Source organism: Gopherus evgoodei, chromosome 5 (assembly GCF_007399415.2).
Source record: "Gopherus evgoodei ecotype Sinaloan lineage chromosome 5, rGopEvg1_v1.p, whole genome shotgun sequence".
NCBI classification, from domain to species: domain Eukaryota; kingdom Metazoa; phylum Chordata; order Testudines; family Testudinidae; genus Gopherus; species Gopherus evgoodei.
In genome coordinates this window covers 104935107-105223464 of record NC_044326.1, presented here as the reverse complement: position 1 = coordinate 105223464, position 288358 = coordinate 104935107, and the positions used below count along the sequence as shown (strand labels likewise).

The following is a 288358-nucleotide window of genomic DNA, read 5'->3' as shown; positions in this document are numbered from 1 at the left end:
GGTATAAAATCCATTCAGTATAAATACAAAAGCAAGCATTTTAAATCATACATAATAAACAGACTTCTGCACAGTAAGACACTTCAGAGATCAAAACCAAAGAAAACATTATAGTTCAGATCCCTACCCCAGCATATACCTGTGTAGCTCCAGAAATCAGTGGAGCTATATCTGTGTACACCAGCTGATTATCTGGCCCCAATGTATTTGAGGATTAGGACCTAGATTAAGTAGCTTCTTATGTACTCAGATCTTGTCAAGTTACTATCAGTTGTTCCTTCTAAACAAAGTTGGCTTTTCAGAGCTGTAGTAAACAATTCAACCATGTTGTCTGCATAAGAGGTGCGAGGCCCACTCCTGAATATAATCCTTTGGGGCAACATAAAATAAATTGCCAACTGTTTGTTTTTAATCATTATTGGACAGTGTGAGCTCATCAAGTGCTCCTAATAAACACATGTGGTGATGGGGTTTTCTGACTATTCAGGAATCTGGAAGGTATTCCACCAATAATTATAATATTTGTGACAAAACTATAAAATATGTGAAATGCTAGCATCATGTTGACTACCATCCCAGCATTTACTGAGTCTGTTTTACCTGCTCTAAATAAATGTTCTGAGATCTGGTAATATTAGTTGAATGTTTCAAGTAGGAAAAAATCTCTGGAATAAAGAGCAAGAGGCATCCCTGATGTTTTTCTGCTTCTTTTTCAGTACGGATGTGTGCCATTCTTTTCCCCATTTTTCTTTAAGGCAATATTAACGGGGTTCTGTACTGTAGTGCACATTTGCCAGAGCGGGAGGTTAGACTTACAGTTAAAGTACAAAACTGAGAACCAAAGCCCTGTTTTCTATTATTGTCTTTGCTATAGATCTTCTCTGTGAGCTTGGGCATGCCAATTAACCCCCATCTGCCTTGATTTGCCTACACATAAATGACGCGTAATACTACTCACCTACTTCACAGGATTGTTGAGAGTCTTTAATGCATTAATGATTGTAGATGAACAGAGAGAAGTCATCACAGAAGCACAGTGTTGTTATCACTAAAATTATCTTTTATGCAAAAGAGAAACTTAAAACCTGGGGCCCAGATAAAACATTTGATGTAAATCAGCATTATATGCCAGTTTACACCAACTGAAAGTTTATGCCTTGATGTTTACATCTCACAGTAATAAAATTGACCATCATATCTGCAATATCCCTGTTTTACAAGAAGGGGGAATATTGCAAATACCAGTATAAAGGTAAATATCACAGTATTATAAACATAGTGTAAGCGATTTCTTTTTAGACAACCACGTCACAGCCATTTGTTTGTGAATCAGTTCATGTAATTGTTGCCCAAAGGGGCCTCATGTGTATGGTAACCTGTATGTGTTTTGAATGAAGGAAAGGAGTCACTGTTTGTATGTCCTTGATTTTTAGTACATTCTTATTCAGAAATGTAAACATATAGCAAAGAACTCTCATCTGGTGTAAACTGATGTGATTCCATTGCGTTCAGCAAATTTGACTCATGACCTTTTATTTTTAATTTGAAAGTGTTGCTTTCCCTATAACTGCATGAATGGAAGTGTTGAGAAAATCAATGCTGGTAAGGGTCTTCATCCCTTGAAAGACCATCTACATGGAATACAAAACTGGTATGTTTCATAATGGGAGAGAAGTAAGCAGGGGAAGGTATTAAGTTAACAAAAGGAAGCTGCAAAATTTGTTTAAATCTTAAACCAAGCCAAGGCAGAGCCAGACAGGTGGATTCATTGCATAATAGGATGAGTTGGAAAAGCCAGATAAAAGATGTATAGATCTAGTAGTCCCATGTCACCAGTTCAGCATGGTCCTTTTAAAGTCACAGGTAAAAATCAGTGCTACTTATTATATATTTTCTCCAGATACACTTAGTTATACTTCTCAAAAGATTAATCTCCTTACAGATTTGGAATGGAAATTGTTTGTGTGAGCTGGGATCTACTATTTAATATTTAGTTTTTACTTACTTGTACCAACTAAAATGATCACTCTTATTTGCCTGTATTTACTTATAATTACATACCATTAATTTTATAAAATAGAAAATTGTTTAGTAGATTTTTATTACCTAACAAATTGTCAGTTACCTAGAGATGCCATCCGTGTGTTTCATCCTTTCACTGTTTGTATCGCATCCATTTCTGGGCCTGGTGGACCTATCATTAAGACCCTAGCAAATTCATGGTCCATTTTGATCAATTTCATGGTCAGAGGATTTAAAAACTCTTAAATTTCATTATTTCAGCTATTTAAATCTGAAATTTCATGATGATAAAATTGTAGGGGTCCCAACCCAAAAAGGAGTTGGGGGGGTCCCACAAGGTTATTGTGTGGGGGGGGGATGCAGTACTGCTACCCTTACTTCTGCACTGCTGCTAGCCGTGGCACTGCTTTCAGAGCTGGGCAGCTGGAGAGCAGCTGGCTGAGAGCCCAGCTCTGAAGGCAGAGCAACTGCCAGAAGCAGCACGATGTAAGGATAGCATGGTATGGTATTTCCACCATTACTTCTGTGCTGCTGCCTGCAGAGCTGGGCCCTCAGTCAGCAGCCGCCACTCTCCGGTTGCCCAGCTCTGAAGGCAGCAGCGCAGAACTAAGGGTGGCGTGGTATAGTTTTGTCACCATTACTTCTGCACTGCTGCTGATGGGGCTCTGCCTTCAGAACTGAGTGCCTGGCCAACAGCCGCCACTTTCCAGCTGCCCAGCGCTGAAGGCAGTGCAGAAGTAAGGGTGGTAATATTGCAAACCCCTTAAAATAAACTTGTGATCCCGCTGCAACTCCCTTTCTGGTCTCCCTTGTGAAGTCTGTATAGTATAGGGTAAAAGCACAAAAAAGACCAGATTTCATGGAGGTAGATCAGATTTCGCAGTCCATGATGAGTTGTTCATGGCCGTGCCTTTGGTAGGGCCCTACCTATCATTCTAATCAGTGGGACACTTACCATTGATGGAAGTTGAGTCAGGCCTTTAAGCCACAATTGCTCCCTCAATACATGGATCCAATTTATCTAACTAGGATGAATCTAATTCTGCTCAGGTTAAACTTTTGCAACCCACTCAGTGCATTGAATACAATGGCGCAGCAAAGGTATAATTGAGAGCAGAATTCAGCCTTATGTATTTTGTAAAGGGACATGCATTCCTATGACATTGTATAAGTCACGTAATGTAATAATAAAATATAAATACACTTAATTCCAATAAAAGCAGTAAAGAGTCCTGTGGCACTTTATAGACTAACAGACGTATTGGAGCATGAGCTTTCATGGGTCAATACCCACTTCTTTGGATGCAACAAATTCACCCACTAAAGCTCATGCTCCAATACATCTGTTAGTTTATAAGATGCCACAGGACTCTTTACTGCTTTTACAGATCCAGAATAACACGGCTACCCCCTGATACTTAATTCCAATAAATATCTTAAGTAAATATATTGCTCAGTGAATGAATTCATTAGTATTTAATTACTAAAAATTACCAGCATCACTCAATTGCTTGCAGAATGGACATGTTCTTTCACTACTGTTAATCATTTTAAGCACTAACTTCATGCAGTTTATTAACACTAATTTTATGTGGATTTTAAGTTCACGTTTTATAAAAATGGTCCTGCCTAAAACTGGAGCCTTCTTTCATTACTGGTATTTTTAAAATATGTTCCCAAAACCACATCAGGACATCACAGTATCTTGCCGTACATCATAAGCCACCGCAATATAAATCAGAATTTATCATTACACAGTACAGGATGTAAAACAGAAAATCCAGGGAAACAGAGTCCTAAAGAACATTTTCTTCCTTTTCTCAGACACCTTCTGTTAGCTTTGAGAAGGCTCAAATTAGAAGTTCGCTACAAATAAATCCTATTTAATAAATGCTGACTGCACTTAGAAAAGTCTTTTCTTTGCATTGTTATGCCACCCTCTGTTCAACAATTCAGCAATACCGAGTATTTCCTAGAAGCAGCTCTTTGCTTTAGCCATAGGATTGATTGTGTAGTAGGAACAATGATTTAGGAGCTTTAATAAAGTATTTGGGGTTTTAACAACTAGACTAGAGAGAGTGTGTTGCAAGACTTATTTCCTCATCTTGTGCAAGAACCAACTGAAAACAAATTGAAAGGTCAGGAGTCATAGTGGGTGAAGTTGAAATGCATGGCCCCTCCAAGACAGGCATTCATGTTAAAGCACAAATATTTTTTTAGTCGCTTTCCTTAAAGCAGTCCTGTAATGCTGTGATATCTAGGACATCTAGGAACGCTAGGTGACAAATACATAGTAGTAAATATAATCCTTTTGGATAACTGATACATCAGTGGGAGGGTAAATCATCCACACTGCAGGACTTTCTACTTCTTGAAAATCGAATTTCCCAAAAAAATCAATACACACTTGGTGAAGAAAGAATTTAAGTTTTGCAGAAAAGTATGACAGACTAATTTTCCCTTGAAAAGAAAGTATCATAAGAAGTAGTCTAGTCTCTAATATTATCACTAGTTGTTGCAACCATTATTTTTATTGACAAGAATTCTATGGGAAAAGAGCAACTGATAATGCTCTTAGCCCCCTGACAGGATGCAGAAATGTTGTCTACATCTACAAAATAAATCTTTTTTTCAGCATGCGTGTGTGTGTGTTGCAGACGGGTCAGTATGTTACTGTATGAATTTAACTTGTTACTGTATGAAAATGTGAAACTGTATCATTCTTCACTGATAGTGCTTAATTTACTTTTAACTGGTGCCATTTCTGAGATGGAAATGCTGTTATCCAAACTTCTAGCAAAAATATTGTAAATACTATATCATGAGTGGCCCATGAACACACAGCGGATAATCAGAGTAATGAAATTCACATGCCCTGTATTTTATGTGTGATACCCATGTGATGCTCTGTACCTCAAAGCAGCATCCTGGACCCACATAATCACCACTGTCATATAATTATTATCTGCTTTGTAATGATGCCTTGTGAGGTATCATTTAAAAAGTCTTGACCTGTTAAACATTTATATCCTATTGGATTGTACGTGATAGCACATACAATGCTATGTGCTATCATTGTATGTGAAGCTATGAAATTTTGCTATGTGTGTATTACTGAAATGTGTTGTGAGGTTGTGAACACCACAATCAGTCTTTCAGGTAAAACACTGGAGTAGCCAGACATGCTGATGACCCACTAAAGGGAATCCACATTCCCAACAGCCATCCCAGAAGACTTCTCGGAGAGAGTACATAGACAATGGAGAATGCTTGTCCAATGGGTGAGGACCCCAATGTCAGAAGCATAGATCTTTCCAGAAAGCTAGAAGAAACTATAAAAGAGGGGAAGTGACATCATGACTGAGCCTCGCTCCCCCCCTCAACTCAATACTGGGAAGAAATGTCTGGAGGACCAAGACTTTGAACTGGGCAGTGTGGTCCCAAGCTGCAAAGGAGTCCTAGCCTGTATATTGAGGAACTATTCCATCTGTCAGGGTAAGACACTGCTTGATGCAAGTCCTCTTTAGTTTATAGACCCCAGACTGCAAATTTATTTTTGTTTCTTAGGTAACCAAAAGTTACCAAAAGTTGAGATGTTTAGTGGTTTTCTTGTATAGGTTTTTGTTGCGGTTAAATATAGCTAATTTTTTAAACAAAATGTCTTTTTGAAACAAAAAGTCAAGATTTTGTTTCAAAAAAGTTGAAAGCAAAAGTTTTGACTTTAAAAATCTGTTTTTCTTTTTTTTAATTTGGCTGAAACTATTTGCTAAAGTCAACCCAAATTCACAAATAGTTTTGTTCATCCAAAAAATGCATTTTTCAGCAAATAAACTAATCGTCCTCAAAATTTATCCAGCTCCAACTCAACTGTCATTCACCCACCTCTTCCCCAAGAATGTAGTATAAGGGATGACATTGTAGCATTTCTAGAAGCTTTAACAAATTTAGGTTCTGACCTACCAAGGGACTTATGGGTGAGAAAGTAAGTTCTATTAAATACTTCACACTACGTGTGGCCACAAAACTTTTATTGTAGCATCTCCTCCATTGGGAGCTGTTGTAATTATTGCCTGAAACATTTTTAGGAAATTGGTAAGCATAAAAAATGCATCATTCCTTCTTTGTCACTGTTCTCTAAAATCTGCATGAACAGGGTTTTGGGTAGTGTATTATATAATTACCCTAGTAAACTAAGCACAGAGAGTACAGCAATAAGCACCAAATACATTTTATCTGAGACAAACTTTGAGGAGTTGGCATACACAAGATTTTCCATGTTATTTAATTGAAAATAACCCCTTTGACTGGAGAGATTTGTCATTCATGTGCAGCATTAAAATTTTCAAGTTTGTAGGCAACAAGTATATTACATTTTGCTTATCTATTTGACCCTTATTGTACCTATTTTTCTGTAAACACAGTTAGATGTGAAGTTTAATAAGTGTATAGGCAATTCTGATTAATTAAAAAAGACGCAATCCGTGTTTTATTGTATCTAATAACTTTATAAATTAATTTAATTGTTCAGCAAATTTAGACTTTGCATATCAAGTACCTAAATCTAATCCAAATATTAATTGAATGTATATCAAATGTCTTTCTCTTAAAGATGTGATGTTGCCAGTTATTTAGTTCTTCAAGTACAATGAGCCTATTTAAGAAGTTTCTAATTGGTTGAAAAAAATTTCAGGCTCTTCAGTATTCTCCATTATCTATAAAGGAAATTGCTCTCAAATCAGTACAGTCTATCAGATCAGAAAATCTATTTTAATTGTACCCACAGTGTAAGTATCTGTTTTTGCCATCATTAAGCTGGGAAAACTTCCATGTAGTTAATGGTAGTATTATCTCTGAAAAGAAGGTAGGGTGGTCAGTGGATAGATCAGGTAATGAGAATCAAGAGGATAGTGTCCATTTTTGGACAGTCCACAGATGTCAGTCCTCAGGTCTGCAACCTATGGACTGATAAAGAAAGATGTCCTAAAATGAACACTGTACTGAAGACCTGGGTTACCTTCTTGGGTCTGTGACTGATATATTCTATGACTTTGGATAAGCCACTTAAAGACAAATGTTCAGTGTTTATTTGGGGGCACATGAGAAAGATGAGCATGCATGGTGTGGCTAGGAGTGTGTAGGCCCTACATCTATAAAAATATAGGTATCACAGGTGGGGCTGCTTTGTAGAGGTCTCCCACACCAGGGCCTTCTCTGGTCTAGGTTGTTCACCCTGGCCAGCCCAATCTGCTGACATAACGTATGGGGCTGGTGGCCTAAGGAGATATGGAAACTCCTTGAACCTCCTTATCTGCTACTGCCTTTGTGGGGCTTATACAAATTATGTTCTGAACTGCAGCAGCTAAGAATATGTTTCCCTTGCCATCACTGTGCATAAAGACCTTTTGACATGTCGGAATTGAGCAAAGCCCAGCAAATCTGATGTAGACACATTCAGGCTGGCCGTGAATCAGGCAAATGTAAGTCACAAGGCCCAGGAGGAGCTGGTGCTTAAACAATTTTGCTAGTCATCACATTCTGCTGTAGTTTGTCTTGACTTTTAGGCTCCGCCTTCAGAGCAGAGTTAATTCACGCTGTAACACAAAACAGTAACTCTGTTACTCCACTGTTGCCCCAACTCCACTCCTGTCCATGCACAAAACCCTCTCACCCAAGTTCAGTGGTGCTTTAAACATGGCTTATCTGGGAGTATAGGATAGAGGTTGGGTGCTATTTTCACTTGGATAGTAAACTGTTCAGTCTGCAGGTTGGGCACAGGCTAAATCATTTCCCATAATTCCCTCTATGTGCCCAGAAGGACAGACAAGTTGTCCCACAATTCAGTAGTAAAGAATCATGGGATGTCTCAGCTTATTGCAGCACAAAGAACCATAGGATAGGCTACTCAGAACCTCCAGAAGTCCTAGTGACAGACATACAGATGAGTGCAGCACCAGTGAGAATACAGTAACTCAAGTGTGGCTTTGCGGTGTTGCTTCTTACACTTGAGTTAGGCTAATGCAGGAGCTCAGACCTGGGGGACCAATCTCCTGACTTAATTCTGTAGTGAAGGCTTACCCTTGGAGGGAAATTTTCTGATGTCCTTCATATGTTGTTAACCTATTAGTGTATGCTAATGTAATAGCAGTGTGGGGTGCAGATCTGGGCAGCTGGCCACTGTTGACTAAATTGGGTAGCCATGCTCATGTACATTCTTAAGCAAAGTATTCACCCTTCTATATTCATCTTCCTCAGTCCTTGCATTGTGAATGGAACCTGCATACAAGCAAGGGCCTGGATGCCTAGCAACTCTGTGACAGAAGCCACCCTTAAAGGGGAAAATGATCTGGTTTGCAAAAAACATGTAAAATGATCATTGTGTAGCTATGCATCACAGTCCCAGGGAACCTTGCAGCACCATCTGCTTTTCAACAAATGCCACTAGTTTCTGTCATGAGTGAGAGCTCTGATTTGAATTAATTATTAGTTAGTGTAGGCACATTTTAATAATATAAAAAAATCTGATGGCAACACACTGTAGAAAACATGCAAAGAGGTCTCCTAAAACCACAAAGATGTCAGTTTATGTCTTCATTAAAATAAAAGTTCTCATGTGAAGATTATTTGGCTTGGGAAAAGAAAATAGATGAAAAATGTTATGTAGGAAAACAGGTATAGAACCTTGTATATAGAGTATGAAGGTAAGTCATTGTCCAGTGTTAATAAATCTAGTTCACTGGGATGACATGAAACTTAATTAATTTTTCTAAATAAGTTTGAGGTCTTTAGTTAAAAGGTGTTATATAAATGCAAATTAGTATTATTATTATTATTTATTATTTCTAGTATTTGTAATGAACATTTCCAAAATTCAATGAATTACTTTAAAAGTATAGTCAACGACAAAGAAGTATTTAAAGGGATGCACCACCAATCTGTTCATATAGAATCTTTTTTCTGCCAATAATCACTAGAAGAGTATCACTTCATCAAAGTTTTGCAGTGCATCTGATGAAGAAACAATAAACTCTTCCAACTTACAGTACAGTGGCAGTACTCACCAGTTAAGAGAAAGCATGTACAGAAACTTTAAATATCCATGTCACCCAAGCTCTGAGAAAGAAAAGAGGAACAGACTTCCCACAAACTTGCAGTGCTGACAAGCTTCTCAATGTCATTTCAAAAAAGAGAAATACTTTCAAAAAAGCTGTCTTCTTGCCAAGTGGATGAGTTGGCACAGGGAGACATTACTCAACCAATTTTTTGCTTCACCTGCTCCACCCTTTTAGCAGACAGGCTGGAGCATACAGCTGGGACTGCTTGGGGTATTATCAGTCCTACAATTGGGCTATATAAACAGAAAGAGGAAGCTAAGGGGGAGGGAAGTAAAAGGTATGTGAGCTGTAGTGTTGGTGGTTTTGTCAGGCTCTAGGAAACCAGCCTAATCAGAGGTTTTATTTGGGGATTTTAAGTTTGGGAGCTGAACTAAGGTTCTGAGTTGAAGACCTTATGAGCTCTTCATTTGAATTCTCCTATCATGAAGCCTTGTTAAAGGACATGCTGTTTTGTTAGTATGTGTTTGCTTCTCCTTCCCCAAGCTGCTGAAGTGAACTTGTTGCTCCCAAGCAGGGGGAATTAATGCAGAACACACCCACAGTACCCCTGCTGGGCTCCAAGGGGGCGTGGAGCGACCTGTGACATCTTTACACCTGCATAAAAGCAAATTTACGATTAAAATGTATCTACTATGGAGGTGATATTGAAGCTGTTATCAGGTTGCTATCCTAGCTCTTTAACTATCAGATCCAGTGTCTGTCACAATGAAGCAGTGCCTGGGAATGCCAAGTCAGTGCTTCAGGATGTATTATTTGTTCAGAAAGAGTTGGATCCATCTCCCATGAAAAGTCAACGGGAGTCATGGCATCAGCTTCCATGGGAGCAGGAGCAAGCCAAAAGTCTGCTAGGTGCTTTTCCAGGTGTTAATAACACGTTCACGTCGCTCACATATTTTTAGAATCTTAGATTGGCCAGTATTACAATTCATTTGAATTCTGGATTATGTCTAAGATTTTTACTTTAGCCAAAGATGTGCTATGTACTACATAGATATGTAAGAATTCAGGTGCCTGGCCCAAATTGCTCCTAGTGTAAGTGGATGAAAGTACAGAAAAGGGAAAGGGATGTAACCCAAGATTTACTCTTTTATAGGCTGAATGAGGATCTGCAGCAGCGGATGTGTCATGAGATGAATTGCCTCTATGAGAAGAAAATGAAGAAAGACCATGAGGGAACAAAGTGCTGAAACATACTCAAGCTCTTCTATTCAATGCAATAGAGAAAAGGCAGGTGCAATGTTGAAGCTTTTTTTATGTATGTTATATGAACAGTATTTCGTATGTAGAGTAACATCTTAGGCAATATCCATGTCATGGTATAATTCCCCACTCTGAACCTTAGTGTCCAAAAGATGGGGTACCAGCATGAATTCCTCTAAGCTCATTTACCAGCTTAGTACTTGTAGCGCTGCCACCAACCAGGAATTCCAGTGCCTGGTACACTCCGACCCCCCCCCCAAAACCTTGCCCGGGGACCCCCAAGACCCAGACCTTCTGGATCTTAACACAAGGAAAGTAAACCCTTTCCCTCACCGTTGCCTCTCCCAGACTTCCCCTCCCTGGGTTACCCTGGAAGATCACTGTGATTCAAACTCCTTGAATCTTAAAACAGAGAGGAAAATCCACCTTCCCCCCTCCTTCTCCCTCCCCCTCCCAGACTCTCCCTGAGAGAGAAAGTAATCCTGACACAGAGAGAAAATTAACCTTTCTCTCCCCCTTCCCTCCTTTCTCCCCACCAATTCCCTGGTGGATCCAGACCCAGTCCCCTGGGGTCTCACCAAAATAAAAAAACAATCAGGTTCTTAAACAAGAAAAGCTTTTAATTAAAGAAAGAAAAAACAGTAAAAATTATCTTTGTAAATTTAAGATGGAATATATTACAGGGTCTTTCAGCTATAGGCACTGGGAATACTCTCCCAGCCTAAGTATACAAGTACAAATTAAAATCCTTTCAGCCAAATACACATTTGAACTCCTTCCAGCCAAATACACATTTGAACTCCTTCCAGCCAAATATACATTTGCAAATAAAGAAAACAAACATAAGCCTAACTCGCTTTATCACCCAGTACTTAGTATTTTGAATCTAGAAGAACCTGTATCAGGGAGATTGGAGAGAAACCTGCTTGCACGTCTAGTCACTCTCAGAACCCAGAGAGAACAACCAAAAACTAACAGCACACACAAAAACTTCCCTCCCTCAAGATTTGAAAGTATCCTGTCCTCTGATTGGTCCTGTGGTCAGGTGACAGCCAGGCTCACTGAACTTGTTAATCCTTTACAGGCAAATGAGACATGAAGTACTCCTGTTTTATTAACCCTTAACTATCTGTTTATGACAATCCAAAATTCAAATAATTTGTAATACTAGCAACTCTGAGAATCTAACTAAAAATTGAATGGCATGAAAAAACAATTTTACTTTTGTGACTTTACTGAGACACAGGGTTGCCAAAATTTTAATTAATTTTAAACTTTGGATTAACTTAACATTAGAATTATCTTGCAAGGAAAGGTATGGCCATAGAATATTAGTTTACCATGGTGAGAAGAACTAAGGAAGAAGAAAGAGATGGAGTTTAAAGGGATGAAGAGAGTACAGATGTGCATAGTATGGGTGTCCTTAAGATGAGACATCCTACTAAAGTTTCTTTGAAGGAAAGTCCTGAATTATCTATTCCTTTAAACAACTATGGCATAATTACATCAAAATATGAATCATTCTATCTAAATGTCTACTATTAAAATATTCTCTAGATATTTTAGAGGATAAACTTTCAAGAGATGCTACTAATCATAGAATCAGTATCAAGGAATATATAGATCTATCCTGCACAGCTTATTCTGTCATGTCAAAAATTTAGATGAAGCACAAACCAGATACGTGAAGGCTAATGATTTCAGAGGTGATTTCTGCTCTCTCTTTTGAGGGGTAGCCTTTTGTCAAGGACTTTTGGATCCTTGATTATACCTGCAGTCCCAGGTAGTAACAGTGGCCAGTAGGTGTTTTGTTTTTAATTATCATCTGTGTCTGCTGTGGAGGTTGCAGTTTTTCTTCCTTGATGCAGCTATCCTCACAGTTATTCATGTCTGGGACTTTCAGATTGAATATTATATACACTCTGCCCTGAAGACAACTCATGGACTTCAGCTTGTGCTGCTCACTTAACGGTGTCAGCCATGTATAGAATATTTTATTTATTCTCCCCAGACTATAACAACTTTTTCAACTTACTTCTGGGTGCGATTCAAGGTGAAGACTTTTGATCTATAGGTCCTGGAGGTGGCTCCTCTCTCTGCACTATTTTAGTGGTTGAGATCAATTAGGCTATGTCTGCTGACAGTCCCCAGAATTGATCTAGAAATATTAGAGATAAAGTTTTCTTTGAAATTGTCCCTCGACTCCAGAGTATGCTCACCTTGTTGATAAACCAAAGCCAAATTCTGAATTCTGGGGCATGGTGAAAGTCCAACTTTTCTTTCAGACTTTCATTTAATTTTTCTGAGGTTGAAGGTACATTGAGATGAGTTGAGCTTTCTGAGGAGTGAGGGATTCCTGTAATTCATATTAAACAATGTATTATTTTGTTAGGTCTTTAACTTAAATTAACTAGAATGTAAATGGTTGCAGTTTCATATTCTCAGAATAAATAGAAGATTTAAGAAAGATGCCTCTAATGAAAACTTTCTAAAGAATCCTACACTTTACAGTGAACTTGAAAACTTCAGTGTGTCCCATAACAAGTGTTTGATATCAATAAAAATGTCTGGTTCGGACTGAACAGCCAGGAAAAATGTTTGTTTTCATGTTGGGAAGGCAATCTTCTCCCTTTTTTTATTTTTGCCTTTGTGTTCTAAGTTAGAGTAGTAGTAATTGTATATCACTGACAGTAATTATGGGTGAAAACTGGATGAATAGATAAATACTGAAATACCTTCTCTACATCTTGGATGTTCAAGATATTGGAATTATCTCTGTTCTGCCAGCAGGGCATATTTTATTATTACAACACTTTAACAAGAGGTCTGACTTTTTTTACATGTGACTCCAGACATAAAATCTGACAAATTGGAGAACACTAGAAAACCAAATCTAGCAGACTAGAATATGGAACTGTCAAAAACAAAACTTGTGGCTACAATAAATAGGATAATATATCTAAGCTTTGCAGTATTTTCAATAAAAAGTGTAATTTGCTCTCTGCTGAATATAGAACTAACTGAAAACCAAATTAGACCAAATAACATCAGTATCCTTGGGCTGCCAAGAGGTGTAGAGGGAGATAATCTGTTTTTTGGGCTGCCAGATCTAAAAAATACCTCATCTCAATGTCATAAACTACTCTTTATGCAGCGAAAGAGCCCTACAATTTTCAGAGGAGGAAAAAATAGACAGGAAAATAGTGGAAGCAAGAGCACTAGTCTACACAGAATGATGTAAAGAACAAAGAAGATGGACATTTGGGGTGATGCAAAAGCAAAGGGAGTTGTAATTCAAAGAGAGGCAGATTGTTTTATAACTATATCCATGCCTCTATACACAACTGAAGTAGAGAGTTTGATTCCTATCTAGCACAGACTTTATGGAAAAGAACAAGAAGTGTTAAATTATGCTCCCCCACGCCCATGTTATTTGTGCATGGACTGAGAGAGATTTTATATCATAGCCCAGATTAAGAGCCAGTGGTACAAAGGAGCTACAAAGCTTCGCTGAGCTGAGGAATCCTCAGCTGGCTCTAAACCACCCCCTTCTGGACACTCCACTCCTGTATGAGGGATGCACTAGCGGGATTGAGGTTGCAAACCAGTATAATGTGTAGCAGCAGTGAGGTTGCTCTACACCAGGGTCCAAGAGCAGAGGTAGTTTACAACTATCTTTTTTCTGCCCTCTCTGCTCCAATCCTTTGCCAAATGTGCTGAGTGATCACAGCATTATGTTGGGGTTTTTTTCTGGAATCCCAACCCCCCTCCCACACACACACATTGTATGACTAGTTGAATATACTTTACTTTCTTAATTTCTAAACTGTGCCCTCAGACAGAGCGTCCACATTTATATCTCTATAAAAAGAACAGGAGTACTTGTGGCACCTTAGAGACTAACAAATTTATTTGAGCATAAGCCTTCATGGGCTACAGCGCACTTTATCGGATGCATAGAATGGAACATATAGTCAGGAGATATATATACGCATACAGAGAACATGAAAAGGTGAGAGTTGTCTTACCAACTCTGAGAGGCTAATTAATTAAGAGAAAAAAACTTTTGTAGTGATAATCAGGATAGCCCATTACAGATGGTTTGACAAGAGGTGTGAGAATACTTAACAAGGGGAAATAGATTCAATGTGCGTAATGGCTCAGCCATTCCCAGTCTCTATTCAAGACTAAGTTGATAGTGTCTAATTTGCATATTAATTCAAGTTCAGCATTTTCTTGTTGGAGTCTGTTTTTGAAGCTTTTCTGTTGCAAAATTGCCACCTTTAGGTCTGTTACTGAATGGCCAGAGAGGTTGAAGTGGTGTCCTACTGGTTTTTGAATGTTATGATTTCACATGTCAGATATGTGTCCATTTATTCTTTTGCATAGAGACCGTCCAGTTTGGCCAATGTACATGGCAGAGGGGCATTGCTGGCACATGATGGCATATATCACAGGCCTGAATTAGCAATCAATACTGTTTACATAATATATTGACTGTATAAATATATAAATAAGATTAGATATAAAGATATAATTCAGCTTTGGATAGTAGAATGTAAACTTTAAGTATTTTTACTTTTTCAACACTGAATCAATTAAAAAAATAAATTGGATTAAGAGGGACACATATAGGGCAGGGGTCTCAGTGCAGTTCAAAGCTTAACAGAATGGAACAAAGGGATGGATCAAACAGAATCACAATTTTAAGGGATGGCATATGTTGGGGGCAAATTAATTATAGGGCAATAACAACTCTCTGTCTAGAATCTGCTGACACCTGACTGTAGCTGTCCATGCTCACTACCCATTCTTCAGGCTCATGGGCTGTGCATGCATAGCAGGAGAGACAGCTTGGAATGGTATGGCTGGAGAGTGTATTCTGCCTCCCTATAGAGTCATGGCAACAACAGTGGCTGAAAAACTGTGAGAAGTGGTGCTGAGCAAGCTGCAGGTGACCCCACTCCTCAAACATCCAAACCAATGGCAGTCTCTCAGCCTTACAAGAGTGTAGAGTGTGTGTAATTTGAATGAGAAAGAGGGGAGGGGAGGCATGTGTGAATGTCTGAAGGAAAGTTATCAGATGTAAGCCTGGATTTTCATTTCCCTTGAATATTTTATTGACAATAAAGATAAATACTGACCATAGCTTAACATTTCTCAATAGAAGAATTAAGGAGTCAGGGACTCTTGAAATTGGCACTTTTTAAATCCTGCCTTTACTACACCATCCTTCTGTCTGGATTCCCAAATACACACAATATCCCCTCACAGTGCATGAAAATTGATGCCCCTAAACTCATCTACTTTGTCTATGGGATTCCTGATTTGAACCCCTCTGCTCACTCCACCTCCATCACATTTAAGCTTTTATCTTCAAAAATCTATATAACTCTGCCCCTCCCTTGTTAAATTTCGTATTGCCCCCATCCTCTCAGCTCTGCCAGTGCTCCCAGCCTTATCTGCCCATTTGTCAGTTTCTCACAGTAATCCCTGTGCCTTCTTCCATATTGCTTCCTATACATGGTGTAACATCTCTGACATCATCAGAAATGGCCCTTTCCTGTCTACATTTAAGTCCCTTTCAACAGTCTAATTTCTACCATGATGCTTAAAGTGAGTCATATTTACTTGCATATAATTTGCCTATGGTTGTGTCAATTCTCTTTCTCCAACCTCTGTCTACTTATCTGTCCTTAGCTTGTGAGCTTGTTGGATCAGGACCCATTCTTCTTGAGTGTTTGGAATGCACCACACACACACACTGGATGCCTCTGTAAAATAACAACAGTAATGATAATTAGAAAAAAATAAAAGTTGACACATGCATTAGGTACGCTTCCTCTGAGAATAGAAGGTGAGACCATTTATGTTTGTGTTCTTCTTTTTGTGCCTTGAGAGCATTAAAATTCATGCTGCGTGGTTGTCTTTAACTGGATCTGAATAACTTTCTTTCATTTCCTCTAGGCTATTTAATGTTAGGCTATTTAATGTTAAAACTTTTACCTGTTGTTCTTCCCTGCAGAAACTGTGTAATTCCGCTGGTTAACAGAGGTTAGGTTCCAAATAACTCAATAGTGCTCTGAAAGAATATATCAAATTTCTACCAGGCATTTTTCACATTCTGGTGATATTGTTTGTTTTGTTTATTTTATTATATTATTACATTATTTACTAAGACCTTGATCCTGCAAAGCACTTGAATGTGTGTCTAACTTTAAACACACCAGTAGTTTCAGTGACTTCAATAGAACTACTCATGTGCTTGAAGTTAAGGACATGCTTAGGTACTTCACTACATTGGGTCCAAAGTGTTCAGCAATTTGCCAAATTGAGTCCTTAAATCACGGCATTTAATTTCTTCATTGTTGTCCAGAGCCTATTTCTCCTGATGGAGACCTGGTATTATTTCATGTTTCTTTGCTGCCACAAACAATACAATTTAGCATAGTTAATCCCTGAACCTGTAAACATTTATGCACGTACTTAAATTTACTCCCAAGCATAGTCTTCACTTACTTCAGTGGCACTACTCACATGGGTAAAACTACTCCCTTGTGAGAGTGTTAGAGGACTGGGGACTAATTTGAAATAAGTCTGAACAATCCATTTTCAATTAGACTGATAAAGTTTGTGTTGTGTTAGTCATTATTACACCTGTGCCATCAGCCTCACTAACAAGTAGGTTTTTTCAGATATTCAGACACACAGAAGAATTTGGCACAGAGTAAACAAGTCCAAATGTACATGATGATGTCATTGGTCTAAAATGTACCATGTCTGGCACAACTGTACAGGGAGGGCCCACTCATGATCTCTAATACTTGGACAACTGTAATAACCGTAAGCCACCATTATATAACTCTATTCATTCTGAAGGATCATACAGCTGGCTCCTGCTCCTATTGAAGGCAGTGAGAGCAAGAGCAGGCCCACAACATGTTTTACAGACCTATATTTATAAATACACAGCCTCGTTGTGAAACAGTTCAGGTTACTGCACCCATCACATGCCTATATACCTGACACAAAACCAAAGGAATGAAATGTCAACTTACTAGCAGTAAATTCCCTCTGCTTCTTACACACAGGCATACAGCCTTACTGCAACTACCATACACATGGACCACACATCACAGCTTTACCCCTGTCTTCTAGCAATGCCATCTTTCCATCATCCCCTTTACAAAATTACCCTCTCCAAAGGAATGAGACTACCTTTCAACATCCTGTTCTGCTTCTCCCCTTTACCACACTATCCTCCTCCCCCAAAATTATCAGTAGTTGACATTGGGCTACCCGGACACATTGTTTCACAGACCCTCTACCAAAAGCCTCTTCTCAGTAGTGCACTTAGTAGGAAAACTAGTGGGTTTGGTGGAAACTCATGGCTTGTTCTGTTCCCCATTGATTATATAATTTCTGCCAGAGTACCTAAGTAAATGGAGACCATTTCCACCATTCCGAATCTGAGTGATATGTTGTGACAGTGACACAGTTTTATAGTAGATTTCTATTAATATGGTGGATGCAGGTCCTCTTTTTCCAAATCTATGACCAGAGCTCCCACTGAAATGTCTCATTCTGGCAATATCTGCCAGAGTGTCATAAATTTACTTTTTTTTAGTTTACTCCAACTGAAATTAATATCATAAGTACTTGAAATCTAACTTGTTCTAGAACTGCATGTACATTAGTGATTCAAAGACTGAGGGACATACTGCCTAACCTTCAAATAACAGGGGAAAAGTAAAAATTGCAAATCACATTTCCTTTGCAAACAGCTATAATCTCTGAAGTTATTCAGCAAGGAAGCCCTTACTAGTTTTGATGGGGACCAGAGAGAGAGGGAAATATGGTAAGCCCCATCTTGTGTCCCATACTGTGTCCCAGATGTTAGCAAAGAAGACAAACAAAGGATGCTTATAGAATTGTTGAAGCTTGTGAAAAATACATCCAGACACATTTGTTCTCTCTGCATACAATGTTTACCCAGTGTGGATGTGTGTGTATTTGATAACCATAGGTGCAACAGACATATGTTGCCAAATAACATTTTCTGATAAATGCCTGTGTAAGCTTGCCATCTGTCATTAGTTCTTGGTGGTTTTCTTAACTATAGAGATGTATTCATTTTGATTGAAAATGCTTCATAAATTTGCTGAAGGACAAGAATGGAGTGAGTTAAGAATAAACAGCTAATCCCATCCACCTCATATCTGTCTCCCACCTAAAACTGGAGTGGAAGCAGCAGTTGGGGGACCCTCCTTCTTCCTATCCCATCTGTAAACTCCCATGGGGAGCATTCCCATCTGGCGGATTTCTGGTACTGCAGCAGACTGCCTCCTGTTGCAGATGATCTGCTCTTCATGGTACCAGGCTGCGTGTGATAATGTCACTGACATTTTCATATGCAACTTGTGACCACAGAGTTGAAGGACCAGGCATGGAAGTATAGTGCCTGGTGGTGAATCTGGCCCTGGGTATCTATATTCTCTGTTCATGTCTTATACCAGAATATTTTCATTATTCCGTCCTATGCTTTACTTTACTAATTATGCTTTGTCCTTTCCAGACAATGCAAAGGTTTGAAGAAGGAACCAAATTGGAAATGAGAACAGGCAGAAATATAAACTGATCAGTTGTTGTGGTTCTGTTGCACGTAACAGAAATGAGAAATGTAGCAGGCTGTTCCTGGCTAATTTACATTAGTTTTATAGCAAACTGTGCAAGCAAACTTACAACAGCTTGTTTTATTGTCACTTCGTATTAGCCCATTTAGCCTTCAGAGATTACTGAATGACTGTCTTGTGTTGTCCCTCCACATCTAGTTTGATATGGGCTATGTCTATTTTTGCGCACTTCCCAGGGCATTTGTCCATGTACTCCTGCTACTGCTCATCCACACTCACCCTTTTTGGTATGCAATGGTAGAATTACCATTTCAGGGACAGCATCCCAGAGTCCTGTATGTCACAGGAGACACTTGGGAACCGCCTTGCTGTGTGGTGGTGGAACTGTACACTACCTTCACACATTTGGCAATGGCATCTCCCAGTCATCTTTCCCTTCTGCCCAACAGCATTGAAGACATGGAGTAAGTTAATGATGATGTGGTTCTTCTCCTGCTACTGCTCAAGGGACAAATACTTCTGCAGTCCAATACTGGACAGAATGGGTCCAGAAAAATCTGAGATGGCGAAGACAACTGATCAAGAGGGCAAATGAAAACTCACTGGGGTCCCATGGAACATACATGTTGAATGCCAGGATTGCAATGATATGCCCATGGGTGTACTGCCACTTCTCGGCCCAGAGGACCAGCACAGTGTGGTGGGACTACATTGTCTTGGAAACCTGGGTGATTACCGGTGGATGCAGAAGTTCCAAATGAGGAAGCAAGTCTTCATGGAGTTGTGCAAGCAGCTTGCACCAAGCCTCCAGCACCAGACAACTCTTTTTCAGAAACCCATACCAGTACAGAGTGGGGGGCTATAGCCTTTGGGAAGTTGACAACACCTGACAGCCATTAGTCTGTTGAAAACCAGTTTGAAGTTGGGAAGTCAACTGTTAGGGTAGTGGCTGTCTAGGTTACCATGCTATCAGTACTGTAATCTACCCACAGGTGACTGCTTAAATCAAAGTCTCTGAGATTATAATGGTATTTCAGAGGATGCACTTTCCAAACTGCAGGAGCCTTCAATGGAACACACATCCCAGTATTTTGCCTGCTGCAAGGGGCCAATGACTATGTGAAATGATAAAGGTTGATATCCACTTGTTCTCCAAGGCTTAGTGGATCACAGGCATTGCTTCATGAACACCAACACTGGAGATGTGTGAAAGGTCAATGATGCCTGAGAGCTCAGGAGGTCAGGATGTATATCAGGGGGCAAGAAGAGATTTTTGTATAGTGTTTCTGTTCCCACAGTTATTTTGGGGGATCCCACGTATCTGCTTCTCACGTAGCTCATTGCTGGCCCAAGAAAAAGGCAATTCAGCTATAGACTTCATGGCTGCAAAGTGGTAATGGAATGTGCCTTTAGATGTCTGAAAGATTGTTGGCAAGGCCTGCAGAGACCCGTCTGGATGCCTGTGTAGCCACACAGTTCATGTTATCATAATGTGCTATGCTTTGCGCAACATATGTGAGGCTAAAAGGGAATACTTCCAGAGAGAGTGGTTACAGCAGAGATCCAACTTTCAAAACCTGTACACACTGCTGGATCCTATCCATGGGCATGTTGCTCCTGTTTCCTGGCAGGCCAGGGAAATCTGTGATGCTCTTTGATTGCACATTATGGATGAATGTGGAGCCAAAAGGTGGGTTGGGACTGTGCCAAGGGACACTATTGTGATGCTTTGGCACTGCTGGAAAATTTCAATAGAGCATTGCCATGTACTTTGATGGATTTTGACCCCCTACCGCTGATGCTAATGTACTAACTGAAAGCAGACAATTGGGTGAGGGGTCTCCAGGTTAACACATTTGACCATGGTTTTTGCTATGGACAGTGTATATGCACATTAATGCCATCAATGAGCAAAGCTTTGGTTGTATGTTAACAGCTCTGATTCAGGGTGTTTTATGGGAAGCACTTAAGTGTTGTCAAAGTAATTTAAAACCAGTTCTGTAAGGTTGAAGAAGAGGCTTCACACATTCCTTCTTCAGTGTTGTGAGCAAGGGTGTCAGAAAATATTGTGAACAGGTGATATGCATGAGTACTGCCACAGTTGCAAGCGGTGACTGTTTGGTGAGGGACAGGGATGAGGGGTCTTACCTGACACTGAAAGTTGCTTTTATCTTCAGTATTAATTTACTTTTGATTCTTTTGTCTGTATTGTCAAATAAGTCATTAACACAGGTATAAAGATGCTTCTGTTAACTTGCCTTTTGTTTTTATATTCTAATGATTTGGGCTGCAATAGTTATTTCACAGCTTAGTTCATTGTCTTGTTTATTTGTTTAAAACACTGTAGGAAATTCATGGCTGGGATGGAGGCATTTCTCTGGCACCACATATTTACAGAAATCACAGGCATGTGCTGCGAATCCTGATGATCCACCCTAAATGTGAGAAAAATATCCATTGTTTGTACTCCAAAAGCAAGGTGCACACACAAGTGAAGTGTTTAAGACATACTTTGAACACAGAGCTAAAATAGTTTGTAATAGGAACAAATGAACAAAAAATTGTCAAATTCCCTGAAGTGGGCAAACATTGTCTGTGAACATATCTCCTTGTCCTTCCCCTCCTCTTCTCCCCAACAAGGGCCAGAATGGCTGTGGAATATTTGGGGTATGGCAACATTTCATGTACGATGTTTGGCATGTACGATGACATTTCATGTACGATGAACAGAGGATGGCCTAAGAAGCCTCAAAACCATTCTGCCACTAGCTATACCAATGACCTCATGAGTTTGTGGTCCTTTCCACTCTGTGGATACTCCTACTCCATGAACCATCATCGCCTCCTCCTGTCTAAGAGTCTGATCCTCCCTTGCTCTAAGGAACTCTAAGTGCTTCTGACTCCTTCAGTCAATGCCAATGAGCAGGTCCGCCAGAGTCCTTCTCTATCTGCCTCTGCAATATCTGCGGTGCTACTCTGCCCTACCAGTGGAATGGGTTCCCTATCGTCATTGGACTGTCCTGGCAAGTCAAAGACAAGTCTAGCATTATATTTCATTTCTCCTGTGAAGGAACCTAAGAAATCGCTCCCTCCCATAATACAACTGTGCTGCCAAAAAGCCACAATATTGGTACTTTTTAGCATCCCAGTAATGCTACTGTTGAAGCCGCCTTCCTTCAGACTACTCTTGCTGCCCATAAGGAAGGAACTGAAGGTAAAAATGGTAAGAAACCTGCAGTACTATTATGAAAATGTTTCTCTGTTTAGTGTAGCAAGGAATTGCTTGGAGTGGCATTTGGTTGCTTTCAGGTGTTATATTACTAGTTGCCTATTTCTTCTTTTAAAGTTGGCCATCATTTGGAGAACATAGTAGTGTTCAAGTTACAGGAATGAAATAGAGAAGGGTCACCCCTGTACATATTGTTGAGTGGAGGGACATGATGAACTATGAAGGTAGACCAAGCACATTTGCCCAACCTGAAGAACCATCTTGAATTTCTGCTACACCAAAAATTTGCTAAATTATGCTTACCAGACTGGGAGACAATTTGAAAGGAAATTGACTGAATTCTAAGCTAGTGGATGTGGTTCTTATGGAAGAGGAGTGGAGAACATCCACCCAGCCCTTAGCTGCTTTGTTTTGCCAGAAAGTCCAGTACCTGTCCAGCAAATATCAGGGACAAGGAAACAGTCATACTGCGAGTGTATTTTCTTCCCTGAACTTTTGGATTAACATTGCAAGCCAGTCACCTCTCCAATGCTAAGGGGTACAGCACTGTGTTTGTGCAACCACTAGAGTGGATGCTTTATCCACTCTCACTTTTCTTGACTTCTGCAGTGGAGCTCAGAGGACAGATACAAGGGACTGGGAATGGTGGTAAACATTTGAAATGGTCACAGGGAGAATGGATTGCTCAGGCCTGGTCTACACTGGGGGTGGGGGGCGATTTGGGTTACGCAACTTCAGCTTTGTACTTAGACCCCCCGTCAACTCCGCCTATGCTTCTCGTGGCAGTGAAGTACAGCAATCAACAGGCGAGCACTTGGGGGTCGATTTATTGTGTCTAGACTAGACACGATAGATCGACCCCCACTGGATTGATTGCTGCCCACTGATCTGACAAGTAGTATAGACATACTTCTTCTGATAACCAAATCATTCCCTTTCTCTTCCTGGACCTAGGCAGGCCTGCATACAACCATCCAACCATCCTCACACCGATGTGGCTAGCATTTATAAGGGCAAAATGGGTGGTGGGGAGGTGTGGTGTTTAATCTTTGCCCAAGTGTCATAAAACTGTTTTTCTCACATGGACCATTTCAGAACCTACCAGTACCCTCTAAGACTGAATAGGCCTTCAGTCCTTAAACAAAACTCTTATTGAAGGGTTTGGTCTATAAAAGCTATACATGCATGCACCTATGCTTCCAAATCTACAAATCTATTCATTATGGGTTATGTAAACTTGTTTTTAAAAAATCAAAAACTAGACTCCATAGATGGCTCTTTTGCTCTCTTACTTAAAGATTTGAAATCAAATTTCATACAGTGTGAAGAACAGCATTTCAGTGGTACAGGGTTTTATTTTGTTGTTTTTAATTCTCTTCCCATTTCTGATAAGTGGTTTGACCCATTTCTTAACCTACTGTAATGGAAAGCTTTCCTGTAGAATGCCAAGATGAATTCCCCAAATTTCCATTAATAGGCAATTCCATTCCACATTTTGAATGTCTCATATCAACCTTTTATCCATCCCCACCATTGTATTTTGACATATTTCTGTTAAGGTTTTGATGTATATTTTCGTCTAACTACATATTTGTTAAAGGTGACCTTTTGATTTGATTGTTTGGCTGACTTCCGTGCTAATAAGCTGAGGGATGAGATGTCTAATGAATCCGCTGTATAGAAATAATGATAGATGACTTATTTGGAATTCTACAGACATAGTACTGCCAAGCATGCTAAGAAGTCTCTGGAACTGAACCAATCTTATAGCAGGAAGTTTTATTGATTACCTGGAGACAGGGCACATTTTAATCATTTTTACAGCACTATTGCCTGAGGTACAAAAATCCATTAAACAAGGATTATAAACTTTGTTTTAAACTGGATCCTAAATTGTTTCTTGATGTACAGTCAACAGCAACTCTGTAAGATCTATCACAGTTACTAAAGCATATTAAAATCAACATGCTTAATTTTAATTGCTCATATACCTGACCCTCTGTGAGGCAGCTGTTCATAAAGCTAAATTACTTTTCTCCCATACAAGAGTTTCATTTCACTTCATGCTGGACTTTTTTTTTTTTTCTGTCCACTAACCAGCCCTTTCTTCGCTCTCATTCAGTTTTCTCTCTCCCTCCCTCCCTGTTCCTTGGCCACAATTCCCTTATCTGTTCAACTAATTTCCTCTCCCTCTGCCTCCCATCCTCATTAGCAGATTTTGCATCCTTGCCAATAAGTCAATTTTAATAAAGCAGTGGATTATTTTAATTATTAGTTGATTTCAAGTTACAGGCCTGCAGCTCTTTTTAGGAATCTCTGTTAACCTATGCAACCTTTGTGATTATACTTGCAGATTCCTAATCAGATCATAAAAGCTGCTGCCTGAATTGATGTGCATATTATGAAAAAGTACATATATTTCAAACTTATATTTTTTGTTTAGATATATAAGTTTGTGTCCCAGGCTCTGGCTTTTCCTAAGGGATTTCCAAAGAAATTTTTCAATTTAATCTCTATTTTTGTGTCCATTTCTTCTTATGACAGTGGGAGATCCTAGGTTGGTTCATTTCACTAACATGGTGCTAGAAAAGCAGTAAATATGATCCTTTCTTCCTTATGAAGTGAGTCAGTACCGTGAGTACATTATTGAATATCTCTACTGCCCCTATTTCATCATCTGTACAATGGGCTTATGAATTCTTATCTACCATAGAAGGCACCACATCCAATGAGATGCTGATCACTTGGTAGAAAGTACTGGATGCTCTCAATTTCCAGTGACTGTTGACAATGCTCAGTATCTTCCAGAAGCCTTTCATCAGGCCAAATGTGTGCCAGGAACTGGCTAGTTACTGTCTGTAATGTCTGTAGAGCATTATGAAGTGCTAAATAGTATTATGTCCTTCAACATGTAACATATGGAGAATATAATAGAGAATAGTACATTTATATCAGTATACAGTGCCTCGCACAATGGGACCTCTAGGCACTACTGCAATACATAGAAATACGAATAACTGTTATGGTCTTTATTATTTGTATAGCGGTAGCATCTAAGGACCCCAATCATGGATCCAGTCCCCTTTCTGTGAGGCTCTGTACAAAGACAGAACAAGAAGACAATCCCTGCCCCAAAAGAGCTTATGCTTTAAGTAGAAGATGAGACAATAAGTGGATGCAACAACCAGAAAAAGGAGCACAAAGTAATGATGAGACAATACTAGAAAACCTAAGCAGTGGTCACAGCACACCAGAACCCTAGCTATTGTGGAGGTTTTGGAAGGCATCACAGCAAAGGAAAGTTTTAAGGAGGCATTTGAAAGTGAAAAGTGAGGTGGCTTAGTGGATGTTTATGGAAAGCTCCTAGCATACATGAGGGGGTGGCATGAGAGAAAACATGAAAGTGTTTGTCTGAAAATGTAACAAATGGGGGTGAAGATTAGCATCATTGGCAGAAGAGAAGTAGAAGTCAACTGTTTGATAGCGTATAAGATAATCATAATATAAAATTGTTAAATAAATCTATGGAATTATACAGCATTGATAAAATTCTAGATTTTATTCTGCATGATTCTATCACCATAATAACATTTTGTATTAAATTATGTGGGATTCCAAAATAATCTCTATAGATCCCTGTTGGTTTAATCCTCACCAAATTATACAGGTTTTTTTTTCATAAAGATAGTCTCCTGTGGTTTCATTTCTTACAACTTAAGTTCATACAGGGCTCATCTCTGTTTCCTCCTTGCATCTCATTTTTCCTGTACATTTACTGTTTTTCCTACATATTCTCAACAGCTTTTAAAATGCAGTCAAATGCATTCAAGATGATGCTCTCCAATTGGTGCAGTGGACAAAGTGTGTATATATGCTGCTGCCCTGCTGTGCTAGTGAGAAGTTTGACAGAGCCTCAAAATCTTTAAATCTCTCTTTTCATTTTTCAGTCGGCTATTTATCATTATTTACTCCTACTCTGGCTATTCTCAGAAGCCACTGAGTAATGCTGGAAACACTAGAAAAGTGCTATTAAACCATACTAAGTTCTTTCATTGGTATCCTAATACAGTAGAACCTCAGAATTGCAAACACCTTAGGAATGGAGCTTGCTCATAAATCTGAAAAGTTTGTAACTCTGAAGAAAACGTTATGGTTGTTCTTTCAAAGTTTGGATTTTTTCCAAAATTTGGAAAACACCTGACTTTGCTAATGCCAGGTTCAAAGTTATGATATAATACTGACTTCCCACTCATAATCTCATTCTCACACAGGCAAAGGAAGACAACTATAATACTGTCAGCAAGTGGACATCAGTACTACTTAAATTATTTTGCCCTTGTCTGCTCAGTTCCCTGCTGTCCAATGACTTAGTGAAGCATATAATAATCAGAATCCTAGTGAATTGGAACCTCCTGCTTCAGTTTGGCATTTTGGCAAGCAGTTGATCTTCTACAGCATCTACAGGATTTCTGCTTAGAGTACCTAAGAAAGTCCATGAATATTCAAGATTAAGCAATGATTTAAGCAAAGTGACCTTCTCTTATGGACTCTACTGTTTAATAAAAGGCTAAATATGTTTCAGGAAGCCACAAAATGTATGACCCCCTTAATACCTACCTCCCAGTGTACTTACTTAGTTTGCTTTTTTCAGGCTTCTAACACAATGCTTTATATATCTTGAGACTATAAATACTATACACCCAACTCTTGTGCACCAATGTCAGTCTGGAGTGGATCAATTGAAATTGTGGAGTTACAGCCATTTAAATGAGGTCAGAATCAGAAACTATATGTTGTGGATGTGATTAGGATCTGCTGAAGTAAAAAATTGTCCCATGCTTTGTTATTGCCAAATCATCCTCCATTAACTGCTCTTCTACAATCTTTGAACTGAGCAAGATGCCTTTCTGCATGTCTCATGTCATGTTTTACTCAAACACCAGGAGATAAACAAGAAACAGTTTCTACAGAGAAAATGATCATGTAAGCACTATGACTCATAAACGTGGAGTGTACCCACCAGGGGCACATTTGCTCACACCTATGTATCTCTCCAGCAGTACCATCCTCCCTTCTTGGGATCTACCAGACACCTGTCCACTGGGGCTCTCTGTAGAAGGTTCCACAGGGTTTAGAGCTGGAAAAAGAGATGAACACCTTCCTATGTTCAGCTCCATGTGACAATCCAGTCAGGAGTTAATTTAACTCAGAGCCAGGATCAAGCCAGACACTAGGAGACACCATCAGAGCTGCTTAAAGGAAGGACATGTCCAAATGGAAATCTCTTGAAGTCATAGCTCTGCAGTGAGTCCCTTAAAATAGATCCTCCCTCCCTTCTTTGCTGTCCTCCAATCCCTTCTATGAATTTCCGTAAGGGGACCCTCAGAATTTTCCTGCCCTTTTGTTCATCTCTCCAGGATTTGGCCCTCAGATTTTAATTGTTATTTTATTACACACATGAATTAACAGACAAACACCTGTTAGGGTGGTCCAGATCAGGGGTCAGCAACCTCTGGCACACAGCTCGCCAGGGTAAGCACCCTGGTGGGTCGGACCAGTTTGTTTACCTGCTGTGTGTGCAGGTTCGGCCTATCACGGCACCCACTGGCAGCAGTTCACCACTCCAGGCCAGTGGGGGCTGCAGAAAGCGGCATGGGCCGAGGGATGTGCTGGCCCCTGGTTGTCAACCCCTGATCTAGATAATACTTAGTCTTGCCCTGAATGCAGGAGACTGGACTAGATGACCTCTCAAGGTCCCTTCCAGTCCCTCAATTCTATGATTCTATACAAGAACATGGCTGCAGGTACTTGGAGTCATATTGCTATACAGAAGAAGAATATACAGGGTATTTGGTTATTCATTGATAGGCTCATAAATAGTTGATCTAGAGGGCTTTTTACAGATTTAGTTACATGGGTATTTATTGAAGAACTGGTATGGACAATTCCTGAAAATAATTGATTTTCAAACTGCAGTTCTCTACCAATTAAAATTTTCCTTAGGCACTCAAAAGCTATAATTTAAAGTTGTATTAGAAATGCAAGCAACTCCTAACTTGCAACTTTAAAATTCTCAGAGCTGTTGGTTAATTTTTTTTATCAGATTAAAATTGATTTTGTTTTTAACTGTGTTCCAAACAGGAAGTTGTAGGCCGAATTTTGAAGTGGAATGACTTTTTACAGTCAAGAGATAGTGGGTGAAATGTTCACTTCACTGAAGTCCATGGGAACTTTGCCATTGACTTCAACAAGGGCAGGATTTCCCCCACGCCCTTAAAGTGGGATTTTATTATGGAAGTGTTCTCACAATATCAACAGTAATGCAACTGCTTTATTGTGGGCTAATACTCTGGATTTTTGGATGCCAGAAAGACCTACCGGAATAAGGGGGATAACTTGGGTATAACTTGTACATTTGAGAAAGATCCTATAATAAAATAAAGTAATGGATACAGTGAGAGAGCACAATGGTAAGTAAGCATTTTAGTTAGTGTTTGTTTTAGTCACAATTCAAGTTTGTCTGTTTCTCTAGAACAATACAAATAATACTTATTTGTGAAAGAAACACATTCTTGTGCATACAGTCTAACTCCACTACCATTGCTTGTGGGCTCTATTAATAGAGTAACTTCAGTATCATTATGTCTACTCAATGTTTTGCCTTTACGAGCAAATATTGATCTATAGAATGGTCTGTTCAAGGGCAACAGCATCATTAATTGCTAAGTGATCTACAAAACAATTAGAGACCTCCTAGCTGTTGTATAAATAGATGAATGGAGCTGTCTGCCTAACTGAATATGCTTCTATCCACAGACCCAATTGTGTTGTTCAGAAAGGTCTTCAACATCTGTCACTTTCCCACTTTTCACAACAACATGTCATGATCTGTTCACACTTCTTTCTCAAAAGCCTTTGACGGGAGTTTTGTGTGTGTGGTCTAAAAGTAGTTTTTAAACACAGAGCATCAATCAAAAGTGTGAGCATAAGAAAAGCTCTAATTCCCATTTGCACTAAGAGGAATAAGGAAAGGCCCATATTTAAAAATCAGCTCAAAGTGTGGATACAATTAATGTAATTCTTTAAAAAATGAAAAAAAGAGATTCGATTGTAGGTTGTTTAGGGAAGAGACTGTCTTTTTTGCAAGTTACTTCAGCACCTAGCACAGTGGGGCCCCAATCCCGAACGGGACTCAGTGCTCTACTTTAATGCAAAAAATAAATAAGAAGAGCCTATGTCTACCAATGCCATCTTTCTACAATTGTAGGAAATTGATCGGGGGTTACATCAGAATATTAGTTGTTTCAATAAACCTTAAGTTACAGGGACCAAATATTGTATATAACTCTTTTATTTAATATACCAGTACTTCTGTTCTGGTTGTACTAACTGGCCACTGTCAGAGGCAGTATATCAGACAAGAAATTGTATAGGTTGACTCAGAACTTCTAGCCTTCTAAATGCTGTTCCTGTTTACAGTGATCTTTAGATGAATACAATTACTGCATAGTTACCCAGGACTTTGAATAAGATCAGGATTTGGTACATTATTCTGAATTTTCTGTGTTCAATTACAATGTTGCAATGCTGTTTTTCTTAATCGGTGGATTCTCACTGTGTGAAGAACATCAAAATATGCACTGCGTGCCAACCTTTGGTGCTCTTGGTGTTTGTGTGTGATATTTTATTTTTCATGCCTCTACAAAGTTTGGTGATGATGTATAGGTGCTAAGATTTGACTTACTTTAGTAATTTTGTTTACATACAACATCTTATTTAAGGTCTTTATTATACCGGGATGTGGGTAAGGGTCTGTTAGTAAACTTCCTATGCCTGGGATTTTTTTAAGTGATTCTAACTTGGCATTTTAAATTGCTTTGAGTTGAAACAATATACAAGCTGGCAAGATGCTATTTTTTCCTCCCAAAATATTGCCTAAATGGATTATGCTTCAATTTAGCACTAGAGCAGGGAAAAAATAGCTTGTGGGTGTTTTGATATTTTTGTCACACTGTCTGAAAAAAGGCCTGATTTTAATCAACAAAATTTTGCAGGAAGCTGCTGCTGCTTCTGTCACAAACCTTGCCACCAGCACACAGCCCAAGCAGCTGACTCGTGAGCTGGAGAGTTCCTAGGGTACTTTGGGGGAGAAAGAATGTTAGCCCTACTCTGTGGAATATTAATGGAACCACTCCAGGGCTCCTTTTCCATACTTGGTTTAGCAACTGCTGCTCTTGCATACATGGAGTAGCTGATAAATATGCATAGTAGCAGATTCACTGGCCATCCCTCCAAATCCCCACTTTGAAGGAGAGGGCAGGGGTTCCCTGCAGTACACAGAGGATCTTTATCTATTGCATAGGCTTCTTGAATCCCCCTCATTCGCTGTTGTGTTTTCACCGGTGAAGGAAGCTGCAGGGTTTCCCCAATAGACAGGATTTTGTATTTTTAAAATGACAAATAAAACAGTTTAACTTTGAAAAGAAACTTCTATGCTAACAGTGTTGCTCCTATCCTTGCTTTGTTTTGAAGCATCAGTCATCTGCACAGGGATCCTTATCACAGTATTTTTACAACACAAATTCCTATTTCAGTGGAATGGTTTTGTCACAGCTTCATTGACATCACATCAAGGGTTAGGTGGTGTGGTAGGTTCATAAACTAGCCTTCCCCTTCTGCAAGCCAAAGTTCAAATACGCTTCAGATCACACCTAGAAATGAGTTTAGTGGTCTTGCCCCAGTCCTGTGTTTTATAACAGAAGGAAAATGTAATGACAAAAGACTAACTCTTGGCAGTTTCCCAATTTAATTTTCCATGTGTCCTTCTGAGAACATAAACACAAAGAGCTATGCTTTAAGCAGCAACTAGAGAACTCCCTAATCAGGAAGTTTCTATGTGTATTAAGCCCCCGGTGCAACACATACTAGTCCTATTTGGTAACCGTGGAGGACCAAGAACTCCATAACCATTCCAAATCATTCTTTCTTTATAATAAAAGATTAAAACTTAAATTATAGTCAAAGGTATACACACAAACAACAATTCAAAATAAACTTCAAATTCATTAAAACTATTTATTATGTCCCCTTATTATTTGCATTTAAATAGTCCTGAGCAATATTCTAAAGATCAAGTCTTTGAGGAGGTCTGAGCAGTCTTCCAGACCATGTTCTCACTTCTGTTGAGTTTTTGTGTGGAGTTACCTGTGGGGAGGAGGGGCTCACTTTATGACAGAGTACCTGCAGGTTGCAGATATTCTCTTCATTTAGTTGGGAAACATTGAAGATGAACCTGATTTCTCCAGATAAGTCCTTTTAGAGTCTCCACTAGGTAGGATCTGGGAGTTTCTGCCAATCAGGTATGCAAATGTCAGAGCTCCTGAGCCAAACTTTGTTCCCTGGTCTCAGTTCAGGTAGTGCTTTTGTTCTGTGCTGAACATTGAAGTTTTGCTGCCAATTTTTTATTTCAGCATCTCATTTGCAATATTCCTGTAAGTTGGGCCACTTAGCTTTAAGCTGTTTTGGTGACATAGGTAAAGGAGTCCTTAGCTGTCTTTCTGTCAGCAGTTCTGCTGAAGATAGTCCAAACACAAGCAGTGTTGACTGAAATGCCAGGAGTGGTTTATATGGGTCCACTTATTTTTGCAGAAGTCTTTTCAAAGTCTGCACTGCTCTCTTTACCTCCCCTTTGCTCTGGGGGTAAAATGGACTTACCAGTAAAATGTTCGAAATCAAAGTCCTATGCAAAGACTAGGTATGTTTCAAAAGTAAATTGAGGTCCATTATTGATCTGAGAACTTCAAGACTCCATGTCTTGCAAATACTGACATTAGTTTCTCAATAATCTGTGCTGATGAAATCTGTATAAGTATAGGCAAGACCAGTGACATCAGAAGAGGGAGACCAGGGGGCCATGGCCCACCCACTTTTGAAAGTGGATGGCCCTGATCTGTCCATTTTTAAGCGGGGCCCAGCCCCCACCAACCCTCTTCCTCCCAAGACCACCCCACCCCTTCCAGGCTGGCAGCTGGAGCCTGGCCAGGGAACCCAGACAGCTGTGGGGTACTGCACCACAGACCTAGGGGTGCCAGGCATCCAGTTTTTGATTGGAACTCCCAGTCAAAAAGTGACTCTGGCAGCTCCAGTCGGTACTGTTGACTGGGCTTTTAAAAGTCTGATCAACAGGGCAGTGGGAGCCTAGGGCTAAGGCAGGCTCCGTGCTTGCCCTAGCTCCGTGTGACTCCATGAAATGGCCGCCAGTTCCTGGTGACCCCATGGCACATGGACAGCCAGAGAGGCTTCGTGCACTGCCCCTCCCCAAAGTGCCAGCTCCACAGCTCCCATTGGACAGGAGCTGTGACCAATGGGAGATGTAATTGACTACAAAAATGTATGTGTCCTTTCCAGAAAAACAAATATGTGGTTACCCTCTGCCAAGGTCTATCAGATATCTTTGTAGAGAGTAATGGTTCCAGCAATTGGGTTTTTTTGTTTGTTGGTTTGTTTTGTATCTTGCAGCCTTCTGCAGCCAGGTCACCATACATATTGCTATGCTCACACCCTGCACTTGTTTATACCTTGGTGTCCCTCATGGAATTTGGAGAGATCTCTTTCTGAAGTTCTGTAGGGATAATAATGTGCCCTCCTTTCAGAAGTAGGCCATCAGTCATGGGATGCTCATTTTGATCCTGCCAATACAGAAGGAGGTCTGTTGCAAGATGACTCCTTCGACCCCACCTTCTTTGGTAGAGTTGAGTCTGTTTCTGCCAAGTCTCATTCTCTAGTTGTTTATCTCTAATTTGCTGAAGTCAGCTGGCAGATGCTGGAATTGCTGCGAGAACAAGGGTAATATAGACACAGACATTTTTTGTAAAGCCTTTTTCTTCTTCCATTGGTGGCTGCTTAATTGGGGCTCTAGATAATGTCTGCCACTATGAGCACTTTGAGTAGAAAGAAAATCACAGAATCTTTAGCTGAAGTCTTTGAATCCTAGCTGGAAGGCCATTCAGTAGTGGTTTTGAACCCAGCATTGCTTCTGTGGGCTTGTGATCTGTTTCTCTGTTAAAATTCTAGCCAATCAGATATGCACTAGCCATTCACGGGCCCAAGTGACTGCCAGAGCTTCTTTTGCACTTGAGTTTACTGCTGGAACACATCTGTCTCCTTCTGGCTGCTTTTGTGTGAACACTGCTGCTAAATCATATGAAGATGCATCCAAAAGACTACTGTTGTTGGATAGTTTACCAAATATTATGTCAAAATAGGAGATGTCAGTTGTTCTTTTTTGCTATTAAATGTGTTTTGTTGTGGACCACCCCAGATCCACATATTGTGACCATAAAGGAGATCTCTTAAGGGTTTTTTTAGATTTCTTACAAAAAATAATTTGTAATGCCTGGGACTCATCTTACAGCAGAAACATCTATGTTTTTGGATAAGGCAAGTAATGTTTTCAGTTTATCTGAATATGGCTGAATTCCCTGTTTGCTAATTGTGTGTCCTACAAACTTTATCTTCTTTCCAAATTCACATTTCTGATTCAGAGTGATGCCACTTGTAGGAAACATCTCAAAACTGTATGCAATCACTCATTGTGTTCATTTTTATCTCTGCTGTATAGCAACTTATAGGGAAACCAACAAAACTGCAACATTCTCTTTTGAGAATGTTCTTGTGTTGCAGATGTGCCAAATGGAAGACAGTTGAAACAGTTTCTTCCACATGGAGTGATGAATGTAGTTAATGGTGTAGATTTTTTTAGCAAGGGAGATTTGGGAGAAACCTTCTGTAGCATCTAACTTTAAGAAAACCTTGGCTTCTGATAGCAGAGCTAATGACACAGCAGAAGCAGGAGTCTTTCTCTGCACATGGTTCTATTAAATTGTGTAAGGTCCACGCAAATCCAGATTTTACCATTGAGCTTTGGTTCTACCACCACTCCTGCAAACCAGTTAGATTCATCAACTATCTTGGAAATAATCCCCATATCTTCTAGCAAAGGTATAGGGAAGTGGCATGAGGGTGTGAGAGCATAGGGAGTCACAGATGGCACCAATTTTATTTGTTACAGCTGTCTCCTGGCCGCTTTCCTAGCCCTGTGAAGACAGGTGGATATATCTCTATAATTTACTTTTTGCCATTAATGTATTCCAGTTTCTCTACTAGGTGTAGTCCTTGTATTGCTGGCCTCCCCAGTAGAGGAGTTATCAGTCCTTTTATTATATATATCACTTGCTGAAGAACTTTCCATCCTCTCTTCAGATTCCCAAGGAACTTGACACAAACATTCAATATATTATAACTACCCTCACATAAAATGTTATTTGGTCTTGGCAGATCTCCATCCTGGAATCAATTATAATATATGCATATATTTTGAATTGCAGTGACTGTTGCCCCATATCAATTTTAAATGTAAGGGTTCAATCATTTAGATCTATGCTTATGTTATCTGTTCTACTGAGGATATAATCCCTAGAAGTATGGACTCATTGTCATCTGATGGTAAAATTCCTTCTTCAATTGTTTCTAGTTCTCTTGGTGATCTGAATGCTGTTGCAAAATTTCCCTTTTTGAGGCATCTACTATATTCGGCATCTTTTGGGGACATTGTTGCCATCTGCAACCTGGTGCCTTGCCACATCTTCCACAGTTTTTTCAAACTTTCCTCCTGTAAAGATTCTTTAATCTCCCTCTCACTGTGTACCGTTTGTTATGCTGTGCACTTGGTTTGACTACTCCTTTCATATTTCTGTCTTTTCTCTTTACTATCTTAATATTTTCTCATGTAGTATCCCCCATGCTGCTAGCATGTAAGCCATATTGCTGTTTCTCTGTGGTTTCTTGAATTCTCACTTTTGCTATAGCTTTTGCTAGTGTGTGATCTGGGTCTAATTGAAGCTGTGCTGATAAATTGGTGTCTCTTATACCAACAACTATTGTCTCTCATATTAGTTCTTCTTTTAATGTTCCATATTTCTAATATGCAGCAAGACAATGAATTGCAGTAATAAAAGTCTCAGCTGTTTTTCCTTGTTCCTGACACTTCCTATTAAATTTGGCCCCCTTCATATATAAAGCTCTGTCTCTGTCTCAGAGAGAGAGAGATATAATAACGTTCCTCCAGTTAACATTAAGTGTTGTATTTTATATAATCTATACAGTATGCATGTGCGACTTCAATTTACACAACTTCGCTGTCCATGCTATTTTCATGTTATTTTCATCTCTTTTCTGATTGGTTTATTTCCATTGATTACAAATGGATCATGCATCTATCCTTTACTCCTTTATTGCCTTTTGGCACTACATTCTATATATCTATTGTGATAATAACTTCCTCTTATCTATGTATATCCTCAACTTGGATACTTTCTGGGTTCAAAGCATCACCTATGACCTATACAGCAACTCTACGCATCATTGAACAAGTTTACATAAGGACAAGTCAGCAAGGCAACATCCATGTCAAGCAAAGACTAGTCTGAATCCAGCCAGCTTAGCATAAATTTTATCCTTGCCTATCCAAAGGTATTCATTATACCTGGCCCATATTTATGGCATATCCAACATGCCCCCAGGTTCTTTTAATAAATTATCCAGACTAAATTGGTTAACACCATGTACCCCTTTTGTGGCATCTGCTATACTATATCTTTCCTCAAAGAATAACTCAGTTTGTTAGTTGCACCAGTTCATCCCAGCTTGGATCCATTCTGTTTTTCTGCAATACAGGCCATACACATTTGATTGCTCCAGCATATCTCATCATCTGATAGGCGTGCATATTTAGAACTGCAATGATTAACTATACATTCATGATTATTAATGAGTATAATTATACAATGCATTGAATAATTATAATTAATAATGTATTGTCATTTCAATTAAAGCCCCTAAAAATACAAATTGAGCACTATTCTATGTAAATAAGTATATTCAGCTCATGATATGTGACATATTTCTTCCATGAGTTGTTTATCTCAGAAGTTTGCATGCACCAGAGCACACAAGTGAGCATGCACATGTCACATAATCGTAAATACTTTGCTGTTTACAAACAATTAACCATAGTGAATTAGGTAAATTTTGCCACCTCTGTTTTTCACACGGGAAAACTAAGGTACAAAAGATTATAGTTTAGTTCTACCTTGGTAAAAATGACAGGGTGGGATTCCATCTTTAACGTCTCTTATAATCTGTGCTCAGATTATGCATAAAAAGATGGTTGTTCTAACTGCCAGTCTTGCCAGCTCAATCTGAAAGTCAAACTGGGTTCATTCTTTCTCATGCATAATTACCAGTTGAAATTATGCTCTCAGTGATACCTGTGAAGCCCACCAATCACATAGATGCAACTGATTAGAATATATTAAATAATTCTGTTCAAGAACAAGCACAACGTCTCTTATAGATGTGATAGGTCTGCGGGGCTAGTAACAGTAAAAAGCAGAAAAAACTTATTTTGGTCACTGAAGTCAGTGGACATGGTTGGAATACTCACAGGCAGATCAGGAACAGGTGTTGAATTTATATAGCTACCCTCATCATCTGTTAGACAAGGAGTTGAGAGCCAGTTAGTGCACCTGTGATTGCTTGCTTCCTAGACAGAGGGGGCAGAGCTAAGTAAGGAAAATTAGGCAACTGGGCTTTATAAGGAAGCTGAGGGAACTGCTGAGGGGACTAGACTCTACTTCAGTGGTGGGCAACCTGCAGCCTGCGGACCGTACGCGGCCCGTCAGGGTAATCCACTGGTGGGCCACTAGACAGTTTGTTTACATTTGCATGGCCACCTACAGCTCCCAGTGGCTTTAGTTCACCGTTCCCAGCCAATGGGAGCTGCGGGCGGCCATACAAATGTAAACCAACCATCTGGCAGCCTGCCAGCCGATTACCCTGATGGGCTGCAGGTTGCCTACCACTACTCTACTTGATGCAACTCTCCAGTGGAGAAAAATACCACATAAAGCAAGTTAGTCTCCTGTGGCGGGAGCTGTAATATAGGGCTTAAGCAGATAAGAAGTCAGTCAGGAGGAGGAGGGAACAGTTTAGGCCCATGTGTGAGAAGGCCTAGGTAGGGTTCATTGGAGCCTGAGGAGGAAAAGTGGTTAGTTCAGCAGAGAAAGGAAAAGCTGGGAGGACCTAGGGAAAAGCCTGAGGCCGGGACCCAAAGGGAGGCATTGTTAAGCACAGGCTATGCAGAAGCAGCAAAAGGGGCATAGAGGTTGGAAATGGCCCAGGAAGAACAGCAGCATGTCTGAAGGAGCAGACTTAGCTGCTTATTACAGGGTCCCTGAATCAGAAGCCAGTGTAGAGGGTGGGCCTAGGTTCCCTAGCAGGCCTGGAGGAAGGTGCATGCAAGCCCAGTGTAAGAAATATTGAACCAGGGGTGGGGCTGAAGACTCACTGCAAAGAATGGGCCAAGATGGGAGGCCAAAGGCTTTTTTGTTTTGTGGACTTTCATTTGAACTTTCTTGCTACCCCCAAATGGGCCTGAACTTTGTGACTCCACCAGAAGGCTAAGCCATAGAAGACCTGGTCAGAAGAAGACAGCCTGCAGGAGGTGCTGCAGATGAGGATCCCTTGCAGCATTGCACCCTGATAAAAGAGGTCACTGCAAGTGGTGAGTACCTTACAAGCCACTTTTCAAAGCAGAACTGTGCTATAAGATGAGAGTTATATCTCCTTTACTTACAATTAATATTACCTCACTCCTCAAGTGGCAAAATCTAGCCCTCTGTGATTTAGACAGGGTTATACAAGTCATTGCAAGAGCCAGAAATAGACCTCAAGAGTCCTGATTTGCAGTATTCTGCTGTAACCACTGTCTAATGCTCCCTGTCTTTGCTATAATCAAGGAATGTCTGGAAGTGCTTTTCTGCAGAGAAAATATCACTACCCTGTGACAGCAGTAAACTGTACATTTTTTAAAATGAATACACATAGTTTATAATTTTTTTCTCCATTTGTCATCTTCCCTCCTCACACATCCCCACCCTTTTTAAGTTCATGCCACTGTATATTTAAATAGAAGATGTCGGGTGATATGGTGTGGGGATGTATGTAAGAACTCAACACTGAATATAAGAGAAAGTAAGGATGAGCCTTTAGAGCCTTAAAAGAAAAAAATGAATGTTGTCAATGTGATTTCTTTGAAAAATCTCAAACTTTTACAACAATACATGTTCCCAATAGTTTTGAAAGGGTTTGAGTTTTTCTTAATAGATAGTTTAAAAAAATGCTGTTTGCAAACTGTTTTGAAATAAGCATCCTCTCTTCTCACTTGCTCTTCTAAAGTCAACATTAATTTCATATCTTTGTTTCTTTCCCAAACTTTTCAATTTCTAAATTTAAAGAAGAACCTCAGAAGGTTTATACTTCACGTTTCTAATGTTAATAAGCAAGGTTTCTACTCATATGTCAGCTCTGTGATGTAAATTACTAAAAAGGAATTCAAATTAGAAATGGTTTTGGCACCGCCTGTAAAAACTTGTCTTTTCAATGATCAAGGTACCCTTCTCGCTATTCCCAGTCATAGACTCATAGAAATAAAGAGCTGCAAAGGACCTCAAGAGGTCATCTAGTCCATCTCTGCCCTTCTACCCACCATGCTAAGAAAGGGAGGATCTCTATCTCACATTCATGATAAACAGCAGATAGCAAAATACTTAGCAGGGGACACAGACTATGGTGGTTAATCTGGAAATTAAATTACATGCTATTTTATGTTTTTATTGTCCTAACATGGGCAGGATCCTTCATTCCTTTCTCAGATAAAACTTCTGTTGACGGAGGGGGACCTGCTCTAGAGTTCACTGAAGTCAATAGATTCCCATTTCCTGCCTGTCCTGCAGTTTAACTAACACATTGAGTTACACACACTCCAACTCTGAATAAATTCCTTTAAAACATTTTTTCCTTCCCTGCCCAGGCAAATTGGTTGAAATTATAGTGAAGAACAGAATTATCAGACACAGAAATTATTTGTTGGGGAAGAATCAACACAGCTTTTGTAAAGGGAAATCATCCCTCACCAATCTGTTGGAATTCTGTGTGGGTGGGAGTCAGACATACGGACAAGTGTGATCCAATGGGTATGATGTACTTGGACTTTCAGAAAGCTTTTGACAAGGTTTCTCACCAAAGTCCCTTAAGCAAACTAACCGGTCATGGGATAAGGGAAGATCCCCTCATGGATCAGTAACTGGTTAAAAAACAGGAAACAAAGGGTAGACATAAATGATCAGGTTTCAGAATGGAGAGAGGTAAATAGTGGTGTCCTCCAGGGATCTGTACTGGGACAACTGCTGTTCAACATATTCATAAATGATCTGAAAAAAGGGGGTAAACAATAAGGTAGCAAAGTTGGCATATGATACAAAATTATTCAACATCGTTAAGTCCAAAGCGGACTGCGAAGGGATCTCACAAAACTGGGTGAGTGGGCAACAAAATGGCAATTCAATGTTGATAAATGTCAAATGAAGCATGTTGGAAAACCTAATCCCAACTATATATAAAAAATGATGGGGTCTAAATTAGCTATTACCACTCAAGAAAGACTGCCAAATGCTGGGACTGGACAACAGGGAATGGGTCACTCAGTGATTGCCCTGTTCTGTTCATTCCCTTTGAAGCATCTAGCACAGGTCACTGTCAGAAAATAGGATACTGAGCTAGATGGACTGTTGGTCTGACCCAATATGGCCATTCTTGTGTCCTTCTTCCATTTTATCCAAGACTTATTATATTTAATATATATATGAGAACTGGACATAAGACTTGATATTTCTTTCATTTCTTAAGTGGATTGGGAGGTAAAATGTTTCCCCAAAAGCTTAACCCATGATACTGCTTCTTCAATTCTCATCCATCAGCTCACTAGTGATGATGGGACCAAATGAAATCTTTCCATTACTTTTGATCTTGAACGAAGCCAGGAAGCTGATACATCTTTAAACCTTTCTGTTCTGTCATTTTTCATGTTGTCTATCCAATGCATCCTCATCCTTCATCTATATCTAGTTCCTTGAACTCTGGAAGACATCACCATGTATGACATGCTTTCCAAGTCCATTCTTGACATGTCCAAACCAAACCAGTCGTCTTTCTTGAAACTTCTTTAAAAGTGGTGTTTCTTATCCAAGTCATTTTCTTATCACTTCGCTTTTTTAATTTTCTGTAGTCTTCAAACTCTCAGTATTCACTGCAGCCAGTTCATTTCTTCAGTCAATATCATTTGCCCATCAGCTTTCCTCATACTGCAACATTCTGACCCATACAATTGTCTCATATACACGGGCTTCCATTTTATTGAAATGTCTTTGGCATTCCAGATCTTGCAGAGTTTTTTTCCCAAAAGCAATAGTGGCTAGTCTGATTTCTCTTTATATGTCATCTTCACACTTCCCATTCTTTGATACTAATCCTCCTAGGTGTACACATTTTTCCATCTGTTCTAGTTGTCTCCAACATTGATCTATACCCATTTCTCTTGGCTTTCCGTTGCCATTAATTTTTGTTTTCTTCATGCTGATATTGAACCCAAATTTTCTGTTTTCGTGGTTTACCTTGTCAATTATTCTGATGTACTGTACTTCATCCTGATCTAATCTGGCCTGTGCCTCTGCAAGTGCTACTTTTATGTACCTTTTCATTCTCCTCTATAGCATCTTGATAAATGCTTTTCCCAGCACAGTCAATAAGCTGATTCCTCTGTAGTTCTTGCATTCATTCTTAATTTTTTCCTTACAGATTAGTGAAAGTAGGATCAGACTGGAATTCCTACTCTGGAGCAACAGGCAGATTCGAAGAGAGTGAAGAAAATAAAAAAAAGGAGAAAGGTTACTAAAATTCTGCCTAAACAACAACCTGGTGATAACAAACCTGCTGTTTCAACAAAGAAAGCTGCCAAGGAAGTGAACTTTGATATCACCTGGTGGGCAAACAAACATGATAGTTTTCAGACTTGTGAATCACAGATGGAAATCAAGTGTGCAGATCATTTGCAGCTGATATTAGACAGGATCATGAGTTAGTGCTGGCATCAATGAGGTTGAAACTGAGAACAACAGCAAAATTGCCAAGAATTAAGATATATAATGTAGACAAATTGAAAGAACCAGATATCAGGAAATAATGCAAAGAAACTGTGCAAAAAAAAAATCACAATGCTGATGAAAGAGATGAATGTTGAAGAAACATGAAACAGTGGCTAAAACAAAAAATTACAAGAGCAGCTGAATAAGTGTTGCGCAACAAGGCCAAAATAGAGAAACTAAAGTGGATAACGCATGAAGTGCTGCAGTTCAGTGACAAACCCAGGAAGCTGAAGGAGAATTAAAAGGAAGTCACAAATCAAAGAGCTGAGTACAGTAGGTTGGTCAATGTTGACCAAATTGAAGTTGCCTAGGGCTTTACAGCTAGACCAAAGATTGAATGGAAAACTACTCTACTTCTTGGGAAACTATTGTGCTGATATTGCAATGGTAATTTCACCATATAAGGAATGGAATTGTATTAAAGACTGTGAAACTGCTCTCACAAACAGATATATTAACCTGACATATGTAAATTGCTTTATTGCTGTAACCCCAAGGAAGGCCAGATAAAGTATAAGAACGGTCATATTGGGACAGATAAAAGGTCCATCTAGCCCAGTATCCTGTCTTCAAAAAGTGGACAATGCCAGGTGCCCCAGAGGAAATGAACAGGTAATCAACAATAAAAAGAATGAATACTTGTGCACCTTAGAGACTAACAAATTTATTTGGGCATAAGCTTTCATGGGCTAAAACCCATGCATGCATGCAGTGGAAAATACAGTAGGAAGATATATATACACAGAGAACATAAAAAAATGGGTGTTGCCATACCAACTATAACGAGACTAATCAGTTAAGGTGGGCTATTATCAGCAGAAGAAAAAAAAACTTTTATAGTGATAATCAAGATGGCCCATTTCCAATAGTTGACAAGAAGGGGTGAGTAACAGTAGGGGGAAAAATTAGCATAGGGAAATAGTTTTACTTTGTGTAATGACCCATCCACTCCCAGTCTTTATTGAAGCCTAATTTAATGGTGTCCAGTTTGCAAATTAATTCCAATTCAACAGTTTCTCATTGAAGTGTGTTTTGAAGTTTTTTTCTTGGAGTATTGTGACTTTTAGGTCTGTAATTGAGTGACCAGGAAGGTTGAAGTGTTCTCCGACTGGTTTTTTAATCTTCACATCTGATTTGTGCCCATTTATTCTTTTGCACAGAGACTGTCCGATTTGGCCAATGTACATGGCAGAGGGGCATTGCTGGCATGTGATGGCATATATCACATTAGTAGATGTGCAGGTAAACAAGCCTCTGATGGTGTGGTTGATGTGATTAGTCCTATGATGGTGTCCCTAGAATAGATATGTGGACAGAGTTGGCAATGGGCTTTGTTGCAAGGATAGGTTCCTGGGTTAGTATTTTTGTTGTGCAGTGTGTGATTGCTGTTGAGTATTTGCTTCAGGTTGGGGTGCTGTTTGTAAGCGAAGGCTGGCCTATCTCCCAAGATCTGTGAGTGAGGGATCATCCTTCAGGATAGGTTGTAGATCCTTGTTGCGCTGGAGAGGTTTTAGTCAGCCGCTGAAGGTGATAACTAGTGGTGTTCTGTTACTTTTTTTGTTGGGTCTGTCCTGGAGTAGGTGACTTCTGGGTATTCTTCTGGCTCTGTCAATCTGTTTCTTCACTTCAGCAGGTGGGTATTGTAGTTGTAAGAACGCTTGACAGAGGGCTTGTAGGTGTTTGTCTCTGTCTGAGGGATTGGAGCAAATGCGGCTGTATCTTAGAGCTTGACTGTAGACAATGGATCATGTAGTGTGGTCTGGATGAAAGCTGGAGGAATGTAGGTAAGTATAGCGATCAGTAGGTTTTCAGTATAGCATGGTGTTTATGTGACCATCGCTTATTAATACTGTAGTGTCCAGGAAGTGGATCTCTTGTGTGAACTGGTCCAGGCTGAGGTTGATGGTGGTATGGAAATTATTGAAATTCCTCAAGGACTTCTTTTCAATGGGTCCAGATGATGAAGATGTCATCAATTTAGCGCAAGTAGAGTAAGGGCATTAGGGGATGAGAGCTGAGGAAGCGTTGTTCTAAGTCAGCCATAAAAATGTTGGCATCATGTGCGGTCATGCCAGTATTCATAGCAGTGCCGCTGACTTGAAGGTATACGTTGTCCCCAAATGTGAAATAGTTGTGGGTGAGGACAATCCATTCCCTGTCACTCGTTCCCAGCTTCTGGCAAACAGAGGCTAGGGACACCATCCCTGCCCATCCTGGCTGATAGACATTGTGTGTTGTGCAAAATACGAAAATAGCTAATAGTAAAGGAGGTATATTCTATAGAATGCTTTGTGTCCATGAAATGTATTCTCAGAATTTTTTATACTTGTACTAAACTTTGCTGTGGAAACTTACGGGGAGCTGAACTATTGCGATGTGTTCTGTGTACACGGAGCTCTGTTCTTTGTATATGTAACAACTGTCAGGAAATAAGATGGATGTTCTGTTGGGGCTTGCGAAAGCAGTCCACTGGGTACAAGGCCTAGCTAGCGCAAGACACCTCTGTGTCTTGCAAAAAATGTATAGAGAGATAAGAGAAAGCCAGTATCATACAATTTTAATATACACAGTATCAATATTATATATAATGTATGTTTTTTAAACTATATATTCTATTCCTGTTACTTTTCCAGAATACTTTTCGCTTATGTGAAACTGTTTAACCTAGGGGAAATGTGAAGTAGTGTAATTTCAGTGCTAGGTACAAAGACATACCAAAAAACTGGATAAGATAAAAGATGTTGTTGATGCCTACCAACATGCAGGCTGGATCCATGTACAGATGTCTCTGTTTTGCTGACTTTCAAAATGTTATGTTCAAAATAAGGTAGGAAATTGGTACAAACTAGTGTGTAAATCTTAGGTAATCTCCTGTTTTGTTGTTAACAAGAGTAGAATATGTGAAGCAGGAGTAAGCTTGTAATTTCTAGACAGACTAGATTGCTGCAGGAACTGTTGTCCAGATTGGCTGGTAATATACTGACCTTTGTGAATTGTGCTGATTTATCTTTTAACCCTAATAAAACTGATTGAGCGTTGGTTATTTGTCATCTCATGTTATTAACTAAAATTGAACCTCTAAGACCGCAAAGATAAAATGATACTAAAGATAGGCACAAACAATTGGATAAACAACTGAACAATGTAAAGAAGCAGAAGAATACATGAAAAGAAACGTGACACACAGGTTGTATCGCAAGAAAAGAGAACTGAGTGGGAAATATGAGTTGAAGAGGTAGTTGTGAAATTCAAGCACAGACAAATAAGTGCGGATGAACAAGCAAAGAATAAGTGATGGAAAGAATATTTGAAAAGTTGTACAATGTGCAGAACTCCACAGATGAATCAGTCCTGGAAAAGCTTCCCAGTACAGAGGAGACAGAACAAATGCCAGAATTCTTAGAAGAAGTAATGATCCTGATAGAAAATTTGAAAGAAAAAAAAAAGACACTGAGAAGTGACAAAATAATCATAGATCTGCTACAAGCGCATGCGGAACACATGGTAAAGGAGGTGCACAAACTATACAACAAAAACTACAAACAAGGGCAAGTGCAGAGCAAATGAGAAAAGTAATAATCATACTGCTTAAACCATTAAGCCACTGCAAATGCAGACAGATGGAGACAGAAGCATGAATGAGTCATCAATAATAGATATTCCTGCTTTAGTATGCTGAATAGAATTTTTCCTCTAGAAATCATTAATTCACTAATTCAGCTATAGAAATAGAAGACATAGTAAATCAAGATATATTATTAAACTCTTCGACCAATTAAAAAAGCAATTCCAGACTCATAGCAAAACATGTGAGGTGTTTTGATCGGATCCAATCCTGCAGTCATTATTCAGTCAAAACAATGACTTCAGTGGATCTTTGGATTTATAAGGATTGCAGGAATCTGATGCACAATCTCATGTCTAAATACTGCTGTCATTTAGATCATGGGTAAATCCAGAGTGGCTCCAGTGAAAATCCAGAGCAATTCCACATGTGTAACTGAAAGCAGAATTTGGCCTCTGCATGGTACATTACGTAACTATTGTGTATTTGGAGAAATTTTTTTGGAGCTATGAAAACATTCAAATACATTTCCCCTCTATCTTATTGCAAAACAGCCTCATTCCTGCTAATCTGCAAAGTGCAGCATCATTTCCAGAGGTTCCATACCGCACAATAGCCAGCAGAACCAGTTCCGTAAATGCTGTAAGTAAGAAGTACAGCATCATGTTCACAGTCATGTAATTGTAACCCACTTCTGAGAGGTGGCTGCAGCCTTCTCCCTTTTCTCCTCCGGAAAATGGGAACCTGGTATCTCCACCTAAGGAAACCCTTCCTAATGCAGAGAACACAGATGGTCTGTCCTTTGTGAAAATACTCAACACCCAAGCTCATACATATGGGTATCAGAGCACAATAAAATAAATTAGCTATCACAATTCCCAAAGTAATAAAACTGTAACCACTTTATTAGGTATAGAGAACAATGGGATGGGGACAATGGGAAAAAGGGTCAGAACAATAAAAGACAAAATTAACGATACATAAAGTCTACGCTTCCCAACATTTATAGACAATACAAACCACCCTGCTCCCTTCCACTGCCTGCCAAGGCAAATAGATTAGGCTGTCTTTGATGGGCGGTGCAGCACTGAAATTAGTGGCCAGTTTAAAACACAATATCAAAATAAATAAATCAGGGTATCTACAAAGTATCCATACTAAAAATCATCCTTGTGGCTCTCTAGTCAGAATTGAAATGGGCAGTTAAGCTGTCTCTTGGTAGCCTGACCTTTACTGTCTCCTCAGCCTCCTGGGTTTCCAGTCTCTACTGAGATGACACTGTTAAATGTCCCAGAAATCCCAAAAGGACATAAAGTCTTTCCTTGGGCAGGAATGTGGAGGGAAGAAGGGGCCTTCCCAGCTGTGATGATTGTCTCTGCTCCACTCCAACTGTCAAAACCAAAGGCAAAACCAAACCCTTTGTCTCAGCTCTGGCTTATGAGTGGTTCCAGTGGCGTTGCTAGTCAGTTCTATATCAGTTCTGGACATGAGGCAATCTAGGAAACAGATTCCTGAGCCTCTGCCACCATTACTTCTGTAGTCCAGAGGCAAGTCCTGTAGGGGCTAAGTGTGGTATTTCAGGCGCACACCCTCCAAAGGGGCTACATAATAAAAGGCCTTTCCTATTTTCAAGACTCCAGTAATGTAGCATGAATTATAGTGCTTTGAGACCATCTGTTTCCCTTTTTAGATAACAGAAATGATTTTACATATCTGGGTAGAAAGGTTGATTCATGTACTTTAAGTCTAACCTGAAAGGCTGGCAATACAGCACCAAGAGCAGAGAATTGAGACTCAGCAGCTTTTTGAAGGAGAGTAAGAAAAAATACACATCCTCTGTAAGTAAAACAAAAAAAAATCAAATAAAGCCCTTGCTTTACATTAGATTAGCTTTATTTGCCAACAAAGAAAAAACTTGATTTTATTTACATCTTCTGCCACCTCCTGTGAGCAGAATGTTCATTATCTGTTACTTGCAAAGCTGTAATGTTCAATTTTCAGAAAGGTGTGCTTTATGTTCATCATTTGCAATGAGTAGGAGTCTTTTTTTTCTCCTCAGAAGTAATCCCATCGGCGATGGTATCTGCGTATACTCAAAGCAAACCTGAGTTGTTTGGACATATCAGAAATAAACCTGGACCCACTTTTCCACCACTGTAAAATGTAATTTCATTGTCTTCTGTAGTCTGGTGCTTCTCCCTTCCCCCAGGCTGCCCTAGAAACTAAGGGCTGGTCTACACTGGTGTGTGGGGGTCGAACTAAGATACACAACTTCAGCTACGTGAATAGCTATTCGTGTAGCTGAAGTCGAAGTATCTTAGTTTGACTTACCTGGCCGTCCTCCCGGTGGAGAGTCAACTGCCACGGCTCCCTCATCAATGCTGCTTACTCCTCCTGCCGAGGTGGAGTACGGGTGTTGATTTGTGGATAGATTTATTGCATCTAGACGAGATGTAATAAATCGATCCCCGATAGATCGATTACTACCCATCAATCAGGTGGGTAGTATAGACGTACCCTAAGACTGTTTGTTGTTGGACAAAGCATCAACAGAACAAGAGGAAAGACACTTATTTGTTTAAATACACTTATTTGTTCCTGTTTTGGAAATACTGTTAGAGAGTCGCTATCTCAGGAAAGAGGAGAGAGTTGAGCAACCTGCCAAGAGGCCTTATAGTCAAATCAGATTCTGTAAGCCACAGCTCTGAAGAAAGGACATAGTTGTGATACTTGCTCTTCAAGGGAGTAGTAACCTGAGTCTTCCCATTGAATGAGCTCCCAGTACGAAGAAGAAATAGATACCTCTTAATTATTCTACTTATAAAAAGTAAACTTCTAGAAACTGTCTGCTGTAGAAATCACAGTGATGCCAGGGCACAGTTAGGAAGTAAAACATTCCCATTCTGATTTGGTAGCATTTAAAACTAACCTTGTGTTGGTGTAAATGGCTACACAAGATGCAAGGTAACCAGGAAGTGGGTCAAAGAGTCTTAAAGTGAAAGTCCAAACAGTTGGATTGCAATTTTATAGCCTAAGCCCCCTGAGCCTGAGTCAGCTGACACAGGCTAGCTATGGGTGTTTTATTGCAGTATAGACATACCCTAACAGGCCACATTCAAACTAAGGCTCTGCCTCAGGCAAGCTCAGCAGCATACTTCTTCCTGGTCCCATACCTTTCTCCAAGGCATCATCTGCAAGACCAGTCACTGTTCCCTTTGACTGGCAGCTTATCTCTATTGCTCCACTAAGCTCCTTCCACTCTTCCTCTGCCTGGCAGCTCCATTCTTTTGCCCTGCTCAGCCCTTTCTCCTCCCTTGTTCCTGAGCAACTCAATTCTCTTTGCTCCACACCCACTAAGCCAGTCATACTCTGTTCTGACTGGCAACTCAATGCTCAACCCACCCATATTCTCCTCTGTTGTGTTTCTCCAGCAGGAAGAAAATGTAACCCTTTTACTTGAGCAGGCTTTTAGACAACAGAAGTTTTCCTAACCTTCTGGAGATATGTGAAGCCTATTCTTCAGGGATCAAGGCCCAGCAGAGAAGAGTTTTTAAAATATTTCCCTTTCATTTGGTCTCACAAGGACTAGCTCCCATGAAATGCCTCCCTATAGAAGAAGGGGAGATTACATTTTTTCTAAAGTTAAATATTTATGTATTTCTTTAATGGAATTTTGCAAAAGTGAAAATATAGGCATTTCCTATCTTTTTCTTTTGCTGCATGTGCAAAACAAAGAAGCACTCTCAGTCCTTTCTTTATATCCTATTTCTTCCCCACAACTTAACAGAACAAAAGAAAACAAGATTTTTTTAAACTTTATTTCCCCCAAACTAAACAGCAGGAGGCACATAGCACTGTCTAGTGTAAAGAGAACTGGATGAGGCTTAAGAGGGCTGGCTTCCATTCCTTGTCCAGTCATAGATTTCCTGTGTGACATTCTGTAAGCCATTTAATCTGCCCATCATTCCCTACCTGTTAAATAGAGATAGTATTTCCCTACTTCGCAGAGGTGTTGTGAGAATGAAAATCGATTAAAGACTGTGAGGTGTTCAGGTGGTCTGGGGAGGAAAGCAATATAAGTAGATAGAACAAAGCCATGAGCTGCATGAAATATGTAGGCGATTTGCTAATTTTTGCTGCTAATTTGAGGGGTCTTCCCTCACATCAGATACCAAACTACCCTGCACCCCTCCCCATGAGTCTGATCCCCATTGATCACACTGGTAAGATTCAGTCTGTGGAAAGAGGTTGCAGCAGGCAAGCATCGCACTGGGAGGTGAACCTCCCCTATGTCATGAAGTAGAAATTGTCTTTTGATCCTAAACAATACTGTTGAAAACAATTAAAAGTGTTTTTTTAATTCTCTCAGCCATTCATTATGGCCAGGATTATACTTACACTCAGTAGTGTCATCCTTCACAAATAGATTCACTGATTTCAGTGGGGCTACCTCTAGAGTGAGGTAACACTCAATATAACTAAAAGTGGCACAATCCAACTCAGAATTTGTGAAACCCTCAGATTTGTCCTTTTCACAGATTGCTACATAACAATGCCAGAATGTTACAAAAGTATCCCTTACTACGTGTACAATGGCTCCTGTAAGTTTGACTAGCACCCTGATCCTGATTTCACCAGGCTACTAACGTGAGTAAAAAGATGCATGTACATTAGTGTATGGGATACAGGTGGTTTCAATTTCATTTTTGAATTACACACTTAATTTATATTTTTAAATTATAAACTTTTGTTTATTTTGAACATAAAAGAACAATTTAAACCAGCTCAAACAACTTTGTTTTCCTCATCTTTATCTAACGATAGCACAGATGAATCAGTTTAAAAAACACTTTAAAAATTACATCCAAGCCAAGTTTGAGCTAAAAAAATTTTGCAGCTAAATTATCAAGGCCTCTAAAAGAGTGTTTCTAATGAAAATGCTGACACAACGCTTATTATACTGATATGAATAGCTATAATGAAGACTTCAATTGATGCTTTGGCAAGTCTTATGCAAAAAATCATTCTAAATTTATCTGGTATTCAAAAAAATGCTTAAAGTGGCCAAAATGTTTATGCCATGATTATCATATCAACAATGTTCCTTTTATCCCAGAGGAAGTCAATAAACAAATTCAAGCAATGTGTGAAATGTGCATATTTAGCATCTGTTATACACTCTGTCTTGATAACATTGTTCTCTATGTGAAAAATAGGGCCAAGGGCTCAGCTACTAGTTAAGAAACAGTTGTGTTGAATCATACATTATTGATTATTGTGTCAATTTTCTAAGCCCATTAGCACACTTTCTAAAGTTTTTTTTCTGATGAACTGAGTTTGGCATATGATAAAGGAGCTCTTGTTTCTGAGATATGGGATCTACTTCAATGTGGTAACATTTCCTAAGGCCCACATTCTCCTTTTGATTTTTACATAGAACTCCTTTATACAGCTTAAAATAGCCCTTCACTTTTCTTTTTTAGTTTAGAAAGGTTTCAGAAGGGTTTGTTACTGTGGGTTAATTACAGCCATGAGGCATGCTCCAAATCTCATTGAAGTTAATGGGAGTGATTGAGGTTTAGTGGGCTTTGGATCAGGTCCAGGGAGATTTTGGTGTTAGAAACATAGTTTCATAACCTAAGGGACACCTGCAGGTTAGCATTTTTAGGGATAGCATTTCTTACTGTTTAGTACTATTTATATACTAGTATATACTGTTAGCCTATAAGTTACAGACATTGCCTTTACTTACAACTTATCTACACATAAAACTTGCACCAATTTAAAAAAAATTGGGTTTTCATTTGATTTAGTTAAACTGGTGCAAATACCTGTGTGGACCCTCTTAAAACTTGTCTTATATTGATTTTGCTTAAGGTAGAAAGGAATTTATGTAGGGTAAATCAATATAAACAAGGTTTAAATTGATTTAAGAAGGTCCTCACAGGAGTTTGCACCAGTTTAATAAAATGAATTTAAAAACACACCTTTAGTTACACTAGTGCAATACTGTTCAAATCAGGCATTGAGCTGTATTATCCACACTATTTCAATACTTACAGCATTATGTCATAAGAAAAATATAAATAGCTCCACATGTGAATGTTTAAAGACTAGAGCTGGTTTAAAAAATTGGGATATTTTTTTCTCTCAGACTTATTCAGAGGAAAAAATATTTTTTCCAGAAATTTTTCTACTCCATGAAAAAAATCTCAGAATGAAACAAAATAACAAATTTGTCAGTTCTAGATGATAGATTCAGGTCAGAATAGATTGACATTTATTATCTTAAATAGATTTCTTGGACTTAAAAGATTGCTCACTAACAGTTAAACACAATTCTGATTATGCATCATCCAAGCAGATTTTTTTCTTTTTTCAGAAAATTATGTTCCAGGATACTTTTGACTTCCAGTTACTAATTACTATTAAATCAAACATTTCTTACAAGGGTTTGTAACCTTTGTAATGAAAGGCAACAGTGAGGTGAAACATGGAAGAAGTTTGAGCTAGTTTGCTATCTTTTAGCTGATGTTTAAAAGCCCCATTCTTTTGCTTATTCTAGCATTGTTGAATTCAGTGGCAGCACTTGTTTTGTTTGTTTAAGGGAGACAATGAACCAAATATGATCACTTCAGTTGGAAGACTTTGAAATAGAGGGAACATTTTCAACAAAGTGAAATATGCTAATTTATTGGGTAGATTTTCTAGCCTGGGGTTAGGACACTGGGCTGGGATATGGAAGATCCATGTTCAATCCTCTGCTCCTTTACCCAATTCAGAATTTTTGACTGCTGATCACTCAGAAGCAGGCAGAGCAGGACTTGAATTTAGGGCTCCCCCATCCCTGACTAGCGCCCTAACCAGTAGGATATAATCCCACAAACACATGCCTACCTTCCAGAATCAAAAAGCTCAGGCTTCAATCTGAAAATGGCTAACAGGCCACAGTTCTGTTTTCACAAAGATGTTCAAAAGGTTTTGATTTCATTCCTGTCTGAGACTAAAACAAATTTCAAAACCTCAAACATTGCCACAAAACAGAATTGTCATCCTTGGTCAGCTCTGGTTTGTTTGCCTCAACAGCTCAGATGGCATTTATTCAACAAAAAATGCTTGATTTAACATTCGATAATTAACTTCACTTTTTCCACCCAACGTTTCCCTTTGCTCTGAAGCCTGTGATTATGTATGACAAAAATAGAACATCACGAGCTGCCATGCATAATCTTTGTTTTTTGCCTAGAGAAGGACTCTCATATGTTGAACAACAATAAAAATAAAAAATACCTCCTAATGACAGTGCCTGGCACTGTTACAGCTGATTGCAAGTTTAACTGATAGTGGGTCCTTTCTCAGTATGAGATTTAATTTTCTTTTAGATAGCTGGCTGTGCCTGGTGTCAGTACATATAAACTGTCTTGTCAGCAGTTGGCTGCACACAGTGTTATGGAAGTGCTGAAGTATCCCATGGGAAGGAAAAAGCAAGCCACTTCTCAGCAATATATCAGCACTCTGAGATGCTGTACGGTACTGCCATCATGTCAGAAATTGGTTGGGCTCATATATTAAACATACTGAGTTATGGGTTATATCATCTAATCAGCTGAAGCAAAGAAGTCAAGATATGTTGGGAGAGGGGAGGGAGGAAAACCGAGGGCTACCATATTTATAAACCACAAGTCTTATTAAAGTAGCATATGATTAATCAAAATAGCTATATTATATTCCATTTTCTAACATAGTTAAAAGCAAACCAACATGTAAACGATCAAGATTTTGTTGTTTGAATGATTAAATATTGGACAAAAATATTTCCTGGAAACCCAGTGTGTGTGTGAGGGGACAACTTGAGATGGCCAATGGCTCAAACAGAAACCAATCAAAGCATAAATGAGATGCTTTTTCAGCCTAATTGATTCTTATTCATTAAAATGGTTTAAATAGAAAAGATGGATATCGTAATGCTAAGTTGTTGAGAGTTGGCTTGGTACTGTCAGTGGTGGGATAATTCTCCTATTGAAGTATCACATATGGAAACTAGGTATCTGGTCTCTCAGCCACTTTGACATAGGTAGAGCCATCCCTAGGGTATGGTGAATCAGGGTGACCGCTCTGGGCCCAGTGATTTGGGGAGCCCCACGCTGCAGTGTGAATCTGTTGTGTGGGGCTAGGGGCTGCTTTTTCAAACTGTCGGGAGGTGCTTAACCCCTGGCTGTGGCCCAGGCCCTGCCCCTAGTCCATCCCTTCCTCCAAGCCCCTACCCCTGCCCTGCCTGTCCTCACCCCCACCTCTTTCTCACCCAGTTCTGCCCCTCCCCCCCCAGAGCATGCCACCTCCCCATTCCTCTCCCTCCCTCCCACCCTCCTTGAATGCCGTGAAACAGCTGATTACAGCGGGTGGGAGGTGCAGGGAATAGTGGGAAGGCACTGAACCATGGGGCCACCCAGTGGTCTGGAGGTGCCATGGGGGTGAGTGGGAGCTGATAGGGGGGCTGCCGCTCGGTGCTCATCACCCACCATTTTTTTCCCCGTGGATGCTACAGCCCCAAAGCACCCACAGAGTCAGCGCCTATACGCTGGCTGGCGGGGGGGGGGGGAATGGGAGAGGGCTAGGAGTCCAGGGGGCCATAAAGACTGATATGTCCCAGGCCCTGTGCCTCCCTAGGGATAGCCCTGGACATAGGGACTATCTTCTATGATGTTATAATAGGAGAGTTGATGAACATGTCAAATAAAATGGCTGGCTAAACAAGTCTGTTCTAGAAATGTAGCATGCACACTAAATTCTGCAGAAATGGAAGCACTATTTAGAGTGGAGAATCTCTGGTTAATTATTGTTATTTTCCTATGACATTAAAAAAATAAATGATGCATAGGCATAGGAACCTATTGATTTAGAAGTATTATTCCAATCCTACTCCCAAGTGACTTGAGTTTATTTCTCCCCTAAATCATACAAATTGTCTCTCATATGTTAATCCTACTAAACATTTATTGTTCCTATCTGTTGATCTTTATATTTGTTTAGGGTGAGTAACATGAACACTCAAAAAGTATTCATTTTTAAAAGAACTTAATTTTGCCATAAGGCTCCTGGGCAATATATGAATGTGAATAAGAATTATAAATAGAGGGAAATGTCTCAGTAATTAAAAACTCCTTGTATACTTTTTAGATGATTTCTGCTAATTGTATGTTAATCTTTTATAAGATTTAAGCAACTACACTTACTAACCAGTAATTGATGGGCCTCAGAAATGTTGGATAACATCCAAAAAATCTGGATGCTTTATTCTTCTACTTACAGTATGATCATCTACCTTATCTTTTGTCTTCTAATAAAATGTTCTTCCTCCTTTTGCTCCAAGAGGATCCATGATTCTTTTCTCCTTAAATTTCCCCGACCTCCTTTCTGTCTGTAGTTTACATAAGGTGTGACATTCTCTTTGGGATAATTTGGGAACCTAATTCCTTGCATACTCAAGACTCCCATGGCAGCCAAAGAATGCGAGATTGGGCCCTACATCTGATGTGTTGTGAGAAGATGGTAAGTTTTCAAAGTTTCCTCATAAAAACTATACAATAATGCATTCAGGGCATGCCTCTGGAAACATCAGCGAGATTGTACTAGAATAATAGACCTGACACAGCAGAGAGAACTAAAGGATTTGAGTCTGCATTTGGGTTATTTCAAAGTTCAGTTCTTCTTTTCCAACTAAGAGCTTGATCTGAGAGTTGCAAGTGCTCAGCCTGTTTAAATTGGAACCAAGGTCATATAAAGTAGAGACTTTCCAAGGAGCATGTGGTAATAGAAGAGTATTTATCCTCATTGATCCAAACTGTTTAAATACTCATTTTGGAGGTAGGGCTCAGTTTAGGCAGTTCATAATACTTTACCTTTTAATATCAAGCCCAGAAGCTGTACACTGTACAACTTACTTTAGTCAGACGAGACTGTTGTACTTTCACGCAACCAAAAAAAATAATTGTCTCAGGTCTAGTGGCCATTTTGTTTCACTTACTTGCTCATAAATTGATTTCATCTCTTGCAGACAATCTAGAACTCAGAATACTTCTTTTGTTTACATTTCAGGAAATGTGATAGCTTGTTTAATTATGTCCACAGTTTATGGAAATGAATACCAACAGCAGAGAATCAAGGATGGTGGGTTTTTTTGTGTATGACTTTATGCATGTTACTGCAATGTGCTTCCATTGGTCAAAGAGGACGAATTAAAAATATAGGAACTGTAGAATCTATAGTCATTTATTTCCAAGCATACAAACTTCAGTCAGCTAAAAGACAACTCACATAAGAAATTTAGAACCCTTATCCAACAGAAACTCCTGATACGAGCTACTCATGCTGCACAGGCTTCTGGGATTCAATACGTACAGGATCTAATTTTCATCCTGTGAAATAAACCTGATTTCCCATGATGCAGAAAACTCTGGACTTCCACTCTCAACTTACATGTAAATTGTAGGCACCCTAGGTTCTCCAATGAAGCTGAGGTATGTCAAAGATACTCAGATAATCTGTACCATGTGCACAGCTCCATGAGGCTAACTGGAAACCAGCTATGCTTAAAAGAGTTTAGGAAGTAATAACTGTAGACTTAGTGCATATTTCTCTGGATCAAGTGAAGTGAAGGGAGGAGCCCTCTGGAAACAGAGAACTTAAAATATGTGGTGAATTTTGATAACCAGGTGCATTCATGTGGTGAGAGCTCTGCAAGATGTGAAAGTATTCAGTACATCTTTAGGCTCTCATAACTATAGTTTCCTAAACTTCAGAGAGGTAAAACTGGAGTCCTAACAATTCAGGAAGTAATTTCTGCAGGGGTAATTTCTATAGATCAATGCATCTACTGTTCCTATATTAGAAAAGTAAACTTAGCATATAATATTTATAGTCCATGTATGCCCTTCATATGATAACTAAACATGTTTTATAGTAATTTGTCTTATCAAATATGTGGGTGAAAGAGAGAGCCAGAGAGAAAAATATATATAAACATGTAATTTTAAGTCTAATTCAAAGTGTTGAGATGTTTAGTTTTAACTTTACCCACATTTTATTGAAATAAACAATTCCTGGACAATATTTTTTTCAAAATGATTTGTACTGTATCATAAGTGTAGGCAGTTTTCTTGAGGTTTTGAATGGTTATAACAATTAGGCTAAATCTGCAATTTTATGTTCAGCTTTACAATATCAATTAATTCAAAAGCATACACTTTCAACTCATTGCCAGAATCTCAAAAGGAAATCATAATTTCATTGTAAATCCTGGTCAAAAGAATCCAGGATGCTACAGGACATAGTGTGTGATCCTGCACCATTGAGGTCATTAGGTATTTTACTTTTGACTTCAAAGGAAAGAAGATTAAGTGCATAGTGCTTTGGAAGGGTAAAGGTCCTCCCAGTGTCCAAGATAACCCAGAGCTGGCATCTCACACCTTTGCTTTCTAGATACCAGATGGGACTCATGGCAGGACTACTATATAAAGCTAAATTAAAAGGTTGGGTCTGAATGGAATCTCTATCAAATCCTCTTTAACCAAAGATTGACGTTCATATCTCATGAACTTGCCAAAATGGCATGGGGGGGGGGAAGAGAGTGAAGGGAGAGACTTCATTGTGAGGTTGAAACTTACTTTGTGATGGATAGTATGGGCCATACCAAATGAGCACCATACCATCAACTGCCAAGGATTTATGAAATATTTGTCCACACAGTGAAACTAAACCATCATGACAATTCCTCTGTTTATGAACATCCAGCTAACTACTTACTATCTTTTTGATTTGCAGCTCACTCCTCTGCTGGGGAATCTCCAGCCCTTCTAATGCTTGCAAACACTTGCATACCCATTACAATATACTGCATTCATCAAAAATTGATACAGATGGCACAAGAACAAGTACAGGTATCTGATGAGAGATATGAGCCAAAAAGAAGAGGGTTTTAAACCAACAGCTCTAGCTTGTAACAATGCTACAACCCTAAGTCGATTTCTACAGTAAACATTGCTAATAGAAGATTAATATTGTATCCAGAAAACATACCAGGCAAATATCTTCAGCTACTTTTAGCAGAAGCTTCAGCACCTTCATGGATGAATAAATTGTAAGTATAAAAATTTCACATCCAGAACATATGGACGCAGAATTTCTGCGGTGTCAGAATTCTTCCATTCCACAGTCATGTCCATTATCACTTTTAGCAGTTGATCCTGTGCCAACTTCTCTTTCCACACTGGTTATTAATTCTGCTGTTTTGTCTGTTTTATGTACACCATGCCATGGAAGCTCCGTTTCAGTAACCCCAACTTAAATATCATTTGAGGAGACTTAGAGGACCTACCAGTCATTTAAATTCATAATTATTTGTGGCAATGCTCACAAACTATGACAGAACAATATCTGAACTAAGTCAGAAATCCAAGATAGTCTGCTATCATTTTTCTAGTTCAAATCAACAGAATATCCTTTTAAATACAATGGTAATTGTGAATTCTATAAATGCTAAGTCAGATCATTCAGTTGGGGGGAAATACATACTATGAATGGATATTCTGCGTGGCTTTCTGTAGAAAGAATAGTTTGCTTTAAGAATTTACCTTAAAAATTATGAGATGGCCTCACTCTTTTATGTATGAGGGCAGGACTGCACTACAAACTCTGTATTGGCACAGCTGCATCTCCATAAAAGGCGGTAGCTAGATCAACGGGAGAAGCTCACCCACCAACATAGCGCTGTCTACACCCATAAGTGACGTAGTTATACCAAAGTAACTGTGTAGTATAGACATGGCCTGAGTTATCTACTGAAAAATAATTTGTTGCTGGTGTGTTCTTTTAGTTTGGGAATCTGTTCACGGTTCTTAATAGTGCTTAAGCAAATCTTTTATAGATTTTGTAACAGTAGTCTGCTATTTTTTTTACTTTAGTTTGTGATGTTATCATAGCATAACAGTGGTACTTTACACCTTTCCACACAGGTTTTCTACCATTTAGTTTCTTTAAAAAATGAAGACTTTACAAAAATCAATTCAGACTGATTTAATTTTTCAAAAATGAAGGCAAAAATTTTATCAGGATGAAATCTGCTTCTAATTTTTCCCATCAAGGCAATGACAAGACACAGGATTAAGTCAGGACAAAATTTGGTCCTAAAAGCAGATGGGCTTAAACCTAATATTAGAAATTATAGATGTGTCATACAAACAAGAGCTTCAGTTCATTATACATCAGGAATGCATTTTAGTCACATAAAGTATTTCATTTAAATGGTTCCAGTGCTTAGGATAGACAGTGGTAGGGAGATTGGCATCACGCATTAAAATTTCCATCATTCTTCATGTTGTCACTCCTTAGGCAAATTTACACTGCATTTTTTTTTAAATGACATTGTTGAAACAGTAGTTTTCTCCTTTCTCTAATAATGCCTCTGTGATTCTGTGCTGAGTAATGGAAAAAGATTCTAACCACCACCAGGCAGACTGGTGGACAAAAGAAGTTGACAGATGACTGTAGAACTCAGTATTCACCACATACAAGTTTGGGGACTGGTGACATTTTAAAAACATAATAGTATTATTTAGTCTTTTACATGTCTAAAGAACTGTGCAAACATTAAGGAACAATAAAATAATGATAACATTGCTCTTCTTCTGAGATCAGCATCCTGTTTCTGACAGCAGTGTCAGCCCTTTGCCAAATGGTAGCTGATATGGGGCATTGCAGGTTAGTTTTCCAATGGAGGAGAAATGAATCTTCTGGAGAATGAATAGCTTGTAAATGTAACTTGCTTTATTCAGACATTTACCAGTTCTGGAACCAATATGCAGGCAATCTCTTCATTCAGGAATCACAGGCCAACATCAATGCCTGAAAATACAAGGGAAGAACTCTGCCTCAAAAACTGACTCTAGATGGAGATCAAGGCAGTGAGCAAATTCTCCTGCCTCTAGCACAGCTCCCTCTATCCAGAACCTGGTAGAACCAAAAACTAACACCACCACAAGCATTTCTTCCAAGTCTACAAACTTGTTTGCATGTTATGATGGTGGGGCCTAAGATAGGTAACCAGCCTCTTTCTGAGATCCATGATCCATTGCTGGGAAATGTCCCTCCAAAGGTTAAGTTGGAGACCTGACTTGGGGAAAGACAGGCTGAGAAAGCAGGGAAGTATATAAGCCCTGCTGTTTTTTAAGTGGAAGACAGACTGGGAAAGAAACAAGCTCTGCTGTTGGGGATGTCCTGAAAGTTATAGGCAAGTGAGTTATCAACTGACTTCTTTGTTTATATAATGCTTTTTAATGTGAACCTGAGACAAACACCTTTATGAATATCAGAACCAGTTTCTGTGGGACTGTGGATTCATTTTACTGCCTTTTTGGTTTTGGTGGTGAATGGAAATATAAAGCCCTGAACAGAACTTTCTTGTTTACAAATTACATGTCTTGTTTGTTAGATTTTCCACAGAAGATAGCTGAAAACGATCTCCTAAAAACAAGTTCTCTGCAGTGACAATAATATATCATAAGAAATTAGTATTACAAAATTCTTAGAAAAAAGTTTTCTACTTGCAAGATTTCCACAGTAGTGGAGATTAATGCCAATGCTGTGTGAGCCAAACAAAATGGAAAATTTGTGCGAGAAAGAGTAACTTGAATCTTTAATGATGATTAGCATTTTCCCAACAAATAACAAATAGCTGAACACTGATTTTTTGGACAGAAGCTGTGAGGTGTGTAAAATTACTTCTGTTACATATACGCTAAATGCCATATAAAATGAAATGTTAATATGCTGCTTAGATTAATTGGAGTGAAAGGCCATAATTTCACTTTTATAAGGAAAAAATATTTTTCAAATACAATACAAAAGCAAATGAAGTGCCAAATACTGTAACCCACATTCACACTTTACTCATGCTATACTTCCATTGAAATCAATGAAAGTTTTCCCAAAGTCACCTGAGTCACCATCCTGAACATGATCCATAACTTCCCAGCTGGGAAAGCTACAGATGTAGTGCCCTGAGCCATGAGGGGAAGGGTGAAATTATCAAATGGTCCACTCTGGCCAATGACAGGAGTAGTATTGATAAACTATAGAGGGAGTAACATCCACTTCTAATGAACTAGAAAAGGAAAGTAATAGAAAAAATTGTTGGTATAGATGGTATAGATCATGGAGGACCCCATCTTCCTCTCCCCTCAACTTTCCACTGTTTCTACCTGGCAGTGTGTGTGCTTGTATTGAAGGTCAGAATTCGCTTCAAGGACATTTATTTTTGCTATATTGCAATTTCCTTGTTGCTTCATTGATTCTTTTTGTAGGAACTGTTTCCCCCTGCAACAGTTTATGACCTAACTATTCGCAACATAAACAACTCAGCAAGTGGAGGAAAGAAGACTAAATATCAGTCAGGAAGTTCTTTTATTTGAAATAAATGTGTTTTAAAGGGTCAGTGGGCAAGGAGGAGAAGAAGAGAAGCCTCTCAAAATATAAGTGAGAGGGAAGACTGAGCCTTTCCCTTATTTCATCTACACAGGTTACAACTGATCGTCCTAATCATTTGAAGGATGCACTCAACTCTTCAAGTCATATACATTTATTTATAGGTGTATTAATATCCTTCAAATGATTAGGACGATCAGTTGTAACCTGTGTAGTTGTTATAAACAGCATGAGAGTCAATGAGCTTGCATGCTTTAACAGTTATTAAGTGATAGCTCTTTATTAAAGTTAATATGAAAGATATTATTCAGTAGCAACAGTCATAAAACCTTACCTGCTCAAGAAGTTACAATACAAAGAGTAATAAGACATGTAAGAGCTTTGACAGTTTTTAGTACCTAACATTAACCCTTAAGTTATTCTCAAGTATTTTATAATATGCAGTAGAAAATACTTAAATATGTTTCAATAACTAATGAATACATAGTACTTGCCCATCCTAAAGGATGACATATTAACAGCACACTCAAACAAAAATACTTATGAATTTAAGAACGCACAAAGTATATTTTAAGGAGGAATACTTTGTGCGTTCTTAAATTCATAAGTATTTTTGTTTGAGCGTGCTGTTAATATGCCTCCCCTTTAGGATGGGCAAGCACTATATATTCATTAGTTATTGAAACATATTTAAGTATTTTCTACTGCCTATTATATTCATATATATTTCAAGACTGGTTTTTAACAGAAATGATACACACAAATGGGAGCACATAGGGTTTTAGCTAGACAGGAGCAATACCTTCCAGGTGGGATTTTTCAAAAGTGCCTAAGTGAGGCACTCAGCTCACACAAAATGTCAATGGACATTGAGCACCTAACAACTTCAAGTTCTTTTGAAATTCCTACCCTCTAGTCTTGTGCATCATCAGGAGAGTGCAAAGAAACAGAGAGATTAAAAGGTCAGTGTCTCTAACTCAGACAAGTCTGTTCTCTTTCCTTATTTTCCCATCTTTTTTTGCTTCTCCTTTTCTATATTCCATCTTCCAGGCCAAATTATTATTTTATTTACAGTGTCTTCTCTGGTGCTGACCACTGTAGTATCTGAACACCTCATAAACTTAATAGATTTAGCCCCACATCACTGTTGTGAAGCTAAGCTACTTGCCCAGGTCATAGAAGACCGTGGCAGTTCCAAAAATCAAAACCTAATTCTCTGAATCCCAATCCTGTTTCTTACTTTCCCTCTCTAGTCAGTGGACTGCTTTCACTTTTTCTTAGATTCTAAGAATTAGAAAAAATTCCAAGAAGTAGCACCAGAAAAATTAAACAAAACAAATTTCCAATTTATTTACCAACAGTTACTATGCCAGGGCATCTGAAATTCTCCTGTTATTTCTTTACATATTAAATAATAGATAATGGCAGTAGTTTAAATGCTGTGATGTGGTAACTGATAATATATTATTGACTTTATAATTGTAACCAGAACACAGTGATGGAAAGAAGATCTCTGTAAATGAATATGGTGCCTAGAAGATAAATCTTTGTATCTATAGGTTTTCTGGCCTCATGAACAATTCTGATTTAGGGTTTCAGATGTGGGACCTTGAATGAGTCTATCCCAATAGAACAACATACTATACAGACAGAGCCTCAAAGCATGTATGTGCATATGTGCACACATTACTATGATGCAATGAGGTGCTCTCAGTTTTGCCTAAGGATTGGAAAGTTGTGGCCCTATTTTTCTAAAGCTTCTTGTTTATTTGTTCTCTTTCATACTCTATTTTGCAATAGTTCATGTCATACTACAAATGTATCACTGTAATCAAGGCAGTAATATTTGATGTTTTTCATAGCTGTGATGAAAATAGCTTTGTACCATTCTATTTATGTAAGAATAAGAGAAGTAGTTGAGCTCGTTTTGACTCAAATGTCAACATTTTGTTGGTCTCCATTTATTTCTTTGAAGTGTTTCACTCGACGAGCAATCTCTTTTCCTCCTTGATTTTGCAGCTTCCCTAAACTCTAGGTGTTAGAATTCTTGCTTTAGTTGTTAGAATTTTTGTCTTCTGGCTCCATTTTTTGTTTTATAGTTGCATGTATCAATGCTCAACACGTTTTAGGGTGAAATTTGTTCCAGTGCACGGAGGACACTGAATGACACTTTAGCTTTGTGTTAAAGGCTTAAGTGGGGCACAAAACTTTCATGGGTCATCTGTACAGGAAGATAACTTCATTGTGAGTGTATTTTATTATTCCTATTGCCATAGTAACTAGAGGCTCCATTCCCTGATTGGGTCCCCACTGGATTACGCCATGCACTACATCTGCTAGTAAAACAGTCAACATTTTTCCTCCTTAATCAAAAGTACTTTCTAGTGGAAAGAAATCTGAATACCCTATAGAACAGTGGTTCTCAACCAAGGGTGTGTATACCCTGCGGGTACTGAGAGGTCTTCCAGGAGGTACATCAACTCATCTAGATATTTGTCTAGTTTTTCAATAGGCTACATAAAAAGCACTAGTGAAATCAGTACAAACTAAAATGTCATACATACAATGACTTGTTTATACTGCTCTATATACCATACATTGAAATGTAAGTACAAAATTAATATTCCAATTGATTTATTTTATAATTATATGGTAAAAATAAGAAAGTAAGCAATTTTTCAGTAATAGCATACTGTGACACTTTTGTATTTTAATGTCTGATTTTTGTAAGTAAGAAGTTTTTAAGTGAGGTGAAACTTTAGTGTATGCAAGACAAATAAGGCTCCTGAAAGGGGTACAGTAGTCTGGAAAGGTTGAGAGCCGCTGCTATAGAAAACCTGTAGCAACAGAATTTGAAGGCGGTGAGGGGAAGGATTTGAAGAATCTATATTTTCTCTCAACACCTATGAGTAAAACATAGATGACACAATTATAGGCACCTGTCAAAGGGATAATCCCCCTTAAGTTAAGATGCCAGCATACATCAGTGACTAAAGGTGAGTCATGAGAAATATAACTGCATTTTAAGTCAATGCCATTTGACTTGTACTAAGGAAGTAACTGCAATTCAGTCTAATGCCAAATCAGTCGTAGGCATATTGCTAGTTTTAAAAGTTACCACAGAAAAGAAAGGTAAGCCTCATGATTAGGTCTCAAAATTATTTGAGACTTGTATTAATAGACAGTTCAGATCAGCAACTTGTAGGAAAAGAATATTCTTATGAGAGAACATTAAAACAGCATGACTGACTTTTATTAATATTGCAGTTCTGTAAAGGAGCATGAAGAATTAATTTTTAAACTGAAAATGTATACATTTACGTCTGGTATTATGATTGTACAGTAGCAGGCACAGAGCAAAGCATTCATACCATCATGACAAATGAACTTCTCAAAGTAACTTCTTGTGCTTCCACTAAATGCAGACAAAATTGAGGAACGGCTCATTAACTGCAAAGCACACATCATTAAATAATCTAAGCAGGCCTCCCTGCCAACTTCATACAAGTGTTGGTAGTATTCAAATCTCCTCACCTGGTCTATTATGGAGCCAGGAGTAGAAACATTGCCAAGTATGACATTCATCCTCTGACAGTAAAATATTTCCAATTTAAAAGCACAAGAACTGGGGATTTGGAGGTGGGAGGGAAGAGTAGCCAGCATTCATTGTTACACTAAAATCAGCTCTGATTTACCTGGTATTCTGTATATCCTGTAGGAGTTCGCTGCTGCTGCAGAGCAAATTGCATTGAGTAACATTCAGTCCCTGTAAACTGCTCCCTTCTGGCAGGGCAAGTGAAGTTCTAAGTTTCCTGGACATCAGTATCATTAGACAATGTGCCTGAATCTACTAAATACCTTCAGAGAGAAACTGAGAACCCTACATTTCCATTCAATGTGAGTAGAGAGCATCCCAGTATCTTGCAGGATTTATACCATTTTCAGAGACCTGTATGGTGATTATTGTAAAATATAGCTGAAACCTACAGATCTGACTATAAATTCTTACACATCTAGCTGGAAATTCTGGCCCCACAGAACTTTGAGTCAAACTCAAACCTCCATTGACTTTAGTGGGGCCTGGATCTCTAGAATGGAACTAAATGTCTAGCCATACATTAAGCATTAAGATACTATTAAATCATGGGGTGGGAGAATGAATTTCTGTAGAACATCAGAAATTATTTCACTTCTAATCTTCATTTGCACACTAAGAAATATAACCTGTAAGGTGCTGGGCACATCCCACAAATAGGACTGAAGAGGGATCAGGGCATTCAGATTGGGCCCAGACAGAAATAGACATTATGTCATGATGGAATTATATTGTAAATCATTCTCTTATTTTGGCCCAGTCATGCCTGCTGCTGAGCAAGAACTCCATTTAAGTCAATGGGAGTGGACAATGCTCGGAATATTAACCCAAAAGACCTTATCACGTTGCTTGGGTTTGGGGATTGGGGGTTTTCAAAGTAGCCTAGGGGAGGTGCCCAACTCCTATGGAATTTCAATGGTATTTGAGCACGTAACTCCCCTAGGTGTCTTTGAAAATTCCAGCCTAAATCCTTAAGTCATGATGAGCTGGGCACATTATTTACAGTAAAAACACTTGATTTAGTTCTTTTCTTCTGTTATCAGCTTATGCAACAGAATTCAGTATTTATGATTGTGTCAAAATAATTTGACAAAAGATGTACAGAAATGGCTGAGAGCTCTTTAGTGACGACAAGTGACAAAGAGCCCTATTTGCATCTGATCTGAATGATAAACCTCCAATAGAACAGCTCCCCTAACACTATGCTGAACCATCAGTGCTGCACTGATTTCAAGGGAAGAGAGTCACCTGCTGAATCACCATTACTTTCTTAATTGCCTGCAACATTAATTCCTTTCTCTCCATTAGGGACAACATGAGTTGCCCCAAGACAGCAAAGATTTGAATGTGCTGAAGGGGGAAACTTGGGTCATGAGTGTCTTCTCCTTGTGGTTCTGCTGTTAGTGCATGAGAGGGATATTGTTTTATTGCTGAGTGGAGTTTGACTCCTCTCTCCAAGGACTGGACCAGCATATGAGTTATTGGCTCACTTAAGACTGCAGGGCCCTTAAAGCATATACAGTGGTGCTTATGCTCAAGAACTGTCTTGCTGTTTTGTATCAATCCAGCCACTCCTTGCTGACAGAATCTCAGGTATATTCATAGGTACTATACCTGCAGGTACTATTAGTTTTCAAATTTTAGCATCTAGTTCCACTCTAAAGGGCAGCCAGAAGAGGTTAAAAGAAAAGAATAAAGGCTGAAAAGCACAAATCATGCCATCGATGATTTACAGATTAAGCAATGCAACCTGACAAGGTAGTCATTTGCAGTGATTATAGCAAAACTGCTTTTAACTGTAAGAAACTTTTCTCTATTCCTTGTGCTACAAACTGCTGTCTTATTTTATTATTCAATAAATAAATAACCTCTTTTATCAACAAGTGTTCACTTTTATCTCCGAAAATCTGCCTTCCATTCCAAACCTGGCTTTTTGGGTTACTGCAGGTATGTTGGTATTGGCATTTTTACTGACAAATTGAAAAGCAACATGTCTCAAGAAGTGGAAAGGGGGAAAAAAACAGTGTGATGGTTTTTACAGCTGAAACATCCGTTTACACCTGTCAGACAAATTATTGGGTGTGGCTGTTACATGATGCCTCCTAGAGCTTTAAACTGGCATAATGCCAGCGTGCCTAAGCTGACTACTGCTTGCAGATGTCACTATTTCTTCCATGGCTACAGGAACACTCCTACTAAGCTGAAAAAGCAGGTAGCTACATCAAAATACAATTTTAAAAAGAGAAAACAGCATTTTGTTTGCCCAACTTGCAAAAGGTCTGGAACTGTTCTTATTGAAGGCAATAGTAAAGCTCACATTGACTTCAGTGGAACATGATCTCAAATCTACAATAAAACTGTCCACCTCATGTCTTCACTCCAAATTGGTCACTTTAAAGGGGCATTGTGAACATTGATAGATGCAAACACTAGACCAACCCAAAAGGTAGCATTTTTGTATAAAAAAAAAATTCTTTAAGATCTACCAGTACTTCCAAACCAATAATTGCAACATTGGTAAAATGCCAACTGCTAAGCTTAGAGAGACAAGGTAGGTTGAGGTAATATCTTTTATTGGACCAACTTCTGTTAGTGAGAGAGACAAGCTTTCAAGCCACACAGAGCTTTTCTTCAGGTCTGCTAAGTTGGTTGACCCACCAACACCAATGCCAGGTGCACGAAATCCCACTAATCTTCTGCTTTGCCTACCTTCTGTATACCAGCAATGCAGGGACAGTCTTGAAATTTGTAAGAATAAGACTTAACATGAGACTGGCCAGTTTTGAGAGTGAGCTTTAACAGCATCAACTCATCACCAGCCTTTGCTTTTCCATCTTGACCCTGTAGTTTAGAAATTGTATGATTCTCCTCTTTTCTAATAATCCCCAAGGGTCGTTGCAGGACATTATTAAACATTACTGTATCTTGATATATACGTAGGTTTTCTTTTTAATTTCTTTCCTGTTTACAAAAGATTACTTTGTAAAAAAGTATTGCTTTCTTCCTCTGAATAAACTGTTAGGTTTAAGTGCCTATTGGTTTGATTGGGACATCGGTGCATACAATTTCTCTGCCATAAGTGTTAATACCAGGGGCTTAGCACAAAGAAATCCTGGCTCAATCAGTTCAAAGTCATTTTGGTCTATTTGCTTAGGCCTGGTTGTGCATTACCCGTAACTCCCCCACCCTACCACTACACACCACATACCCCAAATAAGGGCCAAGAGTAATTTCAAGTATACAGGGACTTCTCCGCCAGTCAGATATACCAGTTTATAACAATCAACACTATTGATTCAAGATCTAGATTTTGTAATAGGAACTTCCTTATAACACGTTACTCTAGTGCATTTCCCTGTTCATAAACCCTCACTGGCACTATAGAGTGAAAAGATAAACAAAATAAACCCAACCCTTAAACAGCTGTCTCACATTCACAAAATGCCTTCATTTCCATTAGGACCAAAAAAAAAACCCCCCCCCCCCCACACACACACGCACACGCACACGCCTCTGTCTTCATGGCTACTATTGTGAGCAACAAAATACCCCAGGGGAATTTGACTAATAATGGAGAGACCCTCCATCTGATCTGAATCAGCACCTAAAATTTAACATGATTATCCAACCAGTCTCTTTGCTTTTCAGGTTTAAAGGTTTGATTGTCTTTTACACTGAAGTGTAAAGATGCCTTGATATAGGTGTAATATCTACACATACACCGCCAAAACAGTGTAAAGTGCCTTAATTCGAATGAAGATAAGATTGTAATTTTGGTTTTCATCTTGGCAAATGTACTACACCCTTAATAACGTATGGAGATTTATTTACACTGACAATAATAGAAAAATATATATTTTAAGGTAACATTACTATAAATGCTATCATTTCAGCTGGTGAAAGTAAGGAAACAGAGTGTCCTGGCATCCCCAAATAATCCTGCTTTGCCTCTTTTCATCTTTCCATGAATTTTAAGGTAAATCTTTGACTCTGTTTTTAGAAAGGGGAAGGAATAGGTTCTTTAAATTTATTTCTGCTGTTTAATGAGTGCCTAAACGTGAAAGAGAAAGTTCTCCCACCATCAGGCTGGATTCTGTCATCCGTCTCACACTGAAGGTATGGCTATACTGCACCAAGGTGTGATTTCAGCTTGGGTAGACCTACTCATGCTAGCATTGCTAAAAATAGCAAAGAAGACACAGCAGTATAGGCTTCAGTGCAGGCTATACAAGCCCATCAGCAACCCTAGATATGTACCAGCATTGCTAACTTATGCTGAAGCCCATGCCACACATCTACACTGCTATTTTTAGCCATGTTAGCATGGCTAAAAACTAGTGCGGGTGTATTTACCTGAGCTGCAGTCACAACTCAGAGTGCAGTGTAGACAGATGCTCAGTGACTCAGTACATACTAATGGGAATACATGTGTGAGTACTTGTTACTCAAGGTGAGCAAGAGTTGGAAAATCCGGTCTGTAATGAACACACTTACACAAATGAAAGGACATGTGTGAAACAGGCAATAGAAAGCCTAACTGAAATAAAAACAAAAAACAGGAAACAAAACATTTGCAGAAAGGAATGGTGCATGGATATGAAGCAATCAAAATGCATTTCACTCCTGAGGTAGGAGCACAATATCATTTCCATATCAAACTGCAGCATTGCTGCTGAAGAAATTGACTTTGTACAAAATCCACAAACAAAACTAGCAACCTAATGAAACCAACCAATCAGAAAATGTGCGCCTAGCATCAAAGAACAGAAGGACATATAAACTAAAGGTCTTTTACTTGGGAAAAGTAGCCATTAAAGTCAAATGTTCTGAGGGGAAAAAATCTCACATAGCACCAATACAAGAAGATAATTTCACCACAAAGACAAATAACCATGAGTGGACTTTCCACATTCAGTGATGTAGATAGATACATAAAATGGTGTTTAAAATGTCATGATGAATTCCTATTAAAATGATCCTGTATCAAGTGGTAAAATAAAGCAAATTAAGGCAGCAACTAGCTAGTCTGAAATTGTGTCTACAGAGACAGAGGTTCAAGCTGATATTGACTTTCAGCTGACAGCAATTATGCCACGTTCTGCTTCTGGAAACAACTTGTCGCTAGAGAGAGTGATGAGCAGGATTTAATCCATTTCCTTTTCCTGCTGGAACTGAATTTGGGATTTTGGTCTTTAACTCCCTAAAATGTATACATGTTAAATGGAAGTGGAGAGTTATGCTTAAGAAAAATGTGTGTAGACATATGTTGTGTTCTTGCTGATGGATGAATATGTATTCTCACAGCAACTAGTTATCTACTGTATTTTACTTCATTGTCAATGAATCTATACAGTCTTATTCCTTGTAATGCTGGTGTGCATTTAATGATGATATACTTTTATGTAACTTTTTCTCCCACCTTTCAGTGCTATAAAGAATGAATTGTCACCGCCCTTCATAGCACAAGGCAATAAAAAACATGACTAATAAGATTCATGATGTATGAAATCAGCTCTTTACTAGCCATTGACTTACTCAGTATGTCGCTTGCATAGATCCTTTATTGATCAATTAGCAGCTTTTACCAGAGTAAGGGCAGGCAGTGGATACCACACAAGGGCTAATAGGCTGCAAAAAGTAAAGCCTGGGAAGTATTGTAGGCAGTGAAGAGGGTTGTTTTGTTTCCTGTAATTGTAAATAACAAACTGTATTACTAATGCTAATGTAACACAATATTTGTTACTGCCTTGACATAGTCTATTTAAATATTCAAGAAGCTGTCCTTTCCAAATACTTGCATTCAGCTTCAGTCAATTAAACAGGGGGTTGTCCACTGCAGTTTGAACAAATTTCTTGGGCTACTTCATCACTCAGCGACCCACAGTGATTAGACAAAATTTGGTAAGGGTATTTATAAAGAACGGTTTTGTGAGGTTGTCTTCTGCTTCTTAGTGGCTGATATAAGGGATTTATCCAAACAAAGGGATTCTGTATTCTGAATCTGCTGAAGCAACTATATCACCTTATACTAGTATAAATACAAAATTTGATTGTTACTCTATACTTGTACCTGGGCACTAAGCTCTGATCTGCCATTTTACCTACTCATGAAAAGGCTGCAGTGCTGATGTCACTTGTTTATCTGGCAAACATGAGATCAATAAACTCCTGGGGAAGTCAGAACCCACACAACATTGCATTTTCTATGGAAGATTAGCTGAACTGAAATGTCTGACACCTCTGTGTCAGCTTTTCACATTACAAAAGAAAATGTTATTCCTCTTCCTTCACAGTTTCTGAAGGAAATGAGAGAGATGTCAAACTGTCAGACACTTAAATCTTAGCCACTCATTAAACAAAAAGTGTTATATAAAATCAGTAATTTTGCCAGCTTGGAATAACCTACAGCATTAGCAATTACCTAGAAACATGTACTCCATTACTTCCATAAGCTGTTTAATTTGAAGGTCAAGTCTAATCAGTATATCCTATCATCTTTACCCCTATGCCTTCCTGCATGTGTGGTGGAGGTTTTTATTATTGTTGTTTATTATTATTGCTACCTCTAAGGATTCACTTTCTAGTTTCACTTGAAAGGCTGAGAGGCTTCAGGAACATGCCTCTTGTGCTTTGTGATTCAGATCAGTAAAGAAGAAATTCCAATGTTTTCCTTGTCAATTAAAATATCTTTGTATTTATTATACATGGCTAGTTATTCTAATATTTTCAGAGGGAAAACATTAGGTGTTTCAGAGACAGAAGGGAAAAACCTAATATCCAATTAAAGATATACGAAGTCACGATGACTATTAGAACTAGTTTGAAAATGGGAAGAAAACTTTGAAAAAAGCTTGCAAAAAAGAAGTTGAAAAAAATGTGACCATCTCCCATGACCACTGATCTCATATAAGTTATGTTTTAATTGTTTTTTCAAGATCATTATAGAAATCTAAGTGAGAAAGTGTACAGTATCTGCTACAGGACAGGTTTTATCTAGGAGAATAAAATCAAAGTACTTACAATCTAATTTTACAAATTGATCATTTCAGTGTTACGCTGCTCAACTGTTTAGTGTGTCCTGGATACTGATGAGGCCTTCTAGAGTAATACTTTAGCTTATGCTGCATTTCAAGTCTTATTAATTTTGCTACCATTCCCAAGTAGAGCCATCACAATTTTTTCTCGTGATATATAACAGCATTCAGATGATCTTACAATTGTTGCATAAATCTCTAGAACATGGTAGGACTCTCTTCCAGTTCTGAAAAACATCACATTGCTTAGTTAATGGCCATATTTACTTGGAATTTGCCTTCCTCATCAGTTATTGGGTAGAAATAGAAAGTGGTTTTGTTTAAAAAAAATTCATGCAATTTTTATGGACCAATGAGCATAAATCTGAATTTAACTTCTCCCCACAACAGTGGCTATGACTCTCACTTCATCAAAATATACAGTTAAAGCAAATCTGTGCCCTGTACACTCATTGGATCTAATTTAAACTTTGTCCTTATTAACCGAAGTGACTGGAAAAATAGAATATAATTTAATGAGTCGATATACTTATCTCTCTTTTTTTTTAATTATGATAAAGTAATGTCTCTTACAGAGCTAAGACACAAACAGAACATGCTAAACTTTCTTTTCTTTCTAGATAAGGAGCTTTCTCATTCAGCCTAACGTTAAAGTTGTTAGAACTGGAGAGCCCTTTGTTTTTGAACAAATCGAGTTTTAAATAAGGAAACTAAGAATGTGTGAGGAAATTTGTACAAAGTATTGTCTCTGATTCATTGGCTTAGTGAAGAAAAGTTATTGAAAAAGGGCACATTCGGTTGATCTGGAGGGCTCTATTATGTTTGTTCTGATTCGACAAATGTATTAGAGATGCAACATAAGATTGTGATACAAATGTACTGGGTACCAGAGAAAATGAGCAAGATGACAAGTCACACATTTCTGGGAGATATTGGAGGTGATGAAATAAAGGAACCCTGGTTTACATGCTCTGGTCTCACCTGAAATTATCTCAATATTGGGATAATTGGGCCCAGATGCACAAAGGTATTTAGGCTGATTTCTGATGAGTTCAATGGAAAGACAAAGTGGGTGAGGTAATATCTTTTATTGGAACAACTTCTGTTAGTGAGAGAGATGCTTTTGAGCTATACAGAACTCTTCTTCAGGACTGACCTAAGAAAGAGCTCTGTGTCTCTCGCTTGAAAGTTTGTCTCGCACTTTCACCAACAGAAGTTGGTCCAATAAAAGCTATTACCTCACCCACCTTCTCTCTCTAATATCTGGGGACTGACATGGCTAAAACAACACTGCATACGATTTCAGTGACAGTCTGGAACATAAATACCTTTATTAATCTAGGAGGAATGAATCTGGTTTTTCAATACCAGGTACTCTGGGATATGATACATTAGGGGTATTTAAACTCTAAGGAATGTAACAAGAATAATTGGATGCAAATTTGCTATATTTTATATGTGGCTTATTCATGATGATATAGCCTCTTTGCATGGTATTTTATAATGATTTTGTCTCTGAATATATTGCACAGCAATAAAAATAAAATTGGGAGAAACAATAAACTGTGAATTTCTTTTCACAGTTTCTAAGGGGAAAATGTAGAGGCAGCAAGAATTTCTGCAAAGGGAAAGGGAGATCTGCCTAGACAGAGTCCCTATGATGAAAGTCTGACAAGAACAGGCTTTCTGTTACGATTCTAGTACTTCTGCCTTGTGTTGGGGTCAGAAATATCTTGGCAGCAGTCTTTCTGATAGTGTGTCAGCACTTCATCCAGCTGGAACAAACAAGCTCACAGTTGTTCACAACTGGAAAATACTGATGATAATGAAAAGCAGTGCAAACACTTTTGAACATTCAAAAAGCTTTGGTTTGGGTTACATTTTGGGGGAAAATTTATTCTTATTATATCCAAACCAGTTCAACCTACCTTATTCTGATGCAAGAATGATTGAGCATTTGTGAATGAAAGACTGTGGCAATTCAGTGGTAAGAATGTGGATGAATAATAAGTAGTCAAGGTCCTTTTTTTAACCTCCCTTTGAGACCTACTGCATTCTCTTTTCTTCCTGAGTTTTTGTGTGTTTTCCCTGGTAGTAGAGAAAAAATGAAAAAATAACAAAAAAATATGCTAACATTGTAAGAAAGAAAGAAAGATTTGTGGGGAAATATTTTATTTATTATGTAAAAGAATTATCTATATACATTTAAAATGACTTATTAGGTAATCTAGCCCATCTTCATGCCAATGCACAATTATTTCCTAAAACCATTTTTGGTGTTTTACAGTCTTGTGTAAAATTTCCCAAGCATTGTGGCTTCTATCATTTCCCTTTAGAAATTATTTCTCTGTTAGGAGGCTTTTTCTGAAAATTAGCCTACATTTTCATTTCTTGTTTTCATTCTATTTTTATTTAAACTTTGTTCCATTATTACTAGATATGTCCCAGGAGAACCAGTACCTCTTACTGCTTCTGACCTGCTGTGTGTCTTTGGATAAGTCATTTGACCTCTGTGTTTGTTTCCCCACCTGTAAAATGGGGACAGTAATATTTCCCTGTGTCACAGGGAGGCTGAGTTTAAATGAATTAATGTTTGTAAAGGGATTTCAGAGCCTCAGACAATGTGTTTAAAAAATGAAAAAAAGTCTTATGTAAATAAAGATCAGCGGGTCCTGGCGAGACACAGGAAAAGACCTGATAACAAATAGATTTTTTTTTTAAATGAATCACATTTAGGATTTTTTTTAACTTGGGAAATAAAAGAGATAACTGCTTCCTATTTCTTCTGGGGCAGAATTTTGTTTGGATTGAAACTCAGAAGGTGAAATTGTGATGCAGTAGGGACTGGCTGTGTGGGGAGTGGGAGAGCAGGGGAGGACTTTAGGGGATGGACGATGCCAGGGCCTGTAACCTGAGCTAGGTAAGGGAGGGGAAAGGTCACCACCTTTGCCCGGGAAGGGGACAAAGGAAGGGAGTGGCAGGAGGGAAGCAGTTTGAGTTTGGGCTTGGGGCTGTGTGGGCGGAATTCAGGGTATCCTAGCTAGGATCCAAGCACTCTGAAAGCCCAGAAGGACTCGGTGGAGGGGTCCTGACTGTGCCTGCAAGCTCTGCTGTAACCGGTGTTCCTGTTGTCCAATAAACCTTTTGTTTTACTGGCTGGCTGAGAGTCACTGTGGGTCCCAGGAAGAAGGGTGCAGGGCCGGACTCCCCCACACTCCGTGACAACTGGTGGCAGCGGTGGGATGTACTGCACCCCGTGGACGGCGCTTCCTGCAGTAAGTGACTGGGGAGCAGTAAAACGAAGGGGTGATTAACCCCTGGGAGTGTGTGCCCAGTGAGAAGGACTTTGCAGTAACAGGGTCCCCCGGGGGATTGCAGCGAGCGGTCCCAGGGGCGGAGGAGTCTGCAGCTCGACCCTGGCAGAGAGGTGGTGACCTCACGAAGGGCTGGTGCACTAGGGGTCCCCCTGGAAACCGTGGGGAGCGGCGAGCACCCTGGCCTGTGAGTGGCCAGCAGGAAGATGTATGCCAAGCGGCGCAAGTGTGACCTGGTGGAGCTGTGCAAGCAGAGGGGGTTGCACCCGGGGAGGCTCAGCAAGGACCAGCTGATTGCCCAGCTGGAGCAGGGAGACCGCATGAATGAACGGAGCCCTGTCTCTGAGGGAAGCAGCCGAGCAGATGCAGCTCAGGCACCAGTGTCTGTCCCCGCTGGGAGCGGTCAGCTGGCGGACGAGGGCTTCCCGAGACCCCCCCTTCCTAGGCGTAGGGGAAGGGCGGGGAGGAGCCCAGTGTATACTGAGGGCACCGTGATACCCCCGGCCAGCAGAGGATCCGCCCGGCGAAGCTCACCCCCCAGCAGGGGATCCTCCCGGCAACGCTCGGCATCCGTGGAGTGGAGGCGGCTGGAATATGAAAGGGAGCTGAGACGGGAGGAGCTCGAGTTAAAGAGGAAAGAGCTGGAGGAGAAGGCGAAACAGCGTGAACATGAGGAGAACCAGCGTAAACATGAGGAGAACCAGCGTAAACATGAGCGGGAGGAGAAGGAGAAACAGCGTAAACATGAGCTGGACCTGGCCCGGCGGAGGAGCAGTGAGGCCCCGGCTGCGGTGAGTGAGGGGGGGCCCAAGCCTACAAAGAGCTTTGATAAGCACTTGCTGCCCCGGCGTAAGGAGGGGGAGGACATAGATACCTTCCTGACGGCCTTTGAGAATGCCTGCGAGCTGCACAGGGTTGACCCTGCAGACAGGATCGCAGTTCTCACCCCCTTACTGGACTCCACAGCCGTGGAGGTGTACAGCCGACTGAAAGGGGCGGAGGCAGGGGACTACGAACTGTTCAAACAGGCCCTGCTCCGCGAGTTTGGGCTGACTCCTGAGATGTACCGGAAAAAGTTCCGGAGCCAGCGTAAAACCCATGAGGTCACATACCTACAACTGGTCAACCGGGCGCAGGGGTATGCCCGCAAGTGGACAGCTGGGGCCCAAACTAAAGAAGACCTGCTTGACCTATTCATACTGGAGCACCTGTACGAGCAGTGCCCGTCCGACCTGAGGCTGTGGTTGATGGACCAGAAGCCGGAGAACCCACAGCACGCAGGCCAGCTGGCTGACCAATTTGTGGACAGTCGGGCAGGGGATGGCAGGGAGGAGTCTCGAAGGAGCAGGCCTGCCTCAACGCAGAGAGAGAGTCATCCTGGGACCTCCCAAAGGGGGCCTATGGAGAACCCCCCCAAAAGGGGAACATCCAGCGGCAGGTCCCTCCGACCCACTCAAGGGGACCCACGAGATATGGGCTGCTATCGCTGTGGCCAACGAGGTCACATACGGGCCCAGTGCCCCAAGCTCAGGGACAGACCAAGCAGACCCAACCCACAGAGGGTGGACTGGGTAAAAACCCAATTGGAGGAGGGGCTACATTCCCAGGAAAGGGGGGTTGGCAACATACCACCTGTGGATGCTCCAGGCTCCGGGTTTTTGGTTTACCGGGTGGGCGCAGGGCTGCCCCTCCGGAAAGAGTGCATTGTTTCCCTGGAAGTGGATGGGAGGAAGGTCACTGGGTACTGGGACACAGGCGCAGAGGTGACGCTGGCCCGGCCCGAGGTGGTGGCCTCAGATCGGATGGTGCCCGACACCTACCTGACCCTGATGGGCGTGGGCGGGACCCCATTCAAGGTACCCGTGGCAAGGGTACACCTGAAATGGGGGGCCAAGGAGGGCCCCAAGGATGTGGGGGTACACCAATATTTGCCCACTGACGTGTTAATGGGAGGGGACCTTGAGGACTGGCCTAGTAACACCCAGAGTGCCCTGGTCGTGACTCGTAGTCAGAGTCGGCAAATGGCACTGCTCCCCGACAACGGGGAAGGTACTCGACCTGAGGTGCAGGACCCTAACTCAGGGAACGGGGAACGCCCAGGGGCACGGTGCAGAGAGGCTGCGGCCTCAGACCCAGCCAGCAAGAGAGAGCCAGTCCCCATTCCTGTCCCAGCTGCTGAGTTCCAGGCCGAGTTACAGAAAGATCCCTCCTTGCGGAAGCACCGGGACCGGGCTGACCTTAGTGCGGTACAGACCATGAGGAGAGGTTGCAAGGAGAGGTTCCTGTGGGAGAAGGGGTTCCTGTACCGAGAATGGGCTCCCCCAGGGGAAGTAGAGTCATGGGGGATCAGGAGGCAGCTGGTGGTTCCCCAGAAGTTTCGTCACAAGCTGTTGTACCTGGCTCATGACATCCCTCTCGCAGGGCACCAGGGAATCCGGCGCACCAGGCAGAGGCTGCTACAGAACTTTTACTGGCCTGGGGTCTTTACCCATGTCCGACAGTACTGCCAATCCTGTGACCCCTGCCAGAGGGTGGGGAAGGCCCGGGACAAGGGGAAAGCGGCATTGAGGCCTTTACCCATCATAGAAGAACCTTTCCAGAAGGTGGCCATGGACATAGTGGGACCCCTCAGCAAGACGACCCGGTCAGGGAAGAAATACATCCTGGTGGTGGTGGATTTTGCCACTCGCTACCCCGAGGCGGTGGCCTTGTCCTCTATCGAAGCAGACACAGTGGCAGATGCGCTGCTGACAATTTTCAGCCGGGTGGGGTTCCCCAAGGAGGTCTTAACGGACCAGGGGTCCAACTTCATGTCGGCCCTGCTCCGGTCCTTATGGCAGAAATGTGGGGTCCAGCACAACTGGGCCTCAGCGTATCACCCTCAGTCCAACGGGCTGGTAGAAAGGTTCAACGGGACGCTGAAGAGGATGCTAAAAACATTTATGAACCAGCATCCGCAAGATTGGGACAAGTACTTACCTCACCTGCTGTTTGCGTACAGGGAGGTGCCCCAGGAATCTACCGGGTTTTCACCTTTCGAACTGTTGTATGGAAGGCAGGTGAGGGGGCCCCTAGACCTGATGAGGGACGAATGGGAGGGGAAGGCCGCTCCCGAGGGAGAGTCAGTGGTGGAGTATGTCCTGACCTTCCGGGAAAGACTGGCCGAGCTCATGGGCCTGGCCAGGGAGAATCTGGCCCGAGCCCAGAGGAGGCAGAAGGTCTGGTATGACCGCACAGCACGAGCCCGTGCCTTCGCCACCGGGGATCAGGTGATGGTTCTTATCCCCGTGAGGAGAAACAAACTCCAGGCTGCCTGGGAAGGGCCCTTCAAGGTTATCAAGCAACTGAATGAGGTAAACTATGTGGTGGAGCTGTCAAACCGGGCACATCACCGTCGGGTGTACCATGTGAACATGATGAAACCATACTATGACAGGGGGAATGTGGTGTTGGCCGTGTGTGGACATTGGGAGGGGCAGGGAGATGACCCCTTAGTAGATCTATTCCCTGGGACAAAGGCTGGTTCCCCCCTGGAGGCAATTCCCCTCTCTGATCAACTGACCCCGGGCCAGCACGCTGAGATCAGGGGGGTGCTGCATCTGTACCGACAGCTGTTTTCCAACCAGCCTGGACGCACTAATTTGACTGTCCACCGGGTGGAGACCGGGTCACATCCCCCTATAAAATGCTCCCCTTTTCGGGTCACTGGGAAAACTGCCCAGGATCTTGAAAGAGAGGTCAGGGACATGCTGGCTTTGGGGGTGATCCAGCCGTCTTCCAGCCCTTGGGCCTCGCCAGTGGTGCTAGTCCCCAAAAAGGACGGGTCAATCCGGTTCTGTGTGGACTATCGAAAGCTCAATGCCATCACCGTATCTGATGCCTACCCTATGCCCAGGCCTGACGAGCTCCTAGACAAGCTGGGAGGTGCTCGGTACCTCACCACTATGGATCTTACCAAAGGCTACTGGCAAGTGCCGCTGGACGCAGATGCCAGGCTGAAATCGGCCTTTATCACCCCTCTGGGGCTCTATGAGTTTCTGACCCTGCCCTTCGGCCTCAAGGGAGCGCCGGCCACCTTCCAGCGCCTGGTGGATCAGCTACTGAGGGGGATGGAGAGTTTTGCCGTGGCGTATATTGACGACATCTGCGTCTTCAGCCAGACCTGGGAGGACCACATATCCCAGGTTAAACAAGTCCTAGACCGACTCCGAAAGGCTGGGTTAACAGTAAAGGCGGAGAAGTGCAAGGTGGGGATGGCTGAAGTATCTTACCTGGGCCATCGGGTGGGGAGCGGCTGCCTGAAGCCGGAACCAGCCAAGGTGGAGGTGATCAGAGACTGGCCTGCTCCCCAAACCAAAAAGCAGGTCCAGGCCTTTATTGGGATGGCGGGGTACTATCGAAGGTTCGTGCCCCACTTTAGTGCCATAGCCGGCCCCATCACTGAACTGTGCAAAAAGGGGAAGCCAGACAAGGTGATTTGGACTGAGCAGTGCCAGGAGGCTTTCCGGGCGCTGAAGGAGGCTCTGGTTAGTGGCCCAGTTCTGGCAAACCCAGATTTTGACAAACCCTTTATGGTGTTCACTGATGCCTCAGACACGGGACTGGGGGCAGTGTTAATGCAGGAGGATGAAAAGGGGGAGAGACACCCCATCGTGTACCTGAGTAAGAAGCTGCTACCCCGGGAACAAAGCTACGCGGCCATCGAGAAGGAATGCCTGGCCATGGTGTGGGCCCTTAAGAAGCTAGAGCCATATCTCTTTGGGCGACACTTCACCGTGTACACCGACCACTCTCCCCTGACCTGGCTGCACCAGATGAAAGGAGCCAACGCCAAGCTCCTGAGGTGGAGCCTGCTCCTGCAGGACTATGACATGGACGTGGTCCATGTGAAGGGAAGTGCCAACCTGACAGCGGATGCGTTGTCCCGGAGAGGGGACCCTGAACTTCCCCAGGTCACTGGGCAGAGTGACCCTGCTCAGTTCAGTCTCGAAGGGGGGAGAGATGTGATGCAGTAGGGACTGGCTGTGTGGGGAGTGGGAGAGCAGGGGAGGACTTTAGGGGATGGACGATGCCAGGGCCTGTAACCTGAGCTAGGTAAGGGAGGGGAAAGGTCACCACCTTTGCCCGGGAAGGGGACAAAGGAAGGGAGTGGCAGGAGGGAAGCAGTTTGAGTTTGGGCTTGGGGCTGTGTGGGCGGAATTCAGGGTATCCTAGCTAGGATCCAAGCACTCTGAAAGCCCAGAAGGACTCGGTGGAGGGGTCCTGACTGTGCCTGCAAGCTCTGCTGTAACCGGTGTTCCTGTTGTCCAATAAACCTTTTGTTTTACTGGCTGGCTGAGAGTCACTGTGGGTCCCAGGAAGAAGGGTGCAGGGCCGGACTCCCCCACACTCCGTGACAGAAATGAAAATAAATGTATTGTTTAGCTACACGACCTCTTATACTAGAGTCATTTGAACTCCCTCCTGAAATAGAGGCAGTTCATATATACTGTATACATAACAGCAGCAGTTGCCAAATGATTTTTAAAGGGGCCAGGTGTCCCCATAAGTTTGGAAGGTCTCTTCTTACATCAATGTAGATATTTATATGAGGATCAAAGAGGAAGCCTTCCTACATTTACCCTATGGACATATTACTCTGTAATTGTCCATTACAGATAATTTTAACCTCGCCTTCACAAATAACACAAGGAGAATCACATATAATTTTCACCCAGAGTAGAAGAATGGAGAAGGAACCACAGCTTTAATTTAATTTAATTTTAGTCACATTGTTTAAATTTATCATTAGAAGGCACTATGATACTTTATGGTATGGTAAGGTCACATCTTCCTCTCAAGCAGATAGTATGGCCAGACTAGAGATGGATATTGGAATAAATGGTCCATTATTCTGATTCTATATGTGATTCTTATTAGAAGGGCATATGTGTAAGAAAGAATGAATAAAGCTCACTGGAGGAGCATCCAGCTCAGGCCTCTGATGCAAGAGGACACTGCTGTTATATCACCATTTATCCAAGAAAAGGTTTAAGATTCTGTGTAGACTGATCTACCTATTGTAATTGTTATCATTACTGACTTCTGAGTACAATTTTACAAGCAGTATGATAAGTAATAATTTCACAATCTTACATAGCTTCTGTGCAAAGCTAGATGAAACAATCCCATTTCATATGTTTTGTTTTGAATTTGGGATTGTGAACCCCCAAACTAAGAAAAAAGTTTCCATGAGCCCCTGCAAGGCAAAACTGCAGTCTCATATAGTGGCATGAATGTTTAGGAGTTTTGGCAAATATGATATGTATGGTATACTTATCCCTTAAGGAAGCCTGGGCACAGTCAAGGATCACCCTACCCCATCCTGGGACAGAGCTATTTTAACAGGAAGAGGAAGCTGAATAGGAGAGAGAAGGCTAGAAGCCATATAGGTTGTGGTGCCTCAGGCTACAGGGACTAGTCTGACTCAGTATGCTTACATTATATCTGAGAGCATGACTCCCAGCCAGGTAGATAGTCATTCTAATGTATTTCAGACTAGCACACTTAAAAAAGCACTACCTACACCAGCGACACCATCACAGGACCTAACCAGATCAGCCACACCATCACTGGTTCATTCACCTGCACATCCACCAATGTAATATACGCCATCATATGCCAGCAATGCCCCTCTGCTATGTACATCGGCCAAACTGGACAGTCTCTACGGAAAAGGATAAATGGACACAAATCAGATATTAGGAATGGCAATATACAAAAACCTGTAGGAGACCACTTCAACCTCCTTAGCCATACTATAGCAGACCTTAAGGTGGCCATCCTGCAGCAAAAAAACTGCAGGACCAGACTTCAAAGAGAAACTGCTGACCTTCAGTTCATCTGAAAATTTGACACCATCAGCTCAGGATTGAACAAAGACTATGAATGGCTTGCCAACTACAGAACCAGTTTCTCCTCTCTTGATTTTCACACCTCAACTGCTAGAACAGGGCCTCATCCTCCCTGATTGAACTGACCTCATTATCTCTTGCTTGCTTGCTGGCATATATATACCTACCCCTGGAAATTTTCACTACATGCATCTGAGGAAGTGGGTATTCACCCACGAAAGCTCATGCTCCAAAATGTCTGTTAGTCTATAAGGTGCCACAGGATTCTTTGCTGCTAGTATGGAAGTTATGGCTCCAGCAAAGATTCAGGCTAGCCATTTGAACTCAGACCCAGGGGACTTGAGAGGCTGTCTGCCCTGCCTGGGAGGCCTGCTTCCAGCTGCATCCACTGGGGCCAGAGACTTTGCTGACTCTAAATTTGGGAGCTCTGAACCAGGACCCTGAGGTAAGGGCCTTATGAATTCAGTTAAAACTGCTCTTTTCCTGAGACCTTTTAAAGGAGATATATGTTTGGTTTTGGTGTCTCCTCCACACACACACCTTATTTGAATCATCTATATGTGGGTTTAAGAACAGAAGCCTTAGAGGGACAGTAATAGACTGAAAGCTCCTGGAAAATTCAAGGGCACCTTTCCCAGATTTCACAACTTTGCTAAACAAGTGTGCTGCAGCAGGTGTTCCTCATAGGGCTATATCTCTTTGAAAGATCAATGGAGAAAGGAGGGAGTATTGCCAGCCAGGTATGCCATTAGCACTCCATACTCAGAAGTTTTGGAATTGGGTGTGGTACTTTTGGGTATGCTCAATAGGTTACTGGACTTGTTCCATGAGGGCAAGCAATCAGTGCAGCTGCTTTATAAAAGGCCATGTGACCTGCATGGGTTGGGAGAAGTTGAGCCCCATAAGCAGAAGGCAGGCTGTTTCTCTCTACCTCTGAAGCATTTTGCAGCAGGGTTTTTAAAAGCTATATACTTAAATTGTGTGGTTGGTTAATTAGTTTTAACTGAATGATTTCTGCAGAGGAGGAATAGATTCCTGCTGAAGTTTTCTACAAGCAAGTAGAGGGAAAATGTTGTTGCAGTACATTTGACTCAGTAGCTTGTATAGATTTGGGTGAGCAACTGAGACTCAGGTGAACTCACCTCAATCTTTTGGGAACTCTGAGTTTCTCCTCATTGTTTCTGTGGGGGACTGACCTATTTAGATTTAATTAGTTATGCATAAACATAAATCAACTGCAGATAATGTATGTGGATTATAAAGTAGCTATGTTATATTGTAAAAACTACTTAAAAAAACCACAACCTGATTACTATAAATACAAGTGGGAAGGGCTTGTATAGGTAAGACAGTAAGCAGATGCAGATTCTGCTGTTCCTGCCAAACATTGGTTTGTTTTACTCTTTGTCCCTTATTTGGGAAAGATGCTCAGTCATCTGCTTAGTGTTAGAGTCCCATCTTAAAATCTCTCCTGCTCAGCAAATATGGAATTGTGTTCTAATAATGGTATAATTTTTCCTCCTGCAGTGAAACATTTGAAAGGTGGCTCTGGGTAGAATATCTCTGTGGAGTTCCATAAGAGAACCCTCCTCTGACCTATGGGAGAGGCAAGTTTTATCCCACTACAGAATGGGCCACAGGACACACCCCCAAACCTGATGGATACCCAGAGGTCATGTGTGTCCAGCTTTGGTTCTTGACACTGCCCCCCCCCCACGCATTTCTGCTGCCACATTAATAGGGTCTCCCCTAGCTGTGGTGTCATGATCCCACATGATCATAGTGTGGAGGGGCTCCTTGGAAAAGATAATACACTCTGAGACTGCTCAGGGTACGGGGTGTGTGTGTGTTCTTCCACCCAATGCTCATCTTGCTTAGACCTCTTCCTGGTCTGTCCCCTTCCACTGTACAGGCCACATAGCATATACTCCATTGGATTGATAATAATGAGTAAAAATATTGAAATAGTCACCTGACATCCCTTCCCTTCTACCCCGGTGGGAGTGCAGCCATCTGCATGCAGGTCTTGGAAGGTACAACCTGGGCCTTTAATAATAGAACAATAATGATAATTAACATCTATCACCATGAATAGCGTTGGCCAAAAAAAATTGAAACTTCACCTTTTTTTAAAAAAAAAAGTCTTAATAGTTTTAAAACAGCTTATAGTGGGGTAAAAGTGTTTCAAGAAATGGAACTTTTGGGGAAATACCTTCTACCACTTTTAACAGGCACTAATCACAAAAGGCCAGAAAAGCCCTTCACACAGTTAAACCTATGTAAATTGTGAAATCTCCATACATAAGCAAGCAACAGAAGGGCATTGCTTATTCCCTTTATGATCAGACAATTATAGAAACTATAATTTATCCTAAAACTGCTAATTCTATGTATTCTCTGCTCTTTATAAAAAAAGCCTTTCAGTCTTCTATGTTCAAGCCATTTGTTTGGTGGGTTGTGGCGGGGGGGAGGTTTGTTGTTTGTTTGTTTTTTATTCTGGGGGAAGATATGGGAAGGGTTAAAGAAGATCAAATCTACAGGGAAGAATTGGTAGGGGAAGTAGAAGCGGGTGGCAACCTGGGCAGCAGTGACCATGATATGGTTGAGTTCAGGATCCTCACAAAAGGAAGAAAGGAGAGTAGCAAAATATGGACTCTGGACTTCAGAAAAGCAGACTTTGACTCCATTAGGGAAGGCTAATATGAGGGGGAAAGGAGTCCAGGAAAGCTGGCTATATTTTAAAGAAGCCTTATTGAGGGCGCAGGAACAAACCATCCTACTTTGCAGAAAGAATAGCAAATTTGGCAGGCGCCCAGCTTAGCTTAACAGTGAAATCTTCGGTGAACTTAAACAGAAAAAGGAAGCTTACAAGAAGTGGAAACTTGGTCAGGTGACTAGGGAGGAGTATAAAAATATTGCTCAAGCATGTAAGGATCTAATCAGGAAGGCCAAAACACAACTGAAGTTGCAGGTAGCAAGGGATGTGAAGAGTAGCAAGAAGGGTTTCTACAGCTATGTTAGCAACAATGAAAAAGGTCAGGAAAAGTGTGGGGCCCTTAATGAATGGGGAGGCAACCTAATGACAGATGATACGGAAAAAGCTGAAGTACTCAATGCTTTTTTTTGCCTCAGTCTTCACAGACAAGGTCAGCTCTCACACTGCTGTCCTGGGCAACACAGTATGGGGAGGAGGTAAGCAGCCCTCAGTGGTGAAAGAACAGGTTAAGGGCAATTTAGAAAAGCTGGACATGCACAAGTCGATGGGTCCAGATCTAATGCATCCGAAGGTGCTCAGGGAATTGGTTGATGTGATTGCAGAGCCATTGGCCATTCTCTTTGAAACTTGTGGAGATTGGGGGAGATCCCAGACAATTGGAAAAAGGCAAATATAGTGCCCATCTTTAAAAAAGGGAGGAAGGAGAACCTGGGGAACTACAGGCCAGTCAGCCTCGCCTCAGTCCCTGGAAAAATCATGGAGTAGGTCCTCAAGGAAACCATTTTGAAGCACTTGGAGGAGAGGAAGGTGATCAGGAACAGTCAACATGGATTCACCCAGGGCAAGTCATGCCTGACGAACCTGATTGCCTTCTATGATGAGATAACTGGCTTTGTTGATACGGGAAAAGTGGTGGACTTGATATATCTTGACTTTAGCAAAGATTTTGATACAGTCTCCCACAGTATTCTTGCCAGCAAGTTAAAAAAGTATGGATTAGATGAGTGGACTATAAGGTGGATAGAAAACTGGCTAGATTGTCAGGCTCAATGGGTAGTGATTAATGGCTAGATGTCTAGTTGGCAGCTGGTATCAAGCAGAGTGCCCCAGGCTTTGGGCCTGGGGCTGGTTTTGTTCAACATCTTTATTAATGATCTGGATGATGGGATAGATTGCACCCTCAGCAAGTTTGTGGATGACATTAAGGTGGGGGGAGAGGTAGATATGCTGGAGACTAGGAATTGGGTCCAGAGTGACCTTGACAAATTTGAGGATTGGGCAAAAGAAATCTGAGGTTCAACAAGGACAAATGCAGAGTCCTGCACTTAGGATGGAAGAATCCCATGCACCGTTATAGGCTGGGGACTGACTGGCTAAGCAGCAGTTCAGCAGAAAAGGACCTGGGGACTACAGTGGATGAGAAGTTGGATATGAGCCAGCAGTGTGCCCTTGTTGCCAAGAAGGCTAACAGCATATTGAGTTGCATTAGTAGGAACATTACCAGCAGGTTGAAGGAAGTGATTATTCCCTTCTATTTGGCACTGGTGAGGCCACATCTGCAATATTGCATCCAGTTTTGGACCCCCACTACAGAAAGGATGTGGACAAATTGGAGAGAGTCCAGTGGAGGGCAACAAAATGATCAGGGGGCTGGGGCACATGACTTATGAAGAGAGGTTGAGAGAACTGGGCTTGTTTCTTTTGCAGAAGAAATGAATCAGGGAGGATTTGATAGCAGCCTTCAACTACCTGAAGGGAGGTTCCAAAGAGGATGGAACTCAGCTGTTCTCAGTAGTGGCAGATGACAGAACAAGGAGTAATGGTCTCAAGTTGCAGTGGGGGAGGTCTAGGTTGGATATTAGGAAACACTATTTCACTAGGAGGGTGGTGAAGCACTAGAATAGGTTAGGGAGGTGGTGGAATCTCCATCCTTAGGGGTTTTTAAGGGCCATCTTGACAAAGCCCTATCTGGGATGATTTAGCTGGTGTTGGTTCTGCTTTGACCAGGGGGTTAGACTAGATGACCTCCTGAGGTCTCTTCCAAACCTAATCTTCTATTATTCTACACTATAGCCCTGTAACCAATCCAAATTCTCCCTGTAGTCATAGGAGAATGGCTGATTTCTGAAAGCTGTAAACATCCTAGGCACATCGGTAGAAACCATGCCTGTCTAAATCGAGGAAATCTCTGGCACCAGCCACATCCAGTAACTTGCCTAAAACGTACAAAAAATCCTCATGCTACTATATCAAATTGGGTTTTGTATTTATTCTCCTTCTTCAAATGTAGTTGGTATTGCATTAAACCAAAATGAAAATAGGCCTTATGCTATTGAAAAACACGGAATAATAGTGTAGAAAGGTTTTTGTTGTTACAGCAACAATAGCATCCAAAATTTCAATGGCGTGCACTCTTTTTGCACTAAAACTAAAAACACAGCAAAGCCTATTTAAATTAGAACAATAGTGATTATAACAAATAGCAGACATTTACATTGTATTGCTTAAGTTTGGGATCGCAAACAATATGATTGGTCATTTGGGCTGTTTAGTATTTCCCTGCAAAATATAATTTCAAGAGCCTTGTAATGGTACATTGTGAAGTGTTTAAGTTGTAGCAAAACTTTGCTTAGACCTACTGTATTTGGGCTTATTACTGACACAATCAAACTGATAACTTATATTGCTCCCTCAAATAAACTTTTATTGCATCCTATAGTATGTCCAGGAATCCTGTACTTCAGGCAGCAGAATAATGTTTTGACTACACGAGATTCTCCCCCAATCTTTCTGAAGGAATAATAGAGAAATTGTCCTATTCCTCACAAACTTTCTATTGTTGTGCTAACTATTTTTGCTTTTTCACAAGCTTACAAAATCAAGGGGCCCATTGCTGAAGTTCTTGCTCTGGGCCAAATCATCCCTTCTAGCGAAAAATCCCACTCAAGGACCTGGAAACTCCAAAAGTGCAGCTTGTAAGTGTGGTTTTTTTCATTCAGATTTTTGATTGCCCTACTCAGCCACTTCCTACCTCTTCCTCCCCCCAAAAACAACAACCAGCAGACTTAATTTTGAGACAATTCTATAAGTTCCGTGGGCCTGGAGTAGGAACAATGCAATTTACAAGCTCCATTTTAGCCAATATCTGTACTGATTTCCTTTCCTCCGGACATATATTTTGGAAGGGTGACTACTGGGGCAACCCTCCTATAGCAAGCTATAATAAGGTTTCCCAAAGTAAGGAATTGGGACTAGACCTATAACTGTCTTTTGCCCATCTCCTTGCACTAAGAAATTTTTTTCTCCATCATTTTGTTCTAAGTAAAAGCAGATCTTGAGGGTGGTAATATTCTGTCTTATGTGAGTTTTCTGCTACACTTGACTTCCCCTTTATTCATCTCTCAGGCCTAGACACAGTCAGTCCCTCAGGAACAGGCCTGAGGCACTTTGGTGAAGCGTTGTGAGGATACCTGCAATATAGTACTATACCTAATCTATGGATAGGCGTAGGGCTTCCATAGGTGTCAAGCCAAGATTTTTCAACAGTCAGTGTAACTGTGGGTTTTGTCTACACCACACACCTTCTAGTGACGCAGCCATACCGCTAAAAGGCACACAGTGTAGCTGCTGTTTCTTGGCAGGAGAAAACTCTCCCACCAAGAAAAAACTTCCACCCCCCAACGAGTGGCGGTAGCTTCGTTGGCAGGAATGCTCTGCTGCTGACAAAGAGCAGTTCACACCAGTGCTTTTCATCGACAAAACTTTTGTCTTTAGGGGGTTGGTTGGGTTTCTTTTAACACTTCTGAATAGCAAAAGTTTTATCGTTCAATTCCAATGCAGACAAAGCCTTAGTCTCTTAAATCCCTTAGGGGTGTTTGCAAACCTTCCTCTAAATTCACTGTTCCAAAGTGATGGGACCAAAATAATTCCTCTTCCCCTGTGGAAAAATTTACTGAGACTAGGTTTGCAGGCAGCCTGCATCAACAAACACATCAGGGACTTCAGTTGTATTTTACATTGGCAGTATACTTTCTTTACTTGTATTGCTTTTTGGCTTTGTTCACCCAGAACAGTAACCCAAAAATAATATTCAAGAGAGTCTATGTATGTATACTAAATATGAAAGTGCTTTATTATTTACTAATAGGCGCACTTCTTTTTTGTTAAGGGTGCTATTTCACACAGCACATCTGTCAAGCAGCAGAGCTCTTCAGCTCCACTTTGAAGCTCTCACACCCTGACATCATGTAATGACAGTCTTGACAAGTATGGTGAAGTGAAAGTGTCTTCACAGATGAGTTCATTTGAACACATTTATAAATCCATCAGTCCTTTAATATGATCATTATTAAATAGGACCAGAGCTTAAAACAAGAGAGGGTAGGATGGTCTGGTATTGTCCCTGATTGAAATTATTTGCTTATGGCTGAACATTAAAGAGATCATTTTAAACCCCAGATGCCAAAAGGCACATTAGTAAGCCTTATTATATTTATAAGATAGCATTGTGTTGTGGCTCAGCCAATGCTCCTTCTGTGTGCTCAGTCTATGTGCATAAGACTAGAACTGAGCCCCAAATTGCTTTGCATTTATTTTCTTTGGAGGAAATACTGCTAATTTCTTTCCTTTTAGGACAAAGACAATTATTCCTTTTTGTTTGCCATCTTCCTTTGTTGCATTCAAGTAAACAACACCAAGCTTTTCTGAATTGTAGGGGGCAGTTGCCCCACACTGGGAAGAGGAAGGGTTAAAGCAGGCCAGAGGGAACCTGCACAGAACCCTCCAATTAGAGGAGGGCTCACTAAGTGAACCAATTGGGAGGTGACTTGTTGCAGCAGCCAATCAGGGCCAGCAGAGGCCATATATAAAGGACTGCTCAAGAGCAGAGGGCAGTCTCTCCCTGGCCTGCTAGGGAGGACTGGCTACCTAGGAGGAGCATAGCGGAGCGAGCTTCTGTCTGACTGCTGCCAGACTGAGGCCCTGGAGGAAGGGAAGATAAGGTGCAAGGGCTGGTCCCATTTCCACTGAGGGAAGTGGCCAGCACAGACTGCAATTTGCCCCTGGAACAAGGGACTAGACTGGTGACTGCAGCAGGCCACCACAGCAAGTGGCTGGACTATAGATTGCCGGTTGCCCTGAAAGTGGGGGGAGAGAGAAGAGCAGGGCACAGCCAGAGGGCTGTACCCTGAAGAGGATGCCGTGGTCCAGGGAGTGAGGTGGGTCCCAGAGTGGTGGAGACAGCAAAGCTGAAGTAACGGCGAGCGAGACACCACTGGAGGAGGATGCCCTGTAGAAGGACTTGAGCTAATTCCAGAACAGCCAGCAGGAGACTCCACAGTGGTGAGTCTCAAGGTCCATCCTATGCACTGTTTACATTTTCCTTTTTGTCATATTTTTGAAGGGACTCTGATAAACTCTGCTATCTAGACTACATGCAACTTCAGTTGCAAAGATTTATTTAGAAAAAAATATTTTTATTTCACTGACAGGCTATCTTTGAAAATAAAAATAAGCTCCAGATCACTTTTCTTTTAGAGGACATATTTTAAAAAACCTCCTCTGTCATTTATTCTGCTTCCAAACTTCTTCCCCCCAGATAAATAAAATAAATATTATACTGTTCTTGATCTCTTATAGATTCATTTTGTGAAGAGAAGCAGCCAATATGTCAATGAAACCTCAAAGTGAAGTCTAAAGCAAGTCAGAGGCATAAAATTTAACCCTTTCAAGCCCACATCCAGTGCCCATTTAAATAAGAGGCTTTCTTTGGCTTCAGTGGACGCTGGATCAGGGGCTTGAAAGTGTACAGATTTCCACTCCATGTATCTGATGAGGTGAGTTCTAGCCCACAAAAGCTTATGCCCAAATAAATGTGTTAGTCTCTAAGGTGCCACAAGGATTCCTCACTGTTTTTGCTGATTCAGACTAACACGGCTGTCACTCTGAATCCTGTATGGTTTGTTATCATCAATCCTGGATATCTATAAAGATGTCCACCCTTAAACATATGGATAACATTGTCACAATTACTAGCACTGATGCAGCTCCACACTGGGAGCCACAGTGTAGACAAGGCTCCTGTCAGCCACAGAAGCCTTGCCTACACTAGGAGGGCTTGCTAACTGTCACCTTTCTTGACATGCCTTTCGCAGGTCTGTCACATTTCTGCATCTTGGAGGAAATATCACACTTTTGAGAGAGAATGCAAATTAATCCCTCCCCTATAATAATACCCTAGGGAAATGCACACTCAACTGTAAGCCAACAGGCCATACGTTCCAGTCCCTGTTCTTCTACAAACTGCTCTAAATATTGCACAACACTTATTAACTGAGATTGTATAAAGTCACTTCAGGAAAAGAGGTTCTATCCCATATGTCTCTAATATGCTAGATAGTGTGACAAGGTAGATGAGATGTGGACGTGTTAGAAGGTATGAGCCAATTTAGGTGTCTGGCTATGCTACGTCTAATCAATCTATTCCCAGGGTCAGAAATATATCCCATGAATCCAATACTTGGATCTAGCTTAAAATTATCATTCAGAAGAAAAGTTAAATGGAAAAAATGTTCAACATTTTCTATAACTTTTCCTTTTGAAACTTTCCAATTTTTCAGTGAAAAACCCCTAATATTTTATTTTTTCACAAACACAAAACATTTCCAGACAGCTCTACGAGTACTAAACATTCCAGTGCGGTCTCTCAAATAGCTGTATAAACCACTGGTGTAGTCTCTCTCTCTCTCTCCACGTGGGTACACAGTGAAGATAATAGCCTAAAGTTCACCACCAAGTACTCCAATTGTTCAAGTGGAAAAAGTCTGTGCCCCTAACATAAAGATTAGGGTTCAGAGCCTGTTGGTTTTTTTTGGTTTGAGGCGAAAACCTATTCCTTAAGCGGAGTTATATAAACTCTGCTTATGGTAGTGTGAGAACCCTGTTATAGTTGTTAAAATCACTTCCTATTATGACCCATTGTATTTAGCAGTTAACTTGGATAATAAAAATAAATTAACGTATTCTAATGTTTGCATTTTGGTTTATGGAAGCTGTTTTGGTTATTGGGAGTAGCAACAATATTTGATTACTACACACCTGGACTAGATTCACAAGGGATATGAAACCTTATAAGTGAAGGGCTTAGCATCCGTCACTAGAGTCATCCAGTTTCCTCCTCCATTCTTGAATTTGAATTTTCAGTCCGAACAGGCATCAGAGAAATACACAAGTCGAGTTTCTAAATGCATCTTTGCTTTTATGTTATAAAGAAGTTGTTTAATAATCAGGCATTGTGTTGGTGTAACTTATTAGAATTCAATGGCTCTCTTGATGATCACAAGAAGGAATAAAACTCAGTACTCTGTGGTGCTGGTTTGGTGGTGATATCAGGAATAAAAAATAGCAAGAACTTATTTTAATCACTGAAGTCATCAGATATAATTGAGTATCAGAGGGGTTGCCATGTTAGTCTAGATCTGTAACAGCAGCAAAGAATCCTGTGGCACCATATAAACTAACAGACGTTTAGGAGCATGAGCTTTCGTGGGTGAATACTCACTTCGTCAGATGCATGTGATCCGACGAAAGTGGGTATTCACCCATGAAAGCTCATACTCCTAAACGTCTGTTAGTCTATAAGGTGCCACAGAATTCTTTGCTGCTCTTACAGATATAATTGAGTATATACAAAAAGTAGATCAGTTGAGTGTGTAGGTGCCCTTTTTTTACATAGCTGCTTCTCAGCTTAGAACTCCTTCCGTTTCTGCTGTTTAAAAATAACAAAACACTAGGAATGCAACAGTTACATTTTCAATGGTAATGATAACTCAGTGTCATTGCAGGTACATAGTAATTTGTATTCCTGTTCTTCTGGCTCTATACAAAGCTTGATGAATTGCTGCTGTACTCCTTTTATGATACCAAGTATGTATTATGTGGCTGAGTTAACAATCCCGTTAGAACCTTATTTTCTGCATTTCCTGCAGTTTTGTAGTTTTAACTATGACTCTGTATCATTGTATTAATACAGTGGGTTTTTGTTAAAAAAACTCAAATCTCCAAAATGCTGAGTAAAATTATACCGAATTGTCATCTGGAAAGAGGCTGGGTTAATTAGTAATCAGGTAGAACAAATTCATAAAACTCACACACCTGTACAGGTGTGTATTAGGGTGTATAAGCTGTAATCTGCAGCCAGTAGAGGATGACATCTCTCTTGCTGTGCACATGTGTGCCCACACATTTGAGCAGGTCTGAGTTTCCATCTAGTAAAACGCAGCAGGGAACATATATACACTGTAAGAACACACGTTTGATGATTGGTTGTCATAGACAGTCTGAAAGGGCAATAGTTAAATCCATATCTACAAAAGGTAGGGACTGAAAACAGTGGCAGTGATCTCACAAACTCAGGTGCGTAAGAACCAGAAATGAAAAACCCAACTCAGAACACAGACTGGGTTAGATATGGGGCTTCCAATGCAATCTTCTTTAAGTCCTTTCACCCTGTGTAAGAGTCGACTACTTAATATTTCAAATTCTGGCTTTATCCAATGGCTGGCTGATTTATTTATATAGATAGATATCCTATCAGCTCAAATTTTCAAAAAGGTTATGAGTTAAGAATAAACTGTTTTGAGGACATGGGTTAACAGAGTTAAGGATAATAATACCTAGTGTTGTGCACTGCTCTTCGGCAGACTCAGTTGTTTCCCAGTCTCTCCATCCCTGGGACAAAATGGTGGAGGGGATTACCCAACACGACAAAACAGAGACCAAAGTCTATGAACAGATTTCAAAACCAGCCTTGATCGGTCCTACTCAACCAGAAGAATGATGTCTGGGATACAAGTCCTTGAGTGAAGATGAGAAGTGTAAAGAGATTAAAAATTGAGGAATTGATAGAACTGCACCAGGGCTGCAGAAGTCATCTTTAGAAAAATAAGAAACTGAGTTAGTTTTGCCCTTTAATACAGGAGAACGCTGATTATAAGTTTTATGCTTATCTTGGATTAATATAATAGATGTTTGCAGTTATAGTTCATATCTATATTGTATTTAAACTGGTAATGCAGGATTGGTGGATAAATAAGCTGCCTGCACCACTGTACATTGACAAGCAAGGGAGGGGCAGTGTAAAAGCACCTGCTTGCTATCATATGCATAAATTTTAAATTATTTTTTATAATAACTGTCTGGGGAAGAGTTCTTGAATGAACCCCCAGAACTCCTTTGGGGACAAGCTGTGATAGTATAAAGAATTTTAATTTAGTGTTAAAGGTTAATTGATTATGAGAATGAAATCTCTTTTAGTTTTATTTTTCCTTATAGACATTCTACATACACCATTAACATGGAAAAATTTATTTACCAGCATGAACCTCCATTGGAAACTTGGGATCTTCTAAGGAAAGAGAGAGAGAGGTCTTACTTCCTTGACTGTAGCAGAGAGCCACTCTGTCAAAGCTACTCTGACTAGTAGCTGGAATAGCCTTTGAGGCCTCAACACACCAATTGATAATACCCCGTAGACTGCACACTAACTTGCATACACATTCCAGATTTCATAACAGTCCAAATATGGCTCATTTTGGTTATTTTCTTTGCCACCTCAGTTCAAGCACACCCTATCAAGGCCTTGCTGTGCGCAATCAGCTGGCCAGGCAGGGACGTCATTGTCTTTAACAAAGAATTTTACTTTAAAATAAAACCCTATTGAATTCACAGGATCCATACTCTGGCATTGTTAGATGACAGTAACATACCTCCCACGGATATCACTGGCTCTCATTCTTGAGGTCATCCACAGTGCTGCTGACAGTGCTTCTGTGCTAATGGAAGTAACAAGTGCCTGCCCAGTCACTGACAATGAACTATACTTGGGAAAGCAAATATGGGCTTCAGTTAGTAGATCCACGACGTCTGAGGAATGGGCTCCTGCAAAAGGAATGCCTTGAGAATAAGTGACCATGTAATAAGAAAGCCATGGATGTTGAGGGAGAGTAATTACTGATGTCAGAAGAGAAGCAGACTAACACTTTCATCTGCAGGAGGTTCAGGTAGCATAACCCTCCTCCTAGACATCTGAGTTTGTGTTAACCATTTCACATGAGTTTGGGGTTATTTTTCTGTTGCTGCTCTATTTTATACGCATGGATTTTTTTTCTCCAAAGAACAGGGGAGCTGTAATAGTAGCCAGCAGAGTCTGAGGATACTGACCTTTGGTATGTGACAACAATATTAACCTTTTTGAAATACCCAGCTTCTGTCAGCTCATTGAAGCCACAAAATAAATCATTCAATCACTGGCAGCCTGTGTGCCTTAATACACAGATGGACTGATGCGCTACAACTATCCAAGAATAATTTATTTCTCAACAGCCATTACACAACCCAGTTTTGTTGTTCCCATGCTATTCCATTTAGATTAGACACATGTTCAAATACACTCAGTGGAGTTCAAATTAAGATTTGCTTTGTTACTGTATATTTCAAGCACTTAGGAAATTCTCAGATGCAATAGCCTTTTTTTTTTAGCACTCCCAAAACCTGTATCTTCCATATGTAATCAGCAGTGGCACCTAACACTTCCATCATTTTTTTGAGCCTTCTGAAGTACAATGTAGTCATATGGACAGGTATGCAGAAATGTAGTTTAAAGTACATAAACCTTAAGGCAAAACTGGGTTTCTTTTCCTTATAACGTCACGCTGTAACATAAGGAGACATAAGCGACCCCTGTGATACTTGTGCCTAACTTTCCCAAAACACTGCTGTGTCCTTGCTGCTAGTCTCCTGTCCTCTGCACAGATGGGTAGAGAGTGGGAGGATGGGGCTGGGACTGGCAGGGGGAGGGGACAGGGAAAAGGGGGAATAATAGCCCTGCCTTCATCTTCCACCCCAGTGCACCATCCAGCACAGCTGAGCTGGCACAGGAGCAGGAGGGATGAGAACTGGTTAGAAAAAGCTGTTTTCTACAAAAGAAAAAAAACTTTGAAATGAGAAATTTCAGAATTTCCATTTTGTGGGTAATTCTGGTTTTGTTCTGAATCAGAACAAAAACAATGTTTTGAAATATTGACGTTTCCCTACAAATTGGAAATTTCACATTTTACACCAGCTCTAGAAGTAATCTATGACTGGTAAAGGGCTGTTGCAGATTTCCTTGTACCATAAAGAAAGCAAGGAGCAAATTATGACTGAATTACAATTCCTTTGATGGGGCATTGGAGGGGTGGTTCTATGCCCTGTCCTTTTCCTGAGGCAGAGATGTTCAGTCTGGCCTAAATCCATATTTCTTGTAAATAATTAGGTTTTTATCTTGTTGTTCAGTTTACTTATTTGAGCAGTGGGTAAAATAAAGTTTAAGTCTCTTCCCCTCCTATATAGTGTAAGTAAATAAGAATTTTGATAATCTGCTTTAAATGGAAATCTTGATATTGCAGACACTTGACTCTTTTTCCTCTAATTCCTCTAAAAGAGGACTCCACAGATATTTGCTTTGTATGTTGAAGTTGTTTTCGCTATGCCTTTTGTAGAAAGTCTCTTGGCATTAAATATTGCCAGTGTGCATTCTTGTGATTTTGTTCTATCACTTTGCTTTCAAAAGACAGTTCCCTGAATTGCTATGCTTTCATGATGAAATTTTCTATCTTGACCCATGACATTAACTTTCCTTCTTGCTTCTCCCTATCATGACTACTTGTGCCACGCTGAAAGCTATTTCAGATGATAGCTAACTGGGTAACCTTAATCCACCATTTTCTAATGTCTCATGCATTAGAGTTATTTTTAGTCAAGGCTTTTTCTTTTGCCATATAATTGAAGAAGGAAAAAACTTCTCTGAATTAAAAAATAAAGTAAAATAAAAATGTTGGGTTGGTAGTTCTTGTGATTTAATAATTAAGCTGAGATGCTGCAATGATTTTGTTACTACCTTATTCTTCCCACATATAAACTAAAGCCCACTGTTTTCTTATTGGTAGGTCTTCTTATTGATTTTTTTTTTTTAAATTCTTGTGCACTTGGGGTGAAATCTACTCTGGGTGCATAAAGTCAGTTATCGAGTGGAAAGGGGAGCCCTAGTTCCAGTGGTCCCTTTCCTGGCCCACTCCCAGTGCCCATATCATGGCATCCTGCACCAGATTAGGGTTTGTGCTGTAACCATGCATTTCTGCTTTGCCAGCATTTCCCCACAGATCCTATGCAGGGCTCAGTTGGCCCAAAGGGGCTTTCATTGGGTTTCTGAGAAAATGTCATGCTGTGTGCCATGAGGGGCTAACCTCCCATGACAAACTGATGTGGAGGAATCTGCAGTAGAGAGTCCTCCCAAAGAGATCCATCTTGTAGGTTTTCCAAGGGAGGGAGTGCTCTGACCTACAGAACTTGCCATACCTGATCAGTCTATAAAATCTGGTAACATCCTTGGCAGAAGTCAATACTAGATATTTCAGAGGGGGTGGGGGGACACTGTAATGTACAGAACTAATTTGGCTATTGATGGTGGGGAAATTCTTTTCTGACCTCTTTAGTTAGAAGTTTATGCCCTGAAGCATGGGATCTCTGATTATCCTTAGTTTAGCATAATTAACTGTTGGTTGTAAAATTTATCCACAATTTAATTAAAACAGTCAATCAGTATTTGATACCATATTACTTGCAGAAGGAAATTGGCAATGATATCATCCTTTATGCCCTTGAACTTCTATATAACTCATAAAATAAATAAATATATATGAAGCCTTGTTTACAGACAGATGGGAAGTATCTTATGTAGCACAGACAGGGCTATTTATACCTTCGCCTTACCAGGAGGTAGCATAAGAGGGACACTGCTCAAGCAAAGATGTTCAATCAGCTCTTATCTCCTTTGTGAAAGGCACAGTTTATCTGACGACCGAGGGATAATTGAACACATCACAACATGACAAAGTGAGCTAATTTTATCAAGGGGAGAGCTGTAAGGATTCATTTTTAGGCTTCAGCTATGCCTAATTTCTTTTGATCCTAGCAAAAGTAATAATGTATTTCTTTTTGACATGGCCATTTTAGCATTTATGTTGCAAATTACAGTTCAGGGGAGAATATTATAACGTGATGAAAAAAAGGCACAGACAGACTTTTACTGTATGCAGTCATTTTGATCAAAAAGTGAGGAAAAATGACCCAGGTTGTGAAAGAAGTAATATCTGGGTCACTAAATCAATCTTGCACCAATTTATGACTTTGCAGAGAAACAGAAAGGGAACACAGACAAATAGTCATTAAATCCTGTTAACAAATTATATCCATCACTCAGGCTCACTTTTTCTTCAGTTTTAGGCATATGAATACCATAAGCAGCAAGCATAGCTCTGAGCTCATAAATCAGTTCTGAAATGTAAAAATCTGTGAGGCTCTACAGGGAATGTTTACAGAAGTGTTGTATTAAACAAGCAACACAGTTGTATAAAAAGTAGATGAAGATTGAGTTTATCTACTGCCTTCCACTTTGGAGAATTACAAAGGAATGTTATCTTTTTTTGTAGGCCTACAAGGGCAGGAACACAATTCTGTTTCTCCCTCATTATTTCTTTCTTTCTTTTTTTTTAAGGGGGGGAGCTGATTTCTGAAATTGTAAAGCACTGCTCAATCTCATCAAAGAACTGAAATGCCAATCTACCAAATTAATTGAACCTGTTCACTTGGAGCAATGATGAGTATTTTATTAGGGAGGATGTATGCATGGCGAATTGCATTTTCATTATCCTTCTGATTTGCAGGGAATTCAAGCTGATAGAAACTCAATAGATTCTGGTTACTGCCTGTTATGTTGTTAAAAGGAAGAACATGTCAAATCATCTGCTGATCGGATAATGTGTTGGCAAGAACAGATCTCTTGAGTTGACATTACTGGTGTACAGTGCAGGAGTGTCAGATGTAAAGCATGTTATAGTATATCTTAACAAGGTCTCTGCTAAAGATGTTTCCTCCAGCAGTGGGTAGGATGGGAGAAAGTACCTACTGCTAAAGTAAAGTGAATTATTCCTGCCTGTAAAGCTTCCATTTTGTTATATGATGTACTCTGCATACCACTCTATGCTGAAACTGTACATCTTGGACTGTGATCTTACCATTTCACCATGGATTGTATGGTTGGAGACCTACAGAGAAAAATAGTGCTTTATTTCATAGTGTTATACCAATATAATAAAAACCAGCAGGATCTTATTAAGAGGGATAAGGCAAAGATGCCACATTTATTGTAAATATAATAAAGCAAAAGACAAAAGTCAACAATGTTGTTTGACTAATTCCTATTACTACTTATTCCTTATACACACACACACACACACACACACACACACATATATATATAACACATATATATAACTTGGCATGAGCAACGTCTAGGCTGTTAACTATAACACCTATACAGACCTGAATGAATGATTGTGTGATTCACACAATCATTCATTCAGGTCTGTATAGGTGTTATAGTTAACAGCCTAGACGTTGCTCATGCCAAGTTACTGGCCAGGTATCTTGGTCATGAGGATGGAGCTGAGTCTGTGTCAGATGCACCTGATGCTCCTGGAGGTTGGCTGCAGAACCAGAGACTCAAAGTCCTCAGTTTTTAGAGTCCATTTTTATAGGAATTAATTCCTATGTTAGTCTATGGGAACTGTTTCATCCTGCTGTTCTTGGCTCAATTAGCAGATGGCACATTCCTGGTGGCACATTCCTTCCAGGTGTTTGAGGTAGATCCCAGTTTACCCTCCGGGGGTTGTCTGGTGGTCCACTTGACACATTTTTCAGCCTATAGATCTTTTCCAGGCTGGTACCTCCTTAACCATTCACGTACATCAAACATTCATCAACATACATTCCATATCTTAACCATATTTTAATTTATTGTCTCCACCACTTTGGGGTGAGTGTTAATTCCTATGAGATTCCCGGCCCTGTAATCACAGAGGGTTGGAGTCTGTTTGTTTACATTGTATCAATTACAGCTTAAGGCTAGCATAGTGTTTACTTCAAGAACAAAGTCAATTAACTTGTTTGTAAGGTTTACGTAGTAATGGAGTATCTTTCACGGGACAGATACAATCAGCGTTTTCTGCAGACAAGAGCTTACAAGTTTTAACATAAGAACTTAAAAGAGTTTTGTACTTGGTGAACCTGGAGGGTCACTGTTACTTGGGGGAATCACTGTTAGTACCTTCTTTAATATCCCTACAATAGCAGTTTTATTCTTTCCTCTAACCCAGTGCCGAACGTAATGCTTTTGCTGGGGAATGTGTTGTTGGAAGCACTGTCTTTCAAATTAGTCATAAAAATCCTTGTCCCTTTTTGGAAGCATAGGCGATTTAGCCATATTATTTTAACCAAATTCCAGTATGTATAATTACGTTCTGCCTGTTTATAATTCTCTGTGCAGTTTCAGAGGGAAAACTATTGCATTTTTTCACTACTTTCTGATCTCCATTGTAGAATAGTGCTTTTGAGTTCAAGCCATATATCGGCCCAGAAATGGCTGCATTTTGGTAGTTGATGAAGTGGTTTCTGAATATGAATAAGGCCAAACACTGCAAGACATAGGTGAATTAAGTTTACTCAAGGGAGTAGTCCCAGGTGAGTAAGGGTTACTCATGTGAGTAAAAGTCATGTGTTGTGGTGATTGATATATTCATTTGTAGCAAGAGAGGCATCTGCTTGCAAAGGCAGCTAGGTAACTGTGCTCCATTCTTTGGGATGTTTTGAGTCTCACTAATTATCTTGCACCAGTGACACTTCTTCAGATCTGTTTTTTCTTTATTACATATTTATAGTTTTTCTTTTCTTTTCTTTTTTTTTTAATGTAGAGGTGATTTTAAATATACCACTGGCCTATGCTGAAGGGAGCCCTTGAAACTGTGGGAAAGGAACTGAAGCAAAATACAGTGGAAAAGCTGGTGGAGTGCCAGGAAGTCATGGAAGAGGAACAGAAGTAAGGTAGAGAGGGATGCAGGTTAGCAGGCTCAGACAGCGAGGAAGGAACTACCAGGAAAATTCTGACACACACTCTGAAAAAGATTTTGTACTGAACAACTGAGTCATCTAAGAGCTGAAACCCTCAGTTCCAGCTGTGAAGGCTAAAGGTCACCCTGAGAAATTCATAGAGCAACATAACATAACCTATTGCAGGTGCCACACACAGTGAAAGAAGCTGCAAGGCTGGAGCACACTCATACTTGCTGCTTTTATGCTATTCAGGGGTCACTGAGTATACAATTGTAGGAAATTAGTCAGCTGTGCTACTCAGGATTTCAGACTGGCTGACAGTGACTACATTCCTGGGACCTCACCTGTGGCTGTCTCGTGACCAAAGAAACAGCCTGCTACTTCTGGACTACCTCTTTAATAGGCTTACATAGTTCTCATGGATGGAGTCTTATGTGCCTGGATGCTGCCGTGAGCAGTATTTTTATATTGGAGATTATGATTTTAAAACTTCCTATAGTGCTGTAGCTGGAGCAGTGCCCCCTGCTCCCATAGTGAATCTTCCAGGAGCCCAGATGCAACCGGGAGCCTTCCCAGGGAATGAAAAAGTCTCCATCTTCAGTGACCACTGAGGTGGGCTGTGGCCCACCAGCTAATTGTCCCTTCAGTCTTATTCCCCTATTGGGCAGGACTGAGAGGCTCAGCCACAAAAAGTTTTATAACCAAAACACCAATAGTGGGCTGCCTCCCAGTCTTCTAGGAAAGAAGCACCTGGGTCCTTTCCCTTGGGCTTGGCTCCCCAACCAGTCTCTGATTTGAGTGTTTCTTGGTCTGTCTGTTCCTCCCCAAGGACTGCTCCAGCTAGCAGACCTGTCTCCACAACTCTGCAAGACAACCCTTGAGACACAGCTCTATACTCCTTTCTGGCCCATCAGTCCTGAAATCTGAGTCAGGCTTTCTCCTTTTAGTCCCTCTCCAGATTTGGCATTGGCTGCAGGTATAGCAGGGCAGGGCTAGCTGGACCCAAACAACTCTTCTGAACACCACCTCTGCTGGTATGGGACCTCTCTGCTCCATCACACTTCCCTTCATCTCCTACTCCTTTTCCTCTTTCAGGGATTCTGCTTGTGTGGTGACTTGTTTTGTTTCATAAAGATAATATCTCCTTTTCAAGTACAGAATCAGCCCAGATGCATGGGGTAAAGGAAGCTTGCATCATAATGCCTGTTTGCTTTGGTTTCCTGTCACATCTGGATTACTATGGCAGTTACAGCTCCTCAATCCACTATTCTTGCTGACTACAGATGTGGAAGTGATAAATGCTGAAGCAACTTTGTTATATAGCCTAGAGCTCACTGCAGCAAAAGCGAACTATCTTATTGCAGGGTCCAAGTACAATGCATTTCAAATAAAGCTGTTATGGCTACCCCTGAAAATTCTGGTGCTTCTAAACATCAATCTCTGATCTAACTAATACCCATGCATTATTTAGTGCATATTCAATAGGGTTTGATGCTCTTTGTTGCTAATGCTAATCGGAGAAATACCATTTTCCAGGGACACTACTTCCAAGAACAATGCTAGCATGGCAGGGAGAGAGCCAGCAGCATGATACATGATTCTGGAATGTAATAAAATTTTATTCATGTATTCATTGCTTATTTTCCTATTGAAAACTGCACACATTTTAAAAGGTAGGAAAATCTGCAATTCATTGATCTAGAATGGAAAAATTGTCTAATTTACAAGGTAAGGAAACTTTCATTTTTGTGAAGACTTTTAGATGGGGAGGGAGGAAATTACATTTGTGCTTAATTCCCCCTCTGCTGCCTTCATAAATGTAATGTGATATAAAAAATCATCTCTCACATTTCCCAAAGCCTTGTTAACTTCTTGCTTTCATCTCCCGGGCATCTTCACTAATATTAAAAGGTCTTCAACCTTTCTTTAAAAAAAATTAAATTAGGAGTTAAATTTTAGATGATATTTCTGTTTTAATGAACTGTCCTTGCTTTGCAGTTGTAGAAGGCAGGCAAGATAGAGAGGCCAGAAGGACAGCAGCCCCTGAATTTCACAGGTCCTATTTGCTGTGCACTGATGGAAGCCTGCTGTAGATACACCCACCATCCAGCAATGGGGATGAGAGATGGTAGCATGGGGTACAAAGCTTGTGAGGGAGTGTAGCCAGGCAGCATATGTGTGTGTGCACAAGTCCAAAGGTTGGGTGAAGAGGTGGCTGTTGCTTCAGTGAAGGGAAATGGAAGTAGAACTACATGAGAACCCAACCCTCAGCAAGAGAGATTGGGGGAGCAGGTTAGAACTGTGACCTGTTCCCCATCCACACTGCCTGAGAAGCAATTATCCCAGACCCTGCTAAGGAGATTCTTGCAGTCTCACCCACTGACAGACCTGAAACCCTAGGTGAAATTCTTCCTGTAATTTTTTGTCCAGATTAGAATCTAAAGGTGTACTGTTAGAATGTGTTAGCTTGCACCTTCTATTTATTATTCGTATTACAGTAGCACCAACATCCCCAACCAAGATAAGGGCCCTATGGTGCTAGGTGCAAACACATAGGGACAGTCCTGTCTCTTTAGACAATAAAGAAAACATAAGAAAAAGGAAACAGAGGCACAGAGTCTTGCCTAAAGTCCCATAGGTCGTTGATAGAATCAAATGAAATACGTCTGTCCTGACCCGACTCAAGTTCCCTATCAATGAGATGCCTCTTTAAGTAACACATTCTAGAACAGCATTGCCAGTTCTTGAGTATGTTGTGACTCTCAATATCTGGCATTTTTCTTGAAGACCCAGCTCCTGGATTCAAGTGATTATGTGAGACTCTTAGCTTTTTTTTTTTTAATGAAAACTTCTAGCCCTCGTGGTTGCAGAGAAAAGCTTGAAAAAACCTGACCTCCTTGTCTTTTTACATGTATTTTGAAGAGTACAGATATTTAGATTTTTCCTTTCTTAAACAGCTGCTACTAACAGCTAGAATGACTAAATTAAATATTAGTGAAATATCTAAGCTAATTTACCACAATCTGGTCATTTGTTATTGGTAAGTAACAACAAGAAAGCCTGAAAGGATAACAAAGCAGGAATTTTTTTACATACTAGTTAGATTTCATTTTATGAGTAATAGAAATGCTGAGACTCTTTATTTTGCATTCCAGCTAAAATAATACATTTCTGATGGGCCATTACAGCAACTGCACCATCTGCTTTCTCCAGGCTATTTATTCCCACTTTTCTAACCCCTTTCCTTTCTTTCTTAAACTCAAATGTACTTTCTTAAACCTGATTACTTAAGTAAACATCTTTTTGAAATGTATTTAAAAAGCCATAATGAATCAGACCCCAGGTCCATCTAGTCCACTGTCTTGTCTCTAAGTGACCAGTACCATATGCCTCAGAGGGAAGTGCTAGAAACACTTCACCTGGACTGCTACAGAGTAATTTGCCCACTCATCGAATATGACTAGTCACGTTGACCTTGGTGGGAATACTAATGAGTTTAAAGTTGAGTTTATGCTTGAATATCTTCCTCAGTTGGCACCTAGCATATGAGATCTTATATTCCTTCTTTCAAAATAATGTTCTAGTCCTATCTACAATAACTGTAGATTTTCTAATGCACTGTTTAAAAGACTAGTCCTTTTTATTTAAAAAAAAAAAACCTCACTAATCCCTTGACTTCAACAATCCTTAGTAGCAATGAGTTCCACTGGTTAATTATTTGATATATTTTCTTTTCCCAGTTTTAAATTTGTTGCCTTTCAATGTCATTGAGTGCCCCTTTAATCTTGTATTATGAGAATGGGTAAATAGAAATGCATGCCTTAGTTCCTCTAGGCTGTTACTTTGAATATCTGTATCACAACCCTGTGATGGGGTGTTCACCCCACACTAGCCTAGAAAGGGTTAATGAAGCTGAGAGGAGGCAGTTAAGCAGATATGCAACACCTGAGGGGGATTAGATGGCCTAAATAAGGACCAGATTGATAAAGCTGCCCATCTGAGAAAGAGTAGGCAGGGCTAGTATAAAAACAGAAAGTTTGCAGTGGAAAAGGGTTGCAGTGAAGGATATTGTAGCTGCTCTCTGGATATTATGGCGGGAAGGAAGGAAACCTAGGTGGAGAGGGTGTAGAAAAGGGCTCAGGGAAACTGCAGAAAGGTTGAAGATGGTGCAGACCTTGGCTTCTGATTAAAAAGTCCCTGAGCTAGAATCCAGAGTAGAGGGTAGGCTCAGGTTCCTCTACCAGCCACCGGGGAAGTGGCACAGTCAGGGCAGTGTGAAAGACTGCCATTTTGGATGGAAAGATTTTGATAACTCCTGGAAGGGGAAAACACACAGTGACCTGGTTGGAGGCCCAGGCCATGAAGAGAAAGTGCCCTAAGTTGCAGAAAGAGAGCCAGAAGGGTGCATGAGACAGAGGAGGATGTTGGGCCTGGAAGGAGTGAAACCCCAGAGCTGGTAGGAGGAGGCAGCATAGTGATGAGTGGACCCCGTAACATAAGATCATGAGAACAGCCGTACCAGGTCAGACCAAAGGTCCATCTAGCCCAGTATCCTGTCTGGCCAATGTCAGGTGCCCCAGAGGGAGTGAACCTAACAGGCAATGATCAAGTGATCTCTCTCCTGCCATCCATCTCCACCCTCTGACAAACAGAGACTAAGGACACCATTCCTTACCCCTCCTGACTAATAGCCATTAATGGACTTAACCTCCATGAATTTATCCAGTTCTCTTTTAAACCCTGGTATAGTCCTAGCCTTCACAACCTCCTCAGGCAAGGAGTTCCAAAAGTTAACTGTGCGCTGTGTGAAGAACTTCCTTTTATTTGTTTTAAACCTACTGCCCATTAATTTCATTTGGTGGCCCCTAGTTCTTATATTATGGGAACAAGTAAATAACTTTTCCTTATTTATTCTCCACATCACTCATGATTTAATATACCTCTATCATAGCCTCATATCCTTAGTCTCCTCTTTTCCAAGCTGAAAAGTCCTAGCCTCTTTAGTCTCTCCTCATATGGGACAAACCCCTCTTATTCATTAACACTGTTTACTTTGAGGACAATCTCTTTTAATTTTTTATTGTGGACCACGACCCAACTGTGTGAGGTAGTGTACAAACCCAGAATAAAAAGACAGTCCCTGCCCCGATCTAGTCAAACTCTGTTCAGATAGAAGTCTCTCCATCCATTTAATCACCTTCATCACACATCTCTGAACCCTCCTCATTTCTTCTACATCCTTTTTTAGATGGGATGACCAGAATATGCTAAGGAAATAGTGTATCCTTGACTTTATGTAACAAAATTAAAATACTTTCCATCCTGCTTCTTGCACTTTCTCTGTGGGATTGGAAAGGCAGTGGCACTTGTGCACCTAAGTCACTTGGGTGATTTTGAAAATTCCAACCTGTAACACTTTTGCTCTTGTAACTATTGCTGCACATTGGGTGAAGTTTTTCACTGAGCTGTCCATAATGTCACTTGACTCTTTTCCTGAGCTGTTGGATAACTTAAAACTAGTTCAAGTTATTCCTACCAACGTGCCTTATTTTGCATTTATCAACATCAGATCTCATCTGCTGTTATACTGCTCACTCAACTAGCTTTCCTAGGTGCCTCTGAAGCTCTTTAGTTATTTCTAGACTTTACTACCCTAAATAAATGTCTCCTCTGTTTCTTGGGCCCTCTTCCAGACTCTTTATAAATATATTAAACACCACAAGCCTTAGTACAGAAACTTGGGGCAGCTTACTGTTGATCTTATGTCATGATGAAAACTATTGTTCCCTAACCTGTCTTTTCTGTCTTAGCCAATTTCTAACCCATGCCAAAACTTTACTTCTCATCCCATGACTACTTAGGGTTTCTGAGGGAAGTTTATGCAGTAGATCAAAACTGCAACACTTAAAGTTATCAGTGATTTGTGTCTAGATGGTCTCGGCAATTGCTTCTCTCCCTGCCTGATACAGAAACAGTCAGCAAAAGCACTCAAATTCTGTCCCTATGTCTGAATGAGAGAGCAGAGCATCAATGAAGGATCCCTGATTCTGCAACTCCCTCTCTCCTTGGCCCAAAGAAGCCAGGCTCTTTTTAACTTCAGAGCATGCTTTGCCACTTACCTATTCTCCGTGGCTTTCCCTGAGAGGCTAGATTAAGGATTTTATTTGTAGAGATTAGGAGGAGTTTCTTGGTGCCTATTGAGCCATTTTGGGGGTGTGTGTGGGTGTGTGTGTTTCCCCAAAGAATGCAAGGCACTTAAAATAGTCAATAGGCATTTTTAATAAATCTTAATGCATGAACAAATTCAGTATTCGAAACAGTCCTGATGCAAATCTTCTCTTGCTTGTGGAAGTTAAGATCTGGAACCCCATGCATTGTATCTCAAACCTACCTTTTCTAATGTATGAAACCATATGACTTTTTATTAAAAAGATTCTGGAGGATCAAGGATTTATTTCTACTTCAGTCTTGTCAGTCACAATGCAACCAAAAGACCCAAACCTTGAACTGGATCTGCTAGGTAGACTTCACTGGAACTAGGATTGACAGGTTCCCCAGTATAGATCCAGTGACAGGATTGGGGCGTAGGTGCATCATGTGATGCCCTATGGCTTCAGTTTGTCATGCCATATTTCTTAAATAATAAACCAACAAATGATGGGATTTGTAATTACAAAAATATATTGCATTTAAAGTATTACCTTGCCTATATATGTTTGTTCTCTCTGCAGTAGCTTATACTGAAATTCTTGAATGACAGAACAGATGGAAACCTTATTTAAATTTAGAAAGCATGAATACCACATGCTGAGTTCAATAGAGCAATTCAAGCTAGTTTCCCGTACATGAATTTATTTAATGCTGGATTCTGTTTAGAATTTGAAGAATAGCATAAATACTCGATATAAAGCATTTGAAGATACCTGTGTTTCTCAGGAATGAGAGCACACAATGCTTCACTTGTGTATAAGCATGAAAATGTGTCCTAAGCAGATCAAATTTCCTAGCTAAAAAACGTTAACACTCCATTATTTATTAGAGCCAATATGAAAGAAAGTCCTGCATCGTCCCCAAAAGAGAGAATCTGTCATGGTTCCCAGGAAAAAGAAGCAAGGATTATCTTTGAAAGCAATCAAAGGAGAGAATAGGGTTTGAGGGTTTTTTTTACCAACTTGTCAGTAGAGTTGCCATGGGCACCAGCCAGGAGCATAAGGTTTAAACATCAGATTTCCTTTCCGCTACTGTCCTTTTTACCATTTGTCACTTTCACACTGTTCAGGATTTTTTCCTTTTTTGTTTTTAGAATTTCTCTGAACCCCGTTCCCTTTCTCTTCTATCTAGTTCCAAATCTCTTTATGCTCATTCTGAAATATTATCCAAACTGCATGGAAAGAAATAGCTTTATTTTAAAATAGCCATAAATCGCCACACTACTGTGGTTTTAAAAAAAAAAACATGCAGTGAGAGAGCCTTTTGTAGTTGTCAGTGTGTTAATATTTGGCCAGCAAAAACAAAGAAACAAAACTCTCTAAAAGAATGACAAGATTAAGAGTGAAACAGAACTCTGCGTTTTATTTTGCATTTGTTATCAGAGACCTTACTTGAACATTATTGTGCCTTGTTGTTTTTGGACATATGGTACATTTCACATTTCACTTTTTCAGAGGAGAAGAAACGGGGGTGTGGGGTGGGAAATCCTACATCTGTAGTGGTCTCTGCAGGGAGAAGGGGAAAAGGCAAATCCTACTATTTGCCGAAGATATTCATTGGATGCCGGCTGGCTAAACTGCACATCAATTGACTTAATGTATCTGGAATCTAGATAAAAGGTTAGAAAATACTTTTTTTGTTTCTTTAATTCCACTAAGCTGGGACGGGACATCTGGGTTGGGTTTTGTTTTTGTGTGCTGGGTTTTATCTCATGTGTCTTCACTGTCAGAACCCAAAACAGAGCCCAGCTGTCTATTTTTAAGCCTTGCATTGTAGTTAGCTTACTTGTTAACATGTAAATGAACACAACCAGGCTATAAAATGAACAATTTATGAATGGTTGGGTGTGAAATTTTGGTGCTATTGTTTTAGTCTGTCTGGCTGCAGACTTAGTAGGGCAGCAGTACATTCATTTACATAACTTAAGCCGATATTTGCAAGCAGGAGAAACCTTTTTTCTTTTTAAAGAGAGCCAAATAATTCTGCCCTCATTTATGCACATGTAACTAATGTCCAGTTTCTCTTTGTTTTGGAGGGCACAGAAAAATTACTAGTACTAGTGAGTTTTTTTTAAATCATATTCTGACTCCAGTTCCACCATTTATAGCAGTGGTTCTCAAATTTTTGTACTGGTGACCCCTTTCACATAGTAAGCCTCTGAGTGCGAACCCCCCTTATACATTAAAAACACTTTTTAGTATATTTAACTCCATTATAAATGCTTGAGGCAAAGTGGTGTTTGGGGTGGAGGCTGACAGCTTGCGAACCCCCGTGTAATAACCTCACGACCCCCTGAGAGCTCACGACCTCCAGTTTGAGAACCCCTGATTTATAGTCACTGCCTGGCTGCAACTAAAGAGAATTTGGCCCCATATGTGTTTGTGGATTTGAACTGCTCCTCTGGTTCTTCCATAGAACAGCCCCATTGTCCTGTCTGCTTTCTTTCAAAAATCATTTTAAAGATGTTTGAAGTGTGCCTTGAAATATTCCTTTGTGAATTATAGGTTGTCTTTACAGATTTGTTAATACTGCTTTCAAAACTGTTAATGTGACTTTAAGGGTGCATAGTTAATATGGCAAAAAAAACCCTAATACTGAAGTAAAGATTCCCACAGCATTTCTTTAATAGGTGGCATTGCACATCATGTTTTGTGGCATACGTTTTTATGGCCTAGAATCTAGGTCCTAGACTATGATATGCACAGAAAAGACATGACCATGTGAAATAAACCTTTTATCATCACCTTGCAGTGGGGATAATTGCATTACTCATAAGTCAAGAAGTCACTGTACAGAAGCTCAGTGGGATCCATAAGTACCCTAAAAATATTTTTTTATATATGTCAGTTTTAAGGTATGACAGCTTGGTCTTCCAGGCCTAGAAGTAAATGCTTTGGGTCCTGTTGGAAATGTCCCAAGATGAGAGGGAGAAGTGATCAGACTGGGAGTGGATTCGCCCTGCCTCCCCTCTGTTCTCACAGATCTTAACCAGCTAATATTCTCTCTTCCGCAGAGCTTCCCATGGGACTGCGGCTGTCCTCTAAGAGTCTTTGGTTTCAGGACCCTAGTGAAATCATGCTAAAAGGCAGCTCAGGAGAAGGAGACACTAGCATCCAGAGTCCCTGTGGAGGTATAGGATCTCCCAGCAGATGACCTAGTATTTTGCTGATGCCTGAGGATCTGCGAGGATTCAAGTCAGTCCCTTTTCCATGGTTGAGAATTGGGAACCAAACCCTCCCTCCTTGACAAGCTTTTTTCTTGTAGGTTTTTGTCCTTTCTTGACTCTAACTCAGAACAAACTCCTTCAAAGATTCAGGACACAAACAGTAAGCATTCTAACCATGATGATGTCTATTGAGGAGCAAGATATCCGTTTGCCAATGAGTGTGAATGGCTGGGGCTGTGATATATCGAACTAGTGTGATATCATTCAAGTATTTCTTTAGAGTAGGGACCAAACTTGCAGGCAATATCAATGGTGTGACATCAGCATACTGAGTGATAATAATTTTCTCTAGGTTAGAAATGATCTTGCCAAGGCGCTTTTATGGTTTGAACAAACTGGGAGAGAGGAAACAGCCTTGAGGAATATAGCATTTCATATAACTAGGTGGTGACGCTGATAATCTTCAATTGTCCATCACCACCAATTGACCCCATTTCCTAGGTATGATTAGTGTATTTCTAGACACAAATAATATTAATCTCCCTTTTTAGCTGAAACAAAATCCTATTGTCAGTTGTGTCAACAGCTCCTGAGAAGTCTCTGATAATCACACTGAAGACCTGGCTACTTCATTCTAAAACCAAAACATTATTCATAATCCTGACCAATGCAGTCTCAACTCCAAAGGAAGGCTGGAATCTAAGTTAATATCAAATAACGCAATAAACTTCACAGAATGTGTGTGAAAACTATCTGTCTTAAGGTTTTATACTGTCACCCATCAACTTCATAGCTGAGCTCCTTCGATGTAAAATCAATAGCAAAGTCCCTGCATGGAGTCTCTGGTACATCTCCTTTTGGGGGGGATAAAAACTCTGGGTAGGGCTTATGCTTTGGGGTGGGGGGGTTCCTCCTTACAAACTGTATGACTTTTTACTTTTTTGTTGATTGTAGGTTGGTTGTATTTGGATTTTTTTGTTTGTTTCAAAAACCTTAGTAACTCTTATTTTACAGGATACTTGAAATCAAACCTGACTTGTGACAGGATTGCTACTAGCCATATTTCATTCTGTTCCCTAAGCCTAAAACAACCTGCTTCCTCCACTGTGAGATGTATTTTTGATTTTTCTAGCTGAAGTCCCTTCTCTAAATTTTCTAAACTCTCATTACTTTGGGCAAGCTTTTTGCCACCCCGGCTCTCATAATTTACCACATAATCCCTTAATTTCACTCATATTAAAATATAATATCACATTGTAATAGAAAAATATTTAAAATATACATGCAAAAAATACTTCTTCCCCTGCCTCCTTTCTCTGCATCTTCTGTAAGTTAGAATTGAATTCTGCACAACCTTACTCATATATGGCCCCAATGAAATAAATAGTTAAAGCAGAATTTAGATGGCAATTAAACTTTGTGCTGCTCCTCTGCATAGGGAGAATTTCAGCCATGATGAGTAAGGAGTACTAAGAGCAAGGGTTTGAAGGATTAAGCCGATAAATTACTATTTACTTTTTGGGTCATGGACCTTGTCTTTATGTCTGTAAAATAGCATATATATCTCTGGCTTTGTATATGTGATTGATAATGTTGATGGTTCTGTAAAACCATATTTATTCTTAATATTAAATGAAAAAGTATCTGCCTATAAAGTCTTGTTCTTCCCTTCCCATTATCTGCATTTCCCATGCTGCTAGCTTGAAAATGCTTTTCAGTGGAACAAATTAAGACACAAGTGTAGCTATCAATTATTTTATGAGCCATGGACTTCAGCCCAGATATGTGCTAAGAATAGAACAGATGGAAACATAACAGATGAAATGTGAATATATCCTAGCTCAAGTCTGTTGCCCTGTTTTAGCATTTTTATTTTATTTGTAGTTTAATATTCTGATCCAGTAATTAAAAGAGACAGGTTGATAGGGGAAATAATGACTAGCACAGGGACCTTATAAAAGTGAAGATAGATGCCATTAACATCATACTGTCCTGGTGCAATGAAGTGGCTGTTGGAAAAAATGATTTTTAAAATGAATATGAAGTGGAAAGTGATGTTGAAAGGTCACTTATTTTACTGCTAAGTTATGTTGAAAGTGGGACGTAGGCCCTTTGAAAATTTGTCCCATGAGACTTTTCCAAGGTCACATAGGGAGTCTGACGGTTAAAGAAACTGATACCTGATACAATTTGTATCACAGTAACATGCAAATGCTATTGAAATAAAGCTAAAGCCAGTAAATTAAAAATACTCCTTAGGCCTTGGCTACACTGGCTCTTTACAGCGCTGCAACTTTCTCGCTCAGGAGTGTGAAAAAGCACCCCCCTGAGCACAGCAAGATACAGCGCTGTAAAGCGTCAGTGTAAACAGTGCCCCAGTGCTGGGAGCGCGGCTCCCAGTGCTGAAAGCTAATCCCCATGGGGAGGTGGAGTACCTGCAGCAGTGGGAGAGCTCTCTCCTAGCGCTAGTGCCGCGACCACACTCGCACTTCAAAGCGCTGCCACAGGAGCTGTCCTGCAGCAGCACTTCCAAGTTTTTAGTGTAGACGTAGCCTTAGGCCTTGGCTACACTGGCGCTTTACAGCACTGCAACTTTCTTGCTCAGGGGTATGAAAAAATACACCCCTGAGTGCAGCAAGTTACAGCGCTGTAAAGCGCCAGTGTAAACAGTGCCGCAGCGCTGGGAACTAATCCCCACGGGGAGGTGGAGTACGTGCAGCGCTGGGAGAGCTCTCTCCCAGCACTGGCGCTGCGACCACACTCGCACTTCAAAGTGCTGCCGCGGCAGCGCTCCTGCAGCAGCGCTTCGGAGTTTCTAGTGTAGCCAACCCTTTAGGCTCCTATGGGCCAAATTTTCCAAGGCATTTATGTGCCTAAAGATGCAGATAGGTGCCTACTGGGATTTAGGAAAGCACTTAAGCAGGTTTAATGGGAGTTAGGCACCTTATGTGTTTAGGTGCCTTGGATCCTACTAGACTGTTTAGCTGCCTAAACAACTTTGAAAATGTGCCTCCCAGTTCAATTCCCCATTTGTAAAATGGAGGTGTTAATTCTTCTTCCCCAGACCATTTGTCTGTCTTGTCTAACTAGATTGTTACAACTGTGAAGAATTTACAGTCTCTTACTATTCACCATATGGCAATAGACTTACTCATATTGAATAGTACCTTGATGTTAAAGGGACCTCTCATAGAGTAAACCTTACACACAGTGAGCAGTGTCTATCACCATCTGTATCTGTGTTTGTATAGTGCTTAACACAATGATGCCCCCATCTCAGAGGGGATCTATACATGCTACCATAATGCAAAGAAGCAATAATAAGATTAACTGCTACATTCCTTAGATACACGATGATATGCAGGTTTTAATGGCATGATTGTGGCCTGGACACATTACTTGCACAATCATGTACGTGGCTGATATCACATCTTAGGAGTAAGTCATTTTGGACTGTTATATCCTTGAGGGCAGCCAGTTTAGGAAGAAATAACTTAAGAGCAGACAGCAGACAGCTAACAAAACTACCATTTATTTACAGACACAGAGCTCACCTAACCAGCCAAAGCTGGCTGGGCTATCCTCTAATAATCTAACTCAGTTGCCATAGGAACAAAAACCATGGCAACCAAATACACAACATATTCCTCCCCCCCTAATAAAACATGCACTAGACTAGAGAATGAGGGTAGACTGCCTCCATTCCCGGCTAAACCCTGGGGATTATTTTGCCTCATAACAGTGGATTCGCCCTAGCTAAAGATCCAGCTGATGAGGAGGCCTTCTGTGTCTAGGTGGATTACGGTGAACTTTTGGTGTTGTTGCACCCAAAAGTACCATGGGCTCAGAGTCCGCAGCACAAACAGGTGAGGAGGTGGTATCAGCTCGTGCTGGGCAAAGGGGTATCTCAGCCGCCGGCAGTAATGGAGGAGAACAGTCAGGAACAGGTTATTCGTGATTCGATGTCTCACCAGAAGAGGTGAAATCAGACCACTCAACTGCAGATGTGTCCTGAGGACTGGCATGACCTGGCAATAGCTGATCTACATGTCGTCGCCAGGTTAAGATTCCCTGCAGTCCGGACTGTGTAGGAAACAGGTCCTGTTTGAGTGATGATCGTGGCAGGGCCCCATTTAGCTCTGGAAGTATAATTCTGAGCCAAAACTGGCTGTCCCGGGCTAAAGGTTCGGTCTTTTGCTCTGGGTGCCCGTCTGATGACTTGATATTGCTGCTGATGTTGCACAATTTGTCGAGGTTCAGAAGGTTTCAGCAGATCAAAGCAAGTGCGCAGCTGTCGTGCCATCATTAGAAAGGCCGGGGATGCCTGGGTCGTAGCATGAGGTGTGTTTCTGTAGGAAAGTAAGAAGATATCCAGACGCTTTTGAATGGAGTGTTGTCTCCTTGCTGATTTCAAAGTGCATTTCATTGTCTGCACAAATCTTTCAGCTAATCCGTTGGTGGATGGATGATATGGTGCTGACGTGATGTGGTGTATCCCAATTGCCTTCATAAAATTTTGAAACTCCTGAGAGACGAACTGCGGTCCGTTGTCACTCACAAGTTGTTCTGGCAGACCGAAACGACTAAAGAGTCCCTGTAGTTTTTGGATAGTACTCTCTGCAGTAGTGGACTGCATTATAGAGACTTCTGGCCATTTAGAATGGGCATCTACTGCCACCAAGAACATGCTTCCTTCAAGGGGGCCAGCGAAGTCAATGTGAATACATTGCCATGGGTTTTCAGGCCAGTCCCATGGGTGTAGGGGTGCCCACTGGGGTGCATTCCTCACACCCTGACATGACATACAAGCTTTTGCCTTCTCTTCAATAGCACTGTCCAATCCAGGCCACCAAAAATAGTTTTGTGCAATTTCCTTCATGCGCACTATTCCACAGTGACCAGAATGTAGCTGTTCTAACATCTGTGATCTCAGTGGTGGTGGAATAATGACACGTCTCCCCCATAACAAACAACCAGATTGGACCGATAACTCCATCCTCCTGGACATATAGGTAACAAGGTCGGGTGAGACCGGAGAGGTTTGTCGAGATTTTCCATGCATCACCAGGTCCATAACTTGGGACAATACTGGGTCAACGCGAGTTGCCTTCTTTATCTGAGTAGCGGTGATGGGTGTATTCTCTACCTGTTCAAAATAGAAGATTTCCTTTTGGGCACTATCTTGATGTTTGACCGGCAAAGACAACCTTGAGAGGCCATCTGCACTGCCGTGCAGAGTGGATTTTCGATATTTGATTTCATATGTGTGTGCTGAAAGTAACAATGCCCAGCATTGCATACGACTAGCAGCTAATGGGGGAATGCCTGTGTAGGGTCCAAAAATTGACATCAGAGGTCGATGGTCTGTGAGAAGAGTAAACTTTCGCCCAAACAGGTACTGATGAAACTTCCAAATTCCAAAAACAATTCCTAATGCCTCACGTTCGATTTGGGCGTAGTTAGTTTCTGCTTTGCTTAGAGTGCATGAAGCAAAAGCAGTAGGTCTCTCTTCTCCCGAAGGCATAATGTGTGACATGACTGCTCCCACTCCATAAGGGGAGGAATCGCAAGCCAATTGTAGGGGTAAGGATGGATCAAAGTGCGTTAGAACTTCAGAATTTAGCAATGCATCCTTAGCTTTGTTAAATGCAACATCACAGGCTTCAGTCCACTTCCAGGCCTTGTTCTGCCACAGGAGATCATGAAGTGGTTTTAGCAGTGTGGCTAACTGTGAAATGAACTTTCCATAATAGTTCAGTAGTCCTAGAAATGAGCGCAGCTGGCTTACATTTTGAGGTGGGGGAGCCTCCACAATAGCTTTAACTTTTGCAGGGGCCTTATGAAGACCTGCAGAATCAATGATGTGTCCCAAATATTCAACAGAGGGCTTGAAGAATTCACACTTGTCTTTGCGAACTTGTAGGCCATACTCTTCCAGTCTTTGTAGGGTAGCCTCTAAATTCTTTAAGTGATCCTCTTCATTCCTTCCAGTGACCAGGATATCATCCAGATAGCACTGAACTCCTGACAAGCCACACAAGATCAGGTTCATAGCCCTCTGGAACACGGCGGGAGCAGACGTTATTCCGAAGGGTAGGCAACAGTATCGATAAAGCTCCTTATGAGTCACAATAGTCAACAGCTCTTGGGACTTTTCATCGATGTGCATCTGTAAATATGCTTGACTCAGATCAATCTTACTGAACTTTTGTCCCCCCAGCCAGGCCTGTGAAGAGGTCATCGATGCGGGGAAGTGGGTATTGCTCTGCACACAACACTGGGTTGACAGTGACTTTAAAATCACCGCATATCCGGAGACAGCCATCTTTCTTCACTATTGGAACAGTAGGAGTGGCCCCTGAGCTATGAGTAACTGGTATTAAGACTCCATTGGTGACCAGGCGCTCCAGGTCTGCTTCAACTTTTGGCCTGATGGCATATGGCACAGTTCGGGCTTTCAGATATTTTAGTGGACTGTCGGGTTTAAGGTTCAATGTCACAGTGATTCCCTTCATACTTCCCAAATCATCTCCAAAAACAGCAGCATGTTTCCTTCGTATAGGGGTTAGACTGGTTTCTTCTTTAGTCATCCGGTGCACTTCTGCCCAGTTCAGCTGAATCTTCCCACACCAAGACCTACCCATTAAGGCTAGGAGTTATCTTTTACCACAAACAGTGGCAATTTAGCAGCCTGTCCATTGAACTCCACCTTAACATCGATAGTGCCCAACATGGGCACAGCTTCTCCCGTATACGTCTTCAGAACAGTTTTTGTTGCCTTAAGCAGAAGATGCTGTAGCTTTTCTTTATACAGTCTCGGAGACCAGCGAGCAGGCTGCACCAGTGTCCAGTTCCATGCATATAGGTTTGCCATCCAACAAGGGGGTTATCCAGTATTCATGTGAGCCCACCGCCAAAGACAAAACAGGCAGTGGCACTTCCTCTTGCGATGAGGTGTCACCTTGATCATCCTGGGTCTGCTTTAGGGTATGCAGGGTTCCTCTTTTTGTCGACCAGACCACAGGCCTCTTTTTCTTTTGTTTACAGGCACACTCAGTGTGTCCCTTTTTGCCACAGTGTCAACACACCAGGTCCTTACACCAGCATTCTGATGCCTGGTGACCTGGCTTACCACAGCGGTAACATTCTTGACTCTGCGCAGTTTTGTGGGTAGGTTCTTGTGACACTTTTTGCACCCTAGGGGATGCATCGATGTATTGCGCCTCCCTTGTAGCCAGTTCCATGGAGACAGCAATATCAACAGCCTTCTGTAATGTAAGCTGAGCCTCTGTCAATAGGCGCTTCTGTATAGCTTCACTGTAGAGGCCACACACTAACCTGTCACGCAGGGCATCATTTAACATCTCTTTAAATTCACGGTGTTCTGCTAGCTTTTTTAAAATTGCTACAAATTGTACAACTGTTTCATCTTCTTTTTGGTCTCTTTTGTGGAACCGATATCTTTCATCAGTTACCAGTGGTTTGGGGGAAAAATGGGACCCCAGGATTTCCACAATGTCACTGTAAGGTTTAGTCTCAGGCTTAACAGGGTGTAGTAAGCTGCGTAGCAGGGAGTAGGTTTTAGCCCCTACAATACTTAAGAATATTGGCACCTTCTTCTCTTCTGTAATGTCATTTGCAATAACAAAAAGCTCAAAACACTCAGTATACACATGCCACTGTACTATATTCTCATCAAAAGGTTCCAGTGGCCTGGTCAGAGTAGCCATGATTTTTAGTTTCACTTTCACAGTCAGTGCAAAGAAGCAGTTTTTTTGTTTGTTCTTTATCTTGACTTCTACTTCCTTCTGTTACTGGAGCAGCACCGGAATCCTGCTAGCTTTTTATAGCTATCGTCACCACTTGTTATATCCTTGGGGACAGCCGGTTTAGGAAGAAATCACTTGAGGCCAGATAGCAGACAGCTAACAAAACTACCATTTATTTACAGACACAGAGCTCACCTAACCGGCCGAAGCTGGCTGGGCTATCCCCTAATAATCTAACTCAGTTGCCACAGGAACAAAAACCATGACAACCAAATAAACAACATGGATTTTTTTAAAAAAGAAATAAATCACTGTACCAGTAAATCCAAGTTTCCTTAAAGGCCAGGTCCTGAAATTCTGCCTCCTCTTTCATTTAGTTTCTCAAAATAAAAACTGGTTAGGCCACACATTATTAACACCTGGGGGTATACATTATTACAGTCTATTTTTGTTACCATGGTGGGTGGAAGAGACACATTTTTAAACCTTTGGACTTGCTACCTTGATAATTTTCCAATTCTTTGTTACTAGGCATCTCCCTTGCAGACTTTTTGTGCCCCTGAAGTACAGTAGGTCAGGAAGATCAATCTGGCCTCCAAAGAATTCCTCCAGCACAGAGGGAAGCCCTACGTGGCCTAGTGCCTGTGCAGAAAGCATGGCTGAATAAAAGGAGGCATGCTTAGAGTGTCTCTGTTCTGCCAGTTCCCAGCTGCCAGAATAACCTCTGGTTTCCATTGGCATCAAGATGTATGTCAGAGCAGTCCTCAGGGAACCTGAAAATAAGGGAAGCACAAAGGTGGCTCAAAGGCATCTTTCCCCTTCCCAGAGCTCTGCCAAGCACAGTTTGACTGGAACAGAGAAGTGAGTCCAATGTTTCTATAAATCAGTGTCACAAATTTAAAGTCCAAACTCTCTCAAACCACCAGGGTAGATATACATGTTTTTATACTATTGAAAGGTGGCTTGGGGAGGCTGCTCTGCTTTATCCCTTTCTTTCTAATCATAGTTATTTGTGAGATCAGACCTTGGTCTCAGGTTTTTTTTCCAGTTTGACTCCTTTAGAGGGTGCAAATTTGAGCCACTAAAAAAGTGTCTACTTTTTTCCCCCGCCAATAACTAATCAATAGCATATATTTAACCATCAAAGTAATAAGATATTTGTTTGCAGGCAGAAATCGGGTACATTACCATTCATGCAATAGGTTTTACACTGGCAACTAATTATGGACACACAAAATGCAGGTTTAACTTTTGGGACTGTAGCCTTTACCTGCAAAACGGGAAGCCATCTGAAAATGTAAACGTAAAACTCACTGGTTCAGGTCTGCATCATCCTTGACCTCAGATTAATGCAATTTTAAATGCAGCTTATCATAAAATGTCACCATTTGTTATACCGGTGCCCAAAAAGAGAAATTATCACAAAATGGATGGTTTAAAAACTTGAATCAGAAGACATTTTAGAACACATGGGGCAACAAGCTGCCACATTTTACACTGATATTATACAGGTACAAAGCAGGGCCGGCTCTAGGCACGAGCGTTCCAAGCATGTGCTTGGGGTGACACTTCTAAAGGAGCAGCATTCTGGTTCTTTGGTGTGGCACTTTTCAAGGGGCAGCACGCCAGCTTTTTTTTTTGTTTTTGTTTTGTTTTTTTTTTTTGCTTGGGGCGGCAAGACACCTGGAGCTGGCCCTGGTAGAAATCAAAGCAGAGACAGGAAACTTAAACCGGGAGAGGAGGAAATACCTTTCAAGATTTTTGTTTGCTTTTCAGATCCATATTTTCTTTCTTGTTGACAAAAAAGTAATAAGTGCTGCATGAATTAAATACATCACACTTGACTTCCTGGATGCAATATACTGGTGGAGCTTCAAGCCAATCTGGGTTCTGTCAATGTGCTGCTATTGATTTCTGTCTTGACTGAGAATAGGTGAAAGACAAATGATGAAGAGGGAAAAAAATCATACAAACTATTTTCTTATGTTGACTGCAGTATTTCCCCCATTTAAAGAAATGCCAAACCTGTAAACAAGGTTTTGTACTTATCTATCAATAAATTTAAATTTTTTTTTTCTGTTTTGACAAAGGAAGTTACATGTACTTTTCTGTCTCTTCTGGATTCTTGACAACAAACCAGTAGGCTCATTATTCTTGTCCACCTACAGAATTTTTGTTCCAAAGCATCATCAGCCTTTTTCTGTTCACATGGCTACTGAAACAGAAGAGCACTTGGTGATTTGGGTCCATATCAGAAATACATATTTTCTAAACTCAGATAACTGTAAATACATTCCACTGAAACAGGACTCTGCAAATATGGTGCATTACCAGTCACTATTTCTTTCAACAACTTGCCAGTAATTCCAAGATAACGATTAGCTTTGAAAAGTTTCCTTTCCAAAGGAAAGTTCCTTTCCTACCCTTACTTTTTGTTGTTGCTGCTGTCTTCTCCATTTTATATTATTAAACTTCTGCTCCTGCCTGGTTCTGGGAGAAGTGCAAGGAAGTAGGCCTTGGAGAGGGCTTGAATGGGAGACTTCAGATTCCTAGTGGAAAAGTTCTTTAGAATGGAATAGCAAATATATCACTGAAAATCCATAGACTGTAATACAAAATTATATCCCCATTCTAGAATTCTATGGGCGGGCTTTAAAAATCTGTGGAAAAGGCATCATTCTCTAATGGAGGAGACAGGGCACTGGTTTGGAATGCTCAAATAAGTTCCCAGCTCAACCACATAGCTGCTTTATGACCTTGGGAAAGTTACTTCACTTCTGTTTTCCTTTTCATGTGTGTATTTAGTTTATTAGCTCTGTAGGGCAGAAACCGCCTCTAGCTATTGGGCCTGATTCCAATTAGGGCCTCTACAAACCACTGTAATACAAATCTATAATACATCTTTACCAGACCCAATTACTTTTATGTAGAAACCCAGTTGAACTGATCCCTATTAGTATCTGTAGCACATTTGTGTAAGGGATAAATTGCAGTGGGACGTGCTTTGCTGCTCCTCCGATGGGTTTGCAACCTATCCTATGCTGCCAGCACTAAACAGCTGGACACACCCATTGGCTAGCATACTATACCCCCTTCTGTGACACTTTCCACACAATTACTTAGAGAGATGCTAAAAATCCCAGAGTTGGATTCTGCCCCACTTATTATGGTTGGATGGAGGAGGAAGAAGCTACTTCTTCCTTCTTTCCCTACTCTCTCAATGTACTATGTAGTCTGAGGCAGGGTGTAACCTGTAAACCACTGTTTATATCTAATGTCTTATCAAATTCAGATTATTTTAAAATACCCTTTTAGTATTTGATATGTAAATTCATTATTAATGTAAAAATCTACTGTAAAAGCTCACACACAAGTTTTTATTTTCAAAGGTCTGTACAAACATTAATCTTCATAACTTCCTTCTGAGAATAGGTAAGAATATCATAACGCTCTTATAAGGGAAGTGTTCTGCAATGAATAAAGGTTTCAAAATAAGAAAAACTTTGTGGATTGAGCTAATTTGGAGTAAACCACTTTTATTCCTAAATAAGAGCGTCCACACAGAGAATTAATTGGGAGTAGCTATTCCACTTTAACTTCAGACTCTACCTTTATGCAAATTATTTTTTCAGTGTAGACAAGCTCTTAACTGAAGTACATTAAATCTCTGTGTGAAAAATGAATTAAGCTAAACTAATTGGCACATGGGTTCGGAAATAGAATGCTGAATTGCAAACCAGATCATTTCTAGCAGTTTCTAAAAATTCAGGTGGCAGACTGACTTATCAGGTGTTTCTGCAGCTACTTTAACTGATGTGTTCCCAAACAAAGTACTTAATTTCTACCAAATGGCCTTTGTTGAGTATACACTCTATTGTGGAAGGAAACTTTCCTTGTGAGGATAACAGTCCTCCAGGTATCAGAGAAAGGACATTAATAAAATAGAATAGACAGAGGATGCAGATCCAGAGCAGATTTATCCAAGAGAGCTGCCTCAAACAGAAAATATGACTTACCACTCATATCACCGAGGATAAGTATTTGTCTAGAGGCAGAATGATGCACTTCTCTCCCAATTGCCTCGTTACCGCCTTGGACAGATGGGGCCTAGAAATTGTTTTTGGAGAGCTATTCAAGCGGATTCTTAGTCTATCCAGAAATAACCAGGAGGTGGAAACAAGGGAGAATGGGACTTCTAAGTCCACCATTATAAAATGGTTCAAATGGTGCATTATCAGAAACTTATAAAATGAAAAACTCCTTTTGTTAAAAATCAAAGCTTACTCCTCAAGAGCAATGGAAATCACATGAGAACAGAAGCTGCATGCTCTACATGAAAAAAATGAGTAGATCAGCAATCTGTTCACCACTCCTGTCATGGTACAATTCCCCACTCTGAACCTTAGCGTCCAAAAGATGGGGTACCAGCATGAATTCCTCTAAGCGCAATTACCAGCTTAGAACCTGTAGCACTGCCACCAACCAGGAATTCCAGTGCCTGGTACACTCTGGTCCCCCCAAAACCTTGCCCGTGGACCCCCAAGACCCAGACCCTCTGGATCTAAACACAAGGAAAGTAAACCCTTTCCCTCACTGTTGTCTCTCCCAGGCTTCCCCTCCCTGGGTTACCCTGGAAGATCACTGTGTGATTCAAACTCCCTGAACCACAAAACAGAGAGGACAATTCACCTTCCTCCCTCCTTCTCTTTCCCCCTCCCAGACTCTTCCTGAGAGAAAGTAATCCTGGCACAGAGAGAAATCAGCCTCTCTCTCCCTCTTCCCTCCTTTCTCCCCACCAATTCCCTGGTGAATCCAGATCCAGTCCCCTGGGGTCTCACCAGAATAAAAAAACAAGTAGGTTCTTAAACAAGAAAAGCTTTTAATTGAAGAAAGAAAAAAACAGTAAAAATTATCTTTGTAAATTTTTTTTAAAATGGAATAGGTACAGGGTCTTTCAGCTATAGACACTGGGAACACCCTCCCAATCTAAGTATACAAGTACAAATTAAAATCTTTTCAGCAAAATACCAATTTGAACTCCTTTCAGCCAAATACACATTTGAACTTCTTCCAGCCAAATACACATTTGCAAAATAAGAAAACAACCATAAGCCTAACTCGCTTTATCTACCTAGTACTCACTAGTCTGAACTTATAAGAGCCTGTATTGGAGAGATTGGAGAGAAACCTGGTTGCACGTCTGATCCCTCTGAGCCCCCAGAGTGAACAACAACCAAAACTAACAGCACAGCACAAAAACTTCCCTCCCTCAAGATTTGAAAGTATCCTGTCCTCTGATGGTCCTCTAGTCAAGTGACAGCCAGGCTTACTGAACTTGTTAACCCTTTACAGTCAAAGAGATATAAAGTACTTCTGTGCTATTAACTTTTCTTATCTGTTTATGACAACTCCATACTTTCACTAAGTATTAGAAAGGAGATATACAGCCCTGGTGAGGCATGCGTATAGTACTACTTCAATACCCTTCATTACTTTATTTATCTGAAACTGTATATGGTTATTTTACATGGCTTAGGTATCTTCCATCGCAAGTATTGCTGCAAACTAATCTTAACTACTCTGTTGGAATCTCTGGGCCTAACCAAGAAAAAAAAATGTTCTTTTATGCACACCTTTCATGGATCTGACAGGTCTACAGTTTCAGCCAGGCCTTCAAGTTGCTTCAAGTTTGGAATGTTATGAGCACCTGTATCTCATGGAAATGTACTCCAGTCCATGCTCTGCAATAGAAAGTTCTGATAATGTGAGTCATCCTTTACTTTAATAGCAGTAAAATTGTAATGTGGATTCTTCTACAGCTCTGGAAATTATTTGTACTGGCTGTCTCTTCAAAGGGAGGAGTTGGGCCTGGAGGAGTCAGAGGTAAGAAGTTTAGCTTCAAGGCAGCTACTAGAATCTGCAGATCCAAGGAAGAACACATGCAGGAGGAACAAAAATGTTTCCATTTGAACAATTTGTTTCTAAATGCTTTAATGCTCTAATGATTTCAAATTTTTAACTTCTTCAGTAATGCATGTATAAAACATCACAGTCATCTGCAATGTATTGGTGGGGGACCTTTAACAACAGATGCTCTGTGAGCACTTTTTTATCCAACAATACTTATGTCCAAACTATACAGCAGGGAGGACCTGTAATGAGACATAATGTAGCTGTGAGACAAGACAGCACAGGCAATTTCCTAATGGAAAGATTGAGATTTAAATACTCAGAGCTGCTTATGGAACTTTTGCTGAAGCATGTTGGTTTCACCATCAGAGAGAGAGATGCTTGTCAAGATTGTAGGCAAACTGAATTGCTGCCAGCTCTTTGCCCACAGTCAACAGATGACTCTCATACCCCATTTGTTTTATTTCTGTACATTTTGATCTTGTTTTGTGCTATCTTTGTAAAATGCAGGGTTCTTTATATTACAAGAGGGCACTTTAAAAATTATTGGTATTAAAGCAACACATACATACCTCTCTTCTCTCCAGTGTTTCTTTTAACTCATCACCAGAACTTTGTTCAATAAAAACAAGATAGTTATGATCTCCATATGAACTCCGTTAACAGTTTTGGGGCAGAAAATTAGAATATCTTTGGTCTGTAAAATAAAAAAAAACTTGGAGTAGGCAAAGGTTTGCTGCATGGAATTCATCCCTCATTGCAAAATGTCCATTGGAAACTAATCGGGGACAAGGGAATAGAGTTCACCTCACTCCACAGCCCCAAGCTATAGATATGTCAGGGTGCTACAGCTCAGCCCATCTCTGTTCCAGGCTTTATGTCTCCCATATACTAGTAAAACTAACCCCACTTAGCATCCTTGTGGTCAATCTCAGCACATAAACCATTGAATAGGCATGGGGACTGAGCTACCTTCTAACTCATACTGGTGATGAGCCACATTCATACCTGTTGTAATTACAATGAAATAATTCTCAATCCACAGGCAGGCCATGGGGCTGAAGGGCAGCCCTCTCAGATCAATGTTCCAGCCTCTCTGCTGGAATAGCAGCCACTGCCCTTCAACACCCTCTCCTCAGTCTTCCTTCCATTTCCCTTCTCTGCTGGAGTATCTTAGAATCATAGAACTGGAAGAGACATTGAGAGGTCATCTAGTCCAGTCTCCTGCACTCAAGGCAGGACTAAGTATTATCTAGTCCCTCCTAACAGGTGTTTGTCCAACCTGCTCTTAAAAATCCCCAATGATGGAGATTCCACAACCTCCCTAAGCAATTTTATTCCAGTGATTAACCAGTCTGACAGGAAATTTTTCCTCATCTCCAACCTAAACTGCCCTTGCTGCAATTTAAGCCCATTGCTTCTTGTCCTATCCTCTGTGGTTAAAAACAACTATTTTTCTCCCTCCTCCTTGTAACAATCTTTTATGTAATTGAAAACTGTTATGTCCCCCCTCAGTCCTCTCTTTTCCAGACTAAATAAACTTTTCAATCTTCCCTCATAGGTCATGTTTTCTAGACCTTTAATCATTTTTGCTGCTCTTCTTTGGACTTTCTCCAATTTGTCTACGTCTTTCCTGAAATGTGGCGCCCAGAACAGGACACAATACGCTAGTTGAGGCTGTCATGGTATTCTATCCCCAATCTGAACTTTAGAGTCCAAAAAATGGGGTACCAGCATGAATTCCTCTAAGCTCAATTACCAGCTTAGAACTTGTAGCGCTGCCACCAACCAGGAATTCCAGTGCCTGGTACACTCTGGTCCCCCCAAAACCTTGCCCGGGGACCCCCAAGACCCAGACCCTCTGGATCTTAACACAAGGAAAGTAAACCCTTTCCCTCACTGTTGCCTCTCCCAGGCTTTCCCTCCCTGGGTTACCCTGGAAGATACTGTGATTCAAACTCCTTGAATCACAACACAGAGAAATCAAGTTGGTTCCCCCCCTCCCCCTCCCAGGCGTTCCCTCCCTGGGCTATCCTGGAGAGATAGACAGATTCAAGCTCCGTTAATCTAAACAAAGGGATTCTCCCTTTCCCCCTCCCTTCTTTCTCCCTGTCTCCCACCACTTTCCCGGTAAGTACAGACTCAATTCACTTGAGCCTCAACAAGGGGAAAAAATCAAACAGGTCTTAAAAAGCAAAACTTTTAATAAAAAGAAAGAAAAAAAGTAAAAGTTGTCTCTGTAATTTAGATGGTAAAAGTTATAGGGTCTTTCAGCTTATAGACACTAGAGAGAAGCCTCCCCCCAGCAAAATACAATTTAAAATACTTCCAGCAAAATACACATTTGCAAATACAGAAAACAATCAAAAGACTATAACCGCCTTTCCTACTTAATACTCACTATTCTGAATATATAAGAGACTGTAGCAGGGAGATTGGCAAGAAACCTGGTTGCGCGTCTAGTCCCTTTCAGGGCCCAGAGATAACAAAGCAAAACCCCGAAAAAACAAACAAAGGCTTCCCTCCACGGAGATTTGAAAGTATCTTGTTTCCTAATTGGTCCTCTGGTCAAGTGTTTTTGGTTCCCTGTTTGTTAACCCTTTACAGGTAAAAGAGACATTAACCCTTAACTATCTGTTTATGACAGAGGCCTAATCAGCATGGAGTAGAGCGGAAGAATTACATCTCATGTCTTGCTTACAATGATGATGTTTGGGTTTTTTGCACAACAGTGTTATGCTGACTCATATTTAGCTTGTGATCCACTGTGACCCCCAGATCCCTTTCTGCAGTACTCTTTCCTAGGCAGTCATTTCCTGTTTTGTATGTGTGCAACCGATTGTTCCTTCCCTAGTGGAGTACTTTGCATTTGTCCTTATTGAACTTCATCCTATTTACTTCAGACCATTTCCACAGTTTGTCCAGATCATTTTGAATGTTAATCCTATCCTCCAGAGCACTTGCAACCCCTCCCAGCTTGGTATTGTCCGCAAACTTTATAATTGTACTCTCTATTCCATTATCTAAATCATTGATGAAGATATTGAACAGAACCGGACCCAGAACCAATCCCTACGGGACCCCATTCATTATGCCCTTCCAGCATGACTGTGAAACACTGATAACTACTCTCTGGGAAGGATTTTCCAACCAGTTATGCACCCACCTTCTTGTAGCTCCATCTTGGTTGTATTTCCCTAGTTTGTTTATGAGAAGGTCATGCAGACAGTATCACTTACTAATGTCAAGATATACAACAGCTAGCATTTCCCCCCCCATCCACAAGGCTTGTTACTCTGTCAAAGAAAGCTATCAGGTTGGTTTGACACGATTTGTTCTTGAAAAATCCATGCTGACTGTTGTTTATGACCTTATTATCTTCTAGGTGATATCTTCTTGCTTAATTATTTGCTCCATTATCTTTCCAGGTACAGAAGTTAAGCTGACTTGTCTGTAATTCCCTGAGTTGTCCTTATTTCCTTTTTTATAGATGGGCACTATATTTGCCCTATCCCAGTCTTCTGGAATGTTACTGACAAGCAGAGGCCAAGGTCAGGGTACACCCTTTATTAAGAACAGGAACTATGTACAGAAATGAGGTAATAAACTTCCTACTACTAGTGTGGCTGCAGACTTCTACTATCCTGTCCTGGGCTTCTTTGTTTCTGCCCCAGCACAAAGTGTCCCAGAAAACCAAAGACTGCATATAGAGAGTACAGTAAGTGTGGCATCTCCACACCTCCTGGAGGACTTACTCTATAGCACAACTTTCCTTTCTGAGATCACTTTTTTTAAATTTCCTGACTGAACAAACACACTAAAGTTAAACAAACTATTATGAATACCATAACTGATAACTATTCAGTTTGCTTTAACACAGCTCTGATATGCCTTAAGAGACTTATTGAGACATTTCAGCAATCTTCATGTTCTGTTGTATTGCAACCTCCCTTCAGGCAAATCTGCTTATACCAGACAGTTCAGGGGCAGTCTGTGAATTGTTTTCAACTTTTATGTCTGTTCTCACTTGTCTTGGCCAAGTTGTCAAGTATCTTGAGCAGGTGCTTGCAGTTCCTTAATAAGATTTTGCCTGACTTGTGATCACTGAATATGAGTGAGGTGACTCTTCCTGGATCACTGTAGCTTTGATAAGCCATGGCCCCTCTTGCCAAATCCTCACCAAATCTTTATTCTTTAACTGCGGAAGAGTTTTTGCTCCTTTATTGCAATATTTTGTTTGACTGTATTTTCCTAGTCTTTTCCTCGCTATCACTGACTCCACAGTCAGCCTTTGTGTTTTATCTCTCATCTGGTAATTGCATATTTATTTCTGTTGTAGAGGAGTAGTGGTGATTTTACTCATGGCTGTCCCAAGATATGAGAGAGACAAGGTGAGTGAGATTTTTTTTATTGGATCAACCTTTGTTGGCAAGAAAGACAAGCTTTTGAGCTACGCAGAGCTCTTCCTCAGGCCTTGGAAAGGTACTCGGTGTGTCTCAGTTAAATACAAGGTTCAACAGATAGTTTAGCATAAGTAGTTAGCACAAATTCTAAGGGACCATTCATACTATTATTAATGGGCCTCTTCAGCTTGAATGGTCTCTTAAAATTTGTCATGGGACAAAAATGGGGTTTAGTGGGTTACAGTTTGTTGTAATAAGCCATAAATCTGTAACCCACTAACTACCTTTTGTTCTGTGACTGCTGGGAAGTTAATGGGCCACTTCACCTTGAATGGTGCCTTAATTTAGCATATTCTCTCTCTTCAGCCTTGTATTTGCTAGAGGAGTTCAGCAGGTGACTTTCTAACCTATAGTAATGTAGCTCTGTAGTTTAGCATTAAATATGGATCTTCTCTTGCATCCTTTGCTTTGTTTGAACAATTTCTTCACTATGTATACTATATTTCTAGATAATCCATTGTTTTGATCATATCTGGGATTAGATGTTTTATGAGAAAAGTCATGCATTTTAGCCAAGTCTAGCAATTCCCTATTCCTGAATTGTGGGCTGTTTGTCAGTTATTACTGTTCTTGGAATTCCATGATGTGTAAATATAGATCTAATGTACCTGACAACCTTTTGCTGCTGTGGTATTTTCACTGAAATCTTATAGTCAGAATACAGAGGTTGGCAGTGTTGGGTTTTTTCCCCTTCTTTTACTTACCACTTGTATCACTGCTTGCAACATTTCATCTTCAGCTGTTTCTGTCTCTGATTTATCCCATGTGCCTGGAAACGGAGCCTAAGAACATAAGAAGAACATAAGAACGGCCGTACCGGGTCAGACCAAAGGTCCATCTAGCCCAGTATCTGTCTACCGACAATGGCCAATGCCAGGTGCCCCAGAGGGAGTGAACCTAACAGGCAATGATCAAGTGATCTCTCTCCTGCCATCCATCTCCATCCTCTGACGAACAGAGGCTTGGGACACCATTTTTTACCCATCCTGGCTAATAGCCATTTATGGACTTCACCACCATGAATTTATCCAGTTCTCTTTTAAACATTGTTATAGTCCTAGCCTTCACAACCTCCTCAGGTAAGGAGTTCCACAAGTTGACTGTGCGCTGCGTGAAGAAGAACTTCCTTTTATTTGTTTTAAACCTGCTGCCTATTAATTTCATTTGGTGACCCCTAGTTCTTGTATTATGGGAATAAGTAAATAACTTTTCCTTATCCACTTTCTCCACATCACTCATGATTTAATATACCTCTATCATATCCCCCCTTAGTCTCCTCTTTTCCAAGCTGAAGAGTCCTAGCCTCTTTAATCTTTCCTCATACGGGACCCTCTCCAAACCCCTAATCATTTTAATTGCCCTTTTCTGAACCTTTTCTAGTGTTAGAATATCTTTTTTGAGGTGAGGAGACCACATCTGTACACAGTATTCAAGATGTGGGCGTACCATGGATTTATATAAAAGCAATAATATATTCTCAGTCTTATTCTCTATCCCCTTTATAATGATTCCTAACATCCTGTTTGCTTTTGTGACCACCTCTGCACCCTGCGTGGACATCTTCAGAGAACTATCCAAGATGACTCCACAATGACTCCAAGATCGTTGTAGCTAAATTAGCCCCCATCATATTGTATGTATAGTTGGGGTTATTTTTTCCAATGTGCATTACTTTACATTTATCCACATTAAATTTCATTTGCCATTTTGTTTATCGTGTTCACATGTAAGCTTACTGTTTTTTTCCAGATTGTCAAGTTGTGTATTATCAAAAGAAGCAGATGTCCTTGAGTGTGTCTGCCATTAAGTGATGTCCAGGCTGGAACTCCAGGATCACGTCATACTTCTGTATTTTCAAAAGCAGTCACTGTATCTGTGGTGGTGTTTCTCCAAGTCTCTTTTGTGTATTGCAATCAGTGGTTTGAGATCAGATTCTGCTGTGAAGCTAAGACTTATAGAAAGTCATGAAATCTTGCACATCCATACACCAGACCTCGTGTCTCTATTTCAATTGGTGCATCCATCTTTTCTGCAGCTGTCATAGCCCTAGATGCATATGAGACTGGCAATCAGTCAGTTCCATGACCCTGTAACAGTACTTCTCCCAGCCTTCCTTCTCAGGCATCCAAGGAGAATTTGATGCCTTTCAGTGGGTCAAAAAATTGTACCACTGAAGCTGATGTCAGGATATGCTTTAAATCTTTGAACTGTCTTTTATTCCCTGGTATCCAAACACAGTTGGTGACCTCGTGGAGGAGATGTCTTAGGTTGTGCAAGCTGTATACAGTAAAGATGGTTTTATCCAGCATGTTGGGAGAACGGGGGTTGCCAGTAAGTGAAAAATGCCGGTTAACTAAGAGGAAGGGAGTTTGGGTGAAGGAGTGGGTATGGGGCTGGGGTTTGAGGTATAGGAGGAGGTGTGGGGCATGGGCTTGGAGCAGTGGGCTGGGGTGCAAGAGGGGGTTCGGGGCAGCATATTGGGGCATAGAGGGCAGTGTGGGGTGCCAGATCCAGGGGGGTGCGCACCTTGGGTGATTCCCCACAAGTGGCGACCTATCCCAGCTGCTCCTAGGCAGAGGTGCAGTAGGTAGCTCCGCGTGCTGCCCCAAGCACTAGCTCCGTGTGCTGCCTCAAGCACTAGCTCCACAGCTCCCATTGGCTGGGAACCACAGCCAATGGGAGCTGTGGGGGTGGCGCCTGCGTGCAGAAGCAGTGCGCACTGCGCAGACCTGCCTGCTGCGCCTCCACCTAGGAGCAGCTGGGACAGGTCGCCCCTTGTGGGGAGCCACCCAAGGAGAGCGTCCCCTAGATCTGGCACCTTGCACCCCCTCCCACACACGCCAACCTGCTGCCTCCAGCCACCTCCCACACCCAAACTCCCTCCCAGAGCCCATGCCCCAACCCCTTGCTGGCCCTGCGCCAACCTCACTATGAACCAGAATTTCAATGAGGATCAGAAATGCTGATTTCCGGTTGGTGAAGTGCAAGATAAAACAGCTTTTATTGTTGTTAATTATGAATTTGCTGACATAACTCAACTTGTCTAGCAGCCTTTGAATTCCCTTTTTATTTTCAGGTCTCAGTATGTTCAATATTCCTTGAATCTTCGATTCATCAGGCAAGATTCCTGTGGAAATCAGTCTCCCTCCCAAGTATTTGATTTCCATTCTTTAAAACTGACATTTGGCCTCTCGCAATTTGCAGTATTGTCCTCAGTCATTCCTGCTGTTCATTGGCAGCACTGCCCCCCAATTATGTCACCAATGTACACTTTCACACCTGCTTGGCATTCTCGCATCTGGCTCACTCCAACGTATTCTGAAAGGCAGGCTTAGGAAGCAGTCTCCCAAACGTTGTGCTGAGAGTGCAAATTCCTAGAGCTCTGAGTGTCCAAGGGGTCTGCCAAAATCCTGCCAATGCCTCTGTGACAGACTTGTTGGCAACAGCACCTGAGACAGCACTCTGGTCACTGCAACTCTAATTAATTATTCTAGAGTAGACTTCATTAAGAAGAGTTGTGTCTAACTGAAGGGCTGAGGAGAACTGACAGCCTAATTAGACCATTAGCAGATGTTACAAAAAGCACAGGAAGGAAGTGAGAAAGGGGGAAGCAGAGAGCAAGAGAACAATCGATCAGCCAACTGACCGATCTACTCACTACCTGCCTCAGGAGCTGAGGGCTCCCTAGAACTGTAGGTATAAGGCTGTGTAATGAATAACAGTGGTGGAAACAAATATTATTAATAAACTGCCTGGGTTGTTTGCGAGCAAATGTCTCTGAGCCATTTGCAGGCTTGAACAGAGGCAGGAGCAAGATAGCACTGCCGCAGCATCTGATTTGCTGAAGAATTTGGATCCTGCTATCTCAGACAACAGTTTGCTTCTTGTGAGCAAGTGGGAGTTTTCTTTTTTTGTTTTGTTCAGCTCCTTCAGAGCCATAGTCCTGCCCTCCCCCTTCTTTTTTTTTCCCTGTCCATTTACTAAAGAGTGAACTCAGTCTGTTAGTGGTTCTAATCAGCAAATACTATCACTTGGAGTCACATTTTGCACCCGTTGTTCTATCTTCTTTCTTAAGGCTTGTGGAACTTTTCATGTAGCATGTACCACAGGTTCTGCATCTTCTCTTAACCACATCTTGTATGTTACTGGGAGGCACCCATTTCCTTTGAATACATCTTCATATGAATCTATTCATTTTTTTCATATCTGATTCTATGCTGGCTTTGTGTGTGTCTCTGTGGCAGGGGTAGTCAATAGATGGACCAAATCAAAACTGCCAGACTGGACCGCAAAACTCTGAGGGGCCATGGGCAGTTACTGCGGGAGGTCAAGCGTGGATAGAGGAGTGACTGGCTGTGTACTGCAGGCTTAGGGGAGCTGGCATCTGAAGCTGATTTGTAACTGGAGGGGAGCTGTCTCTTCATCCTCTATGAGTCTTGCCGGGCATGCCAGGGCTGCCACCTCCACCAAGGTTTGGGGGCTCCTACCCCTGCCGGACATGACAGAGCTTAGAGTTCCACTTAGGGAGGGGGGGACAGCACCTGTCCCCCCCCCAAAAAAAAAGTTACGAGTCAGCCCTAGGCACATGCTGGGGCTCCCGCTGCCAGCCCTATGAGATGGGGCTCCATTTAGGGAGAGCGGGGGGGAGGGGCACACCTACCTCTCTGAGTCATATGTCAGCCCTGGGCACCAGCACATAGCCAGTCACTCTTCTACATGCACTAGCCCCATCCCCACACTAACTGCCCATGGCCCCTCAGAGTTTTGTGCTCTGTCAAAAGCCTCTGCTGGTCTGGATTTGGTCCACAGTCCACCTACTGACTACTCCTGCAATAGACCCTGGATATATTACACAGCGTTGAACAGGGGTACTTGCAGCATGAAAAATGTTTCTCTGGAACCTGGACTTTGACTATAGCTCAGCCAAGAAATTTGGACAATGACAAAATATAATTGACTCTCCCTGCCCTATTGCATACATTCTCTTAGTGAGACCAAGCACCTCATGTGTGTAGGCCCAAGACTAGTTGTTTGCCCCTGTGTATCAGCACAAATGCTGCTTGTTTTGTTTTTCCCTTTGTTTTAAACATCAGTGTGCATTCTTCCAACACTGGAATTGTTCGTCCATTATAATTTTTTACAGACATTTTGACTTTGCCACTTTTATGTGCTTCATACATCTCTCTATTCTACTTGCTGTTATTGCATGTACTTGTGCCCCAGTGTCTGTCCTGCATGTACACAAGTGCCATTCACGCACATTTTATTTGGACAATTTTTGGAGTTTTCAGTCTCTTAACTGCTTAACTGCTTAATTGTTCTTCCTTGAGGAATCCCTTCCTGCACTTAATACGTGCACTTTCCTGCTTTCTCCGCACATTTTAGCATAATGGCTGGGTTTATTACACTTCCTATATATTTGCCTGAATGCTGGGTGTTTCCTATACTCATGCTGGTTGCCACATCACTGGCATGGTTTCCAGCTTTCCATGCTTCTGTCCTTGGCCAATTTAATTTCTATGATTTTTTCCCTTGTTGTTTTAGCGATAATACCCATTGTCATGTAGTCTGTGCCTTTCCCTAGACTTTTTTTAAGGTATTTAGTCTATTGTTTGGCATATACATAGTGCCCTTGCTAGTGTCAGATCCATCTGACCTGAGATTGTAGGCTCATGGAGTGACTGCTGGCTAGATGGTGAACCATGATGCTGTAGTAGAGAGGATTGGCCAGATTCAGCTTTCATCTATATTGGCCAGGGCTAGGAGTAAAGGAGGCAGGGGAGATAAATAGATTCCTTTGAAAAATAGCTGCACGCTTGGACAAAATTTAGCACAGTGCCTTAAGTTTAGCAATGGTGATTGGATTCTGTGTCTGTGTTAGCTTTATGAGTATTAATGGTACCTAGAGTCATTTTTCCCTACTGCTAAATAAAGATGCTTGACTTCTTCTTCACTGAAACAAATTGCCTGCCATTGAGCACAATAAAGCATGGCAAACAGTAAATATCCTGCAAGTAACTCTGTCCTACCTAATGTCGTGTGATTCAGAAGATTAAAATAAATAAAAAGTAAAGGGTTTCCCCTCTCCCCCAGCAATGCATTGTGAATGGCATCACTGGTTTCAGCGTAATGTGGCTGGGATGGATAAGCAAATGTGACTGTGTGGTTATGGCCTTATAGGAAGCTTCGAGACCACCTTTTCCAAAGAGTACAGCAGCTCCCATTTAGGTACCTAAGTTTAGTGGCCAGATTTTCAAAAATGCTCATCAACAGGAGTTGCTGGGTGTCAAAACTTTAAAAAAAAATCTGGCCACTTCATTTGATGCCTAACTGGGAGCTAACTGCTCTTTAAAATATGTCCCCAGTTGGTGGATGCTGAGCACTTTTGAAAACCTACCCTTAGGAATTTAAATGTGGGAATCTGAGGTGAGAATTGGAATGTCAATTGCAATAAAATATTGGTGGTATGGGGCAGTCTGTTATTTCATGTGATTTTATTACAGTGGCTTTTGTAACCATGTCATTTCAGGCATAATTCAATGTCTACAGAAGTCAGTGATTTGGACCAGGCCCTCTAACTGTTGTCAGGATGTCCATAATATCTGGATGGAAGTTCTTCATGTTTTGTTTACAACCTGAAGTTAAATAATTAATCATTTCACCACAGATTTATTTTCTTCATACAGTACTACTTTCACAGTATCAGTAACTTAGCACAATTCAGAGTAAAATATGAACAAAACACTTACTGAGTACATCAAAAGCAAGTTACCATTGGACCCACACAAAAAAAAGTATTCAAGCTTTTTCTATAACTAACCTGTAAAATAGAATCAGTTCAAATTTGTCTTGAAGGTTTAAATTAAACTAAGCCATTGCTGAAATATAAACACATAGCTAAATCCAAATCTAGTACAATTAACAGAAGGAAAAAAGTTCCATACAGTTCAAAGTAAGGTTGCTACTATGCAAAAATGCCAGTGAATAAATCAGCATAGCTCAACTAAAGCTATTGGAAGAACTATGATTTACACAAACTGAGTGTTTGGCCCTTGGAAATAAGCAGGTAGGGGAAAATAGGAAAATATACACAGCTCATACAATCACTTCAATAAATGTCCATATGAAAAATATCACATTGTAATTCTAGGGTGGCAATAATTCCAATAATTTATGTGATATCCAGCATGAGGGGTAAGTCTGGACTAATAGTGCAAAAACATTTCCATGTTTTGGAAGTTTGCAAATTATCTGTCTTTACATGTTTACACCTGCTTTGTGTTTGCTCCCCATGAGTATTTTAGTGAATAAGTTTACTGAACAGACAGAAACGGCAAATGTACTTATATATTATAGGGCTAGTAGCTGAAAACAAATTTTGAATTTATAAACGTAAGTACAGTACTTATATGAAATGTGATTCTAATCCACTGAGGGAATGGGAATATACCACATGGTCAGTATTTTCAATCAAAACTAACCTACACCATGCAAATTACAAATCTCAAACATTCAGACCTAAATAGAAGACCAGATTTTCAGAGATGCTGAGTGCTCACCACTCACAAGCTCTGAAAACCAGTTCAGGTAGGTACCTAAATATGAATTTAAGTACCAAATTTTAGGCAACCCTGTTCTGAAAATGCAGGTTTTAACCTGTCAGCCTCAGTGTTTCCAGTTATATAATGGAGATAATGATATTCTCCTTTCTTACAGAGAGGTTTTGAGGATTTATTCTTTTCACTGTGCTTTGAGCTACAAAAGTGCTATGGGTTATGTGACCATTTCAGACAGCTCTGTTAGAAGCAAGTAAATGGGTAATTGGGTTCCTATTTACCTTCATTAGGTACGAAATTTCTACTTAATTCTATCAATAGAAAGATTAAAATCCTTGTTACTCCAAGAAAATAAAAAAATGTATAGAACAAGAGAAGTGAATAATAGGTAATGTAAAACTGTCATTGTAAACCAATAAATCTATTACAACATAGACGTTTCAAACCGCAAATTACTTTTTCTTTTATAATCATACTTCCAGCTCAACACACAGTAACACATTACATTGTATCACCAAATGTAGTAAACAATGACCCATTAATTGTATCAGAAATGTACAGGCAGATTCAGGTTTTCACAACTATCTTTACCACTTACAAGAGACTCTGCTGTGAGTGAGAGTAGTCTGTGGAAAGTCCTCCTGTATGTAACCAGCCTGACTCCCAGTGCCTTGTATTGTTAGTGCTTGCCTATGTGAATTCTGCTGTTCTCATTGCAATATTTGCTATCTGTGTTTGACATATCAGTTCTTGCTTTGTCATGTGCAGGGCCTGTAGTTTACCGAAATGTTTCAGTTGCAGTAACTACTGAAAAATTCAGAGCCATCCACAGAAATTAGAGCTGTTCCCTCTTTGCATTGATAAATTATAGTAATGCTGTAATGAAAGAGAAGTGCCAGCCATTCTCAAACCCCTTCCATGAGAATTCACTGCTGCATTGGTATACCTGCTAGTTATCCTTATCTCGAGCCTCCTCATCCTCAGCTAAGGAAGCGACTATTTAGCTTCACAGAAATGCCAACAGAATGCTGGTTACGTTCCAGTCTAATGTAGGAGCTTCTTATGAGGCTGTGGTTTCAGTAGTTGGTCCTACTGTTGGGCTTTGATCAGGGTCATTTGACCATTGTAGTGATGCTTCTGTATTGGCTTCTAAGATTTGGGAAAAACAAAACTTTCTGGACATTCAGCTCAGTTCATCTTCCCCTTGTAAGTAACAGGGGGGAAATATCTTCACCAATATAATCATTTCAGAGTCTCTATGTATTTTACCTGAATAGTACCATGGATATAAAGTACTTGTCCAGAGGACTTAGTTGTAAATAGCATGTATTTATTATAAATTCACATGAATTGACATAAGATGGCATATATTCAGGGCCTCAAAAATTCTGCAGCCAATAGTGAATTCACAATACATGGCCTATGGGTCACACACGCATATAAAACCAGAATCATAGGACTGGAAGGGACCTCAAGAAGACATATAGTCCAGTCCCCTGCCCTGAGTGCAGGGGAAAGTATGATCTAGATCATTCCTGACAGGTATTTGTCAAACCTGCTCTTAAAAATCTCCAATGATGGAGATTCCACAACCTCCCTAGGAAATGTATTCCAGTGCTTTACCACCCTGACAGTTAAGATGTTTTTCCTAATGTCCAACTACACTGCCCTTGCTGCAATTTACGCCCATTGCTTCTTCTCCTATCCTCAGAGGTTAAGAAGATTAATGTTTCTCCTTCTTCCTTGTGACTAGTGCTACAGATTCAAGAAAACCCTTCTGCATGGGTTTCATCTTAGCAATAGAGGGCCTGGCTATCTGATGCTAAAAGTAGAGATCTTTGAATTCATTTGTGCCTTTCTGATGGCTGTGCAAGGCAGTCGAGATAACACGATCAACCTTCCCCCATCATACTTTTTCTGTACAGCAACCAGGCATAATGGCAGTCCTTGCACTCATGAAGAGCAAGAAACATGAAAGTGTAATGTTACTGCTGCGGCAGCATTCAGTTTTCCAGAAGGACTAGAGAGGGAACAGGCCTACAGCCTCATCCCTTTGTCATCTCCACTGCCCACTAGATTTAAATCAAACTCTGTGTGGATAGGGAGGAGCTCCAGGCAGAATTGTACCTGTGTTATGTACAATGCCTTCAGCAGCTCCTACTGGAATATCTTCACATCTCCCCATTTCACCACCTATATCTTTTTAAATGCGCAGTTTAGCCCTTTATGTACTTTTAATATGTATTTTGCAGAAACTTCATTGCATTGTGTATGAATTTAGAAATAAATTATTTCAGTCTCTGGAGTGCAGATGAACTCTATTTTTTCATGGCACCTCAGTAAATCTTTAAATAACTAGTACATTCAACTGCTAATGAGCAAGCAGGGATGCTGGAATAATTTTTATAGTGGGGGGTGCTGAGAGCCATTGAACCAAACTGTAAATCCTGTATATAATGGAAACCACTTCAAGCCAGTGAGTGCTGCAGCACCCCCCGCATCCTTTGTTTATCCAGGGCCACCCAGAGGATTCAGGGGGCCTGGGGCAAAGCAATTTTGGGGGCCCCTTCCATAAAAAAAAGTTGCAATACTATAGAATACTAGATTCTCATGAGACAAATTGCCCCACTTGCCCCCACCCCCAGGCAGCCCTGGTTCCATCATATATGAGCAAAGGAAGCATTGGAAAATGCTCTGCTCAGTATAAACCTTTTAATTTTTCCCCCTTTTATTAAAAATTTCATCTTTCCTCTTAATGCAATATTTGAAACTATTTTTAGATGAATATGTTCAATAAAAAGCATAGATGATAGTGCTTCCATATGTATCACAAAAACTGTTGCAGATGGGTCATGCTGTGTCAGGAACAACTGAATAAATGGCAGTATAACATGATGGGTCAGTAAGGTACAAAGCATATAATTCTGACATGATCAATTTGGTATCTGAATCAGCATGGTAGAGAAAAATTAGTCCAATTATAAAATATTGGTTTCAAGGAGACTGGTAGAAATCAGAAAAAGCACAGCAGATGATCAACCTTGCTTCACCACTGAAAGGCTTCACACCCTTTTCCAAAGGGAAGCAAGTCCTCCCCCATGCCAGAACCAAGTGCGTTCCTCCTTGTATTTTTTCCAAAAGAGGACCAAAGGAAACTTCTGTTTTATACCTGTGGTTTCCATAAAATGGCTGGTGTCAGTGGGCATTCAAAATGTTAGTGGAATTGTGCCCATTGACACCATGCTGTGGTTCTGGTTTAGTAAATGTTTTCAAAGCTTTAGAGTACACTGCCATTTTTTCTGTAGTAACCTCTTCAAATTTGTGAACCAATCTTTAAAAGAGATAAATGAGGTGTTTTTCCAATTAGACAGAATGACATCTTTAACTTGTTGCTAGGATATCTATCATTCTGTGGGCAAGGATGGAGGGGAAAGCATTTAAAAAATGCTTCATTGGGGGTAGGAGGAGAAATCTTATTAATAAAATTTTGAGATGCTATTGAATTGGAAAGTGCTGTAAACACCAGGATAACAAAGAAATAATAGGAGATAATATCTAAAGAGGTTAGAAACATGGATGAGAAATGCAAAATGAGAATTAACCACACCTCTTGGGGAAAATAAGTCTGGATATACACATTCAATGAGAGAGAGAGAGAAAACTGAGACACAGTAATTATGAAAAAAACCCTGAGGTGATACTGAACAACAAATTAGATATGAATTAGCAACAGGATGTAGATACAAAAATAGCCACAGCAATTTTGGGTTGCACAGACGCATAAGAACAGGGAGCTTCGACAGTAAAATTCATCCCCTGTTCATAGTGCTAGCAGAAGGCCTATGACTACATCAGTGTGACTTGACTTACTTCAAAACAGAGTTTATCTGGGACTTGTGTTGTGCATAGACCCTGTGATAGCTCTCTGCACAGAGGATGAATCTCATTGAGCGATTGATGAGAAAAGACATTAATATCCTATGTTGTGGCAGACAGCAGCAACTTTCCTAATTATTGCATTCAATTCACCCATTGTGGTTTTTCTATAAGTAGAGAATTAATTAAGAAAAATAGTGGCCTAAAGCACTGTGCTGTTTTTAAATGGATTCTGTTCATACTTTATTCTGAGACAAGAGCAACCATTTCTCTTTGTACTCTAAGAAAGCTCTTTCTTCCCCACCCCCGCCCCTTGCAATCTTTAGAAAATAAATTTTAGCATGCTAATCTGGATTCCATCTCAGCATTAGAGGAATGCAATCACAGATGTGAACTCGTCGTACAAACCACATTGGGGCAGACATGCGTTGATTTCAATGGGATGACTTGGATGTGCAACGAATGCAGGATTGGTCCCTTAATACTAATTTATTCTCTGATCTCTAGTAAAAAAAACAAAATCAAATCACAATTTGAGTTAAAGGAGAACACAATGTGATCTCTACACTTTGTCTTTACTGTAATTGTGAAAAATTAAAGGACAGATTGTGAAATCCTTGCACTTACTGGTGAGCACTCAGTGCCTGATCCAAAGCCCACTGAAGTCAATGGGAGTCTTTCCAGTGCCTTTAATGGGCTTTGGATCAGGCACCAAAGCCTAGTTCAAAAAAGCACTTGAGCATATGTTTAACTTTAAACACGAACTTAAGTCGCACTGAACATGCTTAAGTACTTTTCTGAATTAGGGATGACCTCTGATTTGAGGCCCTATTCACACAAGTTGCCCTATTAAGGTCAATTGTAATTACTTATTCACAATGAGTAGTCCCAATGTATAAAGAGTAGGGCAAGTGTGCAATTAAAAAAATTAAGTGCATTGTTAAACAATAATGGAATGCCAATTATTTAAATATTTTTGGATGTCTTCTGCATTTTCAAATATATTGATTTCAATTACAACACAGAATACAAAGTGAATAATGCTCACTTTGTTTATTTTTTTACAGTGCAAATATTTGTAATAAAAACAAAAACAATACATTGTTTTGGTTTTGAGAGCAGTTACATAACAAAAAAAATCTACATTTGTCAGTTGAACTTTCATGATAAAGAGATTGCACTACGGTATTTGTATGAGGTGAACTGAAAAATACTATTTTGTATATCTTTTTCACAGTGCAAATATTTGTAATAAAAATAATAATATAAAGTGAGTGCTGTACACTTTGTATTCTGTGATGTAACAGAAATCAATATATTTGAAAATGGAAGAAAAACATCTGAAAATATTTAATAAATTTCAATTGGTATTCTATTTTTTAGCAGTGAGATTAATTTTTTTGAGTTAATCGCGTGAGCTTACTGTGATTAATTAACCACCCTAATAAAGAGTTCATAATCCAGCCTCAAATAAAAAACTGTCGTATATTTTGGAAAATATGTCCAAAGACAGTTCATTCATATGAAAATCTGACTAGAGATTGGCAAACTGGCGCAGACAAAATAAGTAACCCAAACTTTGCCCTAAATTGGAACCAAGCCCTTTCTGAGGTTTGCAGATAATGTGTTTAAATAAATAATATAAATTTTCCATTTTTGCTCACTTAAGGCTCTCATAGTCTAAATATCAGAGAGCCTGTTCTAGTGAGCTGTCCAGGCAATTTAGCAGAGTTAAGGAATTCAGATAAAGTCTAGATATGCATTCTTTCAGTGCTTATCCGTGCAATACTGAAAGGCTGAACTTTTAGATATTTGCCTATTGCTAAATTTGACCCAGTTAATTGTCTGTGTTTCATAAGAGCCTCTGTCAAGCTTTAACTTATCCACCTATTTTTTCTCTGATATTTTTTAAAGCACTGGACCAAATTTGGGCCCAGTTACCACCAATGTAAATCTAGAATAACATCACTCAAATTAATAAAGTTACTTGGGATTTACGTTGGTTTAACAAGTCAGAATTTAGACCAATAGGTTTCTTTGTCTCGTGTGCCAATTTGGATTTATACTTCCCCATCATTTTCCTCTCTCACATACACATGCACAACTAATTTCTTTATTCTTAGGATGCTCAGAATGAGAGTGTCAACTTTACATAATCTGAGAGACATGCTGCTTAGTGCTAATTTAAATGAGGTGATACAGTACTTGGAAAAACCATGAGCCTTGCAGTATTTGCTCGTGAAATGAGTTTTGATTGCTTTGCATAAGGGCATAGTCTTTGCAAGTGCTGTACAGTATGTACATTATATAATTGCAATAAAATATAGTTCCTTGTTTTTATGTTACTTTTTCAGCAAGCATATCCCCTGTAGTCATTGTAACTATGCAGAAGCTTTAGCACACAAGAAAATGTGGGATTAGAGACCAGTTTAATTGGCTTTCTCAGATGTTTAAACCATAAAGCCTGCATGTTAAAGTAGTATTTAATGTGCACAAGAGCCAACTTTGGGTTCAAGACTAAATCTTCTTCTTCAACACTTAGCCAAATGATTGTTCACATTTGGTCTCTCCCTGAACAGCTGCAAGGGCTTAACAGGCCACAAGTCCAATGTCTGAATAGACTTGATGCACTCAGATAATTGGGGAGTCTTGCCTCAGGGCCATCTCCACCCTTCCGTTGCTGGAATTTTATCCCAGACGTTACAAGCCACCCGGAGAATGGTGTTTTCCGGAATATCTTGTGGCATTCTGGTGACATGACTGAAAAGGGTAAGACACCATCTGTGGACAATGGCTCCAGTAGTCTGTAGACCAGAGCAACCATAAACCTCTGTTTTATGAATTAAGTCATTCTGCATATTTATTACACATTTATAAAATTCTGCATTTAGTCCTGCAGGATTTTAAAGGTATAATAAATGTGTGACTTTTAAGGTCTTGATTGCAGGGGCAGTAAGATATACAGTTTGAATGAAATCCAGACCACTTGTGAGTGTATTTTTATGCCCTCTACAGAAGGCCAGTACAAAGCATACTCACTATTAAACTCAATTTTAAACTACTTTTTGAGTATCACATATATGCCTTGTGCTGACCCTCTACACAGCAGGGTGAATTTCACCCCGATTCTCTATTCTCTTTAAACCTGCAACAGCACTGTCATTTCTGAGCACTAAATAGCAAGGTACAGCAGTAACAGCAGTTTGATGAAGATGGGAAAGAGCTGCTGAGTTCTGTTTCAAGTGTAATAAACTTGGTTGCAGATCCTGTGATGCAAAAATTCTCTTCAGTACAGATGCTCCCTGGGTAACACAAGACCCAACTTATGCAAATTTGACCTTACGCAAAAAGTTCCATAAGGCATAAAGAAAATTTTTGAGTTGCGGAAAATATTGTGTAGCGTAAGGAAGGCAAAGTACTGTAGTGCAGCATGTGGAGGAAGACAACAGTAGCATCTCCTACAAGGGAAGGCTTTTCACTCTCACAGCCCCTCAGTCTCGTGTTATTTCAGTGATACTCTATTTCTGTTATTTCACCCTATTATTTCATTCAAATCATTTCTGGAAAGCAACCAACTGATAGCAAGAGTGCAGGACCAGTTCGTAAGTGAAAGAAAATTGATTTAGAGCAGAAAATGAAAATAGTGAAAAAGTATGAAGGTGGACAAAGCCTGTCTTGTGAACTCAATTTGGCTACCTGAACAGTGAAAAGTATTTTGAATGACAGTGCATGCATAAAAAAGCATGTGAAAGGCTCTGCTCCTTTAAAATCAACAGTCATAATGAAGCAGCATTCTGGTGCTATCTATGAAATGGAAAAGTTATTAACAATGTGGATGGAAGATCAAATTAAAAACTGTGTGCCACTTAGCCTAATGATTATTCAAGCGAAGGCTAAAAGTATTTTCTAAGACATAAAGGGAAAATACAGTGATCCTGACACAAAGTTTGTGGCTAGTCGTGGGTGGTTTAATAGATTTAAATAACGTGCAAATTTTCACAGTGTAAAAGTGAGTGGTGAGGCTGCTTGTGCTGATACAAAAGCAGCTGAAGAGTATCCCGAAGTGTTAGGAGAACTTATAGAAGAATGCAATTATACAGCACAGCAAATCTTTAATGTCAACAAAACTGGATTGTTTTGGGAAAAAAATGCCAGACAGAACATACATTTCAAAACAGGAAAAGACAATGTCAGGGTTTAAAGCTGCGAAAGGTAGGCTAAAACTTTTGCTTGGGGGTAATGCAGCTGAAGATTGCAAATTGAAACTGTTGCTTGTTTATCATTCAGACAATCCCCATGCATTTAAAGGCATTAGTAAGGCTACCCTTCCAGTTCGTTTCTGTTCAAATCAAAAGGCTTGGATCACAATGGCACTTTTCAAAGACTGGTTTATAAATTTGTTTATCCCTGAAGTGGAAAAATTCTGCAGAGAAAACGACATCCCATTCAAGATTATGCTTATCGTTGATAATGCTCCTGGACATCCCGCACATTTAGATGACTTTCACCCTAATGTAAAAGTCATGTTTCTGCCTCCTAACACGACTTCAATCCTACAGCCCATGGATTAGAGGGTCACTGATAATTTTAAAGCCTATTATCTACAAAGAATATTTGCACGGGCAGTAGAAGCAACTGACAGAGAGACTGGGAAGACTTTACATGATTTTTGGAAATCGTATAACATTTACCAAGCCATCATAAACATTGCTAAGGCCTGGGCAGAGGTTACCCAAGTTTGTTTGAATGCTGTATGGAAGAAAGCGTGCCCACAGTTCATACACAGCTTTAAAGATTTCAAAAAAGACGAAACAGATGAGGAGGTGGCAGATGAAATTGTGCAGCTTGCCGAGCAGCTTGAGCTGGAGGTTGATGTTGGTGATGTGGATGAGCTTATCGAATCCCATGGAGCTGAATTATCAAATGAGGATCTCATGGAATTAGAAGCAGCAAAAGTAAAAAAGCAGACCAAAGCTGAGGATGTTGAAGAAGTAGAAGAGCCACGACACTTCAACACCAAGGAGATGGCACTTGCATTTCATGAGATTGACTCTGCAATGGCAATTCCTCACAATTCTTGAAAGCGAACAGAGGCATTGATGAAACGCTGGCCTGTTATAGACAGATATAAGAAGAGAAGAAAAAGGCCACTATCCAGTCATTTCTCAATAAGTTTGTAAGAAAGGTTGAAAGGCCTGCAATGTCCACATCTCCACAGCCTTCCACCTCCAAAACTCCCTCTGACGACCCTGATGACATAATGCCTGTCTCCTCCTCTCCTTCCTCATCTACAAATTAAGCCTATTATCATCCACCACCAAAATGCAGCCTTCAATGAGTCAGGATAACATTGGGATTAAGGTAAATGCAATATTTTTTTTGTAATTGTTTGTTTTTTATGCTTGCACAATATACATTTCTGACTTACGTAAAATTCAGGTTATGCAAGGCTTTCCAGAATGGAATGATTGCATACATCACAGAGCATGTGTACTAACTACAGGGGAGCCTAATTTAACTGTATCCCAGGATTCGGGACAAATTCCAAAAAGCCCTACTTTTGAGCTATGGAAAACAGTACATAGTCTTTTACCATAGAATTCAGAATCTTTCAGGTACAAGATCATTCCTCTGATCTCCCTTAAGGTAATGTCACAGGGCCACATTCTGCTCTCACTTACCTTGGTGTCAGCCAATGGGTTACACTGCTGTAACTTAGAACAGAACTGGGTGCACTGTCTCTTTCACATAGACTTTCCATTCTAGTAGTCTGTTTTATCCACTGGAGAGATTCCTTGGGGGCTTGATTCTATTGCTGCAGGGCACGGAGAAGTCAGTTACAGTAGAAGAATCAGATGCCTAGTGAATTAATCCCATCTAAACTTTCCAAAGCGGTCACTCACTCACTAGTTCTCTCCAGCAGCTCCTCCTGTCTTTCACTGTGACAGCACTCACCTAGGAAATTCCCCTTGCTCACAGCCTTTTATCCTCCTTATCTCTGTTCTATGCAGATTTGAACACTGAACAGAATTCTGCTACTGTGTAGTATCCTCATAGTTTCATGTGCATAGATTAACAACTTTCTTCAAATGCAGAATAGCCTCATAGATTAAACAATTGCAGCGCTAACAAACAGCATTACCTACCATCCCTTATGCACCATACCTTACTGCAGTGGTCCCCAACCTTTTTGTGGCCAGTAATACATTCATGTTTTCAGAAGAGTGTGGCAGTCGCCAACAATTTTTCAAGGCTTTTTTGTATTTGTACATTAAATGAAAAACATCATCTTTAATATTACATAATATATGAATCTGTAAGATAAAAAGAGTAATTAATTAAATTATTCGGCAATAACTCTTTAACTTTACCATGTGAATTTGCTCTTTTTTATCTACCTGTAAGAAAAATTAAGGAGTTTTTACAAAATAAATATCATAAACAGTTTTCATCTTTTCTATATAAAAAAAGTAAAACATTGTTGAACTGCTGGTCCAAATATATTTATTATTCTTACTTTAACATAGAATGAAGCCTGCAGCCTCAGAGTTCTCTGTTCTCGGCAGGCATGGGGCCACGGTTTCTCTCCGGCTTAAGCCGCGGCCCTGCACCTGCTGGGGACAGAGAACACCGGTGCCCGCAGCCTGCAGCCCCAGAGAAGCCGGAGAGAAGTTACAGCCCCACGCCTGCCAGGGACAGAGCACTCCGGCGCCCATAGCCGGCGGTCCCTGGAGTTCTCTGTCCCCGGCAGGCGTGGGGCCACGGCTTCTCTCCCCTGTTGGACGCTAGGTAGGCACACATAAATGCCCCGGCGGGTGCCATGGTACCCACGGGCACCGCGTTGGGGACCACTGCCTTACTGTATCAAGTTGTTAGCATAGGAGTGACAATGCTAATACTTGTGTTCTGCCTCTGAACTTGCTCAGTGTGGAAAGACCCCCATTAACTTCAGAGGGTTGGGATTTAGCTTTAGGGGCCCTGATTTTCAGAAGTGCTGAGCACTCACAGCTCCCAGAGACTTCAACTGGAATTGCAGATGGTCAACACTTTTGAAAATTAGGCCCTGTGTTCTCAGAAGCCTGAGCAAATTTATGTCCTGATCATACAAACACTTACACATGTGAGTAAAATTACTCACATGAGTGGTCCAATTGGATTCAGTGGGACTACTCGTGTTAGTCACATGAATAAGTGTTTGCAGGACTGGGCCCTTAGTGTGACTTGAATGTTCAGTTAATAAGTGAGCAAAGTCTTTACTTCTACCGACCTGCCACCTGAGAGCTTACTAAACATTACCTGAATTATAGATTTAAAGCCAGCAATATTGGAAGAGGTCAGAAACACATTTTCAGTGCTCTAGACTGATAACTGTTACAGATATTGCTACATTGTGTTTTTATGGCACATTAGCGTTAATAAAATATTAATGGTTTACGAATATTGTTTTCCCACAGTCTGCTACAATGTATTTTTATTGCATCAGTTTTAATATGATTTTATTGTTTTGTAAATACTTTTCCCAGTCTTCCCTTGATACTTTGTATATACAAGTATGTGCACATGTTAGGATTACTTGACTTTTAAAATCAAGGTTAAAGTTATCACAGTAGGGTTTTGCAGAATGAATGGTAATTCAAAATACATCTGAGGTGATGCTCTTGATACTCTATAAACAAACACTGGATATTCTTAGTTCCGTATATATCACTTATTCTTTAATCCCATTTTCCTTTAGTATACTTTAATACAGAGATGGACCAAAACCATTTATCTAACACACACGCACACACTTCTTTTTGAGTGTTTAGATAAGGTGGTTCCCAGCTTAGAACCAGTTCTGATATTTGTTTTAGTTTGCAAAGCAACACCTGCAATTGACAAAGTTGTGCTAAACCATAAAACATTATTCTTTCTTTGAAACATAGGGGCCCAAACTGGATGAATGTGTCCAGATTTCACCAAATCTTTGTAGCTTTATGCAATATCGGACTTGGAGTCAATGTACCCCTGTTTTTGGCTTTGTAAAACAATAACCTATTGATGTTTTGTAAAATTAAATTAAAATCACCCTCAAGTTTCCTTATGCCAATTTTAATTTAATTTCTACAGATCCTTTTCCTGCCATTTCCATTCCTCCTCCTTCCCACTCTTTCTCCCCTTTTGAATAGCACTACATCAAATGCTCCCCCTCATTTCCATGCTGCTATCATTTGCCACCCATCCAGCTCCTCCCCATCATCCTTCCTCTCTGTTTTCGGCTCCTGAATCATTCTCATAATTTCCCATGCTTATCCACGATGACTTCAGCTTGACCCACCTGATCCTTTAGCAGCACATCTCCTCAAACTCCCTACCTCATTTGATCTGCAATCGTGGTTCAAATCTCCAAATCACCTACAGGGCTGTTCACTTGACTTGGTCTTCACCAAGCAATGCACTCTCTCTCTCTCTCTGATCTCTCTATTGCTGGGTTCCCCCTCTATAACCATCACCTGTTTTCTTTTGTCATCACCCATCTGCCTCCCTCCCTGTCACCTAACCCTTCCATGACTTCCAGTCCCTCAGTGCTGATGATGTCTCTTCTGCTGTCAATCCTCTCCTCCAGGCCCTTTCATCAATTTATAGTTATAGATTTTTAAGGACAGAAGGGGCCACTAGATTATCTAGTGTGACCTCCTGTTTTATGTAGGCCAATACATTTTTACCAAGTTACTCTTATATTGAGCCCAATAACTTGTGTGTTGACGACTGTGTATCTTCCAGAAAGACATCCAGTCTCAGCTTGAAGACATCAAGCGATGGAGAATCCATCACTACCTTTAGTAGATTGTTCCAGTGGTTAATCATCCTCACTATTAAAAGCGTGTGCCTTAATTCTAATTTGAAAGTGTCTGGCTTCAGCTTCCATCTACTGATTCTCATTACGCTTTTCAATGCTAGATTGAAGAGCCCTTTACTACCTGGTATTTTCTACCCATGAAGGTACTTATACACTGTAATCAAGTCACTTCTCAGTCTTCTTTTTTTTAATTAAACTAAATGGATAGAGCTCTTTCAATCTCTCCCTCTAAGGCAACTTCTCCAGTCCTTGAGTCATTTTTGTGACTCTTAGCTACACAGTCTCCAATTTTTGAACATCATTTTTTAAAATGTGAACACCAGAACTGTGTGCAGAACCAATCTCACCAGTACTATATTCAGAAGTAAATTGCCTCCCTACTCATACTCAGTATTTTCCTGTTTATACATCCAACATTTGCATTAGCTCTTTTTGCCACAGCATCATGCTGAGAGCTAATGTTGAGGGTTGTTTTGTCCACTATGTTCTCTAAATTATTTTCAAAGTCAATGCTTTCCAGGATGTAGCCCCACATGCTGTAGGTATGGCCTGCACTTTATGTTCATAGATTTATGAACTTGCATTTGGCTGCATTGAAATATATTTTGTTTTAATAGGCCCTTTTTGCAAGCAATCCAAACAGTTCTGTATGCCTGTCCTGTACTCGTCATTATTTACCACTCTGCCAACATCTGCAAATGTTATCTGCAGTGATTTTATATTTAATTTCAGTTTATTGATAAAAAATATTGAATAGCATTGTTCCTAGTCCCTAGTACTTGCAGAATCTCAGTAGAAACACTCTCATTTGATGCTAGTTCCCCTTTGACAGCTATTTTTTGAAATCTGTCAGTTGGCCAGTTCTTAATCCATTTAACATTAGCTTTATTGGTATTGTAAAGAGAGAACTTTTTAATAAGAATGTTATGTGGTACTAAGTACATGACATCTACACAGTTTCCTTTTTCAACCAAACTAGTAATCTCATCAAATAATGAAATCAGGTTTGTTTGACAAGACCTATTTTCCATAAAACTATGTTGGACTGGCATTAATTATATTCTCATCCTTCACTACTTTATTAATTGTATTCAGTATCAGCTTTTCAGTTATTTTGCCTGGGATTGATGTTAGGCTAATCTCCTATAATTACCTGAGTCATTCCACTTGACTTTTTTTTTTTCTTTTTTAATACTGGCACATTATCACACTTCTATTCTTTTGGAATTTTCCTGGTTTATCAAGATTTATTAAAAATTAACATCAGCTGACCAAAGATCTCATCCAACTTTTGGGGGGCTCATGGTGGGTATCCCTACTGTTTAACAATCTTCCAGTTAATAATGGACTGAAAAATGTAATAAGAGTATATCACCCTGCTTCTTTCCAAGTACAGAATAGAAATATTTACTGAATTTTTGTGTTAGTAACCATTTTACTATTTCCATCTAGTAATGGACCTATACAATTGTTAGGATTTTTTGTTCCTAATATACTTTTTTAAAAACATTGTATTGTATTTAGCCCTACCAACCATGGTTTTTCTTCCTGATGTTTTTAGCTCTCCTTATCAATTTCCTATATAAATTACTATCTACTCTCCCTCTTTTTACCATTCATTATATTTCTAATTGCTGCCCCACTGCCATCACCTACCTTACCTTTCTTACCCTTTCTTTCTTCTCTGGTTCTTTCCTTTCATGATACAAACATGCGTCAGTCTCTTCTACTTTAGATCACCAATGGTATCCTGGTCTGTGACTCAGGCTCTTAAGCACTACCACAATACAAATAAATAATAATAATAATCAGCTCCTTGTTTGTTTAAAATAAGAAACTAGATACTTTGCAGGTTTGATCCTTTAGCTACTTAAAGGGATATAGGACATAAACTGTTCAGGGCAGGGACTGCATCTTTAAAGCATCTGAAAAAGTAATATAGTAATAATATGTAGAGTATGCACAAACCCATGTATGACTTGGTGTGCCTCTCATTGAAGTCAGTGGGAAAACTGCCATTGACTTGAATCGTGCAGTATTGGACTCCATAGTCATTTTGTGGTGAGGCAACATATTGCTTTAAATAATTTTTATTTGCCTGAAGACTTTTTTTAAAAAATCTTGCATAACAGAAATGATTTTATTATTAATTTTTTCTTCTGGATCTTACTTGACTGGGGGTAGCTCTGCAATTCTGTGAGAAATAATGTCACATTGTTCTTTGCTCTTTCCTAGATAGAGAAGCATGTTGATCTAATTCAATACGCCTCTTCTGTGTACATTTCTTCTGATCAGTGAAAGAGCTAATTTAATTCCAAATTAACTGCTCCCATAAATATTATACTTACATTTTAACACTACAAGAGTACAACTAGCACTAATCCTATTTTCAAGGGGAACAATTGCAGGAAAGCAATATATGAATGTCATTGCATGTCAATATTAGGATTCCTTTGATAAAGACATTTCTTCCATCTGATTGTTAGTTTAATTCTGTGTGAATAATTAGTTATTCAAATTATATTAGGTCTAATAAGATGTACAGCCTCATGCAAATGAAAGTTCTTATAAAAGTAACAGTTACATGAGCTGGATATCTGAAATAACTACAAATGAAGAAGCACTTCTTTTAACACATAAAAAGTATTTGAAGTTACAAAATATCCTATTTACCCAGATGCTGTGGAGTGGATGTTTCTTATGTTGGGTGTTAACATAGTGTTTGTGCATTGTATTATGCTGACAGCTCTGGAGACTAAAATCAGCTGACCACCAGGAATGCAACTGAGACCAAACCTGTACAAAATGTGCTAGTGAAGAGGAGGTTTCCTGTTCTCTTTCCTACCCTCCTCCCATACTGTGCACCTGCACAGTGGCTGGCCAAAATCTAGTTGTATTATCAGAAAAGTAGAAATATGAACACAATAAACTTTAATCTCTACCACTGCCTAGCATGCTGACTAATATTGCTTCACTGTTTCTGTGTACTCTTCTTGTTGTCCTGTCCCCACCTCCCCATCTTGTATCCATTTGTCTTTTTGTAAGCTTTTAAGGGCATGTAACATATTTTTGTTCTGTGTTTGTACCGCACCTAGCACAAAAGGATTCTGGTTCATGACTGGGGGTCCTGAGCATTGTTAATACTCTTAATAACTATCAAATCAAAGTTTTAGGTGTTTAAAAAATTTCCTCGCCGAAAAGCTTTGTTAATGCTTATTTGAAGTTGTCAGTTTAAATCCAAGGTTTGCAGCAAATTGTTATTTAGGGGAAATTTGCCATTGACTTTGATGAGATTACAGTCAGCCCCCTTAAAATATCCACACACAAGCCTTCAGTCTGATGGACACCTCTCCCTTTTGTTACCATATCCTTAACACTCTTCTCCTTGTTCTCCAAACACATACCCCAATACAGAGACTTTCTCCAGCTATCTCCTCTCCTGATAAAAACAAATGACTATTCCCAGCTGCCACCAAACTCCCACACCTACCCAATGAGTAAAGGCTACAGCTTTCTTCCAATTTTTCACAAGTTTGTTAGACACTCCCATCTTATCCTAATCCATCCTTCCTCTGTATCCTTCCAATGCAAGTGAGAGACTTCCCCTCCACCTATACACATGTGTAACCCCATCCCAACATTCTAAACACGTCACGGAAGGCGGGATGATCTTATACTATATAACAAAGAAATAATATATTGTAATGCCTATACATAAGGGACAGAAAGCAACATAGAGTCCTCTGGCACGTTATAGACTAACAGACGTATTGGAGCATAAGCTTTCATGGGTGAATACTCACTTGCGTCTGTTAGTCTATAAGGTGCCACTGGACTCTTTGTTGCTTTTTACAGATCCAGACTAACACGGCTGCCCCTCTGATACTTGACATAAGGGGCAGAGTCACATGTAGTGTGGCAATGCAGAAGTGTCTCCATCGCCGTACATGGAGTATGGGCATAGGGACAATGAGCAGAATTAAAGTTGGTAATTCAGAATTTCCTGGCACTTTTCATATTTAAATTGTTGACTTTAACTCAGAATTAATTATTTTTATGTATAAAAGTTTGTGCCCGTTATCTATCTTGGGTTTCTATAGTGCCCATTACTGCAGTATCTTCCTAACTCTTGTAAATCACCGAAAACATCAACCTGAACAGCTTTCCATCCTGCCAATAAGTTAGTCACTACATCTTCACTCTTTTGTTGGAAAAAGTAGATTACTGAAGGAACCAAAGCTATTTCAGAGGTACTGCAATGCTAGTTCTGTAAATATAAGTTACTTCTGTGCATATTTTCCCCAAAATGGAATGAACTGAAATAATTTTAAGGAGAATTAGTGTATGCATGAATACAAGCGATGATTTTTGGTTCTTTTACTCTTTACAACAGTGAGTTATAAATAATGTCATGGTACTTTTGTACCTTTATTTCACTTTTTTCAACAGGGGCTATTTTTCTTGAACATAGGTCAAATATCAACAAGAGAAAAAAGAATGATCAATTTCAAACTGTATAAATAGAAAAGGCTGAGAGCATAACAAGAGATCTGCCTTTGGTTTTAGAGAACTGAGCCAAAAATGTTAATCTTAGATAGAAATAAAAATTGATGCTAGATCTCAAATCCTATCCTCAATTGCTTTGAAAGTAAGTGTTAGTTTGGTTTATTTTTCTTTCCTGGAAGTAATACAATGTGACTGCTTCAGCATATGGAGATTTGAAACTGAAAAAAAGTTTCATTAGCATCAGGACATCTACTTGTGCTTAAGTTCCATAACTTGCTCTGGTCTGACAGAAGAAAATGACATGCTCTTTGCTCACAAGGATAGAACACTAATTGAGTTTTCTTTGAAAATGACTGCAAGCTTCTCTGAGATTAGATTTTTTTTGAACTTTTGAATTATTTCCAGTTCCAATGTAGTCTAAGAGTTACAGACCAAGAAAACTGAACCAAGTAGAGCAGAACGTTCCCATAAGAACATATACTGTGCCCCAGAGAATGTGTTTGTATATCAGATTGTAACACATTTCATACTGATTCAGGGCTCTGTGCCACATACTTCTCATAAAGCAAACCAAATTGTGAAATTCAAAAACTGCCAAGGTTGGCTAGTATTGCAACTCAGCACAATAGGAGCCATCCAGTTGCACCTGAGAGGCTGTATGACTGCTTTCAGAGTACCAGTCTAAATTAAAGTAACTGAATAGAAAGAATGGCTTTTATTTTTTTAATTAGATAAAATGTCAGCAAAGCCTCTCCCCACTGCAGCATTCACAACTTCCCCCAACAATTTGGCCCATCCCATAGAGCAGTCTCATGTTCACACCAGAAACTCCTAAGACACCCTGCTGCTGTGAAATCTCCCCTTCCTAGTTACAGCTGGGACGCACCACCCTGCTTTTAACTCTTTGCCCCTTCACATCCTCTTGTCACCATTTCTGAGTGGGAAAGAGAATAAGCTCCCATTTCCACTGCTTGGGGAAACCCTGCAAGGGAGTCAGTGTCTCCTCATAAAGCTGCACATTCTAAAACTCTTGTATTTGACATCTTCTCCTGGAGAGCCCACATGAAGCTCCATTAAACCCAGGACTCCTCCCAAAAGCTGGTGCACTGCTTCCTTTTTTACTTAAATTTTCAAAATAAAAGTCTATCTGACATTTCAGATCATTTATAACTGTGAACATCAGAAGAAGAATGATTACTTCTGAACTCCTACTGCTTTTGGTCAATGTCGAAGGAATGAGTCAAACAGATAGGCAATGTAATTTATATGACTATTATGCCCAAGAGAGACATGCTTTTGAGCTATACAAAGTTCTTTTTCAGGTTTGAGAAAGGTACTACAAGTGTCACTGCTAAAAAATAAAAATAAAAAAAGGCTAAAAAGCTCATCTCTCTCACCAACAGAAGGTGGTCCAATAAAAGATACTATCTCACCTACCTTATCTCTCTAATAGCCTGGGACCAACATGGCTGCACATTTTGCCCAAGAACAGTTGAATATGGTATGTCAAGAGGGTTAATGTGTTCCAGCTTCTCCCAATTCTCCTATAAGATTCCTACTGAAGCACTCAATTTAATGCAGAAGTAGAATGAGGTTTGGATTTATTTTATTTTTTGGTCCCATAAAATAGAGTTTTAAAGACAAATCTCTAGGTAACTGCTTGATTCCAAAACATAAAACCAATGTAGTGTATTTGTTAATGGCTAAGGATATAAAAAATATTTCATATCTCATCAACTACACTGAAATTAACATTTGATTTTACTAACTTCGCTCAATTTAAAATTTGCATTGGTAGATGTTATGCAAAGTTGGATTTTTTTCTCATAAGATGTACTATAAATTGTAAATCTAATTTCAAAAAGAAAGAAAGAAAGAAAGAAAGGGAAGCTTATACAGACAATAATGTGACCATGCACGTTTCAAAATTCAATTAAGCCCAAAAGAAAAAATGTTGCACAAGGGGGTCTCTACTACAACAGATGGGGAAAAATTTCTGGACACTGTATGGTGCATGAGACATGATGCAACTTCTATTAAGGATGCCAGAGTTGCCCTCACTCTCTTTAGAACATATTGAAAATGTACCTTCTTGATTTTGTGGGGAAATGTTTTTCTTTCAATGACCAGCAAAACCAAAACAAATTTTAAAAAATTAATTTGGTTCACATTTAAAGGACTGAGGAACTGGATGCCTCAAGAGATTAGTATTTGGGCACAGAGCTTTTAACTTCCAGATCAGATGTTTCAGTCTGGCCTATGTCCATAGTGACTGAAAGTCATTACATGTGAGACCCAGGTCTACATTCCTTGGTGCACAAAACACCCACTGAAGTCAATAGTAGTTTTGGGTGCACTGAGAATTCACAGTAAGCCTCTGAATTACTATTCAATGGCTTTTGAGAAGTGAAAGTTCTTGGTTCAATTCCCATGGACAGGTTGGGAGAGACAAAATAAACAGCAACAGCATCATACCTACTACTGGACCTTTGTTTGGTGTCTCAGCAGAGAGGCAAGCAGTGAATGGACACCTACTACTAATCTCTCCACATCAGGGGAGTACACGTTGGCAAGGTGATGTGAGGAAGCTTGCCCTTCCATTGTTTGTTCCTATATCTGCTCTACGGAGTAACTGAAGTTTTTGTGTGATGTCATAGCTGGCATTTTTTATTAATACTGCGTACATTTTTAAAAAATAGATTGAAACTACTGAACTGAATGAAATTAGAACAAAAGACCCTACTATTAAAACCTTTAAAAAGATGTATTTCTGTCCAAAACATGTATATGGGGCATGGAAAAATCATAACAATGAGATTTTTCAGGAACCTCAATCATTAAAAAATGTCAAAACTAGACAGGAATCAAAGATCTTAACTAATCACACTGGGTCCTAACCCTCAGGGCATAGTGTGGCCATGAGACTCCTGTCCAGTCCAGCTCTATCAATTTTTAAAATGTTTTCACTTTTCTCATTTGATTTCATACAAACTGATGCCATACACATTGATGCCATTATAGTGCAATACTAAGAGAGCAATTGTACACTATAATGCTTGGAGTGTTGCCACACTGTTAGAAGAGCTCTGCTTTGGAAGTTAGGATAAACAAGGGCCCCTTATCTCTTTAATAAAACAAAGTTATTTTGTCCAAGGCTGTGTGAGAGCCAGTTTCTAACATTGTGACAAAGGGCTAAATTCTGCCTTTGGATATGTGGGTGCATCCCCCAGTGAAATCAGTGGGAGGTACATCAGGGGGCCAGATAATCAGCAGATGTAAATCAGCTTATCTCCATTGAAGTCAATGGCAAATCTAGAGGAGTGAGGAGGGCTAGGAGGTATGGAAGAAGCTCAGGTTACGGCAGCAAGGTGTAGGGAATGGACCTTGGATGCTATGTAGAGAATCTCTGGAGTGGGCCTGAGTTCCCCTGTTTGCTACTGTGGGAATAATACTGTAAGGTAGTGAAGCAGAAGACAACTTGATATGCCCCTCCCCTCTCCTGGAAGGGGAAACTACAATAGTGATGTGGACAGAGAGCTGATCAGGAAGAGGATGCTGTGGTTCCTGGAGCAAGAGAAGGGCTGCAGAGGAGAAACTGAAAGGTAGTAACTGCTAGAGCGGATGTTGCTAATTGAGCTAATCCTCAAAACTGCCAGAAAACAGTGAGTAGAGCAACTTCATGCATGTACAGTATAAAAAGGCAGATGAAATTGTGTATTATAAGCTTGACCACTTAATAATGAAAGCTCCTTACCAGAAAAAAAAAAACTTCGCTTCTGTTCTGCTAATCCATTGCTTTGTAGGTTTGAGCTGTATTTGGTATATCCCAGCTTTACATGTAAAATGGTATAGAAAGGCTGGACTTTCCTTCAAATATCTACATTTTGTGAGTTCCTGTCAATCCTTCCCGGAGGTGTGGCCACTAATTGTTTAGAATGGTCAGGTGGTGCAACTTCCAGGTCATTTTATTCATAAAGACAAGATCTGAAGATATGAACTCCCTGAACCCTTCGTTTCTCAACTGTGTATGTAACAACAAATGCTACAGGCACCTCTTAGATTCCCTTAGAATAGCCCTGTCTCTCTCTCTATATATATATAGAATATAGAGCTCAGAGCATACCTTAATGGTGTTCAAAGCAAGGAGTTATAGAGAATCTGTTGGTGGTTATATGATTTAACTGTGCAACCACTTTTGCCCTCCCTGTAGCTATCCTGCCTTGTTTCCATGTGATTACTGTAGTTCCACTCCCTTCAGCATCACCCAGTGGAGAAAAGCATAGTGGCTTTTTTCAGTCTGATCCAGTTATCACTGATATCTGTGGGAGCATTTCCATTGACTTGAGTAGGGACTGGATTGGAACCTTTGTGATTAAATATCTGCAATAATTATATTGCAGAACTTTATATACCAAAAAAGCACCAATTTTATAGTATAGCTCTATTTATGACTTCTTACAAGATCAAAAGTCCAGCCTTATGTAAAATATCTATAGGGCTAAATCTATTGTTCTCTGTATAAATCTATTGACTTATTTAGTGGCAACTTACTCCAAAAGTATAGAATGTAATAAATATAAAGAAATGAAGAGAGAAAATTGGGGGAAGAGAAACCATGTATGTCAGGGAAAATGTGTTCTTAAACAACATCAGCAACATCTAGCAGAAACTGGAAAATGACATTTATCATAGAACATTCCAGGAGAAATTGCTTGTAAATAAGTAATATAAAGTGAGCTGTATCTTGCAGCTATTGCGTTCTGCTGCCAATGGAGCTCATCCTAGAACTCCTCCAGGGCCACATATACTGTGCATCACATAGCAAAGATCACAGAGTGGAAAAATAGCAATTGTACACTAGAACATATTGGCAGAGAACATGAGACTGAGCACTAGATATCTATGAAGATGGATTTTTTTTTTTTTTTGGAATAATGGGTCCCTGTCTAGTACAGTAATCCGTCTTCATCTAACAAGATATAGAACACAGTCAAGTGTGCATAGATCATTTTGTGTTTGTTCCATTTATACTATATGTGCCTGGGATTGGAGTACTTTGAACACTGTTTATGTCAAAGAGAAGAAATATTACAGTGTTAAGATAAAGAAAGAGAATAGTCTTATGCTATAGGCACAACATACACCTCCACCAATCTACAGTCAGAAACAAGCTCCAAATAGCTAATGGACTCTCGAAGATCAGATAGTACATTTAGCAAACTCATACAAAGGAAATGCCATGTGCTAAAATTCAGCTCACCACAGTGAAATAAATTGTTTCAAACACTGGCTCCAGAAAACATACCAAACAATATTGCCAAACAGATTATTTGAACTATCCTGACATACAAAGTGAATTGAAGTGGAAGTGTTATTTACTGGCCAGTAGATATCTGCTGGCCAGTAATGAGGAGTGGGAGTTAGGGAGCTCTGTTCCTGAGTCTGCCACTAACTCATTGTGTGAACTTGGGCACTTAACCTCTCTGTTCATCAGCTTTTCCATATGCCATCCGAGATCATTAATAGTTACCTAACTCAAAGTAATGTTACTAGACTTACAATATTAATACTGCGAGCACTTTGAAACCCTGGAATACATATGAAATATTATAGGTGGTGAATTTGTAGAACTATTTGAAAAATATGTTGCACATAATTTCAAAATGTTCTCTTCAAAGGGTTTGAAATGAAATCACTTCATTTTCAAATTTTGCCACTTGCTCAAATCAAAATGAAATTAAAAATGTCAATAACCTTTAAAAATTATCAAATCTAGTTTGATAAACAATAAATTCATTTACAGAAAACGGGTTTTCGAAAATGTGAATTTTCAATAAAAATTTCAAGAATGTAGAATTTTTTTCTCAAAATTCAATGGAATGGTTTTCAACAAAAGTTGTGATTAAAAATGTGAATTTTTTGCAGATCTTATGTTTTGAAAGGCCATATTTGGATGATAAAATGTTTTTCTTGAAAATGTTTGACCTGTTATAGTTTAGAAATCTATGATCACATCATAATCCCACAAAATAATGCTAATTATACATTTATAATTAATAATATTGATATTATTTAACAAATATAGCTATTAATACAGACTTGCTCTTTGTTTTACTTGAATGGGTTTTTACTTTGTTTTCTTCTTCATTTGACAATTTTCAGTCCTTTCAGGGTCTTGATACAAAACCTGAGACTAATGTAAATACATGAGGGGGCAGGCAGCTCACCAATTATCTAATCTGCAAGATGTTGATTGCCTCCTTTCTAGGTGCTAAGTACCCTGTACTTCCATGAGGTTAAACTGGAATTGCTGATCCTGCTCATCTCTCAGGAAGTGCTGGGAACATTGTAGGTTTGGTCCCAACATGCTGCCAATTTAAAGAGGGCATTGGAAGAATGTTATATATAAATGTTATATAGTTTTTACTAAATCTGTTCCCCCACCCCAGTTTCTTTGTTGCTTTACATTTTCGCTCACTGAGGACAATATTCATTGTTTGCCTTCCATGAGCAATAGGGAGCCATAACTGTTGAAATATGTCCTGGGACACAGAAGAGACAGAGCTAGTTCTGTATTACTGTCCAATTGAGGTTCATGGGATTAAGACCCTGTATTTAGAGGTAGGGGCTATAAAATGGTGCTGCTGCTTTCAGTGGTATCTATCCCTCCCCCCCCCTCCACCCGGAATGGACAGTGGTAAGAGGGCCAAGGCTGGGGTCACAATTGGGTGGTGCTCCCTCCCTGCCTCCCCTGAGGTGGCTGCCTGGGCCCCAGCCATGCCCCATCAAACATTCCTCTGTGCCCCCCAGAGCTTTTCTGCACACCCCACAGTTTGGGGACCTCTTCTGTTGGTAAAATTGATCAGATATCTAGTGGACATTAATACTGTTTTTGACAGTGCTTGGCAGAATGGCACCCTGATCTTTGAGTGGGGCCTGTAGGTATATAGATGGTGGTAAAGCTATGTTCTACGGTTGACACTGCACTAGGGAAAGTAACTAATGGCGTAGGCAGCATTACTGATATTTATATGAATATGCTGTTGGAGGAGGGAGATCAGTATATTGTGCATGGCTTTCCTAATATCTGTCTTACCATCCCTAGCAGCCAACTTTTATTCCACTAAGGGCATGATGCTGAAGATAAAGCACCAAAATGGTGCTGCTGCTTTCAGTGGTATCTATCCCTCCCCCCTCCACCCGGAATGGACAGTGGTAAGAGGGCCAAGGCTGGGGTCAGAATCTGATTTAGGTTCTTTCCCATTGATCCCACTGTTTCCCTAGAAACTGTTTTTCTTGCTAAAGACAGTTAAAAAAAATACAAAAACCACACACACACAAACAAAACCCCAAAACCTAGCAAACTATTATTTAGCTACCATAGTGTAAAACAGACACCAATAAAATCAGGAAAAAACTATGCTGCTAATGCAAGCAAGAAAAATAAAATCCACAGATTCTAAGACTGTAGCTCTTGCTTGTTACACTGGAGAGTGGCACCAACCCCCTCCTCCCAATGGAAGGATGAACAGTAAACTCTGAACAGAGAAACTCACTGCGTTTTTTTCGAATTCACTGATTTTATTTTTCTTGCTTGCATTAGCAGCATAGTTTTTTCCTGATTTTATTGGTGTCTGTTTTACACTATAGTAGCTAAATAATAGTTTGCTAGGTTTGGGGGTTTTGTTTGTGTGTGTGTGGTTTTTGTATTTTTTTTCACCTGTCTTTAGCAAGAAAAACAGTTTCTAGGGAAACAGTGGGATCAATGGGAAAGAACCTAAATCAGATTCTGAACAGTATTTGTTTTAAAATCTGCACTGATTTTGCTAAAAGTGAGAACAGTCATCTTAGGTGCCTGAGCTCAAGATATCAACTACTTGTGTCAAAAAGTTGGAAAAACTCTGCCCTATGCCAGTAGGGGATGGCCAATGATTAGTCTGCAGTTTTATTATTGCATTTCCTTTTTGAAGCATGCAAGGAGTATTCCATACTAAAGTTAGGGATGAGGATTCAGAACCATCAGTGCTTGTAATAACTTATTCAGTAATTCCACTGTATTAACCTCTTCAACTGTAAAATTCTCTTATGAGTGCTCTTCAATCATTTCAGTTTCATTTTGGTGCTTTATCTTCAGCATCATGCCCTTAGTGGAATAAAAGTTGGCTGCTAGGGATGGTAAGATTATTATAGGTTTTCTGTTTGCAGTGCTACAGTTTAGATTGTGTCATCTCCATTGTAAAACTTTTTCTTTAGAGTTTTATAACTTGGCCTAGAAGTTCGTTGTGGTTGAAACCTGGCATAAAATCTTAAAGCAGCAAACTTATTCAGAATTTGCAAATAAAATAGGTTTGGTTAAGTGTAGAAAATACAACTTCGTAGATTTCAGGTTCCTTTAGTGTTAATAATTCACAAACCAGTTTGATTTAAGACTGTTAAACTGATATTTTGCTCTGTTATGCCATGTATAATTTTTTGGTTTTTGTTTTTTAAAACAAAACTCACAGGGGTGAAGGGGTGGGAATAACACTTTATGTATACATACAAATTGCCCATCAGCCCAACTGTCACATTAACAAACCTTTCCCCCAGACCAATATTTACCTCTCAAATCACCCAATCATTCAAATTGACTGCTTAAAAAGAGCCTGGGTAAAATAGACAGGCCTTGCAACTTGCCCTGAAAGCCAACAAATTCTGGCGCCATCAAGGCAAGGAGCAAGTGACTGTTGCAGGGCCTTTCATTGAGATTGGTCTGCCTGCCGCTCGCATACAAGCTCCTCAACTGGTTTCAGTTGCCACAATTTCATGAGAGAGAGATGAGATATCGTTAAGTCTTTTATAACTCTAAATCAACACCTTGAATTTCATCCAGATAAACTGGAAGCCAGCATAGGCTACAGAGCAAGATACTCCACTAAACTAGCAGGCAGCTGCAATCTGCAGAACCTGCAGTTTTGAACCAAATTCACTGATCACATAATGTGGGGCTGCCCAGCCCCACATCTGTTTCTCAGCACAAACTAGAACAACCTGAAGGCTGCTCTAACTTAAACCTGGTTTCCCACAATTTTAAGTGGCCGTTGCAATAGGTGGTGATAGTTGCAACACAAAGTCATTTTGGCCCTGCCACTTTCCCTCTAGCTTACACCTACTTTAAGGCTTCCTTATACTGCTAGAGTAGTGTTAAGGTGAAAAATATCTGGCTCTAACTGTGTGCTAGTGGTGTTTTCTGCCCCAGCTGGAAGATTCCAAACTTGACTTTCTTTATATTGTAACGCATGGAAGACATCAAACTATTTCCAGATTTTGAAAGCCAGAGTACATTAAAGTACTCAAGATGTAGAAAATAGCACAAAACATCTCCATATATTGTTACTAATATAAGATACATAAAATAAAGAGTAAATAACTGGATGTTTTGTATATCCTGAAATCTCACACTACATTAAGAATGTTTCTTATTCCTAGATTGTTCAGATTTGAAGTAACTTTAAAATAAATTATTTATATATGTATGATTTGCAAACTAAAGACAGTGGGTAGGGAGATATTATTAGGTCTCTCTGATTTAAAGAAATTGTAAGACTTCTATGCCTTATTTATAAAGACAATATGCTTTTTTAAAGAAAAAAAACACACACACATACACAACACCTCATTCCATTCAGATTCATCAAAATGCAATCTCCCTGATAACATCCAAAGTGGAGTGTTTTCTAGTCACAGTTTAGATCTTTTAACAGAGCCTAGCAACAGCTGGATTTATGCTTTTATGAATTGCCATGCAAAGGTTGACAATGGTTCTAACAGAAAATGTACTGCATGCTTTTCAAGATATATATGAAGGACCAAATTCTATCCTCAGTTTTGCCACTACAGCCCTGCTGATTTCAACAGCAGTGCACAAGTGTAATTGATAGAGGCTGTATACATCATGTGGATTTAAAATATATAGGGCTAGATTTTTGTCAGGCCTTCATGAAGCTGGGGGGCGGGAGGATGCAAAGAGCCACCTCCTTACACATTCTATGGAAGAGCCTCTCACTTGCAGTCCCTTTGCTCAAGGAAGTGTAAGTGTTGCTCTCTGTGCAGTCTAGGGTCCCTAAAGAGGTGGAGGGCATCCACAGGCCGGGTCTATGCCACGGGGTTAGGTCGAATTTAGCCACATTCAGACGATTTAAAAAATGACTGTGTCCACACAACCAACCCCGTTCTGTTGACCTAAAGGGCTCTTAAAATAGACTTCTATACTCCTCCCTGACGAGAGGAGTAGTGCTAAAATCTACCTTTCTGGGTTGAATTTGGGTAGTGCGGAAATAAATTGATGGTATGGCTTCCGGGAGCTATTCCAGTGTGCTCCATTGTGACCACTCTGGACAGCACTTTGAACTCCGATGCATTAGCCAGGCACACAGGAAAAGCCCCGGGAACTTTTGAATTTCATTTCCTGTTTGGTCAGCGTGGCGAACTCGGCAGCACAAGTGACCATGCAGTCCCCCCCAGAATTGTAAATGAGCTCCAGCATAGACCAAAAGGGAGACACTGGATCTGATTGCTCTGTGGGGAGAAATACCTGTGCAGGCCGAACTCTGATCAAAAAGAAGTAATGCAAATATGTTTGCCAAAATCTCACAGGGCATGTTGGACAGAGGCTACAACAGGGACACATAGCAGTGCCGCATGAAAGTTAAGGAGCTCAGGCAAGCCTACCACAAGACAAAGGAGGCAAATGGTTGCTCTGGGTCAGAGCCCCATACATGCTGCTTCAATGATCAGCTGCATGGCATTTTAGGGGGGGACCCTACCACTATCTCACCACTGTCTGTGGACACCTGCAATGGGAGAGTCTCACACAACAGGGGGGAGGATTTTGTGGATGAGGAAATGGAGGAGAATGCGCAGCAGGCAAGCGGTGAATCCAGGAGCGCCGCCAGCTTTTTTGCTGCCCTACGCAGTGGAAGGTCCTGCCCCCGAAATGCCACCCCCGACAGAGGCGGTGGAAGATCCAGCTGCCGCAGTCGCCGCTCCCCCCAATGTTAGTGCCTCCCTGGCAGCCAGGACCTTTTCATCTCCCTGGAGCCAATACCCTCCCAAGGCGGGATCCCCAACCCTGAGGGATTTATATCTTTGTGTTAGCCTCACTAGAGCGATATCATGGTCACCTGGTTGAAATAGGGGAATTTTTGTAAGTGAACAGTAAAAGGACCCCATTCATGCTGGGCTGTTTGTGCTTGGCTAAAAGGGATCATCCCAGAGAATAGCCACACAGTGGGGTGAGGGTAGGTGTGTGCTGCACATCCACCTGAAAACTGCAGCCCCTCCTTTTAAATGTGAAAACCAACCCATTGCTTGCTCTGGGAAAGGGAGGGCTCTGCAGTTTGAAAAAATTCCCACTTGTTATGAAGGTGTAAAATGGCAACCCACCCCCCTACTCCTCCACCATGTCAAAAGGCTTACCATGGCTGTGTCATCATACCGGCAGGTGTTCAATATAAAAGGCGCAATGCAACCTTGTACCTAAAGCACATGTGCTGTCTGCTGTGAATTGCTTGATTCACTGTGAAAGAGTCTCCCTTTTGTTCTCAGAAATGTATCATCTTACTCTCCCTTTTTATCCCCTCTGCCCCCAAGGTGCAAACGTTTCTACACTCCCCCTATCATCTCAGTCCCTGAGGTTATTGCAAATTAGAAGGAGAAAAAAACACACTCAAAATGACATGTTTTCTGAGCCCATGCAGTCCTTTTGCACTGATAGGGCACAGCTTAATGCATGGAGGCATTCAGTGGCAGAGGCCAGAAAAGAATTAAGTGAGCACAAAGAGCAGAGGCAGGATGTGATGCTGAGGCTAAGAGGGGAGCAAATGGACATAATGAGGCATCCTTTGGAACTGCAGGAAAGGCAACAAGAGCACAGACCCCTGCTGCATCAACTGTATAACAGCATGCCCTCCTCCGCAAGATGCCTCACCCAGATGCCCAAGAACAAGGGGGGGGAAGGTTCCAGGCCCCCAACCACTCCACTCCAGAGGATAGCCCAAACAACAGAAGACTGTCATTCAAACTGTTTATTGTAGTCACACTTAAAATCAATGTGGCCTTGTCATTCCTCCTCCCCCACATGGGCTACCTTGTCCATATCTCATATTTTTTGAATTAATAAAGAGTGCATGGTTTCAAAACAATAGTTACTTTATTTCAAAGGGGGGAGGGTGGCTGGCTCACAGGGGAATTAAAATCACCAAAGGGGGTGGGTTTGCATCAAGGAGTAACACACACAACTGTCACACTGAAGCTTGGCCAGTCATTAAACTGGTTTTCAAAGTCTCTCTGATGCATAAAATGCCTTGCTGTGCTCTTCTAATCAGCCTGGTGTCTGGCTGCTCAAAACTGGATGCCAGGCAATTTGCCTCAACCTTCCACCCTGCCATAAACATCTTCCCCCTTAATCTCATAGATATTATGGAAAATACTGCAAGCAGCAATAACAATGGGAATGTTGGTTGTTCTGAGGTCTGACCTAGTCAGCAAACAGTGCCAGCAAGTTTTTAAATGTCCAAAGGTGTATTCTACCACCATTCTGCACTTGCTCAGCCTATAGTTGAACTGCTCCTTACTGCTGTCAGGCTGCCTGTGTAAGGCTTCATGAGCAATGGGAGCAAGGAGTAGGCTGGGTCCCTGATGATAACTGTTGGCATTTCAACATCCCCCAATGGTAATCTTCTGGTCTGGGAAGTAAGTCCCTTCTTGCAGCTGTTCAAACAGCCCAGAGTTCCTAAATATGCAAGCGTCAAGCACCTTTCCCAGCCATCCCATGTTGATGTTGGTGAAATGTCCCTTGTGATCCACCAGTGCTTGCAGAAGTACCCTTGGCAGTTCATGTACTGGTTGGCAAGGTGTTCCAGTGCTAAGATGGAGATATGCGTTCCGTCTAGCACCCCACCACAGTTAGGGAACCCCACTGAAGCAAAGCCATTCAGTATGACCTGCACATTTCCCAGAGTCACTACCCTTGATAACAGAATGTCAACGATTGCATTGGCTACTTGGATCACAGAAGCCCCCACAGTAGACTTGCCCACTCCAAATTGATTCCCAACTGACTGGTAGCAGTCAGGCATTGCAAGCTTCCACAAGGCTATTGCCACTTGCTTCTCAACTGTCAGGGCAGCTCTCATCTTGGTATTTCTGCACTTCAGGGTGAAGGAAAGCAACTCACAGAGTTCCAGGAAAGTGACCTTATGCATGCAAAAGTTTTGCAGCCATCATGAATCATTCTATACCCGCAACACTGTGTTTGTCTGGCCCAGAATCAGCATTCTACTGTATCAGCCAGCCCCACTGATGCTATGATGTCCCAGTTGCCACAGCCCATGCTTTCAGGAATGTCTGTGTCCACATCCTCATCAAAATCTTCCTTGCGCTGGCATCTCTTAGCCCAGTTCTTCATGTACTTCAGGATAATGTGCCAGGTGTTTAGAATGCTCACAACAGCAGCGGTGACGGTGAGCTGAGCGGATTCCACGCTCGCCGTGGTGTGGCATCTGCATGGGTGACCCAGGAAAAAAAGAGTGAACGATTGTCTGCCTTTGCTTTCAAGGAGAGAGGGGTAACTGACGACATGTACCTAAAACAACCTGTAACAATGTGTTTGCCCCATCAGGCATTGGGAGCTTAACCCAGAATTCCAATGGACAGTGGAGACTGTGGGAACTGTGGGATAGCCACCCACAGTACACCGCTCTGTAAGTCGCAGTAGTAAGGATGCACTCCGCTGACTTAATGCGCTTAGTGAGGACATACACAATCAACTGTATAAAATTGATTTCTAAAAATTGACTTTTATAAAATCAGCCCAATTTTGTAGTGTAAACATACCCCTAGTCTTGATTCCTTGTTGCTCCAGTCCACTCCCCCTACAGCCCAGGCTGCTAGGAGAGAGATTGTGCTTCCTGCATATGCAATTCACCACTGAGCTCTCCACTGGGGCCTTGGGCCTTTGAACGGCCCCCTACTCAGGGGTAAATACCACAATTTGGCCCACAAATTATGATGTGCATTTCCCAGGAGCACTTCACACAGCAATGTGAATCATTTGGTAATCTATTCCTTCTAAAGCACCTCTTGACTAGAAGAGCCTTCTGAGAATTAATCAAGACTTTCACATTGATTGGAAAGTAATAATAGCTTATGAAATGACATTTGTAAATTGCTTAATGTTTTCTTGTGACTTTCTTCATTTCACAGTGTCCCTACATGTTTAGAGTTTTTCTCTCTTATTACCAAGTTCAGCTGAAAGTTCAATCCTCTAAATGCAAAGACATGTCTAGGAAATTAGGCCCTAGTTCAGCAGAAACAGGCATAACTTCAATGGGACTACTCAAATTCTTAAATATATAATTGTTTTGTGGGATTGGGACCTTAGAGACTGAAATTTAGGTAGACACAAATCAGGCTCCTTAAATTGGGCTGTCATTCTCTCTAGATTTTTTTCCCCTCCCGCTTTCTGTTGAGGATTATTCCTGTGTGACAGAAAGGGCTCAGTAACCCTCTAGCATGAACATCCAAATCCTTAGAAAAAAGGAGGATGTAGTATTACAGAATCCCACCCATGTTACACTTTAATACAGATGCTGAATTATGCCCCTCTCCCTGAACTGTAGGACTGACAGGACTCAGGCAGTATAATAATATCATTACAATAATATGTATTGTCCTAAGGTGCATGGAACTTTGCAGGCAAATAAAACACAATGAGCCGGATTGTTAGCTGGTGTAAGCCAGCCTAGATGCATAACACTTGTGCTCACTCATACCACCTGAGTATCTGTCTCAAAGTTCCTCCCCTGATCAGGTTAGGAGCTGAGATGGGATATGATGAATAGTCAATATGGACAAATACTGACTAGGTACAATTACAAGTTGTCTGACATTCTCGACTAAATTGAGCCATAATTGTGTAAGCAAAACTCCTGGTAATTTCCACAGGGAGTTTCGTATAAATTTGTTGCATGAAATGGCCACCTGATGCTGACTCAGGCCCACTACTATTTCTTCTGCATAAAAACATGATCTAAGAATTAAACTGTTTGAGGCAGTCACCATCTTTTTGTTACATTTGTGCGTGCTTAGTACAATGAGGCTGGGACCTCTAGTTGCTCCTGCAATAGAAATAATACATTTCAGATTTTTAGTTTTAATCTTCTAGCTTTACTGGATTGCTGTATACTGGTAATGTAACTTTCTATATTCAATTACAATCTCTGGATCCTTCAGAAGAGGTTGGACTGTTTTCTCTTGAGTTTTCAGATTGGAATTAAAATAGGTCTATTGGCCTCTAATCTCTTCTTTTTAATCCCTCTGCTGTAAATATAGAATTATTATAGTATGTGATGCCCTGGAGATCATGTGCTATCATGAAATTCCCACCCCTGATCAACAGGAGAACTAAGATCCTTGTACATAATGTATGGTTGCATATGGGCCACATATCAGTGGAATCTGTTTAAGATGAAATTAAAACAATATATGATAATGTCTCTACCAGAGTGCCTGATTTTTTTAATCTACTGTGCATTGCACCAGAATTGAAAAATTAATAAGCAGAAATATCAAGCATGCAGATTAATTCTAGAAGAAAGATTCTTTTGCTGCCTTTCTCCTTCTTGACTGCTAGGACAGGTTGGAAACCCAACATGTTTCCCTGGAGGATAATGTCTTATATTCCAGAATCTAAGCTTTCATTTAAAAAAAATTCATGTGAACAAAATTCAAGAAATATTGTTCACCTGAGTCTGCATACAGCATAAAACAACAGTGTATGTTGTCTCTGAATCCTAACAGTGAAAATTTAATAACATGGTTAGTGCAACATTTGAGAGAATATCATTTAATTTTTTTAATCAGCACTGCCTAAATTTTGTAGTCAGACACTACACTGGTTTCTGCCCCCCTCTCCCTTCCCGCCACCACCACCACCACCACCACCACCTTTTTTTCTAAGATGGCCAATTTCTCGATTTTTAGAAATAAAATTTGAATGCCAGGTGGAAGTGATCACTAAAAGTGTTACTGAGGAGGAAAGACCTATAATATACTGAGGATTAATGATGGGGTATACAGTATTTACTTTGTTTTGCAAATTATCAGATTATTTTCAGAAGTCTTGTTTCTATACAATTGAAAAGATTGGGGGGGAGTTACAAGTTTTTGCAGAAGTTATCTTAATTTATGTCCTATTTTGTTACATTTCCTGAAATCTTTTTTTATTTTTCAAATTGTTTGACAGAAGTTTTAATTAAATACTGGCAGTAAAAATGTTCTGTCAAACAATTTGAAAAATACTTCCTTCAAAAAAATACTTCCTTCAAAAGAATAAGGCTGCTTTAGTCTGATTGTGCTCACAGCGTCTTTCTCTTTAATCCTCCCCCACCCCCACTTCTACTTTTCTCTAACCAATTTTAATATTACCAAGGACCTTTCAATCAAACTGACATATATTCAAAATAGCTAACTAAAATTAATACATTCTGAATTTATCCTGTGATTTGAATATTTATTAACTAACACAACCCCTTGAAACCTAGCGACCTGATATAATGGGAAGGAAAAATCTTTCTCTCGCCTTCCAAAAGCAAATTTTCTGGTAAATTGTCCTATAGAGTGACAGAAAATATTCAGTCCTCTTTGCTAATGAATCTTTCTTACAGAGTACATGGCATGCGGCTTGAGCGGTAAATGATGTTTCAATGTTGCAGCTCAGAATTGAGAAAATACCTTAATGAATTTTTGGAGCTTTATAAATTCAAGAGCTGGCCATATGAAGGCTCACGTGACTTGTTTTACAAAGATGGTAATTGTTTGGATCCCCTGATTAAAACAGAACAAAACATAGTTATTATAACAGTTTATACTAAGCCCACAGATAACAAAACATTTTTACTGCCAAGTAGTCATCACCGAAGGCATGTAATTAGCAACTTGCCTTCAACTGGCTTGAAAGATACTACCATGCATGCAAATAGTGGGACTTTTCAAGATAAGATACTGAAAATGAAACAAATTACTGAAGAGAAACTATAATTGCTCTCCATTTAAAAGCTAAAATTTCCAAGGAAAACTATCCAAGCATGGCTGCTTTCCCACACTATTTGCTACAAAATAATCCTTACATCTTCAAAAATGATGCACATTGTAGTAAAATAGAGAACATGTTTAATGTAACAAGATTATAGAGCTTGACCTGTTTTCTTCCACCAGCTTAACTGATTAATTTTTAACTGCCTGAGTGTCAGTATGAGTGCCTAATATCACATTCTCATCCTAGTTAGTTGCATTTAACTCAACTGACATCAACGAGGTTGCTAGCGTACCAAAGAAGAGAATCTGGCCCTTAGTCTTTTACTGTGCAACTGCATCTATTAGCCTCAAAACCAGGCACATCTGTTATAATAAGAAGTGATGAGTTCTGGTGATCTTAGCCCAGCACTGGAAGGCAAGTTCTAACTGGAACTTAGACAATGAGTCCCTCTGTGAATTCTGGCAGATCATGGGTTAATCTTTGTCTCACTTCCCCCCTCTTCCCTGCATGTAGAATAAAGACAATAATACCCTTGTCAGGAGGGTATTGTAAGGATTCATTAGTTAATATTTATATAGTGCTTAGAAAATGAATATACTAAGCATCATTAACATTTTGTATTTTTAGGGGTTTTTTTTTAATAAAATTTTGTATTATGCTTGGTAAATCAGGCAGGTTTTTTTTCTTTGTTTTTTTAAGGAAGTATAAGAATAGATAACTGATTACTTCCCAGATGCTCCATGTTTTTCAATAACTTAAATGACTGTCACAGTCCTCCCCAGTAAAATTTACACAAATGAGATTTTATTTGATAAAAAGATGTAATAAAACAACAAGGTACCTGACTTTACTTAGCCTGGCAAAGCTGCATAAAGTATACACTACAAAAAGCAGTTGTGTGGTTTATGGAATGACATCTAACTGAGAAACAAATAATTTCAATGAAAAGTTAGAACAAGGTAGAAAGTTTAATGTTAATATTGTAACATAAAGATTTTGTGTAACACACAATGAAATTTGTCACGCTTATAACTAGAGATGGGCCAAGGAAGCCTTTTACAGATTATAATCCAGAATTGTTTTAAAATGGGGGTCTGAAGTTTAGGTACAGAGTGAGAGGACAGCAAGGGTACACTTCAGATGAGTGGTGCTGAAAACTTGTGAGCTGTTCTTGCAAGATTTCATCCCCAAATCTCTCGTGTACAGCTGATTTTCTGGGATTTCCACTGGTTGGGGACCAGATCCAGAAAACAGAAGTTTTGGATTTGACAGAAGCTGCACTACAAAGGGTATGTTTTATTGAAGGATTTTAATCAGACTTCCGTTTGCTCCCATTGAAGTTGGGGTAAGGGGGCAGAAGGAACAGGATTCTAAGGTTACAAGTTGAGACTCTCTTATAACTTAACTATCAGTATATGATAAATATATTCTTCTGGAAACAATAATTGTCACGTTCTTCATTGAGAATTTTGCTTGAGTAAGAACAGCAGAATTGGAGCCAGAAGGTGATTCATAAGCACCAATCAGTGCAGCGCTGCTGCATCAACCATGCCCCTGACACTTATTGCATTTCAAGCCTTATTCATGTGTGAGTGAATAAAGAACCAAATCTTGCTCATCTCATTTATGCTACTAGACCTACTGAGAATGAGACTGCTGGCATGTGAACAAGATTTGGCTCAAAGTACTTCCCAATATCAACACTATAGACGCACTGTGCTAGGCACTCTACAGATTGAACAAAATTAAAGTCCCTACCCATCTATTTGCTGTGTTTGTACAGTACCAGCGCAGTCCATAGCTATGGCTCCTAGTTGCTATGATAATACAAATAATAAATAACAATGTAAATGAAGTATATGACAAAATGTATAATTTCTCATACTTATTTGTATTGTAACCAGAGCACTCATGTCGTCTGTACCCTCCATATTTAGCTTTAGTATTCCCAAACTACATGAAATAAGTGTATGTATAGATGTATGAGTGTGTGTATATACACACACATATTAATTATCTGTACTTCTATAGTACTTTTTATCCCAACATTTCTGGATGCTTTACAAATATTAATTATTGAGGTGGTAAGTACTATCACACTCAGTTTAAAATGTGTAAACTGAGGGCTTTTGTGAGTTTCTCACTAGTAGATAATGAGTTAGGAATTTAATTTGGGTATTCTGGCTCCACTCTACATTCCTGTCTGCAATAGATTTTCCTCACTACATGCTGTGTACATACACACCCTGACCCTGTAGATTAGTTTGTCATGTTCCGGGGCATAGTTACTATGTCAGACTAAGGGTGGACAGAGACAAAAAATACAATCCTAATTCTTTATTGAAATGAGGGATTTAAGATTTTGGATGAATGGGTGGGTTGGCACCTGAAATAAACTGGAGCAGGTCACTCCAGTGCATCGACACCAGGAGTCTTCTCCAGTGCATGAATGCAACCAGGTAGATCTGTGCAATAACAAACCTTCAGGGGGTTAAGGTGGAATAGCTACATAACTAAGGAGGAAGGCCATGTAAGCATCTAGCTAGTCAGAGCGGGGAGAGGCGACTGGATGAGACATGTAGGCATGAGGGGCCTGGAGGGCATCCTTGGGTGGAAATCCCTTTTAATAAATCACCAGTTGGTTCAATACAGCGGAGGCAGGAAAGTGCACTGCAAGAGATAGCAGGCGTCTTTGGCCAGGGAGGCGTTGGCAATACCCAGACTGTCCTCGGGGACGAGGAAAGACGCATCCCCCCTCCGGGCTGCTCTGTGCAGCGGGATCGGAGCTGGGCGCCTCGCACAGCAGCAAGCCGGCTGCAGAGAGGGGGTGAGTGCAGCAGCTAGGCTCTCCGGCGGCCGAGGCGCCCCATCCCCCGCGTGGCGGCAGCGCACGGACTAGAACCCGCCGTGGTCACCCCCCAGCCACGCACAAGCCTCCCCACGAAGGAGGCGACTGGCGAAGGGAGGAGCCTCCGCCGGCCAATGGCGGGGAAGTCGGAGTCCCCCGCTCGCTGCTCCCGCTGCCGCCTGTGCGAGTGCGAGAGGCACAGAGCAGAGCAGCGTCCGGCGCGCTAGAGCGAGAGGCGGCGGGCTCTGGCTGGCCCCGCCGCGGCACCGCGCCGCCTGCAGCGCAGCGCAGCCCCTCGCCTCCCGGGCGGCAGCGGCTGCTGCTAAAAGCCTTGCTTGGCTCCTTCTTCTCCTGGGCACTTGGGTCGTGCCGGCTGCTGCCTAGAGGCACCTCCAGCTCCCCCGGTTGGAGGAGGAGGAGGGGGAAGCTCTGCCTCGGAGTGAGGGAGGCTCCAGGGGCTATACCGCTTGCCTTCTCCTGGTGCTTCGGTTGGGGCTTCGCAGACCGGACTGAGCGGCCCCTGCGTGGGAGGGCAGCGGAGAGAGAGAGGGCAAGACTGGCAGCGGCCACTGGTCCCGTCTCAGGAGGAGCTGCATGCAGCAGGTCTAGGGGAAGTGGAAGCAGCACCGGCATGTTCCTGGAGTTCACCTCGAGGTAATAATTGGGGCAGGGCTGGGCTCACATTTCGTGCTTTAAGCCTAGACAGAAAAGTCTCCAAACTCTATTATCTGCTAATCTCCTCACTCCCGGCCACCCCCCAACAAACTTCTGCGGGACAGATTTATTGGTGACTATGCAACTTTTAGTGCTTGTGAACCTTTCCCTCTCTCTCATTTTAATCTATCATATCTGTTCAGACCTTTAGCTCCTCGGTGGTTCAGGTGGTGTGAATGCCCTAGAGAGTTATGCATGCAGCAATTATTTGCGGGGATGTATATTTAGTAGCGTAGTGTATTAACCCTTCAACTGGCAAGATATGGCTTCGTTTCTAAAAACAGCCTTTAACGACACATCCCAAGTTTAGTTTAGCGCATTTGGGAGAGTTCTTATTTATTAGCTCAGTTAGCATCTGTCTTCCTGGTCTGGTACCCAAGCCAGCCGTGCAGTTAATAGGTTTTTCGGTGTGACGCTGTTGCCCTCTAGTGTTCTAGGACATTGAGAGCTGCTTGATTGCTGTGTCAGCAAAATTAAAATATTATCATAACAATACAGTCATAACCCATTAGCTGTTAACATCTGAAATCATCCCAAATCGATGCAGAATTTGGCATGTGCTAATGTTTATTTCAGATGTCATGTATATAACTGAGAAGTTCTATCAGCCTTTTGAAGTTTTATCTAGGTAAATTACTTAAACACAATTTAGTTGACTCTTCAGGCCTGCCAGATAATTGTTTTGGAAATATGAGGCCTTTTGACCAAACAGTAGAAGTAGGGGTTTTTTTCCATCCAGTTTTTCACCTAACTAAATTTCTCAGCATTAATGAAATACCTGTATTTAATCTCTTTGACAAGCATCAGTCAGGAATATGTGGGAAATAGCATAGTTTTGTGGTGAAGGTATCTGGGAGGCAGGAGAACTGTCTCCAGCAGCCTACCTTTTTGTGACCTGGGGCAGATCACTTAACCTCTGTATCACTGAGTTTCTGCCTCAATAAAAAATGGTGATAGTAATGCTTATGTCACAGAAATATTGTTTAAGTCAATTCAGTGATGTTTGTAAAGCTGTCTATCTATCCTTGCATAGAAAGTACTGAAGGGAGATCAGATAATAATTTGGTGGGGAGGGGGATATTTTTTAGCAAATTAAACTCTTTCAAACCTTTCTTAAATAAACAAACAGTTTTATAAACACTATTTTGTTAATTTTAAAATCTCCTTTACTAACAGATTATTATGCACACACACACACACACGGCAATATTTCCTACTGGTGTCATTCTGTGTAAAACAATACATCAAAAAGCTGAAGGTACAGAGATTTAATAACCAAATGAATAGTATTTGCCAGAAAGATTTGGACACAGTGTTTACCTCCTGCTTTCTATGCTTTTAAAGAATCCTTAGTCCATCTAATCCATCCCACCTTTCAGTTGGTACACTTAGAAATGTAAAGTCCCCAGATAGTTATCTGTTCCAGTCCTGAAATTATGTGATACTTATAGCTTTCAATTACTTTCCTTTACATATCAATATCTTTTTCAGTTAAAAATCTCTTCCAAAGATATAGACTAAATATCAGCTTTCTTATTTTGTAATTTCTTGAGTGTTCAGTGCTTGACTTTTATGGCAGACAGAGATTGGTACCAAGTACTTGGAAGCAGTATGTATTTTTAGCGGGGATCCACAATATGCATACTATCATCTGTACCACCATTGCTTGCCAACAAATAGACATTGTTCCTTCATGCCTTGTCATTCATTAACTCCCAAAGCTTCGCCTGTTTAGCAGCATTAATGTAATAATTTCAAAATAACTCCCTAATTAGGTCAACACTTTTTCTCCAACATATTTCATGATTGTCTAAAAATGGAATTTTTGTTCAGGATAGTTAAATAATGTGCTAATCATAATCATTTTTAATGCTTATGCTACACAATATGGAAAATATTTGTATTGTTTCTGGTTTTCATTTAAAACCAGTTTTTCATATTGCACTTGAACGTTATATTGCAGCTGTGCAGGCAGTGGTCAGTGTGCAAAGGAACAGAGCTAGAATGTTTTAATATTAGGTTAGGAAAGAGAGACAAAGATCTGTGCAGCTATATGTAACTGCAGAAATATCATTTACAGTAAATAATATTTGATGGAAAACTCGGGAGGCCTGACTTCACATCATTTTTGTTTGTTCTTTGTAAACCAGAGGTGTTTTCATAATACAAATGTCAAGAAGAATTTATATATACCAGAAGATAGAAGGAGCTGAGTGTAGCATAACTGTACTATTCCTACTCAAGGATCAGGGTACAGAATATGTGGCTGCAGTAAACCTTAAGTTAAACTAAATGATCTTTCTTCAAATTGGAAACTGTTTTTGTAGGCTTTATTTTCTCATTTGATTTTGGATATTTTTAATTTTTTTCATTAATTATCCTGATGAAACTAGGTTTATAATACAGTTGAGTTAAGGAAAACTGCTTCTGGTGGGTTAAAAGGTTTGCTGCCAAACACTAACACAATTTAGCACTCTGAAACCTGTCACAATTTTAACAGACTGCAATTTGTATGAGGGGTGGGATTCTATTTGGATGTACTTTTTTTTTTTTTTTTGAGAAATTGACCCCAAATATACAGGGATGGATTAACCTAGAATTGATGTCATTTCTAAAAAAACACTAATACTAATTATGTCATGGAATGGCCAAGAATGTGACTTTCTCCAATTATTTTTTAAGTCCTGCATGCAGAAGAATTGTATTTCCATTGTACAGAAGACCAGTGCACACTACTGGAGAGCCCATGCAAGGGGTCTACATGCTTCCCTGTGCACCATGGGAATCTCTGTGGCACATTTTTGCTCTACCATACAGAGGGGGGCAAATTGTCATTCTGGGGATGTGGCCATTATGCTCACCTACAGCCAAAGTCTATGAAGGGTGCGCACCACAAAGGAGGCTGCAGGCCAGCTACCTGAATTTGAATGCCCTGCTCCATAGGCTTAAGTGGAGAGAGCTTTTTGCAAAGGTAATATCCACATTTTAATGCTTTGATATATGTGTGCTTTAAAAACCAATAAGGGCATGTGCATAATCTACACATATGTGACCTCCAGCCTCAGTTACTGCAACCCATTACTGTGCCAGATCCTCAGCTGGTAAATCAGCATAGGTACATTAAAGTCAATTTAGCTACACTGATTTACACAGAGGATTTGGTCATTATATCCAGGAATTAAACCACACACCCCAAAGAAAGCTGCAAGTGGCACAAAGCACAGCAGTTTGTTTGCAAAGTAACACTGTTTTTTTGAAAAAGCAGCAAAGAATCCCGTGGCACCTTATAGACTAACAGATGTTTTGGAGCATGAGCTTTTGTGGGTGAATACCCACTTTGTCAGATGCATGCATCTGTCGAAGTGGATATTCACCCACGAAAGCTCATGCTCCTAAACGTCTGTTAGTATATAAGGTGCCACGGGATTCTTTGCTGCTTTTACAGATCCAGACTAACACTGCTACCCCTCTGATACTGTTTTTTTGAGCACATCATGCTGGGTGCTGTTCTCAACATTGGTCTCCCATTGAATACAGAGGCCAACTGAAAATTCCTGGCCTAATATTCAAAAAGCCATTTATGGGGATTGGCCCTACCTACCAGTTAGCACTTCTATGCACATGACCTCCCACTGCAGCTATGTTCCGCTGAAATGATGAAACTGTCAACAATTGGATGAGCACTAGTGGGTATAGGAAACAGAATTTTCCCAGGATCTGGACCATGGAAGTTTCTCCCATAAGAGAGAAGAATGACTGTGGTACTCCTTGTATTCAGAAATTAATGCAAAGCTCATTTCCTTGACTTAAATTTCCTTTAGTAGGTTCTTTTCACATACAAGAAACCTATTTTTCTGTGTATCAAAATATTTCTAGCTATTCAAATTTACATATGAGGAAGACAAAAAGAGAATATTTCTTTTCATCTTTGGGAGGCCCTGTGAGATAACATGTTAGGAGCAGTGCTGTAGTACCTAAATTAATAGATTCTGGTCTCACTCTGCAGGTGAATACTTAATGAATGCAAAAGTCTTAGAGATCAAATTAGGGATTCTCAGGCAAGGATTTAGGTGCAGAAGTGCAGGGGCATCTTGCACTGCTGCAGATTAATTGGCACGTTCTCCTTCAAAAGTCATTGTATAGTATTATACAATAATGGTACAAGGCTCTACAATAGTGGGAGTGCAATGTTTGGGGTCTTGGATTTGGTGGTACTGTGTTATTTTACGTATGAGGCAAGATCCTCATCTGCTGTAAATCATCATGAGCTGTGTTGGTTATACTAGTTGAGGAACGGTCCCGAGTTTTTACAGGTACCAAACCAAAACAGTATCAACAAACTCATAACTCTTCTAAAATCTCAGACTTTTCAGAAGCCTTTTTTATTTCTTATGTGCTGCTCCTTATGCTTGGAACTCCCTTTCTTTTGTTTTATTTATCAGATTGCCACAATTCTTCATTCAGATCACTCAGTAAAATATATTGCTTTCAGGAAGTATTTCATTGGTAGTCCAACATAATAAGTGTGTTTAGAAACCAAACAAAAATATCCACAAACATTCTACAAATTGTGTCCTCAAATGAGAAGCCTGTCTGAAAACAACCTCTTAATATTGCCTCAATCATTCAAGATTGAGCTTTCTCTTTGTTACCTTACTTCCAATCAGATCAACCATCTCTTTATTGCTAGCTAGACTGATAGTCCCTCTGAAGATAATAGTCTAAGCATGTAACCGTGCTCACTATTCAAAAGTATTCTGTTGATCGTTGTAACACATGCAGATTGTCCTTTAGTCTTTATTTTTAATAAAATTTGCAAATTCTCTTTTCAGACAGCTGTCTCTACTTTTTAGAGCCAGGATTCCCCCCCTCCCGCCCCAATCCTGAACAATTCATCTTCATGCTTTGGGGCTTTGAACACAGTGTGCAGCAGGGAGGGCAAGTTTGTTGTGTCCCAGTGCAAATGTGAGTGACAGTTATGTCCAGTTGTCAGTAAAAGGTGTAAGCCTTTCCACTGCATGTGGTAAGTCTTAATACACCTGTGCAGCTTTCCTTTACTCTCAAGAACACAGGGTAAAAAAGGGAAAGATATGGGCAGAGAATGAATTTGTCCGGCAAGACATGGGCTTAACTGTAATCCCCATCATATAATGAGAAACATAGCTATGCTTTCACAACTTTTCCCTAATCCTGTTATTAAGCAGGAAAAACTTGGGTGCCATGTTCTAAAGCTACTGTTAAAACAGGATTGGGTTCCCCTCAGCTCACTTTCCTGCTCATTACTTTTTACCTTGTGTTTATACTCCTTACTTTCACTGTGCAGGATCAAGCCCCTGGAATGTAACTAAAGTTGAGAAAGTTAAAAGGACATTTACTAAAAAACTCACACTCCCAATCAGAAATTTGAAAATAAAAGGCCTGCTCCAGTCCTGATTTAAATTAATAATAGTAATAATAATTGGAGATACACCTATTTCCTAAAACTGGAAGGGACCTTGAAAGGTCATCAAGTCCAGCCCCCTGCCTTCATTAGCAGAACCAAATACTGATTTTTGCCCCAAATCCCTAAGTGGCCCCCTCAAGGACTGAGCTCATAACCCTGGGTTTAGTAGGCCAATGCTCAAACCACTGAGCTATCCCTCCCCCTTAACTGGTAATTAAGTTTGGAGTTTTGCTATTGACAATATTAGATGCAGGCAAGAACCCCAAATTTCTTTCACTAATCTTCTCCTTCAACCATTTGTAAACATTAGTTTGATTTCTTGCAGTTCTTGTGGTGCACAAACTTATTCTGTCTTGTTCAGTTATTTTCTGAAATAAATATTATCAAAGTGCCAGGAATAGGAATTCCTAGCAAAATAGCTTGATAACTTGGCAGAAGCAAAGCACAAAGTGTTGTGGGCCAAAAACCTCGTAAAAACATGCACAATTGTAAATTTTGCATAATAGGTATATGGCGGGCATCATCTGCCAGTTTGTACACAAATTGCAGGGTTTTGCCTTACAAATGGATTTACCCACTATTGCCAGTGAGGTCCATTACAGTTTAACTCTGTAGATTTTACACACATAAGCAATGGGTTTTGGCTTTAAATTTAGTGTTAGATTAAAAAATATATATATCCCTCTTTCTGTTGCTTTAAAAATACAGTAAGAGGATATGTGGTTAAGCACTCAGAAGACAGGAAAAGACAAAGCTAAATGTTGCAAACACAAACTTAATATTGACCCCCTGCGTATTATATATGATACATTCTGCAATTACACTGATGTTCTGTTTCCTAAATAATACTATATAATACACAATTTTTATTTCAACCTTAGTTAGCTGTCCTGCAATACTTGCTTTATTATATTTAATTTTATTGTCATATTTTTCCAGCTTATATTTTCAAATAGGTATCTTAATAATTTTGTCAGTAGCTATTATCTTGTTAGTCAACACCACAGTTTTCTTTAGGTACAGCTCAGAGCACAAGTTGCAAACTTAGGTGGCTCGTGTGCCAATGAGTTTCTGTTATTGCCCTGTGTTATAACACACTCCAGATTAAGTATATTTAATATAGAGTATATAAGCATTGTTTATCGCATACTTTTAGTATAAAATACTTAATGTAAACAGAATAGTACATTGTAGTACACATATGCATCTAACATAGTAGAAAAGATTGTAATTTATATTGTATTGTCTGAGAAATAGTGTATGACCATGTAACAAAAGAATCTCATTGTGTACACACAACAGGGCAGAGTTAAGGATATGCATGCAACTTTAACTTCTTGAGAGAATTTTTAACATAAGAGTGAGTGCATTTAAGCATACAACCGTAACTTCTCTTAACTTTTTTTTTTTAATCTTGTTATCAAATCTTGTTATGTTTGGAGGGTGGGGAGAGGCAGGGTTTGCTTGCTTGCTTTGTTTTTAGAAAAATGACAGGAAAGGAAGTTATATAACATCAAAATATTTGGCTGGACGCCACTGGAATGCCCTGTGTCTTACACGTTGAGTTCCACAGGAGGTGCTCCTCTCTTGCCAATTTTAGATGTGCTGCTTTGTATCTTACAAGTTTTTAGTGCAGGCCAAATCCCTGTCTTCTTTTGTGTACTGACAGCAGAATTTATACAGTTTCCTATAGAAGTGGGGGCAGGATATGGGAGTTGGGCAGGGAATATGCATACTTGTGTGGAATGGAGCTCAGTCTGCAGAAGCTCTCTACCAGTGTACCCTCTTTTCAATGTATGTATCATGTCCCTCTCTCTGCTTGATCCACAGAACAGGTGATCTCTTACAGCTGCTGGCTATGGGATCTCGGGTCAGATTTTAAAAGGCTTTTAGGTGCCTAATGATGCAGATCAGCATTTTCGAAAATCCCGCTTGGTGCCTAACTGTCTAACTCCAATTAAAACCCCCTTTAAAAATCTGGGCCTTGATCTTTTTGCTCAAGATGTAGAGAGTCACTTAGCTCTTGATATCCTGTGCTCAGTTCCTGTTGATGACCAAAGTGGTGCTTGTGTAACAAGCACACTGAAAGTAGCTGGGGCTAGACTACAGGTGGGGTGGAGGATCTCTCTGACTCCTGTCCTGTAGAATTAGGAACTGCTACGAGCTAGTTGAAATGAAATAATAGTTATGGATGCATTAAACCTCTACTTTTCTTTTTCTTTTAGACTATACCGTCTATAAAGCTTGCTGAAGACAGACACATGTGCTGCAATGGTGACATAAATTATTAAGCAGGACTGGAACAAGTTGTTGAAAAGTTGTGGTTTTTTTTAATGCTGCTGCTGTTGGAAGCAATCTAAGGCAAGTATACAACATGAGTTTTATCATGAAACTTCACAGACATTTTCAAAGAACAGTTATCTTGCTTGCCACTTTTTGTATGGTGAGCATTGTTATTTCTGCTTACTATTTGTATAATGGCTACAAACAGGAAAATGAACTTTCTGAGATCTCTTCGGAACTGGAATGTGGTGATCTTCAGCTGTTGCCATACAAGTTAATGGAGCTGAAGACAGTGAAGCCCATTGATCCCATTCGGACTGATCCCGTAGTGCTGGTGTTTGTGGAAAGCCAGTACTCAACACTCGGTCAAGATATAATAACAATTCTAGAATCCAGCAGATTTCAGTATCACATAGAGATTGCTCCTGGGAAAGGTGATCTTCCAGTGCTTATAGACAAAAATAAAGGCAAATATGTTCTCGTTGTATATGAAAATATTTTAAAGTATGTGAATATGGACTCATGGAACAAAGGCCTTCTAGATAAATACTGTATTGAATATGATGTGGGTGTCATTGGATTCCATAAGGGCAGCGAGAACAGCTTGCAGAACATTCAGTTTAAGGGCTTTCCTTTCCATGTTCATGGCAATCTGGGTGTTAAGGACTGTTGTGTTAACCCTCATTCCCCATTGCTTCATGTAACTAAATCCTCTAAGCTTGATAAAGGTCCCTTGCCTGGAAATGACTGGACAGTTTTCCAGATTAATCATTCAGCCTATCAACCAGTGATATTTGCAAAAATAAAGACTACAGAAAACCTCCTACTACCCATCACTAAAAATGCTCTCCATGCCACAGTAGTTCATGACCTGGGGCTTCATGATGGGATTCAGAGAGTCCTCTTTGGCAACAACTTGAACTTTTGGCTGCACAAGCTGATCTTTATAGATGCCATCTCTTTCCTGTCTGGGAAAAAGCTCACATTGTCCTTGGACAGGTACATTCTTGTTGACATAGATGACATCTTTGTTGGGAAGGAAGGAACAAGGATGAATGTCAATGATGTGCAGGTACAGTATGTGGAAAAAAAACTGTTCTGCTACTGCAAAAGCTTCAGCATGAATTCTTATTTTTTAAACTGAAATTAATGTTTGAAATATACCAAAAATGCAAATCTGTCTTGCTGCACCAATCCCAAGTATGTGTTTGGCACAAGAAAAATCCCTTGGGGTTTGGGGAGACAGAATCCTTCTCTCTTGCAGGCTACAAAGTTCCTTTGTGGCACCTGCTGCAACCTCAGAGCAGGAATAGAGTCTATTGCCTATTAACTTGCCTCTTGCAAAGGAGCTGGGAGAGGCTTGTGAATCATAGTGACAGATCCTCTGGCCAATTCAGGTAGTCACCGAAGTGACAGAGAAGGAGCACCTGCCAAACTTTGCTGAAGGTGTGTGCTCCTGTTTGAAATCTCGGTATTCTGCTTTCCTGCCCACATGGAAACTGGTTCTGCTGTATCCAGGGAATAAAGAGGATAGGGTTTCCCACTAATAGCAGCCAAACTGATAAAAAGTTAATAAATTGGAAAGGATCTGATCCTGCAAGGTGCTAAGCACTTCATGGGAGATACTTCACTGGGAATTGAGGATACTCACACTTTCCGGGACGTCTCCAGCACCTCTCAGGGTTGGAGCTAGATCCTTAGTGTGTAATACATGCGTGTTGCCATCAGCCAATCTTACAAGTAGAAGGTGAATGAGTTGATCTGATGATAAATGCCAACATATATTTTAAAGACGACTATATTGGATTATTAACCATTTTTGAAGTGTCAGGAGTTAGTCACAGCTTTTCACCCTTCTTATTTCCATATTTTGTGGCTCTTACATGCAACCAGGCTAGTGTTTATACATGTCTGAAATAATCTCTCTCTCTCATTTGTTGACTTTCAGTGCTTGTGAGTTTTCCACTATTTTTAGTTATAAACACATGTAGAGTCCTTTTTCAGTCTGTTGCTCCGCCATTCAAGTACAGTGGTGGGTTATGGGTGGATGAGGATGACCTTTGAAGGACATTATTTTTATGCTTTACACCTATTCTTTTTTGAAAGAATCTAGTAGTAAAACAGATGAACAGAGAACACGTTGCAAAACTTGAGGTCTTTGTTCTACAAGCTAAAAATTGGACAAATGTTGAAGATTTTGTTAATCTAGCTAGAAATTTTGGCAGTGTAAGAGCTGTAAGAGACAACACGGTGGGAGGAAGAAAAGGTAATACTATATTATTGGGTAATATTTTGCTAATTTCAGTTGTGTTTTAAACTGTACTTAGTTGATTAAGAGGATCTCATTAAATTACCACTAAATTTATTGAGCTACAAAACCCTCTAAATATATTGGCTCATTCAACAAATGTTTTTGGATTGACAATTTCACATTCAGTTTTTCTTCAAAATTACAGTTGACACATTCTCTCCACTTTTCCAAAAATGTAAAACGATAACCTTAAAGTGTATTAATATTGATATTAAACTGTTGGAGGCTACCCAAAAATGCTTTCAACACATGTATTCTGTAAGGATCTACACTTTTTGGATACCTAAGCAGTTTCATAGGTACACAAGAAAAAAGGCACAATAACCTCTGTCTATGTGTGATTGCAGCATTTCATTTTGGTGTTTGAGAACCTCTTAAATACAAAGTTGAATTACATGGAAGATTTAGAGCCTGGTGTTGCTCCCATTCTAATCAGTGTGACAAAGCTGCTTTGAAGTACTGGACTAATGAAATGCATAAATAAAACCTGAATTAAGAAATAATACAGGTTCAGCACTATAATAAACTATGAGGATCAGAAATAGTATTTTTCCTAATGTTTTTTTTTTCTACGAAGTGAACGTAGAGTGACCAAATAGCAAGTGTGAAAAATCGGAATGGGGTGGGGGGCGATAGGAATCCATTTAAAAAAAAAGCCCCAAATATCAGGACTGTCACTATAAAATCAGGACATCTGGTCACTGTAAGTGAACATTTTGGATTCTGTTAGAATAATAAATCACTGAAGTTAGTTATCAAAAGCAATAAATTATACAGACAAATTTAAAAGATTAATTGAGAATAAAATATCTTTAATTCTTAAAGAAAATGCAAAAACAGTGAGATTTGTTACTATTTTGTGAGGCTAGTTTGTAGTATTTACAAAATACTGCCAAATGAAGGAGGGGGAATGAAATTATATAGAAAATAGGGCAATCAATTAATTGCAGTTAACTCACACGATTAACTATAAAAAATTAATCACAATTAAAAAATTAAAACTGCAACTAATCACAATTAATCACACTGTTAAACAATACCAAGTGAAATTTATTAAATATTTTAGATGTTTTTCTACATTTTCAAATATATTGATTTCAATTACAACAGAATATGAAGTGTACACTGCTCACTTTATTATCATTTAATTACAAATATTTGCACTGTAAAAATTATAAAATAAAAAGAATTTTTCGATTCACCTCATACAATTATTGTAGTGCAATCTCTTTATCATGAAAATGCAACTTAGGGTGTAGTTGGTTTTTTTGTTACATATCTGCACTCAAAAACAAAACAATGTAAAACCTTAGTCTACAAGTCCACTCAGTCCTACTTCTTGTTCAGCCAATACCTAATACAAACAAGTTTGTTTACATTTACAGGAGATAATGCTGCCCACTTCTCACTTTCTGGGGACACTGTAAATAAGAACAGGTGTTCGCATGGCACTTTTGTAGCCAGCATTACAAGATATTTATGTGCCCGCTATGCTAACCATTCATGCTTCAGCCACCACTCCAGAAGACATGCTTCCATGCTGATAATGCTTGTTTAAAAAATAATGTGTTAATTAAATTTGTGACTGAATTCCTTGGGAGAGAATTGTATGTCTCCTGCTCTGTTTTACCCACATTCTGCCATATATTTCATGTTCTAGTAGTCTCAGATGACTCAGCACATGTTGTTTGTTTTAAGAATACTTGTGTGCAAATTTAACAAAATGCAGAAAAGATACCATGAGATTTCTAAAAATAGCTATAGCACACAACCTAAGGTTTAAGTATCTGAAGTGCCTTCCAAAATCTGAGAGGGATGAGGTGTGGAGCATACTTTCAGAAGTCTTAAAAGAGCAACACTTCGATGCAGAATCTATAGAACCTGAACCACCAAAAATGAAAATCAGCCTTTTGCTGGTGGCATCTGAGTCGGATTATAAAAGTGAACATGTCAGTCCGCCCTGTTTTGCATCATTATCGATCAGAACCTGTCATCTGCCTGGACGCATGTCCTCTGGAATGGTGGATGAAGCATGTAGAGACATATGAATCTTTAGCACATCTGGCACATAACTATCTTTTGACACTGGTTCCAACAGTGCCATGTGAATGCCTGTTCTCACTTTCAGGTGACATTATGAACAAGCAGGCAGCATTATCTCCTTCAAATGTAAACAAACTTGTTTGTCTGAGCAATTGGTTGAACAAGAAATAGGACTGAGTGGACTTGTAGGCTCTAAAGTTTTACATTGTTTCATTTGTGAATGCAGTTATTTTTTGTACATAATTCTACATTTGTAAGTTCAACTTTCATGATAAAGAGATTGCACTACAATACTTGTGTTAGGTGAAATGAAAAATACTATGTTTTTTACAGTGCAAATAATTAATAAAAAATAAAGTGAGCACTGTACACTTTGTATTCCGTGTTGTAATTGAAATCAATATATTTGAAAATGTAGAAAACATCGAAAAATATTTAAATAAATGGTATTCTATTATTAACAGTGTGATTAATCATGATTATTTTTTTAAATTATTTCACAGCTCTAATGGAAAGTAATATCAAAGCAGAGAACTTCTGAACCAGTACAACAGATGCAACCATTTAAATAGAGTTGTTTTTTGAAACAGTGGCATCTGAAAAAAGTGTTCATTTCAGATCCTTAATCTACTTAAAGATAATGTATTCTGTTAAACATGTTAGCAATGTCAGATGCAACGTATCTCCATTACTATTAATATCAAAGGAGTTATCCTCTGCAACACAACATGCTGAATGAATGAGGTAGAATTAATTTGAAGTAGCTGAATATCTGTTATCGAAAACCATATTTGTGTATAAATGACATATTAGATATGAGGGGTAGTGTTTTACTGAGTTCTGCTGCACTGCCTGTAACACAGAGAATTGTGTGCCTCAAGTATGAAAATAGACTGCCTAATAGGGATGTTGTTTATATTCAGCATCCATGATTAACTCATTTTAGCTAAGCTAACAACATTTAAATTCTAACAATGTAGCACTGGAACTGATGCTTTTCTACGTATTTCAGTTTCATCTCAAAATTACAGAGCTATTTGACATAATTATAACTTATTTCCTATTAAATTTAATATTCAAAATTTCTGGCCATATTCATTCCTAGTATAAATCCATTGAAGTCACATAATGGGGCCCTGAAACACTAATGGAGCCTTTATTGTTGGTCTGTAGAAATGAACATTTTAGTTCAATTTATAGTTGGACCTACACAAATGCTTTGGAGAAGCTGAAAGTACAGACAGCCCTACCCCACACCAGTGATTCCACACAGTGCAAAGTTAGTAATTCATATCATTAGGCTGAAGAACATAAGATGGGTAAAACATCTATTGTTGCCACCAGGAGACCCTGAAAGAAACTGCTCTGGATGGGTTTGGATGAGCTTAAACTATACTTTTTCCATAGTGTAATGAGTCTCACTGTCCTGAATGCTCCTCAGAGGTATTGTGGGTTCAAAAGACATTATGGCCTAATTCTAGTTACTAACTTGTTAAAAAGAAACATAATGGTTGACAGGGCAAGTTAATGTTCTTTCAGAAATAATAAAAGAGGGAGTGATAGTTACAAAGGCAACGCAGCAGAGTTGAGTCAGGATGAGTTATGAGTTACAGTAAAGGTACATAGAGACTCAGATTTTCAAAAGAACTAAAAGTTTAAAAAGTTTAGCACCTCAGCTGTTAGAAGAGGGCCTCATCCTCCCTGATTGAACTAACCTCATTATCTCTAGCCTGCTTCTTGCTTGCATATATACACACACACACACACACACACACACACACACGCCCCTGCCCCTGGAAATTTCCACTGCATGCATCCGACGAAGTGGGTATTCACCCACGAAAGCTCATGCTCCAATACGTCTGTTAGTCTATAAGGTGCCACAGGACTCTGTCACTTTTTACAGATCCAGACTAACACGGCTACCCCTCTGATTCTTAAAAGTTTAATAATTCTCTTTAGGCACCTAGATGAGTCACCAGAACAATGGGAAGTACTGGGTACTAAGTACTTTTATAAGTGCCCACTTCATTGAGGAGTCTAAATGGGAGCTGAGCACTTTTTTGAAAATAGTTATTATATTGATTGTTTAGCCTCAGCCCACTGCTCACAAATCTATATTTACTCCTTTGAAGTGAGGGGGAGCTGAGTGTCCTCAGCATCTGAAAATCAGGCAGAAGATATCTCAGTTTCAGCACTCAGGCTTTAGGCACACAAAATTAATAGACACTTCTGAAAAATCTGATGGCATAGGACTGATTTTGCCTGAAGTTCATCAATGCAAAAACTAATGAGGGGCAGTCAGGCCTTGCTGTTTTTGTTTATCCAAATTCTAACTACTAACTTATTAAACAGTAAGGTAGTTTCAACCCTAACCATAATGGGGAGGCCATCCCGCTGTAATTTTAGCTGTAAAAACCCCTCAAATTGTGTTTAGATTGAGATTACCTGATCATTACTGATGTGGCTGTCACTGTATGACATTTAAGCCAATAAGAATATAGTTTTTTTCAGTATGGTACAGTGAGTAGCTGTCACTCTGCATCAGCAATGTCCATCCATCTTAGTTTATTTACTTTGTCACATCTGATATAATAGGAATAATGTCAGTGGAAGAAAATGTTATTGCAGCCTAATTGCCTCCCACTGAAAATAAACTTGGTAACATCACTTCCATATTCATTTTCAATAAATTGTTTCTCTTTCTCAGTATTTATGTATCAGGAAGAGGCTATTACCAGTGACAATGTTATATTCCATTCACTTATCTGTTTCTTTTAGTAGCCTAAAAGGCTGTGCTTTTATGAACACTAGAGTTACAAACTGACCGGTCAACCACACCCCTCATTTGGAACTGGAAGTATGCAATCAGGCAGCAGTAGAGATTAAAAAAAAAGCAAATACAGTACAATGTGTTAAATGTAAACTACTGAAAAAAAAAGGAAGGTTTTTTTTTAAAAAAACTGACAAGGTAAGGAAACTGTTCCTGTGCTTGTTTTGTTTAAATTAAGATGATTAAAAGCAGCATTTTTCTTCTACATAGTAAAATTTCACAGCTGTACTAAGTGTGACAAAGTTCCTCCTCGACCTTGGTGGGTCCTGTGCTTATTGGAGGATTTGCTCACCTCAGTGATCTTCCCCTCTTGTGGAACCCACAGTCTGGGTCAGCTCCTCCTGTGTCTGATCAGGAGTTGGGAGGTTTAGGGGGAAACCCAGGCCCGCCCTCTACTCTGGCTTCCAGCCCAGGGCCCTATGGATCACAGCTGTCTATGGTGCCTCCTGTAACAGCTGCATGACATCAACAACTCCCTGGGCTACTTCCCCATGGCTCTTCCAAACACCTTCTTTATCCTCACCATAGGACCTTCCTCCTGGTATCTGATAATGCTTGTCCTCCTCAATCCTCTAGTAGTACACTCTCTCACTCTCAGCTCCTTGCCCTCTTGCTCACAGCTCCTCACACACGCTCCTTCTCCTCTGGCTCCTCCCTGCCTGACTGGAGTGAGCTCCTTTTTAAACCCAGGTGCCCTGATTAGCCTGCCTTGATTGGCTGCAGGTGTTCTAATTAAAGTAGCTATCTTCACTGCCTTCTAGAAAGATCTTAATTGGCCCCAGGTGCCTTGATTAACCTGGAGCAACTGCCATTTGGTTACCAGGGTCCTAGGGATTTGTTTAGCTTGGGGCTAACATACCTGTTTCTCAGTTCTTTACTGTAGCATTCTGGCCTTGCCCATCACATATCCCCTCCCTCTGCTCAACACCATAGGGTTCGGCAACTTGGGACACCAGGCAGTGTGCTCGTGAAAGGCCATCAGCGTTGCCGTGGTGGCATCCAGCCCTGTGCCGTATGTGGAACTGGAATGGTTGGAGGGATAAGAACCACCTGGTGACCCATGCATTCTTTTCCTTATTTCTCTGCATCCACTGAAGGGGTGCATGGTCTGTCACAAGAGAAAATTGCCGGCCTAAGAGCTAATAATGCAGTGTCTCCATGGCCCATTTGACAGCAAGGCATTCTCTCTCAACTACTGCATACTTCTGTTCTCTTGGGAGCAGCTTTCTGCTTAGGTAGAGGATCGGGTGTTCTTTTTCTCCAATCATTTGCGACAGAACCGCCCCCAACCCCACCTCAGAAGCATCTGTTCGCAAAATAAATTCCTTGGTAAAGTCCGGGGCTGTGAGTATGGGATCATTACAGAGAGCTGTCCGAAGGTGTATGAATGCCCTCTGTGCTACGTCGGTCCTCTTCACCATGTCTGGACCTCAGGCCTTCACCAGGTCCGTTAGAGGACTTGCCCTACTGGCGAAGTGGGGAATAAAATGTCGGTAGTAGCCTACCACACCTAGGAACGCACAGACCTGCTTCTTTCGGGTCGGCCGGGGCCAGTTTTGAATCGCCTCTAGCTTATTAGTTTGGGGCTTCACTATACCCCTTCCTACAATATATCCCAGGCACTTAGCCTCTGCTAATCCCTAAGGCGCATTTAGCAGGATTTCCGGTGAGGCCAGCCCGCCTTAAGGTGCGTAGTACGGCCTCAGCTTTCGCCAAGTGGGTTCCCCAGTCTGGTGTATGGATGATGACATCATCTAGGTATGCAGCTGCATAACTAGTATAGGGGCGCAGCAGCTTATCCAAGAGGCGCTGGAATGTGGCTGGGGCCCCATGTAGCCCAAAAGGGAGGACTGTGTACTGGAATAGCCCGTCCGGGGCAGAGAACACTGTCTTTTCTTTAGCTTCTTTGGTCAGGGGAATCTGCCAATACCCTTTTGTCAGATCCAGTGTAGTCAAGAATCGGGCACTACCCAGTCAGTCAACCAGTTCGTCGATGCGTGGTATGGGCTATGCATCGAATTGGGATACTTCATTCAGTCGATGAAAGTCATTACAGAATCTCACGGTACCATCAGGTTTAGGCACTAGAACTACTGGACTGCACCACTGACTGTAGGATTCTTCAATAACGCCTTATTCTAACATTTTCTTTACTTCAGCCTTGATTTCCTCTCTTTTGGCTGCTGGGATTCGGTAGGGTCTCAGTGTTACCGTGGCTCCGGGGATCGTGCGGATATGGTGATAGGTCTCAGTCTTCCGCCCCAGTTTTGTAGAGGACACATCTCAATTGCCATTAATCATGTTGGCTGCCTCAACCTTTTGATTTGCGTCGAGTCGGGTGATATCCTCACTTGCTCATGTAAGTTATCCTTCTGGGGAAGGGTCTCCTGGGTGACTAAGCATGCCTCTCGATCGTGCCAAGGATTTAGAAGATTGATGTGGTAAATTTGCTCAGGTTTCCTGCGGCCTGGCTGTCGCACCTTATAGTTTACCTCTCTCACAGATTCAATCACTTCGTAAGGTCCCTGCCACTGGGCCAACAGCTTGCTTTCTGCTGTGGGGACCAGGACCATTACTCGATCCCCTGGTTGGAACTGTCAAAGCTTTGCTTGGTGGTTATAATGGGTTCGTTGGGTCTCCTGTGCTTTCTTCAAGTGTTTCCGTACAATGGGTGTAACTCGAGCTATCCGATCCCTCATCTGTAGCACATGCTCGACTATGTTCCTTCCGGGATTTGGCTCCTCTTCCCAGGCTTCTCTGGCTATATCCAATATGCCCCGAGGGTGGCGCCCATATAGTAGTTCGAATGGAGAGAAACCTATGGAGGCTTGTGGGACTTCCCGGATGGCAAACATAAGGTAAGGCAATAGGGTATCCCAATCTTTCCCATCCTGGCCCACCACTTTCCTGATCATGGCCTTGAGGGTCCTATTGAACCTTTCCACAAGGCCATCTGTTTGTGGGTGGTATACAGAGGTCTGTAGGGCTTGTACATGGAGCAATGAACAGAGAGCTTTCATCAACTTGGACATGAAAGGTGTCCCTTGATCAGTCAGTATCTCCTTGGGTAGCCCAACCCGGGAAAAGATCTGTAATAGCTCCTTAGCTATTGTCTTGGAAGCTGTGTTGCGTAGGGGAACGGCTTCTGCGTATCGGGTTATATAGGCTAATACAACCAGCACATGTTGGTGGCCCCGAGCTGTCTTCTCTAGGGGCCCAATCAGATCCATGGCTATGCGTTCAAATGGTACCTCTATTATTAGAAAAGGTATCAAAGGGGCCTGCAAGTGTGGGCGAGGGCTAAGTAGCTGACACTCTGGACAAGAGGTGCAGTATCGCCTGACATCTTCATGTACTCCTAGCCAGAAGAACCTCCGCAGGACCTGGCCTGGGTTTTCTCTACCCCTAGGTGTCCTCCAAACAGGTGACAGTGGGCGAGGCTCAATATGGCTTTTTGATGTTTTTGTGGCACCAGAAGTTGATGTATCTCCTGCTCCTGCATTTGCACCACACGGTACAGGCGATCTTTCTTCACTATAAAGTAGGGTCCTGGACCCCGGACCTTCCCCTCCACTGGTGTCCCATCTATCTCAGCCACCTCTTTCCTGATGTTATCATATCTAGGGTCCTCTGCCTGGTCCGTCCCGAAAGTCTCTCTCCCAGGACTAACCTGCCTGAGCTCCCAGGGGCCAGCTTCTATTTCTTCCAACGGCTCATCACCATCATGGCTGGGGCCAGCCTCCGGCTCACCTTCCATGTTGGTAGTTTCTCTAATGGCTGCTCCTGTCCATCTGCCTACTAGCACGGTCTTCTGGCTTTGGGTCAGGATCTGGGTTCCCTAGGCCTTCACGGCCTTCCTTTCTTTTATTGTCTTCCGGGCCTTTTGGGGGGCTGAGAATAGATCCTGAGAAAACTCTGAAAACATTGGGGGTTGACATTCCCCCAATGATGAGTTGCTGCCAACAGGGTCCCCATCTCCCTCCAGCCTCTCTGGGGGGAGTAAATTATCAAACCGTGGATAGTCCCTCCCAATGACTACAGGATATGGGAGTTTAGGAACTACGCCCACTGTCACCTCAATGGGGTTCCCCTGAACCTCTATCTCCACTGGGATGGTGGGGTAATGGCTCACGGCCCCATGCACGCATGTCACTGCTACGCTTTTGGCTTTTGGCTACTTTTTACCAGCTTATCTGATATAAGGGTGATAGCACTCCCCGAGTCCACAAGCGCTGTAGTCTCTACTCCATTTATCTTCACCAGCCTGGTGTAGTTATGCGGGGCTAATGCAACTCCTGCAAGGTGGATAAGGGAGCATGGGACTTCCCAATCCCCCAAGTTGCGTTGCATTGGCTCCTCGGTGCTGGAACAGTGCTGCTATGTGTCCCCACTCCCTACATGCATAACATCTATAATTGTTTCTAATCATTCCCCTATCCTGTGGGTTAGGGAGTTTAGTCTCAGAGTTTCCCCCACTCAGGCCATTCACTTCCTTCTGGGGTCTCCGCTGGTTTTCGGCCCCCTCTTCCTCCACCTAGGACTCCCCAGGTCTTTGGCTGCCCCACCTTCCAGGGTTGGGTTGGGTGTTTGCTACGAAAGGGGCTTTACATGGGTAGTCAGGTCAATTACCTGGCTGTCATGCGTCTTTCTACCAGCATGATCATCTCATTATAGGTGGACGGATCGTTCTGGCCTACCCATTTGCGGAGATCTAGTGGCAGTGCCCTCATGTATCAGTTGCTGACCAGAACCTCTAGTATCTCTTCCGGACTCCGGGACTCTGGTTGCAACCACTTTCGTGCAAGATGGATGAGGTCAAACAGTTGGGACCGTGGGGTTTTGTCTTCCTGGTACCTCCACTCGTGATACCGCTCGGCCCGCACTGCAGTCGTTACCCCAGATCTGTCCAGGATCTCTGCTTTCAGCTGGGGGTAGTCTGCTGCAGCCTCTTCAGGCAGATCATGGTAGGCCTTCTGGGCCTCCCCATGCAGGAATGGGGAAAGGATTCCAGACCACTGATCTCTAGGCCAGGCCTCCCGTAGGGCTCTCCTCTCAAAGGCCAGAAGGTATGCCTCTACATCATCCTCCCGCGTCATTTTCTGCAGCCAATGACTGTCCCGTATGAGCCGCGTCCCATCATGGCCACAGTTCAGCTCTGTAAGGGTCTTTACCTGGTTTACCAGTTCCCGCAACGTAGCTCGGTCTTGAGAAGCCTGGTCCATCAGCAGGCGATTAGTCTCTTGCTGCAGCCGCACTGCCTCCTGTTGGGCGGCTGCCTGGAAACGGGTAGCCTTCTGCTGCTCTGCTGTGGCTTGTATCAGTGCCTGCACTACGTCATCCATTGTGGTGGGAAAAAAAAATAAACCCTCTCTTTTTTTTTAAATCATCCTCCTTTTTTCTGCTGTGCTGTGCACACCAAATATCCCACTTCTGACACCAGTTGTGACAAAGTTCCTCCTTTACCTTGGTGGGTCCTGCGCTTATTGGCAGATTTGCTCACTTCAGTGATCTTCCCCTCTTGTGGAACCCACAGTCTGGGTCAGCTCCTCCTGTGTCTGATCAGGAGTTGGGAGATTTAGGGGGGAACCCGGGCCCGCCCTCTACTCCGGCTTCCAGTCCAGGGCCCTGTGGATCGCAGCTGTCTATAGTGCCTCCTGTAACAGCTGCATGACAGCTACAACTCCCTGGGCTACTTCCCCATGGCCTCCTCCAAAAACCTTCTTTATCCTCACCACAGGACCTTCCTCCTGGTGTCTGATAATGCTTGTCCTCCTCAATCCTCTAGTAGTACACTCTCTCACTCTCAGCTCCTTGCCCTCTTGCTCACAGCTCCTCACACACGCTCCTTCTCCTCTGGCTCCTCCCTGCCTGACTGGAGTGAGCTCCTTTTTAAACCCAGGTGCCCTGATTAGCCTGCCTTGACTGGCTGCAGGTGTTCTAATTAAAGTAGCTATCTCCACTGCCTTCTAGAAAGATCTTAATTGGCCCCAAGTGCCTTGATTAACCTGGAGCAACTGCCATTTGGTTACCAGGGTCCTAGGGATTTGTTTAGCTTGGGGCTAACATACCTGTTTCTCAGTAGTTTACTGTAGCCATCTGGCCTTGCCCCATCACATAAGTTACTGTTCAGTTGTAAACTTTTGAAAGAACAACATAATGTTTTGTTCTGAGTTACGAACAGTTTGCCAATTCTGCACTGAAGTAGAGTCCAGTGATGAAATGGAGTCCAGTGGCAGCTGCTCTAAGTCCTGTCAGGATTAGGGCTATTGATAAACATCAGAGAGATATAACCAGTACTCTAATATCCTCCTCATCCTATCTCCTGCACTGAGCAGTGCTCTTGCAAAGCAGAGAATTTAGCCCATGAGAATTAATACCTAGTGTCCCATAGTCTGCATAAGATTGACTGTCAGATCATAAGGTCATATCAATGACAGGGTCAGATCAAGTATCAGAGGGTAGCCGTGTTAGTCTGGATCTGTAAAAGCAGCAAAGAATCCTGTGGCACCTTATAGACTAACAGACATTTTGGAGCATGAGCTTTCAGGGGTGAATTCCCACTTCGTCAGATGCATGTAGTGGAAATTTCCAGGGGCAGGTATATATATATGCAAGCAAACTAGAGATAATGAGGTTAGTTCAATCAGGGAAGATGAGGCCCTGTTCTAGCAGTTGAGGTGTGAAAACCAAGGGAGGAGAAACTGGTTTTGTAGTTGGCAAGCCATTCACAGTCTTTGTTTAATCCTGAGCTGATGGTGTCAAATTTGCAGATGAACTGAAACTCAGCAGTTTCTCTTTGAAGTCTGGTCCTGAAGTTTTTCTGCTGCAGGATGGCCATCTTAGGGTCTGCTATAGTGTGTCCAGGGAGGTTGAAGTGTTCTCCTACAGGTTTTATTATACTGCCATTCTTAATATTTGATTTGTGTCCATTTATCCTTTTCCGTAGCGACTGTCCAGTTTGGCCGATGTACATAGCAGAGGGGCATTGCTGGCATATTCTACAGGCCACTCCCCTCAGATCCCACTGCAGAATACACTAAGAAACTACACCATCTACTCTACCATCCCTACACTAACACCGGAACAAATCAACATACCCTTAGAGCCCCGACCAGGGTTATTCTATCTACTGCCCAAGATCCACAAACCCAGAAATCCTGGACGCCTCGTCATCTCGGGCATTGGCACTCTCACTGATGGACTGTCTGGATATGTGGACTCTCTACTCAGACCCTATGCCACCAGCACTCCCAGCTATCTCCGCAACACCACTGATTTCCTGAGGAAACTACAATGCATTGGTGACCTTCCAGAAAACACCATCCTAGCCACCATGGATGCAGAGGCTCTATACACAAACATCCCACACACAGATGGAATACAAGCTGTCAGGAATAGTGTCCCCGATGATGCCACAGCACAACTGGCTGCTGAGCTCTGTGCCTTTATCCTCATACACAACTATTTCAAATTTGATGACAACATATATCTCCAGATCAGTGGCACCGCTATCGGCACGCGCATGGCCCCACAATATGCCAATATTTTTATGGCCGACCTGGAACAACGCTTTCTCAGCTCTCGTCCACTCATGCCTCTTCTCTGCCTCCGCTACATTGATGACATCTTCATCATCTGGACCCATGGGAAGGAGTCTCTGGAAAAATTCCACCATGATTTCAACAGCTTCCACCCCACCATCAACCTCAGCCTGGACCAATCTACACGGGAGGTCCACTTCCTAGACACCACGGTGCAAATAAGTGATGGTCACTTTAACACCACCCTATACCGAAAACCTACCGACCGCTATGCCTACCTTCATGCCTCCAGCTTCCATATCGAGCACATCACACGATCCATTGTCTACAGCCAAGCACTGAGGTACAACCGCATCTGCTCTAACTCCTCAGACAGAGACCAACACCTACAAAATCTCCACCAAGCATTCTCAAAACTACAATACCCCCAAGAGGAAACAAGGAAACAGATCAACAGAGCCAGATGTGTACCCAGAAGCCTCCTACTGCAAGACAAACCCAAGAGAGAAACTAACAGGACTCCACTGGCCATCACATACACTCCCCAGCTAAAACCCCTCCAATGCATCATCAGGGATCTACAGCCCATCCTGGACAATGATCCCACACTTTCACAGGCCTTGGGTGGCAGGCCAGTCCTCGCCCACAGACAACCTGCCAACCTGAAACATATTTTCACCAGTATCTGCACACCGCACCATAGTAACTCTAGCTCAGGAACCAATCCATGCAACAAACCTCGATGCCAACTCTGCCCACATATCTACACCAGCGACACCATCACAGGACCTAACCAGATCAGCCACACCATCACCGGCTCATTCACCTGCACGTCCACCAATGTAATATATGCCATTATATGCCAGCAGTGCCCCTCTGCTATGTACATCTGCCAAACTGGACAGTCTCTACGGAAAAGGATAAATGGACACAAATCAAATATTAAGAATGGCAGTATAATAAAACCTGTAGGAGAACACTTCGACCTCCCTGGTCACACTATAGCAGACCCTCAGATGGCCATCCTGCAGCAGAAAAACTTCAGGACCAGACTTCAAAGAGAAACTGCTGAGTTTCAGTTCATCTGCAAATTTGACACCATCAGCTCAGGATTAAACAAAGACTGTGAATGGCTTGCCAACTACAAAACCAGTTTCTCCTCCCTTGGTTTTCACACCGCAACTGCTGGAACAGGGCCTCATCCTCCCTGATTGAACTAACCTCATTATCTCTAGCTTGCTTGCATATATATACCTGCCCCTGGAAATTTCCACTACATGCATCTGACGAAGTGGGTATTCACCCAAGAAAGCTCATGCTCCAAAATGTCTATAAGGGTCATATCAATGGTCCATCTAATCTGGTATCTTGTCTTCTGATAGTGGCCAATGCCAGGTGCTTCAGATAGAATGAACAGAACAGGCAATCAGCAATTGATCCATCCTATTGTCTGTTCCCAGCTTCTGACAATCAGAAGTTAGGAACACCCAGAGCATGGGGTTGCATCCTTGACCATCTTGGCTAATCGCCAGTGATGGACCTATCCTCCATGAATTTATATAGTTCTTTTTTGAACCCTGTTATAGTTTTGGCCTTCACAGCATCCCCTGGCAATGAGTTCCACAGGTTGACTGTGTGTTGTGTGATGAAGTACTTGCTTTTGATTGTTTTAAATCAGCTACCTATTAATTTCATTGGGTGACCCCTTGTTCTTGTGTTACATCAAGAAGTAATAACACTTCCTTATTCACTTTCTCCACACCAGTCACCATTTTATATACCTCTATCATATGCCCTGTTAGTCATCTCTTTTCCATGCTGAAAATTCCAGTCTTTTTAATCTCTCTTCATATGGATGCTATTCCATACCCTTAATCATTTTTGTTGTGCTTCTCTATATGTTTTCCAATTCTAATCTATCTTTTTTTGAGATGGGGTGACCAGTACTGCATGCAGTATTCCAGGTGTGGGCAGACCATGGATTTATGTAGTGGCATTATGATATTTTCTGTTTTTTAATATCTATCCCTTTCCAAATAGCTCCTAACATTGTTAGTTTTTTGACTGCCACTGCAAATTGAGCAAATGTTTTCAAGGAACTATCCACAATTACTCCAACATCTCTTTCTTGAGTAGCTAATTTAGACCCCCATCATTTTGTAAGTATAGTTGGGATTATGTTTTCCAATGTGCATTACTTTGCATTTATCAACATTGAATTTAATCTGCTATTTTGTCACCTGGTCACCCAGTTTTGTGAGATCCCTTTGTAACTCTTAGCAGTCTACTTTAGACTTAATTATCTTGAGTAATTTTGTGTCATCTGCAAATTTTGCCGCTTCACTTTTTGCCCATTTTTTCAGATAATTTAAGAATATGTTGAACAGCAGAGACCCCAGTACGAACCGCTGGGGGACACCACTATTTATATCTCTCTATTCCAAAAACTGATAATTTATTCCTGTTGTTCATTTTCTGTCACCAGTTACTTATCATGAGAGGACCTTCTCTTTTATCCTATGACTGCTTACTTTGCTTAAGAGCCTGTGGTGAGGGACTCTTCTGAAGCCTTCAAAGGCTTTCTGAATGTCCAGCTACACTATATCCTCTGGATCACCCTTTTCCACATGTTTGATGACCCCTTCCAAGAATTCTCATAGATTGGTGAGACATGGTTTCCCTTTGCAATAGCCATGTTGACTCGTCCCCAACAAAATCATGTTCATCTGTGTGTCTGATCATTCTGTTCTTTACGCTAGTGTCAACCAATTTGGCTGGTACTAGTTAGACTTACTGGCCTGTAATTGCCAGGGTTGTTTCTAGAGTAACTTCTAAAAGTTGATGTTATATTAGTTATTCTCCAGCATCTGGCACAGAAGCTGATTTAAATGATAGGTTACATACCATAGTTAGTAGTTCTGCAATTTCATATTTTAGTTCCTCCAGAACTCTTGGGTAAATACCATCTGGTCCTGATGATTTATTACTATTTAATTTATCAATATTTTCCAAAACCACTTCTATTTACACCTCAATCTGGGACTGTTTCTCAGATTTGTCACCTAAAAAGAAAGGCTCAGGTGTGGGAATCTCTCTCATTCTTTTCAGTCAAGATTGATCCAATGATTCATTTAGCTTCTCTGCAATGACTTTATCTTCCTTGAGTGCTTCTATTGCACCTTGATCGTCCAGTGGCCCCACTGATTGTTTGGCGGGCTTCCTGCTTCTATCTACTGCATGCATCCCTGTGCTGCTGAGTTCACTCTCTCTTTGTTTAGTTTAATGGATTTCTCACGCTAGATCCAACTGTTATGATTACGTGCAATCTGCTATGTTTTGGATATGCAGAAGCTATAAATGTGCAGATGCTTTTATTGAGTTTAGGTGAACAAGCTCTATTCCTTATTTGAAACTTTCCTGTTCATAGAAACCGTATGAAATTCTTGCTTTTTTTATCTTTATATTACAAATGTGCCTAGATTTGATGGGACTTTTCAGGGTATATTTTATGCTGCCCTGTTAACAGTTTTTTGAAGTATCCTTCCATCCAATATGCTATATTTGTACATGAAAGAACAGCCCTCGCATGTTTAATATACACCACTGAAATGATTTAAAAAAAAAATTGGGAAAGGACTTTCTTGAACATTCCTTTTCAATTATTTGTACATTGGAGGGGCCTAAATATCAGGGGAGGTTTGAGTCCTTTTTGTTTGTCTTAGAGGAGGATGGGTGGGAAAAGGTTTTAGAAACCTTGAACTACTGAGCAAATAAACCAGATTGTTTATCAACACTTTCCAGAGAGAGAGCTCTAAAAATATCTTCAAACACCTTTTAGATGTTAAAGGAAAATTCTTTCCTTATTTATGTTACAATTTTGATTTAGTTTTTAAATAAAAATATTATTTGTAAATAAGTGATACCTCATCGAAAGGGTCTGTTACACAATACAACAAAAGAGAATTAGGCATGAGAGGCTGAATTATATTTAGTACATCGTATTGAGCTTCCAGTCTCTTCTATAAGAAATGTGTCTTGTGAATGCAAAATATTCAGATATTTCTTTTTAAGTTCCTTTATAAATACACACTGCTGTATGACTGATTAACTATTTGCAACTTCCTCTTGTTTTTAAGGTTCTTTTTATCTTCCTAATTTATTAGCCAGGTTGTCTTTTCAGCTTTTTTATTGCATTTATTATAAATGTATATATGTTCCATCTTTCCATCAGTTCATGTAGGGCTTTCATGGTGTTATACAGTGACTTGTTTGGAATAATATGTAAAAGGTACAATACATAAAGAAAAAAAGAAAGACAGGAAATGTTATTAACTATGTAGGTTCCATTGTATCTTATGCCCTAGGGAGATTGATTTAACTGCTGGAGCATATTATTTCATATACAGTTATGGAAAGTTATGCATCATGAAGCAGTAGACAGATGATATACTAATTAGATCTTAAAATTATAATATAAATTTAAACTAATTTATGAAAACTATTCAATAGATTTTTTACGCCCTACTACTATTTTAAGGAACATTGTGCCAATCAGTTTTATTAAGATTTAATATGTCAAAGGAGAAGATGTAGGCAAGTTGGCTCACACACAATACTGCTGTGAATTTCAATGTAGGGGGATTGTTTAATATTTCTGTCTTTCAACACAAAAACAGATTTTGCCTTAGAAGCAGTATAGTGGTGACTAAGAGCAAGAATGTGGTGTGAAAACCACTGCCCACAGGAGTGGGACTTAAGGAACGCTGCCAAATGGGTCCATTGTATCTGCCTCAGGCTCTGTGCCTCTAGGGCTGCCAGAGAGACAGGATGGGGAGGTAATATCTTTTACTAGAGAAACCTCTGTTGGTGAAGAAGACAAGCTTTTGAGCTACAGAGAACTCCTCTTCTTCAGGTCTGGGAAAGGTACTCATAGGCCAGGCCTGTACTAAAAAATGTAGTGGGCTTAAGTAAGCTGACCTAGCCCCTGGTGTAGACAGTGCTAGAATTCTTCCGTCAATCTAACTACTGCCTCTCAGGGAGGTGAATTACCTATGCTGACAGGGGAACCCTTCCTTGTGCAGTAGGTAGTGTCTACACTAGGGGTAGGCAACCTATGGCACGTGTGCTAAACATGGCACGTGAGCTGATTTTCAGTGGCACTCACACTGCTTGGGACCTGGCCACCAGTCCAGGGGAGCTCTGTATTAAAAGATGCTTCTTAAACATTTTAAAACCTTATTTACTTTACATACAACAATAGTTTAGTTATATATTATAGACTTATGAAAAGAGACCTTCTAAAAACGTTAAAATGTATGACTGGCATGCGAAACCTTAAATGAGAGTAAATAAATGAAGACTCGGCACACCACTTCTGAAAGGTTGCTGATTCCTGGTCTACACTGAAGTGCTAAGGTATCTGTGCTGCTCTGGCATTTTAAATGTAGACATGCCCATAGTGTCACAGCTAAAAACATACGTATTAGCATAAGTAGTTAACACATGTTGTAAGAGATCATTCAAAGTGAAATAGACTGTTAACACCTTTGCAGTCATAGGACACTAAAAGAGGGTTTACTGGGTTACAGATTGTTGTAATAGGCCATAGTCTTTATTAAGACCATGATTTTTAGTGTTTAACAAAGCTATGAATTTGAACTCCTGGGTTTTTGAAGGTGTTGTGCAGGTTTCCTTTGAGGATGGGAACTGAGAGATCAGATGTGGAGTGATTGTTTTGTGAAAAGTGTTCACAGGTGATATGATGCTTTTGTCTTTTATCATTTTTCTGTGAGAGTTCATTCAGGAACATAGTGATTCTCTGGTTTCACCCACATAATTGTTATTGCGGCATTTAGTGCACTGGCTGAGGAACACCACGTGTTGTGATAGGCACGAGTAGAACCTTTGGATCTTGAAAGCTGTATTCTGGGGGTATTGACATATCGCCACTACCATGATTATCAACAGGTTTCGCATCTGTTGTTATGGCAGGGTCTGGCTGCTTTGAGTTGGACTGAGTCCTGGTCTGTGGGAAGTTTGCTTCTGATACCGAGTTTGGTGAGGATGGGCGATTGTTTGAAGCCCAGAAGAGGGGGTTGGGAAAAGATTTCTTTCAGGATGTGGTCCCTATCAAGTCTGATTTGTGATTGTTTAATTATACCCTTCAGTGTGGGGAGGCAGGTGACAGCTGGGATGTGGGGGGTGCAGTCAGAGCTTTTTTCCCAATATTGAAGCAGCTTCTCTTGGGTAATCTGTTCCATGATGCATTCTACTTCTCTGGTGGAGTGTCTTTGTTTGGTGAAAGCAGTTTTAAGTGTGTTAAGATGTATATCCCAAGCTTTGTCCTTGGAGCATATTCCATGGTATTTGAGTGCCTGGTGGTAGATAACAGATTTCTTGGTGTGTTTGGTGATTACTGGATCTGTGAAGTTAAGTGCAGTGATCTGTGGATTTCTTGTATATAGATGTTTGTATGGTTCCATTGTTGAAGCTGACTGTGGTGTCCAGGAAGTTGATACTGGTGTGGGAGTGTTCCAGAATGTTTAATGGATTGGCTGGTAATTGTTGAAGTTGTCATGGAAATATATGTGGGAATTTGTCATCTGTCCATAGGATGAAAATATCAACATATCTCAGGTATATCATTGGTTTCATGGTACATTTGTCCAGAAATAATTCTTCAAGTTGGCCCATGAAGTGGTTGGCATACTGGGGAGCCATCCTCATACTCATGAGTGTTGTCATAGTTGGGACAAATGTTTGTTGTTGAATATAAAGTTGTTATGAGTGAGGATGAAATGGTTGAGTATGGTGATGCGCTTAGGGTGGATATCTGAGTGTTGTCCATTGTCTTGTCTTGTAGATATCTGAGGCAGGCAGTGGCTGTCATTGTGGGGGATGTTGGTTTATAGGGAGGTGACATCCATAGTGGCAAGGATGGCTAGCTTTGCCAGGGAGTATGAAGCACAGTGGGCTTTTTAAAAGGGTACAGTATGAACAACCCTCTCACTAAATATGGAAATGGTTGTATGACCTTGATCCCAGCTTGGTCCCTTCCCCTCCCACTTGGAGAGGTTATTGCTGTTCTTGGCATTTGCCTTGTGTGGTCCTGGCTCTCAGAAAATACAAGAGTTGGGTTTGTGATTAGCACCTGTACAGGACTATAAGGTGGGGATGCTTTTTGTATCCTCTATTACTGTTGTGCACCTGTGGTAGTGCTAGTCACAACCAAGGCTGTTGTATCCATCTCATGAAATATTTAATATTTAAAAGGTGTTTATGCAGATTATGCACTGTACCATAGAATCAACAGGGTTGCGTTGTTATAACTAGATGGTGATCATAGTAGCCCTTTTAGATTGACCCTGTATGGATGGACATACAAAGAAAAGAAGACTGCAGTTTTTTATGACAGACCTGCTCCAAGGATGGCTAGAATCCCACTGGGGCGCATCATTCTTGCTTTATGCTAGCTTGCCTGGAGTGACAGCTGTCTAAAAGAGGGTGGGGAGGATTGACTCCTTGAACCCAGTGGAGATGGTACTAACCGAATATGGAGCAGGGAATATGCAGCCAGTGTTTCAGCTAAAAAACAATACAGTTTTTATATAAATTGTTTGTTTCCTGTGAAGAGAAACATTTATAGAGGTGAATGGAAGGAAAATCTGCTTTCAAATAAAGATGATCTGTTAAGTGCTGGAATAACTTCTGCAGGCTCATGGCCAGAGAGAGAGATGACCAACACCAGACAGACAGGAATGCAGCATGGAAGGCAGGAAGCTCATTTACATTAATTACTTTAAGTAGTGTTTCATTTCTCTGCCACTTAACATTATTCCCTTCTGGCTTGTTCAGTGGACCTTTTTTTCCTGGATGGATCAGTATACTCTGCCTTCTGGGCTTGTACACCAGGTCATTTATTTTGAATAGAAGCCTTTACTTAATAAGATTAGAGAGATGGAGAGAAAGGAAGTTGCTGATTATGTGCAACACTTCCTTCACATACACATGCACACTACTATTAAAATGCAAGTAATATATTGTGACGCGAAGAGCTGACATACAGAAGTATTATAGAAAAGAAATATGATTCCCTTTTTATATCTATGTGAAAATGAACTCTGAGAGGATCATCATGTATTACATGTAACATGAGGGATTTGTTACATGCATAGTAATTTGCTGCCATTCTGTAGATATATTCATATTCAGAGGAGAAAACGGTTATAGTCTCGTTATTTTCTCCCCCCAGAGGCCAAACCACTCTAAGTCAATTTAAGGCGGTGGGCGGGAATAATGCCCTCCCTATCTGTGTCATTGTTAAGTGACTGCTGCTTATCTTACCCGTGCTCTAAGTGTTGCATTTTAACTGTAGATTATTCAGCGGAGCAATTTACTGCCCTTGTCACCTGTTATGAATGATAAAAGTTGTATAAAGTTACAAGATCAGCTTCCTGAGCACACAGTTGCTGGCGGAACCTGCGTAGAAAGATACAGCTTTTGTGAATCTCTTGCCAGTTCTAATTTTTCAAGCTATAACAAAACATATAAATTGTGTTTAGCCCAGTAAACCTGTGCAGTGAAAGCTGCTGCTTTTTTTTACAGTCCTGCATATTTATTAGTTTCTACTAAATTACAGCAATATTTTTCTTTTTTCTTTTTTAATTTCCATCATTTGTCCCAGTCCCATTCTGTATCTTGCTATCTTTAGGCTAGATGAACGCTTTCACTGTTGTGTTTTTGCAAGTCACATCCTCACCCCAGTTCCTGGTGGAATTTTATGATTTAAGAGCTATGCTCTTCCAAACTTCAGTAATCATATGTTCCCTCCAGGATGAGCTGGGTAAACTCTCAACCCAACCTCTGCTTTTCATTGGTATTGGTTTGTTTATGTGGAGGTGGCCTTATGCCTATGTAGAACATCACAGGCCCCACTTATGCAGGGAACGCACACCACATGCACACATCCACCCACTAGCCAGAATGCAATCCTCAATTCACCATCTGTGGTCCAATGCCAGATAGCTGTGTTAGAGACTGAATCCCTTAGTTGCCCTTCCCTTCTCAGAAAGTTCTGCTTTAGGGATTGCTGTGAATATACATAGGTATGAAGATCTGTTCATAGGTAAGTTGAAGACTGGTGTGGCCATACATATGTTACTTTGTGTATCTTCCCACTAAATCTAGGTCCTGCCCTGGTTTGGTGTACCCATGTGGTTATGAGATCACGTCACTCCAAAATTTATAAAGAAAATTTATTTTAAAAAAATGAAATTAATTTGATATAGACCAAAATAAACTGAAACGCTACTTTTCTACAATGCAGTTGCATATGTACAGAGGAATTGTCACCACTTAAGAATCTCTTCCAAAGTTTCAGGAATAGTATTTTAAAAACCAATGACTCTCTCATACTGTGAATAAAAATTTATGTTCAGCCAGCAAAAGAGAGGAAATTAAGAGTTACGGTGCAACTCAGTTTGATGTACCCAGGCAATACAATAGATTTAAAGCATGATTCTAACCTTCTTTCTATGTGTTGTTTTCATTGCTTCATAGTTCAGATACACACAAAGAAAGCAATATATTATACATATAGAACCATAGTAGTCTGCAGAACTGGATGCATCAGCCCTCCACAAAGCTATGCTACAAGCTCTGGTTCCTTCAAAATGACAAGTCTATTGTCAAATTCCTGCTGCTGTAGTACAGTGGAATAAAAATACTTCACAAAAGCAAATATAATTAAATTCCAAACACACTTAAAAATGCAAGCAATTAACAGCAAAACATAAAGGCAAATAAAGCCAACGTAGTGACTACCTCCTTCCCACCCTTAAGCCTGCATCAAGAAGCAGGATCACAGCATGACAAAATGACAGAGCAAATCAGAAAAGGGGGAAAAAAAGTCTGTCTTATTAGCCCTTCCTCAGTAGATTGCTTTTGAAAATGTTCTTTCATTTCAACAGTTCGGTCTGGGAAAAGTGTCTAACAACATGACTGATTTTCGAAGATGACCCTTACACAACAAAACCACAGGAATGAGAGAATAGCCAATGCCTCCAAGGATTCCAATACACAGTCTTTTGCCAGTTCCAGCCTCTTGTTCTCTGCAGACTTCAAGGCGATCTCTATTTTATTAGTTTACCTTTTTTCTTCTAAAGATAAAAGTATTATCACCCATTCCAAAACCAAATGTTCTGCACACAGTCTAATAGACTTATGAACGATTTTCCTAAAATACCATTTAGTCATTAGCAGTGTCCTTCTGATACTTCAACACTAATTCACATGCAAGTTTTAGCAATCCTTGGAATGGAAGAGAATCTTAAAGTAAAATTTTGTATAGCAAATTGTTGCAAAAGAGTAGTCACCTTCTGTGTCTTGCCTTCAGTGTTTTCAAGCAGTAATGACAGAAGTGATGTCCCTGGTACTTTTGCTATTCCAACTCAAGGGTAGTGATTCAAATGCTTTAAGTGAGGCTGGCTGCCACTGATCCTAGGTTGCTGTTTTGGCAGTTGAGGATCAGGACCTCTATAATTTACCCCATATTTCTGCAAACTAGAAAGCTGCTGAATTAAGAATTTTATTAGGTGACTCACCTTGGTTTCCCCTAAGACTCCAATTATATTGTGGTTTTTAATCTTTTATATATTCTTCATCTCATTAATGCTTCAAGAAAACATCTTATCTGTAATAAGCTTGATGAGGTTATTTTCTATTGCATAGATGCTGTATTTTTCATGCAAGTGTCTTGCTGCTCCACAGTTACAGTCCAAATTTTTGCCTTCTTGATTGTTGCCGGTGACTCCTGCAATTTCTCTTGCTTGTGTGCCTTTTTTTTCGATATAATGAAATGACTTTCAAGATTCTAGAAACTAGTTGCAATCCCTATGTCATATATGCATCTTACAGATACAGAGAGCGTGGCATCTGTTACCTGCAAGGAAAGGAATTTGAAAAATAACTTTTTCTCTTTTGATATTTTCTACAATAAAAATAAGCCTCAACTCCTTCCCTCCCCCCCACCCCAAAAAGGGGGCAACAGTGCTAAATAAAGAATTAAATAACCACATATGCCCTTAAATTCCTCTGATTTGGTGCATCCTTTCACTTTCTTGTATAAAGGTGTGCACCTAAATCCGTTTTTAGGCACCAAAGGAAGTGGCCTGAATGTTAGAGATGCTGAATACGAGCAGCTCCTGTTGTAGTCAATGGGAGTTTCACCTGTTCAGCTCCTCTAAAAACCAGACTGCTGCTTTAGGATCAATATACATGTAAGCGATTAATTTTGGGCACCTAATTTTGAAAATTTTCATCCTTGACTCTACTCCATAACTTGATCTATGTACCATTTATTCCACGGCCTAATCTATATGCATTGCAGTTGTGGGTTTTAAATCTATATTTGCAAGTTAGGAACCTTATTAAAAAAATGTGAAAATGAAAAGACTAAATAGGTAAAATCTAAAATAATGCAGTAGAGGTGGACTGGAGGAGTTGTATGAGTGACACTTACCCCCCCGCCCCCGACCCCTGTGTGGTTCTAATCAGTGTTATGACTCATTCACTTCTATTAAGTTACTATTAAGCAAATACAAGATTGATTTATTAAAATATTTATAGGTAGTGAGGAGCAGAAACTGAGCTCTTTAAAGGTCGATCTGGTGAAAATGGCTGAAGGCCAAATATTTGGGTCTGAGAAGGCCCCTTTGCGCTGTTCCATCAGCGCAAAGGATATGTATGCCAGATAGATTTGGTCCCCAGGGAATATCCCTTGCATAATGATGATGCTAGTCACCTGAATTTTGAGGACATCAACAGTCATCATTTGTACTAATGGGTCTTTAGTGCCGCTCTCAGTATACACACCCCTCTCCAGTGCCCCACAAATACTCCTTCCCAGTAAACAACACACCCTCTGGCACCCCTCCAAATACCCTCTCCAGTACCCTTTCTGTCCCCCCCCCGCATAGAGTCCTCTTCTTGGGAACCTGATATATGGTAACCTTAAAACAGGGGTAGGCAACCTATGGCACAGGTGCCGAAGGCAGCACACGAGCTGATTTTCAGCAGCACTCACACTGCCCGGGTTCTGGCCACCGGCCCAGGGGGCTCTGCATTTTAATTTAATTTTAAATGAAGCTTCTTAAACATTCTGAAACCTTATTTACTTTGTATACAACAATAGTTTAGTTATATATTATAGACTTATAGAAAGAGACCTTCTAAAAAGGTTAAAATGTATTATTGGCACATGAAACCTTAAATTAAAGTGAATAAATGAAGACTCGGCACACCGTTTCTGAAAGGTTGCCGACCCCTGCCCTAAAACATCAGTTATAGATAGGAATTCATCAGCACGTTTACTCCACAGCACCCACAGGGTGCAATGAGGTAGCAGCGGCTGGCAGGAGCAGGGCATGCAGCCACCACTGTGCTGACCCGGCAGGCAGGCAGAGGTGACATGACATGACCCCCAGAGGGCTGGTTTTTTTTCAGATCCAACTTGACCCAAATCTGATACTTGTAGCAGGTCCCATTGGGTTTGGGATGGGTTGGATGTTGCTGCATGACAATGAATCATAACTGCTACCAGAGTCCAAGCCCACCTGACCTCCTGAGTCTGAGTTTATGTAACTAACCTGAACTGCCACTCATGCAACAATATCCACGTTAAAAGAACAGGAGTACTTGTGGCACCTTAGAGATTAACAAAAATATTTGAGCATAAGCTTTTGAGGGCTGCAGCCCACTTCATCAGATGCATAGAATGGAACATATAGTAAGAAATATATGTTGTTGTTTTTAGCATGTTAGCTTGAGCTGAGTTAGCACAAATCTGTCTACCCTTGCTGGTAATCAGACTTCCCAGCTGCAGTATAGATATACCCTTCGTGCACAGCAAGCTGGGGTGTAAATTTATAGTGCTCTATCCTGCCACAAATTAACTGGCTGTGTGGTCCTTGCTACTGCGCATTAAAAATTCCATAGTGAAATGTGTTACATCTGGAACTTGTAGTGTGTGGTAGCAAGGTCCACACAGTCAGTCAGTCAATGGCAAGCTAAAATACTGTACATTCATCCCCTGGCTTGCTAAAACACAATGTAGAAAAGCCCTTAGGCAGAATATAAGTCTACAAATGTCTATAGGTTGTAAACACCAAGAATGGAAAGGAATTATTTAGTGTGGTATACTGAGGTATAACAGGAAAACAAAAATTTAGGCTGCATGTCTGGTAGAAGTTCCTTAGAGTGAAATGTATTATCCTGTAGGTTAGTCTGCCCATTTAGGTGCATGTATGTTAATTTGAGCCCACAAACATAAAATTCAGTCCATAAACTTATATGTGCAGGTTTGGAAATTGGTCTATATATGTTTGGTCTTAGATGTTTAAGTCTTTCAGAAATGAATGATCACTAGTTGTTTAAACTAAAAGATTGATACTGTTGATATTTTAACACATTTACACTTACTTTTTTCTCTCTTCTTAGCACCCTTCCCAAACCCACAAACTTCTTGTTCTACCTTTGGTAATACAGTAACTTCCTTCCAAGCTAGTGACCAGATCCCTCGCTCATGTAAATCCATAGAAAGCAGTGGAGCTATATGAATTTTGACTAGCTGAGGATCAGGGCCTAGGATTCTTTTTGACCATGGTTGCTGTTAGATCATGTCATAAAGGCGTCGTATCTGCTCTTTTTTTTCTCTCTCTTCCTGAATTCCACATACCATTGTTCATATATCTCTATCTATGAGGCCTGTGCTGAGCTAGCTGTAGATGCTCAGTAAAAGGAATTTGGAGCAGCTGAAAAAGGGAGAACACCTATTCACTTGTTACACCCTTGTGTTTACCCCCACACAAGCTTAATGTGGGCCTAAAAGGGTAATTAACATACCAGGCAACCCCTGCAAGAGAGAAAACTAGGCTTAACTGATGATGAAGCCAAACTGGGGAGGGGTTGACGGTGATTATGAAGTCAGGAAGAGTGTGGCAGAAAGAAGCTGCAGGAAGGGAGTCTGCAATCATTATCAAGTGTATAGAAGAGGTAGGAAGCAGCCAAGGGAGAGACCAAGGTGTCTGAGGCATTGGACTTTGGCTGCCATCTCCAGGGTCTCTGGGCTGGAATCCAGAGTAGAGGGAGGACCTAGGTTCCCCTACCAGCCACTGAGGAAGGTGGGGTGAAACCCCCTGAAGTAAAGGGTTTAAGGACCACAGAGCCTAAAGACCGACAGAAAACCTGCTGTAATGGACTATAGCTTGGTTGGACTCTCTGTTACCCTGGAAGGTAAAGCGTGACCTGGCCAGGAGAGCCAAGTTACCAGAAGAGAGATCACTGTAGTGACAGTGATCATACAGGAGGAACCATACAGGGAATCAGCCACTATGCCGTGCCTCTCCACAAGAAGATGCACCTGTGATGAGTGGAGTCCTTTTCATTCCAGCTGACTGTCATAAACAAAGAATCCAAGCTGTCAGTTCTGACATAGAGCAGTCAGGGAGAAAAGATGGTGGTGGGTAGGTGGGTGAGGTTCTGTGGCCTGTGATGTGCAGGAGATCAGATTGGGTGATTATGATGGTCCCTTCTGGCCTTAAAGTCTATGGGCCCATCTGGCCATTGACCAAAGATTCTCCTTGGCAATTAAGAGGGAGGGGGAAATAACTTCCCTCAGTGGTGTTCCCAGTTCTCCAGGATAAAGAGCACAATGCTCATCTCTTCTTTTCTGGATTCACTAATTCAAGCCATAAGACAGGATTATGAGTTGTATAGAGTTTATTAGGGGTCAAGATGAGGAGTACATTTATACTCATGGAGTATGAGTGGGTCATACCATCTCCATCCCTCTGTACACTGGGCCAACGCTACCCAGGGGCAGCTAGCCCTTGGCTTGACCAGTTTATTCAATTATACGGTGATAAGTATGCCCCTTATACTTGTGTGAACCAGGTTCAAGATTTTTTCACTGAGATTTTATCTAAACACAAGGGACCGTGTATTCTTTTGTTTGTACACTGAACTCCCTAACACATAAAGCCAAGCATTAATGCTGGAATATTGTGCTTGTCTATTAGCCTTTGTCTCACTGGGGAAAATAAAAAAGAACGACCCAAAACTGGTTTTCCTTGACCGTGACCAATGTTTAGTATAGCCACAATGTTTAGTGACTACTATTCTTTTTAAGCTGTCTAAATTGAAACTTGTTATACCTTAGAATATAGTCTTGAATTTCTCTCAGAGCATGTAATAGCTTTTTACTGTAGTTGTTTTTCAATGGTATCTCTGAACTATGGAAAAAAATTGACAATTCAAATGCCTGAAATATTTTATGCCCTGGAATATAGGTGAGCAAGTAGTATCCATTAACAAACTCTGATTGTTTGTGGCCTTATCTTGTGTAAAGATGCAAACAAACAGAATCTGTAAGAAATGATTTATTTTAAATTCTCTGCAGTTGGAAGCACTAGCTTTTATGGTTATGGGGACAGTTGAGTTTCAATGTATCTGGTTTCAGGCAGGAAAGAGCCATCAAGAAAAAGAATGATCATTAGGCACAGATTTGAGACCAAAGTCTGTTCAAAAAGGTGCATCCAGAACTGTGTGCACTTAATGGATGTGCTCTTTTGCACAGACCATGGTAGAAAATGTGAGTCCTGAAACATTTTTATTACATTTTTTAAAACCTTAGACTTTGCTGACCTCCTAGTAGATCCCCTTGTCCAAAGAAATCCACCCATGAACCTATCACATTGCTGCACAACTGCCACAGCCCAGCAGTTAATAGAACCTGGGGCCCTGTGCCAGGCGTTTAGGCCTGGGGATCCAAAAAGTAGTGAATCCTCTAGCCCTTCAAAAAACTCAACACACACATGCACATACACACACAGTTCTGCATTTTTAAGGAAATAGGCCCTATGCAGCACAGCACAGCTTAACAATGCACTGCCGGTGTGGAGTATCAACTTCACAGACTGCTCTCAAAGAAATGGATCCCATAGCAACTCCATTACATCAAGTGCCTTCCATGCCTGTGGTGGGCAGAAAGTAGCATTTGTCCCCAAATCCTGAAAATTTTGAATAATTCCTCTGCAGCTGGCTCTGGTGCAAGGTAAAACTGGAGGTTGTATTTTGAGATGCATTAAATAGAAAGTAAACATTCTGTTTGAGACTGAGTAATATTGGGAACTTTGGTAGCATTTCTGTGGTGTTTCTGAATTGGGTGGCAATACAGTGCATATGTTACAGTGGATTTAATAGCACTGACTTTAATTTTTTATTTTTGCAATTAGTATGTACCTGGGTGAACAATATATGAGAGACGTTTAGAACATCAGATGTCTCATGAGGGAAACAGTGGGATATAGATCCTTCACACCTACGTGTCTCTTTGAGTCTGGATTAGTAAGGACCCAAACTTGTTATAATTGGTCGTTCAATGACCAATGAAGACTGAATTATTTGTTTCAATCTGGTTCCTAATGAACATTGTGGTCTGTTCAGCATGTCCTAGAAAACACACTTACAGTTTATCTGCTGCTTATATACAGGGCCGGCTCCAGACACCTTTTTTTGTTTTTTCCGCTTGGGGCGGCAAAAATGCTGGAGCCAGCCCTACTTATATAGGATATAATCAACACAGGCACGATCAAAGAGTCACAGCAAAGTGGCCAAGGACTGAACTCATATAGAATCTGAACTACTATCTTACTGCAAGACACGACTCATGACTGAGGCAGCTCAGGCTAGGGGAACTTGCAGTGCAGCTGCCTGAGATGTTCTTGTTCCATCTTGTTACATTTTCAGTTTTGAGCTCTCAGTTCATCACCTTTCACAAGAACTAAAATTAATGGATGCACAATAGCTTTTTAAATCAAGTTAAAGATGAGAAGTTACTTGGTTTTACATAGTTTTATTCTGCTTTGGGAGTTCACCTATGCCTCCCTGTTATTTTATAAGCAGTTGAAGGTTTAGACAAAAATAAGATTGAATCAGTGTACCCGCTATTGAACTTAAAATCCTGCATGATCAAACCCCAGAGAGAAAGCATGATGTGCTCCAGCAGAGTGTTTATTAGTTCTGCTATTTTAATTGGCCTGAGTTTTTGACTTTTGATTAAAAGAAATGGAGGGGTTTTCTTTCTATTAACAGCAGAATGATGAAAACATTTAAGATGGGCTAGTAATATTCATCCCTTCTATCAAGCCACAGTTTAATCTAGAACTAATAATGAAGAATTCCACATAGAATCCTGAAAACAGCACTGCTAATTGCATGAGTTTATTATATATAATTGGTGCCAGGTACTTAAAACCTTCTACCTACCTTTCCATAATTAGCTGACTCCCTCTAGCTTTCCCCTTAAGCCCCCAAGAAGAAAGAAGTGGTGCAAGAGGTTAAAGTCAGAAATATTTCTTATGGTTTTTGTTTGTGCAGGTGATTCACTGAGATGAAAGCGCACAATATCCCAATAGTGTGCAATCACTTCATCATCAAAATCATTTACTGCATTTGATATAAATGAGGATGCCAGTGTATTTTGAAGATATAACTGAGGATGTCAGTGTATTTTGCTGGAAAATTAGAGGAGTACTTCCAGTCTTCAAATCAAATTTTTATATCCATGTATATCATTTTAACTTTTCTACTACCAGCATCTTAAAAAACGTAACCCTGAAATTTAGTGAATTCTTCTCAAAATTTGCAAGGCCTTTCTCAAGTTGGACACTGAAAAACTGAGGCACACAAAATCAGACCTTAATGAAGATTATAGCATTAACCTCGCTGTGTTATTGAAATGAATGAAAAGACTCTCACTGATTTCAGTGGGCCCTGGATCAGGCTCTTGATGCTTAGGAAATGCTTTAAAGTCCTCAGATTCACGGACCTGATCAATGGGCCCAGGTTATACCACAACCAAGTGGAGTTTTGTATATGTTGCAACTTCAGGATTGGGCCCCGGAGCATGGCCATTAAGAGATTTAAAAAGCACACTTGCTACACAGTTCCAAAAAGAAGATCACTGGCTGAGAACAGCAGCAGTTCTTGAATGGCTGGCATTAGATACTCAATTCCTTTCCCCGAGGAGCTTGTGCATGGCATTTCTGTTTTAAGTTTAGCCACTGCATTACCTGGCCAATTGTAATTAAGCATTCTGCTAGCATACAGTTCTTTTAAACTATTATATATAAAAAGTGACTTTGCAGACTTATCAACACCCATGCTTGCTTTTATTTGAAAGCAGGATTTGGAACTAATTGTTTCCTGAAGCTACTATATCTTAAGGAACTGTATTCTGCTCCTTTTGTCTGAAGACTATTCAAAATGTTTTTTTTAAATGTACCCAGTATACCCAAAGCAATTAGTCCTTTTATTGTATACACTATGTGCTTATGGTAATGGGTGTCAAATTTTGGAAATCCAGAAAGAATATACATTGATTTGTAATGAAGTTCCATAAATACATAATTTATCATGAGGGAAACAACTCTGGTCATAAGCAAAATCTATGGAAGTATATTAAAGAATATCATAACGCATATATGAAAAGGTACAAATAACAGAATGTTAAACTATTAAAGGGGGTACTGTCCAGGCTCCATCAAAAATGTGATTTGCCAAATTTGCTGCAGCTGACAAGTGCATGCTCAGAGGTAGTAAAACAGTTTACGTATATAATGTTATTCAGCTCCTCCCTCCGGTTCTTATCTGTTTAGCTTTGAGCAGGTAGTGCAGCAAGGACGGGAGTCTTGCATTAGAGGATGAACTCTAAAAGATTCTTGAGCTCAGGTGGAAGCAATGTCCACAGCTTAAGGTCCTAGCTAGAAGAAGTGGCAAAGAAATAAAATTATTTATATTTTAACCATGTGCATAATAGTAGGACAGCCAACTGTTTCTGATAATGCATAACAAATGCAATGCTAGCAATAGACTAAATAATAATTATTTGTAAATATACAGAGACTTTAATGAACAGGTTATAAAATACACTAGTACTGAATATTGTATTTGTGTAACTCAGCTAATGCAGATAGCCAGAGCATTGCTCATAAAAGCAATCATAATATACAAACCCCCCACCAGATAACCTTGAGTACATGAAACAGCATTTACAAATTAAACTTCAGACTCTAACGTCCTCCACCCCTCACATTCTCTCTCTCTCTTTCTCTCAGATACACACAGTAATAGTCCCTGCCATCTGCGGCTATATCTTTTTTAAAAATTTAGCGTTTTCTTTTTAGAACCTTAACGATGAGTAAAATGTCAAGTCACCCAGAAAATAATCATAGGCATGACAACGAAATGTTAGATCAGCTTGTCTGTCTAGAACATAGTTCACAGAAGAGCTGCACTCACCTGTTTTGGAGATAGCACAAGTAGAGTGCAGATATGCAGAGGTACTGTGGGCATTAGCTGGTAAATCTTCAGAGAGCTATGCAGAATTTTAGCAGCATGACTCCTATTGATTCTAATGATTTTAGAAGCATGACTCCTATTATTTTCATTAATGACTTGGCTAATGAAGTGGAGAGTATGCTTATAAAATTTGTGGCCGATCCCAGGCTGGGAGGAGTTGCTAGCACTTTGTAGGACGGGATTAGAATTTAAAATAACCTTCAGAAATTGGAGAATTTGTCTGAAATCAACAATATGAAATTCAATAAAGACAAGTGGCAAAGTACAACACTTGGGAAAGAAAAATCAAATGGACAACTACAAAATAAGGATTAACTGGCTAGGTAGAAACACTGCTGAAAAGGATCTGGGGTTTAGAGTGGATCAAAAACTGAATGTGAGCCAACAATATGATATAGCTGAGAAAAAGGTTAATATCATACTGAGTTGTATTAACAGGAGTATCGTATGTAACACATGGGAGATGGTTGTCCTGCTTTATTCAGCACTGGTGAGGCTTCTGCTGGAATACTATGTCCAGTTCTGAGCACCACACATTAGGAAAGATGTGGATAAATTAGAGAGTCCAGAGGAGAGTAACAAAAATAATAAAAGGTTTAGTAAACCTGACCTATGAGAAAAGGTTAAAAAAAATGGGTTTGTTTAATCTTGAGAAAAGAAGATTTGAAGGGGTGGACAATCCTAATAACAGTCTTTAAATCTATAAATAGGACTGTTAGGTTTAAATCTATAAATAGGGACAGGTGAGCAAAGCCCACAGGTAAGTGGGGAACAAGACCTGGGAGATGGGTTGGAAACAGGAGGGAGCACGGGCTATAATGGCAGAGAGAAAGGAGGGTCAGGGCGAAGCTGGGAGGCAAGATCAAACCAGTATCTTAGATGCCTTTATACAAATGCAAGAAGTATGGGTAATAAGCAGGAAGAACTGGAAGTGCTAATAAATAAATACAACTATGACATTATTGGCATTACTGAAACTTGGTGGGATAATACACACGACTGGAATGTTGGTGTGGATGGGTATAGTTTGCTCAGGAAGGATAGACAGGGGAAAAAGGGAGGAGGTGTTGCCTTATATATTAAAAATGTACACACTTGGACTGAGGTGGAGATGGACATAGGAGACGGAAGGGTGGAGAGTCTCTGGGTTAGGCTAAAAGGGGTAAAAAACACAGGTGATGTCGTGCTGGGAGTCTACTACAGGCCACCTAATCAGGCGGAAGAGGTGGATGAGGCTTTTTTCAAACAACTAACAAAATCATCCAAAGCCCAAGATTTGGTGGTGATGGGGGACTTCAACTATCCAGATATATGTTGGGAAAATAACACCGCGGGGCACAGACTATCCAATAAGTTCCTGGACTGCATTGCAGACAACTTTTATTTCAGAAAATTGATAAAGCTACTAGGGGGGAAGCTGTTCTAGACTTGATTTTAACCAACAGGGAGGAACTTGTTGAGAATTTAAAAGTAGAAGGAAGCTTGGGTGAAAGTGATCATGAAATCATAGAATTTGCAATTCTAAGGAAGGGTAGAAAGGAGTACAGCAGAATAGAGACAATGGATTTCAGGAAGGCGGATTTTGGTAAGCTCAGAGAGCTGATAGGCAAGGTCCCATGGGAATTAAAACTGAGGGGAAAAACAACTGAGGAAAGTTGGCAGTTTTTCAAAGGGACGCTATTAAGGGCCCAGAAGCAAGTTATTCCGATGGTTAGGAAAGATAGAAAATGTGGCAAAAGACCACCTTGGCTTACCCTTGAGATCTTGCGTGACCTACAAAATAAAAAGGGCGGCATATAAAAAATGGAAACTAGGTCAGATCACGAAGGATGAATATAGGCAAATAACACAGGAATGCAGAGGCAAGATTAGAAAAGCAAAGGCACAAAATGAACTCAAACTAGCTATGGGAATAAAGGGAAACAAGAAGACTTTTTATCAATACATTAGAAGCAAGAGGAAGACTAAGGACAGGGTAGGCCCACTGCTCAATGAGGAGGGGGTAACAGTAACGGGAGACTCGGAAATGGCAAAGATGCTTAATGACTTCTTTGTTTCGGTCTTCACTGAGAAGTCTGAAGGAATGTCTAGTATAGTGAATGCTTACGGGAAGAGGGTAGGTTTAGAAGAGAAAATAAGGAAAGAGCAAGTAAAAAAGCACTTAGAAAAGTTAGATGCCTGCAAGTCACCAGGGCCTGATGAAATGCATCCTAGAATACTCAAGGAGTTAATAGAGGAGGTATCTGAGCCTCTAGCTATTATCTTTGGGAAATCATGGGAGACGGGGGAGATTCCAGAAGACTGGAAGGGGGCAAATATAGTGCCCATCTATAAAAAGGGAAACAAAAACAACCCAGGAAACTACAGACCAGTTAGTTTAACTTCTGTGCCAGGGAAGATAATGGAGCAGGTAATCAAAGAAATCATCTGCAAACACTTGGAAGGTGGTAAGGTGATAGGGAATAGCCAGCATGGATTTGTAAAGAACAAATCGTGTCAAACTAATCTGATAACGTTCTTTGATAGGATAACGAGCCTTGTGGATAAGGGAGAAGCGGTGGATGTGATATACCTAGACTTTAGTAAGGCATTTGATACAGTTTTGCATGATATTCTTATAGATAAGCTAGGAAAGTACAATTTAGATGGGGCTACTATAAGGTGGGTGCATAACTGGCTGGATAACCGTACTCAGAGAGTAGTTGTTAATGGCTCCCAATCCTGCTGGAAAGGTATAACAAGTGGGGTTCCGCAGGGGTCTGTTTGGGACCGGTTTTGTTCAATATCTTCATCAACGATTTAGATGTTGGCATAGAAAGTACGCTTATTAAGTTTGCGGACGATACCAAACTGGGAGGGATTGCAACTGCTCTGGAGGACAGGGTCAAAATTCAAAATGATCTGGACAAATTGGAGAAATGGTCTGAGGTAAACAGGATGAAGTTCAATAAAGATAAATGCAAAGTGCTCCACTTAGGAAGGAACAATCAGTTTCACACCTACAGAATGGGAAGAGACTGTCTAGGAAGGAGTATGGCAGAAAGAGATCTAGGGGTCATAGTGGACCACAAGCTTAATATGAGTGAACAGTGTGATACTGTTGCAAAAAAAGCAAACATGATTCTGGGATGCATTAACAGGTGTGTTGTAAACAAGACACGAGAAGTCATTCTTCCGCTTTACTCTGCGCTGGTTAGGCCTCAACTGGAGTATTGTGTCCAGTTCTGGGCACCGCATTTCAAGAAAGATGTGGAGAAATTGGAGAGGGTCCAGAGAAGAGCAACAAGAATGATTAAAGGTCTTGAGAACATGACCTATGAAGGAAGGCTGAAGGAATTGGTTTGTTTAGTTTGGAAAAGAGAAGACTGAGAGGGGACCTGATATCAGTTTTCAGGTATCTAAAAGGGTGTCATCAGGAGGAGGGAGAAAACTTGTTCACCTTAGCCTCCAATGATAGAACAAGAAGCAATGGGCTTAAACTGCAGCAAGGGAGATTTAGGTGGACATTAGGAAAAAGTTCCTAACTGTCAGGGTAGTTAAACACTGGAATAGATTGCCTAGGGAAGTTGTGGAATCTCCATCGCTGGAGATATTTAAGAGTAGGTTAGATAAATGTCTATTAGGGATGGTTTAGACAGTATTTGGTCCTGCCATGAGGGCAGGGGACTGGACTCGATGACCTCTCGAGGTCCCTTCCAGTCCTAGAGTCTATGAGTCTATGAGTTACTAATAGGACCATGATCAATTGTTCATCATGTCCTCTGCAATTGGGACAAGAAGTTAGCAGCAAGAGAGATTTAGAATAAATATTAGGGAAAATTTTTTAATTATTAGAGTAATTAAGTTCTGAAAAAGACTTCCAAGGGCAGTTGTGGAATCCCCATCGCTGGAGGTTTTTAAGAATAGGTTAGACAAATACCTGTCAGGGATGGGCTAGGTATACTTGGTTCTGCCACAGCTTCGGGGGCTGAATCAATTGACCAATTCAGGTCCTTTCCAGGTCTCCATTTCTATGATTCTATGTGACTACAAAAAATCTTTCAAAGTTTACTCTCTAAAAAACAAACTCCATTACTTTTGGAGATTAGGACATATTATTTATGACAGGAAACAATCATGTAGGTTCAACAGCAAAGCACATCTTGTCATGATTTCTGGTCTCCATGAAATTCAGCTAAAAGGACTGTGGCCGTCACTGATGCATGAAGGTGATAAGTAAAACTGATTCTCTTCTCCCTTCAATATAAATAAAAAAACCAGAATCAGGTTATCACAGAGATGACATAGAATGTGTGTATCTCTCCCACTCTCCCCATTTTCAAATAGTTTAAATGGTCATATCAATAATGTAACAACTGTAATGTAAGAAATGTGCAATGAGGAATTTCTGCAAAGCTATATTTCTCTAGCATTTCCACAATTTCTTTTTTCATTTTTTCCTTCTTCTGTCATTTAGACACTACATTGTAAATGATAGGAAGGTAGCTAGACAGTTGCTCAGTAGGATGCAAGATAAAGCCTTTAGCTACAATATCATAATCTTACAATTCAGAAACAGACCCATAGCAATGAACATAATCTAAAGAAGTTGAATGTAACCTTGCCAGCGACTATTGTCCACAGAAAATGTTTATGTTGTGGGTGAACTAAGGAAAGAACATTTGAAATTGAAGTCATCTTAGTAAGAATAAAAGTTACATTAACATTCTGAGATGTTCATTTGGAATTCAGGCTTCACTTTAACCCAGCTTTCTGGGGCAGAATCCTTATCTCACTAAATGTGAGTTTTACTCTAAATTTTTCTTCCCCTTATGGTGCAAAAAGAATGCAGTTATCCTATCATCTCTCTCTCTTATTTCTGATGTGCCTATTCCATTGATATCCAAGCATCGCAATATCACATTTTCTGGAAGGCTTTTAAAGTTTATGTAAGACCTTTTCTTCCGGTCTGGGCAGCTGGATGTAATCCAGAAATAATAGGAGCTTATGGCCATGTATGTAAATTTTTTCTGTCAGGCTGAACTCAGCAACCTATCTCTTTCAAAGATATCCGTTATTATCATAATAAGGGTACTACCAGTTTGCTTGCCCCCTGTGTCTTTCCATCTGCATATCCAGTAACATCTGTTTGCAAAGATCAGCTCCTTCATTGGGTCTAACCTCACCAGCTCAGAGATTATTTTAATAACAAACCCTATGGAGTCTCTACTTTCAACCAGGGTAGGAATCCCCACACTTTAATATCCTTTGCCTTTATTGCTCATTAATTATCTTTAACCTCTTTTCAGCCTGCACTAGAGTTCATGCTGCACAGGCTCTGAAGAAATTGTTCTTTTTGTGTTCTGCCTGAAAACTCGCAACCTGCTCTCAACTATGTTTAATTTTTGTTCCACAACTCTCATTCTCTTTTTTAGTCCTTTATTCAGAGGACACTGTTCCAGTTTTCCCTTCCAGTAAAGAAAGAGTGATCTTTACCTTACTCATTTTGTTTATTAAAAGCTTCCAACAGTTCTTTGATGGCAGTGTTGCTAGTTCTACTGTGACAAAGAAGGGGATGCCGGGCAGTGGGAAAACAATACGATACCCTTTCAGCTCTAGGTCAAGCTGGACAGCGTGGAATAAAAAGTGATGTTTCTCAGTGGTTTCAGTTTTGTGTCTGTCCTGCAGCAAAATCTTTGTGCCCTTAGCTGTGTAACAAGCAGTTAGTCTCATAATTAGCAATTAGTAACATACGCTTAGTCTCAACAACTGAGGAGCAAATTCAGGATATGCCTGACTCTATTCACTGATCATCAGAACTTTTGAAAAAATGTTCTTTTGGTCAAATTCATCCCTTGTTTAAGCAAACACAGTTGCACTGAAGATAAAGGGCTTCTTATGGCCCTGGGTTTCCATTGTTGTTGTTGTGGGGTTTTTTAATATTATTTTCTTTCGCTATATTTTGTGTGTGTATTTATAAACAATGCTCACTTCTCTGTACTTTATAAACAAGGAGATCCTTACCAAATGCTTTGATGCTCACATTCTGATGTCTTGAGTATTCTACTTTTAAATAACTTTATTATTTTGCACTTAAGAAATTAATAACTAGAAAAGGATATTAACAAAGGCATGTATATTTAAAATTACAGAGGAGAATGGTAATTAAAATTATTGGCAGCGATTTTCAAAGGCAAAAATGAGAGTCAGGGTATTGAATTTCAAGGAAAGTTGGGTGCCTGACTGCCTCCGTCCCCTTGAAAATCTCCCCCAATAATTTTAATTATTTTCTTGTGTGATTTAAAATATATGCACCTTAACATACTTTTCTTACTAAAACTGAAAATAACAAGGAGTTACTATACAATTGTTTCCCTTTTAGAGTATCACTGCTTGGGAGATGTCTCCTGAAATAATTTGTAACTCTTGGAATCACAACACATGAAGTTAGTCTAGAAATTTGAAGAGTGAAGATGTCTCTGATGGAATAATAAGAACCCATTTCTTTCAGCATGATAGCTTTTGTTTGTACTAATTTTGTGCAAGTACATTTATGGTAACAGCCAGTATGCTAACTGTCTGAGAAATAAGTGAATCAGACATTGTGGACTAGATTCCAGTTATTTGATGCAGAATAGGCTTCAATGTTCATCTCACTTTTTCTCTTCTTAGACTTTTTTTGCCAATAATTTCTAAGCTACAATAAAATGTTCTGTGTATGTACTCTAATCAGCACTTAAGGGAGTCGATGTTTCCTTGGGAATAGGGCACTGGACTGGAACTCAGGAGACCTGGGTTCCATTCTGGGATCTTGTACTGGCCTGCTGAATGAACATCAATAAATCTCTTCCCGCCCTCGTGCCTCAGTTTCCTCATCTCTAAAATGGAATTAATGATGATTTCTTTTGTAAAGTGCTTTGAGAGCTACAGATGAAAAGCACTGTATAAGAGATAGGTATTACTATTAGGACGAGGATTCTGGTTATAAATTACACACCACTGATCTCCATAAAGATGCATGCAGTGCACTTCAGATTTAAATTTGGTCTTTGGTTTTTAAGAGATAAAGAAATTATATTTTTGTCATGGTCTTTATATGGGGGCGGTGGGGGGAGAAAGATCATGTGCCTGATGAATTTTTTTTATGTATATTTATTTCAGGCCCTGCTTGATACGCAAAATCTTTTGAGAGCTCAGATTACAAATTTTACTTTCAATCTGGGATTTTCAGGGAAATTTTACCACACAGGTAAGAATGAAAATCTAAAATCACTTTCATTTTGATTGGAAGTATCTTTGTAGTGTAGGGGAAGTAGAAATTACATTGATTATGCAGCTTTGGTATTAAATTAAATGGGGTGATAGGGAACTGCACTCAGGTTCTCAGTAGAGAGGAAAGCTTCCTTCACAAGAGTATAACAAATAGAACAGGTTGCCTCAGATCATATAACATAACTGTGTGACTTACTGGGTCAAACTGTGTTCCTGAAGGATGGTTTACATTGACCAACTCTTGTGTTGAAGCAGTATTCTCCATGAGAATAGTATCTGAAGTATATAAATACTTTTTTCCAGTTTTGCTATATTGTATTAAACCAACTAGATCCACCTTATAAATTATTCTGCATATATTTACACAATGTCTTGGTAGATTAGACATATAGTGATACTTTTTAAAACCTCTTAAGCATGTATTATGAGTGAAAGCTAAAAAGACCCTTAACTTCAATTTACATGTAGGAAATTCCGGAATGCATATAGATCAGATCTAGTGCATACATTCAAAAAATTATACCTAAATACTCAAATCTTCTATTAAAAATATTAAGTTCCATTCACAACCAAGTAAAGAATATCTTCAGAACATGGCTTTACATTTAAACTGGTTTGACAAAGTAAGGACTCTATGCACTGTTCATCAATAATAAAGTTTGCAGATGACAAGAAAATTGTGGGACTGGTAAGTAATGAATACCACAGGTCACTGACACAGAATGGTCTTGATTGCACAGTAATCTGGATGCAAGCAAACAATATGCATTTTAATGTGGCCAAATGTAAAGTTATACATCTAGGAACAAAGAATGTAAGACATACTTACAGCATGGGGGATTCTATTGTGGAAAGCAGTCATCTGAAAAAGATTTGGGGGTTGTGGTGGATGATCAGCTGAACATGAACTCCCAGTGTGTTGCTGTGGCCAAAAGTCCTAATGCAATCCTTGGATGTATAAACAGGGGAATAAGGAGCATAAGGGTTATTTTACCCCTGTATTTAACATTGGTGTGTCTGCTGCTGGTAAACGGTGTCCAGGTTCTGATATCCACAATTTAAGATGGATGTTGGTAAATTAGAGAGGATTCAGAGAAGAGCCATAAGAATTATTAAAGGATTGGAAAACATGCCTTACAGTGATAAACTCTCAAGGAGCTCATTCTGTTTAGCTTAAAGAGGTTAGGCTGATTTAATCACAGTTTTGAAATATCTACATAGGGAATAAATATTTGATAGTGGATTCCCCAGTTTATCAGAGAAATGTATAACAAGAATCCAATGTCTGGAAGTTGAAGCTAGACAAATTCAGACTGGAAGTAAAGCATACATTTTTAGCAGCCAGGTTAATTAACCATTGGAACAACTTACAAGAGTTGTGGGGTTTATCCATCACGCAAATTTTAAATCAAGTTTGGAAATTTTTCAATAAGACATGATGTGGTTCAAACAGGAATTATTTTGGGAGAAGTTCTAAGGTATGTGTTGTTCAGGAGGTCATACTAGATGGTCAGAGTCGACCCTTCTGGCCTTAGAAGCTATGAATCTGTGAATGCTCATGTTGGTGGCTACTCCAGAATAAGAGCCACATGAGAAGTACTGAGCACCTTGAATGAGAAGTCAAGTGTCTTCAATGCTAGCTGACTCGAAGGAGTTCAGTACCTCTCCTAATCAAGTCCTAAGGTCCCAGTCTTGTAAAGGGATTTGCAAGAGCAGACCCCATTCCCATACAGTCCCTTTGACATCTTTCCACAATCAGAGCATGTTATCAAAGACAGTGTAGAGAAGAAGCCATTAAAAAGTACCATTTACAAAGTAAACATCTGAGAGCTATTAACACAGAGTTGTCATGTATATTTCCTATTGTAGATATAAGGAAAAACAGTGGTAATCTCTGACTTTTAATAGCAGCCACTTTATTCACCATATTCATATTTTATAATTATTTCTAGATTCTAGCAGATCAAATTTCTTCCTGTGATCGGCTGATATGCCCTAGAGCGTGTAAAAGGCAAACTGTTTGTAAAACAGGTAGTAAATTGGTATATATTCGCAATCACTCGATTTTCAAAATCCAAAATGGCCAACACAGAACACACATCCCATTTCAAAAAAGTTTCCCAGGAGGATTTACATCATTATTAAGAAAGTAAATGGTGACTGTTTTCTTGACCATTATGTAAAATATTGGTCTTGGAATAGACTCAGTGCGAGATAACGTGTAGAGCTTGAGGTTTCAGCTATTAATCTTTTCTGTTTCTTAGGATATATTTTACTGTTTTTGTCGTGTATGTAACACAGTTAACAAAATTCCAGTGTTTTTGTCTTTCAAAAAGACATACGGGAAAAAACAAAGAAAAATGTAATCTCTTACAATGTTCATGTTACTAAATTGCTGCTGTTTGGATCCTTCCTTTCTGAAACCGTGCTCTGAACAAGTGAATTTGAGAATAATTTCTATGGCTAAAATTATTGAAAATTAGTTTCTATATTTAGTCAGCTAAACCCATATTTAAACACCCAAACAAGTGGCCTGATTTTCAAAACTATTGAGCACTCAGCAAACAGGGTCAGCAGCAGTTGCTGGGTGTTCAGCACTTGTGAAAATCATAGGGCCTACATGCCTAACTTTAGGGACTCATCTCTGAAAATCTCAGTTTGTTTTTAATCCTTCTTTTATATAAGAAATAAAGAAAAATGTAAATGTTAACGACTGGAACTCTTTGCTTTTGGTGGAACTCTCAAATTTGCCAGATTTGACTATGTAATGTTCCAGGAAAGTGCTGGAAGCCTCCTGAAATATTTAAAACTTGATTGGACGAAACTCTTAGACTATACTGTCTGGTACAAACTTGCAATGAGGGAGAAAGAGGGATAATATGGCCTCTTCCATCTTGAATGCCAGGTGATATTGCATTATAACTTACAGTATCTTCTGTTTATTTGTCATCATGGCACAGGTAGTTCTGTGTGGAAAAAGCAATAATATCTTACAACCAAATCTGAGGACCTTAATTATGCAAAATTTCCCACTGACTTCAATGAGAGTTTTGTTTGAGTAAAGACCACAGATTTTAGCCCTTCATATAACTAACCAATACAGAAGTTTGAATCAACAAACAAACAAAACTTTTATGCAAGCATAATAGAACAGCTGTAGAAATAAAAAGAAGAAGGGATAAGGCATTAAGTAGGCAGAAAGGCAATGTGTTACACAGGGAAGCAGATGTTATATGCAGCCAGAAAAAAAAAGCAATCATGCATGCAAAATAGGACCACATCAGGGACAGAGAGAGACAAAAGACAACATAAGATAATGTCAGAGTTGAAGGACATTAATATGAAATCAAGGAAGTGAGGTGATATGTAGGAATGAAACTGAGAAATGCAAAATGATTGATTCAAAGCTAAAGTAGAGCATACAGGGTTAGATTGTCTGACTCTTGTGGTGATTACATGGCAGAGGGGTGGGATGAGAAGACTTGTCTTCATTCTTTCTTGAATGCATTGGTCCCTTCTAGCATTCTCTGAGGCATTAGCCCCCCCAAGGGGAAGGAGGCAGGAGGGGGAATCTGAGAAGATATGGCCCCCACCCGCTCGCTCCACTCCACAGAGGGGAGCAGATACTTTCCCTTCCTGAGGCTGCACAATCCCTTCCAGAACTTCAGGGATAGCACATGCAGGTATATGGTACAAGCTGAGCCATATTTGTAAAATAGTAAATAATTACTATGGAACTGGCTCAACATTGGAGCATCCCTGAAATGATCATATTGTTAAAATCAGAAAGCCTGTTTAAAGATCCCAGACAGGTTTCTGCATCATTACATCTGACTGCCCCCATTTTTCCTTTCTAACATGAGTCTCCAGCTGGAGATAGAGATAAAATCATGGAAAAAGCAAAGGAGTAAGTCATACATGGTTCACTGGAAGAAAGAGGAAAATAAGAAGGGGAGTTAGAGATAGATAGTACAATGTGATTGGTGCAGAAAGTAGAGTAGCTGAATGTTTGGTTTGTTTTTGTTTGTTTGGGAGAGATCAGATTAGTGAGTAAAAGAATAGTAATAAAATGAGTAATTACATTGATGTGAAATGATAATGGCAACATGATGCTTAGAAAAGCTAAAACAGGATTTTTAAATGTGTATGGTTTATGGGAAGAAGCAATATGCAACTGGATAAGCAGGAATTTGACATGTTATGACATCATGAACAAGGTAAGAATTAGAAGGGAAGGAAAAGGAATAGAGTGGCATAGGATCATTTGAAGAGGCTTGTAGGAGAATACTTCGGAAAAGCATATGTAATGAAAAAGAGAATGCAGGACTGATTGCAATGAGAGTTTTGTCTGAATAAGACTTGTTAACACTGTCATTTATCCTCTTCAATACCCCATCTTTTATAGGTCTGTTTTTAGCGGCTTTTTGTATTAGCTTCTAATGTTACTTGTGCAGAACATAAATGAGACAGTGTTGTAGCATGCATTTTGAGGGTTGTTCAGTCTCATAGAGAGGAAGATGTGTTTTTCCACTAATTATGTGGGAAGAAAAGGGGTTGTGTATTCAAGAGCTTTTAAGTTCCTTATTTAAGATCACTGTAATATCAAATTTCTATGAAATATTTTGGTGTCAAACATTACATTGCTAATGTTCCTCTTGTTTTTCCTAATGATTTTAACAACATAACAAACCTGGAGAGTTTGTTTTTGGGGAATATATTTGCAGGAACTGAAGAGGAGGATGAAGGTGATGACCTGTTGTGGGGTCTGTGGATGAGTTCTGGTGGTTTCCCCATATGTGGAGTCACATGCAGCCTCATCTCTTCCATAATGAATCGTCATTGGTGGAGCAGATGATTCTCAACAAAAAGTTTGCCTTAGTAAGTAACATCTTTGCATGGTATACTTAATAGAGCGGTATGAGAATCAGAATTGGTTTTTCAGGAAATGCTGCAATTTCAAATTTTATTTTTATTCTGAATCAGAATTTTTCAATCAAAAAACCTTGAAATTTTCCATGAAATAAAAACTAAAAAAAAATTTCATTTTGAGTCAACTGAAAACTTCAATTTTGATAAAATTGAAATTTTTTTCCTATTTTGACTTTTTTATTTTACATTATAATTTATGCTATAATATAAAATAAATTCTGAAACAAAAAGTTCTTTTGACATGAAAAATCAAAACATTCCATTCCATTAAGGTTGAAATGCTTCATTTTGATTCATTTTTCTAAACAGAATTTTGTCAACATCAGCACATTACATCAGAAAGTTTCAGATTTGGAGAAGTGGCACTTTCCAATGAAAAAATGTTCTGGTGGAAAATTTTCAGCTACTCTAGTACTGAACTGCAGTGTTTGCATAAATAATATAGTCCGGGTCTGTGCTTCAGAACTTTCAAAGCTTTTTCTCTACTTTGAAATCTAGTAAAATCTCTCAAGTTTATTAACATATATTACAATTACCCATTTGACGAATTTATGTATAAAAATAGCTGTTCTGAAAATCATTGATTTTGCTAAGTAATTATATATTTACAACAAGGTACTGAAAAAAATATTTCAATAAGAACCTAAAAAAAAATAAAATGAGACATACAGGTATAAGAAAATTAGAGAAAGAAAAATTACTAGGTTTGATTCTGCCATTCAGTTTTATGTAACAAAAAAAAACAACAGAGGTCTCACACTTGTACATTATACTGTACTACTTGTTTTCAGATGTGAATGCTGCTAATTTTGAACTATAGTACTCTGGTGTATAATACATTTCTTTGTTTAAAATATTCATTTTCACTATTTAAGAATTCACTGTGGGCTAACCTTGGGCAGCTTTCCCCTGTGTGAGAGAGAAAGCTTATGGAGTGTTTCTCCCCTAGCACATTCATACATGAGCTAGTTATAATTTGGTTCCCAGTGCTGGAGGATGTAAGGAGAGTCAGATGAGATTAGATAGCAGCCCCAGAGAGGCTGTTTCTTGGTGGCCTAAAAATAGGCCCAAGGCTCAGGAATGACAGTATACATGTTGAATAGGTGTTGCAAAGGGCTACACATTCCCTTGGTTTTCAAGAGCTATTGAGCCTAATTTTTCTTTCAGTTATACTATTGTAAACGAGGAGTAACTCCATTTGAAATCGGTGGAATTGCCCTGGTAATGTGACAGGAGAATTGGATCTGTTATACTATTAAAAGTTTGGGCACTATTTATCTTTACTCCTTCAAAAGGAAAATTTGAGCATTTAAATGTATTATTTTGGTTGGAAAAAGGGTTGCCAACTGTCTAATCGCATAAACCCAAACACCCTTGCCCCGTCCCCTGCCCTGCCCCTTCTCTGAGGCGCCACCGCCACACACTCCATCCCTACTTCCTCCATAGCTGTCTCTCTCCCCCACCCTCACTCACTTTCACCGGTCTGGGGCAGGGGGTTGAGGTGCAGGCTTTGGGCTGGCGGGTGGGGCCGAGGGGGTTGGAGTACGGGAGGAGGCTCCCAGCTGAGCCTAGTGCAGGAGCAAGTGTGTGGTGTGGGCTCTGGGCAGGAGTTTGGGTGCAGGAGGGGGCTCAGGCAAGGGTGTGGGGGTGCAGGAGAGGGTTTAGGGTGTGGGCTCTCAGAGGGAGTTTGGATGCAGGAGGTGGCTCAGAGTGGGGCTGAGGGATGTGGAGTATGGGAGTGGCCTTGGAGTTGGGGCAAGGAGTTCAGGGTGCTGGGCAGCACTTACCTAAGGTGGCTCTGAGAAGCGGACGGCATGTCTGGCTCCTAGGCTCAGGGGCAGCCAGAGGGCTCTGTGCATTGCCCTGCAGCAGGCACCGCCCCTGCAACTCCCATTGGCTGTGCTTCCCGGACAATGTGAGCTGTGGAGTTGGCACTCAAGGTGGGGCAGTGCGCAGAGACCCCCTGGCTGATACCTGTGCCTAGGACCATAGGGATGTGCCAGTTCTTCCAGGAGCCACATGGAGTCAGGACAGGTAGGGAGCTCTGCTGTGCCACCGACTGGACTTTTAGTGGCCTATTTAAAATCTCCCAGATTCGTTTCAGCCACTGGGAGATCGATTCCCAGCCAGTCCGGGACAATTGGCAACACGAGTTGGAAACTCATTAATTCATGATAAACTTTTAATGCAAAGAGTAACTAAAACACAAAGAATTACTCCAGCAATAGAGCTTGTTCTAATTTTTGGAGATAACTAAGTTCAGGTCATATTAAAACTAAATACTTCCAAAAGGTATGAAATAGTCATATTTTATCTTATAGCTTTGTATTTGAGACATAATTTACTAGTATATTTATACAACACTCATGAACAGCGCACATCCCCCCCCCACAGGCTGCATGACTCAGAACAAAAATACGTTTTCCGTTTTTCGTTCATTTCATTTGACCATACTTTTCAATAAAATCTTCTTTTTCCCCTTTAAATGTAATCTTGACATCTGAAAATGTGTAACTGGTTTATAATTTAATGATTCACAAAAAGAAACAATTAATAGTTTGGAAGAACCAGGTAGCATATTTTAGAATTTAATTCAATAACTATGTAGAATCTGGGATGCATATTGTCATGTGGTCTTACAACTAAGCATTGCTGCTACCTATGAACAAAAGACTGTATTACATCACACAGTAGTATTTGAAAGCTGTATTAAAGATTCTCAAAACTCGAGTGACAAATAAGTAGCTCCTTAAACTTGTATTTGTAACAGAGAATATCCCATTCTTTCACAAAATGAGCCACAAGTAGACTTTCAAGTGTCCTGGTGACACTGACTAGCTCTACCACTAACAGTCAAAGATGACAAGGATTTGATAGCCAAGATTAAAACTAACCAAACAAGTGATAATTTAGAGAACTACCAGCTATCTAAGGAAATGAGAATGTGGTGGTCCAGCTCTTCGTCAAACAAAAAAGGATGGTTTTATTGTTGGTCAAAAATTGTTTTTTCTTTAATACATATTTTGGGTCAGATTTATCCCTGGTGTAACTCTTGACACATTTTAGTTACCCTTTCCACTAAAAGTTAATTAACAAAATATAGTTTCCAGCAAAAATATCAGCATATAAATTATTGGTAGACTCTGCCTGGAATACTGTTTTCAGCTCTGGTCACCCCATCTCAAAGAGAATATTGCAGAAATACAAGGGGTTCACAGACAAGAACTATTGGAAGCACATGAAAAGATACTGAAAAGATAGAGATTTTCCTTAGAGCAGAAGTGCATAAGAGAGGATGTGATAAAAGTTAACAAGAATATCCTGGTTATCCTTTAAGTGCTTACTGCAGATTTTCTTGCATCTTCGTCAGAAGCAGCTGGTATGGCCGCTATTAAAGACAGAATACTGGACTAGGTGGACCACTGGTCTGATCCATTTTTGCAATTCTTCTTTCCAAAGTCGGTTGGAAGACAGATTGAGATATATGAAGGACAATTGTAGTTTACAGATTGTAAATATTGAGATTCACTTAGGTTGTTTTAAATCCAACCTGTTGTGAAATTTGCAGAAAATGAAGAAAAATGTGACACCAAAAAAGAAAAGATTTTACTCTGTGTTTTTTATATAGACATATCAATTAAATGCAGTTGTGGACATTTCCCCCCACTGAATAGGAAGCAGTTTGCTCAGAAACTGAGAATTGAGTCAAGGTGGATTTGATTTAAATCACTAGTGTCAGGCAGACTCAATTTAATCATGGATTTCTACATAAAAGTGCATTGTTATTGGTCGTTATAACTTCAATACATATTCTTCACAACTCAGAGATAGATGTAGGTTTCATTTTTAGAAGGTGCACACTATACATTTTTAAAGTGATTTATTTTGAAAACTTCTGATTAGTTGTATAGCTATATCAGAAAATGAATGATCGGCTATTTCATCTACCAAAGGTAATTGAAGCAGATAGTTCACGTCTCAATGACTTCATAAATATCTCCAATTCAACAGGTTAATCATTAATATTTAGAGGATTTTCTTGCCATGCTGTATTAGGAGGAGAACATCACCAGAGAGACATTTAAATTGTTTCATTTAACTAAAACAACAACGTTAAGTATTCTGGATTGTTTTCTTCAACAGCAAACATATAATATTTTAACAAAACAAGCATATGAATTTTTGAATTTAGTAAAACATTCAAGTTTTTTAAAATCAGTTTGTTTTTGTTAAAATTGTTTTTAACTAGAATAGTTAAATGAATTATTTAAAAAAAAATTAAATCTACTATGTCAGCGAGGTCAAAACGAGAAACTTACAGTATTGTCTTCTGCAGCTAATTCAGTCATCTTCATCTTCATTTTCCTGTTTGTTCATAATCTGGAAAAGGAAAAACAAGCTTTCTTGCTTTTTCAGGTCCCAAATGATTTCTCAATTTGGAATGAATTAGTCCAAAGGAAGAAAATATTCTTTCTACACCAGCAGAAGGAGCTACTGCTGTTAAAAGTGAGATTATCACTTCAACAGTCTCTGAACAAAGTGCTTAAGTGACTTCCACCAGTTCACTGGTGTGACTTTCTTTAAAACATCATCAGCAAACACATATTTCTTGAATGCTTCACCTTTAGCTCTGAAGTTTATTATAGTTGGCATTATGGAGGGATGATTGCTGGATGTCCATGTCATAGCCAACTCCTCTTCTTCACCAGTTAAGGTTTGACCCTAGTACTGAATATTGAGAATGTTTGCAAGAAAATGATTTGTAGATAGTGCTTGTCCCATCTGTTTTTTTAATGCTTGTAATTTAACTTGGAAAGACAGAAGTTGTCCATCAACCTGCACTTGGATCAAATGCTTCTGTCCCGAGTATCTCCATTGACGGCACTCAGCTTAAAGTAGCGGAGAACTTTAAATACCTGGATAATGTCATATGCGGTGATGGATCACTGGATAATGAGATCAGCACATGAATATCCAAAGCAAGCCAGGCACTTGGCTGTCTGCGTGTCAAAGTTTTAAACCACCACAACATCCAGATGTCAACAAAACTGCTTGTGTACAGAGCTGTTGTTCTTTCATCTCTTTTGTACGGGTGCGAAACATGGACACTATATGGGTGTCACATCAAGCAGCTTGAAGCATTCCACATGCACTGCCTCTGCAACATCATGAAGATGCACTGGCAAGACAAAGTGCCCAATCTCGAGGTCCTCGAGAGAGCCCAGATGACAAGCATCGAAATGATGATCATGAAGTCACAGCTACGTTGGACCGGTCATGTCAACCGCATGGATGCCAACAGAATCCCCCACCAGCTTCTGTATGGTGAACTCTCCCAGGGCATCCGGCATATAAGTCGTCCACAGAAATGTTACATTGACACCATCAAAGCCAATCTGCAGTACAGCAGTATCAAACCCAGGGACCCTGAGGACGCCGCCAGTGACAGAACACAGTGGTATGCAATTGTCATAAACAGATAGCTAAGGGTTAATGTCTCTTTCACCTGGAAAGGAGTAACCTGAAACACCTGACCAGAGGACCAATCAGGAAACAAGACTTTTTCAAATCTGGGTGGAGGGAAGTTTTGGGTGTGAGTTTTTTTTTTCTTTGTCTTGGGTCTGACCCTCTCGGCTATGAGAGTGATTTTTCTATCTCCAGCTTTCTAATCTTCTGTTTCCAAGTTGTAAGTACAAAAATAGTAAGGCAATAAGGTTTATATTGTTTTCTTTTGTATTTACATGTGTGTAGTTGCTGGAATGCTTTGAATTGTATTCTTTTTGAATAAGGCTGTTTATTCATTTTTCTTTTAAGCAATTGACCCTGTATTTGTCACCTTAATACAGAGAGACCATTTTTATGCCCTTTTCTTTCTTTTTATATAAAGTCTTCTTTTAAGACTTGTTGAAGTTTTTTCTTTAGTGGGGACTCCAGGGAATTGAGTCTGCAGCTCACCAGGGAATTGGTGGGAGGAAGAAATCAGGGTGGAAAATCTCTTTGTGTAAGATTTACTAACCTGACTTTGCATACCCGCTGGGTGAGGGGGGAAGAGAGATTAGCTCTCGGTACTTCTGTTTTCCAGGACTGGAAACAGGGAGGGTGGAGTCCCTCTGTTTAGATTCACAGAGCTTGCTTCTGTATATCTCTCCAGGAACCCAGGGAGGGAACACCTGGAGGGGAGGACGGGGAAGGGAAATCGTTTATTCCCCTTTGTTGTAAGACTCAAGGAATTTGGGTCTTTGGGGTCCCCAGGGAAGGTTTTTTGGGGGACCAGAGTGCCCCAAAACACTCTAAGTTTTTGGGTGGTGGCAGCTTTACCAGGTCCAAGCTGGTAACTAAGCTTGGAGGTTTTCATGCTAACACCCATATTTTGGACGCTAAGGTCCAAATCTGGGAAATATGTTATGACAGCAATAGTCAGAAATACCTGCATCAACTTTGAGGAACACCGCTGCTGGCGTCTACCAGAGGCACGCGAACAACATCACAGAGCACCAGCAGTGCACAACCCACTGACCGTGAACTTCCCATGCACCATCTGCAGCAAAATGTGCACCTCTAGAATTAGCTTGTATAGTCATCAGAGGGCACACCATGAGACCAACAGTGGATGATCTGCACAGATTTGTCATCATCAGATCGATGGACGACCAAGAATTTAACTCTGTCATTGCATATTTCTCTATTTAAGATCTCACTCAGTTCCTTCCAAATTTCAACAGCATCAGCAATAAAAGAGCTATTTCCCTGCATTTTGTTCAAGACTACAGAAATAGGCTTCAGGGTACTCAGCGTGTTTTCAACATTTCTCTTAAGCCCAGTATTGAGAACTTTGGCTGTGACAGTGCCATCTATTTTTTCACAATTTTGTTCACAAACTATCATCAGATTAGGCTAGTTCTTGATATAGTGCTCAAAACAGTCCACTACTGAATTCCATCACATGTCTTGTGGGAGAGTTAGCTTGGTTCCTCCCACTTTTTTTCAGAGCAGCTGCTGCAAAGTGGTTGTTATGGAAGTATTTTGCAGTTTCAACAACATTAGCCTTCATATCTGGAACACTGAAGTCTTTGACTAGGAGGTACATCAAATCAGCACTGCAACCGTATGTTATTAGCTTGAGATTCTCTTCTAAATTTCTTCTCATCTTGGATACATTTGCAGCATTGTCTGTGACCAAGCTGCGTACTAGACGTGAATTTTTTTCACGGTTTGTTATAGCTCTTATTGCTACTTCTTGTAAGTATTCTGCTGTGTGTGTTTCTGTAAGGAAGACATTCCATTCTGTTGTCACACAAGCACATACAACAGGATAATTGTGGACTTTGCTCCACCCATCAAGACTCAGGTTAACAATTTTACTCTCTATAGACCTTTTGCACACTGCTCAATTTCTCTTTCATTCACTTTCTCCAGCAATTTGCCTGCAACATCTGCTCTGTTGGGTGGACTGTATCCTGGTCTTAATGACTGAACCATGTTAATGAAATGTGGATTCTCAATCATACGGAAAGGAGAGTTTGTTGCTTAAACAAATTGGCAGTTTTTTCATCAATTACATCTTTTTGTAATCTGTGGTTCTTATCAAAAACTTATCTATGGTTGTTTCTGGATGATGGAAATTATATATTATTATTTTTTGCTACAGGTGATATACTGTGGCTATGTGACATACATGATATGACTGAAACACTATCGTTGGCAGAACTCTGAAACTATAGAAAATGATGATGATCTTGAAGGTGGATAGTCTTCAGAATCCTGTATGTTGAGGATTGATTCTCCTAAACAAAATAAGTCAATGCAGTTATTATTATTACCATACTGCTCATTTAGTATTACTCATTGCATTCACTGACACTCAGTACTACTTGAAAGATGAAATTGTAAAAGGAAGATCTGCCTATTTCAGCTATTTATTTTTTATCACAACTGCATCTAAAATGATAATACCATAGACTAACAACTATATTTTCTGCTCAAACTTGAGAATTCAAGAATGGTTCAGAAGGACGACAGGAATTCCTTACAAAAGAAGTATGAAATAAAAATTTTTACCAACCTGAAGATCTTGCATGTTCAGACGTGTTCCTTTCATCATCTTCAACACAGCTTCCTCCTGAGAAGGAACACTTCTCATGATATTTTTTCATTTGGGCAATCAGGCCTTGCATTTCTTTGTTGCACTGTTGCTTTGCACACATGCCTGTCTTACCCACACATAGAGGAACTTCATTAAAATATTCCCAGACTGGGTCTCCTTAACGGCCTGCTGCCATTATAGGTTTTTCTTTCTAGATAGAGAATGGTATGGTGGATCTCAAATCAATATAGGCTACACTCAGAAAGACCTCAAGACTTCTGGAATATGCTGCTAAAACCGGTTCACTTTTGTTTCTACTGCCTGCCCCTCCCTTCTCATATTTATCTTCAGACTACTTCTTGTCCAGATCAATTCTGCCCCCAACAATCTTCTATTCGTTGAACTTTTGAAACTTTTCACTTTTAGAGAGAGGTAAGGGATTGACTCTGTGTACAAATTTGCAGAGGGACAATACAGTTGAGGTCTGTTCTTCCTCACGTCTATATATTATTTATTTAAAAACATTTTTTTGCTGTTAACAAGCATATTATCTCTGGAGACACAAAGCCATAGTTTGAGAACTGCAAAACTAAGCATCGCTGAAGGTGTCTTCTGGACTGAGCACTGAGTCCCATTGGGTAGATAGAAAGATTAACTTAAATAATCTATCCAGAAGCCCCTGGAACCCCATAAGATTGGGTTCCTAATCCATGAATTATTGGAACTCATTTACAAAACTTTTCTTAAACATTACATGAATATATTGTCTCATATTATAGAATTAAAATTTATAATCCCTATTCCATGATCAGATATCTTTGCGCTAAAATAGCAAAAAGCATTTTATCAAAAAAATCCAATTTAAATAAAAAGAATCCAATTTTAAAAAATCATTGATTTTTATCCACCTTGAAATTGATGCAATATGCTTGGGTCCCTACCAAATTCACAGTCCATTTTAGTCAATTTCACAGTCATAGGATTTTAAAAATAGTAAATTTCACGATTTCAGCTATTTAAATCTGAAATTTCACAGTGTTGCAATTGTAGGGCTCCTGATCTAAAACAGAGTTGTTGGTGGGGGGAGAAGGTTGCAAGGTTATTGTAGGGAGGGTTGCAGTACTGCTATGCTTACTTCTACACTACTGCTGGCCGCAGCGCTGGGCAGCTGGAGAGCGGTGGCTGCTGGCTGGGAGCCCAACTCTGAAGGCAGAGCTGCCGCCAGCAGCAGCGCAGACATAAGGATGGCATGGTATGGTACAGCCACCATTCTGTGCTTCTGCCTGCAGAGCTGGGCCCTCAGCAGCTGCCACTCTCTGGCCGCCCATGTTACGGTATTGCCATCCTTACTTCTGTATGAAATACAGTAAACGTCTTCATTCTGTGTGAAACACTCAGTACAAGAATAACAATATTTGAAAAATACTGAAGAAGATATTACATGGGAAAAGATATGCTCATAATTAGTATGAAAGATTTTAATTAAATTACATATTTATTAGTGAATATTGGTGCAAGATTAAGAAACCACTTAATTCAGACTTTATTTAGAGTTGAATGAAGAAGATTAAATAGGACATTAGAGAATACAGTCTTTTACACGTTTTATAAAGATTATTCTTTTTGATGCTTGTGCTGCTCAAGTGAAGTAGAAAAGATTAAGATAAGAGAAAGGGGAATTGAAACTTCTATACTAGAATTAAGTAGTTTAAAGCTAAATAACTGATTGTAGTTAAATCAATGGGCCAAGTTCTATACTCTTTTTACTCAGCCCTACTTAGCATTGAAGTGAATGTACATTACACAGTCTGCACCCATAGTAGAGAACCAAGCATATATATATAAGGAATAATTGCCAGTGTGATGGATAGGTCTTATCAAGCGTAACTTTTGGATGGCTGCATTTCTACCAAGTGAGGAAGCTCAAAGTGAACTATGCAGGCTATCTCAAATGCATGGTAATAAAACCTTATGCCCTACCACGTCATCATACATTCTGTGTTTGCCATGAATTAAAAAAAACTATTTTACAAATGTTTTCGATTTTTACAGAAATTATTGGGATTTGAAAAAAATTCTCTACCTAATAAACCAAGTATGTTTTTTAGAAGTCCCACTGTACCAGGCCCGGAAGGGATCCTAACCCCCCTAAAATTAGGAAAAATAGCTTTCTTATATGGCTGTTTGTAGGCTATGTGAATGAGCAAGTGGCTAGGCCCAACACCTAGTGGGCAAGTGTCCACAAAAATCTCCATGCCATTTGGCAGCCTCACTGGCAGTCTCAAGAGAGAGGCCAGAGTTTGATGATTATGGAAAATGAATTACCCTTTCACCTCAAGAGTTCATCAAGGTTTCAGCAACTTGGCAAAGCAGTGAAAGGAAGTGTACTTTGCTGCTGCTCATTCTGAATCTGTTTTGGAGATAAAGAGATGGTTTCATTTTTCAGGGATGTCGGTACAGGAGAACCTCAGAGTTACGAATACCAGAGTTATGAACTGACCAGTCAACCACACACCTCATTTGGAACAGGAAGTACACTATCAGGCAGCAGCAGAGACAAATAAATAAATAAATAATCCTGTCCTGTGTTAAATGTAAATGACTAAAAAAAAAAAGTAATTTCTCTTCGGCATAGTCAAGTTTCAAAGATTTATTAAGTCTATGTTCAGTTGCAAGCTTCTGAAAGAACAACCATAATATTTTGTTCAGAGTTACGAACATTTCAGAGTTACAAACAACCTCCATTCCCAAAGTGTTCATAACTCTGAGGTTCTATTGTGTCAATTTCTACAAGCACTTAATTAACCACAGAAGAAAAAGATGATTTTTTTTACACGCAAGCAAGAAGAATGACAGCATCGCGATATAAGCTGATATGTGCCGTGGAAGAAAAAGTGAGGTTAGGCTTTTGTTATGCAGTTGACAAAGCTATTAAATATAAATTCTAAAGTATTAAAAAGATGCTTTTCTCCCATTGGTATCTGATTGTGTGATGTTTTAAATGTTATCAATCTAGTTTCCGTCCCTGTGCAGTATATGTGTATATAGTGAATATGATCCCAGTAAATCTGAATAAAAATCCAAAAAGTAGTAGTAAATAGGGGAAATTCTCCATTCTCTTGGCTCATGTATCAGATTATAATTGTTTTCTTTACCTACAAGTTGTAGTTTCAGAAATCACTAGGTTCACCCAGAATAATTTAGGAATTTAGCTTTAACATAGAATTTAGTAAATTATAGTAGAAATAACCAAGTGAGATCCATAATTGAATTCAGTAAAATAAGAGAAAGGGATCTGTAATTACAGAGGAGTCCTCATTTTAAGGCATAGATAAAGAACAACAGGAATCTTGAGAAAATGTGATTAGGGCCATGGCTATCCATTTAAGATTTTAAAGTGAACCAGGCAAGATTATTAAAATCAGCAAGAAACTCACGTAGGGTCATTTACATGCCAGCAGATACATATCTAGATAAGAAGCTGAGTACCAGTACATGAAGATGACTACAAAAGGGAGTACTAGTTGGTCATAACTGTGAATATTAGTGAAATTTTAAGACAATCAAATCTTCAGTTGGAAATCTGAAAAAAAATAGAGATGGAAAGCTATATCATTTTTTTCCAAATATGTGGTAAGAGGATTCTGCACAAAACATCTTAGACAAAGATTATACAGTGCTGATCAACAGAGCATGAGGGTAGTGCTGAGTGGGTCTAAGACAGGAGAGGAGTGCCTCAGTACTAGTTTAGAGCTAAGTCAGTACTCTGTCTTAAGCAGTCACCTTTTGTTTTTGTTATTTTAAAGAGGTAGACAGACAAATCCTAAATTTGTGAATTGTTAACTGTTTAAGAATCATGTATTCATGGCACCAGCTGTTCTGCTCCTGCTCAGCTGACACAGCTAGGACAGAATACTAGGAGAACATCTGATCTTGCAACTTTTCCTTAGGGACTACACACTTGGGACTTAAGTGGTGTATAGGTCTTGTAATGGTCCTCTGCACGGAGAGTGAATTTTATCAGCAGAGTGGGTATAGGCTCTGGCCCTCAGCCCTACACAGGTAAAATTTATTGAAGTCAGCAAGAGTATTGCCTGAGTATGAGCTATTTAAAGGCTCACAGTGAGTAGGGTCACATATTTTGTATTTGGGGACTTTTTAGTGGCAGAATATGGGAATTTTTTTCTCACAAACTTGCAAAGATATACCCCCCCTTTTTGAGGTATTGATATAAGAACACAAAATAACTTTTCTTACATTTCTATCATTCTTTTCTTCCTATTACTAAAACTTCATTATAGGTTTGTGTATTCAAACCTTTGCGTATCTCACCACTTCCCTTTTATACCAGCATGTGTCTTCAAATCATCCCTGACTGCATTTTAGACCCACCTATGCTGTCCATTAGGAAAAAGTTCCTAACTGTCAGGGTAGTTAAACACTGGAATAGATTGCCTAGGGAAGTTGTGGAATCTCCATCTCTGGAGATATTTAAGAGTAGGTTAGATAAATGTCTATTAGGGATGGTCTAGACAGTATTTGGTCCTGCCATGAGGGCAGGGGACTGGACTCGATGACCTCTCGAGGTCCCTTCCAGTCCTAGAGTCTATGAGTCTATGAGTCTCCCCAAAAAGGTGTTTGCAAGCTACACGAGCATTAAATTACTTTAATTTTCTAGATCAGTCACTTTTTCTGATATTTTTCAGGAACATGGCATTCCAACTGACATGGGCTATGCGGTAGCTCCGCACCACTCCGGGGTTTACCCTGTACATGTTCAGCTTTATGAGGCCTGGAAAAAGGTCTGGAATATCAAAATCACCAGCACAGAAGAGTATCCACATCTAAAACCTGCACGGTACAGACGGGGCTTCATCCACAAAAATATCATGGTGAGCTGCTTTTATGATTTTTATATTCAAACTCACTGCTTTAGCTTTTCATGATTCATTTTAAAAAACAAAACAAAAAAAGTGTGAAAGCACAGCATCCTGAAAGTTCACATTGTGAGAAGCACATATGGCTATGTAGAAATAGTAAGGTATAGTTGACATTAACCTGCTAATTAAAATCAGCATGTCTAAGCCTCTTGCTGGCATTCACCATACTGCTGATGAAAGCAGCATAGCTTCTGACATTGGGGCCTATCTGCTACTGCTTTTGATACAATGACATTTTCCTTCAGATTTTTAAGCCAGTAACAAAGTAATATACAAACAGCTGGAAATCTCACCAGTAATACTTTGGTGAGCGTTATTGGTGAGATTTTCAGCTAGCTGTAAATTGGCATAGCTCCACTGACTGCAAAGGAGCTATGCCAACGTAACACCAATTGAGATTCTGGCCTTTCATCTTTAAACAGTAAAGTGCTGCTTCAGTTGTATGAAATGGCCCTCACCTTACAACCTTCCCACACATTCTGCCAGTGTGCCTCTTACTATGGCTCAAACCCAGCTAAGCTCTTGGCTCAAGTAGCAAGGCTTTGATGCTGGGCAGATGCCCAGAGGGCTGGAGGGAAGAAAGCATTCTCTCAAGCTGTGGAATTATTCCATGGAGGCAACTCTAGTCCAAATCACCCAATTCTCTCATTGTACTCCCTATAATTCATATTAACAGACATGGACTGCACTACTTTCCTGACAGTGGCTTTTCATTACTCACACAAAATTCTCTGTTAACACCATGTAGGTCATTTAGGCAATAATAATTAAGGCATAGGGTATTTCCTGGCTGTTCAGCATTTGCGAAACCTTGTGCATTATTGTCAGTGAAATGTTTTAAAACAACTTTTAAAAAATACTTTAGGGTAATTTTTTCCATGTGTATATGTGAGAGAGATCACTAATATTTGCACCACATCATACTTTGGGCTGTTTTGGGTCATTAGCTCCAGCTAATACTTCCATTTAGCTTATACAGTAATTATGGTATTGTCCTAAAGAGTTACAATGAATAGCATTATTCAGACAAATGAATACTCCAAAATTTAATGTGTGAATCTAGGTTTGGGAGAAGCCTGTTAAAATGATCTGCAGTTTTTAAAAATAAAAAAATCACAGTAGGCTAAAGCTTAGTCTCAGGAAAGCATTAGCTGTAAGTAAAATAATAGGTTTGTAGATACCCTCAGGAGGCGTAAAGCATCTGAATAGGGTTGATTGATTCTGAGAACTCTCCAAATAAGTCTGTTCATAAATTTTGGTAAAACATGTCATTTTGAAGGCACATATTGAATAAGATTTAACATAAGCTTTGAGAAACAGGACAGCAGGGCCAAAAATCAATTTACCAAGAATAATCAGCATAAGACCACCTGTCTCAGAAATCTCAGGCTTTCTGTTCTTCAGAGCAAATGCACTAATTTCTTCATCTGCAGTCAGATGATGATGAACACATGCTATAATAAAGACATTATACAAGTTTTACCAAAAGCATTTCCCCTCCTGCTCAACTTATCTCTGTACCTTTGTACCAATTGCACTGGTATTTCGTCAGGGAAACCAAAAGAATTTAAAAAGCATTTGTAGGATTATAACAAATAAATTAATTCCATATATTTCATAATTGTAATTGTGATTTATGGTCTATAGCAGGGGTGGGCGAACTACAGCCCACAGGCCGGATCCAGCCTAGTAGCCATTTTAATCTGGCCCTCAAGCTCCTGCTGCAGAGTGGGGTCTGGGCATTGCTCAGCTCCGGCGCTTCAGCTGGGAGCAGGGTCGGGGGCCGCTCCACACGGGTCCCGGAAGCAGCAACATGGCCCCCTTCCAGCTCCTATACATAAGGGCAGTCATGGGGCTCCGCTCCGCATGCTGCCTCTACCCCAAGTGCTGCTCCCGCAGCTCCCCTTGGCTGGAAACCACAGCCAATGGAAGCTGCAGGGGTGGTGCCTGTGGAGAACAGCTTGGCCATGCCTCCACGTAGGAGCCAGGGAAGGGACATGCCGTTGCTTCCGGGAGCCGCTTGAGGTAATCGCTGTCTGGAGCCTGTACCCCTGCCCCTCTCCCCGTGCCCCTGCCCCAGCCCTGATCCCCCTGCCACCCTCTGAACCCCTCGGTCCAAGCCTGGAGCAACCTCCTACACCTCAAACTCCTCAGCCCCAGCCCCACCCCAGAGGCCCCCCCCCCCAGCTGGACCCATCACCCCACATCCCACTCCCCCGCCCCAGTCCAGAGCCCCCTCCTGCACCCTGAACTTCTCATTTCTGGCCCCACCCCAGAGCCTGCACCCCCAACCAGAGCCTTCACTCCCTCCCACAACCCAAGCCCGATATTGTGAACATTCATGACCTGCCATACAGTTTCTGTTCCTAGATATGGCCCTCAGGCCAAAACATTTGCCCATCCCTGATCTACAGTCATTATAGAATATAAAATTCTATAGAATGTTGAAAAAAATTACCACAGAAAAGAATGATTCATATGCAAGCATAATTTCTTCCAAGTAAGGAATTTCCATAGTAGGTGTCAGGTTTAAAAAGTCTGAGCCTTTATTCCAGCAAACACTGACTTTGCCAAACTGCTGTTGATAACCACTGTCATTTGGGATTTAGGCCTATATTTTTAAAGATATTTAAAAATCTGGTCCTTAGATGTTCAGCCTTAAGATGTAAATTTTCTGGAAAATATATATATGTGATTGAAACCCATCCATTTTCAAAGTTATGGATACAAGGAAACATTTCAAAGGTGGTTCTATTGAGAAAAGCAAATGCATGAAACAGCAGCAGCGAAGTCAAAGGAGCTGTTCCCTGTGTATATTTAGAGTCATACATGCTTATTTTAGTCATTTAAAAAAAATAAGTTTTTGTACTACTTTTTACTACCATTAGTTTTGCAGAGCTGGCACAGCTGAGAGAGAGTGAGCTTGATTCTATTGTAATTTATGCATGATCAACAAAAATAAGCACATTGAATACAGAATCATTATTGTCAATGATGCAAGAGCAAGAAAGAACCAATTTGACTTTCAAATTCTGCATTGAGTTTGCAGGGCTGGCACAAAAGAAAGCCCACTTTTAAGTGGAAACTACACAGATTTGAATAACAATCAATAAATACAGAACACACCAAGCTCTTTTTATAAAATCACTTTTCAGATTATGATCTCTCTTTTTGAACTAAAAAAGTTTTGGTGACCAGCCTTAAAATAGTTAGATTAGATATCAAGTACATAAAGAGGGTTTTGTTTGTTTGTTTGTTTTTTGTAGACTCTAAATTACATCTGGCTTTTTGACAGTAGTCATTGCGTTTCAAATAAAAATTCATGAATTTATGGGGAAAAATGACTTGTGGTTTCACTATAATATAAAAGTCACTCTTTCATTTGTTTATTCCAAAAGGCATTATATACCAATATGTCAGTATGTTAGCTTACTCAGACTTTGATTAATTGTCAGTCTAACTACTGACCTAAGTTAAAGGTGCAATGCTAAATCTACATAACAGTTTAATGACAGAAAGTAAATGGCAAAGTTACAAAAGTTAATTTCTATTAAATTTATTATTTTACAAAAGGAATGAAAGTCATTTTGTTTTGAGATATTTTTCTTTATCATCCTGTTTTTACTCAGGTCCTTCCTAGGCAAACCTGTGGTCTATTCACTCATACAATTTTCTATAAGGAGTATCCTGGAGGCCCAAGAGAACTAGACAAGAGTATCCAGGGAGGGGAGTTGTTTTTCACAGTTGTTCTTAATCCAGTAAGTACTACAACCTGCTTTTGAAATGATTAACAAAAAATGATTAAAGAGCAATTTGCTGATGAACGATGTTTCTCAAGAAATATTGATTTGTCACAGATCAAAGCAGTCTCCCATTCCTTATCTAACATGTTTGAGCTATAATACTGTGCAGATATATTATAAGATTTAATAGTTTGATGCTTGCTTCTATTTTATCTGGCTTATAGTTAATGTAGTGTCTAAAGTCAAGCCTCTATCTTTTTTTTGTTCGTTTTGCTTTTCTTTGATTTTTTTGTTTCAGCAATAATTAGGATTTAATTTCTAAAAGTATTGAGAATTCGTATTGCTGAAGCTGCAACAAATACCGTAGGTGAAGAATCGATATCCTACCCTTGAGACATCCGAGTCATAAATGTTAGACACCTCTACTGGTTTAAGAAAGTCGCAAAGAAGTGACTTTTTTAATGCTTTTTGAGAATTGCTCATTTACTGAGTCATAGGCACCATTCACAGTACTTCAAAGTAAAGTTTCAGTTAAATGGACCACACAGTCAGTCTATTTACCCTCTTATTTATCCCTGGTGGAGAAAGAATGGAGGCTATTAAACTGTGGAATATTTAAGGTTAGCATAATATAGCACAATATTTTTGAAATTTGCTTGGATTAGGTCAGATTTATCAAGAATTGACATGAGACTCCTATCTTGTAATTCTTAGGCAAGTTTTGGCCCCAAGGTCAAAGTGAATTTGAATTGAAAGGCAAAGTATTGATAAAAGCTAGGCTGCATTTGCAACTTGCAAATAAGATTTAGTATGATGAGTTTACACTGACACTTAACCACTAGGCTGGGATTTTCAAAGGTGCTTAAAGGAGTGGGACATCTGTTTCCTTTCAGATCCTTTGAATAGCTCAGCCTAAACATTATTGTGCCCTCATTGAGTACACACAACCTAAGTGGGAGTTCAGAGGAAAGAAACTGTCTGTAAGCAACTCTGGAGAATTTGACTCACACTTGGCAAGCAATTCTTTTTCAAGACTTAAATTCTTTTACACCAGGAGTCAGCAGCCTTTCAGCAGTGGTGTGCCGAGTCTTCGTGTATACATTCTAATTTAAGGCTTAGTGTGCTGGTAATACATTTTAATGTTTTTTAGAAGGTCTCTCTAGAAGTCTATAATATATAACCAAATTACTCTTATATGTAAAGTAAACAAGGTTTTCAAAATGTTTCAGAAGCTTTATTTAAAATTAAATTAAAATGCAGATCTCATTAGTTTAGTGTGATCTTTGCCCTTGCTTTTCCTTGCTGAGTTTTTCCAATGTCTGGTGGCACCTATTTGGATACTTTAAGCTGCACACAGGCTTCTGAGTGACCAGTTGTTAACCGGCTGGAACGTCAGATCGGCAGCTGAGGTGAGTGGAGCTGGCAGCTGGTAGGGCTGAGCAAGGCCAGAGACATGGGCCCTGTCTGGCAGGGGGCCTGTGCTGGAACTCCAACCGGAAGCAAGATGAGTGGGGCTGTGGCGGGGACCTCGGCTGGCAAGGGGCTAGCAGCCAGAACCCCAGAGCAGCGGCAGGCTGAGCAGGTCAGCCCGCCCAGCTCTGGGGTCTTGGCGGTGGGCTGAGCGTCTCCGCCTGCCCCCTCTCTGGGGTTCCTTCACCCAGGCCAGCAGCGGGTGATGAGTAGGACCGGCGGCGGGACCCCGGCTAGAAGGAGCCAGCGGTGGAAATCACAGAGCAGTGGCAAGCTGAGCCGCTCAGCCCGCCACCGCTCTGGGGTTTCGGCTGCCAGGTCCTGCGAGCTGGGGTCTCAGCCCGCTGCCAGTCGGGGGTTCCTTCACTCAGACCAGTAGCAGGCACTGAGTGGGACCGGCAACAGGACCCTGGCTGGCAAGGGGCTAGCAGCGGGAACCCCAGAGCTGCGGTGGGCTAAGCCACTCAGCCTGCCCCGCTCCGGGGTTTCGGCCGCTGGCTCCTCTAGCTCCTGCCAGCCGGGATCTCAGCCTGCTGCCAGTCTGGGTTTCCTTCCCCCAGGCCAGCAGCGGGTGCTGAGTCGGGCTGCGGCGGGCGGGGGGGCCTCAGCTGGCAAGGGCCAGCAGCGGGAACCCCAGAGCGGTGGTTAGCTGAGCCGCTCAGCCTGCCTTGCTCTGGGGTTTCTACCGCCGGCTCTTGCCAGCTGGGGTCTCAGCCCGCTGCCAGCCTGGGGGAAGGAACCCCAGACCAGCAGCGGGCACTGAGTGGGACCGGCCGGCGGGGCCCTGGCTGGCAAGGGGCCAGCAGCGGGAACGTCCGAGTGGCGCTCATCCCACCCCACTCTGGGGTTTCGGCCACCAACTCCTGCCAGCCAGGGTCTCAGCCCTCTGCCAGCCTGGAGTTCCTACCCCCAGGCCAGCAGTGGGTGCTGAGTGGGACCAGCGGAGGGTCCCCAGCTGGCAGGAGCTGGCAGTGGAAACTCCAGAGCAGTGGCAGGCTGAGCGGCTCAGCCCGCCCCATGTGCCATCAAAAATCGGCTCATGTGCCACCTTTGGCACACATGCCATACGTTGCTGACCCCTGTTTTACACTTTAGTTTTAATTGTTTGGGGGGTTGGGTTTTTTTTGTAATGTTTAGAGGTTATGAAGTGAATGTAAGTAAGAAAAAACACACATCCTCCACAAAGCTGCAGTCTTCCTAGTTCAGGATACGTGCAAGAGTCACTCTGATCTTCAGGTGAGGCAATGGCATCAGGTACAAATAGAAAAGTATCCCTTTTCAGGTCAGATACATTAATAGGGTGAGATTGGGGCAGCACTTTGGATAGAAGGCTTCAGTCAAAAGCTGGGTGCTTTAGGAAGTTGCTGCAACTCTTCTAAGGGGTGCAGGGAGGCTCAAGCACCACTCTGCTTTGTCAGAATATGGAACAGAGCTCCTCCAGGGGAGTGTGCTAGCTCAAGAAATGAGACTGGAAGAAAAAGATACATCACCAAAAAATTGGAGTCAGGTGGTGAATTACACTCCAGGATTAGAAAGTGGTATGGACACAACTTAGATGACAGGGCCTCTTCTGATCCTGACAGCAGTGTGGTTGCAAAGCTTAACATGGGGCTGGTTGCTTGAATTATAAACCCATCCAAAAGCAAGAGAAGTGCCTGAGGAGGGTTTGTTACTTCTGAGTTTGAGAGAGTGACTTGGCCAGGTCTGAAGCAGCACTTTCTGACAGGCAGTCAAGGAGCGGAGCATTCATCTTCCCCACTGTGAGATATTTTCCTGTGAGCATCTTGATTTTTACAGGGCCTGACACTTATTACAATGGTGCCATGTTGTTCACTTTGGCACAGGAATTCATGCCCTAGAACAAGAATTTATATACATTTTGGGTTGGAAAATATCTCATGGATTATTTTGGCTTGTCTTGCGAACTCAGGTTTGGTAGTCTTAACTTTAGCCAGTTAGGAGAAGTTACTTGACATGGGCAATTCTTCTGCTTTGCTTCTCTAGGCCTTTCCCTGCCAGCCTGACAGTGGGCTGATGCAGTTAGCATTCACCTACTGGAAAATCTGCAGTTGGTATCCACTCTACTTACACTTTCTACTATTTAAAAGCCCTTCACTGCTTCTATTTAAGTAAGCACATAGCTGCATGTGCACAGATGGGGGGGTATCTGATTTAAAATCTGGCTTTTGTATACATGACTTGACATCTTGCCTAGCACTAATGCTCTGCAATGTTGTGTAGGAGACCTTTTAGTCCTAATCCAGCCATCTCATTTCCTGTGATTTAAATTAATACAGCAACACCATGCGCTGTATACTTATCAGATCTCTTAACCAAAACAAGCTTGATACTATGCTGTATTTGGATGTGACACTTTTGAGGAAACAGACCATAAAATATGTGTTCCTTTTCTACACTACACTATTGCTGCTATTCCACTGTAAATAGAACTTCTTTCTGCAATTCTGGCTGCATTCTCTCCTGCTTTTTGTTACTTCATTAATATTATTTCCCTTTTTTCCAATTGTCTCTAAAGAAATTACTGCATATTAAAAAAAAGCCATTAATATTGAGGATTACGTTTTAAAGCTGAGACTTTAATTGTACAAAATTCAAGACATTCAAAATTAAGATTTCCTTCTACTCTAAACAGTGCCTCCTTTTGTGTTTTATTGTTTTTTATTTTTTATTTGAATTATTGTAGCATCTGGAGACCCCAGTTGGAGATCAGGGCCCCCTGGTGTGAGGTACTGTATACACATATAATGGAAAGTTAGTCCTTGCCCCAAAGAGCTTACAATCTCTACATATTGCAATATAACAGCTGATGTATAAAATACATAAACTGGGGAGAAAGACAAGATAAACAGTAGTAACATAGATGTTTCAGCATACCTGCCTAGCAGTTGTTGATTGAAAGTACAATAGTGTCTTTGTATGAGTTACAATATACATGATCGCACAATGTAACATTAAGCAATGTAACATTATTCAGCATACAATACAATATAAAATAATGGGCATTAAATGCACTCTTTTTTGTAATTGCATATACACATAAATAGAATGCCAAAATTTTGCCATGACAAATTGTAGGTATAAATTTACGGTCTGCCTTTGAAAAGATAGACCATAAGTTTTAAATACTTATTTTAAAATAGTTCTTAAGCTGTTTGGCTTTGGGCTGATGGATAGCCAATTTAAAAAAGGAGGCTTGTCATACACATTTTTAAAAAGTGTTAAATCTATTTATATCATAAATTGCAAGTCTAGCAAAAATGTTTTATTTGTGCAAATAGTAGACACTTAGAATCATAGAATATCAGGGTTGGAAGAGACCTCAGGAGGTCATCTAGTCCAACCCCCTGCTCAAAGCAGGATCAATCCCCAACTAAATCATCCCAGTCATGATGTTAAAAACCTCTAAGGAAGGAGATTCCACCACCTCACTAGGTAACCCATTTTAGTGCTTCACCACCCTCCGAGTGAAAAAAGTTTTTCCTAATATCCAACTTAAACCTCTCTCACTGCAACTTGAGACCATTACTCCTTGTTCTGTCATCCGGTACCACTGAGAACAGTCTAGATCCATCCTCTTTGGAACCCCCTTTCAGGTAGTTGAAAGCAGCTATCAAATCCCCCCCTTCATTCTTCTCTTCTGCAGACTAAACAATCCCAGTTCCCTCAGCCTCTCCTCATAAGTCATGTGCTCCAGCCCCCTAATAATTTTTGTTGCCCTCCACTGGACTCTTTCCAATTTTTCCACATCCTTCTTGTAGTGTGGGGCCCAAAACTGGACACAGTACTCCAGATGAGGCCTCACCAATGTCGAATAGAGGGAAATGATCACGTCCCTCGATCTGCTGGCAATGACCCTACTTATACAGCCCAAAATGCCATTAGCCTTGGCAACAAGGGCACACTGTTGACTCATGTCCAGCTTCTCATCCACTATGACCCCTAGGTCCTTTTCTGCAGAACTGCTGCCTAGCCATTCAGTCCCTACCCTACTTCAAAAGGTAAAGTACGTATTTTCTTATATTTCAGTGATTATTACATGTTTTATTTCACAAACTTTCATGTACTTACAATAAAGTAGTTTGGATTTATTTTTGAGGAAATAATCATATGTTCAGCCTACTACAGGAAACAAAACTTCCATTGGGAGAAATTCTCTTTATATCACTTGGCCATAGATACAAAAACATTAAGAGGAGCCATTTCGAAGGAACCATTACACTGTCAAGTAAATAATATTCTCTTCTAAAAAAAAAAAGGTGAAGTAAATACTTGTACAGTTCACAGAAATTTTTTGATAAGGTGAATTTAAAATTAAATTTAAGCCCTCAGTATGATTTCACTTATGTTGTCAGTTTTGCTTGGACTATTAAGATAATGTGAATATAGTTTTTGTTTTTTGTGTCTGTGGTTTAAGTTATTAACCTAGTTCTGTATGAAATGCATAAGAGTACTTCACATTGAACTCAATTCCCATAAAAATCACCCCCAAAACATTCTTTGTGGTCTGGTCATATAATGGTAGCTTTTCACCAGAGAGACTTTCTTCCTGTAATAGTCTGGAAACAACCACAAGTACAGAATGAACCACAAAAAACAGCACCATATGTGAATCTGTAAGCTTTTGACATATGAGAACCTGTATTAGTGCCATTTTCCCAGGGCATTCTCAATTCAGTAGCCCTGCAGGTAAGAAAAGCATCAGTCTACACAGGAAATCCTGCTCTGCAAATGATCTCTGCTACTTACATTTTATGTGGAACATAAGAGCTAATGTACCAAAGTAGCTAATCTTGTGGTCTGCAAACCTCTGTATTTATTTTGTATGGATTTATATCCCTAGCCTGCTGGTTGAATTGTGATCTGATAGTGGCTGTAGAAAGACCTTGGCAGCAATGCCCATTATGTTTATAAAGCATTGAGTGCTTAAGAGCTACCTAACTGTGAAAGGAGACTGAATAGTTTTATAACTCATTGCCTACTTTTTAATAATACTTTACATTTCTACTGTTAGAGATCTCAAAGGGCCAGATTCTCCTTAATGTCAATGGACTTGGGCAAATTTACAGCAGCTGAGGATCTAGCGCAATGTTTCATAAAAATTAATGAATCAAGCCTCACAACAGGCCTGTATTATTAGTATACGAATATTATTTTTCTCATTTGCTGATCAGAAAACTGAGGCACACAGAGGTTATGTGACTTGTCCAAAGCCACATGGTGGAACTAGCAAGAGATCTCAGATCTTATGGCTCTTATTCTTACTTATATGTAAGACAAATGTGGTATCAGATGTCATTAGTCATCTATCCAGCTGGAAACTCTGTTAGTCATTGGTCTCTCGTTTCTGAGGATTACTCTTATTTCCTCTCCTTGTTCTCCTTTTTATGTAGAAGTGGCTCCAAGTGGGGCCACATAGATTGGATCCTCCTTTTTGTATTCAGCTGCTTCAATAGGTTTACAACCCCTTCCTTACAAAGAACCTTGATTCTGTGGAAACAGCTGGGAGCAGGAGATGCACGCACCATATGACCTGCAAGTAATCTGTCCACAAAGCACAGTATGAGAACCACTAGTATAAGGAAATGTGAACCTACTAAACATAACAAAAAGAAGGACCGAATTAAAGTGTTGTTTGCCCTCTACCTCTGTTTACCCAGTCAGACAATAAACATTTAAGGGTCCATCCTTAACAATTTGCACCTCACAGGGTAAAGTAATACTCATCATGAAAGTGGCAAAATGTGGCCCTAAGAAACTTTTAGGGAAGAAAATGTTGTTCTTTTTAAAAAATTATATTAATTTGCATTAATTTAACCAAAACATGTTTTTAAAATCCCAAATGATTCCATAAAAACTAAATAAACTAGTGCAATTTCTAGGCATACTATATCTGTAACGGCATCAAAAATATTTCAGTTAAGTATCTGTGTCTGCCAAAATTGTTAGACCCTTCAATGAAAGCCTGATTCATCCATCTTCGTCTGCAGGATTAAATGAATATTCTGGATTAGTAGAAACAGTGTCTCAAAGAATGTAATGATACCAATCTCCTAAGGGTATCTTGTGAACGATGAAAAAAAGTGAGCATTTAGATTTTGAATTATATATAACCATCAGGTAGATATAGGATACTGCCATCAGCAGTATCATTTTTTGTAGGATTTACTAATAAAACATGACAAGAAGACACTATTACTAGCCATGGGCCAGTTTGAGAGTAATTAGATCCAAGGGCCAAGCAGAATTGAACGTACAAACACACCTTTGATATAAATCTATGTGAACGTTTCTCTATCTCATTCTATTTTTCTCTTGCTCACATACAAAACACTGTGGATATTATGGACATACATCCATACTACTAACCTATGTCCATCATATTTACCAAGAGAAGTGGAGCACATGTGACAAGACTGTTTGTATATGTAAGTGGAGGAGTTTAAATTGAGAGAGCACCTGATGTAGATTTCCAGGATCAAACATAATGAATTCTCAAAGCCAATGCAGAGTCTGTATTACAGGCCAAGAGAACTTTCCTATCAGCTTCCATTGAAGCTGCCAAATCCTGCTCAAGGAGCTATCCAGGGTGATAATGTACTTCATCAATCCTGAGTGCCTACAACCTGCATCAGAACAGAGCACCAAGTACTGTGAAGAACTGTCATCCTGCTTCGCTGAAAAGATCACACACATTCAGCAAGCCTTCTCAAGCAGCTTATATCCGCTCCACTAATAGCCACCAACTGACAGCCCACCTACATTCTTAGAGTTAAGTGCAGCCACTCATCAGATAATTCTGGAACCATAAAGGCATCTTGACTGAAGACTTGTGAATCTGATCCATGCCTGTCCTGGCTATTGAAAGAGAGACATGAACCATAGATGCCACTCCTGATTAAAATAAACCATGTCTCATTCAGAGAAATAATCTTCCCATCCTCCTTCAAACACACAATAGTCTGACTAGCACTGAAGAAACCTCGCCAGAATATATTGCTTCTAGCCAACTAACACCCAGTGTCAAACCTCCCATTGCTGAGCAAGCTTGCAGAGAAGCTAGCCAAAGGCCGACTACAAGCTAATTTAACTGAAGCTAACAATCTACACCTAGAAAATCAGGATTCAGGCAAGGACATGGGACTGAAACCGCTTCAGTGGCACTGATGGATGATCTCCTGCTGTTCCTAGCTAGTCTTCTCCACCTGGACTTCTCTGTAGCATTTTTAACATTGTTGACTCTGCAATACTTCTGTCTTGCCTGACAGAGGTGGCAGAAGTCCAGGGTAATGAACTGAAACGGTCGGAGTCCTTCCTGGAGGGATGCACCTAATGAGTAATAATGGGAAACTGCATTTCCACTATTAGACCCCTCACTTATAGAGTCCCATGAGGATCAATTCTCTCTCCAGTCTTTTTCAACATCTACAAGCAACTATACTAGCTGAACTGGTCAGATGACATGGACTCAAATGCCAGCAATGTGCAAATGACACACAATTCTACCTTCATCACATATGACCAGACCACTACCACCAAGATGGCCTCTGCTTGGGCAAGATCAGTTCATGCATGAAGAAAAGCTAGCTGAAGCTGAACCCAAGGAAGACAGAGGTTAGGCAGAGGAAAGCATGTGAAGGGTTTGCATCCATGGTGCAGTCTCCTTGAGGGTACACACCCGCAATTGGTCAAGTCAGTCTGTAGATTATGAGCACTTCTGGATTCCTTACTCGTAATAAGCTCTCACATTACAGCCTGTACAAATAAAGCTTTCTGTAATCTCCCATTGGCAAAAGACTCTATCCTATCCTATTGGATGATGATGTGGTCTCAGTTATTCATGCCTTTGTCACTTCTCAGCTGAATTACAGCAATGTGATATATCTGAGCCTTCAAAGTTTAGGAAACTCCAAATGGTATAGAACTCAGCAGCACATCCTCTCAGTAATACAGGCTAACGTGGCACATCAGACCTGTCCTTTACTCTCTATGCTGTCTTCCCATAGAATATCAATTTAAGTTCAAGGTCTCTGTCATTATCTTCAAGACACTTCATGGACTGGGTTTAGGATAGCTGCAAGACAACCTAAAGCTCTGGGATGAAAACAGTGGTCAATAAGTTCGCTTCTCTGGAGTGCTCTACAGTAAGAATAAAGTTAGTTTGTGCAAGAGAACTTCTCAGAGGCCGATCCGAGACTGTGGAATGAATTCCCACAAGGACTAAGGACCATCACAGACCTCTCCCTTTCTGTTTCAATTACAAGGCGTATTTATTTGACTTTGCTTTCTCTGACATAAATATGTTGCAACATGTAGATTAAAAAAAAAATCCCTAAACCTAAACAAGACAGTCCACTTCTTCCCTTAGAGAGAAGATAAGAGAACAAACACCACATGAGGGGTGTGTATTCACATTGCTTAATGAACTACTGGAAGATGTTTAGATACTATAGTGATGAGCACAGTATAAGAACCTATAAAGGACATTATAGAGGAGTTGTATTTTCTGTAAAAAAATATATGGGCTTCTGTGCTACCTAGAACAACTGTTGTCTGGTTAAGTCCCCAAATTAATGCAAAGTCCCAATGAGCAATGCAGCACTTGCTTGTATAAAGGGTCTGATGATGACTACGGAGTGGCAGAGAAATGTGTTCCATAACGCTCATTTGTCTCTGGGTCTGCGATGCCATCAGCTTCCCTGCTCGATTTCATGACATAACTGAGTGTTAGCTCCCGTCCATGCTGCATAGTGGCCAGGAGTATCAGCTCAGTGATTTTTAAAATAGATCATGGTTTATTTGTATTAATTTGATTCCAAAGTATCTATTATGGACTTCTGTTTGTATGCCAGTAATGAGAAGGTATGGTAACAGAGAAGTTTCAAAGTGTTTAGTACACATATGTAAGTTTGTACATTAGGATGTGTGGTGGAATGTATTCTCCAAACATAATTTGACCAAGGGTCTAGTTTTGCACTATTGAAGTCAATGGGAGTTTTGTCATTCTCTTCAGGGGAGCTGGAACGTATGTGCATATTCATTATGATTTAAGATTTTGAGATGCCTAAGGAACAGACTGTAGAATAATACTGAAAATATTATAATTACATTATATAAGCAGTAGTATGGCCTAATCTGGAATACCGTTTGCAGTACATGTCACTCTATCTCAAAAAAGGATATTGCAGAATTAGAAGCAGATAAGACAACAGTGACAAGAATGACCATGGTCATGGAAAGAACCTAATTTGAAGAGAGATTGAAAAGTTTGGGATGTTTATCTAAGAAAGGAGATGAATAAAAGAGAACCTGATAAAAGTATATAAAATAATGAATGGTCTAGAAAGATAGATCAGAAGGTTCTGTTTTCCCTGGCTCATGACACAAGAACAAGGGAATATTCAATTCAGTTAAAAGGTAGAAAATTCAAAAATGATAGAAGGAAATAAGTTTTCATATAACATTTAGCAAGATTCAAAAAGGGATTGGTGATTTAGCAGGATAACAAGAATGTTCAAAGTTATAATAGCTAATGCTAACAAAAAATGTGGTTGTAATATAAAATATCATGGTTCAGGTTTGAAGCCAATTTTTAAATCTTCGGGATTCAGGTGAGACTTTCATGGAGGGGAGACTATTCCACATCTGTTCACTGTAGATATGCATTTTATTTTTTTCATTTATAATATATATTTCCTCAGCAGATGAAATGTATTGAAATGTGCTGTATTCATCTGCATGAGTTTCCCATCAACAGGTTGGAATTTATTACAAGACGAGCTTATTTCACTTTTTGAATCTATTTGGTTTATTTGCTAAATCATGAAATCATCCGGGGAACCTAGCAGAGAGAAAGATGTCCAGACTATCTGCCATATCAGCAGTAGCAATCGATTTATCAGGGATCGATATATCACGTCTCATCTAGACATGATATAGCCATCCCCAAACGTGCTCCCATCGACTCTGGAACTCCACCAGAGCAAGCAGCAGTAGCGGAGTCGACGGGGGAGCCATGGCCATCAATCCCATGCCGTGAGGACTGGAGGTAAGTCAAAATAAGATACGTCAACTTCAGCTACGGTATTCCTGTAGCTGAAGTTGCCCATCTTACATCAACCACCTCTCCCCCCAGTGTAGACCAGGCCTAAAATATGAGCCATTTATTAGGCTCAAAGGTTCTTAATATAAAACTATACAACTCAACAAGGACAAAGTCCAGAAAGTAGTGAATGTTCTCATTTCTCATTGCTGTCAGTGAGAGTTGAGGTTCTTAGTGCTTTCCAGAAAGCATTCTGCACCTGGCAGGATTGACACTAAAATAACTTCTTACACAGTAATTCAAACTGTTTTGGCTAGATACCACTCAGGAGGTTTGTCATGCCACAAGATGTCCATCAATCCTTACTGAGGAAATCATGGCTCGGGAAATCCTTTTAGATCCCACCCCCACCCCAAAAAAGTGTAACACATGCACTTATGTTTACTTCATCAAAAGACATTATATGTCTCTGAATCTAAGGGAGGAAGGAAAATGCACTGTGGAAAGGTACCCCATTGAAAGCACTGCAGTGGTAGACATACCTACTTTGAAAATAATATATTGCACGTATGTATTCTGTCTATGGTTACAGCACAACTGACGCAAGAAGCAAGATTTCAGTGGTTTAAGCCTGACATCTGATTCACCCTAAAATAACTATAATTTGCTGTGCACTGAACTCTAAGTATTATTTTCCTTTGTTGTCCACCTTTCCCATGTTATAGTAAGTAGAACTATTATTAAGCTAATTGACTTGCAACAAGGGAGAAATTACCATCTTTAGCACAGAAAATGAGAATGTGTATTAGAGCCAGGGGATCCTGCTGTTTCTTAATGTGGGCCTTGTGGATAGTTAACTTTGGAACTACTGAAGCAGATATAAAAGTAAAGGCATTCAGGGTCAGATCCTCCAGTCCATTAACTGCTTTATGCAATATCTGTAAGCTATAGTGTACCTGTTAGGCACAGCCCACATTGCCCCAGAAGGAGCATTGAGATGCGAGGTGCCTTCCAGAGCTCTCTGACATGCATGGGGCAGTATACCTCCTACTTCACCCCTTTGTGGAACACAGTCTGCTCTCTGCATGTTGATTCTACTCTACATGCTACTCCTGCTCCACAGGATGGTGTGGAAGAAGGCCGAGCAATAGCCTCACCTCTTCCCCATCTCTTCCTGCCCATTTTGGAATCCCTTGTGCTTCCAGTAATGCTTATGGCAGCATTTCTGAGCTCTCATGAGTTTAGGAACAGAAATTCTTCTTGGACCCAAACTGGGAAACTGCAACAGAAGAGTTAAGTGACTTACCCAAGATCACAGAAGTAATATGTGATAAAGCTCAATGTAAAACTCAGATTTCCTGACTCAGTCCAGTTCTTCATCCACTAGACCAGATATGTAACTGTATTATTTTAATAAATGTTCCAGGATTCTAGCAGGTTTTGTGGAGAAAATACATTCCACTGTGTAAATTAAATTAAACTAATTGGATCTATAGCTTTACAAATAGACAAGTCAATGGCAGCTATGAGACAATGCTGTACAACTTTTGCCACACAGCTCAAAAAGGAATGTCTCTTAACCAATTTAAAAATATGTAGACTGCAACCTAATTCATTATTCTGTCATTTTGTGAGTCTAATAAAGCAAGAACAGCTGTTAAAGTCTCTGAATACCTGAAACTGAACTCTTCTGAGAAATATGGAGACAATATCAGAACTGCAAACACAGTGTACACAATGCAAAATTAATTGGAAAATAGGTGGTCTGAGAGTTAGACATACACTTGTGGCCTGTAAACATTTGTTCAGCAGCTAAAATGACAGCAATATATTAAACTTGTAATGCATCTCCTTCTAGCACCTAAGAGAGAGACTCATTAATCATCAATCATATTTTTTAAAGTACTGAATTTAGTGTATTGAATTATAAACCCTTAATTCTACTCTGGTATATTGGTGCACAACATTTGACATGGATTTGAGGGCAAAATTGTGCCCATGACAAAAATATGTAAGTGAATGGTTTAACAATAAGAAAATGAGTCAATTAAAGTTAAATTTACTCAAAGATGACAGCAGTGTCTGATCCAGGAGAAATGTGTACCTATCAGCCTTTTCTCTTATGGCTAATCTGGTCCCAAGTCCAAAATGTAAAAATAGTGAGAACTTTGTTATACAGTTTACTTGCTCTTTATTCCTATGTTATTGTTACTTAACTAACTGCAGCCGCATCCAACAGTCCTGTGTGTAACTAACTCCTACTGAAGTCAATGGGAGTTATTTGTGCATACAGATTGCAGGAAGAATAGTGGGCCTAAACTAGACCTATGCAAAATATTTGTATCAAAATTTGAATATGCTCAAATTGAGGTTTGGTATGTTTTACAGACCTGAGAGGAGGATGTTTGCACAATGGGAAAATCCACAAACTCCAGTCCAATATCCCTACTCAAGCCAGCCAGACTCTCTCCTTCCCTCCCTATCAGTTATTCACAATAATTGAACAAACCTCAGGACGCACGCTACTTACCACGGTTAATTTCTCCCCTATTACAGTGTTCCTTGGTGTGGTCCTCTCTCCTTTCTGAAGGAAGAGGATGATTGAGGCAAGAAAGTGGAAACAGGGCACAGAAGGATAAGAGAGTGCTCACACATACATCCCTAAAAACAACAACACTGAGGGGTCCCCAAAGTTCGTTGAATGGAAGGCAAAATGAAGTAAGGGGGCTACTCTACTTTTCTCAGAAAAACTTCTGCCTGTATGAATGTTATGGAATCTCAACTAAGAATTTCCTCACTTTCTCATTGTTAATAGGTACAACAATGTTGTTTTGAATTAATAGATATTTATTAAAAACTCTACTTTAAAATAAAGTTTCTCTTTCTCTGGAAGCATAGTATTTTTTTAGTGTTTTCATTTTATGTAAATTATTTGTCAAATATATATTGTTCTTGGTGGATAAATTAGAGCATTTCAATTCATCTTTTTCTTGCATGTGTCATTTAATAGTAGAGACCCAATCACAAGCTAAATGATAATTATTGACCTACAAGCTGTTTCACCCAGCTGGGAAGAACTGTTGTAACAATGTAATTTCCATCACAATAAGTAATGCAGAATTGCATTTAAAAAGATAAAAGCTATATCTTTGGGATGCCTGTCCCGTTTCCCATCATTTCTTCAGCACCAACCAGAAGCCAAAAGGAACTTCTGATCAACTACCTCCAGGGTCTGGAAGGAGAGAAGAACAGAGAGAGCACTTTTGCCACTCTTATTCTGTGGAGGAAAGAAAAGGGAGATGATGACGAAAAGCCAAAAGGAGCTGATTATACAGCTACCCAGAGGGCTCCTGTGCAGAAATAGAACAGAGGAGGGCACCTTTGCCACTGTGATTCAGAGAGGGTGGGAGCAAGAAAGGAATTGCTGCCCAAAGGCCAGGTTTAGTCCCAAACCATCATTTTAAAAATTATCTCTATTCAGTGACGAATATTAAATCCCATGGAGACAGTGCAGTGAAGTGCAACCAAGATGATAGTCTCTTTATGAGGAAAGGCTAAGAAGGGTGAACCTGCTTGTACTGAAATACAGACAATGCTGAGATGCCATAAGAGGCACGAGCAGTGCCAGGGTTTTTGGTGCCCTAGGCGGGGGTCCTTCCGTGCTCCCGGTCGGCGGCAATTCGGCGGCGGGGGTCCTTCCGCACTCCCAGTCTTTGGGGCACTTCAGCGGCGGGTCCCGGAGCAAGTGAAGGACCCGCCGCAGAATTGCCGCCAAAGACCTGGAGCGCGGAAGGACCCCCCCGCCACCGAATTGCCACCAAGGGCCGCAAAATGCCACCCTCCCAAATCCTGGTGCCCTAGGCGACTGCCTAGGTCGCCTAAATGGAAGCACCAGCCCTGATAAGAGGGCTTGATAGAATAGACTAAAATAGGATGTTTTCACTGAAGGACATAGACTAAAATGCAGGCAGGTTAGAGTAAACAGGAATTCATTCAGAGCTGGTTCACTTTAAAGAAGGAGATAGAGAAATAGATAAAGCTTCATTTATATCTCATGGGATTGCTCAGAGGTGCAAGATTATTGGGGCAGGATTACAGCACAAATTATGTGAGTTGCTGGATTCAGCCTCCCTAAAACTCACATATGTTACAGTTAGATCTCCCAATTAGTGGTGTGGCTTTTCGAGAGAATAAATTTTACCACAACATATTTGCTAACAACATAGTAATTATTATCTAGGATGGAAAAAGAAAGCATTCTCTTTTGTTAAAACTTGCTACACTAGAGTTTGGGGCATTTTGGTCATGGAAAAAAATAATTCATCAAAATAAAACTCAACAAGCAAGAAAAATAATAATGATCAGTACCCAGTGATGAGACGGCACGCCCAGGAATAGAAGTCAGGAGGCATAAGAAGCCTCCTTTGCTTTGGCTCTCCACATTGCCAGCACCTTGCTGGACAGCTACTCCCCTTTATGCACAGGTGTGTGGGAAAGCAGGAGTGGGAAATAGGCAGAGTCTTGGCTCTGCTCTGCAACATGCCAGCCTGTGCAGCTGAGCCAGTGTGAAGGGAAATATAAGCTACCAAAAGGGCTGGTGCACATCATTTCAGCAAGGGGGGAGCAGGAACCAGATTGTGACTCTCAAAGTGGCCACAAGGGTGCTGTAGATCACCCTCAGAGAATTCCCCCAATGTAGACAAAAGTCCCCTGGCAGGTATAGAGTTTGCATATCTGGCTCTGCTTCATCTCTCCTAGAAGCCCCTGGTGCATGATGCAGATCAGGTTTGTTCTCAGGGAAATGAGTGTTGCCGGAACACTGCTACACTCCATCTGTTCATGGTTGCCAGAATGGCCTACAGGGACCTTTTGTAGATGGACATAGACTCAGGCAACCGACATGCTGATCTGACCTGTGCAGGGGGCTGCACTGACTTGTAGCAAGCCCCAAAATAGGGGAGGGGCAATTACCACCCCTTACTTCCAGTTCTGTGCAGCACTCAGATCAGATACACTGGTGTCTTGAGCCCTAGATCACTAATTTTTATTTATTTTCAAGGTAGCACAAGATGGAGTCATTATTTTACATTTTCAGAAATACTTATGGGTAGGTCCCTACCAAATTCACAGTCATTTTCATCAATTGCATGGTCAGAGGATTTTTAAAATAATAAATTTCATGATTTCAGCTATTTAAACTGAAATTTCACAGTGTTGTAACTGTAGTGGTCCTGACCCAAAAGAGTTGGGAGGTGCAATACTCCTACGCTTACTTCTGCGATGCTGCTGGCAGTGGCGGAGCCTTCATCCCCCTTTCTCTAGAGCTGGGTGGCCACAGAGTGGCAGTGGCAGTGGCTAGCTGGGAGCCCAGCTCTGAAGGCAGTACAGATGTGAGGATGACATAGTATGATATTGCCACACTTACCTCTGTGCTGCTGCCTACAGCATTGGGTCCTCAGTCAGCAGCCGCCACTCTCCACCTACCCAGCTCTGAAGGCAGAACAGAAGTAAGGGTGGCAATCCCATGACCCCCCTAAAATAACCTTGCAACCCCTCCCCTGCAACCTTCTTTTGGCTCAGAGCCCACAATTTGAGAAACATTGGTCTCCCCCATGAAATCTGTATAGTATAGGGTAAAAGCACACAAAAGACCAGATTTCATAGGGGGGGAGGTCAGATTTTGCAGTCTGTGACGTGTTTTTCATGGCTGTGAATTTGGTAGGGCCCTACTTATGGGCCTTATTCAACAGGCGGTGTGGCTGGCAATGACTTTAATAACTGCTCACTTGAAGAATATCTATAAATGTGAGGGAAACTACTGTTTAAATTTTCCCTGACAGAAAATATCAAGTAATTAGTAATACATTGGATTTAGTTATAGAAGTAAAGAAGACACTGTCATACAAAGATGTTGTATATTTCATGTATTTGGTAACAATAAATATGGCTTTCTGTAAACTTTTAGTAATCTGAGTTTTAAACTGGTATTTGATCATCTCTCTTTTGTTGTAAATATTTACTCACCAAGTATTTATAGTGTAAGAATGATGGCAAAACTCAAATTGACATCTCTGTTGCCATTTTTCCCCCTTATTGACAGTGCTTCATATATTGAAGATGATTTATTATGATCTATTCAGCCCATTTTTTTATCCTCCACACTATAACATTCTTAAAATGATAGTGATATTCCCTTCAGGGAAAGAATAATACATATTTTCCCTGAACTAATAACCTTTTCAAGTCCTCTTCCTTTTTTCTTCCAGTGCAGTGCTGAAGTTGTGACAGGTAAGGAATTGCCAGGAGATGAACTGACATTATAAATGTCAGAGGTCAGTACAGGTGTAGGAAAGAGAGAAGCTGCCAAGAAAGCAAGCAACATTTTTGTGGAAACATTCCAATTATATCTTTGCTGAGCACAACAGTCCTGTTGCTGGTCTGCTCATGTTTTCAGAACTAAAAATAATAAAGGACATTTGAAAAGGTTACACATTTGGCAAAACTATGTATTATGCCTTGCCTAAAGGGAATATTGCCATCTATTACAAAATGTTACTGTTCTAGCTTTAAAAGGAAATTGTATGCTAATAAATTATCTCTCAGTGTATCTCCTTATCTTTCTGAAGTAGCACAAAATGAAACCCCAGGTTTGAGTCACGAGGCAAGAGGTGTCACAAAATGACACTCATTAAACAAATGTTCTGTGAAACAATGCATTCACTTATTGCAAATGTTGCATAATGTTCAGGTAGAATTACAAAACTAGAAATGCTAAGTTTTAAAATCTTGTGTGTCTAACAAAGCCACAGTGCTTTAAAATACTTTGAAACCAAAACAATACAAGGTCAGCTTCTTACACTGTTCTCTCTCTCCCTCCCCTTTTGTTTCTTTAAGATTTGAATTCCTTCACACAAAGCAGTAACATTAGTTTCTGAAGTGGTTTTAGAATCCTTCACTGGAAATGTCTTTTGTTAAAAAGAGGGCTCATTGCAAGTTTCACTGTCAATAGAACAGAAATGAATCTACAAACAGGATTAGAAGAGTTTTTGAAACACTGTTAAATTTCTCATAGAAGCAAGGCTGTAGAATGTGGCTTTGTACTGGTTTCTCAAAAACAATGGGTGGGAATTTCACTCTTCTGAAGGGCAGGGAACTGCAAGTTATTCTGTGAGCACAAGGCAGAATCAGTGAAAAACTTTTTCATATTGTGAAAATGAAATATTTTGCAAATTGAGTTCTGATTTTGCAGCCCTTACGTGAATACTCCGAGTGAGCCCTAGCCTTTGTATGGCTGTATATTTATACTGTGCTCATCAACGTGGTATTTGGGCACCCAATATTGCACCTTTTCTTCATGAGTGCAACTCCTGTAGGCCTCAGTTGAGGTACTGCATCTACATATGGTCCTGATCTTGTAACCCCTTACCCACATGAGTAGTCTTTACTCAGACAATCCCACAGAGGTGTCTTCTAAGGATGTGATCCTATGAGATTATGGGTGCTTCCTAGGAGGAATTCCTGTGGAATCTTATGGACTAGAGCACCCTCTGTTCCTTCTGAGTTCTGAGAACACTACTGAGGGCTTGTCTACATCAGAAAGTTGCAGCGCTGGTGAGGGAGTTACAGCGCTGCAACTTTGAAGGTGTACACATCTGCAGGGCATCACCAGCGCTGCAACTCCCTGTTTGCAGCGCTGGCCGTACTCCTGTTTTGTCTCGGGTGTAGAGGATCCAGCGCTGGTGATCCAGCGCTGGTAATCCAATGTAAACACTTACCAGCGCTTTTCTTGACCTCCGTGGAAGGAGGAAGCCTCTGGTAATCAAGCTGATCTCCTTTCCCGGTTTGCTCTCTCGTTCCCGGAACCCCGAGCAAGCAGGTCTCCTTCTCTGCGGTTTGCTGGGTGGCTCCGGGAACGCGAGAGCAAACCGCGGCGAAGCTGGTCTCCTTCCCCGGTTTGCTCTCTCGTTCCCGGAACCCCGAGCAAGCAGGTCTCCTTCCCTGCGGTTTGCTGGGTGGCTCTGGGAACGCGAGAGCAAACCGCGGCGAAGCTGGTCTCCTTTCCCGGTTTGCTCTCGCGTTCCCGGAACCCCCCTTGAAGCCGCCCAACAGCGCTGCAGTGTGGCCACATCTAACACCACTTGCAGCGCTGGTTGCTGTAAGTGTGGCCACTCTGCAGCACCTCAGCTCAGAATACTCATCTGAGTAACAGCTGCATGATCAAGCCTTAGGAAAGCAAAATACAAGAAAATTAATCAGCTCTTAGGAAATCAAGGAAAAATTTTCATTGCAAATATTTCATACAAAAGCATTTGAAAATTTTCTGATTTGCTGCAAGAAAATGCCCCCCCCCATTTTTGGTTTGACAATGTGCTTATTGTTTGACAAAATATCTCTAATAAGCAGTTGGACATTGTCAAAGGATTTACTACATCAAATAATTGTTTTTGAGAATTTAGGCCAGTTAATTAGGCTATCTGTCATCAAAGAGCTCACAACTTCCAAAACTCTCAATCTCTTATTTTTATATAACACCATTGGTATAGTAGGGTGCTTTACAGGCACATAGGAAGATGAGTTCTCTACCTTAATAATGTACAGCTTAAATAACATTTGGATCACAATATTTATAACAGTAAAGGTCTGATATCCTCTTGTTCTCCAAGTACTCCCTCTTCTTCCTTTAAAATAACATCCAGATTTTTTATTTGTTTCTAGCCCCTGCTGCATGTATATTTCACATTAAGAGGTACCTGTGTGTGCTATTTTTGCAATGCCCTCCTTTGCCCATCTGCACTGCTATAAATAATAAGGTTGCTGTGAATATTATATAATTTGGTAAAAGTATGCACCACAGTCTCACATTGAGTAGTGCCTTACTCCATAAATAGTCCCTTTGATTTCAGTAGGTCCACTTGAGGAGAAAAATTCTGTTTAGTGAGGCTGGTGGTAGACTCTTTTCCTATGTGAACAAAACCACTGGCAGTTCTAAATGGAAGTAGCTGTCAAAAACAAACTTCGTTATGGCTGCACTGCCATCTAGTGAAACAATAAGAGAACATGTACTTCATTTTATTTTTAAAGATCAGCATCTTCATGACCCATTTGTCCAACTATGGGAATGATCGCCTGGGGTTGTATACCTTTGTGAATCTAGCCAACTTTGTTCAGAGCTGGACCAACCTGAAACTGCAAACTCTGCCTCCAGTCCAGCTGGCTCACAAGTACTTTGAGCTCTTTCCTGAGCAGAAGGACCCTCTCTGGCAGGTAGGATTATAAAAGAAGGGATGAACAGAGAATATTTTTGTCTTGTTTGTGAAGAATTTTGTTTTAACACATCTTTTAAAAATAATTGATATTTTGCCATTAAGGAAATTGTATCTCTTGCCATGTGCAAAGGCAGAGGAGTTTATCCTACTACCTGGAGAGAGGATTAAGGCTCACTGGTGCCTAGACACTAGAACAGGGGTTGGCAACCTTTCAGAAATGGTGTGCCGAGTCTTCCTTTATTCACTGTAATTTAAGGTTTCGCGTGCCGGTAATACATTTTAATGTTTTTAGAAGGTCTCTTTCTGTAAGTCTATAATATATAACTAAACTATTGTTGTATGTAAAGTAAATAAGGTTTTTAAAATGTTTAAGAAGCTTCATTTAAAATTAAATTAAAATGCAGAGCCCCCCGGACCAGTGGCCAGAACCTGGGCAGTGTGAGTGCCACTGAAAATCAGCTTGCGTGCTGCCTTCAGCTCACGGGCCATAGGTTGCCTAACCCTCTTCTAGTATGACTGGCCTACTAGAAATAGATTTAAAAGTAATTCACAAAAAGGATGGGAACTGGCCAAGGAAGAAATTTACCAATACTGAGCCTGATTTATTGATGGTATCAACTCCATTGATTTAATTATTTTTATTTAAAAGTGAGCAAGCTGAAAATATCAGGATGTGACTACCATATGCTGCAGTCTGCACTGACCCTGGAACTGACACACATTCAGTGAATCACCTAATCATTACACCATGGTCACTGAAGATACAGAAAAACAACTGATGGACCTAGTGAACATTGCAGCCTTGCTTGTGCACAAAATTGGTGACAATTCAGTTATGCCAATATAATAATTTTCTTTAATGTTGAACTAATCTTACACATTAAAACTAAAGCTGCCCAAATATTGTAGAAAACTGTCTCTGAATATTCATTCTGACAAACAAATTCACTTTCAGTGTGATCCTACCCCTTTTTGGTTGGCTTTGCAAGAATATTCCTAAGGACACGCTTTACTAAAGCAAATATCCTCAAAAAGCACAATTTAAACGTGAACACTCAAATGTTTTTCAATAGTGGATTTTGAATTACATGCCTAATCAATAAGTGTGAGTGTCAAATTTAAAATGTAATACACAGCTTGAAATTCACACTGCTGTTATTTAGTTAAATAAAACATCTAATCAGAGAAGAAAAACAATGCCATGTAACAAACTCAGCATGAATTTCATAAATTTGCAATGTACTGTACCTAAATGACCTGCAGATTTAGAATCATTTGTTGAAAAAAATTGCAAATAATTTTGAATAAAAAGTACAGACAGTGTTGCAGTTTGTTTGCATACAATTCATAGGAAATTCCTTACTTCTGCTTTAAAACATTTGCACTACATTGTAGCTGCCAGGACATACTGTGTTCCTATTCATTTTACGACAAATTATATTACCAGCATATTTGTTAGTTTTTCTGGTGTAATCCAGAAGATTCTTTAGAAAAAAAAAAAAAGCCTAAAAAAAAAGCCTGATTTCCCCTTACTATCAGGTATATATTGCTAAGCAGCAGCACAGCAATATATACCCGATCTGTGTACACAAGCAGTATTTTGACTTCTCCTTTATTTAGTGACAGTACTAGGTGCCACCTTATGCCCATATGTGAAACTGGTAGCAAAATGAACTCTAGTATGAAAGTCTTTTTGCATGCTATTAAACACCTGTATATTTTTTACTTCGAAGAGTGTGGTAGGCTGAGCATACACTCTTCATGCCAGCTGGAGATGCACAGAAATTCTGGATACCTACATATGAATGCAGAGGATCAAAACAAAGTTTTAAAGCTGTAATCAGCCACTCATTCATTTTAAAAACTGCAGCCCATCTTAGGGTCTTAGCCGTTATATAAGGGTAAGAGAGAATGAGTTGGCAATTAGAAAACTTCATTAGTGATTTAAGTACAACTCCATTTTTATGCAAGTGATCAAATTGCTCATTTTGAATGGTTCTTACATCTAAACTACAATGGACCAGATTCACCCCGGGCATAATTCCACTGAATGCATGCACCAGGAATGGATTTGTCTGTTAAACCAATGTCTGTTTTGAACTTGGATGGATATATACATAGAAGGAGATCACAGTGAAAACAACATTTTTTGAATACAGTTGCTTGAACGTTCATCTTAACACAGAGATGAATTCAGAGCGGCTGTTCTCTGTTACATTGTAGATCTGGAGTAAATCCATTTACATCACTGTAAGTGAGATCAGAATTTGTCACATAGCATATTGGTATCCATAGTAAAGGAGCAGATAACATTTCCTACTACGATTTCTTGTAGACCGATAGCTCCTGGAGATTTATGTATGTAGGGCAAAAACTGAACAAAAAATTACAAATAAAATTCTCAGATATTGCTTTTGTCCCACTTAGAATCCCTGTGATGACAAGCGGCACAGAGATATCTGGTCTAGAGAAAAAACCTGTGATCGATTACCAAAATTCTTGGTTATAGGACCCCAGAAAACTGGTGAGAGTTTACTGCATTTTAATGAGTCTGGTGACATGCAAATTCAGATTATTACAATAGAGAATTAGTTTTAATCACTCCAAGCTTTGTATAAACCTTGATTATCTGATAGCACTTTTTATTTTCTGACATTATTGTATCCTGGATAATGTAAGTGATGATAACATGTTACACAGACAATGTAGATGTAGTGTAGTGTGTTAGATTTTTCATTGGGTTTAACTGAGAAGTGATGTGATTAACACTCTGATAAACAGATTAAGTGGTGACTGAGTGATTGACAGGATTTTATCAAAGCTGAGAGAGGAAAGGCAGTAATTTTTCAAAACATGTACACAGTCCCATGACCCCCAAGCTTCAACCTGTCCTACAGGAAAAGTGTGTCTTGTTTATAGCAGGTCAGTGTTATTCAGTGGAATTTACACTGCAAGTCAGGAAATCCCTACAGGACAGGTAGAATTGTAAGGCTGCAGGACTTTATTCATTAAATTTATAGTTGCTTCTCTTTGTGATCAGAAAATGGCACATTTTTTAATCTACTCCCTTTCATATGCCAACAACCACCTACTGTTAATATATCTAACAAGAGCTTAAGTGGCTGGAGTTTGTCAATCTTTTTTGTGACAACTTCAGCACAGATATAATAATTTGTTTTTAAAATCAAGTTTTAAAAACATTAATAGGTCTATCATCAACAGTGATGCTCCTGTATTCAGTATTAATTGTGCAATTTTCTTTAAATGTTTTTGGTTAAGAATTATAGGACCAGGATTTCAGCTGGTGTAAATCAGCATAAAATCATTGAATTCAATGGAGCTATGCTGGTTTACACCAGGTGAGGTTCTGACCCACAGAATATATATGCTTTGTTAACTTTTGGACTTTCATCCTGTTTTCAGGTACCACAGCTTTGTATTTGTTCCTGATTATGCATCCTTCCATCATTAGTAACTCCCCCAGCCCAAAAACCTTTGAGGAGGTACAGTTCTTTAATAGAAATAACTACCACAGGGGGATTGATTGGTAAGATGGGTTATTAGTATAAATATAAAAGTTTATGTACTGTGCACAATACAAAAATGGTGTTACACTTTGTTATGTGTGTCTACACATTTTGAAAATGGCTACTACTACCCTTCTAAAATGATATTTAAATGCACATAAATTATGGTGGAGGGTAGGGATATAGGCTGGAGGGTAGGGATAAGAAAAAGAGGGATCTAGACAAATTAAAGGATTGGGCCAAAAGAAATCTGATGAGGTTCAACAAGGACAAGTACAGACTCCTGCACTTAGGATGGAAGAATTCCATGCACTGCTACAGACTAGGGACCAAATGGCTAGGCAGCAGTTCTACAGAAAAGGACCTTGGGGTTACAGTGGACAAGAAGCTGGATATGAGTCGACAGTGTGCCCTTGTTGCCAAAAAGGCTAACGACATTTTGGGCTGTATAAGTAGGAGCATTTCCAGCAGATCGAGGGACATGATCATTCCCCTCCATTCCACATTGGTGAGGCCTCATCTGGAGTATTGTGTCCAGTTTTGGGCCCCACACTACAAGATGGCTGTGGAAAAATTGGAAAGAGTCCAGTGGAGGGCAACAAAAATTATTAGGGGGCTGGAGCACATGACGTATGAGGAGAGGCTGAGGGAATTGGGATTGTTTAGTCTGCAGAAGAGAAGAATGAGGGGGGATTTGATAGCTGCTTTCAACTACCTGAAAGGGGGTTCCAAAGAGGATGGATCTAGACTGTTCTCAGTGGTACCGGATGACAGAACAAGGAGTAATGGTCTCAAGTTGCAGTGGGGGAGATTAATGTTGGATATTAGGAAAAACTTTTTCACTCGGAGGGTGGTGAAGCACTGGAATGGGTTACCTAGTGAGGTAGTGGAATCTCCTTCCTTAGAGGTTTTTAAGGTCAGGCTTTACAAAGCCCTGGCTGGGATAATTTAGTTGGGAATTGATCCTGCTTTGAGCAGAGGGTTGGACTAGATGACCCCCTGAGGTCTCTTCCAACCCTGATATTCTATGATTCTATGGTAGCCTCAGTCAAAAACACAGTAAATGCGTAAGATTTTTATCTTCCCTCTAATGCAGCATATAAAGAGATATCTGTTCTCAACATGAGGCAATACTAAGTAATCTTAATGAGAATTACATATGTATGTCTCAGGATGCTAGTATACTTAGAATGTGTGAATATCAGAAAGAGGAAAGCAATGTATGTTTCTAAATTATACATCTCTTTAGGGATGAGATTCTCATCCATTTCTCTGGCAGGTGCTTTGTTCCTATTTACACATGTTTTTGAAGCTGTGACAATAAAAGTAATATTATAAATTGAGTTTAAGAAAGCATGATTAATATGTCAGATTGAACATCTTATTTCTAAAAAACTAATCTAATGAAAATTTCAGCCACAAGCAGTTTGTTCTTGGCTTTAAATGGAAAACGGAAAATTGCCAGTCCATTGTGGGGGAGAAATACTTTTTTAAAGTATTTTCAAGGATCAGATAATGAGGAAAATATTCAGCAGTCAGTAAGGTAGTAAACAGGGATAAGTGAAGAGAAAAGGCTCATCATCACTACCTTATTCCCCATGGTTTATCTAAGAAGTTACCAGAGAGCTTGACAAAGATACATTTGGTTGGTCTTGCATTCAAAAAGTGCTGCAGGGTAAAATGTTCAAAGGTGAAAACCAGTAATACAGCGCATTAAGCAGGGAGCACTAATAAAAGATTCTTGATACTCCGTCTTGTTTCTTTACTCTCTGGTGTCAGGGAAAAGTTATTGCCTTAGACTTTTTATTCATCCATAAAATTAATAGTGTAAAGGCTGCTATATGTTCCAAGTGGAGAAAATTCACATAGAATTTATTTTAAGGTTGACTGTGAGAAGTCAGTCTGATAGGTCGGAAATAGCTGACAGCTAACTGATAAAATCTTCTGACTATCCACCAATCACACAGACTCTTAGCTATTTTTATGAAACAGCTTTTTATATTTATGTTAGGTGAAATTCACCCCCTGGCAGAGAGCCAACACCAGATCTGTGCAGTGGGGTAAAATTTAACCAGTACAGTCAATCCACTCTGAAGAAGTTACTATGTATAGTATTTTATATTGTTAACAACAGGAGATAAAAAGAAAAACACAACCACCCAAATTTGTCAATGCCCTTTTCCCCCTCAAAAACAGTGAAAACTGGTATGTTGGTTGTGGATATACAAGTCTGATGATAATATGACAGGTTGTTCGCAACTAACTAGAACCACATAACTGGAGGAGGAAAAGCTCAGAACTAAACAAACTAAAAAACAGCCTGCTTTGTTTCCATAACACTGTGATACATAGAATAGTAATTCAGAGGTGCCTTCACCACTTGGAGGACTCTTGTCTGAAGAGGTTACTTAAAAACTTAGCAAGAAAATCTCACTATATCTTCATGTTAAAAACTCTTGCCAGATTTGATAACAGGAACCCTGATTCTGAATATTATTTTCTTAGATATTCTGCTGTGGTGTAACTGAAATGCCGTCCTGTGCTGTAATAGGAATAATAAAACACATTTTTTTTTATAAATAGCTGTGGGCCAGATTCGGAAGTTTTTATTTTTACTCAGTCTTTACTATTGACTTTGATTAGAGTTTTGCCTGAGTAATGGCTGAGTAAGAAATGAGTGACGATTTCAGGAACTGGCCCACTATTTAAAGAGGATAAATTGTTTGCTACAGCTATAACACTTTCTTCTGAGTACAAAAAACAAGGCTTTTTATTTTTGAATGTTTTTACTTGACAATGATTGTGTCTGTTATTTTTATGGATTATTCTCTAATATATTTAACATATGCACCCACCCGCCTTGCTTTAGTGTATGCAGGACTTTTGAGTAATTCTGAGGACAGTGTTCCTTTTCTAGGTATATGGATTTCTTCCCTGTACCATCCAATGTCAGCACTGACTTTCTCTTTGAAAAAAGTGCCAACTACTTCCATTCTGAGGAAGCTCCCAAACGAGCAGCTTCCCTGATCCCTAAGGCCAAGATCATCACCATTCTCATCGACCCATCAGATCGGGCATACTCCTGGTATCAGGTAGGGACTTTGAAAAATAAAGGCAGGTTCTAGTTGAATTATGTATAAAACAGTTTTTATCTTGGAGCCTCTCAATATATTGTAATTAAATACTGAAAAAACAGAGGGGTTTGATCAGGTAAGCATTTATTTGAAAACCAGTTCATCACGCAACAATTCCGAGTACAGAAAAAGCTTCCTATACATATAAACTTGATAATCCACTCTTTTAAAATATATGAACGCTGAAGGCCATATTTTTCAGAACTCTGGCTGTACTATGTGCATGCAAAAAAAGTGCTTGTGTGAATAACTGCATGTAAAGAATCTGCATTTACACAACTAATTGTGCATCTGAGTACCAGGCATGTGAACGGTTGCCCCATTTGTGCTTCCAAATATGAGGTACATACATGCAATTGCTCATGGTCTAAGTTTTTTGCAGAAATGGAATAAGGCCTGAATTTTGAGTAAGGTTAACTTTTTAAACTTTTGTTAAACTGACCATAATAAAGGAACATATATAGGGGCCTACCAAATTCACGGTCCATTTTGGTCAATTTCACCATCATAGGATTTTAAAAATCGTAAATTTCATGATTTCAGCTATTTAAATCTGAAATTTCATGGTGGTGTAATTGAAAGAATCCTGACCCAAAAAGGAGTTGTGAGGAGGTTGCAAGGCTGTTGCAGGACTGCTATCCTTATTTCTGTGCTGCTGGTGGTGGCAGCACTGCCTTCAGAGCTGGGCAGCTGGAGAGCGGCGGCTGCTGGCTGGGAGGCCAGCTCTGAAGGCAGCAGTGCAGAAGTAAGGATGGCATGGTATAGTATTTCCATCTTTACTTCTGTGCTGCTGCTGGCGGAGCACCTGGCCAACAGCTGCCACTCTCCAGATGCCCAGCTCTGAAGGCAGTGCAGAAGTAAGGGAGGCAATACTGTGACCCCCTCCCCCCCGCAACTCCCTTTTGGGTCAGGACCCCCAATTTGAGAAATGCTGGTCTTCCCCATGAAATCTGTATAGTATAAGGTAAAAACACACACGAGATCAGATTTCACACTCCAACTTAAATCCAGTATCAGCACCAAATATTTTTTTATTACACCCAGTAATGTTTAGTACTGTATTTTATCTCAGAGTTCAATTAATATTATTGAAGTACCATTCTTGCTACCATTCTCTTTTGGCATCATAACAAACAAGCCAGGTTAATGTTGAAGGGGAACTTTGAATATCTTAACTCAAATTTCAGAGTGGTAGCCGTGTTAGTCTATATCAGCAAAAGAACGAGTACTTGTGGCACCTTAGAGACTAACAAATGTATTTGAGCATAAGCTTTCATGGGCTAAAACCCACTTCATCAGATGCATGCAGTGGAAAATACAGTAAGAAGATATATATACACAGAGAACATGAAAAAATGGGTGTTGCCATACCAACTATAACGAGACTAATTAATTAAGGTGATCTATTAGCAGCAGGACAAAAAAAAATTTTGTAGTGATAATCAGGATGGCCCATTTCCAAGAGTTGACAAGAAAGTGAGAGTAACAGTAGGGGAAAAATTAGCATGGGGAAATAGTTTTTACTTTAGGTAATGACCCATCCACTCCCAGTCTTTATTCAAGCCTAATTTAATGGTGTCCAGTTTGCAGATTCTCATTGGAGTCTGTTTTTGAAGTTCTTTTTTTTGGAGAATTGTGACTTTTAGTTCTGTAATTGAGTGACCAGAGAGGTTGAAGTGTTCTCCAGCTGGTTTTTGAACATTATAATTCTTAACTTCTGATTTGTGTCCATTTATTCTTTTGCATAGAGACTGTCCGGTTTGGCCAATGTACATGACAGAGGGGCATTGCTGGGACATGATGGCATATATCACATTGGTAGATGTGCAGATGAACGAGCCTCTGATGGTGTGGTTGATGTGATTTGGTCCTATAATCGTGTCCCTTGAATAGATATGTGGACAGAGTTGGCAATGGGCTTTGTTGCAAGGATAGGTTTCTGGGTTAGTGTTTTGTTGTGTGGTCTGTGGTTGCTGGTGAGTATTTGCTTCAGGTTGGGGGGCTGTCTGTAAGCGAGGACTGGCCTGTCTCCCAAGATCTGTGAGAGTGAGGGATTGTTCTCCAGGATAGGTTGTAGATCGTTGATGATGCACTGGAGAGATTTTAGTTGGGGCTGAAGGTGACGGCTAGTGGCGTTCTGTTACTTTTTTGTTTGGCCTGTCATGGAGTAAGTGACTTCTGGGTATTCTTCTAGCTCTGTCAATCTGTTTCTTCACTTCATCCAGTAGGTATTGTAGTTTTCAGAACGCTTGATAGAGATCCTGTAGGTGTGTGTCTCTGTCTGAGGGACTGCAGCAAATGCAGTTGTATCTTAGAGCTTGGCTGTAGACAATAGATTGTGTGATGTGGTCTGGATGAAAGCTGGAGGCATGCAGATAAGTATAGCGGTCAGTAGGTTTCCAGTATAGGATGATGTTAATGTGACCATTGCTTATTAGCACTGTAGTGTCCAGGAAATGGATCTTTTGTGTGGACTGGTCTAGGCTAAGGATGGAAATTGTTGAAATCATGGTGGAATTCCTCAAGGGCTTCTTTTCCGTGGGTCTAGATGATGAAGATGACATCAATGTAGCACAATAAATAGGGGCATTAGGGGACAAGAGCTGAGGAAGTGTTTTTTCTAAGGCAGCTATAAAAATGTTGTCATACTGTGAGGCCATGTGGGTACCCATAGCAGTGCCGCTGACTTGAAGGTATACATTATCCCCAAATGTGAAATAGTTGTGGGTGAGGACAAAGTCACGAAGTTCAGCCACTAGGTTTGTCGTGACATTATCGGGGATACTGCTCCTGACAGCTTGTAGTCCATCTTTGTGTGGAATGTTGATGTAGAGGGTTTCCACACCCATAGTGGCCAGGATGGTGTTTTCTGGAAGATCACCAATGGATTGTAGTTTCCTCGGGAAGTCAGTGGTGTCTCAAAGATATCTAGGAGTGCTGGAGCATAGGGCCTGAGGAGAGAGTCTACATAGCCAGACAATCCTGCTGTCAGGTGCCAGTGCCTGAGGTGATGGGGCATCCAGGATTTCCAGGTTTTTGGATCTTGGTAGCGGATACAATACCCCTGGTTGGGGTTCTAGGAGTGTGTCTATGCAGATTTGTTCCTGTGCTTTTTCAGGGAGTTTTTGAGCAAATGGTGTAGTTTCTTTTGGTAACCCTCAGTGGGATCAGAGGGTAATGGCCTATAGAATGTGGAGATAGAGAGCTGCCTAGCAGCCTCTCATTCATATTCCGACCTATTCATGATGACGACAGCACCTCGTTTGTCAGCCTTGGTTCCTGAGGCTGTGAATGGCATTGTGTTCTGCACGGCTGAGGTTATGGGGCACATGATGCTGCTTTTTCCACAATTTCAGCCACATTCAACTGTAATTTACGAGTAGACAAAACAATAGTAAATGCCTAATACAGTTTCCAAGAACATGGACCTATATCCAGATAGCCAGTGGGAATTTAATTTAATTTAAAGCAGAGACGGGCTAATCAAACAAGGTTTAAGGAGTCAAGGAAGATTGTGGTACTTATCATCAATCCAGTTAGTTCAAACTTGTTAGAATATAGGTCTGCTTACTAATAATAATAACAGGAGCACCCTATAGACAAAATTTCTTCTTAGTAAACCCGACATCTCATTGTAAGTTATTCAGTAACTACTATATAGTATTCCATCATGCAAGTTTGTACCTCACTTTTTGATCCATGAAATCGTAAATACAATTATTTTATCTGGTCTTTTTCTATAAGTATTTCTATAATGCCTATCACTATGCCATCTAGTTACATGCATGGGGTGTTTGAAACAGTGGGATCTGTCTGGAATGGACCAGAACCTGTCCACTCTGTTCTTAATTGTTGCCTCTTATTTCAAAAGTCCCTTTTCTTCTGGTCTTCTGACTACAATAGGAATTTGACAAAATGAGGAATAAGTAGAAACTGAATAAGGATCTCAGGATCTATATTATATATTTTTATTTTATGGATTTGTTTTTGTTCCTGTAAGTAGAAGTTATCTATCTGATAACACATCAGTGAAAGCTTTGCTGGAGTAAGGTCTGAAGATAAATCATGGTAAGGACTTCAAGATTTGGCTGCATAAGTAGAGGTTCACCATATTTGAGTTTGTTATCCTGGGTTGTTTACGCATAAGCTGCCATTTCATTAAATGAAAATGTGTGCTAGTTTGCTATGCTAATACTAGTCAGATCTTTTGATAGTTAATAGTGGTGTTATTCTTACCTTCTCAACAGTTTATCTAATATAGGCCAAGGTTTCTTAAGTTAAATTCACTTGTAATGTAATTTAATGAGTCACAAACAGGTCCTATAGACCAGTGCCCACATATATTCTGTCCCATTTCTATGACTCTGGACTCCGGTGTCCATGATGTTCTTGTAACTTACCTTTCTTTACAGCATCAGCGATCTCATGAAGACCTTGCAGCTCTAAAATTTAGCTTCTATCAGGTAATCACAGCTGGACCTCGAGCCCCATCAGAGCTTAGAGCTCTACAGAAGAGATGTCTAGTACCTGGATGGTATGCCACCCATATAGAAAGATGGCTAACTTATTTCCCAACTTCTCAGGTGAATAGAGTGTAACATTGTGTCTTATTTCATATGAATTTGATATCTTAGATTATTCACTTTTTCTAAAGTCTTCATTACTGATTATTACTATTCATGAATTTATAGTGTGTGTGGTTTGGGGCACTGATTATCCAAAACCTTGTTCTGATTGGTTGGCGGGGCCTTCTGGTGATGTCACAGCCATGCACTAACTCCTGGCACTTTCATCAACAAAAAGCAACAGGAACAGCTACTGAGGAAGCTTCAGGACTGCTGCTCCTTGCACCCCTCTTGCACACTGAACTGTCTTTAACACTGAGTTGCTTTCTTGTTTTTTGTTTTAATCTTGTCACTATCTGGCACCCTATTGGCTGCATTGGTGAACCTGTCAGAAAGCACAATAGGAAACCCAGTGCTTCAGAGTGCATCAGGCATCAGCCATTTGATACCCCATCAGGGCTTCCAGCAAAAAGCATTGATGAGAAACCTAATGTATCATGATAAATTGCTGGATGTGCTTGGTAATGCTTCTGCCCTGTGCAGCATCAAAACTTTGGCCAGCACTGTGAAGTATCAATGCATTATCCACCCCGATGGGATCAGAGGAGATTTAGTGCACTGAACACTGTGAAGACTTGAGGATATAGAGGCTTGAGTCTGGAACTGGGTATGCTACACAGATAAATAAAGACTAAGGCCCATTAGTCATTAAGTGCTTCAGTGTCTTCATCTGCTCATGAGTTCAGTGGTCCTTCCATGAGCTAATCTTTCACTGCTCACTTCACTGGGAACTGCCAGTGTATCACTACCTCTGTGCACACTGGTGCCTCTGCAATCTCTGCCATCACTGGGTTTTGGAACCTGTTGATGCTATTCAAGGTCCTCTACCCATCACACCTCTTCCAGGTCTGTCAGTGCACTGTATCAACTGCTAGTATATTGAGAGCCACCACTCCCCTCCCAGCTTATTGGTGCATGGCTCTGTTGAGTATTGAGTATTTTGGTGCATTTAGAAGCTACAGTTGGCACTCCTGTCCCTTTGACTCTCTGTATGTTACACAGTGAGCCTCAAAGGGTTTGTGTTTCCCGATGTGTGCAATTCATGAGACAGGGTGTGCTTATCTCAAAACAGATATCACTTAATGAACCTTAAAAGTGCATACTCCTGACAAACCTCTGAAGACCCATATTTCACAAGATATCTATCTGCCTACACTCCAAGCACATACCTTAGACGACATGCAGTCACAAGTCCCATACTCCTTTTGGTGCATAACATAGGGGTGGCATACATCACATTACCCATGTCTTGTTGATAGGCTTTGTTTCTGGCATTGATATTTCTGAATGCTGACACTGTGAAGCACTAGTTCCGAGCACACCCTCTAAGGGCTTGTTTGGAAGAGAGAATTTATCCAGAGGCTACAACTTCTGTTTTCCCATGGTGTGAACAAAGAAGCTCTGATGCATCTGGCTGGTGATATTGTCTACATGTTCTTTTAGGGATCCAAATTTGCAGAGTCCATAGGATATACAGTTGTGTAATACCAGCATAATGATTTGATATTCTCTACACTCTGTTTAGTTTTAATCTCTCCAAAGGTCTCGTGTATGTCGGTCGTGTATGCATTCTAGGATAGGTCCTCAAGAGACATTGGATTTCATATCCCTCAGTGAAAACAAATAATTGTCTATCACCACTGACTGACTCATTGTTTCTGCGTAAACATAATGAATATAATCAGTCATATCTAAATTTGCTATTGAGTACAGTGTGATTAAAATGGTTATCTGATGCAGATCTATAATCAGCAAGTGAGCATAAAGTTTAGCCTTAGATGCAAAGAAAGACTGGAATTTACCCAGCATATCCCAACTGGACCAAATATATATATATGTAGCCAGGGCTGGCGCTTCCATTGAGGCTAACTAGGCAATCACTTAGGGCGCCAGGATTTTCGGGGGGTGGCATTTTGCCAGGGGGGGGAGGCAGCAGGCAGCTCTGGTGGACCTGCCGCAATCGTGCCTGTGGAGGGTCTGTTGGTCTGCAACTCCGGTGGAGCTGCCGCAGTCATGCCTGCGGACGGTCAGCTGGTCCCGCGTGGCTCCCATGGACCTCCGGCAGACACGGCTGCTGCAGCTCCACCGGAGCCGCGGACGAACGGACCCTCCGCAGAAATGGCTGCGGCAGCTTCACCAGAGCCACGGGAGCGGCGCGCGGGGTGGCGAAATGGCCGTGCCCTAGGGTGCGAAAAACTCTAGCGCTGGTCCTGTATGTAGCTTATATGGGGACACTACGTGAGTAGTATATTTTCTTACGTGTTAGACTCATATGAGGTCCAATATTCACCCACCTATGAACTAATGTGTACATTATCTTCTTTCATATCTTTATTGTTATTATTATGTTTACCCACATTGTCTAATTTTGAGGTCAGCATGTTCTTTTATTAATGAACAAAATTGTTTTTCTGATGGTTTTTCAGCACCCTGACCACTTTTGTGGGGGAGCACCTTATAAAATTAAAATTATTATTGTTATTGTTTATTATTATAGTCAAAGATATATAGGTGATGCAGGTATCAACGCAAATAGCTAAAATTCCCTGATAGTTTCCATTATAATAATATCTACCTCTTATATAGAGCTCTCCATTGGTAGAGCTCAAAGCACTTTACAAACCCTGTTTCAGTTGTTAGAGCTCTGCCCAAAATTTAACCATTTGGGATGAAATTTTCCATGCCAGGCATCTGTGTCAACTGAATTTTGAAGAAAATTTCAGCAAAAAGAATTCAGTCATTTATCAGAACAAGATCGGGGGGAAAATGCATCATTTACCTATGTTAAAAATTCTTACAAGTTTGTTGAGAAGCTCTAGTGCCTCCATGCTTTGGATCAAGGACTTGAAATTTGGCACAGGAGTTGCCTTGATGCCAGGGATGTAACTTTTGCCAATCCTGTGAAAATCTACACAATTTGGTCAAGTTTTGAGCCTCTGGAAATTTTCTAGTAGAGACTGAACATTCCATCTGTATTGGCATGCTTCATCTCAGGGCTGCGAGGGGCAAAGGACTTTCTCTGCAATTGCTGCTCCTGACAGACAGGGGCTGCTGAAGTGCTAGGCCCAGAACTGAGAGGAGGAAATCAGTCTATCCTGTTCTATCATTGAGCCACTGCTGGCATCTGGCCAGCAAAGAGCAAAATTAAGAGAGGTAGGAGCTAAGGCTAAGGTAGGAGCTAAGGCTAAAGGCTAAACTGGGACAAGGAGCCAAAAGGGGAGAAACTAGGATGAGGAACTGAATGGGGGGACCAGGATGGGGCATGGAGGAATTGGAGTGGGAGACTGAGCCAGAAACTGGGGCAGACTGGAGCGGCAAAGGCACGGAAGAAGTCAGGCATGCAGGAAATGGGCAGAAAAGGTTGCAAGTAGAGTACACTTCCTTCAGAATCAGGTATAGAATATAGGACTCCTTAGCTGTACAAATACTTAGCTTGCGGCAAGCTGGGTTTTAAATCTACCCGCATTAGCCTGGCATGCGCTGAGTGTCCATGTGGACCTTTCTGCCCCTCACAAAGTTCCAAGTGCACTGTGATCTCCTGTTTCAAAGCAGGGTAGATCAAAGTGCACTAGGTAACTTCTAGTACACAGCAGCAAGGTCCACATGGACATTAGTGTGCGGCTGGCTAAAGCGAGGTAGATTACAGCCCCGCTTGCAGTAAATTAAGTTTTGTGTAGAGAATCCCCAAGGTTTAGCATTCCTCAGCTGTCAGCAAATAGCTGTGACACGCCCATGTAGCAGTGTACACAACCTGCTACTATCAGTCTGTTAGCTGACGTGAACAGAGGGCTGTGCTGTGATCTAAAGTTCTAACCTTACTGATGAAATCTGTGGGAGTCAATATGGGTTCTGCATGGTGGAATTACTGTTTGTTCAGTTTGCTTTTTTAAAAAAATCTAGGAATTACATACAAAACCACTACAATAAGAACCTTAAGGTTGCAGGTCTAGCACTCAAAAGTTAGGAAATGCCAGAATTAATTTTGACCATGCAAGTAACTCGGTACTCTGGCAATAGGAATTATGATACAATATTTAATTATATGAACACATGCTATTTTTTTCCACAGAACTGCTGCCTCACTCACTCCCTTCATTCACTCGTCAGTCATCCTCCCCTAAGCCACTCCCTAGTCCCAGTTCATTCAGCCATCTCCACTAAATCTAAAAACAAGTTCTGATCAGAAGTAGAGAGTAGCAGAAGCTAGGAGAAACCTGCTTTGTGTGCAACAAGCTCTCCTTCACATATGATGGCAAACTCTGATGGGGGGAAAAAAGGGTCTTTGAAGAGTTGTGAGTGAACCATCTCTACAGTCACAAAAAGCAGCTTTTCCACAGGGAAAATCACTGGGTTGTCAAGCAGCCAATCTGGACTGAAGATTAGCCATCTCCTATCCACTGTGCACCACAGCTGCTTCAGCTCCCACTGTTCAGTCATGGGATCTTGGGCACAAGAAGAAACTAGTGCGTGGCAAAGGATGAGAGAGCTGATGCTTCCTTCAGCAGTGACCATAACTGTCAATGAATTAGCTGATACTCGGAAAAAGAACACACATGTGGCTCAGAATATCTTCCTCTCATTTATGTGTGTGTATGTGGGGGTGGGGGTCATCTTATTTTTTCCAGATATATTAGCTTGTATTTGCCAGGATGAAGGTCATTTAATTTCCTGCCAATATTTGTAATCTCACTAGGTCCTTCAGCATTATTTCTCTTTCCTCAGTGGTGCTCACAACAGCTTCCAATAAAATTTAATTTCAGAATTAATTAGTGTGTCATTACCCTTCTCCCAGATCATTAATGATAATGATAAATAAGACCAGACCTGTTACCGTTCCCTGGGGCACCTCTTTTCCTCTTAATGAATGAGCTTGACATGGGTGAAAGTTTTAGTTTGAAGCTTGAAATATGATGAATTTTAAATACAATATTATTTATTTTTGCAGTTGCTAATTATTGATGGACAGCAGCTGAGAATTGACCCAGCTACCGTGATGGATGAAGTGCAGAAGTTTTTGGGAGTTCTCCTCATTATAATTACTCTGAAGCCCTAACGTGAGTTATTCATAATTAACGTAATGGAATATTAGCAATGGAGTGATTTAAAAAGGAAATAATCATGCAACTGTAGTTTTGTATAAAGAGTCTGAAGAGAATGGGTTGCATATTCCCTGTAATTATAATTTGCTGTTATTCATTGAATTTTTGTACATCTAAATGTATAATGTGTGTGTGTGAATGTGCGCTCCGCACTCCTCAGACAAACCTCGGCACCTTGCAAGATTAGGTTGTTGAGACATTTGTTGGGTGTAACAAAATGGGGTTGGTTCTATAAGCAAAATCAATACAAATTAATAGCCACTAATACTTCTCTGACTAATTTGCATGCAAGCCCTATTACTAATGCTAGTTCCAGGCAACAATATGTATTTTTCAATGTCTTACCCTCTTTAATTTCCGTGGAAAAATCTGGCCTTGCTTATGTGCTGATTAGACATGAAAAGTACATTTTCTTTCTTGCATGCTTTCAAAACTGCTGTCCAAGTATCATTAACAACATGTGGAAAGAATACAACTCAGAAGGATTATATTTTCTGTTAATATATGCATTGAGCCAGGCATTAACATGGTGTTTAAATAGTACAGAGATGGACACCTGACAGATAAAACAAATATTGGTTTGTGAAAATTGTGTTTGGATTTTGGATGGATAAAAGAGAGAGATGCCTTTGCATCTCTTTCCTCAGCAGCAAAAGATTCACCACGCATAAACAGAATGGACAGAAGGCTGGTTTTCCTTTACATTCAGTTGCATGAGACTCAACAATATTAGTATCAGGAATGTAAAACTACTCTCTGTATAATAAACACTCATGTACACAAATCCTTTGGAATCAGACATTTAGATTCACTTGCCCTTAAATAAGATTGATAACCTTAGGCTGCTTTTTTGAATGTGAGCTCATTGTCTGTTTTTATAAGATGCTCTCAGAAAAGAATTCTTTTCTTTCCTAGACATTTCTCTATTAATGCTTTCAGACAGTTGTGCTCTGTTCCTTTTTGTGGCGTATGTAGCAAAACAGATTTTATCTTTCAGGAGATAAAGTCAAGTGTATTATAAAGACATAATGGACCCAATTCATCCCTGGAAGTAACTCTGTTGAAAGCTCTGTTTCTTTGTACACCAAAGGCCTTGACCTGGATGCTGTGAATATTATTCTGCATCTAATTCTGCAGCAGGATTTTCCTTCTTGTCTACCTTTGAACACAGATAATGTTCATTTAACATAACTGAGATTCAGGCAATTTTTTTCCGTTACTTTGACCCCAATTCATGCTGCTATAGCTCCATTTAAATCAGTTTAGTTATACCAGTAATGAATTCGGCCCTCTGTGTCATTTGGTTATTGATCTATATATATAGTAGAAAATTCCCATCTCTACTTGTACCTACAAAATTGCAATAGTGTAATATGAAATAAAATATAGGTTATTTACCCAATGAACTCAAAACATTTTACACCCCTTTAACCTTCACAAAGCCCTTTGAGGTTGGTAAATATTATGCTGCCTAGTTTACAGAAGGTTAGATGGAAGCACTGAAAGTGAATGGTAGACTAATAGTGATGGACACTGTCTAAAAATCTGTATAAAAACAAACACTTGCCTAATGGCACACAATCAGTGACAAAGCCAGAAGAAGAACCCAGGAGTGCTGGTTGCCAGTCTCCTGCTCCACCCATTAGATCATGCTAGAAGATATCAGCAGTTTGAAGTTGATGAATTTATCCTTAAAACAAGTTGGCTGCAATATTAGTATTTCTATCAAGCAATTAAATATCTTGGGATATCAGTCTTTTTATTAACTGTGGGCTTTGTTTGATGCCTATCACTTTTATACTACGGTTTGTCATGAATTTATACTATCATCTGCTGTCACTTGAGAGGATGTTCCTGTGGATGAATTGTCTTTTAATTAACTCTGTATGAACAATACTTGCACCATTGATACTTCAACAACTGCTGTCCCATTAAATTAAATTACAATGTCTCTGTTTCTTTAGGGTAGACCCAACTTACGATTTCCCCACCCCTGGGGAAAATATGATATATGATAGTGGATTGTGGGTTCCTTCCAATCCACATGCCCTGAACTGACCATCTCCAGGAACAGTCAAGATGGTGCGCAGCCATTTTATATAGCAATTGAAGGCAACTGTACCCTTTACAAGTACATAAACTGAGCTGAAGATTTGTCTCTAAGCCTTCAAATGAGAGGAATTTTGGTGGAAGACTGTAGCTTTAACCGTGCAGATGTTTAACTGTGCAGATATACCTCTGTTTCTGCATGGTCAGATGGAAATTTAACAAAAAATTTAATAAAATGAATAATACTTCAATAATCCACATATCTTGGATAATTTAAAGGCACTTTGCTTCGTGATGTACATGGGATCCACTATAATTGCTCACTTCTGGAAATATGACTCCCATGAATCTTTGTCAATACTTATTGCATATAGTTTCTCATGCATCAAACAGGTGTTACCTGTGTCCATGCTACTGCCAAAGCTGTGCCCTTGATCAGTCATGTACAACTCCGATTGACATCAAAGAAATCGATTGAAGGCATAATATGGCCTTTGAAATGTACTCTAAAATATATGATCTGTTCAACCGTGTCCAGATACAGCTCCATTGACATTATTTATTAGTATTGTTTGATTTGATCTATAAAAGACACAAAGCACCTATCCAGATCTCTAGCCCAACGTAGTTCATGTCTGTACACAGACATGTATATTTTGTTCTGGCTTGGTGAATATCCCGGCTGGCTGCATAGAGAAGTCATGTTAAAATAAGCATGTGCATATAATGTTGATGCAAAGAGCTCTTAAGATGTGCTCATCTATTGGTGTGAATCACTCATTATGCTGGCAAAGAGGAGAGAAGAGTCTAAGAAACCAGTTTTTCTCCCAGTGGAGTTTTGACACTGACATTGATGGAAGCAAGATAGGGTCCATATACCTTGTGAATTAAAAATAAGGCATTTTAATGTTAACATTACTGTACAGCCAAAACCCTGATAATGTCATCACTGTGGAATCTCACTGTGAGGTACATCATCACACCTTTAATCCATTGCTAGACTGACACTGGTGTAATTTCAAAAGCCTGAGAAAATATAGTGGGGGCTGGGGGAACCACAGAGAGACTTTGTTTATTTCTCTGTGGTGCCAATAGGTAAGGGAGAAGCCCAGATGGGGTCCCCCCACCTGCAGGTCTGACCAAGAGCAGACACCATATTTTGGGCTCCAGGCTCTAAGTGCCCACATGTGGGCTGGGGGAGGAAGAGCAGGGCTCCCAGGGGAGATTCAGCCCTCTGGAGAAAAATCTCTTCACCTCAACAGTAATCATCACAACCCCCTGAACCCAATTGTTTGTCCTCATCAGAATCTGTTTTCTTCAGGTTAAACAATGGCCATTCATCCTCTCTAGTGTTTGGTTGTTTACTCCATTTTTCTTACACAACTACATCACTGCCAGCCTCGTTCTTTCTGTCTTCCATGTTCCTCAACTGCCTTTTCTCTCACCTCACTTCTTTCTTCTTCCTGTCTCCCCCTCCCCTACTCCATGCGTAGTCTCACCCATCCTTTCTTTTTTCTGCTGCCTTACTCCTATTATCTTACCCCATCCTGTCCTCCCCTTAGCCGCATATATAGTCACTTTGGGCCTGAGTCTGCCACCCTTACTCACAGTGAGGAGTACCTTATTCTGTAACTAGTCACATAAATATCCATGGAGCTAATGGACAAATCAGGTAGTATTCAAGATGAGTAATGGTTGCAGAAGTTGACTCTTAGCTTGTATGTTGTATCCCTTTTTCTCACCCTGTGTCTGTCTTGTCTATTTAGATTGTGAGCTCTTCAGGACAAGGATTGTGCCTTCTTATGTGGTTTGTAGAGCCCCCAATGAAATGGGGCACCAATCCTGTACAGCATCTTTGGATGCTTCTGCAATTTAAACATTAACTATAAATAAAATTAAATAGGGTCTATATGTGCCTAGATTCAATGGGATCTGTGTTCAATTATGTGTGCCCTAGAAATCTATAGGATAGCTAGGTAGCCTGTTATTCTTTAGTCTTTCCTCCAAAGAAAAGCATAATTTGCATTAGTGCTAAGGGGGGTCCTGCCTGAATAACAAGGAGAAAGTGGACTGAAATATTAAGTTGCTGAAGTGATAAAAAAAATCTTAGATTGAACATATTTGATCTGTTTGCTGAATTGAAAGTGTACAAAATATTCATTTCAGGTTCGATTCACATAAAGGTTTCTGGTGTCAACTCCTGGAAGAAGGAAAAACCAAGTGTCTTGGAAAGAGCAAAGGCAGAAAATACCCTCCTATGGATTCAGAGGTAAACCATTGTTCTTCTGGGCAATACAGCATTTGAATGGCTTTTAGGAGTGCCTCACTCACACCCATGGGACACCCCATGACAAAATTATAACAAGAACAAGAGGATAAATTTACAACCTATAGTTTATTTGTATTAACTCTCCCTACAGCCGAGGCCTTTCTGATACCATGTACCACGTGATCATTTTGAACCTTTTGTATAAAGGGTGAGTATAATGGCCAAGATGTCTCCAGATTAACTTACCCTGAAATTGTTTTTTAAACATTTTCTTCATATTGAAAACCTAGTAGCTCTCAAAAAGCTGCAACACAGTTAAACATCCCAGCCCCTCAGCTGAGCAACCACACCAGCAACAAGCTCAAAACACATGGGTTTGTTGCAGTTGTGATCAGACGTGTAAGTGTGAGGCTGTCCTCTGTTCTTCCAGTCTGCTTCATTTTTGACTTGTCAGGCTATTAATAGTTACACATGTTCTCGTGGCAATTCATTTTTAAGATCAATTAATTTTGGTATCTATCAGTTGGAAAATGTTCCTTCAGAAATGTTCAGATAAAGTTACTTTCACAGGCCTGATAGCTGAGGTCCAAACTCCTGCTTCTGCACAGAGGAGGGGAAGAAATCTCAGCAAGCATTTGGAGCCTCTATTTTTACTCTGGCCTTCTCATACTGAACTTAACTTAGTCTGAATGAAACCTGAGTGAAGAGCTCAAGACTTGGTCAGTAGTAAGTACTATTGTACTTACTTATTGTACTGTAGGCCTGATTTTATTCTGATGCTAGTGTAAATCAGGAGTAACTCTTGTGAGGAGAATCAACCTCTGTGGGGTATTTTACTTATTTGTATTATGTTTGTCTATCCTAAATATCTCTGAAAAAGACAAAACTGAAATACTATGAGGTTATATTCTGCCCTCAGTTACACTGATGTAAACTCAGAGTAGCTTATTGACTCCAGAGTTACTCTGGATCTATATAGATGTATCTGAGATCAGACCCATGATCAGTTTCTTTGATCTGAGATCAGACCATGATCAGTTTGATGAATAGTTTGGAATTAACTGTATATCTACTAAAATAATCCCCTGCAACTCAGCTAAATAGAGTATAGATGCTGTGTGCAATAATACATAGTATATAGGAGAAGTCTACTGCACAGAAGAAAACATGGCATAGTTTACATCTGGTAAAACAAACTGCAAAACTCAAAATCTATTAGCATCTACAGTACACTATTTTACTAAATAAAAATGTCTGGTTTTTTATCCATCAGTGTAGGGCTTTTTCTGTCAAGCTACTACAGAGATCACAATGTGGAACTGTCAAAACTCCTGCACAAATTGGGACAACCCCTGCCATCATGGCTGAGACAGGAACTACAGAAAGTGAGATAGCATTGAGAGGAAGCTTCTTGAAATCTCTCTTCCATACTTCAGTCATCTTACCTAAAGCCTTCAATAGCTACCAGAAGGCAGGTGTAAAATATACCTCTTCAAAAGAGAATAAAAGAATGAAGTTCTTTCCATATGCTGGCATGTGGATGGTGAAAATGTTTGTGTCTCTTAGAACTCTGGAGGCCTGCAGGTTTTCTCTTCGGCATTTCTGGGCCTGTGGAATTGTTGTAAACTACTGTGCGCACATGTGGAAGTCAATAGTAACTGGTATAAGCTTTAAAAGCAAGCTACATAACCTGTCCAATTTCATAGTAAATATTTACCCTTTTATATTCAAACTTAGGAGTGTTGTGTCTCATGTAAGTTTTGTAGCCCATTGTTTGCCTGCTCATGATTTTTCATTACTTTTTTATTATTATGTGTCAATACAAAACAAAAAACAAAACTAAGAAAACCCTGTATAACACACAATGGCCAGATCTATTCCTGCCTTTGGAATCTGCTAACCAAATTTTGAACTTAAAATAAATGAACACAGTTGAGGAATACAAACACATGTTGCTTAGGTGTAAACAATAGGACAGAATATGTATTGTGAGCCAAATCCTGAAGCCACAGGCTAAAACACTGTAGCAAGAATGATGTAAGAAATATGGCCCTGCTCTGTGAGGAGGAAACCATAGTTTGCTGTGGATCCCTTTCAAGTTCAGATCTATGCTTTTAAATACTGCATCTCCATACAAAGTCTGCTGAAACAGCAACAGAAAAGGAATATAGACTATTCTGAACAGAGACGACTATATGTTTAAGAAGAAAACTAATTAGATATATAAAGCACAAAGTTAAAAATAAATTTACATTGTAATAATCTGAGTGTTAACTTATATCACTGTGAACCAAACCATAGCACTGCAATGAACAAATGACTTGAGTAGATCTTTCACACCTAGCTCCTGTGAGTTTGCAAGTTATGGGGCCTAGATTCTGATCTCACACTGCTGTAATGAGGAGTAACTCCGTGAAATCAGTAGACTTATATCAGCGAAAAAACTGGTGTGAGAACAGAAACAGACCTAAGATTGCCATTAAGATTGCCTTAATTTACAATATATCTTGTCCTGGTTTTGGTGTGTTGAATTTATGTATTTATTTGATGTGTGTTTCCCAAAATTCCTCTTATACTGACTGAAAAGTGGTGGCATCTCTCATGCCTTCCAATTTAATACATGCAAGTTGCAAAAAACTTCTTTCCCATGGGGGATATATTTTTTAAAAGTTCTGTAATTAAACAAATGAGTAAGTTAAATAAAAATTAATACCGTGTGCAGTCATGATATAGAATTAGGTTCCAGCACTGCAAACACTTAAGTATATGTTTAAGTTTACACAGTTAAACAGCACGCCTACTTAAACATGTGAGACCAGGGCATAATTATTAATACTTCAAAAAATTAGGAAAGAGATCATTAAAAATATGAGCCAAATTTAGCCCTCATGTTACTCCACTGAAATATGGCTCAATGTGTTTTAAAAATGCCCGACAGCTAATGAATAAATACCCAAAGTCAAAAAATGGGCATGGTAGGTTACCCCTCCCTGCTCCCTATGTATACTATCGTTCCAAATGTGATGCTTGGTTCCATAACTACATCCCAATATTGCTTTAAAATGGGCAGTTAAAAAGTACATCAAATGGTGGGAAAAGCTTTTCTATGTTTGTCATAAACCATACAATTTAATTTTTATGGTAATGGGATGGAAACCAGTTTATTGTTCACTAAATAGAAAACAGATGTTGAGATCGTATTGTAATTCTAACTTGTAACTTTTTTTATTCATGG

The 288358-nt window shown here is 40.2% G+C and overlaps 1 protein-coding gene and 1 pseudogene across 1 annotated transcript; both read left to right on the top strand.

Moving 5' to 3' along the window:
• Window positions 1-141580: 141580 nt before the first annotated feature.
• On the top strand, window positions 141581-143905 carry LOC115652687 (annotated as a pseudogene).
• Window positions 143906-172402: 28497 nt separating this feature from the next.
• On the top strand, window positions 172403-286612 carry LOC115652371 (bifunctional heparan sulfate N-deacetylase/N-sulfotransferase 3-like). Its single transcript, XM_030564314.1, is given in 17 exon segments — window positions 172403-172748; window positions 180477-181606; window positions 221819-221906; window positions 226654-226686; window positions 226689-226807; window positions 239648-239833; window positions 243511-243639; window positions 264236-264418; window positions 266848-266944; window positions 267844-267967; window positions 270865-271039; window positions 275494-275664; window positions 280652-280724; window positions 280727-280760; window positions 285021-285123; window positions 286397-286405; window positions 286407-286612. Coding segments are annotated over 16 exon segments (2616 nt in total). The 5' UTR covers window positions 172403-172748; window positions 180477-180625; the 3' UTR covers window positions 286518-286612.
• The last annotated feature ends 1746 nt before the right edge of the window (window positions 286613-288358 follow it).